Below are 288,358 nucleotides of genomic sequence, written 5' to 3' on the forward strand. Positions count from 1 at the left end.
GATGTCCAAAGCTCCATGAATGCAAAAAACATTGTTTATCAAAATATCTGGAGAGAAAAAGAGAAAGGAAGAGAAGTAACCTTCTTTTTGGAAGTAACCTTCTTGCTTGTAGGGCAGGCAGAGGCAAAGATTTGGCACTCCCTGAAGGCAGGCAAGGAGATGTATGGTACCCCCAGATTTACATAGTGGGAAGAGAATATGCATGTGATATACAACTAGGGGGAGGGAAGGCAGCATGGTATAGCCTGATCTCGTCAGATCTCAGAAGCTAAGCAGGGTCAACCCTGGTTAGTATTTGGATGGAAGACCACCAAGGAATACCAGGGTTGCTGTGCAGAGGAAGGCACTGGCAAACCACCTCTGTTCATCTCTTGCCTTGAAAACCCCATAAGGCAGGGATGGGGAACCTCAGGCCTGGGGGCCGTATGCGGCCCCCAAGGACATTTTTTGTGGCCCTCGGGAGCTCCAAGGCCCTGCCACAGAGGCGGGGCGCAGGGTGGCCTCCCCAAGGGTCTTCCTGGGGCTGCGGCTTACAGGGGCGCTACGGCGCCCTTTGGACCTCCTCTCAGCAACTGTCGGCTGTTGGTCGGCGAGAGGAGAGGGGAGGGGGAGGAACGCGTCCCCCAAGGCTGCCCCCTACAGCCACAGCATGCAGAAACACTGCAGCACATTGTAAGCCCCTCTCTCTGCCTGTAGGCTGTTGAGCAGCGAGGGGGAGGGAAGAGGCCGGCGGCTCCTGGTGGCAGAGCATGCATGCGGGAGCCGATCGGGCTTCGGGGGGGGGGGGCTTTTGTGGACTCTGGGGGGGAGGGTATGGAGACTGGGGCCTGGTCACACGGGGCTCCGTGCGCCACTGTGTGTGTGTGGGCGAGGGAGGCGGGGAGGCTGGGGCCCGGTTGCGCGGGGCCGGCATGCGCAGGTGTGTGTGTGTGTGGGAAGGCTTTTCTGTTTTCTTCCTCTTTTTCTGTCACTCTTTCTCCTTTCTCTCCCTCTCTTTCTCCCTCTTTTTCTGTCTCTTTCTTTGTCTCCCTCCGTCCTTTTCTTTCTTTCCCTCCGTCCTTTTCTTTCTTTCTCCCCCTCTCTCCATTTCTTTCTCCCTTTCTCTCTCTTTCTCCCTCCCTCCCTCCCTTTTCCTCTTTCTCTGTTTTCCTTCCTCCCTTCCTCCCTTGGCGGTCGACTGTGGCGCACCCACACCGACTGTGGTGCACCCCCTGGCGCCTCGTTTGCTCGGGCTCACCACTGGCTGCCCTCCCGCCTGGGAGGGGGGAGTAGGGGCGCCCTGCAGGCCTTCTCTGTGTGGCCTCCCCTGCGGTTGCCAACCTCCAGGTGGTGGCTGGAGACCTGGCAACCCTAGCCTCTCCCCCCCGGGAGATCTACACCTGGTATGGCCCCTGAATGATGTCATAAATGTGCAAATGGCCCTTGGCAGGAAAAAGGTTCCCCACCCCTGCCATAAGGGGTCGCCATAAGTCTGCTGCAACTTGATGGCACTTTACACACACACACACACACACACATATACATATACAACTAGGGTTGCCAGCTCTGGGTTGGGAAATACCTGGAGCCTGGCAGGCCTGAGGGGGATGGGGTTTGGAGAGGGGAGGGACTTCAATGCCATAGACTCCAATTGCCAAAGCAGCCATTTTCTCCAGGGGAACTGATCTCTATCGGCTGGAGATCAGTTGTAACAGCAGGAGATCTCTAGCCACCACATGGAGGTTGGTAACCCTATATACAACTGAAGCAGAGTTGATTTGATGGAAGGAGCTGAATGGTCCTTAAGAAAGTCTGGGAGCATGGCAGTGCAGGCACACAGAAGAATTATTCCCTAAGAAAGGCAAGCAGAGTTAAACAGTGGGCTCAAATGCATGGATTTTGTCAAACTCAGAAAATGGGCTGTAATTCACTTTATGTGTAGCCAATGTTTTCCGAGCAAAATAATTGGTTGTTTCAGAGAGACCAGACCTCCAAGGAAAAGGATTGCACCATGGGGAAAATATTTTATTTATTTATTATTTATTGACAGAATTTGTATCCCGCCTTTCTGCCCTTTGAAGGGACCACCAAGGTGGCTCTGATTACACAATAGACAGGAAATATCTGCCTCCGTGATACATGCTATATGAGGAGGCAGGCTTGCTGACACTATCCCTCCCCCAATGAGATTCAGTTTTTGTCTTTCTGGACAGAGTATGAAAAGCTGAATGAGAGCCCTGCAACCTCTGCTAGCACTCCCAGCAGCAGAATCAGCACTCATAGCAGCCCTTCAGGACAGCTTATATGGACTTAGGTCTTTGAATTGCAGTGGGAGCACAGCCCTCACAACCCCACTGTTCATGCTGTGACCCAGAGATGTGTGATTTTTAAAAATTATACTTGACCCCTAAGTTTGCCAGCTAGGGTTGCCAACCTCCAGGTACTAGCTGGAGATCTCCTGCTATTACAACTGATCTCCAGACGATATAGATCAGTCCCCCTGGAGAAAATGGCCGCTTTGACAATTAGACTCTATGGCATTGAAGTCCCTCCCCTCCCCAAACCTCGCTCTCCTCAGGCTCCTCCTCCAAAACCTCCCGCTAGTAATGAAGAGAGACCTGGCCAGCCAGGCACTGCATTCCTAATAGCAACACATTGTAATGCTGGCTGCAGACACTGGAGGTGAAAGGAACGTTTTCCTTCTTCCCCATCCATACTTTACGGCACTGCTGAATAAACAAGAAAGATGGTTGCCACAGTACCTTCTCTACCTGGCATGCAGGCCTCCTCCCATCTTGCAACGGTGCTTGACATGGGGAGGTAGAAAAGATTTCCCTCAGTAATTCTTCAGCATCTGCCCTTGGGGCAGTCAAACACTGAGCTCAGGAAATCAGGAGCTACTGCTCATATGAAATCATCTTCAAAAAAATAAGCATTTCCACTGTGGGCTCTCCTTCTGGTTTTCCGGGTTAGATTTGGAGCAGCTTTAAAGGGATCAGTTGTATTCTCTTAAATCGTCTTCATCATTATCCATCTCCAAGCCTGGCGACTGGTTGAAAATTTAAATAGAAAGCCCTAGCAACCTCAAGCGTCTTCTGTTGCAGGGTCTATTTTCCTCTGTTTGTTTTATTATCTAATGACTCTCTTTCATCTTTCCCCTCCTTCTTAACCCCTAAAACTGTAAACCAGACAGCTGGGTGTCAAAATAATGAAGAAAAACAAATGTTAACCAATGTCATTAGTTTTCCTATTCATTTTCATTATAATGACAATTCATTCCTAAGCAAATGCACATATCTAATGGTTGCTTTGCTGTACTGGAATGCATGTTTGGTTGCCATCCGGAGCTCACCTAACTGTGAGTAACTCTCTCAGTTTGTTTATTTATTTAAATTTATAGCCCGCTATTATTCCCAGCCAGGCTGGGCTCAGGGCAGATAACAACATTTAAAACAATATAAACCCATAAAACTTCAGCTTACGACAACAAAAATCATAAAACAACTATACATACATCAAGATGGCATTCACATAGTAAGGATGATAGTAGCAACTGTAGACATGGTTGAACAGTTAAACCCCCACAAGTAAGCAGAAAGTTGGGGAGAGATGGGGAAACCAACATTTCAGGATTTCCTGAAATGAAATGTATTGGTAGGGTTGCCAGGTTCCTCTTCACCACCAGCAGGAGGTTTTTGGGGCAGAGCCTGAGGAGGGGGGTTAGGGAGGGGAGGGACTTCAGTGCATAGAATCCAATAGCCAAGGCAGCCATTTTCTCAGGTGAACTGATCTCTTTTGACTGGAGATCAGTTGTAGTAGCAGGAGATCTCCAGCTAGTACCTGGAGGTTGGCAACCCTATGTATTGGATATACTTCTGAATAAACAAACTCAAGCAGCAATCCTATGGACACATACTTGGGCATAAACTTTACTGAAAACTTACTTTCAAATAAGAAATCATAAGATTGGCTGGCTAATGTTTTTCAGCTATACCTTTCCCCATAGCTGCTAATATGAAATACCCAGGGGGTTTAGGGGCTAAAGAACCCACTTATCAAAGAATGTTTCAGATCTCCAGAATTATGTTTACTCATTTTTATACTCTATATGAAATAATCTAGTGTTGTTATAATCTTCATCCAATGCGATCAAAGAATAAAACACATCAAAGAATAAAAAGTGTGTGTAGCATGCCAATAATATATATTGGAGGCCTCAAACTGGAAAAGATGTTTTTTTTAAAATTGCATATATAAAATGCTTGCAAATTATAACAATCATATGGGAAGAGGTGTCAAATATTATTTAGAAAATAGCAGGATAAAACTTCTGGTTATACTACAAGTATTCTCTTAAATGGTATAAATAAATAGATACAAAAGCAATATAGAGAATTCGTGGAGTTACGTTTACACTGAAGAATTGGGAAAACAGTAGGAAACCTTCCAGTGAAATCTGGTCCCAATGGGTATGTCACATCTTCATGTGCAAGCTATGCAAAGTAGAGACAAGTATATAAATTGTTTTTAAAAAGGTAGCCACTTATAGTTTCAGATTAAGATAATTTTTCCGATCGGGTCTCCTTTAAAATGTTTCAGTTATTAAATACAAATTTAAAGAATACTGATTTGAATATTTACTTTCTTTTTCTTTCTTTGTATTTTGAGTTTTTTGTTATTCTTGTTCATTGTGTGTTTTGAGTGAACTGATAAGATGCAACCCTATAAAATATTGGATCCTGCAAACCACCAGCAGTGTTACATGGACACAAGGATCATGGATTTTCACTATCTTCTGCTTCTTCCTGGAACCATTTCCAACAGCAGTCAATATTATTGCAGAGGGTCAAGGGACTCATATGTACTGTACTAATATATGTGCAAGTTGGACAGGTGCAGTAGGGAGGGGAAGAACAGGCTTGCCCTTTCTGAATCTTGTGTGAGCAAAGCTCAGCTCATGAAAGAGAAAGGAGAGGGTTTCTTTCTTCCTCCAACCCACTGCAGAAGCCTGTCTTCTGTAGCTATTAATGCATGCAAGTCCACGCTCTTTGCACTTACACAATGCAGGATCCAACCCAGTAGCTAGGGCACAGGAACATATCCTTTAAATATGTGGCTTCCAGGCAGTGAAAGGCTTTAAAGGTTATAATCCAGTAATCCACACTTTAAAGTGGACTCGGAACAAACTGAATGTTGTGTAATAACATTTTTTTTGAGGCAAAAACTCAAATGGACCTGACGTGGATGGCCCAGGCTATCCCGATATCACCAGATCTTGGATACTAAGCAGTGTCAGCCCTGGTTAATACTTGGAGGGAGACCACCAAGGACATTCAGGGTTGCTAAGCAGAGGTAGGCAATAGCAAACTACCTCTGTTCATCCCTTGCCTTAAAAATCTTAAGGGCTTGCCACAAATTGGTTACAACTTGACATCACCCTCAAAAGTACAAATGACAAATATTTTTTGCTATCATGTATGTAGACACTAGGGATATGCAATCAGGCAATGGCTGTCCCTAAAAGTCATCTGACTTGCCTGTTATCGGATCAGAAAGGTATTGCCCAACACAGTGAAAGGCTTCCTGATAATTTTCCAAACACTGATAATTTTCATAATGATCAGAAAAATCCAGAATTGGAGCGGGAGGATTATTGTTAGTTCTCTGCCTGAAGTTTCTTTGTGTTTCCTGCAAAAGAGAGGGAGGAGGAAAACAAAAGCAAGTCTTCCAGCCAATCTCATCCCAGGGAGAAATTAACAGAGCTGCCCTTGTCCAGCCACCGTGTCCTCTAAAGCTATCTGAAATTGTGATACAGAATTAAACCAATAATTCAAGTATATAGCAACAGAATGCACACACATACGAAGTCTGTAACACTAGCCTTTAGTCAGCCCAAAGATCTTAATAAGTTGTTTCACGTCATTTTTGCTTCTGGCCGATAGTTCAGCTCTAGGGAGACTCTAAGATGGTTACAGTAATGATGAACCTTCCTTGACAGATGTTTCATTGGAGGTTGAGGACTTTTCTAATTCATTTTTCCAAATCAAAATGATATTTTGCATTCATTTTATTTTCTGATAAATAATTTTTTTGGGAGAAGAATCTTTTGTCTCTCTGTATTAATACAATCATACAGACTGACAGGAAAATAAAAGTGGATGCAGGCTATATTGCATAAAGTCCAGCTATGCTGCTAAGAAAAGTGTAGAATATACATGTTCCTATTTTTTTTCATTGTGGCAAGTATAAGTCATTATGAATTATATGAAATGTCAAGAGTTTGTGTGTGTTATTGGTAAGGCTTATCTTCCAGCACCCTTTGTCATATAGGCCATCAATAGAGCCAGCAACAGAAGGCTCAGGGTTGAATCCAGACTAACCCCCTCCCCCATAAGGCACTTTTGAAAGTTCAACAGAATGCTTCTGCCTCCCCTTCTCACTGAAACCCATTAACCTCCCCGAAATCCTGCTCCTGGAGAAAGGAACAGCATGAAAAGCAAACTGGGGATCTGTAGAAGGAAGAAGAAATTGGTGGAAAATACCCCACCTCTTCTGTTAGAGGAAAATTTAGTCTGGGTGCAATCTCTGGAGCAGCATGGATTGCCTGATCAGGTGCTGTCAGCATCTGTCCCCTGCCAGTATCCCTAGGTAAGTCCAGGACCATCAGGGCTATCCCTGAAGAGATTACTCACACACATAGAAACTTTCAATGCCCTTGTCAGAACCACACACACATATTCTGCTGATGCATTTTGGAATACGTGGGAATAATTAGGCAGTTACTTATTGCATTATTACTACAGAATGTGTGCTTGGTTATTTTACAGCACAAACAAGGACTGGCCTACAAATGCATGTCTTCACTTGATGATTCCAATGCAGGTGATTGCTTTAATATGCTAATGGACTGTCACACATTTAACATTAGAGACAGGACTTTCATAACACCCAGAAATGCTTTTCAAAAGGCATCAGTTTTCACAATCAGATATCAGTTATCCAAATAAGCCAAATGATATACATGCATGTGTGGATAAATCCAGAGCACTTGAAAAAAACATTGATCATATTCCACAGAGCAGTTTCAGGCATGGCTAGTGAGACTTTTCTGTGAAACAGCAAAACCTTGTGGCATCTTTCAAACTGTTTTTCATACTTTCAGGTTTCAAAAGTTGTTTAACATGGGCCACTGTTTGACAAATATGTAAAAAACGTCTTGCTGACAACATGTAGCTGATGGTACATTTCTCTGTATTTGTGCTGCCTGCCAAGAATCAGCTTCTATAATGTGCACTGTAGTCTAAAGTAGAAACATCCCTGATATTGTTATGGAAGGAAGAGGGGGAGATGAATTTCCTTGCTAGAATGACCAAGGGTTCTCTGGAAAGCATGCTGTAACCAGCTGCCACCACTCAGGGTCTTCCTGAGAACATCTGGACTGACTTGCTGAGAAGGAATCTTCGTAGCACAGTACAATCGTAGAATCATAAAGTTGTAAAGGACCATCAGGGTCATCTGGTCCAACCCCCTGCCCAATGCAAAAAACTACCTCCCCCCACACCCCCAGTGACCTCTACTCCATGCCCAAAAGATGGCAAAAAAAAAAAAAAACTTCAGGATCCCTGGCCAATCTGGCCTGGAGGAAAATTGCTTCCTGACCCCCAGAGTGGTGATCGGCATACCCTGGGCATGCAAAACAGGCCCTCGAGAGCCAAACACTAATGCAAACCTTCCTGCCCTCATGATCTGCCTACAGTCATAGAATCAGCATTGCTGACAGATGGCCATCTAGCGTCTGTTTAAAAATCTACAGGGAAAGAGAACTCACCACCTCCCAAGGAAGCCTATTCCAGTGAGGAACCACTCTAATGGTTAGAAAATTCTTCCTAATATTTAGCCAGAAACTCTTTGATTTAATTTCAATCTGCTGGTTCTGGTCTTACCTTCTGTACTAAGTGAAGCCCAAAAAATGTCTTTATAAATAAGGTTTATCATAAAGGGGGGGGGGAGAGTGGTTGGATTCAAAAAGGGAAAGGACAAAACAAAGTACAGGGGAAAACCACACAAGAACACAACACACAAAATTCCAAAAAACAATGCAATTGAACTAACTCAGCTAAGTACACTTTACCTAGGCTGTAGCAAGTTCTTCAGAGCATGTACAGAGTCCCTTGAAGTAACAAGATGTTGGAGGAATCTTTAACCCCTACCCAATCTCCTGTGGACCCCGGTTTCCACTGATGATTGAAGACAAGGGAAAATCCCAAATGTTCAGATATTTATGGTCAATTGATTTGTACCTAAGCCAGCCTCCTTTCAAAGAGTGATGAGCTGATTTAGCCAATGCCAGGCTAAGCTCCATCTCTGTTGTCAGAAGCTACTGTTACCAAAAAGAAATTTATAAAATATAGTCCACCCAAGCATCTGGACATTCATGACAAATAGGTGGTCTGGCCCAAATCAGATTGTCCTTTGTCCAAAAAGAATTCACTCTGTCAGGGTGGTCCAATGTGGGAAGGCTGTACTTATATGTAAGGCTGTACTTATATATGAGGTAAATAAAGACCCCTGCTTCTTAGGTTTTTGATTTGACAGACAAGACATAGATGGAGATCATAAAATCATAGAATCATAGAGTTGGAGGGGACCACCAGGGTCATCAAGTCCAACCCCCTGCACAATGCAGGAAATTCACAACTACCTCCCCACACACACCCAGTGACCAGAAGATGGCCAAGATGCCCTCCCTCTCATCATCTGCCTAAGGTCACAGAATCAGCATTGGTGACGGCCATCTAACCTCTTCTTAAAAACCTCCATGGAAGGAGAGCTTACCACCTCCCGAGGAAGCCTGTTCCACTGAGGAACCGCTCTGTTAGAAGATTCTTCCTAATGTCTAGATGAAAACTCTTTTGATTTAATTTCAACCCGTTGGTTCTGGTCCAACCTTCTTGGGCAACAGAAAACAACTCAGCACCATCCTGTATATGACAACAAAGATTTATTGAACAGAAAATAAAGTATTTAATTAAATAAATATAAATATATAAAGGAAAGCTGTCTCTCAAGTAAATCCCTGAGGGGAGACTTCCCCCCCTTCCCTGCACAGGTTCCCTCAGCAGGTTCAAGGCTGCTCTTTTCTCTCACAGAACATTTTGATGAGTAGGGCTGCCAGGTCCCTCTTCGCCACTGGCGGGAGATTTTTGGGGCGGAGCCTGAGGAGGGAGGGGTTTGGGAGGGGAGGGGCTTCAGTGCCATAGAGTTCAGTTGCCAAAGTGGCCATTTTTCTCCAGCTGAACTGATCTCTATCGGCTGGAGACCAGTTGAATTAGCAGGAGATCTCCTGCTACTACCTGGCAGTTGAGGTAAAGATGCACTAGTACTAACAAAAGTCTGGCTGAGAAAACAATAGTACAAGGCTCACACAATCAATTGCAAAAACATGTATTGGACAAGTACAATAGTGAAAGTGCAAAAAAGTGCTAGAAAGGAAACTTATCAAATTATCTACCCTCAACAACGTAAAATCTAATAAATACAAGTCAATAAATATGTCCCAGTATATGGTCAGGAGGACTCTATTACAGTTCATAAATAACGTGTCCTTTGCTTGTGTCAAAATTGACAACAGAAGACCAAGAGACGGGAGATGACGGGATGCCGTCCGGATGCTTTGCGTTTTCGCTGCCCCCGCGGGCGGCTTCTTCAGCTCTACGTTCAAACTGGAGACGGTGCTTATTTGTCACAAAAAAACTGAGCTCTCTTCTCTAAGCTGGCCCCCTAACCCTAACTAAAAAGCCAAATAAAAACCTGGCTAAACTGACGCTCCTTTCTAGAGCCAGGAAATCCCTATCCATAGCAGGAGAGGACACCTTTCATAACTGATGGGTCCCAGCCAAACCAGCACCTTTACAACCAGTGGGTGTGCAGCTGCAAACGTATACAGGAGACACTGGTAGGCAGGGAGCTTCTATCCGTGACATACAGAGAGCAGCATAGGGCTGCCAGGTCCCTCTTCGCCACCAGCGGGAGGTTTTGGGGGCAGAGCCTGAGGAGTGCATGGTTTGGGAAGGGGAGGGACTTCAATGCCATAGAGTCCAATTGCCAAAGCGTCCATTTTCTCCAGGGGAACTGATCTCTACCAGCTAGAGATAGGGTTGCCAGGTCTCTCTTCACCATCGGCAAGAGGTTTTTTGGGGCAGAGCCTGAGGAGGGCGGGATTTGGGGAGGGGAGGGACTTCAATGTCATAGAGTCCAATTGCCAAAGCGGCCATTTTCTCCAGGTGAACTGATCTCTATCGGCTGGAGATCCGTTGTAATAGCAGGAGATCTTCTGCTATTACTGGAGATTGGCAACCCTAGCTGGAGATCAATTGTAATAGCAGGAGATCTTCAGCTAGTACCTGGAGGTTGGCAACCCTAGGGCAGCATAAGAATTGCTTTTTGTGGGTGGTGTGAGGAAAAGGCTGGAATTGGCTACAGGAAGTGAAATTGGATTGACAGAACATTCATTTGCTGCATTCCCAATGTCTGGAGAAAGTGCTGGAGCAAATGAAAGAGATCTTCAGTCCAGGGCTAGGAATGCTTACTGGGATAACAGCAAAGATTCATGTGAGCCCAGATTCACAGCCTCCTTTTTTCAGACCACATTCTTTGTCATAGATATGAGAAACATCCATGCACATCCTATTTTAAACCTTTTGCCTAGATGTACGACATATACAAGGAATTGTGGCACAAGGAGGCACAGTATATAAAAAATTAAAGTGCTATTGAAAAATACATTTTAGGAAAAAAAACATTATTTTTTTCCATTCCTTATACCCTTTCATATGCTTTAATACAACTGCAACTTGCCAGCAACAATGTGCTTTTTATGGAGTTCTTAAATGTGATTTTAACGGATTTTACTTTAAGTTTTAGATGTTATACACAGGTAGCAGTGATGTTTTCTGTTCTGTTCTTGCCTAATTTGAAGGTATGATCATTTGCCCCATAATCTGTTGTGGGTGGTTTAGTGTGCCTGAAGACGAGACCTAACTGCCCTGCCCTTTCCAAAAATGGATACAATATAAGGACAGTTTCAACAGGTCCTAAAAAAACCCCAAGAATTTTACAATTAAGGGTGAGATTGCTGCTCTGTAGACATAATACGGTGATAGTTCACTAGAGGGACTAAACATTGATTTTTTTTATCTTTTGTGAATTGCTTTTATGGGTTTTTGTGATAAGAAGGCTACCCAGTAATTTATCTGTAGGGGAAAAATGAGGTGAAGTCATCCATTAAGCTACCAATTCTCTACTTACAATCAGACAAGGCTATATTTGTCCTTTGTATATTATTCTTGGTTTGCTTATTTGTCTTTTCCCTCTGGTCCCTAGGAAATTAGAAATAAAGATATTGTGGTTCTTCAAAGGTATGGGACACCATATGTAGGTTCTAATCTATTTTTGCCAATTTAAAATCAATTATTACCCGATCATACTGAATGTGTCTTGCACGTATCTTTAAGATATTGTGAAATTAGTTTCTTCTGTGTTTTGAAACCTGTCGTTTCGGTGTAACTTCAGAAATTTCAACAGAATTATTCTGGATTGACAGGGAAAAAGCAGAGGAAGATCAGTGTTTGAATACATCATGCAATATTCAACATTTTAAAAGTGGCTACTTAAAAACATACATTTCCCTCCTTGCCAAGCCAGAGAAGGACAGAGAGAGGGAGGGGAGAGAGAAATAATATTCAACAAAGATTTCAGGTGGCAACTATTATATTGTTGAATAGTAAAACAGGTTAACTAGGGCAGATGTGAACAAGATGCAATACAACAAGGACAAGAGTCGGGTTCTACATCTCGGTAACAAAAATGAGGGACACACATACTGGATGGGGGATACACTTCTGGGTAGCAGTGTGTGTGAACAAGATCTTGGGGTACAGGTGGACCATAAGTTAAACATGAACAGCCAGTGTGATGCAGAGACAATAAATAAATAAATAAATAAATAAAGTAATGAGATCTTGGGGTACATAAACAGAGGCATAATATCTAAACAGCAAGATGTCATAGTTCTGATGTACACTGCATTGGTCAGGCTGCACCTAGAGTATTGTGTGCAGTTCCAGAGGCCTCACTTTTAAAAGGATGTGATCAGAATTGAGAGGGTACAGAGGAGAGTGACGAGGATGATCAGGAGCCTGCAGTCCAAGCCCTATGAGGAAAGGCTGAGGGAGTTGAGAATGTTTAGACTGGAGAAGAGGGGTTGAGAGGGGATATGACTGCTCTCTTTAAGTATTTGAAAGGTGGTCACTTAGAGGAGGGCAGGGAGCTGTTCCTATTGATAACAGAGGGTAGGACTCACTAGGGCTGTCAAAAAAAAATTCGGTACAGTTCGGATTCAGCCGAATTTGACCCTTGTGGGTTCAGTACGTGCCAAAATCCGAACTCCCCCACTTCGGATCCCCGGTAATTCGGGGGGATCCGGAGTTCGGGGGAAAATTCGGCCCCCGCGCGCCTTCAGAGGGATTCCCTGAAGGCGCGCGGGGGCCCTTTAAACTGTTCTGAGCCTCCCATCTGGGAGGCGCAGGTCAGTTTAAAGGGCAGCCCGCACCTTTCAGCGGGCTCTGCTGGAGAGGCGCGGGCTGCCCTTTAAACTGATCTGTGCCTCCCGGCCGGGAGGCACAGATCAGTTTAAAGGACAGCCCGCCCCCCTTCAGCGGGCTCCCCTGAAGGGGGGCGGGCTGTCCTTTAAACTGATCTGTGCCTCCCGGCCGGGAGGCGCAGGTCAGTTTAAAGGGCAGCCCGCACCTTTCAGCGGGCTCCGCTGGAGAGGCGCGGGCTGCCCTTTAAACTGACCTGCGCCTCCCAGTCAGGAGGCGCAGATCAGTTTAAATGACAGCCCGCCCCCCTTCAGCGGGCTCCCCTGAAGGGGGGCGGGCTGTCCTTTAAACTGATCTGCGCCTCCCGGCCGGGAGGCACAGGTCAGTTTAAAGGGCAGCCCGCACCTTTCAGCGGGCTCCCCTGAAGGGGGGCGGGCTGTCCTTTAAACTGATCTGTGCCTCCCGGCCGGGAGGTGCAGATCAGTTTAAAGGACAGCCCGCCCCCCTTCAGCGGGCTCCCCTGAAGGCCCGCAGGGGCTCTTTAAACTGATCTGAGCCTCCCAGCTGGGAGGCGCAGGTCAGTTTAAAGGGCAGCCCGTGCCTTTCAGCGGGCTCCTCTGAAGGGGGGGGCGAATTTGCCGGATTTATTCGCGAACTCCCGAACTCGCTGAATTCGGGCCCCCTGGTTGCCCGCCAGTTTTGAGTTCGGATCCGTCCGAACAGAAAATCATCGAATCAGGGGAAATTCGGTTGATTTTCAGTTCGGACCGAACCGAATTGACAGCCCTAGGACTCACAATAATAGGTTTAAATTGCAGGTGGAAGGGTACCAGCTGGATATTAGGGGAAAGTTTTTTACAGTAAGTGTTGTTTGACAGTGGAATCAGCTACCTAGTAGGAAGGTGGTGAGCTCCCCTTCACTGGCAGTCAGAGGCTGGACAAACACCTGTCAGGGATGCTCTAGGCTGATCCTGCATTGAGCAGTGGGTTGGACAAGATGGCCTGTATAGCCCCTTCCAACTCTAGGATTCTATGATTCCATGAATTGTGAAATGTCTTTCAGTGGACATTTCCCCATCTCTGTTACAAGAGGCAACTGTGTAACATCTGAATTCCTGCCCGAATTGATGGGGTTTTGTTTTGAATAACAGCTTTAAGGCCTATAAATGTTTTGCAGCCAAAGTTTGGGGTCATACATTTCAGTAGAAAAGATGAAATGTGATTAACTCTTCCACTGGAAAAAAAAAAGTGAACATATTGTTTGCTCTGAAACAAGAAATATGTCCAGACTGCTATAAAAATGACTGAGACTAAACCATTGTACGCACTCACCTGGTGAAAAGTTCCTTTGTTTAATTATTTACTTTATTTATAGTTGACCATTCTCACTGAGACTCAAGGCAAATTACATAATTAACCCTGCAATTACAGCAGTACACATACAACCAACCGTTCTATAAAACTGGATTACAATAATAGAATAGGGCTGTGCATATCGATAAACCTGAACCGAAAATAAGCCGGGGAAAAGCAATTTCGGTAAATTTTGGGTTCTGAATTCCAAAAACTGGGGGGAAAGCCAAAGCCAAATTGCCCATTCCTGAAAAAAATCAGGTAATTTTCCAGATTTTTCACGTTCTCCCCAGGCTTTGCGAAGCTCCTGGGGGGCATTTTTTAAGGTAGATTCCCCCAAACGTGCAGAGTAGCTTTCAGGGACTCTCCTTGCAAGAACCCCCAAGTTTGGTGAAAATTGGGTCAGGAAGTCCAAAGTTATGGGGTCTGAAAGAGGTCATCCCCTCCCACCTCAATACACAAGCAGGAAGGTAAGGGGTATTCTTCATGGATATTTGCTGCTGCTTCGACGCTGTTTTGCGTCGGAGGCAAATTTTGGTTATTCACTGCAGAGCCGTGTTTTCACTCACTGAGCAAAATAAGCCGGTTTAAAAGAGAGGCAATCCAAACCACTTCTGAGCCGTACTTTCCAGTAAAAGAGCGTTTTTTTGCTCGGATGCCCATGAAGAAATGTTTGCTTCGCTCCCCGGGACGTCTCCTTTCTCCTCCCCCAAGAACGGTGATTGGCTGGGGGAGTTGCCACTCTAACAGCATCGCACCGGCAGGAGGGAGACCCAGAGCAGACTGGCTGCCCCTCTTCAGAAGGGTGATGGGGGTTTTGCCGCTCTCAGGATTCCCCTCCCCAACACACACACACATAGGATCGCACCGGCAGGAGGGAGACCCAAAGCAGACTGGCTGCCCCTCTTCAGAAGGGTGACGGGAGTTTTGGCTTGGGTTTGCCGCTCTCATGGTCCCCCCCCCAAACACACACACACACATAGGATCACACCGGCAGGAGGGAGACCCAAAGCAGACTGGCTGCCTCTCTTCAGAAGGGTGACGGGAGTTTTGGCTTGGATTTGCTGCTCTCATGGTCCCCCCCCCACACACACACACATAGGATCACACCGGCTGGAGGGAGACCCAGAGCAGACTGGCTGCCTCTCTTCAGAAGGGTGACGGGAGTTTTGGCTTGGATTTGCTGCTCTCATGGTCCCCCCCCCACACACACACATAGGATCACACCGGCTGGAGGGAGACCCAGAGCAGACTGGCTGCCTCTCTTCAGAAGGGTGACGGGAGTTTTGGCTTGGATTTGCTGCTCTTGGGATGCCCCCCCGCCCAACACACACACACAGGATCATGGGAAGAGTGGGCGGGATTAGGCGGATTTGGAGCGGTGAGTCATGAGCGGCAGCAGACGTAAGCAGCGCAGAGAAGTGCGCTGTTTCTCCCGTGAAAAATTGGGATGGGGGGAGAATCTGCACTGCCATGAAGAAGCTATTTAAATCAGTTTATTATTTGCTCCGGTTCGAAACCGAAGCAAAATCCACCGTGAAGAATACCCCTAAGAGTCAGATTCTCTGCTTGTTCGCTAATTGGCGAAGGAGGAGGGAGGGGGCAACATCTCCAGAGCCCATAACACTGGACCCCCTGACCCAATCTTAACCAAACTTTGAGGTTTGTGCAAGGAGAGTCCCTGAAAGCTACCCTGAAAATTTGGGACCTCTACCCTCACAAATGCCCCCACAGGAGCTTTGCAAAAAAAAAAAAAAAACCCTTTGCTTGCTATTGTGGGAACTTTCAGTCAGCCTACTTTCACTACATAGATGCAATCCTGTGGAAGGCTTTCCCTATTTTTTTAACCAAGTAAGCTTTATATACTCTGGTCTTAATCCTGACCAGTGTATACAGTACAGCATGTTGTAGCGGTTAAGAGCAGTGATTTGGAGCGGTGGAGTCTGATCTGGAGAACCAGGTTTGATTCCCCACTCCTCCATATGAATGGCACATCTACCACACAGGGTGTCTGTTGTGGGGAGGGGAGGGGAAGGTGATTGTAAGCCAGTTTGAGTCTCCCTTAAGTGGTAGAGAAAGTCAGCATATAAAAACCAACTCCTCCTCCTCCTCCTCCTCCTCTTATTCTTCTATTAGAATCAACCAAGTTTTTATACCCTATGCTTTCATCAGACCTTAATTTTTACTTGTTCAATATTAAAGTCTAAATCTATTATGAAATCTTTTGTTGACTTGGATGGACTCAATATTGTTCTATGCTTATTCCATATTCCTATCAAAGCTAAAACTAAAGTTTAGCATCTTTTGGATGTAGGGTATTGTTTGCCCAGACCATGGCATTAAAAAAAATTTGTAGATTTCCTGTCTAATAATTGATACAGAGGATTCTTGATAGCTATTAACATAGTCTATTCTCCTAAAAAAGCTGCTAAAATTAATAGTATATCCTGACATTAAGGAACTAAAGGCAACCTCTCCACCTTGAATAAGAAACAATGGATTTCAGCATGCTGGGAATATTCTGGATTCTTATTGCTAAACCTGTACTCCTTTTTGTGAACCAGATAGAATATTATCAGGGGAAAAACAGGAAAGAGGATTCTCAGATAATAATATTTTGTAATTAAAATAAGAGTGGGAAGATTAAAACAGAACCAGAATCTTGCAAAATAAACTGAGTTAGTTCCAGTATGCAGCATTGGCTTCCAGGCATCTATCAAGCCTGTCCATAGGTTTTTTTTTAAAGCTTCAAATAAATAATCAGGGCCTATGTAATTCCATTATGTGGCTCCTTGTCTTCCTTCCTTAGTCTGTCTGCTAACAGAAATTAGTCTTAGACATCCAGCTTTTATTGATTTTCAATAGGAAATAGGTATTTAACATCCATTTCTGCTTTCTAACTCTCTTTCATTATACTTACATTAACATAGAATGGAAAATGTATGCCCTATATATTTTAACTACTCCAAAAATACAAAGGGCTTGATCCAGTCCATCATGGGCATAGTACTCAGGTCTGGAGTACTGTGACATGATGTCACAGAATGGAAAGCTGTGCATGCCTCCTTTACCCCCATTCAGCCTTTCTACACCACATGATCGACAAAAGTGAGTGTCCCTTGACTAAGTAGCTGGACGGGGATTTCAAGATGCACATAGGCCTCCTGTTCTTCATAAGAGCTTGCAATGCCTTTGTACATAACCTGCAGGAGGATGTGTATCTGCAATGGACTGGATTTAGTTCAGACAGATATTTTCTTCTGCTTTTTATCCAATTACAGTACAATTCCTTGGAAATCATAATTGTTCAAGGAATCTCAAATTGCACCTTATTAATCTGACAAAGGGAGCTTTGAATCTCAAAAGCTTATATCTTGACGATCTTGTTGGTCTCTAAGGTGCTACTGGATGTTTAGATCTACTGAAATTTAGATCTTCTCCTGCAGACCAACACAGCTACTCTCTGAAACTGTCTTAATTAATCATATTACTTATCATAAGAACATAAGAAGACTCTGCTGGATTGGACCAATGGTCCATCTACTCCCACATACTGTTTTACATAGTGGCCAACCAGTTGCTGAACATACAGGGCATAGAGGCAAAGGCCATCCCCTGCTGCTGCCTCCCAGCACTTGTATATAGAGGTTTGCTGCTTCTGTAGATGGAGGCTTCCTTCAGTCACCTTGACTAGTAACCATTGATAGACCTCTCCTCCATAAATCTGTCAAGTCCCCTTTTTAAGGCTATCTATGAGGTCATGGCCATCACTGCCTCCACAAGCAGTAAATTAATTATGCGTTGAGCAATGAAGTATTTCCTTTTGTCTGTCCTCAACCTATTTCCCAACAATTTCATTGCCCCCCTCCACTTCTAGTATTTTTGGAGTGGGAGAAAAATATCTATCCCCCATGAATAATTGTATAAACCTCTATCATGTACCCTCTTGGTAATCTTTTTTTAAAAAAGAAGCTGCACTATGGCTTTACACAAGGGCATTACAATATTGGCCATTTTATTTTCAATCTCTGTCCTAATAATTCCTAGCATGGCGTTCTCTTTCCCTCCTGAGTTTTAGCCACTTCACACCCCATCAGCATATATTTAAAAATATTTTTTGTTCCAGTATATATTATAGATTCTTGAACTCCTTTGGGTTCAGATTGCCTTGAAATCACAAGGTTCACATCTGTGATTTCATGCCAGTGCAGAGTTGTGCTTGTAGCAGAAATACGATTTCACTGTGAAATGTGAGTTCATAAGATTCTTATCTTACTACAGTTGCTAATTTTCTGCCCTCAAGCATATCAAGATAATTACAATATGCATTGTACCTTTGCATCATGTGTTCCTTATTACAACACCCCTCCCACCTTCTGACTCAGAAATAGAGACTCCAAGATCTCCATTCCTACTTGTTTCTGACAAAGGGAGCTTTTACTCTGGAAAGATTATACTCAAAAAATCTGGTTGGTCCCTAAATTGCTACTGAACTCAAATCTAGATGATTTCATTGTGTAGATTTTTCTTATGTGTTGTAGACTGTGAAAAAAAATACAACCATGATAACTTCTCAAACCGTTCAATATGAAGAGTATATAACAAGCACTGGGATAAAATACTGGTTAGCACAGTTACCTATAATTCTCTTGTGTCATATTTGACAATCAGTTACTCAACATCCTTTAAAAGGACTGTCACAATATTAAGAGTAGTACAATATCCATTAGTTAGCACACTGTTTCCAACTCTGCATTCCTTTACTTCCACATTTCCTGAATTCATTGCATGAGAGATAGATGTACATCAAAGTGAATGTGACTTTCAAACATACAAGCTTATAGGTAGGTACCTGCTGCTCATTCTTACAGTGGTGAAACTTGTTTTGACTGAGTTAACTAAAAGGAATTTTGTAGCACAGTCGCACAGTCCACAAAGCTCTGTTCAGTGCTTCTGCTTAGGCCTTCTGTGGTGAATTCAATTTACCCTAACATTACTGCTAATCAGAGAAGATATGTTAATGATTTGGGTCAAACAGCAGCCTTCTGTTACATTTGGCTGTTGAGCTTTGGGTCTCATTCTCAAGAGCATCTGTTGTTAACTTCCATTTCCACTTCTTTCTTCTTGTCTCTACAAGACAATGTCAAAAACGCAGGTGGTGCTAAGTTGAAAGTTCTAACTCCTCTTTTTTCTTCTTCTTTTCATTCAAAGATTGATGCCATTTCACTTGATAGGGCACTCGTTTTGTGCTTCCTACCCTGTAGGGTATCTGCATCGCTGAGTCCAGTGCTCACTGACTGATTTGTCATGTTTGGTTCTTGGCTCCAATGAACAGTTTCAGTACCTGCCTTAGGTTAGAGTTATTACAATTTCTTCATTAGCTGATAAGCATACTGACAAAAGGGTATGGATCTCTATTAAACAACCAGGCATATATTACTTAGAACAGTACAACACCCTCTTGTTTTCATTAACAAAAGAGTGTGGGTTACCTTGATCTTTTATTTTTCCTATGGGCTATCATTCCCAATGCACACCCAGTATGGATATACAGAGATATCTCCATGGCCATAATAGATTACTGTTCTGGACCTCCCACCCAACAATACAGAATGCACAAAAGAACTGAGATTTATGTCACACCCGACATATATGCCTTGCAGACATCTTCAATATTCCTGTATTCTCACATTCCTTGACCAAGCCTTGGAGAAGTCCTACAAGAACATGTGAGTGTAAGTTGCCTGAGATGGTCCTGAACTAGTACTTCCAGTGGCACCTTATGATCCACCACCAACATTTTTCCACTGCCAACCTTGTACACAAATCTCTTCATTTCCTTTTTTTTAAAAGAATTTTTATTATTTTCTCAATTAATACCTCATACGTACCTCACTACTGAGTATTAAAAAATAGTAAATGTAAATTAAAGTCTAATAGAATGTCTAATACAAATAAAAATGACTCCCCCTTCACTTTCTTCCATCTGAAATTAAATTGTAAGTACTTTTGCTAACAGCGTAATCCCCATCTATATAAAATATTTATCCTTTTCCTGTTTTATCTAATACAAATCTTATGGTATCCTAGTTAGCCATTATACAAAATACATACATGGGATTAAATCCTTTAAGTTGATCCATCAGAAAATAAGTTTCACAATAAGTTCTCCACGCCTCCTTACCCCCCCCAAAAATTATAGATTATCACTAGGTGTTTATATAATAATAATAATAATAATAATAATAATAATAATAATAATAATAATAATAATAATAATTTCCAACAAGATTCACCCATTCTTTATTTTAAGCATTAATATTCTAATAAATCAATATCAATTATGATTCTTTTTCCATTTAAACCAGTCCTTTAACCCATTCCCATTAATCAAGAAAGACCCCTCTTTTATATTAGTCTCTTCTCTCAGAATTTCCAGTGTTTCCTTCTTGCCACCAATAGCAATAGGCATCGAAAATCATCCTTGGAGGTCATTATTGAAGTCTCTTCTGCATACTGATGGTCTTCATAGTAAATCCAGGTTGTAGTCTGTTCCATCCCACATTCAAATAAAAGAGTCTTGTCAGTTCCAATTGTCTTGCTCATTAGGTACTCCAAGCGTATATTAAAGATTTCCTCAGGCAGGTTATAGAGACACAAATCCAAGTCCTTCACTGTCAAATCCATTGTTGGTAGCAGGATTATCACACTTTGCTTATTGAAATTTCCCATTTCATCCGAGTGTTTCCTCTGTGTTTCTTCTTTCTTGTCATCAAGTGGCAATTCTATAGAACCGTTAAGGTCTTCCTCATTTATTTTTTGGGTAGGTGACTGGATATCAACATTCATTTTAACAGCCATCCATTCTATCTGCTTTGGCAGCTGCTCCTGTTTTTTTAACATTTGTTCATACCATCTGGCAGAGGCCTCGTACTGCTGGGCAAACAGATCTTGGATTTTTCCCATTTTTTCCAGGGTATGGGTAGACTAATAACCTTTATCAAGCACAATCACTGAAACAGGAAGTTAGCCAGATATGTTGCAGCTACAGACCTTCCGTCTTTCCCTTTATCATAGTTTTAGTATAAGCCTTTTATTGGATGCACTGGGGGAGGTTCTGGTCATGCGTAGTTCTCTACTTCCCTTCTGCAGAGTCGACAGGCATTTCAATTTTGAGTACGTGGCAGGCTGATCTTCCTAACCCGGAAAGGTATTGTGATCAAGGGAGGGGAGGGTTTTAGTGCTCCCTTTCCCTCAAACGTCACAGAATCTAATTGGTATTTGTCACATCCATCAAAAAGTCAATTGTTTAGTCTGCCCAAATTTATAACTTCTTTACTGCTTTATCCAATGTCTTATCTCAGACAGTCAGTTTTTGATGGGGGTGTGTGTGCGAAGTTCCAATTATTTCTAACAGCCAGGCTGCTCTTCTATTCCCAGTAAAAGTGAAAGTATTCTTGTTACTCACATAGACTTCAGATAGTGAGGTATTTGTTCATTAATCAGTTGATAAGTTGGTAATAGGTGGTGGAGATCCTGGCCAGATGCCAAAGAAAACGCTCATGGTGATGCTTCTCCTCTCAATGCCAAGCAGGACAGTCTCCGCACCTCCGGGGGACTTAAAAAACTCCCTCGGAGAGTATGGGTGTCAAACTGCTATCTTCAGGATGTAGAGGAATTCCTGTATCCCAATCCACTAATTAGGACTGGGTTGGAGTGAAATAAGTCACTCCAATTAGAGCGTATCTTGGATTCTCTTGAGAGCTTTCTCAAGAGACAAGCGCCGGGATCAGCTCAGCCACCGGAAGTAAATCTCTTCATTTCCAATGCACCACATAGGCTGCAGTACTATCCTTCTGCCTGACTGAACAAACAACTGATTCTCAAGTACCAATCCTTATCAAGACCAATAAAATTCCTGCCTCAGAATCTATTCCTCACTTTGTGTCTTATCTCCTCCGACCACATAGGTGTCTCCTTAGACATCATTATCTGTTTTTGGCCCCTTTGACCTTTGCACAAGATGGACTATTTGGTCACTGTTGGCCCTACTGAACTTGCAGCTGTATTCCCCTGAAAACATGATTGCTTGGAGCAAGACCCATGAGTGATCCTAACAGGAAGGCATGCACATCTCTCCAGTTTTTTTAATGGCCTGGTGTGGGACCTGCGTGTGCATTTGCTGAGGTGGTGGTGTGGGGCTCTGCTATACTTGATGGAGAAGAACATTTCTTTTCAGGTCAGGATCATACCTGTGATGAGTATCTCTGAAGTTATTTTTTTCTTTAATAACTACACCATCCCATCTGTAATTTAAGTAGGAAATGAGCTGTTTTGCAACAGTGTTTACCTTAGCATCATGTGTCCAAGGTGACAGTGTTGGTATGTTTTGGTGCTAGGATATATATGGAGTATTGTAAATTATAGTGCTCTTCAGAAAACTATATTTAAATCCACATTTTCCAGTAGCTTAACACTAGTTGTAGCTACCTCCTGCAATGATGGATGCTTTCTAAATACATGAAACAGATGTCCTTTTTCCTTTATATTTCCCCCAAAAATGGTAAGTATTTGTCAGATAGTCCATTAAAGGGCTAGTGACATCAAGTTTCAAGATAGGACAAAGTTCCTTTGTCATGTTCTTCAGACTCGGCTTAAAATTAACATGACAATATTTCAAACCCTGTAATTACTGAAGACGTCATCACAATACTTATGCAAATATTTTGAATACATGTAATTATGGAGAAGGGAAAAATGCCATTCAAGATAACAGGTGCCACTTCCTGGGGTGCTTTTGCTGTGAACAGCAGCAAGCTGCTGTGATTCTATCAAGTGATGAGAATCAAAATAAATTTTAATAAGCTCAAGAATGGCATTCAGCCAACGGAATCACATACAGTTTAACTTAGTATACATAGTGCCCATCTAAAATGTTACAAGAGAATGGAAATAATGGAATTGAAGCAACGTTTAACAGCCTGATCCTATTCATGTTCATGGAGGACTTGGTAGTTGATGACCAGTACCTTGAATTGGACCTGAAAAATAATTGGTAAGCAATAGAATGACTGCAGAATATTACTCCTATTTTGCACTCAGCCTGTTGGTTATCAGTTAGTTTCTGGGTTCAATTCAAGGTACCTACAAAGCCCTTCACATCTTAGGACCCACCTATCTACAGGACTGCCTCTTCTGATATGCTCTGTTGCTAAAGCTGCATTCATCTGAACAAAATCTTAACACTGCTTGGTTCATTTTATTCATTATACTGTTGAACTGTTACCCTAGTAATTCATGAGAGTCTTTTAATAAAAGGAATAAGGTCATAGTTAATGTCTGTAAAATTTTAGGTAATGTCTACTGCTTTGTTTGCTGTATGCACCATACTGTTGCACAGTTTCCCTAATTTTTTTAAATTAAATTTTATTGGAGAACAACAATAACAATAAACAATAACAGCAACTAAAAGAAGCAGAAAAAAGGACAATCTTCATGATTTAAAATACAACATATCTATATATATAATAAAATAACAACAGGATTCCTATGCTACTGCTTATTTCTTTGTCTTCATATTCATCATTCTGTCCTGACTGAACACAACACATTCCCCTTTCTTGCCCCTATTTATAAAATTATTTATTTTATTTATAGTTTGTGACCATAACTCATCTAAACTTACTGTATCTCTATTTTTCTGAAATGTTGTTAGCTTAATAAAAACATATATTTCTTTAACTTTAACCAACCATTCCTCTATCTTTGGAGTCGATTTTTGTTTCCAATGTCTGGCAAAGGTGGTTCTGGCAACAGTTATCATATGTAACCCCATACAAAGTTGGTCTTTAGTTAGATTAGGTACCAGATTTAACAGGAATATCTCGGATTTACATGGGATATCCATCTCCATTCCAACAGCTAAGCATTTTGCTATTTCAGACCAAAATGATATAGCTCTCTCACATTTCCACCACATGTGTATAAAATCTGCTTGTTTTCTATCACAGTTTCCCTAATTTTGTAATGGGGTTTTGTTTTATTATTTGTTGTATGCATTATAATGCATTAATTAGTGCATTATCTATATATCTAATTCCCAACTGGGTCCCTATCTGTGAATAACTAATTTTGCAGACGGGGTACACTTACCCTGAACAGATGTTTCTTAAAACTTGGAGTACTCTCCAAATTTGTAGAAAAATCTGAAAACTAAAATAAATAAATAAATAAATAAATGGGGTAAATCCCCCCAAATTAAAAAAAAAAAAAGGATCAAGCCCAGTTTTGCCATTCCTAACCACTACACCATGCTGGCAATCCATTTTGCACTTACCTTTTTTTGCAGCGCATCAATTTTGGAGGGAAACACTTGAGGGGAGGAGGACCTTTTCAGTCCTATAAAGCTAGAAAGTTTTTTCTCTGCAGATTGCCTACACTTGTGCAGTCCTCCAATTTGTGCCTGCACAGAAGATACTTGATGAACAACTGTTACGGGTAAGTGCAATCCTGCTTTACTTCTCTACTATTATAGCATCAGCTAGTTCCCATCCATCCCAATTGTTCAAAATACCTCCGCATCTACTGATACCTAAATCTGATCCTTTTCTGTCCCAGGAACAATTACCTATGATACTTTTACCAATTTTTTTTTCTTTCTGATAAATTATCAAGAATATACTCTAATCTCGACGTCACTTGTTAGCATATGTACATTAGAAGAAAGGCCTAATATTTCATATTTGAAAAACAAGCAGACTTTATGCAAACTTAAAAATGGTTTTCAAACTACTCATCTACAAATAATTATCAACCTGTAGACAGGGAGAGAAATTCAACCTGAGAAATCAATTTGTTGTGTATAGAGAGTCTTGACATATTTTCAAGATTTACCTTGCATATTCTGCTCTTTTTTCTCTCAGACATCACGGTCTTATACTGATAGCAGATGAGCTGTAGCAGATGTTCATGTTGGTATCTCAGTGGGTGGGTAATGTATGGTCTGTCTGGAAATATGTTGTAGAGTTTTATTTAACTTTCATTTTTAGAAATGGGTAGATTTCTTTTTGTCAGGACTCTTACCTCAAATATCTGGGATGCTCTCTCTCTCTCTCTCTCTCTCAGAGCTAATATTTTATATTTAATGCTTTGTCCACATCAGATGTAGTAATGTTATCCCAAAAATATCACTAAAAGAAAAGTCAAAGGTTCTCATACCAGGAAATAATAAATAAGATCCAAATTACAACAAATAAGAGAAAAGACATCTACAATTGCTCCAAGGTAGAAATGCATATTCCCAAAAAATCTATCCTGTTTCCATTTTTGAACCTATTCTTGTGTCAACCTGTGGTTTAAACTACTACAGAAAAGGAATAGTTAATCCCCAAACACATTTTTACTACTTGGAAGACCTCACTGATGGCTGTGGTCTACGGATGCTATTTTTGAAAAAGCTGTTGAGCATAATCTCACAGAAAGGAACTGGAGAATCAAGAAACCTAATGTATTTTTTTAAGGAAACTGGTGCAATTCTGAAATTAGGATATTGACTAGTTCAAAAGTTTGCTTTTAAAAAAATGGATGTCAGGTATAGGGATGCCAAAGAACACAATGCAATATTGTGCATTTTAATGGGCAAGAGCCCATGGGACTCATTAGTCACATTTTCAGATGGTCATATGAACCTTCCTGGCTGCTAAAGATTACATGGACAGTTTGGCTACCATCAGTAGACAGACATAGAGGATTCTGGTAGAGATGAAATAGGAATATTCACAAACATTCTGAAAGCAGCATGTTTTCCAATTTCATTATTATGATTTGGAATTAGATTTTTAAAAAACTTAAATACATAGTTACCTTATAACTTATTTGACTTGTTAGCATCTCCTGGTTGCTTTAAATTTGGCAGGTTCCAAACTGCTGATTCTTAGACACTTCTGGTATCTAGTTAGAATGGCCTGCCTCCAGAGGTTGATGAATCCACTTGAATTCTAAAATGTTCTGGGAGATGTGGAGAGATCAAACAGAAACTCTGGTTGAGCATTGGAAAGCTTGGCTTTATGGGGTGACAGACAGGGTAGCTCACTTGTGCACTCTCCTTTCATTGGGGGAACTAGGATTTGTGACTCAACTCAAAGGTGATAAAATTGAAGAGAAGCTAGGGGTCCCTGTAGGGTCACCAGGTCACTTAGAAATCTATTTCCTGGCTCAGAAGGGGGGTACGTGTGCATGTGTGGCCGCACTGACTCGTTCGCATCACTTCCAGTTTACACCTGGAAGTGCCACATCACAACGGGCCTTTTACTATTCCAAATCCCAGTTTGAGTGGTAAAAGGCCCATTGCAATGTGGAACGTCTGGGTGTAAACTGGAAGTGATCGCATTGGCATGGCCACACGCATGCAATCCCTGACTCAGCTGTGCCCCAAAAACCTCCCTCCCTTTCGCTTTTCAGGTGTATTGTGTTGGTTTCTCTGTCTAATCTGAGGCTTGTTATTTTATTTCCCTTTCTTTGTCACAACTGTATTGGGTGGTATCAGCATGAAGCCAGATTAGGGTTCCCAATTGCCCAGTTGTGGTGGGCAATTGCCCGCCAATCAACAGGACTGCCCGTTGACCAGCTGATGGCCAGTGGGTGGAAGCAGAAAGGGTGAGCAATCCCCCACCCCCCGCACATTCCCAGGAATACTCCAGCCTCCGTTTCCAAACCTTGCAGCTTGGAGATGGAGGCAAGAGCCTTCCTCCTAGCCCTGCTGTTTGCATGCTCTGAATCCACAGAGTGTGCACACAGTGGGGCTTTGAAAGCTCCTGGCTCCCTTTTCAAGCTGCAAGCGAGATCGGTTACAATCTGGCTTGCAGCTTGGAGGCAGAGGCAAGAGCTTCCCTCCTAGCCCTGCTATGTGAGCACTCTACAGAGCGCGCACACAGCAGGGCTAGGAAACTGGAAGTGGCATCGGGAGTGCGCAACACCCAGCCCTGCCCATAAGACGCTCCTGCCCAAGGTAAGTGGGGACCTGGCAACCCTAGGCCGGATCCATTTTCAGGGAAAGGCAGCCTGAGTGCCTGTTTCCCCCATATTTGGGGATCCCCTTAATTTATTTTGCGGTGAAGGCTTACAGGGAACATGCTCAGCTCGGGAGCTGTCAAGGCACCCTCACTCTCAAGTGGCAGGTAGACCATGTAGTGGCCTGCACCCATGTGGAATCCTGCATCCTGCTATTCCACGGTGTTCCCCCCCAAGCAGGTGGGCTGGAGGGGGGTACATCAGCTGGCAGGCAGGTCAGTTGACTCCAGGATCCATTGCTCCATGCTGTGCCAAGGCTCTGACAGCTACTGTAACCAATAAAGCTGTGGCTATTTTCAGTCCAACAGGTATCTGTTATCTATGCATTTGCTATGATGTGGGTCACCTTGCCGTCTCCTCACCCCTTTGGGTCTAGGATCACAGTGTGAAGACAGGCAAATTGTCATTGGCAGAAAACTCAGGTTAATCCAAGCAAACATGCTACAGATTGTTTTGGAAAGCACATGAGGTGATAGAACTGGAAAAGCACTGAATCTGCTGGATTGTTTCCAGTGTAGCTTATTTAGGGTCTTTTGGCAGTTGATAACTCTAAGGTCAGAATCCCAAAATGTGAAGGAAATAGTTATTAGCCTGTGATACTTTTGCACCTTTTTGCTGAAGAAAAAATTCACACTGACCTTGATGTTGTTTGGAAGAGGCACTTTTTGGTTCTTTTAAAAATTGTATTCTTTAATTTTTTTTAACCCGTTTATTTGCAGGGTTAGATGCAGGAGATTGGAAGGTATTTTTTAAGACTATATTTTTCATTGCCATTGTCCATATGAAATCCTGAGGATGAGGCTAGTGACTGATATTTTTGAGGTAATTATTGAGAATTATTCTTATTCTGAGTTTTAACTTTTTATATAATTCTGTATTTCAGGTTTATTATTTCATCATAAGGTACAAGCCAGACTTGGCTTCATATTTAATATTAATTGGTTGTAGTGTTTGATCCCTGTGAATTTTTACATTTAATTTTGACTATTGAGGATGACAGTTATCAAATGCATGTGGTCTTTTCTTGTCTAACTGCTGTAACTAAAGGTGTATTCATGTATTGCACATGCATATAAATTAATAAAAGATTGTTTGAAATATAGTGTAAGTGCTCTTTTTGGGTCAGTGAGTCTTATGTTTTGTAAGTATTTTAGAGTGCTTTTAATTGTGTTTAAAGACATTGGCACACATGTCTTTTCTGCACCTTTTTATTTTATTTTATTTATTTATTATTTGCTTTTAGACATGATTTCAAGATTTTGGGTATTTTAGATTTCCTACCCATATTAGTTGAAAACTTTGCAGAGATAAGATGCAGAGACCACTGAAGAAAATGTTTAATAATTGCCTATCAGAGGGTGTGTGTGTTAAGTGCCGTCAAGTCACTTCCGACTCATGGTGACCCTATGAATGAAAGTCCTCCAAAATGTCCTATCTTTGACAGCCTTGCTCAGATCTTGCAAACTGAGGGCTGTGGCTTCCTTTATTGAGTCAGTCCATCTCTTGTTGGGTCTTCCTCTTTTCCTGCTGCCCTCAACTTTTCCTAGCATGACTGTCTTTTCCAGTGACTCTTGTCATCTCATGATGTGACCAAAATACGATAGCCTCAGTTTAGTCATTTTAGCTTCTAGGGTCAGTTCAGGTTTGATTTGATTTATAGCCCACTGATTTTTTTTTTTTTGGCAGTCCACGGTAACCATAACACTCTCCTCCAACACCACATTTCAAAGGGATGTATTTTCTTCCGATCAGCTTTCTTCACTGTCCAGCTTTCACATCCATACATAGTAATAGGAAATATGATGGCATGAATTAATCTAATCTTGGTGGCCAGTGACACATCCTTACACTTCAAAATCTTTTCTAGCTCCTTCATGGCTGCCCTTCCTAGTCTCAATCTCCATCTGATTTCTTGGCTGCAGTCTCCGTTTTGGTTGAGAGGGGGACTTGCCTAATTTTTTGACATATGCTGATATTCCAACTCTACTAACAAAACCCTTGATAAAAGGATTGTAGCCAATCTAGGTTCATTTAGAGATTTGAAGATAATATGCTGATGACATCCAGCTATACTTTTTTTTTTGTCTAAGCCCCTCAGAAGTAGACATATAGGCCAATATCTTCCTCAAGTAGAGATTGTCAGACAACGAATAATTTGGCTTACTTTTTGCTAACCCATCAAAAGCAGGAAGCTGATAGTTTAGCAGGAAATATGGGCGGCTAGCAAGGAACTTGAGCCTGTTCACAAAGTTACTCTCTGTGCATAAAGACAGTGGTACATAGTGCACATTAATCTGCTTCTTTTCCATCACTGCCACTCTGCCACACACACCATCAATTGTTTAAAACAAGAATGAAGCAAGTCAGTCATATATAAACACAGTGACTTTTTTTAAAGTCTTACCATTTGGTGTTAATCTGTCTGTTGTCCACTCAACATGAATGGCTTGCTGCTCTGCCTGGATCTGAAGCAGTTTGTGCAGGCACATTGTTACACAGTCCCACAGTATACTCCTTCGTCTCATTAATTACGTGACCAAACCACGGCAGGGAAATATATTTCATGTACAGTGCAGGTGCAAATGTGGCTGTTAGATAGAAGGAAATTAAACACTACCAACAGGAAAACTGCTTGGCAGTTTCCAGGTTTTCCCTGGAAGTGACATCATATTGTTGCTGTTGGCCGTCTCCCATATCTCCACCCCACCCAGTCTCCTGTTGGTTGTCAGGCCGAGCTGGGCAACCCTAGTATTTAGTGTTCTGTCCTTGAGTGAGAGGTATTGGGTTTTAATCCTTCAGTGTTGGTGCTGATTGGCTTGTAGTTTACTATAAACTTTACCTTATTGCAGATTATCCCTTGTCAGGATTGAAATCAGTGCTTTTCCTCAAGGAGCTATTAGGGAAGTGATTGGAACACTTTTTATGGATGCTGAATTCTGTGTTCTGACATTGTTAACCTGTCTGCATCTCCTTGGCTTTCAAAAAGCTGATGCTCCTTACAGCGCATTCCTGAGCTGCGCCGGCAGCCGTGCTGAAAGGCCTTAGGAAGCTGACGAAGGCCTCCACTGGAGCAAGGACCCACAACGCCGGCGCCCGGAAGGCACACACTGGCATTAGTGGCCCCAGTGCCGGCGTGCAGGCCTGGCAGCCAGGCCCCGGCTGCCGCCATTGCAGCACTGGGCCCGGCCACCACCGGAGCCTCCCACCGGCATTTAGCTGTCGGCACAGGCTGCGGTTGCTCCCCAGGAGGTGTTCCGGCGCCCTGGGAGGTGTTCCCGGCATGTTATGGCGCCGGCCGGGAGGCGGGGCTGACGATAGTCGACCTCTTGAGCCGTTCCGGCTCAGGAACACCCCCTTTTAAAAAAAGAGATATGCCACCTTTTGTGCCGGGCGGAGGTTTCGGTGGTGCCGAAACCTTCTTAGGAGGCAACGCCGCTGGGTTGCCTCCTAAGCCTGGTGCAGGCATTCCTCTCAGGAATGCGCTATTAGTCACTTCCCACACTATGATCTGAACCCTTTGGGTTCCTTTCCTGTTTGTTTACCTGGGAAAAGGGATCATGGTTGGAAGAGGGGAGTCAAACCTAGAAGATGTTCATGCCAGAGCTCCTATTGGTCATGCCACAGTCCTTCCTGGTATGGTGACAGCTGCATTTCCTCTGCCTGAGCATCTGTTATACTTAGTGTGTGTATGGTGGCAGGGGGCACTTTCCAGTTTCCATATGTGGCAGGGGTGTCTTTGAATGCCACTCCATGACTGGTGGGTGGCAGTGTGGTTTCTGTGAACTCTGCTGTAATTGCTATATTCTCGGCTTGTTGACACTTGGTCATTTTTCTTCCTCTGCTGGAAAGACATAGGATACCACCCAGTTAAACCTGTGCCACGGCAGCATGGGAAGGTCCCAGCATTTGGAGCTTGGGTTTGGACTCCCTATTGAAAGTATCAGGAAAATAGTTAATAAAATGAGCAAAATGGCAAACTGGGGGGAGAGCCTCCTAGATTTACTAGACATGGCATTCAACAAGCTATATTTGTTACTTACAGTTATTTATTCATCTGATAAATATGTTAATCGTATTAATTAGCAAAGGAGCTAGAAATGCTATATAAACACATTTTATAGCCTACAGTTCACTCTGAATCGTCTCATCCCAAACAGCCTTATCTCCCCCTCCCCTTACACCCTTACAAAACATTAAACTCAAGATTTTTAAAATATATATCCATACAGTTGGCACTTTTTTTTAACCTCTGCTTTTAATTGATGTATGACTAGCAGAATTTCTGAGCTTGTGTCAGAGGCAATGATGGGGAAAACTTCATCTATTGAATTTCCGCCTATTATGAAGCTATTAAAGGTACAAAGATTTTGCCAGAGGGGGAAAAAAGAAGGCAACCCTAATTTAGATATGCAGGAATTAAGCCTTCCTGGTTTGGGGAAATTCATCTGGAAATTATGCACAGCGGAGTCAAACTGTTTTTGAAACTACATTTGGCTGTGATTTTTTTAAACCAAACTTGAAGCTTTTCTGAAAGGGATAACAAGTCTCTATTTGAATGCAGTCAAGTAAAACACAAATATTTTACTCTGCACTTTTGTTCTCTATGTATGAAGCTGGAACTTGAATCCCCTAATCACTCTCTCATCTGAGCTCTTCTGAGTTATTTGACTGATCAGTTCGTTTGAATAATAATCTCCATATTTCAGTGATTATCTGTAGACCAGCAAGTTTGAAAAGCATGACCTCAATACTTTGCAGTGAATACTGATCATTGGTTAATAAAATGACCTTCTTGACAACCGAATTCTAATTCAGGAAAGTAAATTGTTTTAATGAGCATGAAGTACAAGTGGCACTCTCTGAATATATGTTGCACATGTGATATTATGTCTAAAACATTGCTATTTATGAGTGGTGAACTAATGGAGACCATTTGGCCCCAAGATGGCAACAGAAAGAAGTAAAATAAATGAAGTAAGCCAATGTAATGTGTTTGGGGTCAGTGTGTCAGAACCATAAGATACTTTTAATGTTGTATTTTACTGCCACTTTACTGAGAAATGCTCAGTATTGTTAAATGTGCATCAATTATTTATAGCAACTCTACACATATATTATTATAATAATAGCAACATTTAGAATTGATAAACTACTTTCAAAAGCACCCCACATATGGTGATGAATTCCTCATTTTGATTTGGCTTGGTAAACTGAACCTTTTTTGGGGGGGTTGGAATAATAATTCTGAATGCAATATTCTGCTCAATTTAGACTTGATTAGATAAACACAGACCATTTATGCATGGGTCTGACTACTTTGGGGCTTTGCTCTCCCCTTGCATTTCCACCTGTTTTTCCAGCGTTTTCTGGATGCTGGCTAAACACGAACCCAGAAAACGTGGGCAAAACATGCAGCAACACATGGGGAGAGTGAGGCAACGTCTGACAGTTGGAAAATGCAAGCATAATCAAAGGAAAGCCCCAAAGTAGTCAGTGGGGTGACCGCAAGGAAACAGCCATGCATAAATGGCCACAGTCTGCAGAATGAACACCATCTCCGGTCCCCTTGCCTAAGATGCTGAGCACTTGTCCAAGAGTTGCTGTTCTCTGACCTGCTGCTGCCCCCTTCTTAAGTGATGGCAGCCAGTGTGGTGTAGTGGTTAATGTCAAACTAGGATCTGGGAAACTCAGGTTCAAATCCCCACTCTTCAATGAAAGTTTACTGGGTGATCTTGAGCCAGTCACATACTTTCAACCTAACCTACTTCACAGGATTGCTGTAAGGATGAAATGGAGGAAAGGAGAACAAAGTAAGCTGCTTTGAGTCCCCATTGGGGAATTGTTCTTCCTAGATATCCTTTTGTTGCAGTCCTTACAACTATCCTAGAAGGTGGGTCAGTATCATTATCTTCGTTTTCAAATGAGGAAACCTCAGGCTGAGAGTGGCTTGCCTGAGGCCATCACATGAGTTAATAGCAAAGGCAGGAATCTAACCAAGGACTTCATCAGCCACTTAGCCACTATACTACACCAGCTTCATTCAAAGGTGAAACAAGCACTTCTTGAATATACAGTGAGAATATAGCCCTAATAGCTCAAGGATGAGAAACCTATGATGAGCAATTTTTCTATATAATTTCAAGGTACTCTGAGCTTCTAACCTCTGGGGAAAGGGTGAATGGTAACAGGGAGAGATGACTCATTCCTTGCAGCTCAATCCTTTGTATATTTATTTGGACCTGTCAGCTTTTAGTAGCTTTTAAAGTGTAGGAATGGATGAAATGACTTTTTTTTGTTTCTTTTTATTTCTCTATGTTGTCATTGTGAATGATTTTTGTGCCTGTAACTGTTGCTGGCATTGATGATTCATTTGCTTCTTCTATCCAGCTTTATGGTTTCCCCCCCACAATTTATATGCCATTTGTATGGTATTTATTCATACAATGTGTTTCATTTATACATATAATATAGGTGTAATGTATAATATTGATTTATTGATGTACAAATAAAACTGAAAAATATTACATTTCCCCGGGCGGGGGGGGACGGGACAAATTGGCACAAGGAAACAGAAAACGTGAAAATAAAGACCCAAGGGTTTGATTTGCACAACTGTTATGAAGCCACTACTCAACGTAGTTCTTGGTGAGGCAGTTTAGTTTCAGGATTCCAGTGGGATCAAGACAACCCACACATATTATCAGTTATTGGTTCACTTTACAGATCAATTTGAACATGACATTCCCAGCTTACTACTACATAGGGTTGCCTGCTCTGAATTGGGAAATACCGGAAGATTTTGGGGGTGGAGCCTGAAGAGGGTAGAGTTTGGGGAAGGAAGGGACTTCAGTGGGGTATAATGCCATAGAGTATAACTGCCAAAGCAGCCATTTTCTCCAGGCGAACTGATCTCTGTTGCCTGGAGAGCAGTTGTAATAGCAGGAGATCTCCAGCCACTACCTGGAGGTTGGTAACCCTACTACCACACCATGCTGACTATCAAACTTACAATGCAGTCTTAAACAGAGGTGCATCTTTTTAAATCCATTGAAGTCATTGCACTAAGTGAGCCATAGTTGTGTAGGCATGACAGGAGTCTGGTGAGAGTCTGTGTCCTGTTTTACATTCCCATACTTCATCAGCATGCTTGTGAGTACATGTAATACCAGCATTGGATGCAGGCTGTGGGATGAAAGGGCTTAGGATAACAACTAAGCACTGCCTCATCCTTGAACACATCCCCCAGCACCACCTCTTTCTGGTCTTTACTCTGCTGCAGTTGTGTTGAAAGTGGATTTTTGCTGATATAGCACTAGCAGGGCATAGCATTGACATATCTCTGAGCAGTGCTGACATGTCTTCAAGTTATGCTGGTGTGGGTCTTAGTTGTTATCCTAAGTGGCTTGTAGACTGGCTTTACCACTGAAGTAAACCATGTGCTTCATTGTCCCATCAAATTCAACCAGACTTAAACTATGACACTGAAATAATTGGGGCGAGAAATATTTAACTTTGGCTGGATCACAGACACAATTTACAATAGCAAGCCTTGAAAAAGGCAAGTTGAATTGTGCATTTGTTAATTTAAAAAGTAAAAAAAACCCCTAAACTTCAACAATGAAATAACTTGCAAAAAAGCTATTTAAATACAACAATATGTAATTTCAAGTTCTCCAAACCATGTTCACTCAAAAAAGCTGAAAGGCTAAATGGGGATATGTGGGGTCCCCCCTGCTGACAATGTCCCATTGCAGTACACTATGAACAGAGGACATCTGCTTGAGGGACAGGAAGGACACATCTCTATTGATACTTTTGCTGACCCATCTAATCATGGAGACAGTCATGTTGCTTAAAACATAGAGACACAAGATAATTAAAGCAAAGATTAAACAATGGAAATAAACAAATAGATTTTGAAGGTGTAAAACGACAAAGATGTAAAAAAAGATACTTAAGGAAAACAGGAAACTGTGAAGAGATTAATTCTTAGCATCTGTGTACATTGATGCTGGACAGAGACCTTTACCTGGAGTTAATATAGGACAAGCATTGTGTGACAGAGAGGTGACAAGAAAGAGATGTTGACAGTGTAATCCTATACATAGTTACTCCAGTCTTTGCACATTGATTTAAATTGGCTTAGATTGGAGTTCTCTGCATAGGACTGCACTATAAAACTAATTAACAAACTAAATAGTAACAAGTCACCAGATGGAATTAATCTGGGAGCATTTAAAGAGCCCAAATGCGAAACTACAAAATAACAGCAGCAAAATGTTATCGAAATGAGCATGTTTAGTACAGTGGACTGAAGGATGCCAAATGCCACCAGTTTTGAAAAGGTTTCATGAAGGAGTCTGTGATCCATTGACCTTTCCGACAAGCTGCTGTCCACCATAACTTGGTAATTATGCATCGTTAAGACTAAATTGATTCAACGTGGATGAACAGGATGGGATTCATTGAGAAATGAGTAAACAGATACCTTGATATTATTTATGTAAGTATGTTATCCCACTTTTCTCCCCACTGGAGAAACAAAGGACCTTGTACAAAATACAAATACACAATTAATAAAAACATAATATGCAATTAGGGAGGAAATATAATACATCACCTCCTGGGGTAGTCCTGGATCTGATGGCACAGCTGGTTTAGAGTCCATGGGCTAAGAGCCAAGACCCCTTTGTTTTGTGCCCTTTAGCAAGTATGAAAGGCTCATACCTCTGGCCATGCCTAAGTTAAGTCCCTCGTCAAAGGAGGAACAGAAGCCCAGCCCAGAAATTATTCAGTTGACAAAAAGATGTTCCTTGCCTTCCTCTCTTGCTAAATAGTTGGTCCAAGGTTGTACCTAGATTTTGCCTTGTGTTGAATGCCTCTTGTGGAAACCATTTGTATATGGAGTCTTTGTCACAAGAGCATACAATTTCCTACAGCCCCAAACTGTAGAATTATTTTCTCCTAGCAGTTTGTCAAAGTTAAGAGTGCTGAAAAGTCTTTCCTGGCTGTCTTTTGGTAGCTAAATTAATTCTACATTGAGTGATTTTGGTGGCATACTGTATATATGGGGCGAAAACTCATGGTCGCTTTATCCTCCTTTAATCCCTGTTTTAGCCAGGATCGAACGCACATTAGGCGAAACGCATGTGTTCGATCCAGGCTGAATCCTGGCTGAAACAGGAATTAAAGGAGGATAAAGCGACCATCGTTTTCGCCCTTAGTCTCCATTTTACTCCATTGGTTTTGTTGCTGATGATGCGTTGTTACTCAGCTGAACCCACAAAGTTAGAAATTTAACTTAACAAAGCACCAACAAGAGTGGTCATCCTTTTTTGATGTTGTTGGCAAAATTAGACGTTGGGGGTTACCGCACTTTGTATTCCCAGCGATGTATTAAGAGTTTGAAAATGTTATAAAAAAACATCGCTTTAAAAGGGTTTTTGGATACTACGGCTTATAAATGGTTGGAAAACATCATCGCAGCTAAAGGGGCCAAACAAAGTGCGAACAGTATTTTTTATAACGTTTTCAAACTCTTAATACATCGGTGGGAATACAAGTGCGGTAACCCCCACTGTCTGGAAGCTACAGTTGGTACAGAATTCTATGGCCATAGTGTTGACTGGAGTGGGACATAGGTATTATATCAATCCAGTCAGTCTTGTTCTGACTTCCAGTTTCCTTCTGGGTTCAATTCAAGGTACCAGTACTGACCTTTAAAGGCTGTATGGCCTGGGACCATCATACCTTAAGAACCTCCTTCTCCCATATGAATCTACTTGCTAACTCCGGTGGAACTCACTCCCCAGGGAGATTCGTCTATTGGTGTTTTTTGCCAGGAAGTGAAGACTTTTTTTATTTCACCTGACATACCACTGATAACAGTTGTTGACCCTCCTTCTAAGTGTTGATTGTTCATGTGTTTTTAATTGAATTTTACAATTTTAAATGCATTTTAATTGTTTACATGTTTTAATGGTTTTATGTTCACTGCCTTGTGGACCCCAATTGAATGGAAAGGCAGCATAAAATGTTTTTTAAAAATAAATAAATACAATTTATAATGAATGTCATACCCCACCCTTCTCCCGAATGGGGACCTCAAGCAGCTTCCATTGTTTTCCTAGCCGCCATTTTATCCTCACAACAACCCTGTGAGGTAAGTATGGCTGAGTGTGTGGGACGGGCCTAAGGTCACCCAGCAATCTTACATGGTAGGCCGCGTATTCAAGTATTAGAGACACATGACAAGTTACTTAAAAGCTCTGTTGTGTAATTGCCTATCATGAAGATAATCTGGTTCAGGATGTTTCAATTCTGTTCAGTTTTGGCCCCACAACTCCCATTATCATTCTGGGGTTTGTGGCCAGTTTTCAAGCATTATTGATGAGTTATACCTGCCACAGAGACCCTTAGCCTCCATCGCAAGTAGCTCAGGGGTTGTCTGGGCCAAGATATTCTGATACCTTTCATTTTTGTCCCTGGAACTCCCACAATCATTCTGACACTAGTGGTCAGTTTTGAGTCTCCTGTCTTTATTTTCTGAAGAGTTATGCCTGAGACATATGGACAGGTGGACAGACATGCCAATTCTTTTATTACTACAGATTAGGGTTGCCAACATCCAGGTAGTAGCAGGAGATCTCCTGCTATGTCAACTGATTGCCAGCCAATAGAGATCAGTTCACCTGGAGAAAATGGCTGCTTTGGCAATTGGACTCTATGGCATTGAAGTCCCGTCCCTCCCCAAACCCCGCCCTCCTCAGGCTCTGCCCCAAAAGCCAGTGGGGAAGAAAGACCTGGCAACCCTACTACAGATTCATGATAACAGCATGCCAAGTGATTTGTTTGTTATGATATTTGGTTTGAATCAGGGTCATATGGGGGGGGGGCAGGTGGAATCTTTGTCCAGGGGCCCATGGTAGCTCTCAGAAGCCCTGCATAGAGCTGGTTGGCCCATTATTTCCCTTAAAGACACTGGCATTGACCTATAGTCATGCAAGTCTCACTTTTGTTGCAAAAGTTGCTGTGTCAGTATATGATTGGACAGCATATGGGCCTCTGCTATATTTTAGTCACTCTTCTTATTTTCTGTTTCTGAGCAAATTTCTTCTTCCAGCTTTTTGCAGTTTTAAGAAATGACATCACAGTACAGGTTGAGTATCCCTTATCCGAAAATACGGTATCTGAAATGCTCCAAAATCCAAAACTTTTTGAGCTGACAGTTTCCCCCATGCAAGCATGCCCACCAAGGGTAATAAAATGGCAAGTGTGCAGGCTAGTCGCTCCAATGACAGGTTCCCCACAATGCCAAGACTCACTGGGGGGGGGTAGGGTTGCCAGGTCTCTCTTCGCCACCGGCGGGAGATTTTTGGGGCGGAGCCTGAGGAGGGCGGGGTTTGAGGAGGAGAGGGACTTCAATGCCATAGAGTTCAATTGCCAAAGCGGCCACTTTTCTCCAGGCAATCTGATCTCTATCAGCTGGAGATCAGTTGAATTAGCAGGAGATCTCCTGCTACTACCTGGCAGCTGGCAACCCTACTGGGGGGGCGGGTTTGCCCTTGGCCCGCAACATAAATAAGTTTCATGTGTAGACTTGGGTCCCATCCCCAAGATGTATATGCAAATTATATATAGGCAAATATTCCAAAATCTGAAATAATCCAAAGCCAAAACACCTGGTCCCGAGCATTTCGGATAAGGGATATTCAACCTGTATTATGCGTAATTTTCTCCTTTGTATGCATTTATGGTTGAGCATAGTAAAACTGTTTAAGTTTGGAATCGAGGCATTTGGAGCATGAGTCCCACTTCAAAACATCTGTGCACCACTGTAGTACAATAAAAATTTCAGTAAGGAACCCAGGTCTCACAAATTGAAGTCTAAACCACAAATAACCCTTAAATGTGGTTTGTCAAAGAAATTATATGATTATGACATCAAAAGCAATTATTAGTTTTAAATTAATTTACACATGAGTGAATTGATGCTTGTATATAAATGAAAATTGCAATATTTTCAGTCTGCCCTCAGGAAAAAAATGGCACTCTATTCATTTGAAACTACTGATCAGTTTGGTTCCTCTACCTTTTACTAAACTGTATTACATACAAATAGAAATGGAATGTTACATTTCTAATGTTAGCACTTTTCAGATGTTCTTAGCCATCGATACCTTTCATGGTTTGCACCAAGCGTTTTTAGAAAATTGGCAGGGCCTGGTGGGGCTTTTGGGTAGCAGGGCTTCTGAATGGCCTCTGAAATTCTGATTGGCTGAACATATTTTTGAAAATTGCTTTAGGCATCTTGTTCGTTTTTAAAGACATCCTGTAAATCAGAGCTTCTGCCTGAAGTGTTTTAAGTGTTACTAGTAAAGTTACGCATAACTTTATTTTCTGACATTTTGGGGTTGGTTTTGCCTCCTGTGTTATCCATTTGTGGTTGTGTCCACCACCCTGTAACTAGGGTTGCCAACTGCCAGGTAGTAGCAGGAGATCTCCTGCTAATGCAACTGATCTCCAGCCGATAGAGATCAGATCACCTGGAGAAAAATGGCCGCTTTGGCAATTGAACTCTATGGCATTGAATTCTCTCCCCTCCCCAAACCCTACCCTCTTCAGGCTCCGCCTCCAAAATCTCCTGCTGGTTGAGAAGAGGGACCTGGCAACCCTACCTGTAACAGAATTCCAAAGGTGCCCACAGGCCCCAAAAGGTTGGGAGCTCCTGTTCCAAGGGCATACAGTGAACGAGAATAGAAAGAGTATGCTCTGCTCCTAGCCCATTTATGCTCATTGAAAAATATGCATAGAACTTATATATATGCTTAGGGCTTTGTCCACATGATTGGACACCGAAAAAAATAGGCTCAATGGCTACATTCCAATGGACATATATAGACTGCAAGCAAAGTTTTTTGTCTTGATCCCCAATACTCTCCCCAATTTGTGCATTCATTGTACATGCTTAAGACATCTGAAAAGGGTAGTTATGTCTACAATACATTAGAAATTAAAGCTAAAAACTGAAGATCTTCAAATATATTTAATATGAAATAAGATTAGAGAGGGAGACTCTTTTTTGGATATGTATAGTCTGAATGGAAATGAAACAGATTGATAAGGGTGTTCAATGTGATATAATGCTGATATTTTTCCTTTATATCAAGCTCCACAAATATGTAAATTAATGTCAAAAATTATGTTTTCTCTAGTATATAGATTTTGTAGAAAGTGAATTTGCAAATCACATCCATGACAGCGGACTATACCTGACAAACAGCCATTCCTGTAGACCCCTGACAAAGCTGGTATAAAAGTCACATGCAAAATAATTCAATTTAATACACTGCAGAACCTTTTAAAAGACAAATTTAACTTCAGTTTCACTGTAGATGTGAATTTCCTTCTGCCCCCCTTCACCTCCACTTCTCTATTTTAACCCTGTGGCTACTGCTGATATTCCTATATTTGCTGACTTCTCAAATAGCATAGGAAGAGACAGTGAATTATATACGAAGCAGCAACTAGAGTTGGAAGGCATATTCAAAGTCACAAGTGTTTCCTGAAGTTGGGAAATATTAAAGGATTAATTTCCTGGAGGATACAGTCAGTTTATTGAAAGGACATGGTCAGTGCAAATCAATTACACGGACTGCAAGGGAGAAAAATATGATAGAAATGTTTCTCAAAGAACTCATTGCAGTAACAGAATGTAGTGGCATGCATCTTATTCATGTTAGGCCATCTTATTAAAACATAAAAACAATATAGCCACCTACAGTGATAAAATAATGGCTTCCAGCATCTAACTCTGTAGGGTTACTAAGCAACTGCTAGGTAACCTGTACTTTTCAAATGTCTCTTTATGGAGTTGCAGATATATATCTGAAACTCATTTCCGGTTCAGATTTTTTTTTTACTTCATGAACTGGTCCACAGTTGCTTAATTTTCCAGAGCGCCTATATATGCTCATATATAATTTTTTAAAATTGAAAGTATATGGTTGGGAATGCTGATTAGTTCAAGAGCATACCCAAGGAAGCCTGTGTGTGTGTGTTAAGTGCCGTCAAGTTGCTTCCAACTCATGGTGACCCTATGAATGAAAGTCCTCCAAAATGTCCTATCTTTGACAGCCTTGCTCAGATCTTGCAAATTGAGGGCTGTGGCTTCCTTTATTGAGTCAGTCCATCTCTTGTTGGGTCTTCCTCTTTTCCTGCTGCCCTCAACTTTTCCTAACATGACTGTCTTTTCCAGTGACTCTTGTCGTCTCATGATGTGACCAAAATACGATAGCCTCAGTTTAGTCATTTTAGATTCTAGGGACAGTTGGGGCTTGATTTGATCTAAAACCCATTTATTGGTCTTTTTGGCAGTCCACGGTATCCGTAACACTCTCCTCCAACACCACATTTCAAAGGAATCTATTTTCTTCCTATCGGCTTTCTTCACTGTCCAGCTTTCACACCCATACACACCTTAACATGGTGAGGGGTCTAGACTCTATCAAGAGACTAAACTCCTAGCAGAGTCACTCAAGACGGAATGGTCACAGTTGAGACACCAGACGAAGATGCATCCATCCCCTTAAGGGATCAATGTCCACATCCACAGAAGAGAACAGGCAGTTCCAATGGGGATGGGGGCAGAGGAATCCCTGAAGGTTAGCTACTGGGCAGCAGCAGTAGTGGAAGGTGACACTGGCGGAGGATCTTTCGTAGACAATGGCAATGCCACTACGACTAACCCTGGTTAGTATTGCGCAGAAGAAGGCACTGGCAAACCACTTCTGACCAACCTTTACCTTGAAAACCCTATGATGAGACAATCCAAAATGAAAAAAGGAAGCCTACCCAGGCCTAATTAAGATTCACACCTAATTCTCTGAACAATGTAGGGCAGGTGAAAAAGGTCCCTTTTCATGCTAATTTGGAGGGAGCCCACATATTCATCCTTGATTTCCTAAGGTGACCATCTATGTTATTCAAAAGGCAGAGTATGTAGCCAATCCATCACCTCTTTCAGTTTACTCAATAGAAGCATTATGTTCTATTCAGGAACAGGGAAATGGTACAATGGTTATCTCTTATTTCAGACCAAGAAAGAAACAGCTCTCAAAAACAACAACACAAGCAGAAACTTGCAGGGACCATTTCCTCTTTCCCTTCCCTTAAAGTCTCCATAGCCTGTCCCCTTTTCCCGCCTCTGTCTCTCCTTCCCACCCACCAGACAACCTGCCTTTATCTGCTCCCTGTTTTCAGTTTTCCCTCCTTCTCTACCTCTGGCAGTCTTTACCTGGGACAATTATGGCCCAGTTACATCATGCCAACCACTCACCAGGCCAGGCTGAGTTGCACAGTGGGGAATCTGTGAGGACTTGTGAGGGGCACTTCACTTATCCCAGCAACCTTCCTTTTATCTGCCCCCCTTCAGCTGTATTCATTATTTTTAAACTCAATTTATACCCCACCTTTCTCCACAGTGGGGACACAAATCAGTTTACATCATAATCTTCTCCATTTTATCCACTCAACAACCCTGTCAGCAGGGGTAGACTGGGAGATAAAAACCTTGGAAAGTGTCTCCCAGTTCACTCTGCCCCCTCAAATCAAGGAGAAAAAGGGGAAGAGGTATTCTGCCTGGTCGTTCCAAACACCCCCAAAGGAAGGTGGTAGAAGAAGAGGGCAATCTGCTCAACCAAAGTGGCTTGGTGCCACTTTGCTTGCCTCACACAGGCACAGGTGGGCAAAGCATCACTTTACATGTCTTGGGTGTGGCAGGAGTCAGCCAGCACCACCTCCTCTCATCGTGCAGGGATGGGGTGGGCTCAGGTGAGCCACATTCAGCCTTTCTATCGCATTGCTGGCTGTCCCAGGTGGGGGGAAGGCTATTGGACCAATGTGAGGTGTCAAGGTGTTTTTAATGGCCAACCCACCCCTTTCAGTGAGATAAGTTAGGCTGAGAATGTGTAACTGGCCCAAGATCACCCAGTGAGTTTCCATGGCAAAATGGGGATCTGAGGTCCTACTCTGAAACTCTAATCACTACACCACACTGGCTTTTGTGTTGTGGCTGCTGTTGAATTGTAGCAAGCAGCTGGGCCTTCCAGTGGCTGTTGCCAGGCCTGACTCATAAGAACATAAGAAAGACCCTGCTGGATCAGACCCAGGCCCATCAAGTCCAGCAGTCTGTTCACACAGTGGCCAACCAGGTGCCTCCAGGAAGCCACAAACAAGACGACTGCAGCAGCACCATCCTGCCTGGGTTCCACAGCACCCAAAATAATAGGCATGCTCCTCTGATACTAGAGAGAATAGGTATGCAGCATGACTAGTATCCATTCTAACTAATAGCCATGAATACCCCTCTCCTCCATGAATATGTCCACTCCCCTCTTAAAGCTCTGATGACTCTGATGACTCCTTCTCTCTCAAAAGCCAAACAGTCCTAGAAAGGGCCTTGCCACCTCTCCCTGCCTTTTCCTGACAGAAACCAAGCCTGGAATACTGGCCAAACTGTAGTGGTTTCCTAGCAATGGCCACTGAGTGCATGTTTTTTAAAGCTGCAGGTGCTCTTTTATCATCTTGGGTTTTTTTATCCCCATTTTTTAAAAAAAAATGCTTTTAGATTTCAGATGTTTCTGCAAACCCTGGGACATTTTTTCAGGTTTGCAGACAGATCTGTCTTGTCCATTCAAGGCTACAATCTTCATATTGAAGTATCCTCAGATTTGGTCAGGTTCAGAATTAGGTACATTGATTACTGTGATCTGTAAGAACTTTGTGAACAGTGCAAATGTCTTTTTTCGTCATTGTCCTTGCGGATATGAAAACTTTCTTTTTGAGTAATATGCAGAATATGTAATACTAACACTCTATGTTTTTAGAAGACTAAATTGCCTTAAAAATAAAACCTGTTCGTTAATACAACTTGAAATCCTTCAAGCTCAAGGCATTCAGTGTTGAACAGTATTCAAAGAAGACCGGGGACCTGATTGTGCTGATGTGTAGCAAAATTCCTGTTCAGTGTAAATGGAAACCTTGGAACTGGTTTTCCAAACTGACAGTCACAACTCGAGGGTACAGCATGTTGTTCCTAAATCATAGGGCAACAGGTAGGAAAAATGCCAGCTACCATGAAGCTATATGGTACATGCTCATTTCTTCAGGTTGGTAGATTAGTTCCAACCACTGCACCTGTTTGGTTTTCCTTTGTTTGTTCACTTCCCTGCAGGAGTGGTTAAATACCAACAAAGATAATGGTTTTCAACAAATTGGGTGGGAGTGGGTGAAAATGCCTGCTGTGTTGTTATATTTAGAATGATTTTAAAATATACTGAAAAGTCTGTAAGAGTTTATAGTAGCAATTTCAAAGGAGGCCCAAACACTTTAATTTGCCAATCATGGATGTACATGTCTGTTGGATACCATCTGGAGGAATTCTAGCAAAAAAAAGAAGAAATAAAAAAAGCATTCTATTTGGATAAAGTAGCAGGAGACAATTTTTACAGCAACCACAGTATTTTTGTGGCTAGCCAGGAACAAAGTCACTGTAGCAGTTTCCCTAGAGAGAGAAAAATATTTTATTAAAGTTGCAAAGTATTATTATCTTTCAAGTAGTAAAATGATGGTGAAAAAAGACAAGGGATGGTTTCATGCTGTGTGATGCAGGATTAATGAAGACATGTTGAAACATGAAATAGTAATGTTCAACTTCTATAGCATTTACCTCATTTAATAGCAGAAAGCTTCCCCCATCTTTGTTGCTATCATTTTTCCACATCTTTGTGGCCACATTTTCCCTTTATTTAAATAGGACTTTGCTGAAGTACCCAAATCAGCTCTCAGAAAATGGACAATCCTGACTGCAGGACAATCCAGTTTATATTTCCTCCAAGCTTTCTGCCATCCCCTTTGCATAGCCATTCATGGACTTACTCTCTGAAGACTTGACCAGATTTGACCTGCACTATATCATATACCATAGATTCGTCCTAAAACGGGCTTAGCTGTACAACAATTTTGCACACAAGGCTATTGGTAACAGCCTCCACACTGGTGGCATCAAAAGGCATGCTCTCTAGTTTCCACATTACCCGTGCATTCCTGAGGTTGGGGGCTGATTCCTCTTAGGAGGTGGCGTGACCTCTCTGCCAGCGTAAGTGCATCTAATCATGGCACAAGACGCACTTACACTGGTGGCGAGGGCAGTTCCGTCGGCGGCTGAGCGCCGCGGAGTTGTGCAGCGCTTCTCCACCGGTGCAGTCTCCCCATGGTGCAAACCACAGCGTTCCCGGGGCATTCCTGGGGCAGGCCGGGGGGAGGAGCCACCAGTAGGCAGCTTCCTCTCTCCTTTCGCCCCGTTACGCTGGCACAGAGAACAGTGTTGCTGCGCCTGCTTTTTAGCAGGTGCAGCCTCGCTGTTCTCTGTGAGGCAAAAGGCCCCGTTTAACAAAAAAGAAAAAAAAAAGCTGTGCAAAGGCTTTGTTTTGTTTTTTGGTGTATGGCGAATGGCTTTAGGAGGCGGCTCACCTGCGCCTTCTCCCCTTCGTTCCCGTACGCCGAATCTCAGGAATGCATGGTACATCTTCTATTAGGTGGAAAGAGAAAAATAGTTCTGCCTTCATCATGAGATATGACCTAGCTACCATTTGCATTTAGAGAAAGTATTAAAAGTTAGAACCTACTTCTTTATTTCCTTGACCGTAGCTCCTTTCGGTGTGTTTGCTTAATATTCCTAACTTGTTAAAATAAACCAGTGCATCTAGAGGAATGTTATTCAGTCTTATCTCACTCTACACCAAGTTACTTCAGAAGTGTGTAGGGGAAAATTAGGGAAAATACTAACTAGGGAAAATTAATGGCTAGACAATGGAACTTGTTCTCATAAACATCATACTACTTTTAAGGTCAGTAGCGACTGATTTATTGTGGTTTTAGGGTGTATTTAGTATGAAGAAACTATAGTGATATAATGTGCTTTATCAAGTAACTCCTCGAGGTGTAAGGATAAGATGAGAGATAAGGACTTTCCAAAGGAGCCCAGGGACATCACAGTTGAGTAAAACAAATTCCTGACAAACAGGCCTGTCAATAGCTATCAGCTATGATAGCTAAATGTGAAACCTACATGTTCGTATGTAGTTTGCTACCAGATATTGGGGATAAACAAAGAAGGAAACAACCTTGATACCCTCATGAGCACTTTTAAATGTATCTGGGCATTTTTGGAAAACTAATTTTGAATGAGATGGTCTAAATCTACAAAATGTCATGCCTGTTATAAATGTAATTGTTCTCCATTTTACATATGTTACTACAGTATGGTGAAAGTTTTCTCATTTACAGTTAAAGTTATACTCTTCACATCAGCTAGAATAGACCCAGAAGCCTAACCCATAAGCATATTTTCCAATATCAATGAGTTTGTGTAATTTAGCTGTACCCAAAGTACTTTCTATGTCCAGAGAGGAGGGAATGAAAACCGTATTGCATCTTTCAGCTGTATTTACCCAAATTATTTCTTGTTTTGTATCTTCCATATTAACTAAAATTTTGTCCCATCATTTTTGGTATTTTGATTTTGTTCTCTGAAAAACAGCAATCTAGAGATTATTGTATCCTTTGTATGACCACTTGAATTTAATTAAGCATTCAGTTTTAATTAACTCATTTTTAATTGATCAATTCACTTTCTCTGGAAAAGAACCAAAATGTTTATTTAGATTACATGTGGGTTCCCCCCCCCCTTTGGTTGAATAATCAGTGAAGATAGATGGCAAATTTCAATTTAAATACATTTGAGCAAGTTATTTTAGCTAATACATCAATGTGATCATTGTGCAGTGAAAAAGAGCAAGAGCCCAGTAGCACCTTAGAGACTAACAAAATTTCTGGTAGGGTATGAGCTTTTATGACTCACAGCTCACTTCTTCAGATACAGCTAGAATGTGAGTCCATCAGTCCTTAAGTAGATTCTAGCTGTATCTGAAGAAATGAGCTGTGACTCATGAAATGCCAGAAATTTTGTTAGTCTTTAAGGTGCTACTGGACTCTTGCTCTTTTCCACTGCTACATACAGACTAACACAGCTACCAACATGATTATCATTATGATGATGCATGTATCTTTATTCTTGGACATTCTTAATCTTGACAGAATGGTGACAGAAGTCCTGTATTCATGACATATCAGTGTACTACTTAGTCCACATTAGGGCTGTCCAAAAAAAAAAATTCGGTACAGTTCGGATTCGGCCGAATTTGACCCTTGTGGGTTCGGTACGTGCCGAAGTCCGAACTCCCCCGCTTCGGATCCCCGGTAATTCGGGGGGATCCGGAGTTCGGGGGAAAATTTGGCCCCAGCCTCCCAGCTGGGAGGCACAGATCAGTTTAAAGGACAACCCGCTCCCCTTCAGCGGGCTCCGCTGGAGAGGCTCGGGCTGTCATTTAAATTGATGTGCGCCTCCCGGCTGGGAGGCACAGATCAGTTTAAAGGGCAGCCCGCACCTTTCAGCGGGCTCCGCTGGAGAGGCACGGGCTGCCCTTTAAACTGACCTGCGCCTCCCAGCTGGGAGGCTCAGATCAGTTTAAAGGGCAGCCCGCGCCTTTCAGCGGGCTCCCCTGAAGGGGGGCCGAATTTGCCGAATTTATTCGCGAACTCCTGAACTCGCTGAATTCGGCCCCCCCGGTTGCCCGCCAGTTTTGAGTTCGGATCCGTCCGAACAGAAAATCACCGAATCAGGGGAAATTCAGTTGATTTTCAGTTCGGTCCGAACCGAATTGACAGCCCTAGTCCACATGCATGAAGCAGGAACAAGAATACCTATGTAGGTCTTGCCCCCTGATGGCCTCATGACACATGTTTAATGCACATATTTGATGCACTACTGTACAAACTGCACAGCACACTTTTAAGGAATCAGGTTGGAGTTCCTCTAGCCTACTTCACTTTCACAGCCACAGGGCAGTTACAGAAGTAAATCCCATTGGGTTCAAAGGTTCATCAATGGTTCCTCTCACCATCAAACACTGAACTCTGATTATCTGAGTGAGGTTAGGAGCCAGGAGACAAAGAAAAACTACCTTTGATCTCTTTTTCATCTCTCTTCTGTCTCTTTTTGTTCCCTTGTGAATATTTGCAGACTCTCACACATAGACAGAATTAGAGAATCTCTCTCACTAAAAAGAAAAACTTGGCTTTAATTGCCTTTCCCTGGCACCCCGCTTTCCACTTCAAGCAGACTGCCAGTCTCATGCATGTTTACAGAAGTAAGTACTTTTGTTTTTATTGGGGATTACTCTCACCTACATGTTCATTCTGGGATTTTTCTCTCAATTTAACATGATCAGAAATTGTGTCTAGCTGTGCTTAGGGGTTCTGGCCAGAAAGATAAGCCTCTATTCAAGTATCTTTATTCCCTGCTCTTCCTTCTTTGTGCGTGTGTTAAGTGCCGTCAAGTCGCTTCCGACTCATGGCGACCGTATGAATGAAAGTCCTCCAGAATGTCCTGTCTTTGACAGCCTTGCTCAGATTTTGCAAATTGAAGGCTGTGGCTTCCTTTATTGAGTCAGTCCATCTCTTGTTGGGTCTTCCTCTTTTCCTGCTGCCCTCAACTTTTCCTAGCATTACTGTCTTTTCCAGTGACTCTTGTCGTCTCATGATGTGACCAAAATACGATAGCCTCATTTTAGCTTCTAGGGTCAATTCAGGCTTAATTTGATCTATAACTCACTGATTTGTTTTTTTGGCAGTCCATGGAATCCGTAACACCTCCAACACCACATTTCAAAGGAATCTATTTTCTTCCTATCAGCTTTCTTCACTGTCCAGCTTTCACACCAATACATAGTAATAGGGAATACGATGGCATGAATTAATCTAGTCTTGGTGGCCAGTGACACATCCTTACACTTCAGAATATTTTCTAGCTCCTTCATGGCTGTCCTTCCCAGTCTCAATTTCCTTCTGATTTCTTCCTTCTTTACTCTTCCCATTTATATTTACGAAGTCCCACCAAGAAAGATGTCAAAGCAAATCAGAAAATTACAAACAGAGGTGGTCTATGGGGGTCAGCTGTATTCTTTATATATCTGTATTTAATGAGCGACCTTATCTGGATAGCCCAGGATAGCCAACCTTGTCAGATCTTGAAAGCTAAGGAGGGTCAGCCTTGGCCAGTATTTGGAGGAAGACCACCAAGGAATACCAGGCTTGAGGCGCTGAGGCCAGAAATGGCAAACCACCTCTGGACATCTCTTGTCTTGAACACCCCACCAGAGGTCGCCATAAGTCTGATGTGACTTAACAGAAAAAAAGCATCTCTACTTTTTAGGATGAGGCTTCATACCACATTAATCCCTGTTTAGAAACTTAACACGTTGGCTGGTATAGATCTCACATCTGTTATCACACGTGCTCCCTTTCATGTGTATTGAGAAGAAGAAGAGTTGGTTTTTATACCCTGCTTTTTTCTACCTTTTAAGGAGTCTCAAAGCAGCTTACAATCGCCTTCCTTCCCTCTCCCCACAATAGACACCTTGTGAAGTAGGTGGGGCTGAGAGAGTTTGGAGAGAACTTTGACTAGCCCAAGGTCACCCAGCAGGCTCTATGTGTAGGAGTGGGGAAACAAACCCAGTTCACCAGATTATAGTCCACTGCTCTTAATCACCACACCATGCTGGCACATGTGGCCACTCTAACTTGAGTTTGAGATGTTTGCCCATAACCAGAACCCATTTGGGGAAATTAAGGTCAGTGTTGGGGGAAACCTCTGCCCGTTTCCACAGAGAAAAGGAGTGAACAGAGAAGGGCCTATCCTCAGTCTGCTGAATTAAATAAAATTATCCGTTCAGATGATCCAGTGATTCAGGGTAGAGACTTTCTTACTATTTCCTTAGGACCTCTGGAAACTCTGTCTAGAGTTTCAAGAGGTCCTAAGGAAATAGTAAGAAAGTTTGCTGGTTCCAGAAGAGTGGATTATTGGGGAAATTTCTACAGTTCCACTCTGATCTAGTCACTCCTTTCTTGCTGATTTATTTTAAAGGCAGTTGCTGATCCTGGGGAAGAAAACTTTGACTTTCAGTTTGAACATGTCACAGAAATGATGAATGATTGTCAGGTGCCTGAGAAAGAGAAAAGAAAATGACTTGTAAAATGCCTTGGAGGTCCTCCATTAGATTCATTTCCATACTCAGTGCCCAAGTGACCCCACAGATGATGCCTCTGAGTGTTTTGTTCCACTGAAGAACACACTGAGAAAAAGAGAAGAGATGAGGGTGTTTATTACCAGGATGTGATACCAAGCAAAAATGTGTAGAGGTTGGAAAAGTTATTTTGGTTTGTTGAGGCAAAAGCATTAGTGAGCACATGGATCAAACTAAGGTGGCTCAGTAGTTTAGATGAACCATATGATAAGTTGTTGATAATTAAGTTGAGACTCAGAGAACAACAGTATCATCTGCATGATGAATATCTGTTAATAGAAAGGAAGAAACAAAACAGCATGCTAAGGGCAGCTGCAGAATGAAATCACCTCAGAGTCTTACTGGAATATCTATGTCATCATAGAAGGCCATAAATGTGGCAGCAGAATAACAGCTGACTGAGCAGATGAGGAGATTGTCAGAACTCATTTCCATACTATGAAGTACAGTTGCCTGCATTTTCAGTAAATTACAGAGCAAATAACCTTTGTCTCTTATATTACATTTTATCTTGCCCATTCCCCAAGACATATGTAGTTGGCTTCCCCATTTATTCCCTGAGATAGGTTATGCAGAAAGAGACTTTCTCACAAATCAAAATGAATAAGTACCTTTGTATGTGTGCTGTGGCGGCATTCGACATGGAACCTGACCAGCTAGTCACTGCTGACTCACACTCACAATTCACAGGCTTGGGTGCGTTACATGTGTCCACGGATAGCATGGGAAGGTCAGGCGCCATTTATAATGCACTATATAGGCGGCTTGTGCTGCCGCTGTGTTTTCACAATTGGTGGCTTTAATCAGTCAGTAGTGTTTTTCATGCTGGCGCATGCTCAGAAAAGCCTTGACTAAATGTCAGTTCCCAATTCTAATTAATACAAATGATCACAGACATTCTTGGCTTTGAGAGTCAGGCAAGGAGGTAAATGGGCAAGGGTGGAACACTAATGAAAGAAGACCTGTCACCCATCCTAGCAAGAATGAGACAGTCAAGGAAATGACATCATTTGTAAGGTCCATCCCCCCCCACCCCATCATATGCATTGGGCAAATAGATAGAGAAGGCAAAGTATTTTGCTTTGTATCGAACATTGAGCCACCCATGGGCAAGGCTAGAAAAAAGTGGCAAGCCACACAGGTTTCCCGCTTGCAAGCCAAGGTTGCCCCCTTTCTTTTTAAATCGACACCTTCTTATCCCATGCAACAAAATGAAGCAGGAGACGTTTGTGGAGAATTTTGTCGTGAAGTATATCACTTCAGGCTGCAGATGGAAGGGTTTTATTTTTAACGCTTCTCATTTAAAGTTCCCTGCAAATCGCATCAGAGGCAAAAGCTTTATCCTCCCACTTCATATGCTGTGTTAACTTTGTATTTACAGGCAATTATCAATGCAAAAGACTTTTAAAAATCCAGTTCTTCACCATGGAGTCTGAAGTTCCAGCACCCCAGTACTCTGCAACCACCTTCATACATCATTTTGCTGCACAGACTTGACCTTAATTGTGTGGGAAGCGAGCATAAAGTAAAGAAACCTTCTTAGTTACCAAGCCCCTTTGTTTCCACTCCCAAAATATTTAAACCACGTTAAAATTATAGAATGGTTGCTTACTCTGTGAATAAAACTTTTGCTGGTAGAATTCCATCTGTTGCCAACTAAAATCTACCCAGGAAACTAAGTTCTGTAGCAGAAGGCTGATTTTTTTTTTAAAAAAATATATATATCTACACTCGTCTCAGGTTCCTGTTGCAGAGGCAGCTGGAAAACTCCAGGAAATTCATCCAAGCATTAGGTTGGCTTTTGTACTCCTGTGGCAATTTTCTGTGCTACAAAAGTATCTGGGGGTTGCTGTCTACCTAATCACTCCTGCTTTTGTCTTGGCTTGCTTGCCACAGTGATGGTACAGCAAAATAAAATGGTCACCGAGTCTTTCATGTTTCTCCCTCCTGCAAGTCATGCATCTCTAAAGGTCAGTGTTCCACTGGATTTTCACATGCCTCCAAAAATAGGCTGGATTCATCACAATTGTAACTGTCCGGGCATTCATAGTCCTTTAACAATATGAACTTTTCCCCATCTCTGTGTAAATGTTTTATACATCTATAGCAGTCTCAGTTTTCTCATTTTCAGCCAACATTTTCCTTTGTTTCTTCCTGTGAAGGCAATTGATATAACATTTTTAGACCAGTGGGGCAAGTTCAGAAGCCGACGCTCTGTGTTAAATCAGCCTTTTTATTTAATTTATCCTTTGGCAAGTTCTGGAAGAACTTCTAGAGCTTTTCCAAGTGTTTCATCTTGAACAGAGAAAAGTGTTATAGCTCAGTGTCTGTGACATTACTAATTCTAGGAATCAGACTGAATTCTGCCAGAAATCTAGGCAGAAAAAAATGGATTCCAGTGGGACGGCAACATTTATGGAGCAGTACTAGCATCTGTCACTTTCCGACATGTTTTGGAACCATTCCAAAAACAAATAGAATCTTCCTGTGAAGTGAAAAGGAAGATTTTTTGCTTCTCGCTTGGCCGCAAGCAAAACAGGACTCTAATGCAGACAACTTCACATCCTAAAAAGCTCCAATGCAAAGATGTTTTTTTTCCCTATCCCTCACTGGATCAGAGATCTATCAAACTGTACAACATTTCTCTCTCTCTCATCTGGATGTCCCTCAGATCCAGTGTGGGAAAGTTGGTTTATTCTCCATTTATTTTCTGGATCAGGTACTTTCTATCCAAGCATATGGAATAAATCCCAAATCTCCAGAGAGAAGGACTGTGATGTAGCAAGAGACTGGTAAAAACATTGCTTTGGGGGAGCCAATGTTGTGAGCCACCCTGAGCCCGGCCTTGGGCAGGACAGAAATCAAAGAACAAACAAACAAGCAAATAAAGATGGCAATGGACTGGAAGTGCATTTATTATGTGTTTTCATGCTTTTCCTACATCAAGGACATTAATTACCAGGCAAGGTTGAAAATAACCCCAGCCCCCTTCTATATTATTAGAAGGGCTCCAATGACCAGTGTGTGGAAAGAGTAAAGGATTCCTCTGTCTCCTGAAATGCTGAAAACACCAAGACTGACATGGGAGAATCCCAGCGAGAACCACAGTAAGATCTGCTGTTGTTGAAGTCTGCCAGTTCCAATCAACTGTTCTATATATTTTATGCAACTTACTTTTACTATCAACTATCTGAAAACTTCAACTAATAATTTTGAGTAACATTGGACTGTGTTTTGTCCTTTATTTTTCCAATATTGTAAAGAGACTAACCGTGCAATCCTGAAGGGGGAGACGAGACGGGTGAGGAGGTGGCATGATCCCCACTTAGGCTGTCCAAACTGGCATGGATGCCGGCGCAGGGAATTTGCACTGCTGCAGGGGAGCCACACAGCAGCGTGAGTCACAGGTGCTGGCACAGCCTCACCGGCAATGTATCTCCGGCACAAGGACTCATGCCGGCCCCAAAGGGGTCATTCCAAAGCCCTTTCAGCCTGGGAATCTCCCTTTTTTAAGGTGTTGTTACGCCTGCAAAAAGGCAGTCATAGCCTCATGAAACTCTATGGAGAGTTTCACAGGGTTTTCTTTAAAATTCCATTTCAGTTTGCTGCACCCGGCAGCAAACAGTTTGCTGCACCCAGCAGCAAACAGATCAAGGGGTAGCATGGCTTTCCGGGCATGCTGCAACTACCTCCTTTTCAGGAATGAGTTGTAATTGGATCTAATTTACCAGAGATAATCCACCATTTTATTTTGGTAAGATTAATGACTAATGTGAATTAATTAAGTTTGAAAAGAAGAAATCTCAAAATATTGTGGAAACATTCAGGCAGGTTGCTAACACCGGATGTTTAGTCTGTTTTATATTTTTCAATTAGAGGAGATATTTTTAAGGATAGAGAATGGAGTGGCTGTTTTTGTTTTGCTTTGTTTTGTTTAAGAATTTGTCCTCTGTTATATCTTTACTCAGATTATAAAAGATTTTATTCCATTATTAAGAATCTGATACTTTTCAAAACAGAATAAGCAAATAAATATTGACTTTGGATGTTTCTCTATTCATCTGAACAGTTTATATGTTTAAAACTAACCATATTATTGGGCTTTATAAACATCTTTGAAACTTTTACAAATATAATTGATAAGTTAACGAAGAAGAAAGAAGGGAAGAGAGTGGTTTTACCTTTATTTTTTATCTGTTGTTTTTTTCTACTTTCATAAATTGGACTATTTTCAAAAAGGATGCATTTTTTCTTCTCTTTTTGGTTTGTGTTTAGGAGACTAGGTTTGTTTTGAGTATTGAAATAACATTTTTTAAACTGAGAATCTGAGAAACAACTATAATAATATGGTGTTTTTTAATTTTAAAAATTGCTTCCTTACTGTGCAGTGAATTACAAAAGCCATTTTGTTCAGCTTTTTGGCAAAATGCTATGATGTGGAATCTAGTGGCTCAACTGATCTCCAACAATCATACACACATCCACCCAATCTTTAGAAAAGGGTTTTTTTTTGTCAACTATTTTTTTTAAAAAAGGAGACTGGTTGTCTCTATAAATGAATAAATGTATATGTGGCAATATTTTTTGAATGTGGAAGTTCAGACCAAGAACCATGGTTAAAACAGCTTTTGGCTTTCAGGTGTATTTTCTTGCTTTCTCTCGTAAACTTTCTTTTTTAATGGAGTGAATTACTATTGTCAGTTTCCATTATGATTTTCTCCGCCTCTAACTTAGATATGAGCTGGTAGCCTACTCAGATCATTGCACTGTGCTTTATTGCAATTGAAGATGCTGTGGAGATTATAGCCAGTGCAAAATCCTGTAATTTATCACCTTGTAGGGTAGATTTTTCAGAGATCACTTTACACGGGCCTTCCCAGATTCTCGGGTAACCAGTGACTGATATTTAATTCAAAACAGAGAGTTGTGTCTGTTCAGTGTAGCATTATCTGACTAAATGGTTTTTGCACTTCACAAACCTAAAACCACAACCTCATTAATGGCAGTAATAATGTTTCACCCAGTTCCCTGGTACGTAACTGAGATGCCTCTAAATGCTTTGAGGAATGTCAATAATGAAGAAGGGGAAATGTGTTTTCCTGAAAGCTTTCCAAAGGGGAAAAAAGGAGCATCTGTGAAAAGCTCAGGTTTTCAATTAGTGGAAGGAAGCAAATGAAGTTGGTACTGAACTTTATATTCACCAAAAATCCAAGCTGTGAACATTCATTATAAATTCTAGGAATATGCAGAAACCTTATTTGAGTTTAATAGTTTTTTAATTAATTTACCCCTTCCCCCAATCTCTCTCCCCAGCTCTGATTGCCTTCTTGTAGGTGCAGGCGAAGCCTTGGGCTTCTTAGTAGACAGGTGAAGCCCCAGACGATGAAGTAATTCATTCAAGCAAGAACCATGGCTTTGACTCACTGGAGGATTTCTGTGGACAGAAGGGGTCGATATTCATTGATTCCCTACCCCCATGTCAGACCTCCAAGTCCCCTCTCATTCTGTCCCTGGGGATCCTGTCTCCCAGTATTTCAGGAAGTGTTTTGAGCTGCAACAGGAGTGAGGAAGTCATGCTGCGCAGATTAAAATCCCTTCCATCTAGAGAAATTACCAGTGGAACGTGATCCATGTTTACATGAAAAATTGGCAGCCCTCCACAGTCACTGTGGTTGTATAATTATTGGCTGGCGTTCAGTTCCCTTGTAGTTTGGGATCTGCCTTTAACACACATACACCTTCACAAAGAGGTAGATTCTGAGCTTTCTTAGTGGGGGCCATGCCAGAGACTGAGCCCCCTGCCAACCAAGTATGAGGATCAAGCTAATCTAATAACCTTGCTCCTCCTCTGCAATGCCACTTGCCATTCAGAGCTGCCTGCCCACCCATCCCTGTATTTTGGCAAGATGGTAATAGCTGGTCATTTGGGGGCCAAGCAGGAAATGCTGATGCTTCTAGGTTGGCCAAGAAACTGTTCTATTTTGTTTGTTTCACTTTATTTTTTTGTTTATTTTTGAATTTATATCCCGCTCTATTCCAGCCAAGGCCGGGCTCAGAGCAGCTCACATCATTAAAGCATATTTACATACTTCAGTCACATACATTAATATATAGACTTTGCCACTTTGTTGGGCTGGGTTGTTCAAATTAGGGCTGGTTAAGACTCGTTAGGGTCTGCAGTTGTTGGCTGGAAGAGTGCGGTCTTTTGCTTAACTCAGGGACCTATGCTGAGTACACTGAGACATCTGATGATAAGGCGAGGCTTCTCAAACTGGCTTATCTTGGTTTATCAGTCAAAGGGGCTGATGGGACGGCTGGCCTTCATCAGATCAAACCCTAGTGTTTGCCAGCATGGACAGACTGTGATGGTGTAATGGCTCCTCCTAGAATACCTTGGAATGCAGACTAGGAGGAACGATTGTTAGATGAAGGCTGCCTTGAACATGGATACAAGGTGTGATTGTGCATTAATGCTGGGACACTTTGGCAGCCCAGTAGGTAGGATTCCCACACTGAGGGTTGGGTATTATTAAGGCTCACATCAGTTTCATAAATAAATCCCAATTGAGCCCATTTTTGTGTGTGGTATCTTTACATTAGAGAGGGTAGGGCCAATTGCAAAACTCACCAATTGCAAGTATCTTGTTTGCCAGGAACATCAGCAAACTGTTCTGCCTGAACACACACATGAACACATGAAGCTGCCTTATATTGAATCAGACCCGTGGTCCATCAAAGTCAGTATTGTCTACTCAGACTGGCAGCGGCTCTCCAGGGTCTCAGGTAAGAGGTCTTTCACATAACCTACATGCCTAGTCCCTTTAACTGGAGATGCTGGGGATTGAACCTGGGACCTTCTGCATGCTAAGCAGATGCTCTACCATTGAGCCACAGCCCCTCCCCATCAATGAATGACATCAATGTCAAGCACATATTTGCATGAACCTAAGAAGGCTCTTAGCTACAATTCTGTATGCCTCCACATAGTGATTGTCCTGACTTTAATTTAAAATACACGATAGACAATCCTATTACTTGATCTGAACTGCAATATAAAACTAACACGGACTGAGAAACTTAAACGAACCGCTGAATGAGCAATTAGTGGAAAGAGAGACCTATACATATAATGTCTTCTGTTACAAAATCTGTTTGGCTTTGATTGTTGGAAAGCTTTGATATCAGTTTCATCTCTCTTATCTCTCTTGATTTTCTTCCTCTCTCTCTAATCTCCTTGAACAAGACTGCCAGGCCAAGAAAAACAAAATGAATGGCATTTGTTCATTTGTGGATTTTTTTTTTTTTTTTTTTTGTAATGGATGAAAAATAGGGCTTTCCGTTTCATTTTCCCTCCATTAATTTTAAAACAAATACACAAACGGGCATAGTTCTTCCTATATAGGAAACCGTTTTTTTCTGAGACAGTGTAGAAAGCTTTTCTGCAGCAAGCTCCTGCTCTTCCAGATGGGTTATCTCTTCTGATCCAGCCAAGCATCTAAACCCTTGAAAAAATGAGCTGCCTCTACTGTAGCTTTTTAAATAAGAGGCTGAAGACAACCAAGACATTTTCTTTAAGCATGAAAGGCTGCTAAAGATACCTGTTCCACACTTTCTTAAAAAGAGTTGCCATCATGACTTAAAAAAAACAAAAACTAAAGGTGTAACAAAAACATGACTAAGAGGTGGCAGAGTGTGAAGACCCAAGTTTACATAATGAAAGAAAAAGATTGATTATAACAGGAAAACTTAAAATTTAAATTCCTTCCTGCAAACATTAAACAGATATATAATGAGCCGTATCAATTAAATTGGGAGGGGCCTTTAGGTTACTGCTGACAGTATCAGAAACTTAAAAAAATCCACATTTCACATAGATGTGGACAGTTTTCTGATACAGGAAGTAGCAGAGGCTTGAAGAGGCATAACTTTAAAATAAACTTCTGAACAACTTGACTAATGTCTGAATAGGAATTGAAGCAAACAGTGCAATTCAAAGAAACCTTTCCTGTAGCAAAAATTCCACTGTTTGTAGCAGATCCAAATCTGTCCTGTTAGGTAACTAATCCAAAGGGATCATCATCCATATACAATAACAATTCTGAACATGTGTCACGGTGATATGAAAGGATATGGGGGGAAATTAACAAACAAAATAAGCTGAAGCCAAACTGGAATGAAATTTCTAATTCTACAGTTGTCTTTGCTCACAGCTTAGCTATCAGTAGTTCAGGCAATTCTTTGTGAGTCAGTTATGACCCACACAATTCTTCAGCAAGCTTAAAAAAATATGAATTAGCCATTTAGGTAAATAGCAAGAATATTTAACTACAATCTTTGTGGCTGTCAATTTTTAGAAAGGATATCAACCCTTATGTTCTAGGACTTTAAGTAAATAGCTATTAAAGATGAGGATAAACTGCTCCAGGAAGTCTGAGTATACCTAATCTTGTTTATTGGAAGCTCTTGCATCTGTTCCTGGAGCATTTTTATACTGACTAGCACCACTGATGTACAGACACTCTACAGAAGAACAATATAGGCAAAACGGAGAGGGTTACTCTCCAAAGGGTTCTGAAAAACTAAGATCCTATGGTTGCAATCCTAAACAAGACTTCCTAGGACTAAAGATCATTAGATAATGTGGGACTTACTTTTTAGGATTGCTCCCTGTCTCACATAAATATTCTTACATCGTGTTTATTGATTTAAATATGTGTACCCTGCCATTCCTCTGATAAATGAAGTTCTAATAAATGAAGTTCTAATAAATGCTTCTAAATGGCAACTGGTGAAAATTCCTGCTTATGTATAAGGCTCTGAAGCCTATGGTCTCCAGTTCTACAATGCATCTAAGAATACCAATACTTCTGGGGATGACAAAGCAGAGAAGGTAAAGGTAAAGGTCCCCTGTGCAAGCACCGGGTCATTCCTGACCCATGGGGAGACGTCACATCCCGACGTTTCCTAGGCGGACTTTGTTTACAGGGTGGTTTGCCAGTGCCTTCCCCAGTCATCTTCCCTTTACCCCCAGCAAGCCGGGTGCTCATTTTACCGACCTCGAAAAAATGGAAGGCTGAGTCAACCTTGAGCCGGCTACCTGAAACCAACTTCCGTTGGGATCGAACTCAGGTAGTGAGCAGAGCTTTTGACTGCAGTACTGCAGCTTACCACTCTGTGCCACAGGGCTCCTTATAAAGCAGAGTAGAGTCTTGATTAATCCACTCATGTTAAACAAATAATCTTCTTCTGACCCTCTCTTCATTGGAATCTTCCCTGTATCATTTTTATGTATTAAATGCCTTTTGTTTGTAATTATGGTGTTCAGTAATATGAAACACACCATGAAGTTTAGGGAAAATCCCACCCACCCCATCTATAATTTATCAATTGTATGACATGAGAGCAAACTGGATTGCAGCTCCAAGGCTATGATGCAGGAAGCTTTGGTCTCAATAAACACCATACAACGATGTAAGTAGAAAGAGAACTTTATAAGTGATATAAAATATATATAAGTGGAATGTAATTGGCCACAACTTTCAAACTTTACAACAGCTATGAAACATTGGTTTGGCATATGGGCTGGATCGCGTACATCAGCCGGCCCCAATGCAGTGCAACTCAGGCTCCGGGTAAGCTCTGGAACCTTTATTTCTCAAGAATGGGCCTACCTGCATCCTGTTTTGCCAAATGATGGGAAGCAGCTGCATCACTTTGCCACTTAATTTATATACTTTGCAACTTACTTTGCCACCAACTTGCAACTTGTCTGATGAAGGGAGTTTTGACTCTCAAAATCTTATACCCTGAAAATCCTCTAAGGTGCCACTGGACTCGAATCTAGCTGTTTGACCACAGACCAACACAGCTACCCTCTGAAACTATCTTCATTTTTGGAGTTTTTGTTCTGGTTCATCATATCAAGAAAAGGAATGCGATAAAATACATTAATATAAGTACAGTGAATAATTTCCTTCCACCCAACTCCGCCACAGGCAACAAATCCCCAGGATGCCTTGCAATGTTTCCTGATGACCTTTGGGTTCTTGGATGAACCATGGGAAGGGAACAACCAATGTGAATGCTGTTTGCCATTCAGATGTGGTGCATGAATGGTATGGGTGCTCTCAGCTGATTGTAGAGGTCATAATGATACAGACAGAAGGATGAAATTTCTAAAAAGGTGGTTCTCAAAGTATGAGGCAAACCTCCGTAAATATCTCTTGATTGGCGCTGAAATCACAGTGCCTTTTGTTGATTGCCAGTCAGTGGAGATCACTGGGATTGCCACCTCTTCTTTCCTAAGCTTTTTGCCATGTCACTTTAAAGCATGCTATGACCCCCTATTCTATATAATCATGTCTCTTCTATTTTCCTTTCACATGCCTGCTTCCAAGTTCAGAACAGGAGTGAATATCATGTAAGCTGAAGCACCCTGATTGTTGGTCTTACATTTAAATCACCTGGAGCGGAGGGACCTTGATTTCGAAACTCACTGTGAGAAAGTTTTTGGATTCATGCTTAAAGCTACTCAGCAAGCAAATGTGGGATCCAGCCTTTGGAGGATCACAGCCCCACTGGAAATACAAGTTTCACAAGTAAGAGTGTTCTTAGACGCCACTGGAAGGAGACCAGGCACAAATGAACAGCAGTGCAGTAAAGGAAGCCAGGGTCAAGAGTAAGGCAATGAATCATCTAGATGAGCTAGGGTCAAAGTCAGAAATAGCTAGGATCACCTTCAGTGCCGGATTTACGTATAAGCTAAACAAGCTATAGCTTAGGGCCCCACTCTCTTGGGGTCCCCCAAAAAATTTAAAGGAAAAAAAAACTGGATGTACATTTCCAAAATATAAGCTAAAAAACAAATAAAATAAAACCTACATACAGTAACAGTGTTTTGTGTTGTGTAGGCTCCTATGATGTAAGTAATGGGCCCTGCCTGCATATTTTGTTATGTGAAAATGGCTTTAGATACCTATTAGGTCCATAAATGACCATATAGCATATATTCAACACAAAAAACAGCGACAATTTGTTGTTGACAAAGGACAGCTGGACATATAAAGGGCCCCATTACCTTCAATAGCTTAGGGCCTCATCAAACCTAAATCCAGCCCTGCCTCAGGTAAACAGTCAAGGGAAATCAGGAACAAGAACTAGAAACTGTTTTATACTTGAGTGGATCTAAGTAAACCTGCAGTTATGCATTTCTTTGTAGATTTTGACCAGCCTGCTGTTCTATAAGGCGCATATTATTTAGATCTACTGCATGCACAGTAGAAGTTGTTATGAACCCAATCTTCTGTCTATGACAATAGTTTGGATTTATTGTGTTAACAGTGATGAACATTACTACAAGAACAAAGAATAAAACATAGAAGCAGATGAGGAGAGAAAGGATGCTAGAAAGCACAGCAGTGAGCACAGTTCTTTCAGCGCAATTCTTTCAGCGCAATTCAGTGTGTGTGTGTGTGTAGTTGGAGCGGACCCGGGGACAGCGTAGCCACACTGCTTCCTGAGTGGCTTGCAGCAATGCAGGAGAAGAAAGAAAATCAAATCCCTTCCTAGCCTCATGAAACTCCTCCATTGAGTTTCATGGGGCCATGCCAAACTTTTTGCAGTCAAAGTTCAAGCCTGCAAAAGGGGGTGTTCCCTGGCTGATTGGGCTAAGGGAGCTGATTGAAGTCAGCCCTGCCCAAGGAGCGCCCTGGGAATGCCTCCATCAGTGCCAGCACAAGGCCTTGCACTGGAGGAATGCTGCCAGTAGGGTTGCCAGCCTCCAGGTACTTAACACTGAATAATTGCTACATATGCTGATAAACGTGTAGTTAAGGGAACAAACAGCACCACAGCTCAATGCATAAGAAGCTATTATGTAATAATCATAACATGGGGAAAAACTCAAAGCATACACGCAGGTATGAAGACAGTCCGGAACCCCAAATATAATAGAACGGGGGGGTGTCCACAGGTAAGTTCCGTTTGGAAACACAGTAGGTGAGAAGACCAGCTGTCTCACTGTCGGGTATCCTCCCGAAACTCCAAAGTAAATAAACACAGGTTACTTCACCGTGTTCCAAATGACGAAAAATTATGGATGATGTTTCCAAGATAATTCAAAATAAATGTTCAAATTGGAATGAAACGATCTTTCCGGATATTGGAATCGTTTCGCAGTCGGTCGCTTCTTCAGTCAAAGTCTTTGTATTTTTTCGGGTACAGCGTCCTCTGCAATGAATAATATAACCCCACAATAATCTCTAATAATACAAAAAATTCAAGACATATTCAAATATCTACAAATATGCGTATATATCTTACCCAGAGGTGACCAGCGACCCATAGGGCTTCTTATTATCTCTGATGGCTGGTGCCAAGTCACGCCTGAATCCTCATTATAACCAAAATAGTCTACCTGCACAGCTGAAACGGATTGAAGCCTTAAAGGAAGCTTGTCAAGTCGAACTCACTATTAAGTCCTAAAGGTGCTAAAGATTTAAATAAGTGGTTGTATCTCGTCTCCTGTTGGTGTAAAATCTTCATAACGTCTTGATGTTGATATGGGCGAGGTCTATACTGCCAAAGGGCAAAAAACAGGATATCATTTTCAGAGTGGCCCTGTTGAGGTCAATTCACCTGGAGAAAATGGCTGCTTGGGCAATTGGACTCTATGGCACTGAAGTCCCTCCCATCCCTGAACCCCATCCTCCTCAGGTTCTGCTCCAAGAACCTTCTGCGGGTGGTGAAGAGGGATCTGATGACCCTAGCTTCCAGGGAGGCTGCACACGTGCCCAAGCCTCACACTGCTGCACTGCTCCCCGGAGGTGATGTAAGTTGCCTTGCACTGGCGTTAGTGCTCACTTAGCTTGTGCAAGTGGTACTAATGCCGACGCAGGGGTCACGTTGGCCCCAAAGACCCTCCACCCCCCATCAGGATTGCTCTGCTTGAGTGTGCTAAATTCAGGTTCAAGTAAAGTTAGTGAGTGTATATATAAGTAAATGTTAAACTGGTATAAACATTATCACATGAAGCATTTTCAGGCACAGAAATTAGTGGTGAAAACATTTAATCACTAAATTTCTGCATCTACTGGGGTCAGTAAAAAACAAACAAAAAAACATGCAGCAATCCAAACCAATGAATAGTTACTCAGAAGTCAGGCTTCCGAAGGTCAATGGAAATTATTTCAGTGTAAAGGACTTCAGCTTTAGGGAGAAATATTAAAAACGGGGAGGGAGGAATAGGAGGACATATTTCTTAGTGATGTAATAGGCCAAAAAAATGAATTAAACCACACAATGGGTGGCTGATACATTTGTGTTTCATACCTCAAAATGAGGCCTGTGGAGTAGAGTAGTAAGCTGCAGTACTGCAGTCCAAGCTCTGCTCATGACCTGAGTTCGATCCTGATGGAAGTCTGTTTCAGGTAGCCAGCTCAAGGTCGACTCAGCCTTCCATCCTTCCGAGGTCGGTAAAATGAGGACCCAGTTTGCTGGGGGTAAAGAGAAGATGACTGGGGAAGGCACTGGCAAACCACCCCGTAAACAAACTCTGCCTAGGAAACGTCGGGATGTGACGTCACCCCATGAGTCAGGAATGACCCTGTGCTTGCTCAGGGGACCTTTACCTTACCTTTTTACCTATACCTCAAACCAGTGTCAGGGCCACTTTTATATTTAATTAGCATTTCTGTGAAAAATCATTTTGCCACATTGTAAGATAGTGTCTTAGATGCAAGCAAAGTGCCTGGGGGAAAAGGTTGCTGGTAAAAGAGGCTATATAACTGTACCAGCACCTTACACATCTGAATTCAGGGAGCAGGTGAAACAAAACTGGTGAATTTGTATGGTAGTACACACATAAAACAGACCATTGTACAGACTCATGAAGTACAGACCTGTGCAGTGAGAAGAAGATCTATACAGTATATTAAATAATGACTTAGGGATCATCGATCTGCAGACCTTTCTAAAACAAATTAACAGTGTGACCTGATACATTGATGGACTGATTATTTATTCAAACTTTATTACCAAATGATAATCCCAAATGGACTTTGCCGGTTACCTGGTTTGTTATATGGAATTTTTTTTTCTGTTCATTGCATCAGTTATTTATTTTCAATAATTACTTACTATTCTTGTTCATAACTTTGAAAAAAGAGGTATAAGTGGAATTAATTAGAGACATATGATGAATTGAAACAGGGAAACCATTCCTCAGGAACTTTTGTACTAAAGCTTATGAATTTATGATCAGATTAACTCATCAGTTAAGATGGACTTAGTTGTATCATAATGTCATTAATTAAATAAATTTGTATAATTGAATTGAGGGCCTTGTCAGTTTCAGGCATCTGTCCCTAGCATCCCATAAGCAAACTCATCCAGGCAGGTAGCTCTGAAGCAGTAATACTTTATTAGGAGCAAAAAGACAGATTAAAGGACTGACTGCCTACAGGCAGGTGTGGCTAGTAATGGGGAACACAGGCAGGTTACACGTTAAAGACACTATGGACTGAAAAGGTAAACATTGCTAGGCAACCTCGAGATAAGCGGTTCCCAGGAAGACAGACTAAACACTACCACAGCTGCAGAAAACAGGATGAGCGAAAGTATACAGACGTTCATAGGCATGAGAACCAAGGACTTGACATGTGGCCAGAACCTGGCCTGACTCATGTCAAGAGCCTTTGCTCCAGCAAAAAAGGCAAAGGCCTGACAGGCCTGTTAGTTTATTTATTTTATTTACTTCGTTTGTATCCCTTCTTTTATTTACACCCCATCATTCTTCACATGAGGATCCAAAGCAATCTACATCATCCTCCTTTCCTCCAGTTTATCCTCTCAACAGCCCTGTGAGATCGGTTACAGTGATAGTGTGGTAACTCCGCAAACTTTCATGGCAGACTGGTAGTTTGAATTTGGATCTCCCATATCCTAGTCAACACTCCAACCATGACACTACACTGGCTCACCAGTATTGATGCTTATGAATACATATTAATTAATCTCTTGATCATCAACTGAATAGTATGTAATGAATTGCTGGGTTTATTTATTAGATTTATTATAAGATATTTTGAACCAGGAAGGTTAACAAATTATTATTAACAAGTGGGAACCCGCAACAACTTGCAGGAGGCATCTCTCTTTCACCCCCACCACTATTTCCTCTTTCCCTTTCCTGAAACCCCCCATAGCCTCTCCCCTTTTCCTGTTTCCTTCTCCCCTTCCCATCAAATTGCCATCGACTATCAAATTGCCCATCAAACAGGAGGCTACAATTAGCTCATAAGCCTTTTGTTGTATATCTAAGCTAAAAACATTTCCATACCAAACAAGATTAGTGAAATAGTTCTATTCTTCTTCTTTTTAATCCCTTTTTTTGCCTGGCAAATTTCCAGAGCAGTGAAGGAGAAGAGCAAAAGCCTGATATGCAGATAGCAGACGCAGGATGTCTGTTCAGACTCTAGATTGATTGATTTATTACACATTTCCAGCAATCGCATCTTGAGAGAATGTCCATACCCATCAATCATTTAAGAGGATAAATTCTGAGCGGTGCAGAGATACACAGACTACTCAGACTACTGTAAAATATGTTTCAGAGCTTGAGTTAGTGTGACTCAGCCCAATTTATATAGCCTCCCCCTATATATGCCAGCCCCCCCCCCAGCTTAATTCTGATGTATGTAATGTGGCACATTATCTTTCTCATAAATACTAAATTCCAGCAATTTATTTGTATTATCCAATAGGAGAGCATTTTAAAATCAAAGGAAGCACACCTCACATTGTGTAATCATGCTGTTTTATGAGTTTTCAGGGATTTTGTTGTTGATGATGAAATAAAAGTTTGTTCCATACTAACTGGTGCATTGTTAATTCCCAGCCCTATATCCTAATTTCATTGCTACTGTAATGGGCCAGGCTGAGGTCAGATGATAAAGGACATGATATTAATGAGTCATAAAGATTCTCTTTAGATAATACAAACTTAAGGAATGCTAATGACGCATAATTTACCACTCACCACCCTTTCTGTACACTGCACAGCATCTAGCGATGTTAGTAAGGTACTAGGTAATTATAAGCTGCTAACATGTGTCCTCCACAAATATGAGTGAGATAATTGCTATTAATTTAAAGAAACCTGTGGAGTTTAAATAGAGTAAGCCGCTGTCTGAAAATTATTGGGCTATAATTCTTTTGCCTTCTGGCTCTAGAGATACTATAAATCTCTGAAGGATGTGTCGGGTTAGATATGTAGTCAGCAGAACACTGAGATGAAAATAGAGAGACTCGTAAGTCATAACTTCTAAAATATTTTATATAATATTTGGGCTCAAGCTTTGTTCAGGGAATACTACTGTGTATGTAGGCGCAGATTACAGAAGTAATTAGATCCAGAGAGTGTTTGTTCAGCCATTCAGGATAGATCAAACCAATAGTATTGGGAGTCATTATCATCAGAGAACATAAAATTGACCCTAAGAATAACCATTAACGTTTTATTTGAAGAGATAGAGATCTTACAATGGCCAATCATTGTCGATTTACAGATCTAATCACAGCAAATAGAATTAACTGCAGCAAAAGTTTGTCATAATCCTGAAGGGACAAAGGCAAACACTTTGCATATCCATACTCACAGGCAGGAAGGGCTATAGTGATGGGGGAGGTGGAGGCAGAGGCTTAAGAATCCTCCTCCCCATGTTTGCAAACAGGCTCACAAAAATTGTTAGGAAAACCCAAGAGAAATCGTTGATGGCAAATGATCAGATCCTTTCTGTGCATGACAGAAGCAGTGAGGCCCAAATGTGATTAGTCAGCCTCATCACAGGTCCCTGCAACTTTTCCCCTCCCATAAAATCATACAGAACCAAGGAAGGTCTTTTTTGTTGTTGTTGCTTTAATAGTCACATGAATGCAAGTTTTTTCTAGCAAGAAATAGAAAAAAATATATAAAAATATTTGTTATCATGGAAAGTGAAATATATGCTGTTGGGAAGACAAAGCAAAATGTGCTTATTGTGAGGTTTTATTATTCAGGGAGAGTTGCCAGCAAGAAAAGCTGTGACAGATTCAAATACTACATCAGCGTGTTGGCATCTTCTATTAATTGATGAAACAGCAGTGAAGCTCTCAGCTTCAAGGTAAACTCTGTCTGCCAAAACTACCTTAAGTTCATAAGAGTAATTAAGATCTAAACCCAGAAGAATAATTAAAATATGCAAAACATCTATTGATCTTCAGCATCTGGTAGTTTGTCACTAACCAGACATACAGATACAAGAGCTGCTAACTTAACATACTGTTAATTTACTTTCTTAGATGAAGTACCTTTGGGGTAAATGACTAGACCTTTACCCAGGACTTAATAGTCATGCTATTGTTTGCATCTTTCCTGAGAAATCTCTTCAGCTTTTTGAAATCAGCAGGGTTGTAGTTAATAATGAATGTTTTCTAAAGGGTACAAAATCAGTCATTTGAGGTTGTGGATCTCCAGATATGAGTCTTGCATGTTACTTCCACCCTACATTTTCAGTTTTGAAGTGCACTTCCAAACACCAGGAAAAATGGTCAAAGTTAAATAATTGTTCCATTAGCATAGATCTTGGAGTTCATTTTGTGATGTTGAAATACAGCTGCCTCTGGGTATCTACCCAGAGCCAACATACATTTAAAAGAGTCAGGCAATGTGGTCAGCTGGATCCTTGTTAAACTAACTCAGGATATTTTGGAACTGGTTAAAAACGTTGTATTGTTTTTGGAAGGAAAAATTATGAAAAAGGTCTTAAGTGTAAATTAAGAATGAGCAGAACTGTGGTGTGCCTTTGTGTGCTTTTAATATCATTTTCCCCTGAGAAAAGTCACTTTCCAGCTAAGGGGTGAATAGGGAGAATATTTTTTACAGTGTGGATCCCTTCCTGGGATTCAGATTATTCTTCCTGCTCTCACTCCGAAGTGTCTTTGTGGCATCATCACACAGAATGGTTGTATGCCTATATGACATTTATCTGATCCCATAACAAATTCTTGACTGTTAGTTTGGAGTTTGGAGCTGGTAAGGAAGGACCAGTTGGACATTCAATCTAGTAAAGTAATAGTGATTATTTTAGCATATTTGTCAACTTACATTAGCCGATATACTTATTGCATCAGTCACAGTTTTAGTAAACGGTGCTTTCCAGGGAGAAATGACTGCTAACATTTTGTACTTTCCCATGCAGGATAGCAATTTGTATTTTAATCCATAACCATCTCTAATTCAAAGGAACTTTATCAGCTCTCCATATAGCAGTCTTCTAGGCTGCAATTACAGCATTAACGTTCAGCTTTTCAGATTTGATAACACAGTCTAATTTTATCCCATCTGGTTTATTGTGCAAAGTTTTTTTAATGCCTGGAGGTGGCATTTCCTTAATCATTTCTTCTGCATGGAATTGCTGGTAGGAGCTTAAAAGGTTTTGTTAGCTACAAGGACCAACTGCGGCTTTCTTCTCCATGAGGACAATGTGTCAGCAGTTTCCTACAAGAATTGTCTAGAAGGCAATCATTTGGAAGTTCTTGCAGTACCAGGGAGGTCATCAAACCAAGCTGAAAAAGCTTTTGATCTCTCTTTAAGAATATCACTGTAATGTTAGAGTGACATTTCCTTTCTAATGATTAGCTTTTAGAGAAGTAGGACTGCAGACTGCCATTTTCTTAACTTTAAAGGGAAGATAGGTGACCACTGTTTTGGATATTTAATTCATATCCAAATCAATCTGAAGCTCTGAAGGCAGGATTGGCCTTATCAACAATATGGGACATGTTGGATAGTGGAACACAATCAGTTCAACCACCTCTTTGATTTCTACATTCTGAAATTAAGTGCTAGGTTTTCCATGTCTCCATGATAATAGAGTATCAGTTCATGTTAGGCATTTTTGAATGGCACCACCAGCATGGTGTAATGGTTAAGAGAAGTGGACTCTAATCTGGTGAACTGGGTTTGTTTCCCCACTCTTACACATGAAGCCTGCTGGATGACCTTGGGCCAGTCACAGTTCTCTCAGAACTCTCTCAGTCCCACCTACCTCACATGGTGCCTGTTGTGAAGGCGATTGTGACTGTAACCCACTTTAAGACTCCTTTTGGAAGAGAAAAGTGGGGTATAATAACCAACTTTTCTTCTTCCTCCTCATGGTCTTAGTGTTTTCTAAAATAGAAAATACTCAAATAATATGTTTTGTAAAACTGGTGACTAGTAATGGGGTATACTGACATTGTAAACATACAAAGAAACAGAAGAAGGAACAATGAAGAAGATAAATAAGCTGGGCTATCCTTTCTTCTTCCCTATTCACTTATTTTCTTGTTTTCTTTTTCATTCATAATTCCTTGGCTATTCCAGCTATTTCATTGGCTATTCCAGCTATTTCATTCATAATTCCTTGGCTATGCTCCGCCTGAGGGATGTAAAAACATGCCCTTTTTGTTTCTCCTTGTTGTCACATGTTGTCATTGTGAAGTTATTCATGTTTTCCATTTGTTTCTGGTGTTTCAAATTTCTTTCTTTGTTTCATGCAGTTTTATGCCATTTTACTCCATTTTATACTATTTATATGCAATAAAAATGCATCTTGAGAGCGGCAAATCCAAGGCAAAATCTCCCGTGCTAACCATTGCAATGCAAAGCAACACGTGAGCAAATGTATTCTGAGAGTCAGATTTTGCAAAAACATTTTTGAGCGAGCAGCAAAACAGACTGTGCAAAAACAAAACGCCAGAGTTTGTATTTTCTGCCATGCTCCTTCTTCTCATGGTGGAGGGACGCTCCCCCCTTATGCAAATGACCCCACCAAACTCAAGCAAGTCTCACCAGCACCCCCCCCCACCTCTCCAACCAATACGGTGCCGCGGTGCACCCCCCAAACGGGAAAAAAATCCAAGACGCAGGGGATCTCACGCAAGCCGCCCCATTGCACTCAACCCCAGGCTAGGGGCAAAAACAGGGAAAAACACCAAGGAGGAGGCGCGGCCTGGGTGCCGAGCGGAGAGAGACTCGTTATCCACCGCACAGACTCAACTTTAAACTTTAAAACTTTAAAAGCAGTACACACACTCCCGCAGAGGTGAGCCCTCTGCAGAATGGGCAAAAGACTCCTTTGGCTCCCCCCCCCACAGAAACTGCCCCCACACAGACTCTGCTTCCCCCCCCCCACATACATACGGGAAAAAATTATAGATTAAAGCCCCAAAAGGGGTCTTACTGTGGATGTCTTCTGTTCCATCAGGAGGGACTGGGAGGAGTGGGTAATCCAATACGATTCCATTTAAGCACGGGAGGTTTTGCCTTGGATTTGCTGCTCTCGAGATGCACACAGGATCGGCTGATCCCATTCATCCCAATAGGGAAAAGGGGGGACCCCATATTTTGCCCCCCCGATCCCATCTTTACAAAACTTGGGGGTTCTTGCAAGAAAACTACTCTGAAGCTATGCTGAAAGTTTGGGGGCTGTACCCCCAAAAATGCACCCCCTGCAGCCATGGAATGGCTCAAATGTGTGCTGTAAATGGAATAAAAATGCACATTAAGGGGGGGACCCCTTTCAGGGACCATATCTCGGGATCCCAACCCAATCTTTACAAAACTTGAGGGTTCTTGCAAGAAGCGTCCCCTCAAGCTACCCTGAAAGTTTGAGACCTCTAACCCCCAAAATGCACCCCCTGCAGCCACAGAAAGGAGCGAATGTGCACACGCACCCCCCCCACAGGGATTTATCTCTCACACAAATAGATACTCTCTCTTTCTCTTTCTGGGCCATGCAGCAACTGGGCTCACGTGCTCAATCACGATTGATTGGCCAGAAGAAGACCCTGCTTGGCCACCGATTGGCAGCGGGAGAATGCTGCTTACTAACTGACGGCTATGCTGCTGCGCCGAACCCTGAATTTGCTGAATTTATTCACTGAACACCCTGAACTCGCCGAATTCGGGTCCCTGTTTTCCCGCCTTTTTTGAGTTCAGTTCTATCCGAACTAAAAATCGCCGAATAGGCAGAAATTCGGCTGTTTTTCGGTTCGGGATGAACCGAATCGACAGCCCTACTCCACACGTAGAACAGATTTAACATACCTAACATATACCACCTTTATTTTTACATTTTCTATGTCATAAAAGATATCAATATTTGAAATTTGCCTTGTTTGCCTGTCTTGTTATTTTCTACCTATTCTGTCTTTCATCTAGTCCCATCACTTCCCTCAATTGCTTCCTTTATTATCTTGTGGTTTCTACATGGACATATGATCTGCACTTCCATATAGAGACTTCTTGAGAACTTTGGTCCTGTTGCATCTGTGCCACCGCCCTAAGGAGAAGCCAGGGGTATTTTTTCTGTTTTCCCTAAGTGAGTGTGTGTGTGTAAAGTGCCGTCAAGTCGCAGCCGACTTATAGCGACCCCTTTATGGGGTTTTCATGGCAAGAGACTAACAGAGGTGGTTTGCCAGTGCCTTCCTCTGCACAGCAATTCCTTGGCGGTCTCCCATCCAAATACTAACCAGGGCTGACCCTGCTTAGATCAGGCTAGCCTGGACCATCCAGGTCAGGGCTTTCCCTAATTAGTTCCACATTTATTTCTAGACTATTTCATACTCCTAATTTTGTCCTGCATATAATTTGTTGCTTAGAAGAAATATTATCATGAAAATTTCTCAAAGACCATTTTGTGTTTCATCTTAGTATCTGCAGTTCTGTTTAGTATGATCACAGAAACATGGGTACAATGTTAGAACGTCAGACTAGGAGTTGGCAATTTGGGACTCTCCCTCAGCTCACGATGTTGGTGTTGGAGGAGAGTGTTACACTTCCATATAGAGACTTCTTGAGAACTTTGGTCCTGTTGCATCTGTTACACTCTCCTCCAACACCAACTGCCAAAAAAACAAATCAGTGGGTTAGAGATCAAATCAAGCCTGAACCAACCCTAGAAGCTAAAATGACTAAACTGAGGCTATCATATTTTGGGCACATTATGAAAAGACAAGAGTCACTGGAAAAGACAGTTATGCTAGGAAAAGTTGAGGGCAGCAGGAAAAGAGGAAGACCCAACAAGAGATGGATTGACAATAAAGGAAGCCACAGCCATCAATTTGCAAGATCTGAGTAAGGCTGTCAAAAATAGGTTATTTTGGAGGACATAGGGTCGCCATGAGTCAGAAGCGACTTGACAGCACTTAACATACACCCATCAGCTCATGAAGTTCACAGGTTTCTTTTGAGAATAGACTGGGGAGTTGAGAACTATGAGTTCCTTGGAGTAAGGACAGGGTAAAAAAATATAGTTAGATACACAAGCGTAGGCCATCATACAGGCAGAGTTAAGTATATTCATTAAAATAATTGGATATTAACTCTATGGGATATAAAGCTGCTTAGCTTTGTCTGGATCGTGCCAATAATGTTAATTAAATTATCACTTTTAAAATGCCTGTGAATTGGTTAACAAGCAGTCTACAGAGGACTACTTGCCTCTCTCTCAATCTTCTACAAGTGCTCACTGCAGCACAGTCCAGATGTTGTGAATCTTGCCTAGCAATGACTAGCAATGCCAGCTAGGGCCGGACAATTTTGCACAGCACCGTACAGCACATTGCGGCAATAACTAGGGTTGCCAGGTCCCTCTTTGCCACCGGGGGGAAGTTTTTGGGGCGGAGCCTGAGGAGGGCGGGGTTTGGGGAGGGGAGGGACTTCAATGCCATAGAGTCCAATTGCCAAAGCGGCCATTTTCTCCAGGGGAACTGATCTCTATCGGCTGGAGATCAGTTGTAATAGCAGGAGATCTCCAGCTAGTTCCTGGAGGTTGGCAACCCTAGCAATAACAGCAAAGTTAAATGGGTAACTGTATGGAGAGACCTGCACAATCCATCCCTTCAACTGCTGTTCTGTGGGCTTTGAAAAATATTGATGACAAATAATTTACATTGTAACTTGTAAAGTCACAATAAGATTAATCTCCATACTAATGTTGTTTACTTATTAAATAATAATCCTTTCTTTCAATGTACATGCAATCCAATCTAGTAATGTGATTGTCTCATAATAATGCCATATTTTCTTTTCTTTGTTTCACTCTGTCTCCCTCCTATTTGACTGTATTCATCTCTTCAGGTACATTGAGTGCCCAACAATTTATTAAAGTCCGGTTATTGTATATTTACTGTCTTTTTTCCCCCAGCAGTAATTTGCAGTATGCTTTGTAACTGATATCTTATTCTGATTCTCTTCGGCTCCTGAAAGAAATTAAGTCGGAGATCCTTGATGAAGAAGATAATGAATATTTAACACAACATTTCAATATGCTAAACAGGTGGTCAAGCACACAATGATGAAGTTGTCTTCAGAAAACACAATATTGGAGGCAAGAACTGCCATTTCAAATTGACTCTAAAAGACGGCACATGGCAGCTTGCCATTCCTGAAGGAGAAGGAGAAAGATATCCACTGTGGTCATATAGCATAATTAGATTGTATGTAATTTGGTGCAATCTGGGATATTTTTTCTTTTGCTTTTATAGTCATGTTCATGTATTCTTATCTATTCAGTTGGAACCACAATTGTATCCTATCATTCAGTGAGCAATTGCAGGTTATCATTAGACTTGTGATTTTAAGGTTTCATAATACTCCAGTTTACAAAACTAAAAATAAATAGTGAGAATCGCTTTCCCTTATTTAGAACTATTCTACTTAAAATGACCACAACTGTTAAAATCTGTGACTGCATCAAATGTATAAAAAGCAACTTTTAAAGATTTAACATTGGATGTGCTGGGGCTAGTTTATTTTAAAAATGGATATATAACACTTGTCAACCAACTGCCAAATATGGACATGAAAGATAACCAAAAATGGTAAAATATTTTTTTAAAGAAAAATGCCATTCCAAGCAGTTAGGGCTGGGAACATCTTCATTAGGGAACGTTTACTAGGTCCTGGTGTAGCACCAAGTTAAGAAAATGACAGTGTTGTCGTATTCTACCAACACCTTACAAGGTAGCCTTAAGCTAGCTGCTATCTTGCTCAGCTTTCATCTTTAAGCTTGAATAGTTGGATAATAATACTTCCTTACCTTACAGGGCTATTTATAAACATTGCTTTAATAATGTATGCGAAGTAGCCATGCTATGTCTCTCTCTTTGGTGGGAGACATTCCACCGCAGGCTCCTGGCTCCCATTGCTGCTCAGTGGAGCAGTGGGAGCAAATGCCCAGAAAATGGGGCATTTTGCCCCATTGAAAACAGCGAGGCTGCGCCAGCAAAAACCTGGCACAGCAATGGTGCTTCGGAGGGGGGAGTTCCCAGCCTGAAAGGGGTCAGGAAGCTGCCTACTGGCAGTTCCACCCCCCCGAACACCCCAGGAATGCCCCCCGGATGCCGGCACTGGGCTTTGTGGGACACTGGCAGGAAGCCAAGCCAGCGTCCCTGGGCCATGCTGCCACGGCAGCACAGGGAGGCTGGCATGAGCGCCCCAACGCCGACGTTCCTGCCTCTCGCGGTGGTGCAAGTTGCCCGGGCACCGGTGCAAAAAGCCTGGATGCCAGCACAAGCCCTTGTGTGCCTCCTGAGCTCTTTCTGGCCAAGAGCTCAGGAACGGGCTGTTAGTTGTATATTCTAACTGGCTGTGAATTTTAAAGTCTCAGGTAGCTATTACCTTCTCTGGAAGGCTTTAAATAGTAGCACTGTTTACAAGTTAAAGTAAACACACTTACATCCTGCTTGTATCTGTTTGTAAGAAAGAGCCAAGACACATTCACTTTACTAATGAAACTGGGGACCAGTACCTGAATATATGTGGGGTTTGTATCACATATTCAGCTGTTCATGCACTGGCTATAACATGAGAATTACTCGATGTACGCAAAAAAAAATCATTCAAGTGTACATTGTACACGTATTATATATGTATGTATTTAAAATGTTTATATACACACTTTTCTTTCAAATATCGTAGGACACAAGGCTGATGACACTTTAACAGGATATTCCCGAGACTGATCAAAGCATGTGCTTCACCACAGAACTTCCCCTAAAATATTTGCTAATGTAGAGTTCTGCTATCCCTTGGGCAATGGGCAGTAAGAAGTGAACCTACCACCCTGCTGCCAGAAAATCAACAGTATTCCTGACCTCAAACCCTGTAATGCACTCCTTTCATTTTCTGAATTATATTTGAACTTTCTAGGCCAAACTAAACAAGATGCTGAGAAGCACATGATCAACTTCTTTTTCTCACTCTCCAAATGAAGCAAGTAGTACAGGAATGCAAACTGATCAAAGCAGTGACAGAAATGCTTAACTCTTTTACTGTGTTTCCCTGTCAATCAGCTTTCCCTGCTACTTCCCTTGATAGTTTCTATACATGGAATAAACCATATAGAATAGCCCTCTATGGGTAGAATCCCAGGAGCATAAGGTGCTTAAGGACATGGATGTTCTTTGCCTTGTCTGTCCCCTAACAGCCTCCTGTTGCTCCCAAAACCTCATGATGAGGGTGAGCAGGACTGCAGGAGATAGTTGTGTTCCTTACTGAAGAGGGGAAAACTGGAGAAATCATCCCATTTCTGGAGGATGCTTGGTGGTGGAAGTTTGCTGACCCAGGGTTAATTAAAAGGAACGTCGCTATTCAATAAATTCAAACATTTTTTAAAAGTTAACATTTTATTAACACACAACTTTATTAAACAACAACATTATAAACATTTAATTGTAGGAATTAGATTGATTTTGGAATAAATTGGCCACAGCTTGGAATTGGCAAACAGCTGCGACCCTCGTGGCGCAGCATGCGTGATGTGTCAAGTGCCCAGGCCGTGTCCACCACGGCCATGAAGTAACCACTGCCCACAGGGCTCCCGCTGTGGGCAACTGGGATGGCAGTACCAGGATGACACCAGGGCGAACACCACTGGGTATTATCCCCCACCACTTGGGAAGAGGCGGACACCTGCCCTACCGCCAGGGCATGTCCCTGAAGCCTCTCCCAAAACCCTTGGGATAGGGTTCCCAAAACCAGGGAAGCGACCAATTCCTATGGAGCTTCCCCCCCAAAATGACACATCCACATGCTAAACCGCCCCAAGCTGTGACAATAAGCCAATAAACTTTAGGGAGGGTGGGTGGGTTCACAAAGAAAACGGAGTGAGCTGTGGGCGGGCCCGTCCCCCCGTTATATACTGAGGGGCGAGGCTAGCCACGCCCCCCACCCAGCTCCCGCCTTCCGCCCTCATTGGCTGGAGCTCTTCCTTGCCCCAGCCAATGAGGAGGCTGTATCCGGGCAAATCGGGTCCGGCACGAGCCTCCGTGCGCGCGCAAACGCACATGTTGGCTGGCCGGACCCGATTTCCCTCCCCCACTGCTGCGATCGCTCCTTCCTCCCCCCGGGGCAGCAAAGATGGCTCCCGGTAAGGTGGGAACCCTGTCTTGCTGACCCAGGGTTAATTAAAAGGAACGTCGCTATTCAATAAATTCAAACATTTTTTAAAAGTTAACATTTTATTAACACACAACTTTATTAAACAACAACATTATAAACATTTAATTGTAGGAATTAGATTGATTTTGGAATAAATTGGCCACAGCTTGGAATTGGCAAACAGCTGCGACCCTCGTGGCGCAGCATGCGTGATGTGTCAAGTGCCCAGGCCGTGTCCACCACGGCCATGAAGTAACCACTGCCCACAGGGCTCCCGCTGTGGGCAACTGGGATGGCAGTACCAGGATGACACCAGGGCGAACACCACTGGGTGTTATCCCCCACCACTTGGGAAGAGGCGGACACCTGCCCTACCGCCAGGGCATGTCCCTGAAGCCTCTCCCAAAACCCTTGGGATAGGGTTCTCAAAACCAGGGAAGCGACCAATTCCTATGGAGCTTCCCCCCCAAAATGACACATCCACATGCTAAACCGCAACAAGCTGCAAGGAGACCGATTCACTCACGGGCCCCTGCACCCGCAGGGAAACCGAACTCAACTCTCGGACCCGAACTCAACTCTCGGACCCTTGCAGCTTCCGCCACACTTCACAGCTGAAGCCAATTCCTTAAGCCTCCCCGAACATTGTGCAGCCATAGGACCATACCCCAGCTGGTGATGTGCATGCCATCCCGGCGATAAAGTGGCGCTAAGCGGAAAGCAATGTCCCATTGTCGTATGATTGCTCCACCTAGTCTGATCACTTCCCTCCCAACAGCGTTGGTGACTTTCCTCCTAGCCATGTCTACCCTTTGCACATAGTGGGCACCTCTCCAGCACCTCCTTTCTAGGAGATCCGACCAGCAAATCACCGTTGCTGGGCATAACGATGCAAGTGTCGAGAGATCACGACAAATCTCAGTAGCAAGGTCTTTGCCTCGAGTATGTACTAAGTCGTTCTCACCCAGTTGGAGGACCAGTGCATGAGGAGCTCCAAACCTTTCGAGCAAGTGATGAAGGACCGGCATCAGCGAACACCAACGCATGCCTTGTTGGCCAAACCATTGCACCCGGACTGCTTGCCCCAGTCCCAAATGCTGTCCCCATCCAGATGCAGCCGCGTAACATCCATTCCAGAAAACGATGCTGTGGCCCACGTAACGTCCATTCCAGAAAACGATGCTGTGGCCCACGGCCCACACAGTCCGCCACGGTCCTAGAACTCGGAGCACAATTAAAAGAAAACGTGGTCAGGCCTGACATAAGACTTATACGATGCAGAATGCCGGTCATAATGACGTTTCTCCAAGAGCCCATAGCTCTGCTGGAAAAGGTTGTGGGAGAATAATTCTAAGAACGTCAAATCCCGGCATACGCCTGACCCCTGCCAACCCACAGGCCAACGCTGTGCACACCACTGTCCATTAAAATAAACCCCGAAACCGATGCTGCCTGCAGCATCAGATTGGACCTGCAAATCCCGGCCTAAAACAAGGCTGTGTTGCCAGAGGGATATGCCATTGTATTGCTCAAGAAACTGAAGCCACGTTTGTATATCTTCTTTCATGCCCTTGGAAACCCTGATACGATGGTGTGGGGCTCTTACGCCCCTCGTGGCTTGGTTAAAGCGAGCACAGAAAGCCCTGCCCGGGGAGATAACCCGGCAAGCAAATTTAAGTTGGCCGATAAGAGACTGTAACTCTTTCAAGGTGCACTTTGTTTTATTAGCAACTAAAGATAGCAAAGACCTTAAAGCCAGGAGTTTTTCTTCCGGCAAGCTTGAAGTCCCATTGATGGTATCGATCTGAATGCCCAGAAATGTAAGGACTGATGAGGGGCCCTCTGTCTTTTCTGCTGCTATTGGCACTCCTAATTCCTCGGCCAGAGTGGCAAATGCTGTCAAAAGGTTGCCACATAAGGGGCTGTTATGAGGTCCGATAAATAAAAATTATCTAAATAATGAGTTACTGTGGACGACCCTGTGCGCCACTGTATTGCCCATTCCAAAAAGGAACTGAAAGCTTCGAATGCAGCACATGCTACAGAGCAGCCCATTGGCATGGCCTTATCTACGTAGAAGGACCCCCCAATTTAAAACCAAGTAAACAAAAGTCTTCCGGGTGTACTGGAAGCAACCTAAAGGCTGATTGAATGTCACATTTTGCTAACAAAGCTGAATGCCCACAAGATCTTACCAAACCGAGTGCATGATCGAATGAAGAATATTTTACTGTTGACAGCTCGGGTGGAATCCCATCGTTAACAGATAGCCCTTTGGTAAGACAGGTGATGTATCAGCCTAAACTCCCCAGGTGTCTTTTTGGGCACTACTCCCAGAGGAGATACTCTCAGGTTGGGGATAGGTGGGAACGCGAAGGGGCCTGTAATTCTGCCCAAGTCTAACTCTTTGTTGATTTTTTGAGCGACTACATCAGGCATTTCTATGACCGATTTTAATTTGCCCGATAACATAGGAGGTCTGGCGTTAAAGAAAGGGATGCGGAAACCCACGGAGAAGCCCTTTAACAGATATAAAGCTCTTGCCCTATTTGGATAATGAGCCAACAAAGGTCTTAACTTATCCAATTTAATTGGTGTGCAGGCCAGACCCTGTAGACGCCCGCGTCTACTTGGTAGCAGAGGTGTTGATATTGGTGGAACTGCTATCTTTCTTGCTACTTGAAGGGGCTGACCTGCCACCTCGAAAGGGCTGACGACCAGAAGTGCCGCCTCGTGGGCAGGTGGAACGGGGATGGGGGCCGAAGCACACCTCACAGGAGTGGTCATATCTGCATACTGTTCGTTGACATATTCCCAACCCAAAATCCCAGCAGATACGTCTATCGAGATCCCTACGATTTTTGGTAGACCAAGCTGCTCTGTTGACCTCGACCCTGGGCCTCGTAATACATGGGCCCACTTTGAGTAGCCATAAATTGCTATTAATGAGGTCCCAGCGAGTCCTCTGATTCTTAGACGCCCGTTTACGGAAGGCTTCGTCGTACTCTAAGGCAGCAGAATCACCTGCCAAAGACCTAGCCTTGAGCACATTACTCTGGTAATTGAAGAGGTGCGATGCCCTTTCGGGGTAAGAAGAAGCAATGACACTAGCAAAAATGGTAAAACCAGCTATCCACCTATCAAATGACCTGTCCCCAAAACCTGCCTTGTTTTTTCGCTTATCTTTTGAAGACGGGCGAGACTTTCGGCCCTCTTCCTCCTCTGGCTTTATGAGGGAGAAGACATTAATATAATAGCCATTGAGAATATCTTCCCTTATTCTCCTGGGAAGGTGAATACCAGGAGGATCCTCATCATCCTTAAATGCAGGAGGGAGGATGAAACTCCTGTTTAGTGGCATAGGGTCCCACGTCTCCCTGGCCTCCCCCTGACTAGGCAGTTTTGGTTGCTTTTTCATACGTCTTAATGCCCAAGGAGGTAAACCGGGCACAGACGCTGCTGAAAGCCAATAGTCATCTGCCCCATCGAATGAGTCGGTAGAAGTAGAAGACTCACCGTCGGAAGAGGAAGAAGACGAGTCTAACGTTCGCCTCCGTTTCTCCGTCTTCCGCCTGCACCGTTTGCTAACAGCTTTCCGGCCTCTCTTGGGACGTCTCTGTACAGGACTACTCGAGGATGAGCTGGAATGGTTAGAAGAAGGAGAGTCCCCGCCACCCCTAGTGCGCTTTTCTGGGCGACCCCTATAGGTGTTGAGGCCACTGGGGCCAGGCACAGCATCATCCTCCATTTGACATGTATTCCACTCATTTAACTTAGTGGAAAGCTGCTGAACTGCATAAGAAAGGTCCCGTAAGCCGGAGGGGTTTGATTGAGCTTGTGCTTTTGACTTAGCCGTTTGGCTTGTGGCTTTGGCCCTTCGAGTAGTGCTCCCCGTACGAGAAGAATGAACTGTGCCAGCTCTGGTTGTGCCTGAACCTGAGGCCCCAGTGCTTATGCGTCCGGTTTGAGTGTGAGCCGGCATCCCATTTATTGTAGCAGGATCAGCACGGCGTCTAGTAGAAGCCAATGTGGCCCAAGAGCGTCTAGCCGCCCCAGACCTCCCCCTAGTCGTAGGAATAGAGCCGCGTTGTACGCCAGCAGCCTTGCGTTTTGGAGCCATGTTAAGTGCAGCTGTATACAACCAATCCAGAAATTACAGAGGCTAATGTGAAAGAAACCTCAAACTGTCAGCAGATTAATTACAGATTGCTAAGATAGCAAGTAGAATGTAAATGAAGCCGTATGTGCTTAATTGCAAAGATTGCAATGCAGCAGGTAGTATAATTACAGAGCACTGGGATAGCAGACAGAATGTAAATGCACCTGTATCTGCTTGAATGCCAAGGCTGCAATGTAGCAGGTGTAATAACGACAGAACACTGAGATAGCAAATAGAATATAATGCAGCTGTATATGCTTAAATGCCAAGGCTGTAATGCAGCAGTTATGATAGTATAGCCTGAAACCGCCTCCAATAGGAGGAGCGGTGACCCTCAACTGCCTCCAATAGGAGGAACAGATAATCAAAAATTTACCCCCAAATAAACAACAGGGGGGGTAAATAAAATGTGTGAGGATAGATGTGTGGCTATTTGAAAAATTGCCAGGCAGCCACTACAACTACTCAAGAGAAGGGGGGGGATATTAGTGCTTATCATAAGCGAAGCACAATAAACTTGTGAAATATCCCGCCTGTTATTGCCTCAGGCACGCTGGGCCAGCGACCCGGAAAGTTCCAGCCAGCCCCCCCCTTTACCCCGCCTCCCTTCGCTGTCCTCTCTCTCAATATCTATCTGGGCTTGTCCGCTCGATTTTTGTTCTCTCTGTGCTTGTCCGCTCCCGTGCCAACTCGCCCCCACTTTGGCGAGAAGATCTCTCTCGGCTTGTCCGCTCAATGAAAAAATCACCGCACTGTGCTCCAGCCAACCGTTCCGTTTCACAAAGAAAACGGAGTGAGCTGTGGGCGGGCCCATCCCCCCGTTATATACTGAGGGGTGAGGCTAGCCACGCCCCCCACCCAGCTCCCGCCTTCCGCCCTCATTGGCTGGAGCTCTTCCTTGCCCCAGCCAATGAGGAGGCTGTATCCGGGCAAATCGGGTCCGGCACGAGCCTCCGTGCGCGCGCAAACGCACATGTTGGCTGGCCGGACCCGATTTCCCTCCCCCACTGCTGCGATCGCTCCTTCCTCCCCCCGGGGCAGCAAAGATGGCTCCCGGTAAGGCGGGAACCCTGTCTTTCTGCTTGTGCAAGGAAGGAATGGGCCATTTCACCAGATTCCACATCCTTATCACAGAACCCTGTGTCACATGGCATTCACGAGGATCCTCTGACCTCCAGCACTGGGTTGGGGGGGGGAGGGGCAGAACACTAAACAGAGCGGCTTTCACAAACATCTTGCACTCATAATTTGTGTGATTCAACCTTACATTTCCTTCCACAGGTGGGGAAACAGTGTGGTCTGATTCTGATTGGCAAAAGCAGACGATTGGGAAATTTCAGCACCTCTCTCTCTCACCCACTGCTCTAAACAAATTATCAGTTTCTGACTGTACAGGTGTATTTCAGTAAAACAAAGGAAGAAAGCAGTCGTAATTCTCATGATCATAATTCTCCTGGGGTTTCATATATTTTGACAGCCTCAGTTTTAGGACCTACCTATCCTCTACCACAGGGGTTCTCAACAAGGGGGGAATTTTAGGATTCCGGGGGGGGGGGATTGGGACCACTATTCAGCAAAGTGTGATGTCCTGTAGATTATGTACAAGCTGTAAAATTGTTTTTTTGAGTTAGACTATCTTGGGAAGGGGGGAATTATATTCTGAACAATGGTGAAAGGGGGGAATGGAGCAAAAAAGGTTGAGAACCACTGCTCTACCATATACTCTCTTCCTTCGTATTCCCCTTAATCTCTTTATCTCATACATGAGCCCAAGAAAGCTTATCTACTACTCATCTGCAAGACATCTAAAAAAAATATTTTTTTCATTGTTTCCATGAGTCATTTCCCTAAAGTCAGAGGAAAAGAGCAGGAAAATATGCATATATTCATTTAAGGTTAGTCATCTGAAGGTCCTACTTTATCTCTCAATCATGCCCCAAAGTGCCTTTTTTGAGAAAGTTAGCAGGGCTATTTGGAGATCTCAGTGAAGGTATTCATTCTTCTCCACAGTCCTAGTAACTTGTGTAATGCATCAGAGAAAACATCAGAGCTATCATTAGGATGCTCCATTGTACCATTGTATCATTAGGATGCTCCCTTAAGTACCCTAATGACCTATAAAATTAGGCACTTAAAGGAAGAAATCCTAGCATTTTGGTCTTGAGAAGTACACTATCCATCTGTCTTGACAAAGTTCAAGATACCAGAAACATTAAAAAACCACTTTCCTCTGGGTCAGCAACATTCCAAAAACTTTGAATGTAAATATCTGTTTACAGTGCTTCATAGTAGCAAAAACATTCATCCTCCACTTTCTATATGGTGTTAATATGCCATATAGACCATCCCTGTATAACAAAGCCATGCAAAACTGATTTTTTTTTTTGGTAGACTGTTGGCAACATGACAAACTCATGGAGAGAAATACATAGAAGATATTGGTATATAGTGCCATCATTGGAAACAGGACAACAATGATAGGTAGTGTTCTGTGTCAAACGGCCAAGCTGACATGCACTACTCAAAGTGAGTAAGCTGTCCCAGACTCTTGAGGCTGTTCCTGGACATAGAAAGAGTTTTTGGTGGTGTCTTAGGAAACTGGTATGGATCCAGGACTTCAGCCTCCTCAGACTATTTAGATTATTCTCCTGGTGTGGAGGAGCCCATGCTTTGGTCTACGACAGGTTTGGTCCTCCATATGAAGCAATGGAGTGTCAAATAATACATCTCATAGGGAGGGGGAGTAATTGTGATAATTACTGATCAGCTTCTGAGATGTTGCTGTGTAAATGGACTTTCTTTCCCAGAGCATAGCTTTCTCCAAATATACCTCTAATAGAATTCATAGTCCTACCAATATTTCTTCTCTACCTCTTTCCTTGCTGCAAGGATCTGTGTTGAATCTAGTAACTTGCTTTCTGTCTAGCACAAACAAATATATGGTCTTGATCCATGCATTAAAATAGGCCAGTACTATAACAGTATAGTAAAATTTCAGTTTAATCCCCTCCTCTGCTATACAAGTAAATTCTAATCTGAACCAGGTCTTCCACACAAATGGCAATATATCGCCTCTTTTTAAGGGGATAGATCATGCACAATGTGTTATATTGTTTTTCCATCACACATAATGTAGTGCTGTCCTGCAGTGAATGTATGAACTAAATACAGGACTTCTATCCCCCAAGTGTTTTATCAGAGGGAAAATTTTCACTGCAAGTAGCTTTTATATCATCCCTAGGAATGATTGGGTGCATGATGATAGCATCCATACATTGATTTTTTTAAAAAAGATGCTCCCTATCAGAGAGGAAAGGTAATTTGCATGAGGTAAGAAGCTCTTGATTTTAGGTTCTCCCCCCCCCCTTTGTAAACAAAGAAGACGATTCTCTTAACAAAAGAAATATACATTGCCTTGCATAAATTAACATCTAGGTTATGGTTATCTGCTCATTACAATTATGATATTTTTTCCTAGATGCAAATGTAACTGAGCAAGAATGTACCTTCTGAATGCTACCTTAATATAAGCAAAGAGACAAGATACAGTATTTAAAGTCTTCTTTATCATAAAGCATGGCTTGAAACTTCTGCAAAAGAATAATATCAACTAGGGGATACTTTAAAGACCATAATTGGACTTTATCCCAGAAAAGGCTAAATAAATTGAAATATGTTTTATATCATTATGCATATTCTTCTGTGATAAAAATAGGTTTGTATTTCATAGTAGCATAAAAAATTGTACAACTGGGGAATAATAATAATGAAGGAAAGGAAGCAATCAAGGAAGAAAGGGAAATAGTCCTTATATCCTTCTACAAAGGAAGTAATAAATTACATCTGTGAATCATTTTGAATATGTTGTATGTATCTCCCAGTTGACTTTTTTTTTGGGGGGGGTCTCAAATCCTTGAACAAAAGGCATGAAACAATCCTTAAGGTTTTAATCTCAAAAGTAAAAGTGGCAGCTACAATACTTACCCTACAAAATCTTCTCCAAGAAACCTCTTATAGTCTCATGGAACAATGCATGTTCAAAAGCCAGTAGCCTACATTCTTCCGAAATTAACCTGAGATCTGATAAACATCTATGCACTGTATGAAGAATTGGAAAAGGGCTTTTAAAATACATCCTAGAATCTTAGAAAGAATAGGACTTACACACTGAAATGAGAGAGTTGTAGCTATTAAAAATATCATTTCCTCCTGTTCTAAGAGCTGCATGCCATAATACTAAAGATCGTACCATATTATTCTGAGTATCTTGTCTTCCAGTTATTTGACAAATAATTAAATGACCCAACCCCTCCACCTTGATCAGAAAACAGATTACTCCCCCACCTCCAAAGTCTGAAAGTCTGTTTCCTCCATGGTTCAACTTGCACCTTGTATTGTGCGACACATTTGCAAGCCCTGAGTTAGGGACATAACTAAGATTTCCTAAAATGAAAATTCCAAGATAGATGTATCTGTAGTTAGAAGATCATATTTTTCTGTGAATTAATTCATTCCATTTCAATTTCCAAGTCAATTTCAGCACTCAACAAACATTTGCCAACATGGCAGTTACCTATAGGAGTATCTACTCTGAGGCACAAAAATCTCAAACAGGGACAAAAACAGATTGTACTTTCCTAATATTCTTGATTTTAAAGCACAGGCTGAAGCAATGGTTTGAGTAATACAAATATATTTATATTGTCATCCTAAGCACTGACTCACTTTTTTTTTTTTTTTACTTAAGTGGACTTCTAAGGGTATAACTCTACTTAGGATGGTACTATTAGACATTGTAGGCTCAGTAATTTGTTCCATTAGCTTGACACGAGTCATACAATCACTAAATGAACTTAACTTTCTCACCTCCCTCAGTTAAACAAGAGGGGAACTTCTAAGGGTATAACTGCTTAGGATGGTACTATTAGACATTGTAGGCTCAGTAATTTGTTCCATTAGCTTGACACGAGTCATACAATCACCAAATGAACTTAACTTTCTCACCTCCCTCAGTTAAACAAGAGGGGAACTGTGATCAGATTGCCTCAATGATTGTTGTCATTATTTGTATCAAATACTTTGTTCATCCTCAGTAACTGCTTATTCAACAAGACAACCTCTGAACTGCTTGATGAGGTAATCAGTTCCTTATTTTTGAAATCAATACCATTAGCCTGTATTCCTGGTGTCCTAGTTCAATAGCACTAATCATGTCACACTGGGGAAAAAGAGGTATAATTCAACAAACGTTAGTAAATAGAGGGGGAAACATATTCATCAACAACCAATGACACAAAGAGACATCTGCATAGTCAGTCTAAATTCAACAGCTAGAGGTTGTGGCAGACAAATGACAGGAGTTGGATGATGCAAAAAAGCACCACAATCACTCAAGAAAGGATTATACTCATGTAAAATGATCATGTCCAAATTAATCTAGACACATTTCAACAGCTCACTGATCAGCTCACAACTGATCAGTTCACAATTGGCAAGCAAGATGTGAACCAAACTAGCTGGTGCCCAAGCATACCTACTTGTGACTTCTAAAGTTCAACATCATCACTAATTTAACACAAACAAGGAAAAAAAGATGAAAAGCCAAGCCAAGCATATCTTTTTGAAAGATCCCACAGATTTGTAATAGTCATGCTCTTGACAACTTGACACAATAGAAAGATAAAAAAAACCCCACAAAAATATGTCTGCTATCATGTTATGATAACTGGTGTGGAAAACTGTGTGTGTGTGTTAAGTGCCGTCAAGTCGCTTCCGACTCATGGCGACCCTATGAATGAAAGTCCTCCAAAATGTCCTATCTTTGACAGCCTTGCCCAGATCTTGCAAACTGAAGGCTGTGGCTTCCTTTATTGAGTCAATCCATCTCTTGTTGGGTCTTCCTGGAAAACTACTTCCTGCTTTTTCCTTTTCCTTTTTTACTGTGTAGCATCTTTTAGTTCAGGAATGTCTTCTGAACTTCATCAATCGCTATGTACTTTACAAGAAAATGAGCTGTAGTGGTGCTGGTTCAGAGCATGACCCAATCCCAAATTATAGGCCTTAGCCCAGATTTAGTGAAGCCCTTCCACTACTGCCACCATGACAATCAAGATAGCTCTGCCCACTCATCAACCTATTTCCAAAGCTTTACTCGATGGTGGTTATGCCTATGTTAACGTTGCCCATACCTGAGTAAGGATGGATGACAGCAGCCTTCCTAAAGTAGGTATCTGAGGAAGAAATTGCTAACTAATTTAAGAGAGCCATTTTGTGCAAACAATTGTACCACAAACGTGACTAGCACTTTGCAAAGTGACTAGCACGTTTGCAAAGTGGTGGCACAAACCACTTTTTACATCCATATTATCCTGTAACCATGTCTGGAATATTTGTCCAAGTGTCTAGGGTTGAATGGAGAGGAAATTTATTACAGGATACCCCTCCCCCCCATACACACAGAGATTGTAGTGAAATTTCACTATATTTCTAATTTGGCTTAATATTTGGGTGCGAAGTGAAGAATAGTCATACATTGAAAATCTCATTATTAGCCTAAAAAGGTTTGGGAGAATCTACTGGCGTATAACCTAAGGGACTGTCTTCAATGTTTCATTAAGGAGAGATCCAATGAGGGAACTGAGAAGTAACATTGCACCCTTTTCACGAATGCTACACTGTAAATTAGGATTGCCGGCCACATGTAATAAGTGATGGGTTTACAAACATAACCTTTTTTTATTTTTACTTATGCCAAATTCCATTTTAGTTTAAATCCATGTTTGAAATTTTTGTCACTGCATTTAAGATTTTTTTGTGTTTGGTTGGGGTTGGTTTTTTTTGGGGGGGGGTTGCTATTTTTCCCAGCAAAAAAACGCTTTGGTTCCTATTTTTGGCTGCCTTCCCACCATTTTTATAGCACACATTGCATGTCCTTTCTCTCCCCCACCCCCACACACGCATACACTTTTTCCACCCTTTGTAATAAGATCAATAGGATGAAAATTCATTTTCCCTCCATGCGTTTGCCTTTAGGCCCAAAGAGTCAACTTTGTGATAATTGTTACTGCTGTTCAGCTTTCATAGTTTTCTTTCTTGTGTGGGAAAAAGAGAGCCTTAAGTACAGGTGTTAACATTATCAAAGGTAAAATGCTCTACATCCAAGTTCACTGAGGCTTGTGAACTTAGGCCAATTTATGGTGCCTGTTAGTCAGCCAAGAAATAATCACTTCTGTTGAGGCAGGAGTTGAGATTTGTGGTTGATAAGAAGAAAACATTCCAGGGAAAGCAAACTGGGATCTTATAAAAATTGCCACCTGTAAACAATGTTCCATCTTCATAAAATATGAGAGGAAATGAGAAGTGGCTCCTTCCTGCATTGTTCAGGTAATATGAAAAGCCTTGGGGTACAACAGTGGAATCCATCCTTCTCTAGACCATAGTTCCTTCTGGAAACTGGGTTGTTCTATTTACAGTGGAACAACCTCCAGTTTCCAGAAGGAACTATGGTCTAGAGAAGGATGGGTTGCTCCACTGGGTTGTTCCACTGTAAATAGAACAACCTATACATTCACAGTTGATGATTTCTTTGCAATTCAAAATGAGACGTTTTAATGGAACAATGCAGAATGGAGCTACCTGAGTAGCTGATGTTAGAGTATGCTCACAATTTATTGGATTACTAGGATTATGTTTGCCCCAGGATCGACAACGATGGTTCACACATCACTAAAAAGCACCATCCTCACGTGGTCTCTGTGCAGCTTGCACTTGCAGAAGCTGTGGCACTGATCAGGCTGTGGCATTCGTAATGTTGGCATGTGCTCAGAATTTAGTTGAAGAACAGTTCCCTAGCATCCGTGCAAGAATGTGGAAGTATTTGTAATGCAGTTTAGAATGAAGAGTTGCTTGAGCAGCTGCTGATTCAGCAAGCTCAAATGTTCAAATATGTCTGAACAAATTCGGACGTGTTCATTGCACATGATTGTATCTTGTATGTCAACACACAAAGCCAGTGTCAAATTCCATCTGCACTGCTTGCTATGGTTACCTTTGTTATTTAAGTGCAATTAGTGCAATTACACCATTTTACTATGGGAGAAAACGCATGGTCACTTTAGCCTCCTTTATTCCCTGTTTCAGCCAGGATTCAGCCAGGATCAAACGCATGCGTTTCGCCGAACATGCGTTCGATCCTGGCTGAAACAGGAAATAAAGGAGGCTAAAGCAACCATGCATTTTCACCCTATGTCTGCCATTGAGTGATATTCCTAGACTCAAGACATAGCACTAATAGACACCCTTTATAGAGGTATACTTTCTCAGCATAAGAAAACAGAGGAAGAAGCACTGTTAGGTTACTAATCACAGTGTTTTTTTACAGCTACCTTCCCCATCTGCCAAAAGTCAAACTTAACATTTGAATTGAGACTTACTGTTTTGGTATCTCTGTGTGTCATCATGTATGCTTCTTATGATCATTAATTGTGTTTCCGCCATGGGGCTATACCCCCATTTTTTTTTCAGTTTGAGCAGATTGGCACTTTTACTGGGAATGCCATGAAACTAGCAACAAGCAAAATTTGCAGCAAGCTTTAACCTTGCAGCAAGCTTTAGCAAGTGAGCTCACTGTATTTGATGGCGAAAACCTCCTGCAGACTGAGCCCCAGTTCACCCAACCTCACTGCAGTTCCCCTTGGCATTGATCAAGTGGGCCTGCAATTACACTGTGGTTACATTGACTTATCTCCAACTCCTTCTACCTTGCAAGCCACACCCAATTTGTACAGAAGATACAGTCACTATTTGTGCAAACAGTGATGGCAGCTCTTTGGGGAAGGGAGAAGAGTAGGACTTCCACTGGGAGGTGTGAACATGTGTGAAATGCTCCTGATTGCATTACACTGTCCTGTGGTGTTGTGAAGGAGTGGCCCAATAAATAGGGCCAGGCTCTTTGTGAGCAGCAGAACATAGGGTTGCCAGGTCCCTTCTGACTGGTGGGAGCTTTTGGGAGGTGGGTACAGGGGGCAGCCATCCACATCCCTGCACAATGATGACATTTTTGGTGCAATGCAGAAGCACTTGCATCACACCTAGTAGACGTTCTAGCAATTCCCCCAAAACTCTATTGTTTCCATAGAGTTTTGGGAAGAGTAATAGAGCGTCCCCCTGGTGTGATGCTGGGGCTTCTGCATCATGCTGGAAGTGACATCATTGATCAGGGACATGGATTGTTCCCCCCCTTTCCGCCGCCCTGCTTCAATCCACTGCCCAGCAGGAATCGGCAGGCAATTGCCCACCATCAGCAGGAACCTGAGAACCCTAGCAGAATAGCCTGTTGAAGGTTTGGCTCCCTGCTTGTGACCAGCAGACAAGATGTGGGCTGAGCTGATGGGTGTTCCCTATGATACCATGACACCAGGAATATTGCCTAATGGTAGACTTGCAGCCCATTCCTGAGTGTGGGGGGGTAGATAGGCGACGGTCAGGAATGGTGATGCCACACTGCCTCCTGAAAGGCTTCCCAGACAGAAAAAAACAAGCAAAAATCTTTTTTTGAACGAAACCCCATGAAACTCCCTCATAGGGTTTCATGGGGCTATGCAAGCTATTTTGCCGGCGTAACTCCATGCCGGCAAAATGGCATGTTCCTGGGGCAAAAGGGCTGTGGAATTCCCCTCCAGATGCCGGCACGGGCACTTACGCTGAGAAAACGCTGCTGGTGAGGCAGCGCCAGCTCCTGGGGCCTGTACTGCTGCATCGATCCCTGGAGCTGGTGTAAGTCTCCCTGCGCAGGCATTCGTACTGCTTTGCACAGCGCAAGTGGCACAGACTTTGGCATAGGGATCATGCCAGCTCCTATGCAGCTCCAGCTTCCTTCCCTTCAGGATTGCACTGATAGTGTAATAGTGGTGATTTTTTAAAAAGGTGATTGTGATAAGCAATTCAGATGTTAATCATGAGAACGGCAAGATCCAAAGCTACTGTGAATTGGCTATATAATCTGCTACAGCACAGACACAAAGCTGCTTGATACAAACTTCAACAACAACCATCAAGGCAATCCACTCAGAAGCTCACCTTGTGTCTGTTTACAGGAGCCAAGCAAGTTGAGGGGCAAACTAGAGATGAAGGCTTCCTAGTGGCTGCCACAAGGATGCTGCCACCATTTTAAAATCATTTAAAAATGTTGCAAGGGTCCACAAATCAGTTTTCTTGTCCCCTCGTACCTTTTCAAGTGCCCAAACAGCTGCTGGGGGGTCATTGCGGCCATTTCAGCATTTGATAAGGCACAGAAAGAGGGGAAAGAGTGACTCAGCCTGCAGCATTGTATGTCCAATCTGTGGTATTTAAAATGGTTTCAAAATGGTGATGGCATCCTTGTGATGGCCACAGGGACACTGTCACATCTACGTAGGCCCTGATGTGGTCTGTTTAGAACTTTCAGTGAACGAACTTGGATGGAAGAGTGATGGCAGGATAAAAGAAAAAGGCTGGTCTATAGGGTTGCCAGCTCTGGGTTGGGAAATACCTGGAGATTTTGGGGGCGGAGCTTGAGGAGGGCAGGGTTTAAAAATGGGAGGGGCTTCAATGCCATAGAGTCCAACTGCCAAAGTGGCCATTTTCTCCAGGTGAACTGATTTCTCTTGGCTGGAGATTAGTTGTCATAGCAGGAGATCTCCAGCCATCACCTGGAGGTTGGCAACCCTACTGGACTAGTAGCAAAACAAGCCACACAGTTTCTCTGCCCCCACCCCAGAAGGATTTACAAACTAGGAGAATGTCTTTTTTGTAAAGATTTTGTTGTTGTTGTTGTTTGTTGTTGTTCTTGAGTGAGGCAGATGGCATATGGGGAGGGAGACAACTGTAGGGAAACTAAGTGAGTATGTATACATACAAAAATTTACAATACAAATTAAACTCATTTTGGTTCAATTTTTTTTAAAAAAAAAACCTTCTAAATTTTCACAGATTTAGATAGCAATTTAAGAACGAATTTCAAGTTGAGCCAATGCAGTGTGGTATTGAAAGTGTTGGACACGGATCTAGGAGGCCCAGGTTCCCATCCCTGCTCTGCCATGGAAGTTTGCTGGCTAACCTTGAGCTAGTCATACACTCTCTGCCTTGCCTATCTCAAAGGATTGTTGCGAGGATGAGATGGAGGAGAGGAGAACACAAGTCACTTTGGGTTCCCAATGAGAAGGGGAGGTGTACATGAAAAACAAAATTAAAATCCTAAAACAAATTATAGTGTGGGTGAGGCCACACCATGTAGCCTATATGAATGCTCTCATATGCCAAGTTTCCCATTAAATCACATGCTGAGGCTGTCCCTGTTCACAAAGCTAAGAAGGGAGCTGAAGAAATGTCCAGTGTAGGAATATATAGCATAACATTCCCCCTTTAAAACAGTAAGGCAAGAAGACCTGCAGTGGGTATCAGTGCCAAAAGTGCTAAACAACTGTCTCTCAGGTTGTACTCTTTCTCCAAGGAGCCCAAGGTGAAATATATAGTTCTCTTTTCTCACAACAATCTTGTGAGGTAGCTTAGGCTGAGAGAAAATGACTGTCCCATGGTCATAGGGTTGCCAGATATCAGGTAATGGTGGGCAATTGCCCACTAATTAAGAGGGCTGCCCACTTCTCCTTAGCTGCTGGCAGTCACAAGCAGGCCAGCTGAAGGGGATGTGTGATTAATGTCACTTCGGGGTATACCCCAGTCATTACGGGGATGCTCTAGCACATCCCTCCAAAAACTATATGGAAACCACTCTATTGAAGTGATGTTACTGTGCCGATCAAACCTAGAAGTGATGTTATTGTGCCGATCACCCCCAGCCCCACCATAAGAAAGCTCCTGCCGGTGGCAAGGGGGGATCTGGCAATCCTACGTAGTCACCAAGTGAATTTCATGGCTGAGTGGGGCTCTTAGTGTGACATTCTGGGCACTATACCATACTGGTGCACCAATATGCAGACGCTACTACGTATGTTACACAGATGCTGCTGGTTAGTGGAGGCATATGGGAAGTAACTGTAAGGCTGCTAAATGCAAACTTTGTTGCATTGGGAGGTGAATGAGATGCTACTCTGGAATAAAATGGCGAAGCTGGAGTCCAGGAAATTGCTATCAGCTTCTGCCTTCTGGAGCTGACACCAGAGTTTTAATAGGGTAGTCTGAATCAAAGACTAAATCAAATCCAATAACTAAAATTGTATCTCAGTACATAGTAATTCCCCCCAGGAGAGAGAGGGGGGCGGTAAAATGGCTGCATGTAGGTGCTGATATGCTGTTGTATGTCTAGAACTCTGCTATTTTATTTTCTTTCAGAATTACTTTTTCAACTTACCTCCTCTCACAAGTAATTGTGATCTGGCCACAACTGTGGCCTAACTGGCCAGTTGCAATGGCATTCACTACATAGCAATTAATAATGTTGTTTTGGTTATATCAACAATTCTGGAAGCAACCATATATTTTTCTTTGGAATTATCCTTGCCTATTGAAATAGAACTTAAACTTCTTTTTGCTCAACAAAGACAGAACCAAAATGGTCGAACACATCTGGACAACAAAGAAGCTATGCCCAGGCCCCAGACCCTGAATTAATCATATTGGTATGCTGGTCTTTCAACTACCAGTGTCTTTCTATAGCTGTGAATGATTTTTTTCCCTCCACGCTAAATTGTTCAAAACTGTCCCATGGACTATTGAAGGATATATTCCTTATGCCTTAAATGGTTGTTCTTCTGTCTATGGATTAACTCGAAGTTTGAAAAAATCTATGAAATGGGAATATCACCGGGAACCCATTGCGCCTTTAGATTTTTTTCCGTGACTGTTTGACACACTTACCTGTTGGATGTATTATATGTAATACTATTTATTGTGAGCACTTGTGCCTGGTTTTGTAAGAGGACTTCTTGTCCGAGTTGCTCTCTACAGAGAATTGCCTCTTTAATTACCCCGTGGGGGTTTCTTGTTCTCTAAATACACTTTTATCAGCATCTTGATTTTGTGTATTGGAGTTGCCTTACTGTGTGTTAGAAGTCGCCTCATAGGGCATTTTGTCCGCTTGTACTGCTTTGAGTTCCAACTCTCCTGTTGTTACGAGCTGCCTAATTTTGATTACTAACCTCCAGGTATTAGCTGGAGATCCCCCACTATTACAACGGATCTCCAGCCAATAGACATCAGTTCACCTGGAGAAAATGGCCACTTTGGCAATTGGACTCTATGGCATTGAAGTCCCTCCCCAAACCCCACCCTCCTCAGGCTCCACCACAAAAACCTCCCACTGGTGGCAAAGAGGGACCTGGCAAGTCTATTGCAGATGTATCTAGTTGACTTCTGCTAGAAACAGAACACTATGTGATGTTACATCTGTCATGTATCCATCACATCCATCTCATCTCCTGCATTCTTATCTTCTCTTATAAATGTAGTGTGACAAGTGGGGGCACACAATGACTTGTGGGTAGGGTTGCCAGGTTGTTCCTTTGCCTCTGGCTAAATTAATGTTTGGTCTGAAATAAGGTAGATTTTAATTTCCAGAAAAGTTTTATAAATGTGTAATATATAGGTGCATTTGTTTAAAGCACTGGTTCCCAACCAGGGGTCCGTGGACCCCCAGGGGTCCCTGAAAACTAAATTAAGGTCCATGAAACAAAGTTATAAACCCATAATAAATTAATATTTTCAATTAAAAGTTCTCTATTATAAAAATATATATTCAGATATTATTCTAAGTTTAATGTTTAACTAACAGTTATGATTAAAGTTTATTTTCAAATTCTCGGAATTTTTATTTTGAACCTTGGGGTCCCTGCACCGAACAAAAAAGTCCTAGTGGTCCCTGGTCAAAAAAAGGTTGGGAACCACTGGTTTAAAGTTATCACATATCGTTTCTAGATTTGTAAATATTCCAATCAAAACTTTAAAAAAGTACAATGAAGTACATAGTAAAAACAAAAAAAACTGAGTAATAAACTGATGTATGTATTTCATCATTGGTAAACTAACAGTGCATTCCTGAGATTTCGGCATTCGGGGATGGTGGGGAGGAGCGCTGCTGCAGCACCTCCTAACCCATTTCCCCGGCACTGAAAACTTTTTAAAAGATTTTTAAAATTTTAAACAGGGCTTTTTGCCCCTTAGAGAAAAGCGAGGCTGAGCCTGCTCTTCTCACCGCCAGCATACCTGGGGCAAATGGGGACAGGAGGCTGCCTAACAGCAGCTCCTCCTCCCAGAATGCCCCAGGAATGCCTCCCAGGTCACTGGAAACCCCCCCCCCGAATGCTGGCATGGGCCTTTATGCCAGTGGTATGCCAGCAGAAGGCCCTGCTGGCATTCTGGGGCAGCGCTGCCATGGCGGCAACCAGTGTCCGGGCCTCCACGCCAGTGCTGGGGTCACTAATACCATCATAAGTAGCCCAGGTGCCGGCACGGGGGGGTCCAAATGCCGGCGCAGCACCTTCCTGGCCTCCTAAGGGCTTTCGCCCTTAAAGCTAAGGAATGTGCTGTAAGACATGTCTAAGCAAGAATACAAAACTATCACATAAAATCGTAGACATTTTTACCAACAGAAAAAGGATGTCGTGTTCAAAATGTACCCCTAAAAATTTCAGGGTGAACAAAGGGAAACAACATTGAAAGAAGCAAATGTGGAATCTTGTTAACAGAACCATTCTTTTAAGTCCACACTTTCCTAATTTATTGGAAGTCTTTTTTGGGGGGGGGCTTAAAAAAACAAACAATTTCAATCAGATGAATATGCAACAAGAAATCCCACATCTAGAGGATTAAACATATAACCAATTTGTTCATAGCTCTAGTATGCATGATTTGGGATAGCTAGTCGACAGGACCTGGATGGTAAAAAGGCCAGGTGCTAAAGACCAAAAACTTTTCTCAAACATTCCCCCTTTTTAAAATACTAGCAAATTCATTTATAGTACTTCAAAAATTAAACTCCTTTCAGGTCACCATGGTGCCAATAATAGCTTTACTTTAAAATATTTTTGAATTATTCATAAGCACAGGAATAACATTCTGACATTTACCTGATCTATCCTAAAGATTAGACTCTAATGGGAAACTTGATCATATTCAGCAGCTGTTTCTAGGGAACGGTGGCAGGCGAGGGAGATTCAGGAAGGACTGAGTGGCAGATTGAGGCTGTGCATAGCGATACTGCCTCTTTAGTAAGGTCATCTTCATGTCAGGTGTTCAAATCCTGAATAGAGAGGAAAGATAATTGCTCCTGGGTCACAGTGGCAGGAGCTTTGAGTTAACCCCAACCAAGAGATAAGAGGCATTGGAGTCTCTATCTCCAAAGAAGCTCCGTGCTGAGATGCTTAGGTTCTAAAGTAAAAAAAAAAAAAAAAAAAAAAAGATCCTCATGATCAAATGTAATGAACCCTTGATGTACCAGGCCAAGATACCAGTTCTTTTCTGTGGTCATAGTAGCAAGCTACTATGGATCAGTCTCAATCCCCCCATATTTGTGTATATCTATTGAGGTGGAGTCCCTGCTTGATAGTTAGAATTGCAGACTGCATGCCTTGTCCTGAAACCAGTTGCTCCCATCCCTGTATCTTTTTGCTAATAAACTGATGTTGCTTTGAACACACCTGTCTCTGCTGTGTGAATCTATGAGGAAGCTACAGAGAACACACATACAGTCAATGTGCAGTGTACCCTTTTTAAAATATGTGTGTTGAAAAATTTTCATGATATATTCTAAACACTTACAGCTGCATGTGTGGTTTAAATGCACATTTATCCAGTTACTGGTCCCTGGTTTTATTTGCAAAGCGAACATGCATTGAGTCTTCTTACAAACAGATGTATGTACATACATCTGTAACATGTGAACAGGGCAACCTTCTTCCAGACATGGCTAATCCTATCACTCAGTAGTTATTTGCATAGATAAGACATTGAACGAACCAAGTGATCATCGATGCAGCTGGCAGCAATTACTTTTATCAGCGTGGTGGGAAAGTACTACAGCAGTTGTGGGCATTTCCTTTGGTTGAAAATAAAGTGGAATGGCCATTGTTCTAGCTTCTCATTCTACATTACAATGAAATAGCAAGGGTTGTTTTGAAAGAGAATTTAATAGCTGGAAAAAGCCCAAAAGGGCTGTTTTAACTGGATGGGTTCAGCTGTGTCTGTATATGATGGGTACGTAGTTCTTGTACTGTCATGTAGAAGTACAGAAGGACAGTGTAACCACTGAATAGCCAGCTGTTGTTTCATTAATTTATATATGTAATTCTTGGCTTAAGTCAGAGGTTTTGTTTTGAAATGTTTTGATTGCTATATGGGGGAATGGAGATTATTCCATCATTTTCTTTTTTGTTCATTTTCTTGCATATTTAGATATCCTCGAGTACCCACCTGTTCATCTCTTGTCATGATCACATGTCATAATCACTGGAGCTATTGCTTTAAGGATGTGTTTTCTTGGTTTTAATGCTTTTAAGATGTAATTTTATTACATATGTTTTCAATTTGTTAGCCACCTTGGTGGCTCTTATGAGGGCAGAAATGTCGGTCTACATTTTGTAAACAAACAAACATTCGATTGGACATATTAAAAAATATCTCCATGAGCAATTGTCTATATACATATTTCTCCAGATACCAGAAGGACTGCCTACTTCCTTATGAACCCACCTGACCACTACAGTCATATTGGGAGGCCCTTCTTTGGGTGCCCCTGCCTGCTGAGATTAGGCAGGTGGCAATCCAGGACAGGGCATTCTCCATTGTGGCACCAAAGCTCTGGAACTCTTTCTCAGGGAGACACATCTGTCCCCTTCTACTGCTATCACCAGTGAAAACTTTTTTTGTTTTGTTTGGCATTCTCTCATTGATCCCGTCTTCTTGTCCTAAGTTCTAATTGTTGTTTTTATGTTTTTGTATGTGTATTTTAGCTTTGGTTTTTAATTGTTTTAATGATTCAAAATTGTTGTTGCTGGTTTTAATGGTTTTTAATCCGATAGCCACCATGGCAGCCCAGATGAGGGCCAAAAGGTGGGTATGAATACAGTAAATTAATAAATAAATCCGCCATCCAAACAAATCTATCTCATGTCACTGCCTGTCTTCCCAGATGCCTTGCCCTCATTGGGCCACCAATGCTCTTGCCTTGACAGCCTGCCTCTTCCTCATGCCAGTGATCTTCAAGCTAAGTGGCTGCAATGCTGTCTGGGTTATGATTTTGAATCTTTCCTATCAGTTCTCCCAAAGATTTTCATGTTAAACATGGGTACCTTATATTGCCTCTATCTGTCTGAAACTTAGAATCATAGAATCATAGGGTTGGAAGGGACCACCAGGGTCATCTAGTCCAACCCCCTGCCCAATGCAGGAAATTAACAACTCCCCCCCCACATCCCCAGTGACCCCAACTCTCCCTCCAGCATGCAGGATCCCACAATCAAAGCCCTCCCCACAGATGGCCAACTTGGCTATATGCATCTCCTATAGGCGAATTACTGTCTGCCAGAGGGATTTTTTTCCCATTTGGGTGGAAAACCTTGAAGATACAGACCCAAAAAAAGGGGGGTCCTCCATTGAAACAAATGAGAAATAACAAAACAAAAATATGAAAATGAAACAACAATAACAAAAGAAACAATAATGAAATAAAACCGAATAAAACCGTATAAAACGACTCAATAACAAAACAGTCCCTTTTGGAATTAATAAAAAAATGAAAAATTGAAACAAACTCCCAGGCACAAGTGTAGTAGACTGACGTGTTCCCTTTTCTACATCCTTTCCTCCTTTTCTGAGCTGTTTTTCATAGTGTTTCCTTCATTTTATTTTTGTCAAGAAAATACCCTAACCTAAGTAATCTTATGAAAGGCAAACAGATAAAGCCCACGAATGCGGTGCTTATGAAAAATCTATAAGCTTTTTCAAGGAAGTTATTTGTATTGACTGGCTAAAGAAATTATTGAAACCAAACTAAATTTTGAACAAAAAGATGCACTGTTCTACTTCAGTTTTTCAAACATCACAACATTTAAGGAGCTCTGTAAACTAATGAAATAGCTGTTTGACAAAAGAATGTGCTGGCAACATTTCCTGAGCAACATTTCAAAGGTTCAGCTGAAACTGTATTTCAGTGTATATAAGACAGCTACTCTCTATGCTGACACCTTCATAAAAATAGTCATGTATCTGAAATCATTATTTGGATTTTCTTATGATTTTGAGTTGAGTCATGAAGAGCTTTTCACTTTCTGATGTTCCTAATATGTCTTTGTGTACACAAAGCAAAGATCCAAAAAGAGCAAACAACCCCCTCCCCACAAAAAAAAACCAGTGTCTTTTACAGAAGCAGCCAAAGGCGCTCCAAAGGGAAATTGTCAAAAAATAAATTCCTCCTTCCTAAACAAACTTATCCTAAACGTGACCACTTACAGTGAGTAGAAGCTGAGCCAAAGAAAGAATGAAGCTAATCCATAACTTTTATCATTCCAAATTAAGTAAAACGGAACTAAGTCCAAGTCCCTAAAGGTTGGTTTAGCATGTTTATTAGAGTCTTAAGTCTGCATGCTTATCACTTATATTTACCAGATAATAAAGCTGAAGAACAAAGGTTAAGTCAAGGCTGCTTCTCACATTTCCAAGTCTATAATAGTATGAAAACAGATCTCTGCTGGTACAGTAAGGAGTAAGTGCTCCTGTAATAAATCAGGGTACAGCACATCACCTCTGATAAAATTTAGCACATGTTTATCCAGAGTTCATCACATGCTTATCAATAGTCAGGCCATTCTTGTGTGGCTGGTTGCAGAAAGGGGCAGGGGAATATCTTTACATAGCACTCCATGAATAGAAATAGAAATTGGGAATATAATGTTTTTCCGAGAGGAGATTAACTTACTTCTCTCCTGTACTTTTGTTGAGGGCATTAGCCCTGAACAAATGGCATACATGTGCACAGAGGCAATTCGCCTTCTGTTGAGCATGCTGGCTCAGTATTTGCCTAAGCATGTTTTCCTCAATACGAATACAGTACCTATGTGCATGCAAATTGCACTGAGTTTATATGCGCGTAGGCACAGAGCTTATTTTGAGTAGAACACATGTAAGCAGGGTGGGCTATTCATGTGCCCTCAATCATGCATCCAAAACATTGAAAAATATGTGAAGAATCTTCGTATTGTTTAAATTAGAACAATTGGCATGAGGAAAGAGCAACCGCTGCAAAATTAAAGTCTGATGATGAGTTAGATCCCAACTAATTTTTCCAGTGGTAGACTGAAACTTTCCTGCCTTCCTCCTCCCACTACAGCCCACTGGTGTTCACATAATGTTGCTCCTGAGGGACAGAGGATGGGGTGCCAGCCTCCAGGTGGTACCTGGAGATCTCCCACTATTACTGTCGATCTCCAGGCAACCAAGATCAGTTCACCTAGAGAAAATGGCTGTTTTGGAGGCTAGACACTATGATATTATACCCTGTTGTGGTTGTTCCCCTCTTCAAACCCTGCCCTCCCTAGGCTCCACCCTCAAAATCACCAGGTATTCCTCAACCCAGAGCTGGCATCCCAAACAGGGGACCCAGAGGACGGCCAGCAGTGGGATGTGGAAAATCGTTAGTAATTGCCAATTTAGTCTGGATTCAACCAAATAGGTTTAGAATTGGATCTAAATACCAATATTTGCAACAATATTATGTTGAAAGGGTAACAAGCATTTGTCCTTAAGGCATGATCTGTGCCCTCAGTTCTTTTTCTATTGATCTATGGTACATATTTTTTCCAAAGGTATTTTTCCCAACGGAAGTCAGGTTCAGGTAGCCGGGTCAAGGTTGACTCAGCCTTCCATCCTTCCGAGGTTGGTAAAATGAGTACCCGGCTTGCTGGGGGTAAAGGGAAGATGACTTGGGAAGGCACTGGCAAACCACCCCGTAAACAAAGGCTGTTACTGCACTAGGTATTCCCAGCGATGTATCAAGAGTTTGGAAATGTTATAAAAAACATCGCTTTAAAAGGGTTTTTGGATGCCACGGCTAAAAAATGGTTGGAAGACGTCTTCACAGCTAAAGGGGCCAAACAAAGTATTTTTTATAACAGTTTCAAACTCTTAATACATCGGTGGGAATATATAGAAAGTGTGAACAGTATTTTTTTATAACATTTCCAAACTCTTAATACATCACTGGGAATACCTAGTGCGGTAACAGCCAATGTCTGCCTAGTAAACGCTGGGATGTGACGTCACCCCATGGGTCAGGAATGACCCCGTACTTGCACAGGGACCTTTACCTTTTTAAAATATGTGATCTATAGACCTGTGCCTATAGTTTCACCACTGGCTTCTAAGGAAATTCGTGTTTATTTTGGAACCACAACTTCAGTTCTTCCTTGTGATTATACATTTATACAAACATTTTATTTGCCCATGATCCAAACAAATGGATAATCTACCTATTATACTGCAAGGACTTCTAATACGTATCTACCAAAGAGTAAAAGTTTGACTGGGAAATACCTAGTTCTTATATATTACTATTTTAGCCTACTATTTGGCCTACTGTTTTCTTTTGTGGGGCTCTGCTTTCTCCATGTTCAATAGTTTGTTAAGTAAGAACTATTGCATAGATAGGGTTGCCAACCTCCAGGTACCAGCTGGAGATCTCCCGCTATTACAACTGATCTCCAGCCTATAGAGATCAGTTCACCTGGAGAACATGGCTGCTTTGGCAATTGGACTCTACGGCATTGAAGTCCCTCCCCTCCCTAAACCACACCCTCCTCAGGCTCCACCCCAAAAACCTGCCACTGGTGGCAAAGAGGGACCTGGCAACCCTATGGATGGATAACAATATTCTATGTATTAATAGTCAAGCGTCTGGGGGGTCCAGGGCTAGATCCAGGGCTGCTGCACCCTCAGGGCCTCTCAGAGTGCTTCAGACAAGCAGGGGGGTTACAGTCACCCAGTCCCTTCTTCAGGTCTTAACTACCCACAATGGAGATGGGGCCTGGCTCTTTCTCCCCAGCACTCAACTCATTTTTAAAGGGCTTCCCTAGGGAAGGGGAAACCCCAGGCTCTTCCACTCCCTTGTCAAGCAGGGATGGTCCTCCTGAATGGCACAAGCCTCAAGTCAATGTGGAGCCCCTCACCTGGCCTCCCACTCACATACTTGTGAGAGACAGTATCTCATACCTTATTAGGCTCAAGAGGGGCAGGGTCATCCCTTCCTCAAACTGTTCCTCCTTCCTACATACCCAGAGACCAGCCTGCCACCTAGGGTTGCCAACCTCCAGGTACTAGCTGGATATCTCCTGCTATTACAACTGATCTCCAGCCAATAGAGATCAGTTCACCTGGAGAAAATGGCTGCTGTGGCAACTGGACTCTATGGCACTGAAGTCCCTCCCTCCCCAAACTCCACCCTCCTCAAGCTCCACCCCAAAAATCTCCAGGTATTTCCCAACCAGGAGCTGGCAATCCTACTGCCACCTGCAGACATGGTTGCATCATGGGCTGGCCTCTGCTGGCCTCTGCCTCCCTTCCCCCTCAAGCATTCCTTACTTCAGGTTTGATGGGTAGTGGGCAGTGACACTTTGTGCTGCTCCATCATCTGTGCCGCTGCAAGCTGCTGCATCACACTCAGCCATGGCCCCCGGGACCTGGCTGTATCTCTATTGCCTCCACTGCTCCCAGCCGAGTTTTCTCTTTCTACTAGGGTTGCCAGGTCCCTCTTCACCACCAGCAGGAAGTTTTTGGGGTGGAACCTGAGGATGGTGGGGTTTGGGGAGGAGAGGTACTTCAATGGCACAGAGTCAAATTGCCAAAGCGGCCATTTTCTCCAGGTGAACTGATCTCTGTCAGCTGGAGAGCAGTTGCAATAGCAGGAGATCGCTAGCAAGTGCCTGGAGGTTGGCAACCCTGCTTTCTACCCAGCCATTGACCACCACTGCCAGAGGCCCACAGAGAAGCTATTGACTCATCCTCCTTGGTTGGTTATTTCATGTGGGAGTGGAGTTACCCCCAAGCACAAGCCTCAACTGTAACAAAAATCCCCCTCACAAAGGCTTTGCCCCTGCAACAGTGGGAGACCAGAAACATCAGAACATGTCCTCTTTAGGTGCAGCTGCTATAAGGAGGACAGGGAGAAGATTCTTGGCCCTCTTTTAAGAAAGAGTACTGGTTATCCTGAAGCTGTTAGCGTTGACATCCTTCTTAAGGATGAATTTTCTCAGGTAACAAAGTTAGTGGCCAGGTTTTGTAGAATACTAGTTAATCATAGGAAACCGAAATGTAAACAGGAATGAAAAGTTGTAGAGTGGAGTGATTGCTTAAGTTGTATTGTTGACCAGTTGTTTTAATGAAGGTAACATTTTGTATAGTGTTTTAATTAAAATGTATTGTGTTATACTGCCGCTCTGGGTAGGGCAATGTTCCTGTAAATATTTTATGTTTGGTCAAAGAACCGTAATAAACAATTTATTATTATAACTGTAACAATCTGGACATTCAAACCCACCTCCTCTCCAAGCATTTTCATCAGTCTTGTGTTTTTGCCTAAACAGGAACTTTCAAACCAATATAAAATTTCACTTTAGGCAGAAACAAAAGAGTATTTAAGTCTACAAGAATATGTGAACATAAGAAAAGCCATGCTGGATCACACCAAGACCCATCAAGTCCAGCAGTCTGTTCACACAGAGGCCAACCAGGTCACCAGGCGCCAACCAGGTCCATTCAAAAAGGTCCTGAGAAATATTGTTAGTCCTATCAAAACTCTCTTTGATTTCCTTTACCATTAATCAGATTGTTTTGCCCAAGGAAGAAACTTCAGATTTATATTGGATTTTGCTTTCAGCAAAGCTTAGTAACAGTACTTCAAGCTTTAAGTAACAACTCTTAAGGTTTAAGGTTTATGTAACAACTCTGGCTAGGACTAAACATTTGTAGAATAATACTGGAAGATTTGTTCACTTCTTTAAAAATATGTTGTTTTACACATTTATGATCCATATTTAGATTAACAGACTTTTTCCAGATGCTTTAGGCACTTCTTCAAAATGTCTCCCACAGGTATGTCAATATGGATTACAAAAAATAAAAAGAAATATTGCAATTCATCTCCAGAGAAACATAGGACTCTGTAAATAAAACACAAATGTTCCGATTACACACACACACAATCCATTCTGCACCAGTCAAATTTCTTTTCACTATTATTGTGGGTAAATTTCATGCTTTTAAAAAACACACAGACATGGGGAGGGGGTGTGGCTCAATGGTAGAGCATCTGCTTGGCATGCAGAATGTCCTAGGTAAAATCCCCGACATCTCCAGCTAAAGGGACTAGGCAAGTAAGTGATGTGAAACACCTCTGCCTGACACCCTGGAGAGCCACAGCCGGTCTAAGTAGACAATACTGACTACAATGGACCAAGGGTCTGATTCAGTATAAGGCAGCTTCATGTGTTCATGTGTTTATATACATGTGTGCAAAGTGTCGTCAAGTCACAGCCAATTTAAAGCAATCCAGTAGTGTTTTTTTTATATAATAATTTTTATTATTTTTCAACATATATAGACAAACAAATCAACAATTAGTAAAAGTCATCAAAATAAAAAAAACAATAGATTATTATTGAAAATGCAATTAACATGTTTAAATAAACTATATGACTTCCCCTCCATCTCCGTCTATCTCATTATAAATTTGTATACTCTTTGGATATAGTTCTAATCTTAATATTGTAATATACTTACAAATATATTTTATTTCAAAACCAAATATAAAAATTCATATATATACTTAATTCAAATATACTTGTTATCTATCTTGTATTCAATCTTATTATAATAACTATGCATTCTGATGTGTACACATCCCTAAAATTGATATAAAATGGATCAGATCAAAGAGTAACCTTCAAGTTTCCCCAGTTGCAATTCATTTTCACAATAACTTATCCAAGCCTCCCACTCTCCCATAAATTGCACATTATCTTTTTGATTTATCAGTGCCGTAAGTTTCGCCATTTCCACCAGTTCCAACATTTTTTTATCCAATCTTTTTTATCTGGAATGTCCGTTGATTTCCATTTAGCTGCATATATCAATCTTGCAGCTGTGGTGGCATAGATTAAAAATGATCTTTGAGTCATGATAGTATCCGGTATCATACTAAGTAACATCATCTCAGGTGTTTTGGGTATATTATTCTGGATAATCAGTTTTATTTCGTTGTAAATAATGTCCCAAAAGTTTTTAGCTTTATCACAGGTCCAACACATATGAAGGAATGAACCTGTTTCTGTGTTGTGCTTCCAGCATTTTGGAGACATTGTATTGTAAATCCTCGCCATCTTTTTGGGTGTTAAATACCACCTATATATCATTTTGTAAATGTTTTCTCTCAAAGATTGAGCAAGAGCACACTTCATATCTCGAGACCAATGTCTTTCCCATTTATTTAATAATATGTCATGACCCAAAGTTTGTGTCAGTAGTGTTTTCAAGTCAAGAGACTAACGGAGGGTTTGACATTGCTTTCCTCTGCATAGCAACACTGGTATTCTTTGGTGGTCTCCCATACAAATACTAACCAGGGCTGACCCTGCTTAGCTTCTGAGATCTGATGAGACCAGGCTAGTCTGGGCCATCCAGGCTAGGGCAACTCATATATAGAAATCAATAAAACCAAACTGTGGCCAATAATTTATCATTATTGATGAGTGACAATGTCAGAGCATTAGTGAGATGATGGTTTCTTTTAATTGATGTCATTTCTGTGTAAGTCAAAATTATATTATCAATGTTCTACTCACAGCTTCACATTTGTTACTTAATCAAGGAAATTGTTGAATTGCATCAGGAGGGAAAACATCCACGAGGATACAAACCAATAACATTATATGCACATATTTTACTTCAGTGCTGTTTTGCAAAATATATGGGCTGCACTTTCATATGAACTAAGAAACAGACTGGGGCAATTACTGAGCCGAGGCTTTGTTGCTAATGCATCCTTTTCCAGATATCTGAATCTTGTACAAGCTCCAGACCTGGATTGATACTGTATGTACTATATTTCTTGTTCTTTACCTTTTGGATACAAGTAGTTCACAATTATTTTTGCTTATGGTTTAGGGAATCCTCTTTTCATTCTGACTAAATAAGCAGTACTGGCATAGCCCCTGTTTCATTACAGAATGATATTTCAGTCTACAAATCTTGAGAGACTGGCTACCAAAGATCTGAAGATTTGGCTGATAATGGTCCATTTTCCCATGCATTCTCCCACACAGTGCTTTCTCTGCTGTATCTTTTCCCTGCCCCACTTACCTTGTCTTTACCAGTGTGGTGTAGTGGTTAAGAACAGTGGTTTGAAGTGGAGGACTCTGATCTGGAGAACTGGATTCGTTTCCAAACTCCTACACATGAAGCCAGCTGGGTGACCTTGGGCCAGTCACGCTCTCTCAGCCTCACCTACCTCACAGGGTGTCTGTTGTGGGGAGGGGAAAGGAAGGTGATTGTAAGCTGGTTTGATTCTGCCTTAAGTGGAAGAGAAGCTCAGCATATAAAAACCAACTCTTCTTCTTCTTCCATGTCTCATTGTGACATTGTCCACCCGAACTGCACAGCTCCTCTTGCCCCTCAGCTTTGTGTGAGATGACCATAGCCTTGCTTTCATGTTTGCTCTAGGCCAAACAGACTTTTCCCTTCTCTCACATATTCTGTCCTGCTTTCCAGTATTCTAATGACCTTTTCATAGCAATAAGAATCTTCAGGAATATTCCCTGACACTGCAGCATCTAAGCACATCTCATGAGGAATAGGGCATTAATATATACATGCAAACATATTGTGCCATCTCTCTATTAAGGGTGCTTTCACACATCTTGAATACTGCACTTTCAATCCACTTTCAATGCACTTTAATGATGGTTTGCAAGTGGATTTTGCAATTTCGCACAATAAAATCCAGCTGCAAAGTGCATTGAATGTGGAATGAAAGTGCATTATTCAGGATGTGTGAAAGTGCCCTTAAGTGTATTTACACAAAGGATTTTAGTGGCATATGGTGGGACGGATCTTCAGCAAGTAGGTTGTTGTGCAAACTTAAGGAAGAACATTTTAGGAAATACATATCTTCTCGAAATGTTGTAATGCATTCTTCCCACTAGAACAAGTATGAGTGTCATTTTGTATCTGGAACCTAATGTTATGAGTATATGAAAATTATGCTTAGCTATGGATTTATATGTTAAGAGCGATCTGCATATTGTAACTAAATATTTGCCTAATTTTCAGTGGTGCATGCTTCCAATAAAATAGCTGGTATTCATCCTTCTGCAGTATTCTCCCATATAACATAAATGCAGTGGTAATATATCCTTAACTGTTGTCATTTTACAAACTTTGGAGTGTGCATGATTGCAGCTAGGATTGCTGGCAAAGTTATCAGATGTAGACATAATATATTGTGAATTCTGAAGGTGGCTTTGTGGGCTATGCAAATTTAGAGTTGGACACCTCTTTCATCTTCACAGAGTATGCCCCTTTTAATTTTGCAAGCAGTCAGTCTCAGATTCAACCCCTGGAATCTTGAGTTAAAAGGATCAGGTAGCATGTGATGTGAAAGACCTCCACTTGAGACCTTGGCGAGCCACTGCCAGTCTGAGTAGACAATACTGATCATGATAGACCAGTGATATGACTCAGTGCAATACAGCTTCACGTGTTCACCAAGATCCAGCTCATGTGTTTTTAACCCTTTTTGGGCCAAAGCAGGTGGAATGTAATCAGAGAACAGGTGACCTCTATCTGAGAACCTGGAGAGCAGCTTTCAAATCAGAGCAGACAGTATTGGCTGTGAGAGACCAATGGACTGGATCAACATAACACAACCATGTGTTCAGGATATTCTATGTGTGTATATGCGTGTATTCTATATTTCTAAGAGAAATATCCATTTGAAAAACACTTTTGATGTGAGTGTTGATATAGAATTTCAGAGTATGAGAGAGTGAAACAGGGAGAGAATAACATTTTCAATATTAAGTAGGAACCACAAAATGAAGTTAGGGACATCTTAAGGAGTTCTATATAGATTTTTTTTTCCTGTAGAGGGAACAGCTGAAATTTATGATTGTTTTGTTTGAAATTGTAGATATCTGCTTCCTCTAACAAGGACAAACAAATGGATTTTTCTTGTCTGTAGAAATTTCACTGTTACTCTTCACCAATGCGGTAGTCTCAGAAAGGCTTTAGGAACCTATTTGTCACCTCACTGGGTGACAACGGCCCCAAACTATTTGTCACAGTGTGACAAATAATATCTACCACTGGAGACATGGAGGCTGTATCTCATTTGTAAATGTAAAGACTGTAAGATGACAGACAGTTGAACCCCCCCAAACACACACACACACACACACACACACACACACACACACACAGGGCTTGATATACAATTTGTCTTACACTTAACTATGTGAAATCTGTAGAGCAAGCATTGATAATTGCAAGCATACTTTTTTTTAGATTTACTTCACACATGTGGTATGCTCATTTGTTACCAATTGTGTTCACAAAGCTGCCAAGAGCTTTTTCAGTTTTTTTTCGTGTTTTGCCTTTTGATTGAAACAGTTCACAAATAGTAATATATTCTTCAGTTAGTGGTATAAGCTCTCAGAAGTCTCCTTCCGTAATCTACTGCCCTTAAAAATATTCCATGTAGAAATAAAATTACACTCTCTACATATGCAGTTTTAATGTACATTTTTTGTGAAAAATGCATGGAAATGTTTTGTGCTGCAAAGATGCTGAATACACTACATTGTGAAGAATAAACAACATATGTTTTAATATTACGTAACGCTTAAGAGATATTTATTTTACTTTATTTAAAACATTTCCATGTTACCTTTCCTCCCAATTCAGGGTCCCCAAGGCGGTGAACATTAAGACATCTCAAACATTTAAAAGTATTTAAAATACAAACCTGTATAACGTGTTTAAAACAAATAAAATATATAACACAAACTCATAAAAACACACATACAGGGAGGAGGGCTAACAGTGATGAGACAACAATTAAAAAAAAGTCTTCACCCATTGGCTGAAGACAACAATAGAGGGAGTTCCTTGGGAAGGTGTTCCAAAGTTTCAGTGCCAGAACTGAAAATGTCAGAACTGAGAATGAGTTTCTGAGGTGGCCACCCATTTAGCCTCAGATGGCAGAGGCACCTGAATCAGGTCCTCTGAAGATGACTGGCATGGTTGGGTATGGTCATATGGGAGTAGGTAGTCCTTCAGAAATGGAGAAAACATTGTTACCGAGCTATTATATGCATTTGCATTTAATATGTAGTTTGGTTTTTAATCTGCGAAGCTTGCTGGGTGGACTGTAAGTCATAAAAGATTGCTGTATAAGGTCAGTTACCTCATTAACAGTGCCACCTTAAGCAGAGCTGCAAGTCAATGGGCTTAGAAGGGTGTAACTCTGCTTAGCTGCCGCTAATGTTACATTCATACTGGGGTACGGTAGGTTACTTGATTGAATGGTCCCTGTGGTTTAACAGCCCCCACTGACCCATGAGCTCCACTCCATTCAGCACTCCTTGGCATCTAGGTACCAGCAGACACCCTGCATATCTGCCCAATAACACTCTGCTCTTTAACCTGCCGAACTCCTGGACAGTTTTCTCCCCTCTGACTTTTCCTTTGGTATTCTGCCACCAACTGGTCATTTGTAGAATTACGTGCCAAGATGACTAGTACTTTCAGCTTCCCTACTGCATTGCTGCTCTAAAGCTCCACCTAGTGCCTGCCTCTCCATCTACCCAGTGACTAGTTTCCATGGGAACAGCTGAAAACACTTCCACAGTTGAGGGAATTAGCAATCTAATAACCAACTGCCTCCCTTCCCCTGCTGCCCATTTTTAAGACCATGTTCACATGCTGGAGGTCTATGTGGTATGGAGAAAAACTACCAGCATTCAAAGTATGAAATAATTTATTAAAAGTAAAAAGTCTACACACATACTCTCTGCATAGCAACAGACTGAGCAAGGAATACAAAAGAAAGGTGCAAACATGCAATTCCCCCAACTCATACTCTATATATACCATAACTAGTCATTCTGAAGCAAGCTCTTTAACTTAAAAAGTTACACTGTTCTAATAGCTTTCAATTACTTTGGAGCCTTTGTCCAGGAAGTCAGTCCTGTGTCTGCTCCAACTGTGACAGTTGCGACCATCAAGATGGAACTCCTTCCTCCAGATGGAATCAGCCAAAATTGACCCTTCTACCTATATGCCAGGGGGTTTTATTATCTCTGTTTGCCCATCCCTTATACATTAAAGAATTTGTTTCTGTCTTCAGGAAGATAAAATCTAGACTTTTGCAAAAAAAAAAAAAAAAAAAAAAAACGGCCTCTGTGCCAACTTATAGGTGTCAGATTCCACCTAGGTGTGAGCTGGCCATTTCACTTTCTCTGGCCAAGATAGCCATTAGCATTTCCAAAACTTTGATGGTTGGTACTTGGGTGATGCTTGGGAGACACTGACTTTCTCCCTCCTGCCTGCCTTCTTCTTGGAGAGAAAAAATACTTTGAAAACTACATGAGAAAAAAACTTTGAAAACGGCCATAAATTAATTAACCCCTCAAATTAATCGAAGCAGTGCCTGTACCTTTAAGAAATGAATGTCCTCTGATCTAAATGGGGGCTGCTAGGCAACCACAGAAGTATCACCAGCCTTCAAGCCTTGGTTTCTGTCAGTAAACAACATGAGAAAGGCCCTTTCCAAGGCTATTTTGACTTCTCTGTCCACCCCTGATCCCCTCCCTCCTGCCCTGGAGGGAAGACTCATGGGGTCTATGACCAGTAGCAACCACTGGGTAAGTTGCTACCATAAAATTTGCATGACTCATCCACATGCAGTAGCGCCTACCAGATTATTTGATGCCAAACATCTCACCTGTTCCCAGCAGCCACCTTCACACAACTTGTGCAACTTGGCTGGGCCTGGCTGTGTCCACCACAAAACTCAGTTGAGTGACTTGCTACCACATAAGTTTTTTCAATTTCATCACACTTTCTCCAAGGAAACCAGTGTGGTTTAGTGGTTAAGGTGTCAGGCTAGGTTCAAATCCCCATTCTGCCCTGGAAAGTACTGGGTGACCTTGAACCAGTCACTCACTGTCAGTCTTACCTTTCTCACAGAAGTCTTATAAGGACATAATGGAGGAGGGGAGAAAGATGTAAGCTGCTTTGGGTCCCCATGGGGGAGAAAGGTGGGGTGTAAATGAAAGAAATGATCAAATAAAATTGAAGATGGGGAAGAATTAAAAAGTTTGGCTGATGAGTGAGGACAGAAGGAAGCAGAAAAAGGGGAGAGGATATGGGGATTAACAGGAAGAAAGAGGAAATAGTGTGTAGAAGTGAATACAGGGGGAAATGAAGTGACCCCTACAAGTGCTGTGAGTTCCTTGTTTGTACTTTAAATTTCTCTGCTCTGGTCTAGCAGTTCTAGCTTGGTGGCTGCAATTAGCAATGTGCTTTTGGTCTGATTTGTCTGTAAGTAGTTGTTCTCTAAATGCATCATTTGATCTCCAATAAAGTCAATTGAGAGGTCATGTTATAGCCAAGACTTAACAGAATTATTTGGTGACAAGTATGGAAGGTTTCCAGTTTAAAAGAGGAAGATTTAGAATTCTATGTTCAAAGATTGGTTCAGTCTTTTAAAGCAAATGGCATTAGAAAAAGAGGCCTGTGTTTCTCACATTGCGGTCCCATGGGCAAAACGGCTCTGCAGGGAAAGGAAAGTCAATAAAAACACAGACAATGATTTATTGGGATAAGAAAGAACACAGCTTTATTGATTACAACAGATGAAGCATTGGCGAGGCATGGGGACGGATCCAGAACATCGAGTGATCACTCTGTCATCCGATATTTTGATAGTTCAATAGAACGACCCCAACCCGCCTGTTGGAATAGTGATTGGAGTGGTGTATAGGTGGCACCACCAGGACATAGATCTCTGAATAGAACCTACGCCACCTGGGGGTGGAACAAGGAACAGCCCCCAAACTGGGCAATGATGATGTACTCCAACCCAAGGGTACTCCAACCCTTATGGTGGTCCCCAAATGGTGAAGGCAAGCACACAGGTACATCTTCCCCAAATTGGATCCATCCCAATGCCAAAACCTAAGCTGTGATGAAAAGAAAGACATAACAAACCATAACAGAAAGAGGGCAGGTGGGACTCACTGCTGCCAGGTAACAAACAGGCCGATGGCTGGGCAGCCTGCCTTTAAATAGGTGAAGGGGGCAGAGCAATGCCGGGAGCACCGGTGTCATCAACCCCCAATGCAAGCTAGGATGTCTTGGTGTCATCCCAACATGCAACATCACTTTAGGTGAAAAAAATGGAAGTGACATCATTGCAAGGAGCCATGTTCTAGGATTCACCAAAAATCACTGTGTGATGCCAAGCAGATTGTCCCCATCCCCCAAAACTATCCCAGAAGGTTGCCAGCTAGCACTTGATCAATTGGGCTATAAAGACACTAACTGTTATAACGTTGATAGACCATTTTGCACCTATAAGCAATTTCCGGGTAGATCAATATAAATCTCACTCCAGAAACTAACTGGAAGCATAAAGTGTGTCAGAATTCCTTGCAGGTTTGAAGGCAGCCACGTGTCAATTTGGGAGTTTCTTCAGAGATATCAGTTTATTTTTGGTATCGGGAACTCTGAGCTGAGAAACTATTAAGTGAGGTGCAAAAGAAGAACCTGCTCCCTAGAGGAGACAGTAGAGATCACTCTGATGTTTGAATTTACCAAAAACAACTCTAATTCAGTACAAACTACACCACTGCCAACTTATATAGTGGGAACTATAAAAACAATGGCAATGCAGGCTGATGCTTCATAGAGGAGAACAACAAAACCGTTCATCACACCTCAAAGGGAACCATGTTTTTGTTATTTCAGAAAGCCACATCAGGCTGAAAACTGTGTTTATCCATCTAGAGTGCTATAACTGTGGAGGGAAAACAACAACATGCAGCCCATGTATGTTATATTGCACCTCAAGATATTCAAGGGCACCTGAAGAATAATTGGCCATCTACAACAAGGCAGACATATCTGATAAGCTATGTGTCTGTCAAAGAGCCATACACCTGCCACTCCCATGTTGAGAGTTAGATCCAGTGTCGCCTACCTCTGCACTATACATGGTTGAGGATGACCAAAAAGCAAATGCACTCTATATGTCATAGTCCAGATTGAAATAGATACCAGAGCTGCAGTATCAGTGCTCCCTGAGACAATATAGTCACAATGCTTTCTAATGTGCCACTAAACAGACCTCCTTTACTTGGTAGAAATTGGCAGCACAAGTTAAAACTGGATTACAGTAATGATCGTGAATGAATACTTTAAGACAGAATTTGATACAAAAAGTAGACTTGGTCCAAAGGATAAAAAGCTAAATGTGGCAGAACATGCAATTCCCAAATTCCATAAGGCTCACACTGTACCATATGTACTGTGTGAGCCAGCAGAAAGGTAACTAGAAGAGATGCAAAAATAGGGAGTAAATTCCCTGGTGAATTTCAGCAACTGGGCAGCTCCTATTGTTTGTATTCCCAGCATGATGGAATTGTTAGAATATGTGGAGATTATAAAGTCATTATAAACCTAGGACTTTTATGCAGATGCTGTTTTAGCCAGAATCTGGAAAATGCAGGCAAAATGCTCATGGGAGGTGAGGCGACCTCTGACGTGCGGATAAGGCATACATAAACAAAAGGAAGCCCTGAAACAGTTGGCGGGGGTGACCACGGGAAAACGTCCCTGCATAGAAGGCCCTAGGGTTGCCATCTTCAGGAGATTTGGGGGTGGAACTATGGAGGGCAGGGTTTGAAGAGGGGAGGGACCTCTGCATAGTATAATGCCATAAAGTCCACCTTCCAAAGCAGCCATTTTCTGTAAGGGAACTGATCTCTGTAGTCTGGAGATTAGTTGGAATTCCAGGAGATCTCCATCCTCCACATGGAGATTGGCAATCCTATATAAACCCCTGGTTAGACGTCACCAGTATTCAAGTCTCAAACCATAGGATTTGTTTAATAACATTTTAGGAGGAGTCAAGTTTACAACATTAGACCTTTCCCAGTTTTACCAGCAAGTGTCCTTGAATTCAGATTTTTAAAGTTTCTTACAATTAATACGCACAAACGGCTTTTCCCATGTGAAAGATTGTCACATAGAATGGATAGTGTATTGACTAGGTGCCCCAGTTATTAAATGGAGCAGTATGCTTTTCAGAGCAGTATGTTCATTTTTATATTATTGCAAATCATATAGAAAACCTAAAAAAATGTTGCTAATTATATGGAAAACCTAAAACAAGTGTGAGTAGAATACAAAAATATGGGTTTGAAGAAAAGACATGTATATTTTCCCCAGTGCTCTCTTAACACCAGAAGGTTTATCATTTGAGGCATTGTATTCATGCACAGAGTGGGTTATAAGAACATAAGAAAGGCCCTGCTGGATCAGACCAAGGCCCATCAAATCCAGCAGTCTGTTCACACAGTGGCCAACCAGGTGCCTCTAGGAAGCCACTATAGTTATAGTGGGTTATAGATCAAATCAATCCTGAACTGAAATGACTAAACTGAGGCTACCGTACTTTGGTCACATTATGAGAAAACCAGAGTCACTGGAAAAGACAGTCATGCAAGGAAAAGTTGAAGGCTCTGTAAAGGAAGCCACGGCCCTCAGTTTGCAAGACCTGAGCAAGGATGTTAAAGATAGGACATTTTGGAGGACGTTGATTCATAGGGTCACCATGAGTCGGAAGTGACTTGACAGCACTTAACACGCACACACATTCATGCATAACGCATACATTCCATAAAGACAAATGCGGCAGCATTTTGCAGTGCCCTGGCATTCCAGAATGTGTCTGAGCTCATGTCATTTTTAGTTATGCTTCACTATTATGGAAGATTCATCTCAGACTTGGCAACCATCGGGCAGTTTTATTATGCAAAAATGTAAAGTCAGCTTTCATGAAATCAAGAAAGGGCATGGAACAGTTCAAATCTGCTGATTCACTTTGACCCAGAACTTCCTTTGGTTCTAGCATGTGATGATTCACTTTTGGACATAGGAGATGTAATCTACAAAGTGTGCCTAGATGGAACTTTTGCTTCCAGAAGTATTTCAAAAGCAGAGATAAGTTGTTCTCAAATGGAGAAAGAAGTGCTGAGTATTATTTTGGGGGCATCAGTTTTCATATACTTATTTGGTAGAAGAGTCACTCTTTTTACAGATCATAAACTATTTGTAAAAAACAAACAAAAACTAAAAAAATAAAAAAAACCAACTGGGGCCAAGAGTAGGGATTCCCCCTCTAGCAGCAGCCAGTGTGTAAAGATGAGCTTTAATTTTGGCTGCTTACCAATATGGCATAAATATAAGCCATCTCAAAAGCATGCCAGTACAGATGCATTCCTACAGCTGGCACTTCCCTTGGGGATTCTTTGTTCAGCGTGTCCTTCCCAGAGAAGTGGCCCTGGAAACACAAAAATACCCCTTTTGTTCAAAGGAATGTTGCAAGGTAGCCACTTCATGTAGCAGATGTGCGGCTGAGTCCCTATCTTTCTAGAAAAATGGAATTTTCTGTAGACAATGAGTGGCTCCTCTGGGGATTACAAGGGATAATCCTCAGACGTTTGCAGAGCATCTTCTAGTCAAACTACATGAACAGCACCAAGGTATAGTAAAAATGAAAAATACAACTAGGTGTTCTCTCTCTATATATGTGTGTGTGTGTGCGCGCGCGCATGCATGCGTGTGTGTGTGTGTTTTCAGACCTCGATCAATATATGTAACTGGAAAGTAAGGTATCTTCTTGTCACAGGAATGTGCCAGAAATAGCACCAGGTCACCCATATAAATTGGCTACACATCCCCAACAAAAGCTACACATAGTTCAAGTTTATTTGTATAGCCATAGGCCGTTACAAAGTATTTGGTGGTGCTTGATTTTAGCATTTGTTTGAGGTGCAGGCAATGCTACCTATATTTGATTCTGATATTTAATATAATTCAAGCTAAAGAGCCTTGCACCTTAGAGGGTGAGGAAAGAATCCTGTAGCAATCTTCTCTACATTGCTAACTGGGGCAGTTAACCTAAATCTATACTAGGCTTAAAGGGTTTTTAACAACAGGCTTTCAGGGCAGAGTGATCTCTGTGCCCTGCAGGAGTACTCAGCGCCTATATCTGTGTCCCATTTTAACCAACACCCATGGTTCAGTCAGTTGAATACCTGACTCTCACTCCCTGCTTTAGTAGGTAGGCTCCATTAGTGTGGTTGGGTAAGGGAGGAGGGATAGACAAAGCTATATATTTAGGGGAAGTTGTAAGCGAGCCCAGGTCTGTGAGCCAGAGAGCCCCAGCAATGAAGCACTTGACCTGTACTCTGGTAATACAGAAGTACAGGGCATAGAGGGAGGGGCACTCAAACCTTTTTGATCTCATGTGTAAACACATCACAAAATAAGAAGTTAAATACCAGTTATGATGGTAGAAAGCCAGCAGGGGTTGTGGGGGCTAACCAGTGTATCACATGGAGTGTCACATGTATGACTGCCTGCCTGCTGGACAGAAGTTGTGGGTGCAGGCTTGGTGCAAGGATCTCCTGGCCCTCAAGAAGCAAGTTCGTTCCCTTGAGGCAAGGTAGTTCACCTGGAGAAGCTGAGAGACGCAGAGAGTGTGGTTGACAAGTCCTTTAGGAGTGTGGTAATGGCATCCCAATCTCAGGGTGATAGCTCCTCACCAGTCATGGATAATGAGGGCATTAAGGAAGGAGGGCATCACTTCGGAGGAAAGGGGACATGAGTACTTTGAAGGTGGATGAACAGATATACCTATGAGAGGTCACTTATCACAATGGGAGATTAGATCTTTAGATGTGTAGATAGCTGTGTTTGTGATGGGGTGTGGATCTCATGGTGAACTGCCTGCCTGGTACAAAGGTTGTGGACATCACCGATTGGTAGGTAGTGCTCGGGAGGAGTCCGTGAACATGACGCATGTTGGCACCAATGATGTGTGGAAGTGTAGTCATGAAGTCCTGGAAACCAAATTTAGGCTGCTAGGTAGGAGACTAAAAGCCCGGACCTCTAAAGTAGCTTTCTCCAAGATGCTACCTGTTCTACATGCAGGGTTGGCTAGACAGACACTGTTGGTAAATTGATGGAAAGCATTATTAAAGATAAAATTGTCAAGCATATAGAAGGATAACCCCTGCTGAATAAAAACCAACAGGGCTACAATGGTATGTCCTGACTCACTAATCTTTTAGCATTCTTTGAAAGTGTCACTAAACATGTGGACAGGAGTGACTGTTGGCAGAGGAAATAACACAGCAAAAGTGCACAACCTGATTAAAGTGTAGATGAAGGTTTATTCTGGAACTAACATACTTGATAGTAAAGTGGAGAGAGAGGTAGTGTCCTAACTACATAACTATCTGAGAGAGAGAGCAAGAGTGAGAGTGGAACTTCCAAGGATGAGGACGATATCGCCTAAGAACAGCAATCTGGAGACAGGCAAGAAATTATATTTAACAGGAGAGAAGATGCTGACCTCATTGTCCTATCTAACTGCCCTCTTGCTGTGTCCTGCAGGGTCTTCTTCTCTTCTTTGAACACCAGACATTGCCTATTCCAACAGTAAACTGGTAGACATTGTTTATTTGGATTTCCAGAAGGTTTTTGACAAAGTTTTTCACCAAAGACTCTTGAACAAACTTCAGAGTCATGGGATCAGAGAATAAGTCTCTTATAGATTGGAAATTGGCTTTAAAAACAAGAAGCAGAGAGTAGAAATAAATGGGCAGTTCTTGCAATGGAGGGATGTCAGCAATGGGGGTCTCTCAGGGATCTGTATTGGAAATGGCTCTTTTCAACTTGTTCATAAATGATCTGGAGATAGGGGTGACACCAAGTTTGCACATGATACCAAATTATTTAGGGTAGTTAAGGGGAAAAATGGATTGGAAAGTGCTCCAGAAGCATCTCTTCAAACTTGGGGAATGGGTATTAAAAATGGCAGATGAGATTCAGTGTGAACAAGTGTAAAGTGATGGATACTGGGGCAAATATTCCTAACTTTATATATACACTGATGGGATCTGAACTGGCAGCAATAGACCAAGAAAGGGACCTTGAGGTGGTAGTGGATAGCTTGATGGAAATGTTGACCCAGTGTGTGGTTGCTGTGAAAAGGCAAATTCCATGTTGGCCATAATTAGAATAAAACTGCTGCTATCATACTTCCCTTATACAAAGCTACAATGAGACCACACTTGTCCCATCCCAGTATCTTCTTGTTGTCTTGAACACACCATCTCTGCTATGTGAGCCTAAGAGCTGGAACATGAGTGAGCATCCTATTCCTGATTTGCAATCAGAAGGGAACATCACATTCATTAGTATGCCAGGTCCCTCCTCACAACCAGTGGAAAGTTTAGGGAGGCGGGGTTCGGGGTGGTGATCAGCACTTGCATTCGCCCCAGTGTGATGCTGAAACTTCCACATAAAATGCCAGCATTGGGAGCCACATGGAGGGCTGGGGCAGGCCCTTCTGCCGGAGTGGCAAGCAGAGCTCCCCTGAGGCCTCCTCGTTTGGCAGCAGGTATGTGCCCGGCTTACCTGCCGCCTCCCTCCCCGGGAAGAGGACCAAGGGCTGGGCTGGCTCCTCCGACTTCGTGGGCGGCTGCTGTGAGTCGACTTGTTTCCCCCCCTCCAGCAGCCCTTCCTGCTCGTCCCAAAGCCTTGCCACTGATCAGCTGTTTTTCCCAATCAGCTGTTTGTTGGCGAGACAAGAAGACAGGGCACTGGCTGGCCTGACACAAACGGGCATTGTGGCTTGCCAGCCTGTTTTTCTGCTGGTGGTCCCTGTGTTGGGGTGGTCATCCAGGGCTGCTACTTTCTCCAGAGCCCCTCCCCCCTTTGGGGCTGTCCCAGACAAACCAGACATGGGATCATCGTGCAGATGATGCTGATGGCTCCCTCTCTCTTCTCCTCGCTTCCACCCACCAACCATCTGGAAGTCAGTGGGTAGCAGAAACAAATGGTGGGCAATTGCTTACAATAACCTGGTAATTGGGAACCCTACAGTTCATATCACTAAACTGAGGCTATAGTATTTTGGTCACGTCATGAGATGACAAAAGTCACTGGAAAAGACAGTCATGCTAGGAAAAGTTGCGGGCAGCAGGAAAAGTCACTGGAAAAGACAGTCATGCTAGGAAAGGTTGAGGGCAGCAGGAAAAGAGGAAGACCCAACAAGAGATGGATTGACTCAATAAAGGAAGCCACAGCCTTCAATTTGCAAGATCTGAGCAAGGCTGTCAAAGATAGGACATTTTGGAGGACTTTCATTCATAGGGTCACCATGAGTCGGAAGCGACTTGACGGCACTTAACACACACACACAGTTCATATATATACTTGTTTACACTTTGGAATTTTTTTTAAAATGAAATACTATCTGAAAAATATAGTGTTTCAGTGTTTAAAGCATTTCACATGTGTTCTTTAAATCCTTATAATTGTCCTTTAAGGTAGTCTACTATTAGCTCCATAGTGCAGATGGAGAACAGAGAGGGGGGCTTATCTGAGGCTGACTAGTGAGTTGATTCATGACATAGGCAACATTACTATGTTTTAACACTTTACAGTGTATCATTATTTTATGGCACTTTTACCATAACATTGTTGTAGTACTCTAGCTTCACTGGTGGTGTAAGATGCCATGAGAACCCCCTGGCTGGAAAGGTGACTGATACCTAAATACAACAGTGAGGTTTGTCATTCAAGTCAGAGTATGAAGCTCAAGGAGATATTTTGTTCCCCAAACCTGAACTTTGGTAACTGACCCAGGTAGAGCTGTTGCACATGACACTAGTATACCAAAGGGTCCTCATCGTGTCAGAGAGATAGCACAGATATTCCTGAAATGCCAATATGCTGCTATAGCAAGAAGAGATAAGGAATATTTTGCCCTTTTCTTTTATTCATATCAGCTTGCCTGCATATAAGCCCTCATGCATTTTGATGCTGCTTTATTGCTATACTCAAGGTCACTAACACTGCACTCCTAAACAGAGCACCCAATAAAAATCTATAATTAATAACAGCAACAAAACTAATCCCCAAATGCATCCTGTATATAACTTCTGCTCAAGTGCAGCCTGTGACGACCAAATATAAGACCCCAAAGGTTTGCAAGCTTCAGCCCACTGTTGATCAGGTCTTCTGGAAAGACACACACTCTCACACACATTCCATCTATGTATCAACAACTGCAAATCAAATGTTTATTTCTCTCTGAAGGATGGTTGCCAGAATGAGGCTCCAACAGCCACTTTCCCTATTAAAATAAAAAGACCAGATTTCCCTATCCCTTCACCTCTGCCAGTAATTCATAGGCTTTCTACTGGAGAATGTCCCAATTGGCCTAAAAGCTCCCTGTTGATGCTGGAATAGGACTGCCTCAGGATACTTTGTAGTCTTCCTTCTAGTCCTGCTGAGTTACTTTTCCCATGTTGTCAGGCAGATCCAGCTACAGATCATCTAGCTTCTTCGTAGGCTGTCTTTGCTCTTTTTCCTGTCTTCTCCTTGATAGTAAATCCTCCTTGCCATCAACCTCTTAATCATCCAGCTCTTGGAAGGCCTCACTGGTAGCTTTCTTCACTTCTTCCTGAAGATCTTCCTGAAGGTCTTCCAGCTTCTTCTCTGCTACCTGTCTACCTTCTGCTTCTTTCAATTGCCACTTACATACCCTCTCAGGAAGGTTTCATCTAGTCAACTGCTGGCACTTGGTCAAGCCTTGTTCTTATTAGCTCTGGAATCCAGACTTTAGGAGCCCCCTCAAAGCATCCCTCCTAATTGAAAGCCTATTCTGAGCTTCAAAGCTCTCCTTTAGTGAGCTTTTAATTTCTCCTTAGCAAAAGTCCCTTGCTTCATCAACTTAAAATATATTGCAACTATCTGAAACCTTCCTGCTAGCCCCTAATAGAACCTGTGTACGCAAACAAAAGAAAGATAACAATAACATATATTCTAAAATTATTACAAAAAGTATTTTCCCCCCTTGGTGGATAACTCATTTCTCCATTTCTTTCTTTCTTTCTTTCTTTCTTTCTTTCTTTCTTTCTTTCTTTCTTTCTTTCTTTATTTATTTATTTATTTATTTATTTATTTATTTATTTATTTATTTATTTATTGTGTCTATTTATTGTGGGCTGCCAGATGCTTGACAAGACCTTTGTCTTTGCAGTCCTAGCGAAGAAGCAAAAACAAATAAACAAACAAAAACCTGGAAGTGTATTGAGATGAAGAAGAGTTGGTTTTGATATGCTGACTTTCTCTACCACTTAAGGAAGAATCAAACCAGCTTACAATCCCCTTCCCCTCCCCACAACAGACACCCTGTGAGGTAGGTGGGGCTGAAAGAGTGTGACTAGCCCAAGATCACCCAGCTGGCTTCATGTGTAGGAGTGGGGAAACCAACCCGGTTCACCAGATTAGAGTCCGCCACTCTTGTGGAGGAGTGGGGAATCAAACCTGGTTCTCCAGATTAGAGTCTACCGCTCTGAACCACTACACAACTCTGGCTCTCCAGATGCTGATTAGCCACCATGCATTGTTAGTGCATCATGGGTTATGTGTGGCTTGCTGTTTGTAAACTATGCAGGCCTCTCAAAAGCAAGATTTAAAAAGGTAGGTTTTATACTTTTCCCTATATATATATATATATATATATATATATATATATATATATATATATATATATATATATATATATATATATATATATATATATGCAAGCAATCAAAAACAAGAATAAAACTTCACTGGCACTGGGAGTCTTCAAAGAGTTTATGAGCCACTGTAGAAAGGTCCCAAGTTAAAAATCCCTACTTAGCCATGAAACGTTCTGGGCAAGCTTAGGCCAATCACTCTTTTTCAGTCTAACCTACTTCCTAGGATAAAAAAATATATAATAGGATAAAAGATAGATAATTGCATGAACAACACCAGAGGAGATTCTCGTTCTTCCCATACCTAATCTAATTTCTGGTATGAATCACATAGGGAGAGGCTGTCCTTGAAAAAGGGATGCTAAAAATGTCAAAAACAGTGCCATGATTGGGCCTAGGAAAAAAACTAGCAGACGACCACTGACTGTTAGGGCTGTTTAGCTTGGAAAGAAGACGGCTGAGGGGAGACATGATAGAGGTGTATAAAATTATGCATGGTCTGGAGAGAGTGGACAGGGAGACGTTTTTCTCCCTCTCCCATAACACTAGAACGTGGGGTCATCTGCTGAAGCTGGAGGGTGAGAGATTCAAAACAGAGAAAAGGAAGTATTTTTTCACATAACGCATTGTTAAATTGTGGAACCTCCTGCCCCAGGATGTGGTGGTGGCTGCCAGCTTGGAGGGCTTTAAGAGGGGAGTGGACATGTTCATGGAGGAGAGGGGTATTCATGGCTACTAGTTAAAATGGCTACTAGTCATGATGCATACCTATTCTCTCCAGGATCAGAGGAGTTGGCCACTGTGTGTACAGACTGCTGGACTTGATGGGCCTTGGTCTGATCTAGCAGGGCTTTCCTTATGTTCTTATGAACATAGTTATGACTGAATGCGTTCTTGTCATTTTGTTAGGCTGTGGCATTCTGCACATAGCTGAAAGTTCCAAACTTGCCCGCCGTTTTGGGAGGCCAAGGCAGCTTTTACTTAATAAGAAGGGCTTTGGTTGTATAATTAAAAACACGTTAAACACGTTGCATTGTAGATTACATGTTTTACACTGAAACCAAGGCAGAAAGTGAAGGGAGCGCGAGCCGCCTCTCCTCTCATTGCAGTGTGCTAAGAGGAGATTTTTTTCCCTGAGTAAAGGCACTTTTGTTTGACTTAAAGCGATAACATACCTGTATTATTAATGACCTGCTCAAACTGATCCTTAAATGATATTGTATTTGTCCTTCCTACAAAGGAACGTGTGCCTTTTCAAGCAATTTGGCAACCAATATATCCTTCTAGAGTGATTAGACACCTACTGATAGCTGCATGTGTCACAGAGATGCAAAATAAGTTTCTTGGTAGAAAAAACGTGGGGGGTTGGGGCAATGTAAATGGAAATCTGGGACCGTTCATGAAAGAGACAAGCCTTCCTTGTGATCATTAACTATACAATGTCTCTGTATTTTAACATTTACTGAATGAGGCTTGGTAAAGGAGCAAATGTTTTGTTGATAAGTATTTCATGCAAAAGGTTTAAAACAAATACTGCAAAGATGGAATTAGAATTTTGTACATTACAAAGACACAAATACTGCAGTTTTTTTTGATAAGATACAGTTGGCTGAAGAATAAAAGAAAGTATAAGTTACTGATAACCTAAAGTCCAATTTTACTAAAGATTTTCTTGCCTTTAATAAGTGTGTCTCTCTCACATCCTTCATTTTTATTCCAACAACTAATTCTTTAGCTTGTGTCTTCCTTACTCTTGCTGCTAGTAAGAAATCCGACAGGAAGAAAGTAGATTTCCTTTGAAATGTGGTGTTGGAGGAGAGCTTTACAGTTACCCTGGACTGCCAAAACACACACACACAAATCAGTGGATTATAGATCAAATCAAGCCTGAACTGACCCTAGAAGCTAAAATGACTAAACTAAGGCTATTATATTTTGGGCACATTATGAGAAGACAAGAGTCACTGGAAAAGACAGTCATGCTAGGAAAAGTTGAGGGCAGCAGGAAAAAAGGAAGACCCAACAAGAGATGGATTGACTCTATAAAGGAAGCCGCAGCCCTCAATTAGCAAGATCTGAGCAAGGCTGTCAAAGATAGGACATTTTGGAGGACTTTGATTCATAGGGTCGCCATGAGTTGGAAGCGACTTGACGGCATTTAACACACAGAGAGATGTTAAATAGCACCATAACAGCTACTTCTCTTGTTCTAGGAATACATTTGAAACAACAAAACACATGCTAAGCACTGCAAAAGGAATAATGGAGGAGGGGTGATAGGGCATAATCCAGGCCAGGTTAAGCAGTTTTAAATCCTATTGATCATATTGAACAACAAATGAGAGTATATGCTTCAATCTTCATTTAACTTAATGGGATTTTGAATTCGATAATTTTATTTGGATCATGCCCACAGTTTTCATCTTCCTGTATTCTGAAAGCATTATAGCGCTGACCACCAAATACTTTCCCCCATTATAGTTCCCAATAGTATTTGCTGTTTTTGTAAAACCAAAAAAAGAAAAAAGAAAGAAAAAAAGTGACTTTGTTCTTGATCTTCTTAGGACTTGACCTCTATTTTTTTCCCCTTGGTGACAGCCACATTATTGTTCTAAAAATCATCACTGCCAAATATCAATATACATTTCAAGAGGGCATCATCAATTCCTTTTCATTTGATGGGAGTTATGCTTTTATTTCTGTTCATTGTTTGCCATACACTGAAGCTAGAAAATGCAATTTCTTTTGCTATCGATTTTGTCCTTTTTCATTTAGTAAGCTAAGAACTGGAATGCACAGATATCATGCATGTTACTTTCCATAGACTAATCTGAGAATAGGCCTTATAGGAGACATTAAAAAATACTTCCTTTTCTGCATCTGGGCTCTTTCATTCTTCCTACATTTAACAGTTTTGGGAGAAACAATATCAGTACTATCCACTGTATCCTACTACATTGCTATGCAAAGCAATCCTCTTCAGCTGCTTAGTGGTTGGGCCATAGGTTTACTTTGTTATCTTCTGCATCTTAGTTATCCTTGCAGATTTTTTTTAAAGGCATGCTTTCCTTGTCTCTGATCAGACTGATTTAGTTGCCACAGAAATCTCATTTTAAAGGGGCTGTGTTCCACTTTCTATCAATAACATATGTACAAAAAATTCATATTGCACAGCTACTATTGCACAGCTACTTCCCATGCCTGCATCAGTCCTCAGATGGAGTATAGTGTTGGTGTAGCAAGTAGCTATTCAAACTAGGCAACATACATGATTGGTGCATGAATCATCCCGCATACACCGTAAGGTTGCTGATCTTTGGGAATTACAACTGATCTCCAGAGATCTCAGTTCCCCTAGAGAAAATGGCTGTTTTGAAGGGTAGACGGTATAACATTATACTCCACTAAGATCCCTTCCCTCCCCAAACCCTAGCCTCCCCAGGGTCCACCCCCAAATCTCCAGGAATTTCCCAATCCAGAATTGGCAACACTAATAGACCCCAGTTACAGAAAGACATTTCCAGCTAAAGCAATTCTACAGCAATACTGTATGGACTGGGCTGGCAGAAGACAAGTATCACATAATTGTGTGAGTGTAAAGTGCCATCAAGTTGCAAGTGACCCCAGGAAAGTGATTTCAAGGCAGGTGAGAAGCAGACTTGGTTTGCCGTTGCTGTCCTCAGCAGGATCTTCCTTGCTGGTCTCTCTTCCAAGTACCAACCCTGCTGAACTTCCAAGATCTGACACGATCAGTCTATACCATGCCACCTTCCCTCCCTATCACATAAGTAAGACTATACTGTTAAAAATAATACACACATGGGATAGACTAAATATTGCATTTTATTTTATTTTAATTTTTTTGCAAACAGATTCTGTACATTTCAATTAAGTTTCACTGTGGAAATGCATAACTGTTACAGATGGTAACACTGCCGAGGCTACTTGAGAGTTTCACTTCGAGTTTCAACAATATGCTAAGTTTTTGTTCATCAAAAGTGATGCTGAAATGAAATATGTACAGATATGCACATATTCTGATCAACTCTTTGCCGAAGTGCCTCAGTTCTGATTCAGGTCCACATCAAGTCTCTTGCAAGCAAATGCTATCATATATTAAACGGAGAAATAAAGTGGAGTACATATAAGTTCTTCCTAGAGCCCCGTCATGAGATAAAACTGTTGAAGAGCCACCACATACTCTGACTAGCCAGTGGTATGGGGAGTTATAGTGTTACAATAGGACTATGGAATCTTGGATTGAAATCTACACTTATTATGAAACTGACTGGGGGACTGGGTCAGTCATTTTCCCATACCCCAACCTGTCCTGTAATATTTTATGAGGATAAAATGGAGGAAGCGATAGCCATATAAACTGTCCTAAGCTACTAGGAGGAAAGGCTGGAGTAAAAATACATACCGGTATATGGACAAATGAAGGGAAGAAAGTCTCACACTATCAGGTCCATTGCAGTATCCAAACAAGGGATGTAAAAGAAATTCCCAGGCACTTTGCTTCCGTTCAAACCATATTGTTTCAGATGGGTCCCTTTATGCCTCAAGACAGTTCCCAACAATCAAATCAAATCAATGAAAGTTGAGAGGACATTTATTTGTTTGTTTATTTGTTTGGGGGGGGGATCATGCCGCTTCTCCAGGAAATGTGCCCAAGGAATCTTACAAAATAAAACGTAATAAGAACTCCAAACAATAAAAAATATTAATTAAAATCTAGAATAAAAAAGCAATCAAAGCATAAGAACATATAACTGAGTAGAGGAAAATAACAGGTTTTTAAAGTAAAAACACACTATAAAAGTGTTAAAAGATCAACCCCTTAATTAAAGCCTGGGTGAACAGAAACATTTTGGCCTGGTACCTCAAAGAGTAATGTGACTGCCAGGTGAGCCTCAAGGGGAAGGGCATGCCGTAAGTGAGGTGACACTACTGTAAAGGCCCTGTTTTTTTAAATTCTTTTTATGATATTTAAAATGGTTCAGATGCCATGGTAGGGATGCCAGCTCCAGGTTGGGAAATACCTGGAAATTTTGGGGGTGAAGCCTAAGGACTCTGGGGTTTGGAGAGGGGAGGGACTTCAATGCCATAGAGTCCAATTGCCAAAGCGGCCATTTTCTCCAGGTGAACTGATCTCTATTGGCTGTAGATCTGTTGTAATAGCAGATCTCCAGCCGCCACCTAGAGTTTGGCAACCCGGGGGGGGGGGGCTGAAGGCAGGAAGGAAGGTAAAGGTAGGTTGGTTGTTGGGTGGGAGGGGGAGAAGGAAGATAGAAAAAAGGAGAGGCTGTGGAGACTGCTAGGGAAAGGAAAGAGGAAATATAGTGGAGAAAGGGGAATAAGTTCCTCCTGCAAGTCGTTGAAGATTCCCACTTGTATACTTTATAAACAATGGGTTTACAAAGCAAATAATTCTATTTTGCATAATTAAGAATATAATAAGTATGAGATTTTAGAATGAGATTATGCAGTCAGTCTTCCTAATGACACTTGTGTAACAATACCAATGATATTTATATGCATAACCTCAGTATTGCAATCCCCTTTGTTTGAAAACACTGCGGTTTCATAGGTTTGTCAAGCTGTCATTCTACAGTGCAAATATGGAAATGGGCAGTTGAGGCTTTTCACAGCTGTAAATAGCATCCCATTAAGCTTCAGTTAAAGGGACAGGGCATTTTTTTTCTCTAGGCAGTTGGCAATCCTATATACCCGCGCCCCCCAGCCTGCAATTCACCCACACTCAGTAACTGCTGGTTAAAACAACAGTGAATAATGCTATGTTGGCAAATGGAAATAAACATTACAACACACAAAGCAGCTGTCGATTGAAATAGGTTTATGAAGTGGGAGGTGTTCTGAACTCCTCAACCGCGATCCCTTTTGCTGTTACTTGATTGTGGCAATTTGTACGTGACTGAGGCAGTTCCTTATATAATCACAAGCTGCGGTGCCTGGAAGTGGGAACAAAGCCACTTACATTTCTAGCAAAAGATTGTGTAAGCTAAGCTTAAAGAAACCAGTATTAAATAAATAGTTCAAAATAGATTGAAAGCAAGAAAAAAAAGGCTAAAGGAGCTGAAAATGAAAAGATTATAAAGCTTACTTTAAAAAACTGTTTCATTTAGAACACCCAACACGTACTGGTAACATCTGTAATGCCCAGATATAAGGGCTGGTATAGAACACTATGTATTCATACGCACACACATGGAAGCTGTGGGAACGTTGGCATCCACAACTATAAGAGGCCAACAGATTACATTGCTTGCCTGGTACGGCCTTTCACCAGTAGAGAGCTCTGAATTACCTCAAACCTCAGGAATGTGTTTTCTACTTCCTAGATCACAAGACCTAGCACTTGCTTAGAGACGCCTTCGGGCAATATCTATAGGCTATGCTAATTAATGTGAAGTAGACACCTAATGTGTATTGGTGCTTTTGTGTATCAATCTGCTTGTCAGCAGCTATAGGCCTGCCCCATCCGAATGCATAAATGATACTGAGCTTCCTTTGTTCTCTGGTGAGTAACCCTACATCTTATCTTTGGTTATTTCACCCGAGGTTTGTGTTTAGCTAAATAAAGAACTGTTGCTTTTAACCTCCTCCTTGTTGTCTATCATTGTACTATATGGCCATTTATTCATGGAAGGTTTTGCCTTGGAGTTGCCACTCTTTAGATGCACTTTCCCCCCATTCATATTCTCGAAACTCAACAATAAGCCTCCATGCAGAGTTTTGAGAATTCGGATGGGGGAAATGTGCCTCTAGAGAGTGGCAAATCCAAGGCAAAACCTTCCATGAATAAATGGCCTATAAGACAACCAGACACTTCACATCCAGGTTAGATTACTGCGAACTTCTTTGCTTGGGTCTGCCTTTGAAAACTGTTAAAAGAACATGGCAGCCAGGTTATTTACCAGAATCTGACAATTTAATTATATCATGGCAATATTAAAAGATCTTCACTGGCTTCATTTTCCAGCACAATTCAGTGTGCTAGTTTTGATATATGACGTTCTTAATGGCTTGGAAAGGGAGAATGTGGGAAGCGCTCGCAGGGGAAAGATGGCGGTGCTGGGGTTGCCTCTGTGTACTTTCCATTAGCTCTTGCATGGGCCTTGTTTTGGGGAAGGCTGGTTGTTTGTACCAAGGCATGGCGGCTTATTAGTATTTGAAGGAGGCCTTCTACTCTCATTGGGTAATCCGTGAAAAGTTATGCAGGGCCCAATGTTATTTACATTTCCAGGCTGCCACATATCTCTGTCTTCTGCGTAGTGTCTGGAAGTACTTAGCACTGCATCAAGAATATCATGGCAGTGGAGAGCACTCACCAGAGAAAGTGACTGGGCTCAAGGGCCTTATGCTGGGAAAGGGTGGGAGTCATAAATAAATATGAAATAACTTGCTAATCTTAAAAGAACTTGGAAAGTGAGGCTATCTAAAGGAATGTTTGCTGCTCTATAAACCTGACAACCACCTTCTGGGGTTATTCTTGACAACCACCTTCTGGAGTTAGGGCTTCCAGGCCTCCCCCCACACACACATACACCAACTTCAGAGATTAGGCAGGTAGCAACCAGGTAGGGTCGCCAGGTCCTTTGCCACTGTCAGAAAGTTTTTGAAGTAGAGCCTGAGGAGGGCTGGGTTTGGGGAGGGGAGGGACTTCAATTCCATAAAGTCCAATTGGCAAAGTGGCCATTTTCTCCAGGTGAACTGATCTCTATTGGCTGGAGATTGGTTGTAATAGCAGATCTCCAGCTAGTACCTGGAAGTTGCCAGCCCTACAAACAGGGACATGGCCTTCTCTGTGGTGACACTCCATGTACAGAATACTCTTCCCATTGATATTCAGATGTCATTAATGGCATTATCAATTGGACCCCAAGTTCAATAATATAATTACTGTTAGATACTATCAGTCATGCATACCATGAACAATTTGAAAATATAATATCTTGCATAAATACGCATCGGCTAGAGAAAACTGGACTTGGATAAGGATAACAGTTCTGAAAAAGAATGCCAGAAGAACACAGTAGAATAGCAGCAACTGGAGCCATTGAACAAAATACAAAGGGGGAAGGATTGAGTTGTTAACAACAAGAACAGTTATGAAGTGCAGGGTGAGCTCTTGTAAGCTTCTCTATAGTTTAAATTGAAGATTGTAAAGTGCTATAGGTTACTAGAGGTCAGCTATTTCCACCAAAACTGGCAGCCCTGCCTGATTGCTGCTGTAGGTCCCATATGTGATAGCATAACAGAAAAAGGACACTTATTTCAGCAAATTGCTCTTGTAATATATATCCCACAGCAAAAATATAAAAGATCATTTAGAGATGTAGTCACCATGTCTTTTTAAAGATTCTGATTAGGATAGTATCAAGATGGAACCTCTTCCCAAAAAAATTCAAGCTTTCAAGCAAGAATGTATTTTTCAGCATCTTCTGTTTTCCATAGGGAGACATGTAGCCCAATCCTAACCGGGGGGGGGGGGGATAGTTCTGCTAGGGATGGTGCAGCCACACTGTCTCCTGAGTGGCAGCAAGCCAAAAATACAATTTCGAAGGAAACCCCATAGAACTGTTCATACAGTTCCATGGGACTATGCCTGCCTTTTTGCAGATGTAACTCAGGGCCCCTGGGAATGCCCCCTTTGATGCTGCTGTGAGCCCTTGTGCTGGAGAAATGCTGCCGGTGAGGCTTTGCCACCGCCTGAGGTTTGGCTGCTGCTCGGCTCCCCAGAGCCGGTGTAAGTGGCACTAACGCCAGTTCAGAGATCACACCGGCTCCTAACCCCTTTCACCTCCCTTTGTTAGGATTGCACAGATTATGTTGTTCATTATCATTACAATTAAACAGAATGAAATAAAGTAATTAGCATACTATTTTATTAAGCACAGGTTTTTTTTCCAGAACCTCAAAGTATCTAAATATAAACTGTATTGTTCAGATTTTGAGCAATTCCATTGAGTCCCTTGGGGGAAAAGGAGGTTATTTTTAACGTATTCAGCAGTTTTTGGTCTTTTTACCAATTTGCCACATTATATTCCGCACTGAGTGCTTGGTGGAAGATATGGGGCTGTGTACTTGGGTGGTTAATCCTTTGGTCAAAGAGGGAAACATTATTTCCTGGGGTGAAGCAGAAGGGGTACTTATTTTTTTCCCCTTCCCACTGTTTTTCCTCAGCAAAACCTTTGCTCTGAAGTACTTTGTTCATATTGGTGCATTTGCCCCCTCAGATGGGGAAACTTTCAGAAGAAAAGGGGCAGTCCAACTGCCCAAGTTACATTTGCCTCTGAATATTTCAGCCTATCTCCTAACCTATTGATCTTAACCCAGCCAGCCTATCATGTGTGGGAAAATCAAGGTGTATCAGTTAAACCAGGAGTGTCAAACATAAAGCCCGGGGGCCAGATCTGGCCCCTTGAGAGCTCTTATCTGGCCTGCAATCCAGCAACGGCTGCCGCCGCCACCCCACTCTCAATCTGGGCTGGTGAGGCATGGCCCGGCCCGACCAAGTGACATTTATGTCTTATCTGGCCCTCATAACAAATGAGTTCAACACTCCTGAGTTAAACTAAAATTAAAGGTTGGAACCTGGGTCTTTCAAGTCTAAATATATCATACAAGCCACAGCAGCATGCTGGGTCTCATCAGCTAGCAAGAGCTCGACAAAAGGAGGCTCTTTGACCACATAAGACTGCCCTTGGCCCACCCTTTTTTTTTTTTTTTTTTTACTTCTAGTGGATAAAAAAGATCCTTTTGGCCAGATTCAAGAAGTTTCAAATGACAGAGTGTTAACACAACCACATTGCTCTTAAAACATCCAATTACCCTTTCGAGCTTCTAGTTCTTATAGCACCTAGTCCCTGTTACAGTGTATGAATGAAGATCCCACTCCTCCAACAAATAGCTCCAGTGCACCTTTTCTGGGCATGGGGCAGCAGTCATAGGGTGTGTGTGTGTGTGGGAGGTAGTTGTGAGTTTCCTGCATTGTGGAGGGGCTTGGACTAGATCCGTGTTGGCGAACCTATGGCACGCGCGCCAAGTCCGGCATGCCGAGCCCTCTCTGTGGGCACGCGCAGGGGCTTTGAAGGGCTCCGCGCTGCCTTCAAAGCCGCCCCCCTTCCCTAGACTCCCCGCTGCCCAGCTGGCGGCCCCCCTTCCCTGGACTCCCTGCCACCCAGCTGGCGGCCCCCCCTTCCCTGGACTCCCCGCCCCCCAGCTGGCAGCCCCCCCTTCCCTGGACTCCCTGCCACCCAGCTGGCGGCCCCCCCTTGCTGAGCTGGGAGGAAACCTCAGTATTCCGGTTAAATTGCCGTGTTGGCACTTTGCGATAAATAAGTGGGTTTGGGTTGCAGTTTGGGCACTCGGTCTCTAAAAGGTTCGCCATCACTGGACTAGATGACCCTGGAGGTACCTTCAACTCTATGATTCTATGGCTCTATCATGTTTGGTACGAAGCAAATCATTCTCATATCTGGAGGTATACCAATAATGACTTTGGAATCTAGAATAGAAATATTCAGGCAGAGCAGACACATCCTTAATTACTATAATAAAATCTTCAGCACCCATGTTACTTAACCTATAATTCTCCTTGCCTACAGGGACAGCTTTCATCTCCAGATGGATTCAGATTATTGTTGGCCAGTGCTTGATAGTAACTTACTGTTCCTGATAAAAATAGATAAAAGCTGAAAATGTGCTTTACACTCCACATGAGATCATTAACATCCTAGAACCTTGGGGTTTTGCCTTTTTAATAAAGTACTTGATTGCAGAGTTTAAACAAATGCCAATGAATAGACAGCATATTCAAAGAACTATTGAATCTGCTTTCAAATAGCAGACCTCAAATCTAAAGCATCCAAATGTGATGTTAATCAGTCTATGAATCATAACGAAGCAAAACACAAATAAACATAGAGAGGTTATGTCTAATTGCATTTAGTGCTATGCTAACTGCAAATATATAATCCAGATAACTCTCTAGCTGAGAGTAGTGGCAGCTACACCTACTCATTTTCCTTTACCTCTCGTACTAAAGGTAGGTATCTGCTTCTCTTCTTGGCATTAACAAGCATCAGAAAGTTGGCAGTTCTATGTTTGCTTCATAGTCAAATTATTTGCATAATTATTCCCAAAAATGGATTTGTCTTTCTAGTAGCGGATGAATCACGTAACCCTCCCCCCCCCACACACGCACACATACTCCAGCTTTAAACTGACCAAGGATACAATCCACAAAGCATTCTGCCTGTGCAAATCCCATTTATTTCAATCGCACAGGAAAAGTGTTAAGTGGGTTGCTTCCTTAGCTTCTAGAAAAGAGATAAAGGTCAAGCGTGTCAGCTGATATAATAAATCAGCATAGCACTGTTTGCTCAAGGGAGCCATTCTGATCTGATAAGGTGGAGATCTAGGACACTGATTTAAGGAGATACTTTGATGCTAAGGCACAAAATGCAGTCAAGTATTATGCAGTCAGTACTTCCTAAGTCATTTCTAATTTTGCCATCAACCCCAATAATTGCGACTGGCAAGGTAGATAAATGCAAGTATCCAAATATTCAGCTATTCTTCGACCAAATGTAATTTGCAGGTTATTATTTGCTTCTTCTTTATTCCTAATTTTGTAATATATTCTCATTTCAATACAAATATAATTGCTATTAGTGTTGGACAATCATCCAGCATGGTTATCCCATTTTCCGCTCTATTTATCTTCGGGTCCATCTTTAAACCTCTCGTTCCTTCCTTCAACTTCTCCATATAAACCTCAGCTCTCTCTCCCTCTCTCATGCACACACACTCACACCCACTGACGCATTTTCAATATTTTCTGGCCTTTGTTTAATAGCACAATCATCACTTGATAACATCTGTGTGTCTTCTGCAATTCTGTCAAATTTGCTAGGATGAAGAGATTTAAGTGCTGCAATTTCCCTTCGGAGATCCTGCTGCTGCATCATTTCAGTGCACAATTTTGTCTTTCTGCCTTATTCCCTCTTTCTTTCACTTTTGTCCTCTATGAAAATGTTTTATATTCAAATTCTGTATGGAAAGGAACTTCTTTGCATAAATTACAAATGAACGCAAGCATATGACACCACATATAAAAGGAAGCAAGGAGTGCACAAATCAAGACAACCAGCTTTGATTTCCATAACAAATCCCCCTTTTTTCAAATTCATGGAAGCTTTTACAAGGCAGAAGTCTAATCTCAGATGGGCAGGCCAGCCATCATCATGAACTTTGAAGAATCTGCCTTTGCTGGTAGCATTAAAAACTTTCCTACACTTGCCAACATTATGCTAGTGGGTACTTTGATGGTCCTCTGATGCCTTTTTATCAAGGGGTGAGTTGCCAAGTTATTTATTTATTAATTGGATTTGTACCCGCTCTAATCCAGCCAAGGTTGGGCTCAGAGCAGTTCACATCAGTAAAACATCAGTTAAAATAAAACAATGGTGCATTAACATACAAAGGTTTACATTAAAACCATAGATTCCTAAGTCTAAATTCCATAGATTCCTAAGTCTAAATTCCATAGATTCCTAAGTTTTAAGACATTTGGGTTGAGACTGTAGTTGCTTTTTTTCCTGACCACGTTAATAAAATTCAATAAAAAAAACCTGCTACTAGCATTGATGCCCATTTTTGTGTCAATTGTGTAAAAATGGCTAATTTACACTTTCCAGGGAAAGTGATTGGACAGGTTGTGAAAGAAATTGAAGGACCACATTTCTCAGTATCTGCCCATCCAACTACTTCATTCAACATGGCAAAGAACACTGGTTGTTCCTTCCATTTGTGTGGTTTGATCTACACTGTCATTGTTGAGCAAATGCCCTAATCTTGTTAGGGAAGCCCCCAAATGCTTTGCTTTGTGAGCCTTGCTGTATGTTTAAATTATGGCTGCTGCTTTATGTTGTGATTTGGTGGAACAGACATCCTCCTACAGTGGAGTTTTAAAGAACACAAATGGGGGACCTGCAGGGGGCATATCATATAACCTTCTCCTCACAATTTCCTCTTTTCCTTCTCTGGCAGCTCCGATAGCATTTCTCCTTTTCCTGCTTCTGTCTCTCTTTCTCAACCACCAGCCAATATACCTTTATCTGCCCTCCTGTATTCAGATTTCCCTCCTTCCCTACCCCTGGCAACCTCTTCCTAGGTACAATATGGCCAATTTGTGTAGTGCTGGCTGAGCTGGGCCCACTTGCATGGTGGGAAATCTACAAGGACTTATGGGGAGTATTTCACTTTCCCTTTATCCCCCCACACTATATCCTATTTCTATCTTCCTTGGAGACCCTGTATTCTCACCTTTCTTAGCTAGCTTCTCTCCTTTCTGCTCACAATCCTACTTACCTTTGATCTTCCTCCCATATTCAGCTACCTTTATTATTTCATTTATACCCTGCCCTGCTTCACAATGAGGACCCAAAGCAGCTTATATCATTATCCTCTCCTCCTTTTTAACCTCACTACAACCCTGTGAGGTAGATTGTGGTTGGAGTACATGATTGGCCATGATCACCCAGTAAGCTTTCCCAGATTGGGGACTCGAACCTGGGTCTCTCACATCTCAGTCTGAAACTCCAACCATTACACCACAATGGCTTTTGTGAGGTGGCAAATGTTGAACAGTAGCAAGCAGCCAGACCTGGGTGCCCAGTGGTTGCAGCCAGGGTTGGCCCCAATGTATTACCCTAAATAGGCTGTTTCTACTTTATTTGGAGGAATTAGCTGGGGAGACTGAGCGAGAGAGGGTAACTGGGATCAATAACCTATGTATACCAGGATAATCTTGAGTGAAAACTCTCAAACAAGTAGACAATTGTACAATTTAATGGGTTTTATTAAAGAATAAAAATAGTTAAAACAAGAAATATATTTCAACCAATGAAAATACATACCCAAGGCATACAAGAGCTAACTAAGAGACAAGAGTGGAAGTTCACTAGGGTTTCAGGGATGGGCGATAGTTACCCGTCTTGAAGAGATGTCCAGGGAAAGTAGTGCTGAAGACAAAAACGACCAGCATTTCCAGGAGCAAAAGGAAGAGCCCACATGAAAGTGGGGGATGCATGCACGGATCCAGAACACACACACTGTGAATGGCCAAAGTACCAATATTTATACTCCAAAATGGGTCCTGAAGTGGTATGAGGTAAGCTGGCAGGAAAGTCAAAGACAAAGAATTGATTGCTTTCCCAGAGTCCAAACAAAAAGATAGGAGAGGCTTCATGAGTTGTCAGGAAACAGGAGAATGCCTGGGCTATTCTCTTGAATACTGATTGATTTCTGGGATGGGTGGAGATAGGGTGATTAATGGTTGGCTCGGAGCGCTGATTTAATCTCCTTAGGGTGACACAATAGAGATTAGCTAGCCATGTTGTGCAGCCAGGCACACCTTAGAGCTAAGGGGGTGGGGGGAATAAAGCTGCCTACTGCCTTCCTGCTCAGGTTTGACACACAAGATAGATCCCAGAATTCTCTCAGAGGCATCCATTTTGTGGGGAGCAGTGGGTCCCATGGACAGACAAGACAGATATTTCTCTAAACCTAAGAAAGCTCCTAGAAAAAAATGAAATCTAAAATAGTAATAATAATACATTGGGGGGTTATAATACATTGGGGGGGGTTAACCCCTCCAAAAACACACTGAGAGACACTGTCCTTCAGTGTTACTACTCTGAAGATGCCTGCCACAGTTGCTGGCGAAACATCAGGAAAGAAAATTCCAAGACCACGGTTACACAGCCCGGATAACCTGCAAGAAACAATAAAAGGAGTTCATTTCTTTAAGAAATAGTTGCCCTCAATTGCTGTTGCTAGGCAATCATAACAATACAGCCGGTGTTCAAACCGTAATTTCTGTCAATAAAAGGCATGGGAAGGAACAAGGCCCTTTCCAAGGCTGTTTTTCCCTTTGAGGGAGGACTCATATGTAAGCAGTTAGACCCCTCTTCCCACTAAGGAGTGCCAGGAAGGCATGGGGGACAAAGAGCAAGACACTGCTGGGAAGTATTTGGGCTCCTTGAACATAGGTGAACTATGAAAGAACCAAAGCATGTGCAGGTTCTTCCATCTTTAATTAAAATTAAGGAAGAAAACAAGTGATCTTGGGCAGCAGATGGGTGTTTCTAGATTTGGTGATGGCTCACAATGCATGCATCATTGGTCTAGATTCATTGTATTATGAAATAGTAAAGGCAAGAACTCTACTGATAGTTATAGAAGGAAGATGTATTGCTTAGAGGAGCTGAAAACAGTATTTCCATTCTGTATTTTTTTCCTTTTAACTGAACACTTGAAGCATAAAGCCATGGAAGATACTTCAGTAATGGAGTGGCTCTTGTAATCATGCAGCGAAAGGAGAAGAGTTCAAATGGGCAGCAGTGCTAAGAGGTTCCGCATTCTTGACTAACTTATTCTTCAGGCAGATTTAAAACACTGGAAGCAAATAGGATACAGGGGGAGAATATTCCAATCCACTGAAGCTTACTAAATAGGAAAACAAGTGGTATCCAAACCTTTATAAGAATACTGCACCTCAATTGAGATTGTACGGCAAAGTGCTAACACACTGTATAAATATTTATGATGAAATTATCACATCCCCCCTCTTCTCTTCTGTAAACTACACCATCCCTCTGCTTTCATGTGTCCTTTTACCAATGCTGAAATAATTAATGACACTGACATTTTAATTGTCAAAAGATTTCAAAGGTAACACTTAATTCAGATGGGTAGACTGTCTAAAAAGACAACCATAGATATATCACAGTATTGAACTGAATTAAATTTCACTTTCAGGTCATTAGCTTGCCTAGTAGTTATCATTCTCAGAGTGTTTTCTTAGCTACCTGACTGGTCATATTCAAGTGGCAGACATTAAAAAAAAAAATCTTTGCCATGTAATAAAATAGTACATTGTTTGAGAAGGCATTAATGGACATGCATACGGTGTTCCCCTGAAATCTCACACTTGAATTGGAGATTTGAGAGCCAGCATGGTGATTCCCCACTCCTCCACATGAAGCCTACTGGGTGACCTTGGGCCAGTCATAGACCTCTCAGAACTCTCTCAGCCCACGAAGAGGCAGGCAATGGCAAACCACCTCTGAACATCTCTTGGTTGGAAAACCCTACAGTGTTGCCATAAATCAGCTGTGACTTGACACCACACACACACACAACTGGAGATTTTCCTTTTGTTGGTATTCAAGCAGCGATTTTGAGTTTTGTCTATTAGCAGCAGTTATGATTGTAAACATTGTGGGGTGGCTTCGTAAAGATCAGAAGAATCTATTGCGTGATGTCCATGGCATCACCATTTAAAGTTAAACTATTCATTGTGTCTCTCACTATGCAGGAAAATGTGATTTCACCATAATGTGAAGTTTGGTGCAAGTGATTTTCTTTATATCACAAATATACCAGATGGGCCCCTGATGCATGCCCAATTAATGTGCTCACAGCCTGGGATATGCCATTCCTTCAAACATATTTTCACTGAACACTCATTTTCTGTGTGAATATTATTTCAGTGTAAAATCAATCTCGTGAGTGAAATAGACCCTAAAGACAATATGGTTCTTTCCAACTTCATGTAAGTAAATATGTAGGTCAGTGGTGATAGACTTTCTAGTCTATTGGATGAGAATTGATTAAGGCTGAAGAGCCTAGATATCTTTAAAACTTTTGAATCCTTACTTACTTTGAAAAATAGTTGAATTGTCCCAGTTCAGATCACACATTTTCAGTGATGCAAGCATAACTTCCTGTGGCATTTATACTAGTTCAGTCTAGACTCTGGAGTCAGTTGCTCAGCACATTTGACAAATTCCTACTGAAGACTCCATCTTAACACTGCTATTTTAGTAACTGGAGTAGTAGGAATGTCCATAGAAGAATGTGATGGAACAGCCCAGCTGACCTGTGGGATCCACTTCATGTTGACCTTGTGAGGCTTTTAGGTAGCAGATGTTTCTTCCCATGGTGCTCTATTCTCAGGGGGAATCTCTCAGGCTTCTCCTCCAGTACACAATGTCAAGGGACTGGCTTGCCGAGCAGTCCCTTGACTTTTCAGAAACATTGGTTCAGCCTTCAGGGCTAGCAAAAGTCATAGAAAGGGTTTCTAGGTCCCTCTTCACCACCGGAGGTTTTTGGGGTGGAGCCTGAGGAGGGCGATGGGGAAGGACTTCAATGCCATAGAGTCCAATTGCCTAAGCGGCCATTTTCTCCAGGGGAACTGATCTCTATTGGCTGGAGATCAGCTGTAATAACAAAATATCTCCAGTTAGTACCTGGAGGTTGGCAACCATTTGCTTTTTCCATTTGCTTTTTCCACTAGAACTCCCCTTCCTCAATTGCTCCCCCTGCGCATTTGTATCTTACTTATTTAGCACATTTATTCTGTCCTGTGTTTACTTGGCAAGCATGGTTCTGGAGCTATTTAGCTATCAGTTATTGAACCACCCTTTCTTCGAGGTACTCTGGTTAGCACATGTTGTTGTCTCTTCCCTATGTTATTCTCACAACAATCCTGTGAGACAGGTAAGGCAGAGTGTAGGTTAGGTGGAAATATCGGGTAGTCCAGTGAGCTCTATGGACAGGTACAAATCAGAACTCTCCAGACACTTAAAGCACACAAATATACTGGCTCTCTAAAAAGCAGCACAGAATTCAGGGGGGAAATGGGCTGACGGTAGGATAGTTATGCATTCTCTTCCATTCCATCCCTTCTCTGATACAAATTACCCTTTCTAAGAGCCCATTCCTGAGCTAATGGCATACACGGACGGCGGGGAAGAGGCACAACCGCGCCTCCTCCTAAGCCATTTCACATACGCCGCGAAACAAAGAAAAAGCCGTCTCGTGGCTTTTTTTTGTTTAAACAGGGCCTTTCATCCCATAGAGAACAGCAAGGCTGTGCCTGCTAAAAAACAGGCGCATCAATGCTGTTCCCGGCGCCGGCGTACTGGCGCGAATGGGGACAGGAAGCAGCCTAACTGGCGGCTCCTCCCCCCCAGCCTGCCCCAGGAATGCCCCCCCACGCTGGCGCGGCCATTGTACGCTGTGGCCTCCGCCACGGAGAGGCTGCACCGGCGGCGGGGTGCAGTGCAGCTCCGCTGCGCTTGGCGCCGGTGGAACTGCCCTCCCCACCAGCGTTAGTGCATGTAATCACGTGATTACGTGCACTTACGCTGGCGGGGAGGTCACGCCTCCTCCTAAAGAGATCCATGCCAAATCTCAGGAATGGGCTGTAAGAGTTCTCCGTAACAAGTGTCAGGTCTTTGTTGCATATACATGCAATGTTATGTGCAGTCGGCTCCTCAGGAAAAAAAAATTGTAAAAAAAAATCCTTCTAAAACATTTCTCACTTTAAAAAGACTACTGTCCACAATAGCCATGCGGATTAGCTTTGGATTTCATATATTAACAGATCCCTTCAGGATACAATGGTTCCATATTAACATACCACACCCTCATTAGCACATTATCTTGATACTTACAGGACAATGATTAGCACATTACCTTTGATACTTTTTGCAGGGCAATGATTCAGCTCAACCCAACCCTTTCTGACTATATATTACTCTTCCTACACACTTGACACTGAGAGACACTGTCCTTCAGTGTTACTCCTCTGAAGATGCCTGCCACAGCTGCTGGCGAAACGTCAGGAAAGAAAATACCAAGACCACGGTCACACACCCCGGATAACCTACAAGAACCAATTTCTTCTTCTGTTCTATAACTTCTCTCAACTGACACAGACTAAACTTTTAAGGAAAATTTGAACCTGGTTTAGCACAGAAGTGAAGGGGAATGTATGGTAATAAGAGCTGGAAGACCATAATGTGGTACTTAGATGGGATGTGATATTCATTCAGGAACATATTGCAGCTATAATTAAAGGCTGTGTTACACTCACTTTAAAAATGAGTCATGAATGAATGCAATCAAAAGTAAAATTCTAAGTTTGCTGCTTTTTCAAGAAAAGGATGAGAGGGTAACACTTTGAAAAGATGTTAATTTGTTCTAAATTTATCAGGAAAATGGTGTAAATAAGTCAGAGAGAAAGAGAGTATAAAATGCCAGGTACTTGGCACAGGATAAGGATGGTTCTTAATTCACAGAATATTAGCACATTGGGATTGTTATCTCTGTAGGTTGGTGTGTGTGTGCGTGGACATGTGTATGTGTGTATTTTAAATTTTTCATTCTGGTATTAAAAAAGATAAATTATTTTCTCTTCATTATATACTCTCCTGTTAAAGTACTAGTGTGCTGAAGTGGTTAAGAGTGATGGTTTGGAGCAGTAGACTCTGATCTGTAGAACCGGGTTTGATTCCCCACTCCTTCACATGAGCGGCGGAGGCTAATCTGATGAACCAGGATGGTTTCCCCACTCCTACACACGAAGCCAGCTGGGTGACCTTGGGCAAGTTACAACTCTGTTAGAGCTCTCTCAGCCCCCACCTACCTCACAGGGTGTCTGTTGTGGAGAGGGGAAGGGAAGGTAATTGTAAGCAGGTTTGAGCCTTCCTTAAGTGGTAGAGAAAGTCGGCATATAAAAACCAACTCTTCTTCTTCTTCACTTGTGTCATGGAAGCTCACTGGGTGACTTTGGGGCCAGTCACACTCTGTCAGCCTAACCTACCTCACAGGGTTGTTATGAGGATAAAATGAACAAGAGAATTATTTCACTACCTTGGGTCCCCATTGGGGAGAAAGGTGGGGTACAAATGAAGTGAAAATAAAATAAAGTAATGCTCACTGTGTCCAGTAAGAGCAGTAGAAGAAGTTTGTCTTCAGTGTATGGCTGCCATGTGGGACGGATTGGCGTATACTATTCCAGGAATCTCTGGGAACTTATCCTGCAGCATGATAGTCGTAGTATACCTGTACTAATCAAGCATTTGAGTGTGTGTGTGTGTGACTGTGAAGTGGGTGCAACTCAAAGGGAATCTCATGCACACAGGAAGAACTGAATCTCTTGATAGTAGGGTTGACAACCTCCAGGTACTGGCAGACGATTTCCTGCTATTACAACTGATCTCCAGTCGATAGAGATCAGTTCACCTGGAGAAAATGGCCGCTTTGGCAATTGGACTCTATGGCGTTGAAGTCCCTCCCTTCCCCAAACCCCACCCTCCTCAGGCTCTGCCCCAAAAACATCCCGCTGATGGCAAAGAGGGACCTGGCAACCCTACTTGTTAGACTTAACATGGATCATATACAACAGTATAACTATGAGTTAAGAATGCTGCCATAACATCACTCCAAATTTTAATTACATTTATATGGACAGAGTAATGATTTAAAAGGGCTCTGACTACATATATTCTGGCCAGGGAGATTGCCCATTTAAAAAAAAATGAAGTGGGATGACCACTGATGGACATCAAGAATACAGGACACTACTGTCCACCCAGCTTCTGGTTTTTTAAGGTTGGGTTCTTCCCCCTTTCCCCCCGATTTTTCCACTACTGTCCACCCCCCAAAACCAAATAAAATCAGTATGATATTAAACAAGTACTGATGCTTGGCTTGTGTTTGCAAAATAAAAATAGAATAAAATGAACACAGAGAAAATCTTAGTGTGTAGCTGAGCCCCTACAAACAGCTATTGGTCAGTATATCCCATCCATTTAAATTTGAATGGGATTGGAAGTCCCAACTAACAGCTGATGCTGTTGTCCCCATTATTCTCTGCGAGTAGATTTGGTCTCTGTAGCTCCCATAGGCAATAATGGCTCCAGTATTTCAAATGGCAGTAGATCTGACTTCCTGTCTATCGGAATATTAGTTGTTAGTTAACATCATCTGTTAGGCAAGACTTCTAATCCCTTGAATATATAAAAGTATGGAGATGCCAACTAATAGCTGTCAAGTTGGACAGCTCCCTCTTCCCGCCTGTGCCTAACCAAAAGGGGCATGTAGAAAGCCCGAGGTTCAATCCTCCAGCATCTCCAGTTAAAAGGACCAGGTAGTAGGTGAAGTGAAAGACCTCTACCTGAGACCCTGGAGAGCTGCTTCCAGTCTGAGTAGACAATACTGACCTTGATGGACCAAGAATCTGATTCAGTATAAGGCAGAGTAATGTAATCAAAACTGAAATACTCTCAACATTATGAGAGAAAAAATATTTTTATTCCCAAAATTTAGGAGCATATTGCATCATTTCAGATATTCCTAAACCAACCCGAAACAGCTGATTTCAGGGTAAATTTTAGTGTGCAAGTATCTGAAATGACCAAAATCTCTTCTGAAATTCTGGGAGTTACCCCCCCCCCCGCCCAAAAAAATCTCAATTGTGGTAGTGTTTCAGTCCATTCTAGGATGTTCCAGACTATTCTTCCATTTCTGCTCCCAATTTAGCTCGCAACATATCACCACACATCAATCACATTACTTCTGGGCATAGCAGGCCACTTCTGACTTGGGTGGGTTTAATTCTTCAGAGCCAAGCTGCAGGCAAGATGGCACTGTAGTTTCTGCCACAATATAAAATGAAGTGTGCTTTATGCCATTTTATGTTCATATTCAAGTTTATTTTCAAATGCATCAAAATTAAAATATAAAGCATTCCAGTGTTTTATACAAACTCGTAGCAGCAATGATTAGATGGTTCTTCATCATATTATGTGAACCATTCCTTGGCTTCAGAAAAACAACAACAACAACAATAGTTTTGGATATGTTTGGAAGCTTGCCTTCGTTCATAACTTGCATTAGAAACTGGGCAAGCCACAAATGAATGTTTGGATGGCCTCATTTCAAAAACTCTGTGTAAATGTTATCAGTGTTTAGCAGCAGTCCATGACTTTTGTCATCTAGTGCTGATAGAGAAAATAGTCCAAGATAGTGCCACACTGCTGTAGGGATTACAATGATCACCCTATGCTGGGAATTATCAAAAGGGAGTGAAGTAGATTTTTAATTATTTTCTGTAGCATCTATTTCTGGCCACTGGATGATGTGTGCTTTTTCAATGAAGCTACCCGTTTCCCCCCATTACTTTCACTTCCTGATACAATTGTTTTTTTCAAGAGAACTTTGACTACACATAGTAGATAGCTGGCTATATGGTAATGTAATGGGTTCTACAGAGTGATGTGTGAGTGGAAAGGAACATGTACTTAGTGCATTTGCACTTGCACCAGCAGTAGCAAAACGCTGAAGCGACACATAGCGCTTTTATACATACACAAACACACACACATTTGGAACAATGGCATATAAAGACTGTTGTGCCTGGGGAAATTGACGGTGGGATCCAACCTGATATATACATAACATTTAATTACATTTAATTATCATTACTTCAGTGGGAAAACAAAAATGTTCTTTTAACAGTGGAAATATGCAGTGGTAACAAATTGTTTATTTTGTTGCTTTTTGGTACACCAGCTCATCAGTGATCTTTCCCATTGTGCTAATCCATATGGTTCATGGGCTTAATCACTATCAAAGGGTCTGAGTGTGGTAAATGAGCTTGACTTTTCATAGGGAATTCTATCTCTAACACTCCCCTGTTCTTAGTTAATTAGTTCCTGTATTCTATCAGCAAGGCTTCAGTGTTCTCCTATCAGCCATCTTCATTCTTGGCTGATCTCTCAGATTCTTTGTCCATTTTAACTTTTCCTACTTCTGTTTCCTTGCTTTTGTTCATGCCTGCCTGCTCCAAACTGTATTCACCCAACTTCCTTGCTTTGTGACATCTTGTTCTAATGACCTGTGTGAAATCAGAGTCCCCCTTCTCTTCTTCCCCAAACAAAACACTACAGAATCCACAATAGTTTATTTTAACAATATTTCTTGGATAGCTTACACTAGCAAAGTGGCACATTATGAATCAAGATATGGAATATAAACTGAAAGATGACAAATTACTCAGAGCTCTGAGCTGTTTTAAAAATGATACTTCTGAAGTGTCATTTTGTGTTGATTATATAGGTAACATATGATACAATGGGGTGAAAAATTGATGTTATCACTAGAAGATCTATGCTGAAAACATGCCTAGTGTATAGCAGTAATGGGCAAACTTCCCTTGACTAAATTCGAAAATCGCTTGGAAATTACAAACTTTCTCTGCAGAAGTTTTTGAGAGCTCCCTCCCAGCTTGTAATGTAATGCATGTATGTTGATGACACAGATATGTGCTTTATTATACTTCTTCTGGGAACTGGAGTTCAAAGCACCAGCTATGGGAGAGAGTGACTTTTAAATTCAAGTTACCCCACTTCCCAAAAAACAAATATATCTCAAATAAGAAACAAGATTTTACAAGGAAAACAGCTGCATAGAAAAGTTTACATGGGGAGGAGGAGGGGGAAAAGAGAGAGGGGGGAGAGAGAGAAAGGGGGGAGGAGAGCTCTAAGTGGCCAAGTGGTTGGCGAAGAGTTGAATCTGGCCTCCATAAAGGTTGAGAGGGAAGTAGGAAGGGGTTTGGAGACTAATGTATGGCTGTTTGTCTCATGGTCCCCCCCCACTCCTGACTACTTCAGGGCTTTGTTTTAATTATGCATACATTTCCCGACCTTCAGAGGTCACCTCGCTCTCTCTGTGTTTCCCAGTGTTTCTGGGATGCTGTTTAGCCAGCCTCCAGAAAAGGTGGGCAAAACATTTGGAAGCGCGCAGGGAGAACAAGGCAACCTCTGAAGGTTGGAAAATGCATGCATAATCAAAACAAAACCTGAAGTCATCAAGGGTGGTGGGGGGGGGGTTAATGCAAGGGGGAAAAACCAGGCATTAAAAAGCCAGAGTAAAAGAGAAAGAGACTGCATGAGTTTAGGGCACACTTTGCCTGCCCTGAAGTCCATGTGCTTTTTCAAAGGCAGAGGTGAGATTTAGAAGAGAAACTTAAGGTAATCCAACATGTGGCTGGCTGGATCTTAGCCCTTTTATCCATATTTCCTGCCTTTTCCAATGGTCTCATTTTAGGAGCTGAGATCATTACTCACCAGAAAGAGATGAATCTACCTTTGTGGATGAAGAAGGAGATATCCAGAACCTAAACTATATCAATGTTTCAGGAAGATTGCCTTTAAGCTCTATCAGGTAGATATGTAGGTAAACCTGGTTGCCTGATGTAGCAAAGACATTTTATTTGATCTTTATTTCCTTGTAAGAACTGTGATCTGATCTAAGAGCGGCTCTCACACCTGTATTTTTGGCTTTTTGGGTTTTGGGTCTAGTGGTAGAGGAGTGTTCCCAAGTTACTTACCCCTGTGTCCTGTGGCATCATAGGGCCCTAGAGTAAAGTCTTTAGGTGTTTGGGAGTAACAAGGTGGACAAATGTATTTCAAACCAAATTAGGTGACATAGAGCTGTTCCTTCTATTTACATGTCATTCTCACTAAGGATATCCCTTAGGAGGGACTTCAGGACACTATGTCAAGGGACTGGCTTGCCAAGCAGTCACTTGACTTTTCAGAAACATTGGTTCAGCCTTCAGGGCTAGCAAAAGTCATAGATAGAGTTGCCAGGTCCCTCTTCACCACTGGAGATTTTTGGGGTGGAGCATGAGGAGGGCGATGGGGAGGGACTTCAATGCCATAGAGTCCAATTGCCAAAGCAGCCACTTTCTCCAGGGGAACTGCTCTCTATCGGCTGGAGATCAGTTGTAATAGCAGGAGATCTCGTGCTAGTACCTGGAGGTTGGCAACCCAATCCAACAGTCAAAATTCCACTATGTCCAGAGTCAATCACAAGGCCCAGGGATGGATCATAGTACTATAGCATAGGCACCAAGACTTCCCACACCAAAATGGATCAGGTACTGATATCAAAAGTAGGCTGGAAATACTGACATTTATGCCAAAAAGATCTGCATCGGCCTGAGCTCATTGACCAATCAGATCCGTGGCTGGTGATGTCCTTTAGTTATGTAACCCTGTTTCTAGTCAGATGACCAAGGATAGTCAAAGTGTGATAAATGGTGAGGGTTCTGCTGCAGTCCAAGCCCTCCCCATTACTCACAGGTGACAAGCTCATAATTTCTGTTAATTAAATGGAATGTGGTTAATTGGTTGGTGCCACAGTTCTGTCCTTGAAGACTAGGGAGTAGAGATTAGAGCTGACTGCACCTGGACACTTATCTCAGTTGCAAAAGATCACAGCTTGTTGAACTTCAGCCACAGCATAGTTACTTTCCATCTTGGACTTTTATTGTAGGCCCAAAAAGCCTGAACCAATGTTTGAAAGAGGACAAGAAACTACTTTAAGGACTCAGTTTCTTGACAGTTATGCCAGCAAAAACTGTGGCACAGCATTATAGGATGCCAAAAGCCTCCCTTCCCTTATCAGTGCAGTCCTACTTCCATGGCCACAGTGAGTTCTGGAAGCCAAACAAGCGGCTGGCCAATGGAGTGGTGGCGGAAGCCAGCCCAGCCCCTTGAGCAGCAGCCAATAGCAGGGGCCCTCCCGCTTCAGAAACACCTTTTTGGACACACATATCTCCTGGCAGGTAAGGCACATGGCCTGGGATGCTGTCTGACAGCTACCAGGCATGCAGACTTAACATGAACACAGGGCACCTTTTGTGGTGGGGCAAACACTTGGAGCTAGCACTTTGCACTGTCAGTCCTCACACAGTGGGCTGGCACTTTGCACTGTGGGGCTGACCCAGCACACAACAACCCTCCCAAGAGAGCAAAGTCCACACTCCCTGTGTGGGCAAGCCCTCCCTCTGATTTTACTTTGTAGGCTGCATGGCTGAACAGCTGGGAACCAGTGAGCCGAAAGCACACAGACAGGTGAGGTGCCACCTGCACAGGTGAGCTGCCTTTGCACCCTTGCCTGGCTCCACCCATGGTCTCTTGGTAGTTGGCTGCAAGGACATGGGTGCGGCAGGAGGGGCAAGTGTTTGCCCTCCTCCATGCATCAACGAGGCCGAGGGGAGCCTAGGAGGCTGGATGGGGGAAGGCTGATAGGGCTGGTTTGCGTGGGGCGGGAGGCTAAGGCCAGGAACACGTGGCCACCACAAGTGGGCCACCCCCGTGTTGCAGGAACCCCAGCCCTTCTGGCTCAAACCTGGTCCCTGTAACTGCCATGTTATCTCGTTGCAGGGGAGGGTGCCCTCGGTGGAGATACTGGAAAGGAGAACGAAGGCGTGGCTGCACAGATGGAACGGGACTGCTGCAGAATGTCCAGAAACCGGGCCAGCCAGAGCCTTCAGGGGCTGTGCCAGTGGCACCAGTGCTGCTGACCCAGCTCCCGAGGTAGCCAAACTGGACCACAGGATGCACCATCACCAAACACAATTGTTCAGCAGGCAGCCCTCAGGAGGCAGCTGACACCTCCCATGCCATTGCCGCTTTCTCCAATAGATATTGTGTCCATCGCCATTTGCAAAGCCAAGAGACTGGGCTCTTTGCAGCTGCATCCAGCACGTGAAGGAGCTGCTGTAGTTGGTGCTGGATGAGCTTGCAGCTACCGCACAACAGGCGCTTTGCTGAACATCCGTGGAGCAGAGCTAGGCTAGTCACTGGCCAAAACAAGGCAGCGGTTTGGAGACAGGTGCCCCCTCAATAAAGTTTCCTTGCACCCAACTGCTGTGTCTTCATGTCTCTGTTAGGGAAAGGGATGGAATTTGGGGTGGGGGGAATAGGGAAGGTATTGACAGGTTGAAGGCTGCTCAAGGGGGCACACAGCACCCACTCCACAGTTGTCCAAGACGCACCAGGCAAACACCATGGGAATTGTGTGCGCCTCCACCAACTGGAAGGTCCCTTTCTGATAGAGAGGGGATCTGCAGTCAGGCATCAAGGGCCCCAGCCCATTCATGGGGAGTAGGGAGGTGGTAGCTGGGCAGGGGGGAGCCAGAGAGCACCAGGGAACCCTCTCACCAGCAGAGGGTCCCAGTGAGACCACGCCCCCTCACTGGGCTGCCATCAGGGCAAACAAAAGGCTGCCTCAACCCCAGGACTGCTGGTCAAGATGGGGAGGTGGGCAGGTGCATCTCCACTCTGGAACAGGCCTGTGGTCCAGTCAACAAATTTCCCCTGCTCAGGAGGTGTCACTGCCCTCAAAGCAGCTGCACCCTGGGGCCAGGGGGGCTGGGGTGGCCTGGGGATCGCCACAGTGGCACACCATGGCCCATGCAAATGTCCACAGCCATCCAGCTGCCCTGCCTGGGGGAGGTGCCCAGGAGATCATCTGGTTAGCTATGTGGGAAGGGTACTGGGCCGGGGACCCAGGGCATGCTTGGGATGCCCATGCCCATGTCGGGGCTCATGTCATCTGAGCTTGGAGGACCCACTTTCAGGAGATGGGGCCCAGGACCTGCATGGTTGAGGGAATCTCCTGATCAGATGTGCAATTCCCTGGACCATACCGGATAGCTCGTTACTTTACAATATTTGTGATTGGTGCATCGGGCTGGCACCTGGCAACCTATCCAGCTGCAATGATGGCCTGGGATGCTGTCGCAGGGAGTAGGAGTTACAAGCTCAAAAAGCGACGTTGCCCCCTCCCCTTGTCAGAAAACCCCTTCACATGTGAATGACAGAACGCTCTGCAGTACCCCGGCATGGGATTGCTCCCACACCATATGGGGGTGAGGGGGTTGCCAGCAGTGCAGGTGGAGAGGGAGGTTTGCCTATGAGTGCCTAGCCGACCCTTTCCCTGAGGGCATAGTCCCCATGTCAATGTGGTTCCTTTCTGGGCCCACTGATGTCCGTGTGATCAGGCAGGTCCCTCCCTAGAGGGGTTAACTATCATGGGGGTCTGCTTGCCTCTATCTGGCATCTTGTTCCCCCACCCTTGGGACTTGGACTGTCCCTCAGCCTCCTCATCTCTTTCAGGGGTCAGAGGTCGGATGGTGGCTCATCTGCCTACTCCCACCCCTCCCCGCCCTTGGGCTAGCTTTGCTGGCTCTCTCCTCCCTCATTCCTCTGTCCCCGAATGGATGGCGGCAGACTTTTCCACCAGGGCCCCTGCCCCGCCCCCTCCATACCTGCACTGCTGTGCCACCATTCCAGGTCCATGGACTGACCACGACTCAGCAAATGGCTTAGGAAGCAGTTCAGCTATGCTGTTGCTGTGCTGTCCCCTGCCGCAGTGCAGTGGCCCCCCTCTCAGGATTGTGCTGCCTGACAGCCAAGCGAAAGTAGCTCAAGAAGTTAAGGACACAGGGATGCTAAAATAGCTTCACTGAACATGGATCAAATTACAACAGTTGATGGTTGCTTTTATGTTTTTCATTTGTAATTTGTATTTAAACCAGCAATTTCTTTTGTACAATAAATCAATTGTTTGAAAAGAAACCAAAGATTCAGGCAAATTCACATCATAGGCAGTCTGCTTTTAGAATGCCATAAATTTATTAGGTGACCTTAACAGATAATTTTGATCCAGACAGTATGAACTTTGCCAGCAAGCTGTAAAACATAACTTCAGACTTCAGGTGTTTTGCTTTAGTACAATATATGATTTATGTCTGCAGTACTTGGGGAACAAAGTACTGATTTTTCTCATTTACTCTGGATTTTGTCCATGAACAGTTTAATAGTTAATGTGCTATGTATATTTCAAAGATTATGATATGGTGTACATTCATCCAGTACACTGGCTGACATTGAGCCTTACAACACATTGAACATATGGATGGTAAAATTAATTTGAACATTTCTTGAACAGCAACTGGTAACAGCAACTGGTAACCAGGATGTGGTGATGGCTGCCAGCTTGGAGGGTTTTAAGAGGGGAGTGGACATATTCATGGAGGAGAGGGGTATTCATGGCTATTAGTTAGAATGCATACTGGTCATGCTGCATACCTATTCTCTCTAGTATCAGAGGAGCATGCCTATTGTTTTGGGTGCGGTGGAACACAGGCAGGATGGTGCTGCTGCAGTCGTGTTGTTAGTGGCTCCTAAAGGCACCTGGTTGGCCACTGTGTGAACAGACTGCTGTACTTGATGGGCCTTGGTCTGATCCAGCAGGGCCTTTCTTATGTTCTTATGTTAACTTGAGAAGAAAAATATGAATTTAGTATGAAATTGGAGCTTGAATGTATGAATGAACCATTATACAAGTCATCTTTGGCTATGGTAGAGCAGAAAGTCCCAGGTTTGACTCCAACCATCTCCAGTTAAGAGGATCAAATCCTGAGACAGGCTTTGCCAGTTAGAGTAGACAATACTAATCTTGATAGACCAATGGCCTGAATCAATGTAAGGCAGCTTCAAATGTTATGAAAGATGCTCTTTTTTTCGTTTATATAAAGGCCAAAAATATTTGTCACATGAGAGGCTTTTTGAAGTAACACTTAAAATGCTTTTAGTTGTCTCCTTTGAGGGAGATGTAAAGGTCAGGTTAACAAAGTGTTATAGCATTAATGTGGCTTGTAACAGAAAAGCAGGGATGAGGAAGTTAAGATGGTTATATGCAAGTAATACTTTGTAATTCAAGGTGGTTTACATACAAAGGTTGATACTTTTATTAGGTACTGAGATTGATTTCTCTTGGTAGTCACTGTTTGTTTCGTAAACATAAGCTTCTTCATTGGTTCTTGTAGGTTATCTGGGCTGTGTAACCGTGGTCTTGACCACGGTTACACAGCCCGGATAACCTACAAGAACCAATGAACTCTGACCGTGAAAGCCTTCGACAATATAAGCTTCTTCAAACAGTAGTTCTTAAGTTGGAGGATTTAGGGACATATACACAATTTTCCAGGTTTCTTCTTTAAACCAACCTGGGTCTAGAGCTATTTCCCATTCAACACTAGAGCTATTTCCCATTAGGGATCACCCTCTCAGCACTAGAGATATTTCACTTTATAACTGGTTATGGATTCTCCTTGATCCTAAGCCAAAGTGTATTCCTCTTACTCGAGAGGAGAATCCTCTATGGTCAGTTTGCAGCTCACTCAGCTGTCTCCAAGTCTGTCCATTAATAGCTCTCTTTCAACTGTCAGTTCCCAACTGTCAGTTTTCTAACTGCTATCCTTAGAATTCCATTTAAACTCCATGTCGGTCAAGGGGTTCTATGACTGGGACAGCTCCTCAGAATGCAGCTGTCCATCACAGATGTACACGTGTAACTGAGCAGAATCCTGGTTACATAGTTGCCTCTCCGAAATTATCTTTTCCGATTGGAGAGTTGGGGGGGTAGGGATTCAAGTCAATAAATGACAGCATCCTTGTAGCTTGGCAAACAATTGCGAAATTGCTTCAAGAAGAAAACATTTAAGGTAACAAACATTTACCATAAACCCAACTACTTTACAACTACAGATAAAACTGAATCATAATGGTTATGAAGATATGCAGGGACAGGCTCTTCAGCGCCCTTCAGAAAGGGCACTCCGAACAAAAGGCAAAACTTAGCAAGCACTGCCCAACAACACAAAGAAAAGCGAAAACTCAAAATGTTAAACTAAAGACGTGCAGGGTTGGTCCTTCCATTCATGCTCTTTAATGGTTCCTTCGGCTGCTGCTACTGTGGGTGCTTTATTTCTCTATCTTAGGTTTGTGAAGAAATAAGCAGTTCGCTCAGTCAAGCTCTAGGCCTTCTCTCTCTAGCGGCAGGCCAGACTGACTGAGGGGCTCAGCTCTTAGAGTGGATAATACAGGAGCATCTTTGCTAACTGCCCATGCTCTGTGACCTTTTGTTCCCTAGGCCCTAAACTTTTTAATATAAATAAAATCATATATTAAAGTGAAAATGACATAGGTTATACTTGCATGTATACAATCCTTGGGTATAGCATCAGTTCACACATTTCACTGCAAGCTAACTTAGACTGAGTATTCAAGTGACAAGTCAGGTTGCCAATTTCCAGGTGGGGCCTGGAGATCTCCCAGAATTCAAACTGATCTCCAGGCAACCGAGATCAGTTCCTCTGGAGAAAATGGCTGCTTTGGAGGGTGGGGTCGATGGCATTGTACCCTGCGGAGGTCCTGCCCTTTCCTAAACCCCTCCCTCCTCAGGCTTCACCCCCAAAGTCTCCAAGTATTTCACACCCCAGAGTTGACAACCATGAAGTGTGTGGACCAGCTAAAGCTTTCCATTAGATATGTGGATTTGCCTTGTAAAAATATTTTCATAATAATAGTTGCCATCATCCACCACTGAGTAGGTGCCAGCTCTGGGTTGGAAAATTCCTACATATTTGAAGGGTGGAGCCTGTATAGGGCAGTGTTTGTGGTTGGGACCTCATCAGGGTATAATGCCATTGAGTCCTCCTTCCAAAGCAGCCATTTTCTCCTGGAGGTGAGTTGTAATTTAGGGAGATGTCCAGCCACCACCTGTAAGTTGATGAAATCCCTAAGGAAGTTAATCTCAGTACACAGCCACTAACCGTTTCAAAATTATGCAACTTTTTAGTTATGTTACAGTATGAACATCATTATGCGTAACACTCTCTTCAATCATAAGTTCTGAATAACAAAAAAACCTAAATGCGTTGGTAATATAAGGCTTCACAATTTGGTTGGTAATATAAGGCTTCAATGCGTTGGTAATATAAGGCTTCACAAAAACCTAAACGTGTTGGTAATATAAGGCTTCAGTTTGTAAGACCCATAAGACTATGGGTCATTCTTATGAACTGCAAGATTGCAGTCAGAAATACTGCACAGTCTGAGGAAGCAAGTTGAACTTCAACGCGAAACAAGGAAAAACAACCGGGAACTTGTTACTATCTTCATGTGCTTGCACTTAATTACAACTAATAACGCATAGCCGCGGTGGCTAGCGTTTGCAGCATCGGCTTAATCACCAGTAACGGGAATCACTGGATCACTGGATTGGTCAGCGTTCGATCAGCTGACCGCGACATCGAGCGCTTTCGACTAGCACAGTCTGGCTTTCGGCGGCTCTCAGTACATCCTCACGGACTTTTCTGCCGGTTGTATGAATCATTCCCTGGAGGTTCTTATGTTCTGGAACATATGTTATATTGAAATGTTACCTTGAATTGTGAAGCCTTATATTACCAACGCATTTAGGTTTTTTTGTTGTTCAGAACTTATGACTGAAGAGAGTGTTACGCATAATGATGTTCATACTGTAACGTAACTAAAAAGTTGCATAATTTTGAAACGGTTAGTGGCTGTGTACTGAGATTAATTTCCTTGGGGATTTCACTACCGTATATCAGTACACCACCTGTAAGTTGGCAACCCTACCACCAAGTAAAGCCTTTTTTTTGTTTCATTTGGCATTCCCTCAGTGATTCCTCCTTCCTGACCAATGTTTTAATTGCTGCCTTATGTCTTTGTGACTATTTCAACTCTGATTTTACTTTGTTTTAATGATGTATGTTAAAAGGTTTATTTTAATGGTTTTTAAATGTTATTTCATCGTCTGTGTTTTAAATTGTTAGCTGCCTTGGTGCCCCTCGAGAGGGTAGAAAGGTGGGATATGTACATTTTTTAAATAAAATAAATATGACAACAAAAGCCTAATCAAGATCTAATTTGCACATTACCTTTCTACACTTTGGAATAATTCCTGGGTCTTAATATCTGTGAGATGGGTCAGTGAGACATGGTGAATGGCATCTGTCATGATTTATATTCAGCTCATTCTTTTCAAACCTTTTCAGAGACTTTTAAGGGAAAACTCAGGCTTTGCCTACCAACTCTCTGAAAGCTCAGCAAGGCCCCAAAGGGTGATCAAAGGAGGCAAATGCTGCATTCTCCCCTTCCCCTAATGAATGTAAGAGCCTTCCCGCTCCAACCATATTATGAAATTCTGTGCCCTCTTCCCCACTCCCTTTTTGCCAGGAAGACCAGCAGCAGGAGGCGGAGATGTCTGTCTTCCAGGCCTTCTGAGATGATTATTATTGTCAAGAAGTTTCTAGCACAAAGGTTACTGGAAACTGTATTTTTTCCCCCAGAGGGTCTTTATTATGAGATGGGTAGCAAGCAAAGATCAGAACAGGATGGACAGGATAATGCGGGATGAAATTCAAGTGATTTGGGCTCAGATCATTAAAAGAAAAGTGTTGCTGAACTGGGGTGGGTGGAAGAATTTCCTTCATTCCATTTTAACTTCTTATTTTTTGTCAGTGGTTTCCATCTCTGATTTTCGCTGTGGGTTTTGTGGAGTTGCTTTTATTGTACATTTATCGACATACAAATAATGTTGGGAAATGTGTACTTTTCAGGACAAAAATCAGTGTGAGGAAACAAAAAAAAGAGAATAGAGATATATGGATAGCTGGGTTAAGCTCTGATGCTAAAATAATACAAGATTTATTTGCTGGAGTTCGTAATCAGATCCACAGCTGCACTAAAGGGGCAGAGATGCATTTTTAGGATGGCGCATGACTTAGGAAAACCTGGGCCAGCAGCAAAGCATCCTCAAGCTTTCACTCACTTTCCTGATGGAAGGTCTGGCTCTTTACCTCAAAGATGCCAAGGGACAAATTGCTCAAACACATGAGTGTGAGGTCAGAAAGCCTCTCAGCTATAACTAGAGTTGCCAACCTCCAGATACTAGCTGGAGATCTCCTGCTATTACAACTGATCTCCAGCCAATAGAGATCAGTTCACCTGGAGAAAATGGCCACTTTGGCAATTGGACTATATGGCATTGATGTCCCTCCCCTCTCCAAACCCTGCCCTCCTCAGTCTCCACCCCAAAAACCTCCCACCGGTGGCGAAGAGGGACCTGGCAACCCTAGCTATAACTGGGAATATTATTGGTGAATTGGCAGGAAGTGAAGAGTAAGCCCTCTGACTGTCATTGGTCTGGACAAGGGGGTACTCCCTGGTATGCAGTACAAGAAATACAGGAGCATGGTATTTCTCAGGCTTGTCTTTGTCCAACCAGCCTGATCTAGTCTTTGACTTTGTCTAGTCCTGGAACCTGGAACCTGGAGTAAGAACAGATGTGAAACAGATACTGACACGTCCCTCAACAAAAGTGAAGTGTAAGTTACCTCTAACTAGAACTGTTGTGTTTATTTTCTCTAGCCAGTCCTGGTATATTTTCCTTTGCTGTGAAAGATTCCAACTATCTGTGCTTCCTGCTTAATTCAGTGTTTAGTGGAATGAACTAAAGTTTTAGAAACTGAAGTGCTTGATCTTTGGGGGAGAGGGAATTCCTTGCATAAATGACTCTAGCTCCATAAACCTATAGATCACCAAGCCATGCAAAAACACTGGCAGTCCTGGAATAGCTTCATTTCTAGTTGAAAGGGGAACACAGCAGAAAAGTGAGAGGGAGTGAAAAACTGGGAGGGGGAACTCAGCCTACTGTCTCATACACATACACCTTCACAGCCCATATCTTCCATTATTATACTGGGAAAATTTCATTAACTGGAGATTTTCTGATGGATAAAAATTTTCTCATAAAGCCCATCTCCTTGGTGATTTAAATTGGGCACAGATCCAAAGGGTCAAGCAAAACTGAGAGAGCTGAGTGTCAGAGGAGATCATTATTGTGACAAGCTGTTTTGACCTATTGCAAATCCCCCAAACAAAATTGATTCACTTTAAAAGCCAGCATGATGTTGTGGTGAGAGCATCAGACTAGGATCTGGGTGACCCAGGTTCAGATCCCCACTGTGCCATGGAAATTTGCTGGGCAACTTTGGGTCAATCACTGTCTCTCAGCATAACCTGCCTCACGGGATTGTTGTGAGGGTAAAATGGAGGAGGGGAGAAAAGATGGATATCAATAACTAAACAAATAAATGTAAAGATCAACCAAAATAATGCAACATAGTGTGCAATCAGACAGGATGTTAAAAAAAATTAAGGAGAGGGGAGAAAAATATATTTCAGCCTATATTCTGGAAATGTTCTGCTGACTCTAAAGAACAGGGAGAATATCTAGTGTCAGGATATACCCCTAGCTTTCTGAGGAGAAATTAAAAAAAAAGTAGCCATCCAATTTAAAACGCAATCAACCATCTATCAAATGTCTTTCTAAGGCATTTAATCACTGATAACGAATCACAAGGTTGATCTGTAACAGGTAGAAGCCAATTCAGAATGGGTTAGGGGGCTGAAACAGCAAGGATAAGGAATTCAAAATCATTTCTTGTTATTTCAGAATCCACCAAATTCCAAAACACAGAAACATTATTAAGAAACATTATTAAAACATAGAAACATTCTTTCAATTAACAATCTCTTGCACAAACCCAAATGATGAAAAATGTGTGTAATGCAGAATTTTGTAGGTTAAAAAAATAACAATGGTTTCCTCATCTAATACTGCAATGAACTAATCAACTACATTTAAAGCAGCACAGGCTGGTGATATCTGGCAAAACGTTCATAACATCACTACAATATGAGTATAAGATATATAAGTATAATATAAGGCCATTGCCTATTAATGATGCACGGGTCCAACTAGCTGACAAACACATGAAACACTTGAATTATCCATGTATACCGAAAGCCAGTAATGTCTGCATGCAGCATAAGTTTGTATAGCTTTTTCTGCATTCAAGCATTCTTCCCCCTCCAGATGGTCGATATCATTCATAGAACTGAGTGACTGGAACAAAACCTGCTAGAGTTCCAATAGAAATTTCACTGAACATGAAAATCTGAATAAATAGGAAGCTCTTCTTTAAATGAAACATCTTTTGCCTTTTGAGGGAAGGCAAAAGGAGTATTTAGCACATAATATGTGGAGCTGGGAGCAGGGAAGCTAAACATTTGTTGAACATTGGTTTGAATTGTATCTACTGTGGATAGCTATAGCAGAATGAATTTCTTTCACTTCAGTGACAAAAAGATGCTGATGTTTTGAACCAACTATACTAGCCCCTTCACTTGATGGAAGTGAAGGGATAATGTATGCATTGTGTGAGACTGCGTTGCTTGTTTTCATCTTGCTGAAGATTGTGTTCATCAAATTCCTTGTGGTTATTATACGGAGGCATTGAACACATGAAACTGTTTTATACTGAATCAGACTATTGGTCTATCAAGGTTTACTGTCTACTGTAACAGATGGTAGCACCCAGGGGGTCTTAGGTATAGTTCACATTACCTATCATCTGATTCTCTTTTTTGAAAAACCGGAGATGCTGGGAATTGGACCTGGGACCTTCTGCATTCAAAACACACAGCCCTTCCCCACAGCTGTTCCTCTTTCACTTTGTACAAGGGAACTCCTTACCTTCTCCTTTATTTGCAAGTAATTTAAACCCTTAAAAAGCCATTTATATGTATAAAAATGAAGATTAAAAAAAAATTTCAGTTTCTCTGCAGCTTAGCTGATAAAACTTGTAGCATCTCTCCTCTACATTGTTTTCATATTTTGTCTTTTTGGAATTAAGTAGGCAGAAATGCACCAAACCTCAAGATGTTAATGTATGATTTATATGGATGGATTATGTACTTTCTTCTTTTAATCCCTTTTCTAAGAACCCTTAACATTTTATTTGCTCTTTTACTTCTGTTATCATATTCTCTTTAAATGTCAACAATAATTTCAAGACCTCTTTCATGAACAGTAACAGGTGCTATAATACTTAACATTGCATAAGTGTGGCTAGAATTATCTTTTTTACTTGCAGAACTTTGCACAAAACTTTCTGTCCCATAGTTTGCCACATAACCTCTGAAATTTAGATGCAGGATTGAATTTAAAAGTTCATCTCATCTACTCCCATGACACCATATGTTGCATTGATTTATCTCCTCTCTTTTCTTCTAAATGCTGTGCAAATAATATACAAAATAACCATAAATGTGAAGTGCTGTCTAGCATTTCCTACATTTTAATGACTATTTTAATGTGAAATCCTTTAGAAAAAGCAGTTAAACAAGCCCCAGCTCATTAGAATGAGGCCCTGTAAGGTAAATTATTTGGGAAACCCCCCCCCCATATCTCGCAAGGATTTTATAAACTCCCCATATCCCATATTCTCACTTATCTGACTGCCAACTGTGCTCAACATTCTATACTCAGTCCTCATCAGAGCATTCTGGCTAAATTTTATTTTGTTAATTTACATCATCATGTTTTCTGCATACTTGACAATTTCTCCTTGTATGTTTAAACCCCTATGTGGTCATTTGCCTGATTTTGATGCTTCTATAATTGGCATGTGCCATGAACTTTGCTATTGAATCTGTGTGTTGTTAAGGGCCGTCAAGTCGCTTCCGACTCATGGCGACCCTATGAATGAAAGTCCTCCAAAATGTCCTGTCTTTGACAGCCTTGCTCAGATCTTGCAAATTGAAGGCTGTGGCTTCCTTTATGGGGTCAAGCCATCTCTTGTTGGGTCTTCCTCTTTTCCTGCTGCCCTCAACTTTTCCTAGCATGACTGTCTTTTCCAGTGACTCTTGTTGTCTCATGACGTGACCAAAATACAATAGCCTCAGTTTAGTCATTTTAGCTTCTAGGGTCAGTTCAGGCTTGATTTGATCTATAACCCACTGATTTATTTTTTTTGGCAGTCCACGGAATACGTAACACTCTCCTCCAACACCACATTTCAAAGGAATCTATTTTCTTCCTATCAGCTTTCTTCACTGTCCAGTTTTCACACCCATACATAGTAATAGGGAATACGATGGCATGAATTAATCTAGTCTTGGTGGCCAGTGACACATCCTTACACTTCAAAATCTTTTCTAGCTCCTTCATGGCTGCCCTTCCCAGTCTCAATCTCCTTCTGATTTCTTGGCTGCAGTCTCCCTTTTGGTTGATGGTGGAGCCAAGGAATAGAAAGTCTTGAACAATTTCAATTTCCTCATTGTCATCCTTAAAGTTGTGTAATTCTCCTGAATCTACTAAAGGCTAAAAATATAATGCCTACACAGTTACTACTCAATGTTCCCATGTACATAGCCAAACATTTCCAGTGATTCTGAAATGATTGAATCAACGGTACTTTTATTCTTCATTGTTCTTATATGTACCCCCAGAAGTGCAAGTCATAGAAAATGTATAACTACATACAATGTACTGTAGTACTTATTTATTTATTAGACTTATAACCCACCCTCCCCGGGCAAGGCCTTGCTCAGGGCAGCTTCACAACACAACAATATACAACATAATTGACATTATATTATGACAATATATAATTAAAATCATAAATCTATTTCTGATAATTACTAGATGGTGTCCAAGACTATATAACCTCTTCCTATAGGCTAAGCCATCCTTAAAAGATAAAATAGGTCCAGAATGACAATAGGGGGACCCAACAGCAGCCGAGAGGTCACAGGTCCAGAAAACCAGAGACAGGAAGGGAAGGAAACAAGGGAAGAAGGAAGGAACAAAAAGGAAAAGGGGAGGGAAAGAAGGGAGAGGGTAAGGGAAGGGGAAAGGGAGAAGAAACTGGAGAACGGGAGGCCAGATGATTGTATACAAGGATTCCCTGTATAATTAAAGACAGTGACAATATGAAATTGCACAATTAGGATCTTCCATGTATTAACACCAAAGGTTACTATTTCTTCACCACTATTGATTTAATGGATTTAATTCTCTCTTATGCTGCAGTAGTTATACTGTACTGGTAACTAATATGGAATAATAGGAAAAAGGTCCAGTATGCAATAAAAATATGTTAACTGTGATAGATCCTTTGTTCTTGGTAAACTGTATTTAAGGATTCAGCCACTTTTGTTTTCTCAGTTGCCAGGTAATCTCTACAAATTACCGTGGCTTTGACTTGTTCTCTATTGTAAATACAATTTAGCTCTTAAAACATCTCAAAGGAATCAAAACCATCAAAATCCTTTTGTCCCGTATTTTCATATCTGATGGACAGCTGTTTTAGCAACAGCTATTCTTTTAAGTCAAAAGAGAAAGTTTTTTCTTGTGTTTTTACCCCCTAAGAAAAAAAAATAAACTGGAAATGTTAGGTTCTCAACCACGGATTCAGGACTTTTTAACAGCAGTCTATTGTTTCTGCACACACAATTCAAAATAAGGATTTCCCCCTGCTTGCTAGTAGCTCATGTTAAAAGGAAGGGTCTGAACAGATGTGGCAGCTATGGTTCCTTTGGTTTTGGAATGTTCTACCAATCTATAAAGAAGCTAAGGTCTGAATCAAGCATGCAATTACTTGCACGTATGCATCAGCCATCACAGATCAAGGCACCGGGCTTTCCAATGGAAGTAGCCCACACATTCAGTCTGAGTGATGAAATATGAATTGATGGGCATGCATGGGTGAATCAGCCCTGAGTCTAGAATCCAGTGGTGGATAGACATATACAAGCAGTATCCATAGAGATTTATGTTTCTGCTAATGAGGCAGTGGCAGAGGGACACTTATGATACCAATTTGATAGGGATCTAGAAGAAGCCATAAATTACTCTCTATGTAAGATATGTAGCTGTGCCACTCACTGAATCTCAATAGGAAAAGTAATCTTCAGGCACTATTTCACTCCTGTCAATCAGTATTTCTATGCAGCTTGGTTTTTGTGAGGGGATCTTCAGTGCCAAAGCAACTGAACAGGAGCCTTTTCAGACTTTTATACATCCACGAATTTTATGAGAACTGACTTCTGAGTGAAAGTGAAAAAATAGAACCTGGTTGATAAAAATGTGATCATACAACCATCTATAATAAAGCAAGGTTCATAATATTTTTTGGGAAAGTCATTACTTAAAAAAAGTCTATTCAAGAATTATTCACCACCAGCAGTGAAATTGTTCATGGATAAGTCTAGATTTTTGCTCTGAATTTGTCCAGTATCTTTTCCCTTCCGTTTACAAACTACAGCTTTGCCGGTTTCAGCTTTTCTAATTATCTATTCACACAATATTGAAATTATTATCCTGAAAGAGTGCTTATTGGAAACCATTCTTTCCCTGATGAAATGTGTATTTAAGTATAATGGGAATTCAAATAAGCTAACATCTGTATGTACATGTCAAGTTGCAAGCAACTTATGGTGAACTTCAGCAAGGGGCTTTCAAGGCAAACGAGAAACAGAGGTTGTTTGCTGCTGCCTTCCTCTGCAGAGCATTTCTTGGTGGTGTCCCATCCTAGTACCCACCCTGCTTAGCTTCTGAGATCTGATGAGACTGGGCTGGACCATGCCCCCTTCCCTTCATAAATAAGCTTACAAAATACAAAAAAAAAATGTAAGCTATATAAATATGCATACATGTATATACACAAACATACATACATATGTCAAGATAGATAGTCACCTCTCTATCAATCAACCTAACAGTTTAAACATCCACATTTGGCCATGTCATACATTTAATGCCATAGCATGTTTCCTGATGTGTCAGCCAAATGTTAAAAAAATAACACAGGGAGAGTTCCATATCAAATGTTACAAACTCTTCCTTCCTCAGTTCCCAAGTCAAGGTGAAAAACATCAAAACCAGTAATGGGCCAGGGATCATCTTGTTGCATCTCCTACCACTGCTTTGGTACTTAAGCTGATTTCAAGTTATTGTAACCTGCCTGTTTTCAAGTCTGTAAGTATATGTTAAGAAGCTAGTTTTTTTTTTTGCATCTGCTTATTCCTGTCTCATGTTTAAGACCACATCTATTCTTTAATCTTTGCAATAAAACATGTTGCTTTTATTGGTGTGTTCTACTGCATGTGTAAGTCCAAACCCAGTTTCGGTCATACTATCAGAAAGGGATTTATTCCAGGATCCGGGGACAAGGGAATCAAATCTTCCTTGCAAGGTTGTAGTGGATCATAAACCGCAGTCTTTGACAACATATATATGCACACATGCTGCCTTTGGCCACCATAAGCCATGATGAATAGTGGGGTATAAATATATTTATTAAAATAATACACATGAACACATGAAGCTGCCTTATACTGAATCAGACCCTTGGTCCATCAAAGTCAGAATTGTCTACTTAGACTGGCAGCGGCTCTCCAGGGTCTCAGGTAGAAGTCTTTCACATCACCTACTTGCCTAGACCCTTTAACTGGAGATACCGGGGATTGAACCTGGGACCTTCTGAATGCCAAGCAGATGCTCTACCACTGAGCCACGGCCTCTCACCAAATTAAAATAAAGTATTAAAGCATTGAATATTTTAATAAAGTAAATAAAACGTAATTAAAAATACAAGACAATCCTATGTCCTGGGCTGGTGCTGGTTCCATTAGCATTACATAGGGAAACAGGGTGCAAGCCATGGACTAAGAGCTAAGGACCAAGAGTCTAATAAGTGCCAAGTGCCTAATTTTCCAAAACAGCCTTACAATTTGACGGAAGGTCTTTCCACACTCTGAACAATTATTTGGCTCCATTCTTGTCTGAACTCTTAGATGTCAAATATGGCTTGCTTTTTAAGAGAAGCTCTTGGCACAATCTGAGCAGCTGCTTAGCTTCTCCCCTTTCTGAACCTGTTGAAGGGAAAAGATGATTACACTTCTATTGGACCTCTTTCCACATTCCAGGCATGTATAATATTTTAGTCCTCTGGGGATTCCCTGATGTCCATTGGCAAAGTTTCCCACAGTTGGTACTTTTCATCCTCTTCCTTCTTTGAATGTTTTGATTCGAATTTGAACCCAAATTCTCTCTATCTTTGGCTCATTCTAATGACACCCTTGATTACTTCCCTTTATTATCTTCCATACTTCACCCAGAGAGCCCACAATTCAGTAACATGATTTTGTTGTAAAGAGCTCTCTGGCCTGGACCCAAGAGAACCAGCTCCTCTTTGATGAAATAAGTTGTTATGTCCTTAAAAGACATTGGTCCCTGATCTCACTGCATAGTGGCTGGTTCCATACCATTTGCAAAGCAAAAAGGATTTAGACTCTCTTTGAGGACATTCCACTGTCAGCCTCTACTCTCCTTGGATTTGAATTTTAAAAGACTTGATCCTGGGCATCAGATTATCTGGATCTATCTCAAAGCTTGGCAGAGGAAATATGAGACAAATCAAATCTGGGGAATAGTTTCCTGCATACTAAATATGGAGAGAAAGGGAAGATGAACATAATCTAAACTTTCTTCTAATGCATCATAAAGATGAAATAAAGCTAGATTCTGATCCAGTTCAAAGTTGTTATTTTTATATGAGATGGTTAATTTCAATGATAATATACAATAATGCATGTACAGGCTTCATATTTATTTCTAAATGGTATATATTAAGCTATGTTTTAACACTTTTGTAAGATTTTAACTTCAGACTAGAGAGAAGGAAGATTTTTTTTCTATTCCATTTTTCCTGTGTTTGATCATATATATTATATCATATTTGCTTTAAGGTAGCTTTTGAACTTAATTGTTCCTTTGCATGATCAGTAAAGCTAGAAAATCAACATGCTCATTGTAAGCAGTTTCCAAAATAATGCATGAAGAACAGAACTTGTTTAGAAATTCTTACACATATATTCCGAGCTTTTACCCAGTGCCTTGAGATTTATGATGTGAGTTTAATAACTGGGCATGATACAATCTAAATCAGGCATGTGAAGTCCCATTGATTTTGAAGAATTAATATACTTAACTTGGCTGGATTGTGCTCACTATATTGAAGTCTTATCCCAAGAGCTATTTTAGACATAACCAAGGGCTTGGGCTTGTGGCAATGATATGTTTGATTCTGTACTGATCAGACTCCTCTGTGGCATATCACAAAATTTCTTTTGAAAGTCCCTTCAGTTTCCAAAGCAGTTCATTCTGTAGCTTTCCGTGTTAATGGCACCTAGCACCAGTTGGTCAGGTCTTTGGATTCTGACTACAGTCAATGTATGTCAGGTAATAGCTAACTCATAAAACACTTCCCACTCTTAGCTTTATTAATGTAATACTAGAGAATGAACTGTTGTGATCAGGGCTGATCTAGAATTACTCACAGGGTGTGTGTGTGTGTGTGTGTGTGTGTGTGTGAGAGAGAGAGAGAGAGAGAGAGAGAGAGAGAGAGAGAGAGAGAGAGAGAGAGACTGATAGGCAGTGCTAAAGAAAACTCATTTAATTTTTTTTAAACATTCTATGAATGTTTGAGCATATGAATCTGCCTTATACCAGGTCAGACCACCAGCTCTGTATCATTTACTCTGTCTGGCACTAGCTCTTCAGAATATCAGAGAGATAAAGATATTCGTAGTATTTTTTTTCTGGTGCATATGAGATATTTTAACTGGAGATGCCAGGAATTTTATCTAGGATTCTCTGCATACAAAGTAAATGTGTAACCATTGAGTATCAGCCTGTCCTTAATATCCATAAATATGTTCTGACAAATTACATCTTAACATATCCAAATATGATTGGCCTTGTAGTATTTGATATTATTATATGATCCATTGATCAGGTAATCCATGTGACTAGTTCAGAAACTGTCTTTATTCTTTACCTTTGGCAGTTACATCATCAAATAGCCAAATCTAATCGATTATACAAAATAATGGGGTCATCATATTCATTGCATGATCCTGGATTTCATCTGACTGATAAAAGAAGGAAAAAAGAAACAATAGCTGAGGGAAATAGCTCAGAAGATGCTGCTACCCCCTCAAGCCCCTACAAGGTAAGGCCCATAAAATGTCAAGTGTGTTGGAGGAATCAATCTTGCAAAAGGCAAAGGAACTTTAACCAACCCGTGGAGGAAATAAAATTGAATAAGATATTGTCACAATGAAACAACCAGGAGGCATGAAACGCACCTTGACTAAGAGCTTATTTTGTGACTCCAGGAGATCCTTTTTAAAACGATACTAAGAGAATGAATCGTGCTGGTGGGATGTTAGCAAATAATATCAATAATAATAGTCCAAAATAATACCAAACTACTAGTTAGAGTTACAGGCTGCATTCTTCAGTTAATTAGCAAAGATAGATTAACACCTGCCACAATTAGCCCAGCACCCAGAGAAAATCTCAATAAAGTAAGGTTTTAAACCTCCACAACTTTGCCACAGGATGCAAATAGCTCTCACATTTTGGTTAAATAGATCAACTGGTAAAAGAAGTTCAGTTCTTTTCCCAGAGTGGCTCTCCACTGCCATAAAAATGGACAAAGCTCACAGTTTCTGGAACAGGCACTGTATGATCTGAATCTCTCTCACTATCTCACACAGACATATGCACACACATGCATTTATCCCCCTTCTCGATATTAACCTTCCCACCTTTCTCCTGATTGTTCAGTACCTTGGTCTGAAACCTTTCTTTCTTGGTCACCCACCCCACCCTTTTCTCCACCCCACCCTTTTCTCTCCTCATCTACTTCTTCTTGTGTCTACCCAACCTAGACTGCCTGCTCCACCATTCTCTTTATCCTACTAAAATATTTACCCCTTCCTCTCTCAATTGACTTATGTTCTCCACTCATAAGCTATCTCTTTCCATTCACCTCTCCTTCTCTCTCAGTCCCCACTCCAGCCCCGGAATGCCCCCTTGAACAATAGCGTTTCTGCGCCATCGCTGTTTTCAATTGGGGGGGGGGAAGCCAGGGAACCTCTTTGGAGGCACTGCAGCAGTGCTGTGGCTACACCATCCCCAGCAACCGCAAGGCTCAGGAATGAGCTGATGGTGAATCGGGGGGGGGGCACAGTTGGGCATGTATTTATACATGTTCTATCCCTAGGTAACAATGCTTGATGTTTTGAAGTTTCTTTGGTTTTACTGTGGCTTGTATTTGGGGCTTTGGCTCCAATGGTTTAATTGAGACCCTGAGGAATTACTGGTGGGCCAGCTATGCCGCTGAAGTTATGGCTTTGCCATCACCATGAATCCAGCTTGCCATGGCTCTTGAACCAGTGATGCTTTGCTGGAGGCTGGGACAGTATTGTGGGTGACAGTGGTATGGAAGGAGAAGCAATGAAGTAGAAGCTCAGAGACCAACATTATCAAGAAGGCAACAGCAGCCAGTGATGCCTGCTAGAAAATAACCTTTTCCAGGTACAGAAGATCTGTTGGAGTGATGAAGGCTCTCAGCAGAGCAGAAGGAACTTGGTGAAGACATGTCTCTGTGTGTTAAGTGCCGTCAAATCGCTTCTGACTCATGATGACCCTATGAATGAAAGTCCTCCAAAATGTCCTATCTTTGACAGCCTTGCTCAGATCATGCAAATTGAAGGCGGTGGCTTCCTTTATTGAGTCAAGCCATCTCTTGTTGGGTCTTCCTCTTTTCCTGCTGCCCTCAACTTTTCCTAGCATGACTGTCTTTTCCAGTGACTCTTGTCGTCTCATGACGTGACCAAAATACGATAGCCTCAGTTTAGTCATTTTAGCTTCTATGATCAGTTCAGGCTTGATTTGACCCACTGATTTGTTTTTTTAGACGTCCACAGAATCCGTAACACTCTCCTCCAACACCACATAGGGGGCCATGAAGACATAGGGGGCCATGAACTTCCCTTTCCATTGGTTGTGTTAGTTGGAGTGTTCATTGGAAAAAATATGGTATGTTTTATGCCTTGGGAGCCTGGGTTGAGGATTGTTGGGGTCTGGTAGGTTAGTGTTTTGCAGTTAGACGAACATACAGTAAGGAAATGAATGAACGAATTGTATATGAGGGAGCCTAAAGATTATATGCAGGATAAGAAGGAGTTTTGTCTTTGCCTTAAATACTAAAAATAGCTCACTAGGGAATTATTTCCACTTACTATGGGCATGATAGCAAGTGAACAAATTGGCAGCTGAATTCATTCTCCTTGCATTTGCAATTGTAGTGTGTGAACTAGACCTATGAACCTATTTTTGTTAATATGTGGAATGAATCTAAAATTCCCAAAGTCTTTATGTGAAAGAAACAATGGAAAGAGACACTGGAAACAACAGTGAAGGGGAATCAAAAGTGAGGTGAAAGAGGGTTAAATATTTTAAGCTTTTCTACGGTTTATGTACTGCTTGATTTTTATTGTACCTTTGCCACAGCACAAATGCCTACTGCATTACATATTTTAGATCTATCAACCACATTTCATTGTATCCCCATGTGGCATCACAGTTCTAATTATCCTCATCTTTGATTTAATTCTGTTCCTCTCATCCCTCATGTCTCATCTTTTGCTCTGAAACTTTATATTAGTACAGGAATATGGATGGCCAGTATTACCCCCTCCCCCAAATAAGTGCAAAACTAAACAGATTTATTGGCAGGAGGGAGAAGTTAAAGGGTAAAGAACTAGAAATAAAACCATCTGAAGGGAAAGATGGGCTAATAAAGTCCACAATGAATGATGATGAAAGATCAAAGAGACAGAATTTGAACGATTTAAGTGAAAGCTAAGTGGTCAGCATGGAACGACTTAGTGTAACATGAAGGCAGGAAGCCCACTATAATTTTTTTTGAAGGAAATTAGAAGTCACCACACTGAGCTAGACTACATAATGATGTCTGCAGGATATTTTGAGCTGTGGAGATAGCAGAGAGATTCTGACGCAATCAAACAGAAACACACTGACATCTTTGGAACAAAGAGCAGAGATAGTTTCTCACCTGACGCTAAGGCATGTGGCATCTTGTATATTTAGCAAGTTTCTAGATGGCAGCCACAGTCAAAGATTAGGTTTTACTCTAGTACAAATTAGAGGAAATATGTCTGCACAGTATTGGTTTTATTCATTAAATGCCTCAGAATTCATTCCCTATAGTCTCCTTCATTGTGGTCCTTCTTCTTTCAGTTTTGGCTGTCATGCTAATTGCTGTGTTTGCTTCTCTTGTTGTCATCCATTAACTGTTCTTTTCACCAGTGTTGGAATCTGTAGGTGTGTCCATTGTACTCTCTGAGCATTCAGATGGAAACAGTTTTCTCTCATCAACACTAGAGAGAGAGAGAGAGAGGGAAGGAGGGAGGAGGAGAGAGCTTTGAGCTGCTAGCTCTGGTTTCAAGGCATCTACACTGAAACCAGAATGTTCCTTGGCAGGAAGGGAGGCACACTTTTTTCATATACTGTAAAATACTGTCAGTCTCTGAGGCAAACTTTTAATCTCTGCTTGAAGAAATAAATGTCTTCACTGAATTTTTGTTCCTGTTGATTGAAATAAAATGTGTTGCACCAGTTTCTAAGGGATAAGGTAGATGTGGAATGGAAAGACCTAGTTGATTTTATATTAACTATTATGGAGACATGTTTCATATTAATAAGTACTGTGCTGAAAAAGAAGGGGAGGTCACAATTATTGCATCCTGAAACTCCATTTCAGAAGAAAAAATATTGACAGTCCAGCCTGATGGTGAGCTCAGTGTCTTCTTGCACTTAATGCATGATCAGCAGGGAGAAGTACTACAGAGGGTCAATGAAGAAGAAGAAGAAAAAGAGTTGGGTTTTATATGCTGACTTTCTCTGCCTTTTAAGGCGAATCAAACTGGCTTACAATCTCCTTCCCTTCCTCTTCCCTAGGGTTGCCAGGACCCTCTTCACCACCAGCAGGAAGTGGGGTGGAGCCTGAGGAGGGCGGGGTTGGGGGAGAGAATTGCCAAAGCAGCCATTTTCTCCAGGTGAACTGATCTCTATCGGTTGGAGATGAGTTGTGATGGCAGGAGGTCTCCAGCTAGTACCTGGAGGTTGGCACCCCTACTCTCCCCACAATATACATCTTGTGAGGTAGGTGGGGCTGAGAAAGTTCTGTGAGAACTATGACTAGCCCAAGGTCATCCATCTGGCTTCATGTGGAAGAGTGGGGAAACCAACCCGGTTCACCAGATTAGAGTCCACTGCTCATGTGGAGGAGAGGGGAATCAAACCCGGATCTCCAGATGAGAGCCCACCACTCTTAACCACTACACCATGCTGGTTCATTTAGCACAGGGGCTTGTTAGATTTTTCCAACCTCTGAGACATTTGGTGGCCTCCAATACGAGGCAGTGGGCCTATTGTGCTTTCAGTGGTGTTGCTCTCACCTCATTGAAGAGCCCCAGAGGATAAAAATGCCTGGGTGGCTATTTGTTTTCTTGGAGGGTCCACTTTTGGTGCCAGCTGATTAACAGACCTGCAGTTGAGGGCTGCAATCTCAGGTTTATTGTCAGGCAACACAATCGGAGTGGCCAATTTTCCTTGATGCTCAAGAATGGGTCACCATTTTAAGGAGATGAAACTTGGTGCCCTTTTAAAGGGCTGTGGCAGTGGCTTGGTAGTCATTGAGATCAACGGTTCATGGGGCCATTGGAGTGCACCACTGTGCTTCATTGTCACATTTTGCACTCATCTGGTGGGTGAACGTAGAGGGGGCAGCCATTTTGTTTCTTCACATGGGCAATGGTAGGTGCCAACTGCGGACACTTGCAAGTTGAGTTCCAAAACAACAACAACAACCAATTACTTGGGTAGCTGTAGCCAAAATAGGCCAGGGTACTGGGTTTAGATTAAAGCCCAAACACCAAAATAATATGTTTAATAAGTAGGGTTCCCATTTGCCTGATTATGGTGGGCAATTGGCCGCCAATTTACCAGGCTGCTCACCAACCCTCAGCTGGTCAGCAGGTGAAAGCAGGCCAGTTAAAGTGTGTGTGGGGAAGCATGCGGTGCAATGACATCGCTTAAGGGTTTACCCCAGAAGCACCGGCATTGTGATAGGGATGCACTAGCCCATAGTTAGGAGAGAATGCATTTTCCCTCACTCAAAGCTATTTATAACCTTGGAAGGGATTTTTCAGCATCTTACACAGGCATTCCATTATCCCAGTGATGCATAATAAATACTGATTTTAGCTGAAATTCATTGTATTGCCTGTAAAAACAGGTTATGTTTGAAGATGACACTGATTTCATGTTGTTGACAATAATGCTTCATTGATTCCCAGAGAGAATTCAAAGCCATTACTTGATTATGTAAAAAAGAAAATACTTTAAAAAGCTACATTTCTGGTTAAAGGGAAAGGGTATTACCTTTGTTTCTTGACTAGAATGAATGGTAAGTACAAAGTAATCGATACACATAAATCAAAGGAACGATAAAAATGAGTCACCATGTATTCTCTAAATAACATCTGGGGAGAAAAAAAGAAGCAGAGAGACCAAATAATACAATACAGACCACAATGACAGAAGCTAGACAGGAGTTTTAAGTGGGAGCATGGATCTTGATGTATATGAGGAAGCACTCTATACAGTTGCACATTCAAATTTCATGCCATGTACATACTACTATGAGAATTGCATTCTCCAAGATCCTTCTTGAATCAAATGTGACATTCCTTAATTATTCTTAAGGTACAGATGATGCTGGAATTCACTGAACAATAATTATTATAATATTCACACTGAACTCAGATGTGCTAGGCAACAAAGCATCCATATATCTAACAGCAAACTGTGAGCTGATCTGTGGATATCTAAATTTGTGAATTGGGCCTGTACTGACAATAAATAGATGCTTGTACAAACTTGGTGGACCCCCTCCCCCAGGTTTGCAGAAACATCGGAAGCTAAAAAAATGGGGAGGGGGTAAATCCCCCCAAAACAGTATCGTTGTCTGCACATATGAGTCAGAGAGACAGAGGGGACAAGACACTAGAGCATCATTTCTCTACTGCTCAGAACTTTCCCTTTGATATGTAGATTGATACTCTTAGAGGAAACTTCCTTCCTTCCTGCTTCTTCCTCACCTTCTCACACATGCACACCCTCTTCTCCATCTTGCCACCATGAGGGAAGGATGCAAGTCCTGGATCTCCCTTCATCCTAGTTAGTTAGAATAGATAGGAAACTGTATTTTACTCTATCCTATCCAGAAATTGATTTCCTACAATAAATGAAGTATATTAGTTGACTAGGTAAAAAGGCTCTGAGCAATTTTGTTCCTGGCACACACAAAGGTTTGGATGGGCTTCTTCTGCACACAATAGCCTTTGTGCACTCTGCTAAATCAACAAGGATTTGGGCATAACAAAGCCCTCATAATCCAACAACCTGTGATGGTTGAGGTTGACATGGTAGCCAAATTATTAGTTTATTTGCCCACACAGCATGGATTTTTGTAAATTGCTGAGTGAACATTTGGAAAGCTCACTCAGACAAGAACAGTTCAGTTGAGGATGGTAAACAAGTTATGTGCCTGACTTAGGTCTGGATGGATTGTCCTTAGTCAATTCTGTAAATTTTCTTAATATGTGTGGTGACAAGTGTTCTATTCCACGTTCTTCTGATAATCCCTTCTTAATTTCTTTGAAGTTCCATGTCTGTATACGCTACTTTGGTCCTGCTTATCAGCAATCTCTCTCCATATGTCATGGACATTGATTGAAGGTAGCTTCCTAGAACAAAATATTAAATCCTGACAGATGCATATTCTCTGTGATACACAGAAGAGGAAGGGATGCAACCGAGCACTTTCATCTGGTGCATATGTGATGTGTAAACCACAAATGGAGAGGGACTGTAGAATGATCCCACCTTCATGTTTGCATAGAATTTTGATGAGTGGAATCTCATTTAAAAAAATAAATAAATAAACAAAAGGTCATTCACAGGAGACAGTAATTACCTGTAACATTTTTTTCAGGCAATAACTATACACACACGCCTTTCTCCTAAAATATTTCCTTAATAGACAGACTTACTTCACAATATCACTTTTAGGATTGTCTGTACAGCACAGTGGCTTTTAGACAGAAAGCATCGAAGTTACTGTATTATGTAAGTGGGGTTACAGAGGCAGGGTGGGGGATGGAGAAGGAGCCAGTGGCAGCAAGAGGAAGAAATAGAGACGGTTGGGAGGGATGAGATTTCCCCTCCCCACGAGTTCTTTACAAGTCCTCTGCTTAGCATTTCTGTCACATATATCTTGCCTCTCATACACACAGAAACTCAAAAAGTGAAATTGTAACAGAAAGAGGGGTGATAACAAAAGAAATCAAGAAAAATCCATGTCTGGAACACAAGGAAAGCAAATTAACAAATAGGGTAATAATGATTGTTTCAGACAAAAAATGCATGGATAAGGAATGTTAACCTGTAGATTTCAGATAGTAAAACTAATGCAGGCATACTGTGTCACTGGAGACAGATTGGGTGATTTTCACTCACTGCATTGGAAAGCACATGGAGGCAATTAATTGCTGAGGATGAAAGTTCAAGATATATTCAAACTATATATTACATAACATACCGACAGGAAAGGTGTGAAAAGTTCCATAACTGCAAAAGCAGATTGAACAGCTCCTTCCAAAGAGAATTTTAATCACAGAAAATTTCAGAATCATCCCTCATACATCACATTTTTACATGCTGAGCAGGAGAACTTCTACGTGTGCATATGAATGGGAGAGGGCAAGAAAGCTCAATGAATCGTTATTTAGAAAATTCAAATGCTGCCTCTCCAGAGAGCCTGCTTGAGGTAGCTTCCAAAGTAGAACATTATCAAATTACCATAAAACAGCATAAATATCATTACGGTGAACAAAGTGTTAAAAACTCAGCATTAAAAACACAGACAGAGCATAAAAAACACCACAAAAAATTTCAAAGCTTGAAACAAACCTCATAAACAGATCCCAGAACAAAGCAGACTGTAAAAAACAACTTTAAAAGATCAATACCTTAATTAAAAGTCGGAGTAAAAATGAATGTTTTGTTCCTGTACTCAAAAGAGATTAGAGTAGGCACCAGGAGAGCATCAAGAGGAAGGCTATTCCACAGGCAAGGTGCCACCACTGAAAATTCCTGTTACTGGTTGCCACCCACCTCACCTCTGCAGGTGGAGGCAACAGAGAGCCAGACTTGTGGAGAAGGTACTTAACTGGTGGGTTAAATGTTATAAATATTTGCTACAGATAACTGCCATACGTTACAAACTGGATAAATTTGCATACGGAGTCAAGTATGCTATCAAGTATGGAGTCAAGTACTATCACTATTTCAAGATAGATTCAGCAAAAGTAACCCACTGTGATCTACATTTTTCAGATCTCTAAACTCCAAAAAACGGCCCTCATAAAGGAACTTTTGTGTCAGCTCTGTTAGAATTTAGACCAGAAGACAAAACATTCTGACAAGAAAAAAATGTTGTGTGTCCATGCAATTTTAATATTTTGAAATAATTTACTATGAATACGTCTTAGGAAATAATGCATACCTCCTCACCTGCAACTGGCCTGGCTATGATGAAAAAGCCACTTAAATCCAATTTGTGCCATTCAACCTGGAATGTGTCCTGTTTTTCAGAAGTCTTTTTCTAGTCTCAATAACTAGGTGATCATGCTGGCTTCAAATTCTTTTTCAGCTTCATTCAACTTGTCCCCCCCCCTTTCTTTCTAAGTCTGCTCATAAAGCAGAACATTTCATACAATCTGATTAGACAATGTTAACAAAGCATTTATGCAAATGGATGCTATAATCACAATGTTGCCTGACATTTCAACCATTATTATTGCTTTGCGAATAAGTAAAAAGGACGTTTTTGTGTAAGTTACACATAAATTATTTGTTAAAGAATTTTTTTAATAGATCTCCGTATCTGCACTTTCTCTAAGCACTGGATTAAAAGAGCAAGCTCCACGCTAAAACTGCCACCATCAATAATGATATTCAAGGGACCAAAGAATGACTTTAGCCTTTTAAACAAAACAAAACCCTGTGGGCAATCCCAGGTATGTTACCAATTACTTATCTACTTGTCCATCTGCCTTTTGTTGTATGAATATTTTTCACAGTATGAATGTCTTAAGATCCGCATAGATATTTGCTGAAGCAGATGCCAAAATACCTCTTACTGAAAAGAGGAAAAAAAGACTGATAACAGTTGATAATGGGGCTGTTGCAGTCTTAGCCACTCTCCAGCAACCACCGTGAACAATAGAAGAGCAGCAGATATCCACAGCAATTATTTCAGCCTTCCTGATAATAAATGGCAGGGCAATTTGGTCAATGCATTTGCTGACAATTTTCTTTTTACAATGTCCACTTGCAAGCTGAGGTTCAATGTTGGACTCTAAGTTGTAAACTAGCGAAAAAAAGTACTTAGTATGAAACCTTTTCTTGTGGTATTGTTTATCTTTTTTTAAAAGAAGACCCATCTATCTCATCTATGGTCACATCCATCTTCTCCATCAACTACTAAGCCTACAGGAGCAGGTTTACCAGCTGGGGAGCCAACTCACTGAATGTATCGCTCTTTGCAATTCCAGCTGTCCTGATTCTTTGAAAAGTGCAAGTGGGCATTTGCTCATGTTTAATCAACCCTTTTGATAAATGAAATCTACTACTTAAGGAGGCTAATTGAAAAGCTCTGTCTTTTAGTCCTGAATGGTTGTTACACATACACTCATCCAGATGGTTCCCTGTTGTATCTGCCCACTGCTGTTTATTTACAGCCCAGTGGGTGGTGCTGTTGCAGGAAGAGGGGAAAGGAAGGGGTTTGGCTAGGGCTATTGAAAAAAAAATTCAGTAAAATTCGGATTCGGCAAAATTCAGCCCATTTTTATTCAGGAAATGCCGAAGTCTGAACTCCCCTGCTTTGGGTCAGTGCAATTCGGCATGAGATCCGGAGTTCGGGGAAAATTTGGCCGAATAAAGCCATTAAAAACACAATTGCTCCTTTCCGCGGCTCCGGGGGGCATTTTTGGGGGTAGAGGTCCAAAACTTTCAGAGTAGCTTGAGGGGACTCTTCTTGCAAGAACCCCCAAGCTTTGTAAAGATTGGGTCAGGGGGGGCTGAGATATGGGCCCCGAAAGGGGTCCCCCCTCCTTAATTTGCATCTTTGACAATGGGGGTTTGCAATTAGCAGAGCTTGCCACCCACTCCTGAAGCTCACAACCCCGACAAACAGCTGAGCTGTGGGGAGCAAGGGCGGGGCAGGTGCGAAGAAGTTTGCAAACCATGCAAAGCAACACATTTGCAGCCATGCAAACCATGCAAAGCAACACGTTTGCAACCATGCAAACCATGCAAAGCAACATGTTTGCAACCATGCAAACCATGCAAAGCAACACATTTGCAACCATGCAAAGCAACACCTGACACCTGGGAGTTTGCAAACCATGGAAAGAGACAGAGGCAGCTAGCTATGCATAAGGAGCAGGAGGGGGTGGAATTTCCCCTTTTGCATCAGACTCGGGACCAGGCAAATGCATTCTTTAAGTCACAATTTGAAAACCAGTTTTGAGCAAGCATCAAAATAGACCTAACCGATCTTATGAATGAAGGAAAACCCGAGGACACGCAACTGAAGCCCCCCCCTCAAACCAGGGAGAGAGAGACTCAGGGGGCACACACACACACACACCCTGCAGAACACGCGAAGCCCCCTTTGGCTTCCCCCCCAACCAAAGAAACTGCTCCCTCCCCACACACACACAGACTCTGATTCCCACCCACACACACACAGGAGAAAAATTATAGAGAAAAGCCCCAAAATGGGTCTTACTGTGGATGTCTTCTGTTCCATCAGGGGGCATCCCCCCGCAGAACAGGCAAAAGTCCCCTTTGGCTTCCCCCCCACCCACAGAAACTGCTCCCTCCCCACACACACACAGACTCTGCTTTCCCCCCCACACACACACACAGGAGAAAAATTATAGAGAAAAGCCCCAAAATGGGTCTTACTGTGTGTGTATGTCTTCTGTTCCATCTTCTTCACACCTGCCCCGCCCTTTCTCCCCACAGCTCAGCTGTTTGTCGGGGCTGGGAGCTTTGGGCCTGGGCGGCAAGCTCTGCTAATTGCAAACCCCCATTGTCAGAGATGCACATTGGGGGTGGGGAAGAAGACCCAGCTTGGCCACAGGAGAATGCTGCTTACTAACTGATGGTTATGCTGCAGCACTGAACCCTGAATTTGCTGAATTTATTCACCGAACACCCCGAACATGCTGAATTCGGATCCCCATTTTCCCGCCTTTTTTCAGTTCGGTTCCATCTGAACTAAAAACCGCCAAATCAGGGGAAATTTGGCTGTTTTTTGGTTCGGGACAAACCGAATCGGCAGCCCTAGTTTGGGCTACAAATTTAGAATGAGATGTAGGATCTGGTTGCCCTAACTGTAAACTAGGGCTGTTGAAAAAAAATTCGGTATAGTTCGGATTTGGCCAAATTCAGCCCATCTGGATTTGGGATATTCTGAAGTCCAAACTCCCCCACTTCGGGTCCGTGCAATTCGGCGCGAATTCAAAGTTCAGGGAAAAAATTCGGCTGAATAAAGCCATTAAAAACACAACCGTGCCTTTCCGTGGCCCCGGGGGGGGCATTTTTGGGGGTAGAGGTCCCAAACTTTCAGCGGAGCTTCAAAGGACCCTTCTTGCAAGACCCCCAAGTTTTGTAAAGATTGGGTCAGGGGGAGCTGAGATATGGGCCCCGAAAGGGGTCCCCCCACCCTTAATGTGCATCTCTGACAGAGCTTGCCGCCCACGCACAAAGCTCCCAGCTTCGACAAACAGCTGAGCTGCGGGGAGCACGGGCGGGGCAGGTGCGAAGAAGTTTGCAAAGCAACACAACTGCAAAGCAACACAACCATGCAAAGCAACACCTTTGCAACCATGCAAAGCAACACCTGACACCTGGGAGTTTGCAAACCATGGAAAGGGACAGAGGCAGCTAGTTATGCATAAGGAGCAGGAGGAGGTGGAATTTCCCCTTTTTCATCGGACTCGGGACCAGGCAAATGCATTCTTTAAGTCACCATTTGAAAACCAGTTTTGAGCAAGCATCAAAATAGACCTAACTGATCTTATGAATGAGGGAAAACCTGAGGACACACAACTGAAGCCCCCCCCCCTCAGACCAGGGAGAGAGAGACTCGAGGGGGCACACACACCCCAGGCAGAACAGGCGAAGCCCCCTTTGGCTTCCCCCCCACCCACAAAAACTGCTCCCTCCCCACACACACACAGACTCTGCTTCCCCCCACCCACCCACACGCACAGGAGAAAAATTATAGATTAAAGCCCCCAAAGGGTTCTTACTGTGGCTGTCTTCTGTTCCATCAGGAGGGGCTGGGAGGACTGGGTAATCCAATACGATTCTATTTAAGCACAGGAGGTTTTGCTTTGGATTTGCCACTCTGGAGATGCATACAGGATCAGGTGATCCTTTCATCCCAATAGGGAAAAAGGGAAAGCCCATATCTCGGGACCCCCTGACCCAATGTTTACAAAACTTGGGGAGTCTCTTAAGAAGGCTCGTCTGAAGCTATGCTGAAAGTTTGGGGGCTGCACCCCCAAAAAAGCGCCCCTGCAGCCATAGAAATGGGAAAGGGGGAAGGAAAAGGGGTGGCGCCCATATCTCGGGACCCCCTGACCCAATGTTTACAAAACTTGGGGGGTCTCTTAAGAAGGCTCGTCTGAAGCTCCGCTGAAAGTTTGGGGTCTCTACCCCAAAAAATGCGCCCCCTGAAGCCACGGAAAGGAGCGAATGTGCACACGCACCCCCCATGAGGATTTCTCTTTCTCTCCCCGGCCTGGCCGCGCAGCAGCTGATTCCTCCAGTACTGACTGATTGGCCAGAAGAAGACCCAGCTTGGCCACCGATTGGCCGGGGGAGAATGCTGCTTACTGACGGTTATGCTGCTGCGCCCTGAATTTGCTGAATTTATTTGTGAACTCCCGAACTCGCTGAATTCGGCTCCCCCGTTTTCCTGCCATTTTTGAGTTCGGTTCGTCCCGAACTAAAAACCGCGGAATCAGGAAAAATTCGGCTGTTTTTCGGTTCGGGCCGAACCAAATTGACAGCCCTACTGTAAACCAATCAATGTACTCAGCAAATCAGACTCCTGGGATAGAGTCCAGAGCTCTTCCCTCTGTTACTCAATGTTCATATATACCTGGGCTTGTTGGAGATCTCCTGCTATTACAACTGATCTCCGGCCGATAGAGATCAGTTCTCCTGGAGAAAATGGCCACTTTGGCAATTGGACTCTATGGCTTTGAAGTCCCTCTCCAAACCCCACCCTCCTCAGGCTCCACTGCCAAAACCTCCTGCTGGTGATGAAGAGGGAACTGGCAACTCTATATATACCAGAGGGCTTTCCCCTTCCTCGTGGTCCATTTGCTTCTTCAACATTGTCAGACTTTATGGGAACTTAAATGGTGGGTGTTGAGTGTGGGCTGTTGAACAGCAGCCAACAGAACAAAAGAAATGGCCCCAGAACTCAAGAACAATGGACTCATACAAATCTACAGAGGCAAGGTAGAACATTAAGGGTTTGAGTGAGGTTTAAGGAAGAACTATGTCCTCTCTGAGGAAGACACTTTGGGAATTGGGAAGTTTGAGGAACATGAGTGACTTGAAGGAGAATGGTAGGAATGGCTGGGTCAGAGAGAGTGTTAAAAATGGCCTATCCTTGGGTTGGTGGGGGCAGGGCTTCCTGGAGTGGGCAGACAGCAACGGAGCTGTTTTCACTCCAGTCCGCCCATTCAGGATAAAAGCAGACAGCCTCGCTGCAGGTTCTCAGTCTGTCTTCAGCTTTGTCCTGCCCACCCTCCCTTTGTATAAAATGTTGTTGTTGTTGTTGTTGTTGTTGTTGTATATTACTATTGTTATATCATAACTTAATTGGTGTTAGCATGGGGCTGCTCAGTTTGTTGGGAAAAGCAGTCTGTGTGCCCCTTTTCTCACTATTGGGGATCCCAATAAGGGATTTTGGGAGAGGCTCGGGTAGGGCATGCCCAGCTCGCGGCTGTCCAGGCTGCCTCCTCCCAAGTGGCAGGGGAACCACCAAGTGGCTCATGCCCAGATGTGTTTCCCAGTACTGCCATCCCAGGTTACTCCCTGTGGGCTCGCAGGGAATATGTTGTTCATCAGTCACATTGGGGTTGGCTGTTGCTCCTGAACCAGCTCCCATGCTACACCAAGGCACTTCAGCTTTTGCCAATAAACAGTTGTGGCCACTTCATCCAAGTACGGTGTGCTGTCCAGTCTTTGTATTTTCAGGGGTTACGCAGTGGACCGTCACATCCTCCTTCTTAGCCCTGGGATGGCAATCATTGACTACAAACACAAGTGAGGGTAAAAAATTCCTTTCATGAAATTGCTGTTATTGTGGTTTGTATTCATGAATATAGAATATTAACTTGGCCCTCACCTAAGATTCAAAGAAGTGGGACTCCTTTCTGGATCTGAATTGTTTGAACAAGGGAGATTCAAAAGGCTTCCCTACATGCAAGGTAGATTAGATTAGATAATTTATTTACGGACCTTAGCCAGATAAAACAAGATAAAACAGAAAACATGGGCTAATAAATTCTTACAAACAAAGAATTACAGTCCAAGTCTTATAACACTTAAAAAGAAAATTACAGCTGGGACACATCTGTCAATTGCGCTAAGAGGCTGTTCTATGGTGTCAAATTTTCACTGCTGCCATGCAAAATTTCGCAACCTGAAGAGTGATTCAAGGATTATCCCCTTGTAGGAGCATCTCAATCCTTTCTCCTGCCATGTCAGGTCCCATTCTCGATAAGAGGGGCGCAATAAACTTCGAACGGGGTAATGTATATACATGCAAAGTATTTTTATCAGGAAACGTTTAAGGTTCTTAATCTGAAGAAGAATCATTGGAAAGATGAAAATGGTGAATCTAGGCTAGTCAGGCATTCATCTAGTTCATGGGCTGATAGTGGCAGTGGTAAAAGAAATGTTATGTTGGTGGATTATGTTAAGACCTCATAAGCTTTATATATATTATTTATAGTCACCCTTTCCCACTGTGACTCAAGACGGATTACACAGCGTGAGTCAATACAGTCAACAGGATGGGACATTCAATAAACAATGAAACAGGAAATTGAATGGCAGCAAAGCATAACATGTAAAATGATGCAAGATTATAGAGTAGGATCCAATTTACAGCAAAGTATACACAGTGTGGACTGTCAAGAAATGCAAGTCATTGCATATCAGGAACTAAAATGTCAGGAACACATTGCAACCTGGGTGACTGCCTTGAGCTGGTTTGAGCAGGTGGTACCAATAAGCTGATGCAAGAAGGTGAAATGCAATGACCAAGCAAATGAGTTAGCTGAGTGCTGATTGGTTCCTAGAGACTTGAAATGTATATATGTCTTCGACTCTGTAACTATGTGTGGAGGAGAATTGGTGGAGTGTCGAGAGTGTATGAGATGGTTTTTATCTATGCACTGTAAATAAATAAACACTGGCTTTCTGTAGCTTGGCTATTTTGGATTCTGTATTGAGGACTCATATCTAATCCACCAGCTCCTCGTGACATGGACATGGGTCTACTGATTCAGTTCTTACACACACCATGGCAGGTGCTTGTGGAGCTAGTTGGGACCAGTCGTCTTGCCTTATTACACTGTTGTTCATTCTGTAACTGTTTTGATACATATTGCTTCTCTCTATGCAAATATAAATTTGGCATCTGGGTTCACTGAAGAGATAGGGGAAGAAGATCTGTGAAATCTTAATCAGAAGCTTCATTGAAGTCAATGGACTAAGAAGGGTATAACTCTACAGAGGATGGCACTGAGAAGTAGGGACATTACTAGATTTTGTGAATGCACGTTTTTGACTGTTACTGACATTGGTTCTCTTTGCTCAGGATGAAATTGCCATTACCCTTTCCCTGACTGTATTAATGAGATTCAGCAGAATTATTACCATAAAAATGGATGCCTGTTTTGTGTCCGTTGTCTCTACATGGTGAATAATGTAAAAGTGGCATAAAAATGACATTAGAAAAGGAACCAACAGTTTCGGAATGACAGCACCAAAGTGGACAAAATGAAAAGCCTCACAATGAGAACGTACAACAGCATCAACCAAGTGGGGATATGCATATATCCCTAAACGTATTAATAGTAGGGTTATTGCAGTTTTAATCTGGTTTAATCAGATTAGGGAGCCTATGAGGGAGCTTGAGAAGATGCGTCAAGTTATTGTATAGGCTTAAAAGAGCTCAAAGGGTTTTTTGATCATTCTTTATGTGGTTTCAAGTTTAATGATTTCTGACTTGCAATTTTATATTTGTCATGTAAATTCCATTTCTATTTTCATACAATTAGCTTTAATCCATCCTGCTCCAATTTATGCAAGGAGCAGTTTTATGTTCCAAACTGTCAAGCATGGCCTCAGGGAGCTTTGTGCCTGCCTGGGTGATACTTCCATTCTATAGGGTTTAATGATTGATTACACAATGATTAATTCTTATAATAACAGCATACACTCTACTGACCCAGTGATTTCTGAAGTGCTTTCAAGCAAACGGTGTGTGTTAAGTGCTGTCAAGTCGCTTCCGACTCATGGCGACCCTATGAATCAACGTCCTCCAAAATGTCCTATCTTTGACAGCCTTGCAAACTGAGGGCTGTGGCTTCCTTTATAGAGTCAATCCATCTCTTGTTGGGTCTTCCTCTTTTCCTGCTGCCCTCAACTTTTCCTAGCATGACTGTCTTTTCCAGTGACTCTTTCCTTCTCATAGTGTGACCAAAATACGATCGCTTCAGGTTAGTCATTTTAGCTTCTAGGGTCAGTTCAGGCTTGATTTGATCTATAACCCACTGATTTGTTTTTTTGGCAGTCCACGGTATCCATATCACTCTCCTCCAACACCACATTTCAAAGGAGTCTACTTTCTTCCTGTCAGCTTTATTCATTGTCCAGCTTTCACACCCATATGTAGTGATAGTAGGGCCTGTTTAAAAGTCCAGTCTTTGTGTGTGGTTTTCTTCTGCCTCTTCCAGTAACAGGAACTGTGTGGTTTTTATTCTTTCAGTTGCACAGTCTTATATCATGAGATGTTTCATCTCACATTTGTTCCACTCTATTGCCAAACTGATGACAGCTATCCCAAGAGTGAATTTCTCAATGCAATTACAAACTGGTTCTTGTAGGTTATTCGGGCTGTGTAACCGTGGTCTTGGAATTTTCTTTCCTGACGTTTCGCCAGCAGCTGTGGCAGGCATCTTCAGAGTAGTAACACTGAAGGACAGGCTTCTCTGTGCTATCTGACAAAATAGTTGGTAGAATTGTCCAGTCTTTCAGTGTCTTGGAATAAGACCCTGTGTCCTGTTTGTGTCAGTCCATGTTCAGCCATTGCTGATTTCTCAGGTTGGCCAATTCTGCAGTATCTTTCATGTTCTTTTATCCTTGTTTGTATGCTGTGTTTTGTGGTCCCGATGTAAACTTCTCCACAGCTGCAAGGTATACGATATACTCCTGCAGAGGTGAGGGGGTCTCTTTTGTCTTTTGCTGATCGTAGCATTTGTTGTATTTTCTTGGTGGGTTTAAACACTGTTTGTAGGTTATGTTTTTTCAAAAGTTTCTCCATCCTATCAGTGACTCCTTTAATAAATGGCAAGAATACCTTTCCTATGGGAGACTGTTTTTCCTGAGTTTTCTGAGTTTTGTTTGGTTTAATGGCCCTTCTGATTTCATTCTTGGAGTAGCCGTTTGCTAGCAGTGCGTGATTTAGATGATTAGTTTCTTCCTTGAGAAACTGTGGTTCACAGATCCGTCTTGCACGGTCCATTAATGTTTTGATTATTCCTCTTTTCTGTCGGGGGTGGTGGTTGGAGTTTTTGTGTAAGTAGCGATCTGTGTGAGTTGGTTTCCGGTAGACCTTGTGACCTAACTGAAAGTTTGTTTTACGGATGACAAGGGTATCAAGAAATGGGAGTTTACCCTCAATTTCCTTTTCCATGGTAAACTGAATGTTTGGATGGATATTATTAAGATGGTTTAGAAAGTCCATTAATTTTTCTTCACCATGGCTCCAAATAGTAAATGTATCATCTTCGAACCTGAACCAGACTGTAGGTTTGTAAGGTGCTGATTCTAATGCTGTCTTTTCAAAATATTCCATGTAAAAGTTTGCTATTACTGGACTGAGTTGACTTCCCATAGCTACTCCATCAATCTGTTCATAAAATTCTTGATCCCATAGGAAGTAACTTGTTGTCAAACAATGGTGAAATAAGGCTGTTATATCTTCTGGAAAAATCTGGTTAATCAATGAGATTGTGTCTATTACTGGAACCTTGGTAAAGAGGGATACAACATCAAAACTGATTAATATATCCTGTGGATTGAGTCTCAACGGACTGATTTTGTTGATGAAGTGAGTTGAATCTTTGATGTAAGAAGTGGTTTTTCCAATGTGGTCCTGTAGGAGGTGGTCAAATATCTAGCTAATTCATATGTTGGGGAACCAATGGCACTCACGATGGGTCGGAGTGGAACGGAATCCTTATGAATTTTAGGTAGTCCTTATAATCGTGGTGGTTGTGCTTCTGTCTTGCATAGTTTTCTGTGTGTGTCGGGATGAAGAGTGGAATTCTTGATCAGAATGCTAGTTTTCCTGGTAATTTTGCAAGTTGGATCTCGTTTTAGTTTTTTGTATGTGGCAGGGTCCAGAAGTTCCTCAATCTTCTTTTTGTATTCTTCTGTTTTCATGATCACTGTGGCATTGCCTTTGTCAGCTGGTAGAATAATGATTTCTGGATCTGCATTGAGGGTCTTGATGGCGTTTCTCTCCTTGCGTGTTATATTGCTAGCAGGGGGCTTTGCTTTTCGTAGAATTCTTGCTGTCTCTCCTCTTATTTCCTCAGCATCTTCTTCAGGTAGATTACGAATGGCAGATTCTACATTTGCAATGATGTCTTCCACTGGAATTTGGGTGGGAGTGACTGCAAAGTTTCCTCCCTTAGCTAAGATGGAAGTTTCTTCAGGTGAGAGTTGTCGGTCTGTCAGATTGAAGATAATCCGTTTGTTGTCAAGTTTTGGACTGGTCTGTCTTCTTTCCTGTAATTTGTTAAACTTTTGCTTCTGTCTGGAAGTATGGCTGGTTAACCCCTGTTCCATTTTTCTGTAGGTGAGATTATCAATCTTGTCCCAATCATGGCTTCTCATTTTGTGGCTAGTATTGATATGTAAGGAAAACAACTCCTTGTCTGTGGCAGCGAGTTCTCTGCGGGTAGTGTGAATTCTCTCTCGTAAGAGAACCCGTTCTAGATGGTCATAAATGCGGTTAGCTCGTGAAGTTTTAAAGATTCTTTTACTTATGAGAAAAGATGGAATGGTTCCTGTGTCTCTGCATCGCAGTAGAAAAGTTAAAACAGTGTTTAAACCCACCAAGAAAATACAACAAATGCTACGATCAGCAAAAGACAAAAGAGACCCCCTCACCTCTGCAGGAGTATATCGTATACCTTGCAGCTGTGGAGAAGTTTACATCGGGACCACAAAACGCAGCATACAAACAAGGATAAAAGAACATGAAAGATACTGCAGACTTGGCCAACCTGAGAAATCAGCAGTGGCTGAACATGGACTGACACAAACAGGACACAGGGTCTTATTCCAAGGCACTGAAAGACTGGACAATTCTACCAACTATTTTGTCAGATTGCACAGAGAAGCCGTTGAAATTCATAAACATCAGCACAACTTTAACAGAAAAGAGGAGAGTTTAAGAATGAATAAGGCTTGGCTTCCTGTTCTAAAAAACCTCCGGACTAACAAAGACAACATTCAACAATAGCCATGCAGATTAGCTTTGGATTACACATATTAACAGATCACTTCAGGATACAATGGTTCCATATTAACATACCATATCCTCATTAGCACATTATCTTGATACTTACAGGACAATGATTAGCACATTACTTTTGCAGGACAATACTCAGCTCAAACCCAACCCCTTTCTGACTATATATTACTCTTCCTACACCCTTGACACTGAGAGACACTGTCCTTCAGTGTTACTACTCTGAAGATGCCTGCCACAGTTGCTGGCGAAACGTCAGGAAAGAAAATTCCAAGACCACGGTTACACAGCCCGGATAACCTACAAGAACCAATGAACTCTGACCGTGAAAGCCTTCGACAATATTTTGCAATTACAAACTGTCTTCCAGAATTCACTGTGGTACATTTGCCCAGGCACCCACAAATAAGGGCTCAGGATAACAACATGGGTTTAACTAGTTTATTCAATCTACAGCATTCATAGGGCCACCATGAGTTGGAAGTGGCTTGACAGCACTTAACACACAACACACACATTATATTTTAAGGGTGCGCTGTGCTAGGCAGCCTGGCCACTGGTGCCTTTGTTGGGCAGATCCACTCTGACCTCAAACTCAGCCAATGTCTTCCACAGCCTTTTCTATTGTCAGCTGTGCATAATGTGCCGGGAGGTGCCCAGCCCCCTCCCCTGATGCGCCGTAAGGCCACTACCAGGTTTGGTCAACAATGATCAACACCAAGGACCACTTCTTTGCAATCCTTCCTCCTTTGGTTCTTGTAGGTTATCCAGGCTGTGTAACCGTGGTCTTGGTACACGGTTACACAGCCCGGATAACCTACAAGAACCAATGAACTCTGACCGTGAAAGCCTTCGACAATATTTTCCTTCCTCCTTTCTTTCTCAGAGCAACCTGCAGTTGTATTTCATATCTCATTATGAAGTACACAAAATACCCAAGAAGTCATATTTTCCAGAACTACCTCTCTACATGCTCTGTGTACCAATGTGTAGCCAGCTTTGGAACATGTTCTTTGTTGTGCGTCAGTTCCACAACATCTGAGCTATAGCTCAGTTGCACATAATAAATCTAGAGATGGCAAATGGGTAAATTACTAGTAACAAGTTTGGCCCAAGTAGAGATATTGCAGGGAATCTTTTCTTTTGCTTTTCCCCCAGATTTTTAAATTTTGGAATTAAGTGGTCTTGTTTCTGATGTAATATGAATTCTACAGTTTTCATTCCTGGGTTTGTATAGAGTATCATGCAAACACAGTTTGCAGAACTTTTACTTCCTTCAGTTCAGAAGCATGTTACTACAAAACATTGTGGGGAAAGCATCATGATGTGATTGTGGATAGTTGTATCCAAAACCATTTTGTGTTGTGCTTTACCAATGCACATGGGTGCATGTGCACATCAGTAAAATCCTGAACAAGAATACTTCTATGCAATTGCAAGCTTTGTAATTAATTTTTTTAAGAAATTTTGCCCGTTAGACCAGAATTAATGGAACATAATGCTGTCTGAAACAATAAAGGCATAGAACAGCCAAAGTCTTCTCCTCTCTAAACCCAACCTAATTGCTGCCTCAAGCGGGTTTGTCATGGAATTGCAACCCAATATCCCACAATGATTCATTTAAGATATATACTTTAGTATGCACTGAAATGTTGCTAGAAATTCTGGGGATAATATCTAAGATTCCATACCCTTTCACTAGTGTTGCTGCAAAACATTGCTTCGCCAAGCAATCATCTGGACTTCTTTTGTTGTGAAGGCTGTACAATTGCTTCCCTTGAACAACCAAATCAATATTGGTACTAGGTTGTCTTGAATCACAAATATTTTGATTTCGGAGGTAACCTCTTGCCACAAGTTGAGTAAATGCAATATGGGTTGAATCCATATGGCTTGGATTCTCCATTTTGTATTCATTGCTGCATATATGTCAAAAAACATATTTTTTACTGGTGTAAAAAAAGCACCAGTACTATTAGAAGGCTATTTCATTCTTAAGGAGCTTTGACTCCTGTTAAACGGAGAGCTGATGAAGCTGCACGAGTGGCAGTGAAAACTCAAAGCATCCGTACGCCGTTCCAACTCCTTCTGACGTCTGTCATCTTTCCCGTTTCCTGTGGGAATAAAGCGTATATGGACTTTACTGGAGTCTTACGAGACCAACTATAAATTTCTTATCTTTTGTATATAGTAGCTCGTTGATACTGTTGTAGCTTTCGCTACTTTGTTTTCTATAATTGGTCCATCATAGTCTTTGATAAGTTTCCTTTGATGTATGTTTGCACGTTCACTGTTTCACTATTTAATATATGTTTTTGCAGTAAGCTGAGAGCCTTGTACTATTCTTTCTCACAGCCTGACTATATTAGTACATGTGCAACTTTTGTCTCAGTACCTGAAGGTTGGCAATCTTAGCAATAAAGCATCCAGAAAGTAGTTTTATGCATACTTTACTTAGTTAGCCACCATCCCCTCCCCACATTTTTCATTTTCATGACACCAGATGGCTTTTAAAGTACTTTAAAAAAAGCTGATGGCCTGGTGAGGAAAAGGGTGTTTAAAGTGCCATCAAGTCACAGATGACTTATGGCACCCCCATAGGGTTTTTTTTATTATTATTATTATTTGCAAAACAGTTTATTACAGTTTAAGCAATCTATTACATTAACTTTATGAACACATAGAGTTGGAAGGGGACATACAGGCCATCTAGTCCAACCCCTTGCTTAATGCAGGATCAGCCTAGAGCATCCCTGACAAGTGACAAGTGATGTCACAACCTCATAGGATATTCAATGTAAGTGATAAAGTATAGGTAATTTGCCATTGCCTACCTCTGCAAAATCTTTCTTAGTGGTCTCCAATCCAAGTACTGACTCAGTTTAGCTTCTGCGATCTGATGAGCAACCTTTACTATACCATTCCCCCAAGACGCTTACTGAAGGCAAATGATGCTGATATAGTTGGAACCTGCTAAAACAAACTTTCCAAAACAGACAGAATCCTGAATTCCTTCTGAAAAGATTTTAGTAAAGCAGGATCAAACATTGGAAAACTTGGGAAATTGATGGTTAGAGGATGATGTCCTATGGATGCTCCAAAAACAGCATACCAGTTTAGAAGCAAAGGCTTAGAAAAAATGTCTTATGTGGAAGCAGCCATGGAAATGTATGTAAGGAGATTATATTATACAATAGTGTGTACAGCTATAAGCAGTTCACCTCCATTCCTTGAATTTACTAGTCATATATTTCCTGAGCAGTGCACTGCCAAAACTGGCCACAATTGAATACAAAGTTAAGTGCACTTAAGCATTGGAATCAATGGGCTTAAGTGCACTTAACTCCATATTGTAAAGCTGCAATTAAATATAAAGACATTAAGAAGTTACAGAATTTTTTTTTTAACATGAATAAGATCTCATCCACTGTAAAGTAAAAAAAAAAATCACAGGCTAATTTACGGTTAGTCGTTCAGACAGCTTGAAGTAGTTTGGCATTCAATGATGCTGGAGAGATATTTTGTGCAAATAAACTCTGGGATTAATCTACAGGTAAGTATGAGTTTATCAGAATCTTCCTGAAACAACTGAACAGGAATGTCTTTTCTCTCTCTTGTACCCAGAAGTACAAGAATGTATGAATTATCTTGTGAGAATTATCTTGATCTTGGTTGCCAAAGATACATCCTTATGCTTAAGAATCTTTTCTAGCTCCTTCATGGCTACCCTTCCCAGTCTCAATCTCCTTATGATTTCTTGTTTGCAGTCTCCCTTTTGGTTGATGATGGAGCCAATAATAGAAAATCTTTAACAATTTCAATTTCTACATTGTCAACCTTAAAATTGTGCATTTTCCCAGTACAGCTCAATCCTAAATTACACCCTTCTGACTTTAATGGAAATACAGGTATAACAATGTTTATGTGTGACGATACTCAATATTTTTGCATTTAAAAAAAAAATGGAAATTAAATTCTTTTTTGAAAGCATGCTTTATCTAACTTCTTTTTGTTTTCTAGTTTTACTTCCCAATGAGGGATGAATCTTTCTTTCTTTCTCCCTCCCTCCTTCTGCAAGAATTGCCAGGGTTAGAATCCCAAAGTACACTTCACTTAATTTGCTTAGTATAAATACCTATTTTAAAGAATTTGCATATCCCACTGTGTACATGTTTAAAAGCTGCCTTTTTCTTCAGAATACATTTGACATTTTTAATCCTTATATGCTTATGAACTATAGGAAATTTATATTGTATTGTTATATTTCAATTCTCACATGCATTCCATTTGTCTTTTAAATTCATTGGACACAATCCAGCCAATATTAACAAATGTTGAGCTTCATTGATTTCATTTGGAGAAATTCAAGCATGAGATTAATTGTTCCCTTTGAAATCAAGAAGATTTATGTGTTTAGCCATAGCTTGTTTGTGTGCATGCTTTTCAAAATATAAGACTAATGATTTCAAATTCTGGGGACAAAATTTAATAACCTGTTGGTATTCATCAAACTCAGGAACCCCGTGGCACAGAGTGTTAAGCTGCAGTACTGCAGTGAAAAGCTCTGCTCGCGACCTGAGTTCGATCCCAACGGAAGTTGGTTTCAGGTAGCCGGCTCAAGGTTGACTCAGCCTTCCATCCTTCCGAGGTCGGTCAAATGAGGACCCAGCTTGCTGGGGGTAAAAGGAAGATGACTGGGGAAGGCACTGGCAAACCACCCTGCAAACAAAAGTCTGCCTTGGAAACGTCAGGATGTGACGTCACCCCATGGGTCAGGAATGATCCGGTGCTTGCACAGGGGACCTTTACCTTATTCATCAAACTAGTGGAGCCTGAGGAGTGTGGGGTTTGGGGAGGGGAGGGGCTTCAATTCCATACAGTCTAATTGTCAAAGTGGCCATTTTCTCCAGGTGAACTGATCTCTATCAGCTGGAGATCAGTTGTAAAAGCAGGAGATCTCCAGCTACTACCTGGAGGTTGGAAAGAATCCAGACAGCACTCACACAATATATATTAAAGTACTAATTTATAAAGGTGAAGGAAGGTGCAAAAGTGAACAATATATACAAGGTAATAACCAAATACACATATAGATATCAATAGCAGTCCAGCAGAAAAAAAGTTCAATGTATAAATATCCTGGGAGTCAGGTAAGTCAATGTCAATTCCTGAGTGTCCTGAGTAACAGGTAAGAAAATTTTTATACTCAAATATAGACTTCTTTAGGTGTTGTAAATTGCTGGAAAGCAGAGTCCCAGACAGGAGCTACAGAGGGAAGCTGTCAGGACGTGTTGTCTAGATCCAAATCACGTTTCACTCATGGCTTCATCAGCTATCTGTATCTGTGTATCGACATAATCAAATATCCAACTAATAAAACATGATTTTCACAAAAAATACAATACTCATAAAAATTCATTATTTATTATCATAGTGTGAAAAATGATCAGGAAGGAAATATCTATAGAGAGGAAAATATATATAGAAATATGGAGCCATCATATAAAAGAATAAAAATATATATTTATAGCTTACCAATAAAGTGCAAGGAAAAAACACAGTCTCATAGGACCAGAAGAAATTCATGTAGGTCTCAAAGTGGACAAGTGCATAAGAAAAGCTAGCAAGTGGAGCCTCAGATATAATTAGCAGATGATAGAAAACAGCTGTAAGGTAGGTATGAAGAAGCAGAAGCAGCAGATCTCTTAAAGGAAAAGGGTCCTATAAAAAACATGAATAGTCCAATTCATTGTTCAAGCCATTAGGGGATAACGTTCCCATAAGAAAAATCAGTTTGGTCTCCATTTGGTGTAGTATTTTTTGGATATTCTGGGAATCATAAGGGCGGCCATGGTACTGCCATAAAACACAGAATGTAAAATCATTGTCCCCATGTCCTTTTTCTAAAAAGTGCGGTGTGAGTGGGGCTTCCAAAGTCTTGGCACGAATTCTGGACCGATGCTCAGCAATTCTAGTCCTTACAGGTCTAATTGTGCTTCCAATGTAGGAAAATCCACATTTACATGTGATAAAATATATGACCTGTTTGGAGGCACAGTTGAAAAAATGTCTAAGAGTAAACTTAAATCCAGTAACTGGAGAAACAATTTCTTTGGCTGTAAGGCATAAATTACAAACTGCACAAGAGCCACAAGGATAATGGCCAAGGACCGGTTGTAGGGAATGAGCAGAAGGAGAAGGCAGTGCTAATGGAGTATCGGTATGCACCAGCTGGTCGCGAATAACACGGGGACGGCAAAGTCCACATAATGGTGGAGTTTGACAGCCTGGTATGCTTTGTAACAAATGCCAGTGTTTTTTTACTATTTTATTAATAAGATGTGACTTAGTACTGAATTGCAAGGACCAAGTGACTGCAGACTGGGGAGTCGGGGAATTTCTTGCAATAAACAAGGATTTTCTATCCTGAGAGTCGGCTCTCACTTGGGCTGACTGTAAAACATGGTCAGGATAACCTTTCGCCGACAAAGCATGATGGAGTTGATCTGCAGAATGATGGTAATCTCTGTGTAAAGTAGAGTTCCGTTTTAAACGTAAAAAATGGCTATATGGAAGATTTTTAATGAGATGGGGGGGATGATATGAATGAAAATCCAAGCCAGCATGTTTGGAAGATGGTTTTCTATATGGCTTCACTGCAAGGGTTGAATCAAGAGTCCTAAAGATTTGGACATCCAGAAAAGGAATGCAAGTATCATGAACGGTTCCTGTAAAGGATAAGCAAGGATGAAGAGTGTTGATCCATTGTAAAAATTGAGTATAAATGGCAATAGATTGAAAATTGAGAAAAAGGTCATCCACAAAACGTTTATAAATGAGAATATCTTGGGGAAAAGGATTATTGTTAAACAAAAAACATTGCTCAAAATGAATCATAAAAATATTAGCTATAGATGGTGCACAGGCTGCCCCCATGGAAACGCCATTGATCTGTAAATAAAATTGATTCTTGTATCTAAAGAAATTGTGTTCAAATAGAATGTCAAGTAACTGTAACAAAAAATCAGTAGGGGGGGAGAGCTCATTTCTGGTGTCCAGAAGATCCTGTATAATTAAGCGAACTTGGTTTCAGGTAGCCGGCTCAAGGTTGACTCAGCCTTCCATCCTTCCGAGCTCGGTCAAATGAGGACCCAGCTTGCTGGGGGTAAAAGGAAGATGACTGGAGAAGGCACTGGCAAACCACCCTGCAAACAAAGTCTGCCTTGGAAACGTCAGGATGTGACGTCACCCCATGGGTCAGGAATGATCCGGTGCTTGCACAGGGGACCTTTACCTTTACCTTATTCATCAAACTAGTGGAGCCTGAGGAGTGTGGGGTTTGGGGAGGGGAGGGGCTTCAATTCCATACAGTCTAATTGTCAAAGTGGCCATTTTCTCCAGGTGAACTGATCTCTATCAGCTGGAGATCAGTTGTAAAAGCAGGAGATCTCCAGCTACTACCTGGAGGTTGGCAACCCTAAAGTCAGTCATGGTTCATACAGAGTAGTCTTGTATTACTGACTAATGAAAAAATATGGTGGAACATTTCAGAGGTGGTGTGGCATGAAGGGGGATTGATATATCAGCTTACACTGGAGTATGCGCTGGTACTCCAGATCACTGCACATATTTATTCATGTATTTATTTACTAAAACAATTTCTTACATTTGAACTGACATACCAAAATATCAATATTATTTAATATTATTAAATAACTAATGATAATTAAATATCATTATTGAAGATGGTTACTCTTTAGCAGCCCAGATGGGTGGTTGTTAAATGGTCTGGTTAGTTTCTCTGGAATGTGGTAAAACTAAAGGCGCTACCTGCAGTCATTGAAGCCTTGAAGGGAATGGTTATGGGGCCATGCACTCATGGCTCCTCACACCACACTAGTTCTTTATTAGTCCAAATTGGACAAATAGAATTTGATTTCAATCCCTGCTTAGCCATGAAGCTTACTGGGTGATCTTGATCCAGTTAGTGGTTATCTACCTATCAGTAATGTTGTGAATTTAAAATGTTTGCGGTGAAAGCTCTCCTGAGCAACTTCGAGAAGTAAGGCTGATAAAAATATATAGCAAATTCAGCAAGCTTCCTATAAATTCTTCTGCAGCCTCAGGTGGAATTTCTGGTGATAGTGGAAGCCACGTCCATATGGCTTTTGTAGAAGGATGTAGGGGTCTACCTGTAGAGTCTTCAATAGTGACTGGTGTAACTGAGATTTCTGATATTGACCTTGAAAATTCAACATTCACATGGAACTTCTCTATCCTTGTCACATTATCAGTGCACATGATGTTTATATCCAAGAAGTCCCTTCTCAATAATCAAAACACATGGTTGGTGTCATGTTCTAAAATACTATTTCATTAGTATTATTTCAGTGGAGAAAAGTTTTAAAGTACCAGCACAAATAAATTTGTTACTTTTTTAGATTCTTAATTTCTTCCAAAAGAAAGCAGTCCCATATTTTAGCAAACCATCTGGCCAATGCGATAAAACTGATTTTTCTTCCTTCTGTGTATATTTAAGAAAGCTTTTCTTAAAAATTAAAACTTTGATGTTCAATAAATCCAAACAGCTAAAATTCTTTACTTCCATTTTGTCTCAAACTTCTTTGAAAACTGCATCAAAAGTCAGAAAAGTGGACAAGTGGACCTTTAGTTAGTAAAGGAACCAGTATGGTATAATGGGGAAACTGGGATTTCGATTTCGGATCAGTCATGCAACTCAATGGTGACTTTGAACCAGTCATTCTTTCTTGGCCTAACATCTCACAACATCTATGGGCAAAAACGCATGGTCGCTTTAGCCTCCTTTATTCCCTGTTTCAGCCAGGATTCAGCCAGGATTGAACGTGTGCGCTTCGCCAAAGGTGCGTTCGATCCTGCCTGAATCCTGGCTGAAACGGAATAAAAGAGGCTAAAGCGACCGTGCGTTTTCACCCTATATTCACCACCTTGCAACCCTTTGAAGAAGAGTGGGATAAAAATATAGTTTAATGTAATATTTTGTTTAAATCTAAACCTAATTTTACAGTTCTTCCCCCTATATTTGAGGAACCATCAAAGGAGACAAACCACTGCAAGATCTTCATTATCTTATTCAGTTAGTATATATTCAATGCATATATTGGTTTGTCTCTGATTTGGTCAATGTCTGCAAGACATGGGCTTGGATCCACCAGAGTTTTTCACAGGAACAAGGATGTCCATCCACGGAGAGTAACTTTCCTGCCTCCTCCCTACCACAGCAGCATAAAATGTCCCCTCAAACCCTATTTCTGAGGAGCAGGAACCCACACAAACAGGATTTGGGGGGTGCATTGCAGATTGATGGGGGGGCAAGAAAGTTGTGTTCTGTGGGAAGAAATCCTTGTGCCCATGGAAAAACTTCAATAGATTCTTTTCTTAATTAGCAGTCCAAATGCACTGCAATTAAGGGATTGCAAGCAGTTAGGCTAGCTTTGTAAGGGTACCCATAAGTACCCATGAGTACCCATGAGTAAAATAGGAGTTACTTTTGAGCAGGCCTGCTGTAAAAGTCCTATTTTAATAACAGTTACACCCTTCTAAGTCCATTTAAGATAAAGGAACAATGAAACTCACTCTAGGACTGCACAGGCCGATTATGCATGCTCACTTTACCCTTCTTTATTCCCCGTTTCAGCCAGGATCAAAGCAATCTGGGTTGGGGAAAACTGTATGCATTGGCCTGAATGATCAGGGAATAAACTGTGTGCAAATCGGGGGCATGCATACAGGAAAGCAGTCTCCCAAGTTCAAATCAAGTCCCACCCCTTTAATTGCTGGTCTGTGATTGGCTCACCTCATGAGAGAACATTTCCTTCCCCCCCCAGACCCAACTGCCACATAAAAAAGCATTTTAAGAACAAAAAATGGAGCCATTTGAAAGAAGGGGGGGCAAATCCAAGCCTTATTTTAAAAAAGCCTTTATCTCAGAAAGAGCTCCCAGGAAGCAAGAAGCAATTGAATCCCTGCCTCTTTGTGATTGGCTGTGAGAGATGCCAATCTTCGCTGCTTCCCCTGTATGGCTATCAGCAAACAGAACAGAAGAGGGGTTTGGAAAGGGGGCGGGGAAAGCTCAATGCGAGGCAAGTGTATGCACGCTCTTTGGATCTGGTTTCAGCTAGGAAAGACCGTTTGACTCGGGCAAGAAGAGGAATGGGACAACCCGAGTTCGTTTAAGGTTGAAACGGGGTTGAGCCGAAAAGGAATGAGGTCACTTGCATTTTCAAAAACTTGATCCTGGCTGAAACGGAATGAAGGAGGCTAAACCTACCATGCATAAGTGGCCACAGCGTACCTTGTTTTTAGGCACATTGAAGCAGCCTAACTGTACACAAGATTGCAGCCTTTGCTACTAATTGAAATAAGATGTAGTTTACTGACACATGAAGTCCAGGGTTTGAGTTATCAGTGCTGAATAAGCATGTTGCCTTCCTTGAATGACTCACCATCATGGAAGTATTAAAGGTTTAGGGAAAGTCTTCAGATATTAACAGTGCAATCCCAAGATCACTTTCATGGGAGTAAGCCCCACTGAATAGGCCTGAGTAGGATTCTGAATAGACCTGCTTAGGATAGCATTGTTAGTGTGTTGTACCAAGGAGCCTAAGGCTGCAATTCTAAGAACACTCTTCTGGGAATAAACACCATTGAATACAATGGGATTTACCTGCTTAGAGTTACCTGTGTACACCTGATTACAATTTCTCCCTAAATTTACTAGTTTTATACTGCCACACCATTGAGGGCTACTCCCTGATTCCGAGAAGGTAAAGGCAATACAATTTCCTTGCACCTCTGCAGTGCATCTTTGGGCTGTTGATCAGCGCCCTAGTTACTCATACCCAAAGCAGAATCTCTTACAGCTTTATTTGAGCCCCATCTCTTAGTTAGCAAAAGCAATTTTGTACACAGTGAGCTCTTATTATACACGGGAGTTGAATTTCTTTTCTTTCTTTCTTTTTGGTTGGAGAGTTTTGTTGTTGCTGCTGTTTTGATTACTCATCTCATATTATTTATAACTTCCCTATACTGAATATCAGCAATATGAAAAACCTCATGTTCCCCCTCCCCTTTCCCTGTTGCACATTAGTAGGCTTGCAAATTTACTTAATTGTGTTTTTATTTGAGCTAAGAGAAACTGTGCCAGGCTGTTAGACATGGAAGACTGATTAATACCAGTTTTGTCCCCAACTGGGGTCTCTAAAGACCTGGTTGCCAGGAAACACAGTGCCAAAGGTACCTCAACAGGCACTAACAGGGTATTGGTCATATTCAGTAGAACTCTCCAGATCTTAAATTGCTCTGAGAAGTCAGTGATCATCTGTTTATCTATTGCCATCTATGTAACAGTTGCTTGGTGCCCCCCCCCCCACTACATTCTTTCAGCTACATCAAGCATTTCTACTGCTCTATTGAGCATGTTTAGAACTGATTTCATTCTCTCTATTGTTCTGCATTAATTTATACAGTGCATCCAATTAACATGCACCGTATTAAAATTCTCCAAAGTAAAACTCTTGCACTTACTTTGAACTTTACTTGATATTCCAAGTTCATTTTTTTTTAAAAAAATGCATCAACGCAAATGAATCCTTCCCCCTTGACCAAATGCCTTTTCCTGCAGACATTTGAATTCTGTATATGGGAATCATCTGCAGAATTTTTTGACAGCTTGAGTTCATTTCCAGATGGTGTGTAATCATCATTCCTTTTTAAATCTGTTTTTGTAATGGTGATAATTAAGAATTATTTTCTAGAACTGAATAGACGATACATGCAAATTGCTAATTGGTCAAGAAAGTGGTTGGCAGCAAAGGTGTTAGCTCAAATCTATTTTGGTAATGCAGGAAAGGAGCATTGTGGTAGCTGAGCTGAAAGAGAATCCCACTAATTAGTCACTTTGAGGGCCAAAACCTTCTGCTTTAGATGCAGGAGAAACACAATTATTTTGTTTGTTAAATCAATCAACTGTTAAAATTCAAAATATGCAAAACATTCTTTTCAATAGTAATTTGACACACAGGTATGCAGTAAGCTAGCCTCTGCTCAAAAGACACCTCCGAATATCAAAGTTCTATAGTCTGTACTTTTTGAAATGTAATGTAGTCTCAGTCAATTGACAGGAACAATGATTGAAGTGCTAGCGTTTTTGCCAGACTTCCGAAGTATTGATGCCAAACTTCAGATTAATTCTAGAAGACTCATGGCTTTGGATGACAGAGCTGTCATTACACATTATATTTAATTGTGCAACATTGTTCTCATCTACTTAATCAATTAATGTGGTTCATTGGTATGCAAATAGTTGCATTTTTTAAAAAAAAAACACAAGTCACTATCATCTTCATCAAAGTTGGAGCTTTGCAAGTATAGTTACATGGAGTTCATTAGCAACTGAAACAAGTTACCTGTCTTGACCAGCTGAAAGAATGATCAGAACTGGTAACTGAAATAGTAAAGAGATTGCCAGTATAGATAGTTTTGTTGGGTTTACATGTGGGAAATCCAGCGTAGTGTAGTGTAGTGGTTAGAGTGTTGGCCTTCAATGCAGAAGACCCAGTATCAAATTCCTCTCAGCCAGGAAATTCATTAGATGACCTTGGACCAGTTTCTCTCTCTCTCTCTCTCTCTCTCTCTCTCTCTCTCTCTCTCTCTCTCTCTCTCTCTCTCTCTCAATCTAGCCTACCTCACTGTGTTGTTGTGAGGATAAAATGAAGGATAAAATGAGGATAAAATGAAGGAGGGGTGAACCATATCCACTGCCTTGAGTTCTCGGAAGACAGGCAGGATAAAAATGTGACCAAAAACTCAAATGCCAGCAGCAAAGCTGTCTGTGTAACTTTGACAAATGAGCATTTGATTCCTGATACAGCTGTTGCAAGTCTTAAATACCACTCTGAGTTCCTCAGCAGAACAGGATACAAATATATAAATAGTTCAATACATATCAAAAATGACAAAGTTCTGAAAGTGTTGTGTTTCTCCTAAAGTGAGCACTATGTAGTTCCTGTTTTAAAATTTCCTTTTGTTTTCCCTACAAGTCCATTGGAAAAGGTCCATGAACATATAGCCACTTGTCCGTTCAGTTTGCGAATAAGAATCATGGAATACAGTTTTTTCTTGATTGCACAGGCTGATAATGAATCAGAGTATTTCATATTAATATATTCATTATTCTAACATATTCTTTTCCATACATTAATATTAATATTTTTAAATATATGATTACAGCAATGGACAAACAGTAAGTGATAAGAATGTAGGGCAATTATAAACAATTAATTTCTTCTGGTATAAAAACAAACATATTGACCTTTACTTGTAATTATTTGGGTATTTCGAGACTTAATTAAAAAAAAACTTTGGGAATCTTTCATACTGTTCTGTACTTGCCAATGCAAGATGAAAAAAACACAATTTTAAACCTGAATGCATAATTCAATGTTTTTTTTTTAATGTTTTAGTCTTCATGTAGAAATTTGCCTGTCTGAGAACAATAACTTCAAAGTCCATTGTATCCCAATTACCACAACTGGCTTTGATCAATGTAAGGACTGCCCTGATTAGTACTTCTATAATGTCCCAGGGAGGTTGTGGAAACAGTGAACAGGTGCCTGGAGGCAGTTTTGGAATGGATGAGGGCTAACAAGCTGAAGCTTAATCCCAATAAAACAGAGGTGCTACTGGTGGAGAGAAGGTCTGACCAGGGAAATGGTTTATCCTATATTCTGGATGGGCTTGGACACCCCTTAAAGGAGTAGGTTTGTAGCTTATGGGTGTTCCTGGACCAGGGCCTCCTGTTGGATAAACAGGTGGCAGTGGTGGCCAGGGGTGCCTTTCAGTAGCTTCTGCTGGTGAGCCAGCTGCAGCCCTTCCTGATCAGGAAAGAGTGTGCCATTGTGGTGCATGCCCAGGTAACTTCTACATTAGATTACTGCAGTGTGCAGTACATGGAGCTACCCTTGAAAACTGTCTGGAGGCTATAGTTGGTACAGAATGTTGTGGCTGGACTGTTGACTGGAGTGGGTCGTAGGCACCATATCACTCCAGACTTGTTCCACCTACTCTGGGTTACAATTTGCTTCCAAGCTCAATTTCATGGTCTTGACCTTTAAATTCCTGCATGACCTGGGACCTTTAAGGACCACCTTCTCCCATACAAACCTACCTACTCACTCTGATCATCCTCAGAGGCCCTACTTCAGTTTCTGCCCCATTTGAAGCTAGATGGGTGGGACGTCTCTGTCATGGCACCAAAACTTTGGAACTCCATCCCCAGGGAGATTTATCTGTCTTCCTTTATTGGTGTCTTTCATCAGCAGGTGAAAACTTTTTTTGTTTGTTTCAACTGGCATACCCCCCAATAACAGGTTTTGGCCCTCCTTCTAGTGATGGTGGTTTATGTATTTTAATCGAATTCTATATTTTAACTGTATTTTAATTGTCTAAATGCTTTAATGCTTTTATGTTCACCTCCTTGTAGAGTCTGATTGGGTGGAAAGGTGGCATAAAAATGTTTCAAACACACAAATAAATAAATAATGTGCTGTGCTTAGCTTCATTGTTTGCAAGTCCTGTACTGATAACTGTTATACAAAAAAATGTTTTCCATGCAACCCCCACACAGCCATTTTGGTATCTCTTGTCCTGAACCAATTTGGCAGGATCACATCTGCTAACCTTTCTAGCAGAACTTTAAAGCTGCCTCACTCCCTGCAGATAAAATAGACAGAACGATTGTTGGCTGATTAACCTTGAAAATGGAACTTCACTGAATACGTCCATGTATCTTCTCAGATCACTCTGTGACAGATTGTACAGCACTTAACTCACACTGCTGAGTACCTACAAATGGGAACAGCGATTTTGGATATCGCAGCCCTGTAAATGTTCACCAAATTAGAGGTCCCATAATCTGATTCTCTGACATGAGTATAAAATGTGTCCAAGGGCATCTGAAAGCAATAACCCCTGTCAGAGACCACAAAAAATATTTTTTGAGATCAGATTTTCAAGCCTTTGAAATAATCATCACATTTTGTATTAATACTTTAGTCCATCCGTAGCTTGATATTTATTAGCCATGCAAGTTTAACACACCAAGAAATATTACACAGCTAATAGCCATGGGTGGCCCTGCAGCACAAATTTAAACCCAAAAAAATCAACAAAATGGAACCAACTAGGGCAGTGATGGCGAACCTTTTAGAGACCGAGTGCCCAAACTGCAACCCCAAACCCACTTATTTATCGCGAAGTGCCAACACGGAAATTTAACCTGAATACTGAGGTTTCCTCCCAGCTGGGTGGTGGGGAGTCCAGGGAAGGGGGGGCGGCAGGTTACTCCCAGCTGGGCGGCGGGGAGTCCAGGGAAGGGGGGCGCTTTGGAGTGGCGGGGAGTCCAGGGAAGGGGGGGGCGCTTTGAACTGCTCTGTGCTGCCTGCAGGCAGCGCGGAGCAGTTCAAAGCCCCTGCCGCCCAGCTGGGCGGCGGGAATCCAGGGAAGGCAGACGCGACGGCTGCACGTGCCCACAGAGAGTGCTTGGCGTGCCAAGTCCGGCACGCGTGCCATAGGTTCGCCAACACGGAATTAGGGTGAGGATAACTGTTTCTGCAAACCTGGGGGAAAACCCAGGTTTGGTGAAAAAAACCTGAAAGAATTTAAATGTGCCAAATTCCCACAAGGTCCCCCAGAGATCTTGAGGGCCATTGTGGCTTTCCTAGGCATCTTGAAATCGCTGCAGAGATATGCAAGGAGTGGGGAAGAAGGAATGGGAAAGCAGTTCCAGCATGGAGATCAGAGAGAGAAAGAGTGGGTAAATGGGTAAGGGAGGAAGTATAACCAGAGTGAAAGAAGGAACAGTAGACAGAGCTCAAGGTGATAAGGTTAGAAGGTATGAAGGAAATTCGCCTTCCTGGTGAGTTTTAGTTCTATTAAACCAAGTGTGTACTATTAATGTTTGGAGACTGCAGCCAAGAAATCAGAAGGAGACTGTGACTGGGAAGCGCAGCCATGAAGGAGCTAGAAAAGATTCTTAAGTGTAAGGATGTATCACTGGCAACCAACATCAAGTTTATTCATGCCATAGCATTCCCTGTTACTATGTATGGGTGTGAAAGCTGGACAATGAAGAAAGCTGACAGGAAGAAAGTAGATTCCTTTGAAATGTGACGTTGGAGGAGAATTTTATGGCTACCATAAGACCAGTGTCATTGGAAAGACAATAATGCTAGGAAAAGTGAAAGGCAGCAGGAAAAGAGGGAGACCCAAAATGAGATGGATTGACTCAATAAAGGAAACCACAGCCCTCAGTTTGGAATCCCTGAGCAAGGCTGTTAATGATAGGTCATTTTGGAGCTCATTAATTGGAGGTTGCCATGAGTCAGAAGTGATTTGACAGCACTTAACACACATGCACACACTACTGTCATATTTTCTTTATTAGTTGAAAACCTAGAGTTTTCCAGTTCCATTTGAACTTAGACTGGGGATCTAGTGTTGATGGGAAATCCTAGCTTTGGGGAAAGAGAAGGAAAAGAGAACTGGATATAGATAGGAGGGAAGGATCTGTTTTTGGCAGGAAATGAGATGGAAAGGGTTTTAAAAGAACTGGTTTAAATAATTGCTCAGACTCTTGTAATGGATTCAGATCAAAGGCTGAATAATTTGGGAAAATAACATTAATTATGAAAGGAGTTAGTGGTGATTATTAAATTAATATTCAAATGAATAGGAAGAACCAGAGGAGAAGACACCGACGAAAATAATGGATATTGGAAAACTCATGAACGTTTGACAAAGGCCAGTGTAAAAAGATTGTGGGACTGAGGAGGACTGGAATATCCAGCGGTCTAGAGACCCTGGAGAGCTGCTGCTAGTTTGAGTAGCTAATAGTGACAGTGATTGACCAACGGTCTGATTCAGCATAAGATAGCTTCATGGGTCCAGCAAAAATTGTGTCCTGTTAGAGCTCTCTCTCTCTCACACACACACACACAGATGAACACACAATTCACTCTTTGCTGCAGTTGCAAGTATAACCCATGATACTTTTAAGATGTGGCTTTACTTCCATAAAAAGATGTTTATTATTTATTTATCTACATTATTTATACCCTGCCTTTCTCTCAGGGACACAAGGCAGATTACATATAGTTTAGAATTTAGGGATCCTCCCCCCCAATAAGTCTAATCTTAGGGAGAAAAAGTTCACTTTTGATAGCAAGATTCCAAATTCTTTGCTCCAACAGGCCCCAGTAATGCCCTTCCAGTTCTCATAGACCTGTTCCAAGCAGCATGTCCCTCTTTCTCATTTTCTCCCTCCCCCTGGAAACAACAATTGTTTCTAAGGTCAGAGACTGTTGGAAGAGATGTTCCCTGATCTCAGAATTATCAATACAATATTTCAGGTTTATTGAAACTTGCCATCTTGGGTTTTTTAAAAAGCAATTTCATAGATTCCTGCCAAGCCACAAAGGATGTAGTGATCGACTTGAGCCATGCCTTATCCTCTCTTCAGCAGCTTTTAGAAGAGAAAAAGAGTTGGTTTTTATACCCTGCTTTTCTCTGCCTTTAAGGAGTCTCAAAGTGGTTTACAATCGTCTTCCCTTCTTCTCTCCACAACAGACATGTTGTGAAGTAAGTGGGGCTGAGAAGGTTCGGAGAGAACTGTGATTAGCCCAAGGTCACCCAGCAGGCTTCATGTGTAGGAGTGAGGAAACAAACCCAGGTCACTAGATTAGAGCTTGCTGCACATGTGGAGGAACGGGGAATCAAACCCCGTTCTCCAGATTAGAGTCCACCGCTCTTGACCACCACATCACTATGTACCCAAGGTTCTGTACAAAGACAAGCCTATTATGAATTGCAATATATATATGGTTGCCAACCTTCAGGTACTAGCTGGAGATCTCCTGCTATTACAACTGATCTCCAGCTGATAGAAATCAGTTCACCTGGAGAAAATGGCCTCTTTGGCAATTGGACTCTATGCCATTGACATCCCTCCCCAAACCCCACCCTCCTCAGGCTCCACCCCAAAAACCTCCTGCCAATAGCGAAGAGGGACCTGGCAACCCTAAATATATATGAAGGACTATATGTGGCTTGCTACTGAATTTTATATGTACTCTGAATTGTAGTGTATACAGATAGGCTAACTGTAACGATTAAATTATTTCCTGTTCAGTCTTCTTTTATGGAAGATATCACTTATTTCCTCTCCCATACTTCCAATGCAAAAGTAGAGCAGGAACAACTGGATCATGAAGATTCAGGCTGAAGTGTGCCATGCAGTATTAGCCCCGGCTGTAAAATTATTACTGTGACATAAATAGGCTATAATTTTTAGTAAATAATGAAGTTAAATTTCAAATGGAACAATAGCATGGTTAAATAGAAGTGGCATAAGGATTAAATTATCGTGTTGTTTCTCTTGAATTCTAAAACAACAAATGTGATTAAGAAATAAACTGGTTTCCATGAAAGGCATACGGTAACATGCACTGTGGTTGAGTTAAACATTCTTGCAATCCTTCATTATGTTCTCAGAATTATTTTGGTCACAACAGTCTGTGTTTGGAGCGCAATAAACATTCCATTCCAGGTATTTTGTTTGTAATTAATTCTGCCTTTATATATATATGCATCTATACCATATAATTTATTTTAATTGACTTCCAAGATTGCGAATTGCAACAGCCTTAGTGCGTAGCACCAAGGTGTGCCCTTTTAACAAAAAAAATCAGATAGAAATACAGTAAGGGTAAATTATATTAAAAAGTAAGAGGCTCTTTTGAAAGGCTGCCTGTCCTCTCTAAAACGCTGGTAATTTGGCAGGATATACAGTGCTATCCTAATCATGTCCTGTTTGATGCGACTCACTTCCTAGTATTTGTGCTTTGCATTGCAGTCCCAGGCCCACCAAGTAACTCAGGTTTAGTATTTACTTGTTTAATTTAGGAACTTTACATATGACTATGGGGAGATTATACCTTTAAGAAGCCCCTTATACAAACACATTATCGGAGCAACCCACAAGGGGAGCCATGGGGGTTAGGAGCTGGCATGACCCCTGCACCAGCGTTAGCGCCATTTGTGCTGGTGCATGGCCACTTAAGCCGGTGTGTGGGAGCTGCGTGGCAGGGGCACACATGGGTGCTGGCGGAGCTGCCATGGCAGTTTTTCATCTGCACAAGAGCTCGCGCCGGTGCCAAAGGAGGCATTCCTGGGGGCAGGGCAGACTTTAATCAGCTCCCTGAGCCCTTTTGCCATGGGAATGCTGGTATAGCTCAGTGAAACGGAATGGGTCCGTTTTACAGGGTTTTTAGGAAATTCCATTTTTGGCTTGCTGCACTGAGGCAATGTGGCTGTACCGTCCCCAGGCCAACCTCGGGTTGCCAGGTCCCCCTTCACCACCAGCAGGAGGTTTTTGGGGCAGAGCCTGAGGTGGGGGGGGTTGGGGAGAGGAGGAACTTCGATGCCATAGTCCAATTGCCAAAGCAGCCATTTTCTCCAGGTGAACTAATCTCTGTCGGCTGGAGATCAGTTGTAATAGCAGGAGATCTCTAGCTAGTACCTGGAGGTCGGCAACCCTAGGCCAACCCCAAGTACCCCTCCTTAGGATTGCACTCTCTGTCTGATCTAAGATGCCATGAGTGTAGTTTGTAGAAGCAAACTTTGGCACTCCTGAAAAAACAGGAAACTTACTTCAGAGAATCAATTTGCTGAGAGGCACTTCAGGCTATATCAAAAATGGGAGACTGGATGAGGTAACCTCAATTCTCTTGCACTATTAGGACAGACTTCATGAATTAGCAAAAGCTCCTTCTTACTGCATCCTTCTCCTTCTTATTGTGTCCCCCTGTCACAGCGTATGTGAGGTTCTCCTAATTCTCAACTGAAGTCTGTTGAATGAAAGTGTAAGGATGTGGGTTACAGCTGCTTCTAGGAACTTGCTCTATTCATGGAAACTCTAGATCCAAGTTATAGTCCATTTTTGAGGATTAAAATCAGCAGCCTTTATTTCCAAGTAAAAAGGCTGACATAATGCAATCCTGTTCTAATTTTTGCTTCTTAAATTCCATTAATGTCAGTAGGATTTAATCAGCTTAACTCTGTGTGGGATTTCAGTGCATGCAAGGATGTGTCACTGGTAACCAAGATCAAGTTAATTCATGCCATAGTATTCCTGTTACTATGTATGGATGTGAAAGTTGGGCAATGAAGAAATCTGACAGGAAGAAAGTAGATTTCCTTTGAAATGTGGTGTTGGAGGAGAGTTTTACAGATATCGTGAACCGCCAAAAAGACAAATCAGTAAGTTCTAGATCAAATCAAGCCTGAACTGTCCCTAAAAGATAAAATGACTAAACTGAGACTACTGTACCATGGTCACATCATGAGAAGACAAGAGTCACTGGAAAAGACAATAATGCTAGGAAAAGTAGAAGGAATCAGGAAAAGCGGAAGACCCATCAAGAGAGAGATTGACTCTATAAAGAAGCCACAGCCCCCAGTTTGCATGAACTGAGCAAGGCTGTTAATGATAGGCCATTTTGGAGGTTATTATTTTATTGGGTCACCATGAGTCAGAAGCTGACAGTATTTGTTTTTATAATAGAACTATGAAGATATTGGTAATCTGTGTAAATGTTTCCATGCAAAATGCATTTGCATTGAAGCCTGATGATATCATTGGAAATTCAGGCTTTCAAAATGAGAAATTTTCCAAACAGAATATAACATCCTGTGTCTATGAAAAAGTCTGGCCAGTAAATAAGAAAGCTTTGAGAATGTTTGATTAAATTTGTTCTCCTCCATCCCATCTAAATCAATTAATCTTATTTTCAGTGAATATATTAGATCTCAAACACTCTTCCCTCATTACCCAAACAACTATAATAAAGCAAAATATTCAATTTCTCTCTGAAATAAAATTTGCCAGCACTAATGTAATGGCTAATTAAATTAATCCTTAAAAGACAGAAGTCATGCTATGCATGTTATTTAAAATCAAGAATAGTTAGTTGGAGTGCTTCCAAATTAATGTGCACTGTTGTGTAATCTTGTCACCATAAGTTCATGGAAATACATTATGAAAGCCTAATGCAATCAATATAGCCCCTTTTACTTTAATATGGGCTTTTCTTTAATACTAATGCTGGTAGGCTAAAAGTTGGAAGGTATTTGGGTATTGCAGGAAGTCGGTTCTTGTAGGTTATCCGGGCTGTGTGACCGTGGTCTTGGTATTTTCTTTCCTGACGTTTCGCCAGCAGCTGTGGAAGGCATCTTCAGAGGAGTCACACTGAAGGACAGTGTCTCTCAGTGTCAAGTGTGTTGGAAGAGTAATATATATAGTCAGAAGGGGGTTGGGTTTGAGCTGAGTCATTGTCCTGCAAAAGTATCAAAGGTAATGTGCTAATTAGGATGTGGTATGTTAATGTGGAACCATTGTATCCTGAAGGGATCTGTTAACATGTGGAATCCAAAGCTAATCCGCATGGCTATTGTGGACTGTAGTCTTTGTTAGTCTGGAGTTTTTCAGGGCAGGAAGCCAAGCCTTATTCATTCTTAAACTCTCTTCTTTTCTGTTAAAGTTGTGCTGATGTTTATGAATTTCAATGGCTTCTCTGTGCAATCTGACAAAATAGTTGGTAGAATTGTCCAGTCTTTCAGTGTCTTGGAATAAGACCCCGTGTCCTGTTTGTGTCCGTCCATGTTCAGCCACTGCTGATTTCTCAGGTTGGCCAAGTCTGCAGTATCTTTCATGTTCTTTTATTCTTGTTTGTATGCTGCGTTTTGTGGTAAACTTGTCCGCAACTGCAAGGTATACGATATACTCCTGCAGAGGTGAGGGGGTCTCTTTTGTCTGTTGCTGATCGTAGCATCTGTTGTATTTTCTTGGTGGGTTTAAACACTGTTTGTAGGTTATGTTTTTTCAGAAGTTTCTCTATCCTATCAGTGACTCCTTTAATAAATGGCAAGAACACCTTTCCTATGGGAGACTGTTTTTCCTGAGTTTTCTGATTTTTGTTTGGTTTAATGGCCCTTCTGATTTCATTTCTGGAATAGCCGTTTGCTAGCAGTGCATGATTTAGATGATTAATTTTTTCCTTTAGAAACTGTGGTTCACAAATCCGTCTTGCACGGTCCATTAATGTTTTGATTATTCCTCTTTTCTGTCGGGGGTGGTGGTTGGAGTTTTTGTGTAAGTAGCGATCTGTGTGAGTTGGTTTCCGGTAGACCTTGTGATCTAATTGAAAGTTTGTTTTTCGGATGACAAAGGTATCAAGAAGTGGAAGTTTACCCTCAATTTCTTTTTCCATGGTAAACTGAATGTAAACTGAGAGACACTGTCTTTCAGTGTTACTCCTCTGAAGATGCCTGCCACAGCTGCTGGCGAAACGTCAGGAAAGAAAATACCAATACCAAGGTCACACAGCCCGGATAACCTACAAGAACCGATGATCTGACCGTGAAAGCCTTCAACAATATTGCAGGAAGTATTTGAGCTATATGACTAATGGCTGTAAACTGGATACAAACTGATTATCTAACATAAATCAATGTTTTCACTGGTTGTAATGAACAAAATTAAAGAAATGTATTTGGGGACAACCCAACAGCAGAGGTAATGGATCATGTTATAAGATTCCCATCCCAATCAGTGTTGCTGAGCAAAGTCAGTTCACATCTGTAGAAGAAAGTAAAAGCTATACTGAAGCAATAGCTTCGTGGCATCTCACATCTCTGGCATGGATACCACCAACATTATAGACTAACTAGCATATTCACTTTGATTTAGTGTAAACATAAAACTGAACCAGTTAATTTTGTTTGTTTGTAAAGTTCAGGGATATCAAACTTGTCAACTCTCCTGTAATTCCTTCAGAGCATTTCTGCCCCTGCAAAAGAGCAAGATTTAATCCAGATTTTATATAATAATAACGTGATGATGTAAAAAAGGCCTGACAAAGCTGTAGAATCCCCCAATGAGACTGGGGTGTGCACTGGTTTAAGTTAGATTGCTCTTTCAGTATAGCACATTAGAGCCATCTTTTGATCTGATACAGCTAGAGGATAACAAACTCCCCAGATGCTGATTTCTTGATTACAAGGAAGCAATAAGTAGTGGACTCTAAATTTGTATTCCTTAAGATTGAGTTAGCCACATTTCAAAAGGAGGCACACTTACAACAACATCCTCCCCTGTAAAATTATTTTAAAATGTAATTACAACTATGCCTCATAGTACTGCTATATTTTGTTAACTACAATTGCAGGACCCATAACAACTTGTGGGGCATCTCCCCTCTCCCATTATTTCTTCTTTCTCTTTTCTGAAAGCCCCCATAACCTGTCCTTTTTTCCTGCTTTCTTTTCTCCTTCCCACCTAGCAGCCAACCCACCTTTTATCTGCCCCCCCCCCACATCATTACCCTCCAATCAGTGATTGGTGGATTTTACAAACTGCCATACAGAACTTTGCAGTACATGCCAAAACCAGTGGTTTTTCATCGATAAGTAACAAACGAGCATAGACTGAGTTTGAGCGACTGGAATACCTTCTAAGCAAGAGAAGAGTAAACTTAGAGCAAACCTCTTGATATAAAGGGCAGCCAAGTAAAACACGTTCCATAATTTCAGTCTCCCCTAAACCACAGGGACATAGCCTGTTTGACTTTGAAACCTTTTTATATCGCCCATGCAAAACCGCAGAAGACAGTGCTTGACATCTGGCAAGGGAGAAAGCTTTCCTATGATTAAAAATCCCCAAATGGGAGAACTAAGCAGCCAAGGATCTAGGTATCTGGAACTTTCAGGAAAGCTGGTAATCTCTCTAAGTCTGCCTGCCACTCCGTATCCATCACCTCTTGTTTTAAAACTTGTTTTGCCTACTCACACCTCATTTCCAAGACAGAACGAGGGGAGAACCCCAAGTTCACCAGCTTAATCTTGACTGCCTTTAGCCACATACAGCCCATTCCTGAAAATTTGGGCTGAAAGTCTTTAGGAGGCGGCGTGACCCCACCACCAGCACAAGTGCGGGTAAAACTGTAATTACATGCACTTACGCTGGTGGAGAGACCAGTCCCGGCGGTGGCCGAGCACCGCGGGCCTGCGCCTCGCCCCTCCGCCGGTGCGGCATCTCCGTGGCACAGGCCATGGTGTAGAGAGGCCGCGCCAGTGCAGGGGGGTGTTCCGGGGGCAGACCAGGGGGAGGAGCTGCTAGTTAAGCGGCTTCCTATCCCAGTTCGGCCAGTTATGCTGGCGCTCCACCTCCTTTTGAGCAGGCGCAGCCACGCTGTTTTCAATGGGGCTCTTAGCCCTGGTAAAACAAAAAAAAGCCACGAAACAGCTTTTTTTGTTTGTTTGTTTTACAGCATGCGTGAATCAGCCCGCCAACTCCGCACGCCATTATTTCAGGAATGGGCTGATAGACTGATAACTGTCCTGAAGAATCAAGAGAGTTAGGCCTTGAGGACTGAAATTTAACTTTAGCCAAAGGTTAATGGAGGCAAAGCATACCCTAGCCTCGACTTTTACCATGCCATTTATTATTCATACCTTGGGTTTAGGTCTCCTACCAAAACCATAATTTTAGTTTTTTGGTAATTTATGAGATCTGAAAAACCCAATTTCGAGAACATAATGCCCTGTCCTTTCTACCAGTTCTCCTCTCCCACTTCCAAACAAGCCTATCCTGGTGAAGGAATGGGGAGACATGTTGGGAGGGCTTGTTTGGAATTAGGACAACAATTACAGGTCTCTTTTATAATAGGCCTACTAATCAACATGTTTAGGAGCATCATTGGGATTTGTAGGATTTGTATTTTCTGTACCTCCTGATGAAAATTTGGCCAGTTCCAGTTTCTTCTGGCTCCAGTTAGTCTTCCTTTTAACATTTTCTCCACATTATGAAAAAGGTTGCTTGCTTGAGATGTGGAAGGAACGGAAAGAACAAAATGAATCCCATTACAAACTAGATCAAAATTTCAGTGGGGTTTTACTCAGGGGTGGAGATTTCAGAACTGGGGTTGTTTTTGTTCAGAACTACTCCCCCGATTCTGACTTTAAGCCTTATCCTAGCATAAAACATAACAATAAATGTCATCTTTTTGGCTGTGACACAAGGTATAGTGAGAAACTATTTTGTGATTATTGAAATTTCTTCCTGTAAACACTCCACAAATAAAATACATTAAAATGGGGTTACATGTTACCTTACAGCCAGGATCAAGTAACATGGAAATTTGCATTGATAATATTTATCATTCTCTGTGTTTTCCTGAAACACGGCAATTCTATAAAACGAAAAAATGTAATGTTTTTTTTTAAAAAATCTTTGCATGGTGTTAAATGGAATGTGATTGTGATGAATGAATGAGGTATAATTACTTAATAGATAAAAGAAACTGTTCTTAATTCCATGGCCTTTCCTACATTCTTATCTATTAGCTGGTGTAAACACTCTGATCTTTTGTATTTGTGGTTGTTTTGTTCTGTTTTTTTTAAGCAACCCAGCTTATGTCCCCCCCCCCCGATAAAGCTAAAATGGGAAATGACAGTCTAGCTAAAAGCTGTTAATTAAGAAATTATATTCTTATTTAGAATCCATTCTCGAAGGGGGAGTGCCGGGACCCCTCACCTGTGTAGGTGCCACTTATCATGGGATAAAGTGGCACCTATGCAAGTGTGGGGGCAAACACACCAGCATCTCGACACTGCCAGCCCCTGCAGACATGCTTTTGGGCATTGGAATGTGTCAGGTCACCACTTTCACAGCTCCTTGCAGGCTAGTTGCAGGATACTTAGTGTATCCATTCTATACAATAGGAATGTAAATTAAATATTTGCATGGCTTTAAAGAAATGCAGTCATCCAACTTTATCAAACTCTTTAGCTACTTTAAAAAATGTTTTGATGCTTTAGCAATCTTGGTAACATTTGTGGTGACAAGTAGTCTTCTCATGTCACCGACCACATTTCTGTCCTTTGTAAATCCAGATTGATTGGGATTAATGCATCTTTCATTATTGGCTGGCAGCCAAAATACCAGTCAATATTTTTTTACAACTTTTACTTTACAAAGAAATTGGTTCACGCAATTGCATTTCACTGGGATTTTTTCCTTCCTTTAAAATCAAAGCAATCTTAGCAGGATTCCAAGAATGGGGATTAATTCAGTGACAGTTACAAAATGAAATAGCTGTTGTAACATAGCTTTGCACAAACATTTGATAAAATACTGGTACAAAGGCATCCAACCCAGAAACTTGATTCTTTTCGATTATTTGTCCTGAGTGATTAGCTTTGAATATGATAGATTAAATTAATCTGTAATTGTCTTTTAGTGTAATTCTTGTAATTGTAAAATATTTTAAAATATTTTTCCACATTTCACCTATTGTTTCTACAGCTGGAGTTGTAATAGTGCTTTTTTGTTTCTTAACCAGTAATTATGCTAAATTTCAGGTTTTCCACACTTTTCAAAACATTTAAATAATCAAAACATATTTCAACTAGTAAAATCAGCCTATTTTGATTCAGAAGTTCCCATTGGTCCATATTTGAGATTAAATTACACTGTATCATAAACCCACCCTGGGTCTATGTGTTCTTACATGCATGTCGTGTGTTTATATGCATGTAACACATGTTTCTCTATGTTGTGCCACCACCTCAAGTTAAAATCCAACCTCCCGTTTTATTAGTGACTTGGGGATCTCTGGTAAAGGCTGCCTCTGAGCAACTACAAAAAGCTGAGCTTTCCAATTATTTCATCCTGTCCATTGTGCAACAGTGTGAGTGTGTCTAAGTATCAATGAGAGATCTAAGTAGCATGTGAGAAAGAGTTGAATCTGCGGGCTATATAATAAATGGGAGACCGGCTGAGGTAACCTCAATTCTCTTTCACTATTAGGACAGACTTCATGAATTAGAAAAAGCTCATACAACAATTCTCCTTCTTACTGCATCCCCCTGTCATATTGTATGTGAGGTTAACCTAATCCTCAACTGAAGTCTGTTGAATGAAAGTGTAAGGATGTGGGTTACAGCTGCTTCTAGGAACTTGTTCTATTCATGGAAACTCTAGGTCTGAGTCATCCATTTATTTGAGGATTAAAATCAGTGGCCCTTATTTCCAAGTAAAAAGACATAAATCGGGCTGACATACTGCAATCCTGTTCTAATGTGAGCTTCTTAAATTTCATTAATGTCAGTAGGATTTAATCATCTTAACTCTGTGTGAGATTTCAGTGCATGTTAGAATGTGTCACTGGTAACCAAGATCTAGTTGATTCATGCCATAATATTCCCTATTACTGTGTATGGATGTGAAAATTGGACAATGAAGAAATCTGACAGGAAGAAAGTAGATTTCCTTTGAAATGTGGTGTTGGAGGAGAATTTTACAAATACTGTGGACCACCAAAATGACAAATCAGTAAGTTCTAGATCAAATCAAGCCTGAACTGTCCCTAAAAGCTAAAATGACAACTGAAACTACTGTACTTTGGTCACATCATGAGAAGACAAGAGTCACCAAAAAAGAAAATAATGGTAAGAAAAGTAGAAGGAATCAGGAAAGAGGAAGACCCATCAAGAGATAGATTGACTCTATAGATCAGGCTATACCGTGCCTCTTTCCCCCCTTTCCTATATGGAGCATATAGGCAGGCCCCTCCCGGCCAGAGGAAGGTGCCTGGGCCCGGCGGCGGCGGTGATGGAGGTAAGTTCCCCCCTCCCTCCTCCCTCCTCCCCCCTTCCCCCTCTACCGTATTGACCCGCGTATAAGCCGAGTTCGGCTTTTTCAGCCCTTTTTTTTGGCTGAAAAACTTGGCTTATACGCGAGTATATACGGTACATATGTCTATATGATCTTGTATGCATCTATCTGATGTTTTATGAATTGTCAGTGCATCTAGGCTCATCCCTTCCTCACCTTAAATGGTGCAGAATTGGGGGGGGGGGTCTGAATTAAATACTGCATGAACTGTCTGCATCACTTAACTGCCACTCTCTTTCTGTCTTATGTGGTAACAAACCAATAACGTTGAACTGAGGGAAGTATTGAGCCTTGTGCTTCCCCTGGCTTCATCATGCCTTCGGGATTAGTCTGCACAGGGTGGTGGGAAAGGGTGACTTATAGTTATGACCAGTTATTCATGTTGCTTCAACCTCTGTTTGCAGTTTCTATATCATGAACTCACGTACAAAAAGGACTCAGGTAGCTGAGCTAACAATTACATTTTTATGGGAATTTATGATATTGTGAGATGCAAATAACCTAGTGGCTTTGTAGAGTTTTTATTTTCCCCTCTGGGTTTGATTTTTCTAATGTGTATATATCACCATTTTGACTATTTATTGCAGTAAATATATTTATGTCTTTCTGGAATTGATTTGGTCTGTCAGTGATTCACACAATTTCTTTTGTGAATCTAGTTGTTAAAGACTGTTGCATTTTTTAACTACTTGCAGGGTGTATCGGGGAACATTTGCACAGTTCTCTGAACTTCAGTAGTAGTATTCTTATTTGGAGTATAACATTTCGATAGTGCTATCTGAAGGTTTTATGAAGGATCAGGTGACTTTTGGGGGGAAACTCAAACATAACAATCGTTACTATTGTTTAAAGAGAGCTGTGCTGACCTCTCAGGTGCTCAGTCTTGGCTCCTCTAGGAACAGATTATTAGGGCTGTTGATTCGGTTCGGCCCGAACTGAAAATCAGCAGAATTTCCCCTGATTCGGTGGTTTTTAGTTCGGGAGGAACCGAACTCAAAACTGGCGGGCAACCGGGGGGGCCGAATTCAGCGAGTTCGGGAGTTTGCGAATAAATTCGGCAAATTCGGGGCCGTCAGTAAGCAGCATAACCGTCAGTAAGCAGCATTCTCCTCCCCTGGCCAATCGGTGGCCAAGCTGGGTCTTCTTCTGGCCAATCAGTCAGGATTGAGTACTGGAGGAATCAGCTGATGTGCGGCCTGGCCAGGGAGAGAGAGAGAGCGAAATCCTCGTGTGTGTGTGTGTGGGTGCTTGTGCACATTCGCTCCTTTCTGTGGCTGCAGGGGGCGTATTTTTTGGGGTACAGACACAAAACTTTCACTGGAGCTTCAGATGAAGCTTCTTAAGATACCCCCCAAGTTTTGTAAATATTGGGTCAAGGGGTCCCGAGATATGGGCTCCCCCCTTTTTCTTTCCATGGCTGCAGGGGGCGCATTTTTGGGGGTACAGACTGCAAACTTTGAGCGGAGTTTCAGACCAGTGTTCTTAAGATACCCCCCAAGTTTTGTAAACATTGGGTCAGGGGGTCTCGAGATATGGGCTCTCCCCCTTTTCCCTCCCCCCTTTTTCCATTTATGTGGCTGCAGGGGGCGCTTTTTTGGGGATATAGCCCCCAAACCTTTAGCATAGCTTCAGACAATTATTCTTAAGATACTACCCAAGTTTTGTAAAGATGGGTTCAGTGGGGGCATAAATATCGCCTCCCCCCTTTTCTCTTTCCATGGCTGCAGGGGGCGCATTTTTGGGGGTGCAGATCCCAAACTTTGAGCGGAGTTTCAGACCAGTGTTCTTAAGATACCCCCCAAGTTTTGTGAACATTGGGTCAGGGGGTCCTGAGATATGGGCTTTCCCCTTTCCCCTTTTCCCTATTGGGATGAATGGATCCGATCCTGTGCATCTTCTTCAGAGCAAAACGTTCCGTGCCTAATTGGAATCATCTTGGATTACAAGTCCTCTTCAGCCCCTCTTGATGGAACAGAAGACAGCCACAGTAAGACCCCTTTGGGGGCTTTAATCTATAATTTTTCTCCTGTGTATGTGTGTGTGTGTGGGGGGAAAGCAGAGTCTGTGGGTGTGTGGGGAGGGAGCAGTTTCTGTGGGTTGGGGGAAGCCAAAGGGGGCTTTCGTCGGTTCTGCCTGGGGTGTGTGTTCCCCCTCGAGTCTCTCGCTCCCTGGTTTGAGGGGGGAGGTTTCAGTTGTGTGTTGCAAAGGTGTTGTTTAACAAGGTTGTGTTGTTTTGCAGTTGTTTTGCAAATTTCTCAGCTGTTGTCGGGGCTGGGAGCTTTGTGCGTGGGCGGCAAGCTCTGCTGAGAGATGCACATTAAGGGTGGGGGGACCCCTTTCAGGGCCCATATCTCAGCCCCCCCTGACCCAATCTTTACAAAACTTGGGGAGTCTTTCAATAAATGTCCTTTGAAGCTCTGCCGAAATTTTGGGACCTCTAACCCCAAAAATGCCCCCCCAGAGCCGCAGAAAGGTGCGGTTGTGTTTTTAATGGCTTTATTCGGCCGAATTTTTTTCCGAACTTTGAATTCCCGCCGAATTGAACGGATCCGAAGTGGGGGAGTTCGTACTTCGGCATATCCCGAATCTAAACAGGCTGAATTCGGCCGAATCCGAACTATACCGAATTTTTTTTAATTCAACAGCCCTACAGATTATCACCTAACAATGAGGAAAGTTTAACACCAAGAAAGTCAACACTTGCACACTGCTTTAAAAAGGCATGTTCAGAAGGAATGGGATAATGATAGAGTCTTACAGAACAAAAATACTCTGAAATCATTACTAGATTACAGTGGAATTAGTGTAACAAATGCAATAACCCTGGATTTTCTTTCTCTTATTAATACAAAATACATGGACTTGGATACAAAGATCTTTTTGCCCAGGTAGAATAATTTGAAATCACTTGGGGGGAGTTCCATTTATGTCTTTCCATCTGACCTCCCTGCCCCACAACCAAAAACTGCTTGCCTAAGCTTGCATATCTTCCAGAATGACTTTTTGTTGCAAATAGGAGAAAATAAGTGACCGTGCCTTGAATAATCAGAAGTGCCTTCCACCTGTACAGCTGGATTTTTATAAGCCATGGAAATGTAGTATTAATTATTTCTATCACCCATTTCTGATATTATAAGAGCATAGAATGAACATGAATGGGGGAAAAAGAGTGTCACATGAAAGCAAGCATCATTCCTGACTATACACCTTTACTGAAATTTACATTTCCTTAGGAGCTGGCGTGACTCTGTGCCGGCATAAGTGCCTATTTAATCCATGATAAGGGGCACATACACTGTCATGGGTGGCAACCATGCCAGTGCCAGGATGCAACACTGTGATTCAGGGCTTGGGTGCAGGCGCTGCCTCCTGGCAGCATTCCAGTGGCGCAAGTCCCCATGCTGGCATCCTGGGAGTCATTCCAGGGGGCAGAGCTGCCTTTAGGCAGCTTCCTAACCGCTTTTGCCCAGGAATGCCCCTTCCCACAGCAGCATAGCTATGACACCATTTTTGGTTGAAGTCTAGGGGGGCATATTCCATTTTTTGTTTTGTTTTTACAGAAGTTAATTTCTTTTCGGTGGCCAGGAAGCCTCATGGAATAAGGTGGCACCCACTCTGGTGCAGGAGCAAACACACTGGCATCCAGACACTGCCAGCCCCCATTACTGGCACAACCACACCAGCAAGGCTTTCTTGGAATGGAAAGCTCATGCTGGTGTGTGTGTGTGGGGGGGGCATTCCCGGGGCATTCCTGGGGGTGGAACTGCCTTTAGGCAGCTTCCACAGCCTTTTTGCCCTGGGAACGCCCCCTTGAGTGGCAGTGGGGCAGCACCACCTTTTTTGGTGGCACAGCCTCGCTGCTGGCTATGGGGCATTTTCCTCCTTTTAAAATTTTAAATATTTTAAAAAGGGATTTTTGCCTCTGTGGCAGCTGGGAAACCTCGGAAGAGGTGGTGCAGTTGTGCCGCTCCCGGCCACTGTGGAGCTGCCCCTCCTTCAGGATTGGGCTGCCCATTTTATATAACATTATTTTAGGCATAGGAAGGAACTAGACTGTTCAAGACTGCCTCTGACAATTGGTCAAAGCTATTTGGATAAAACTGGAATATATACTATATGTCATATTCCGTAGTTTATAATTTTGCAGAAATGGTACAACTGAATTCTTTCTCACATGCAGTGTGTGTTTGACTGTTGCTTTTGGCATGCCATAGAAATATGTTGGCTCCACTCCTGCCAAGTTGAAGCACATCCTCTAATAGTCATTAAAATTCCATTTGGACTGCAGGGATGCCCTGTGTCTCAAATGAGGTGGTGGAAAATGGCTAAATAATTGCAGTGATGGGAAAAAATTGAAATTTAGATAACGTCTTTAATGATGGGAGCTGAATGCAGTCATGCTTGAAAAGCATTTCCAAATACACAAGCTAACAAGTAAACTGGCAGCTGCACTATACTTTAGTTTACTAGGCAGCAGTGGTCTAAAAATTGTGCCAGAATTTTTACACAAGGTGTTAATTTGGAGCGAGGAATGACCTCAGCATCTTGTTGGACCACAGACGTCTAGTTTAATTTGGGGCATTTCATTGAGGGCTTCCAGTCATACTACATCCATAATATAAAATTATATTTCCATCTACAGAAACAGTTTGTAAAACCAATATTTGACAGAGGGGATACCCTCCAATATTACCCATTATTTGCTCTCAGATAAATAAGAAAGGTTTGTTATACTTTGACATCATCTGATATGCTGACATATATTCTGCTGTCATATTGAATTGTTTTCTGTATTTTTTAATCTGCCTTGAGTCTCAGTGAGAAAGGTAGGTTATAAATGAAACAATCAAATAAATGTATAAAGCAAATTAAATCAGTAATATCACAAGATTTCACAAAGTTTGTTGTTCATGGTAACACTAATGTTTTGTGGACTGAGTTGCACTCCGTCTATCCTATGACATTTTGTATTTTGTTGACTATCGGTAGGGTTCTGTCTTTAATATCAATCCATTGTGTTACAAAATAAAATTTACCTGTTGTAGACATGCCTTTAAGTCATTCCTGTACTTAATTCTTGAAGTAGCTGCCCCAGCTGAAGAAAATTTTGTCCCTCTAATCTCCAGCCTTGTCTCATTCACTCTATTTAATGTCTCTGCTCAGGTACACACCTCTAGAAAATACACAAAAAGTGATTGATTTTGTTCATTCTAGATACATTTAGGTCTGCCAACTTCCTGGTTAAGCAACACTATTATGCCATATCACCTCTTTCCCACCTTTTATGTCCTACTAAGATCTGCCCTTCTTCCTCACTCCTCCTCGCTTTATTTTCAAGGTATTGCTTCACTCTTCACTAGTAAAATTGAAATTATCTGCTCTAATCTCCATCTAATGTACCTGCATTTTGGTAGTCTTCTATTCCCCCCTCTTTCTACACTTCTTTATACCTTTCCAGCCAATGTGGTGTAGTGGTTAAGAGTGGTGGACTCCGATCTGGAGAACCGGGTTTGATTCCCCACTCCTCCACATGAGTGGCGAACTCTAATCTGGTGAACAAGGTTGGTTTCCCCACTCCTTCACATGAAGCCACCTGGGTGATCTTAGGCCAGTCACAGTTATCTTCAAGCTCTCTCAGCCTCACCTACCTCATGAAGTGTCTGTTGTGGGGAGAGGAAAGGAAGGAGATTGTAAGCTGAATTTGATTCTCCTTTTTAAAAAAGGTAGAGAAAATTGGCATATAAAAACAACTCTTCTTTCTCAGATGAGTTGGCTACTGTATTGAATGCATCCAATTGCTCTACCCACCTGCTTGAGCCAGTTGGTGTCTGGTTGTCAATCCTATACCATTCTTCATCCTTCCAACCACATAATCAATGTGTGTCTTTTCTCTAGTTCTTGATCTACTATATCAAAACCTGCCACTCAAAAATTTATTCCTTGATGTTTTTTCTGTTTACCTGATTCTGCCTCTACCTTTTTTTTCCATGCTACATACTCCAGCTACCTTGACTTTCTCTACTTCAGCTCTGCTCTTGACCTACTACATTCTGGTTGTTGACCTTTTCAATTCAGTCAAACTGCCCTCATCAAAATCAATTATGATCTTTTCATTGCCAAATTCAAATGCATCTACTCAGTGCTTATCTTCCTTCATCTATCTGCTGCCTTTGATGCAACTGGTTACTCCTACTCTACTTGTCTTTTTGTTGCTTGTAGAGTGCCATGCAAATTGTTGATTCTCTCAATAATCTCCTCTTAGTTTCACACAGCCAGCAACTATAATAGGTCACTGAAAAATTAGAATGTGCAGTTGAATATTTACTAACAGGGATCTGACTCAAATCATATCTCATTTAGAAATATCACAAATGCTTTCAATGTTCCCTGTCTGAACAAAATATTTCCAACCCTTGAAAACTAGGTATGCCATGGACTTGACAGCAAACCGTTTCAGTGGGTAAACATATTATTTTGACAGCTGCAGTCTCTAGTGAGCCAAGCCTCAAATCTGTTTACCTTGTGTTCTTCCACTTTGAGCACCTTTGCAGTAGTGTTGCAGCTTCATTTCCTTCTACCTTGCAAGCTCCTTTTGTATCTGCACAACTCTCCTCCATTGTCATGGATGGTTAGGTAATTTAATGATTAGGGTTGCCAGCTCCAAGTTGGGAAATACCTGTAGATTTGGGGGATGGAGCCTGATGAGGTCAGGGCTGGGGGAAAGACTTCAACAGGGTATAATGCCATAGAGTCCATCCTCAAAAGTGCCATTTTCTCCAGGTGAACTGATCTCTGTCCCATGGAAATCATTTTTAATACTGGGAGATCTTCAGCTACCACCTGGAGGTTAGCAACCCTATTAATGATATAGGTGGGGTATTATGTCTTCCATAAGGCTGCGTTAAAGCATACATGCATGAAATAAACATCAATGATAATATGGCTTAAATAAACCGCAAATGGTAAAACTCTTTTTAAAATACTGTATTGATATATAATCACTGGCTGTAATTAATTTGCTTACTGTTTATTTATATGATTGGCCGTTGAACAGCTAGCAACAGTGTCAGGCATGTGGAGTTGGGGAGAAACTATTGCTCCCATTAGGCTATGTTCCAACATGTTTATGTGAAATACTGTTGATTTTATTGTAGTGTACCGTGCTGTCTTAATATATGAAAGATTACCAGTTGAACAGGGTCAAGTAGCTCATGACCAGCCAGACTGCACAGTGAAAAATCAGCTTCCTACTTGCAATGAGCAAGCAGCATTGAGCTGAACAATTAAGTGTCCAAGCATCCCTGTTGAAAAGAGGTGAAATCAGTCCATTATGCTGGCGCTCTGGTGTTTGGTTTACTTATCCAGGAAAGTTGGTGATGTCAGGACATTATTATTGTTGTTATCGACAAAATTAGTGTCCGACCTTCCTTCTCTTACAGGGGCCACCATGGCAGCTAACAATTTAAAACACACATGATAAAATGATAAAACCATTAAAATCAACCCCCCCCCCAAAAAACATACATCATTAAACTTTTAAAACAGAGTTAAAATAAACACACAAGACGAGAATGCGGCCCGGATGACCTCGCGCTTTCGCTGCTGCGGTAGCAGCTTCTTCAGTCATTCGTCTGAATGACTAGCATTTTGGAAGCGAGCAGCCTTGCGGCTCAGAGAGAGCGGAGCCATTTTCTGAGAATCTTTATTCTATAGTTAAGAATCAACTGCATATGAACTTCAAGACGAATGACTGAAGAAGCTGCTACCGCAGCAGCGAAAGCACGAGGTCATCCGGGCCACGTTCTCGTCTTGCGCTCACTCTTGAGATAATTCTTGACCTTGACTGATCATAACAACTTTGTGATAAATTTTGTGGAACATTGAGCAGCCTTTTGGAGCTGTATTGTATTGTGTATGTGTTGTTGTTCCGTTTGTAATATTCTGCACTTTCACTTATTGCACAGTTTTGTATTATTACTAGAAGTTTGTTTGCATTGCAAGAGCCTAGTACTATTTATTTCCTCTCCTCACCACCTGGAGCTTGGCAACCTTATAGTCAGAACATTTACCATGGTAGCCAGATCTTTTCTGTCCATGAAAGGCCACAGCTGACTAACCAGTCAAAGCTGATAAAAGTCACCAGACTGCAGTATGTCTAAGTCCAAAACCACCCACAAACTGCAGACCTGGTACTTCAAAGGGAGTACAACCACTTCCAGAACCAGTGAAATCTTAAAATCCCAAGTCAGACCTTCCACCCATCAGTAGCACTTCCACCTTATTTGGATTCAATTTATTAGCCCACATCCACTCCAAAACTGCTTCCAGGCACTAGTTCAAGGTTTCTACAGGCTCCCAGGGATCAGCTGAAAGTGTGAGATGGAGCTGAGAGTCATTGGTGATAAGCCCAAATCTCCAGAGTTCCTCACCCAGTGGTTCTTTAACTCTTTTTAAATATTAATGAGGTATGTTTGGGAGAGGGATTTATTTTAATGGTTTTAGAATATATTTTATTATATACGTTTTAAATCATTGGCAGTTTGGCAGACCTAGTAGAGGCAGGATGTAGATTTTGTAAGTTAATTAATTAATGTATTCAAGAATCCTACCCAAGTTTTAAAGAAGCCATATGAAATACATCTGAATCCAGTTTTTCCACACATTTACTGAAATCCTACAATAGGGATCCAGAATACAAGCATGTTTGTATTGCAGTCAAAGGAGTACACATCTTGTATCCCATGATATGGTTCTATATAAAATTTGTGGGATAATATATGTTAGCCATGTCTTATTTTGTTTCCATCTTCTGCGGGATAAAGTCTTCTGAATAAATTACCCACATAAAAACATGGCTTTAAAAATTGCTTGCTCTTAACCCTTCTTGCTAAACCCTACTATCTATCTTTTCCATTATACAACTTTCCCAAACTCTTCAAATATTTTGTTAACACATCTCTGTCGCAGTCTTGTTATTGGCAGCATTCTCAAACAAGCACCATCTCAACAGAGCTGCAACATATAACAAATTTGCATATACATCAAATACTCAGTATCTAAAACTAATTGGCATTAGTAGTTGATGGCAATGGTTATTTGAAAGTTGATATTTGATATCTGGAAATATGTGGTAGTTGACTGGAAGTAACATCTGAGATCTGATGTTGTTGTCTGACATGTGGCAGGCAACATTACCTGAGATTCTCAACTGCATCAAAATAAACATGTTCAGTGGACCCCAAATAAGCAGTGAGATACATATGGGGATACCTGTCCAAATACACATATGCACCAGCTAAGCATGTGGAAAGCTGCTTCCTTACCCATATTTCCCTTGGTGAATCAGAGGAAAGGGCTGTGAATCTGAATCTGGTGTGTGTGTTCCATTGTCAGGTTCTCTGGCAGTACTGGCCCTTTCCCTAGTAGATAATACCAGCCTGTAGTGCTACAGTTGTCTGGATATTATTTGCAAACCATAGATTTAGCTGAGTTTTAAAAAAAAGTTTCTAAAAAATTGCCTCTTCCAAGAGAAACTAAAAAAAAGCATTTTGGAAAAGCTGTGTAGCATATGGGGTTCTGCTGGTGAAAAGCACTACATCATGAGAGCAAAGGCACCATTATATATCATGAAAGTGTATTATTCTTAAAGCTGTCACTGTGATGATGTGTTGTGCAAATACTCTGATGATATAAAGTACTGGAGTGCAGCAGTCAGGCTTCATTCAGCAGAGAAAGAGAGCAAAAGTATTTCACTTTAACTCATGTAGTGCCATGAAAAGTGGAAGATTAGATTGTTCATTGATTGGCTCATCATAAGGTTGTTTGAGATGATATGCCTCTCCCTGGCCACCCAATCCAATTTTGTCATCAACTGAATGTTTTTAAAATGTTACAAAAATACATGGTTATAAATTCAATAAAATGTAATTGCAGGAATTTCCCTGAGTGTCGCATTCAAGAGGAGGAAAAATGACAGTGTAGTTCATTTGGCTCAAACTGACAAGATGGCTTTTATACATAGGTATGTTTCAGACTAGTGACTCAAAATATCCTAGCCATTTTGCAACGTGTTTTCAAACCACCAAAAGCTATTAGCCCATTAATACACTGACTGATTAATTCAGAGCTGGTTTTGATACCAGTACACACAAGGAGCATCTGAAATATCTATATCTTTCATCCCTATCTAGCATTTTAAAAAAAGTTAATTCAAAATTAAAGTGATTGAACTTCAGAGCTGCATTTATAACTTATGTGCAATAGTTTTCTAATTAACAGCACTAGCTATTACATCTGAGTTAGCACGAAGAAATATTAAGAGAAACATTGTCAATGTATATGAATGTGCACTAGTCCATTGAGTATAAAAATGCTGTGAATTTCATAAAATATTTGATATTCAGACATACTTCATCCAATAGTCATAATCACCCATGAGAGGAATGGCCAGTCAGTTCATCTGCCCGTCAACCACCTCAAATGGCGATTAATCAGCTTTACACCTGCTCAGTAACTATAACAGTAGAATTTTGTTTTTTCGCCTTGAGGGACCTTTTGCATCAATACATCTATGATCTCTGCCTCAAAGCTTCCTATTCACCAACATTTTACTATTTTTTATCTTTTCCTGAAACTGACCCGCAAGTAATTGTACTTTCTCTTTACATTGCTTCTCAATATATTTCTGCAGTGCTTCCTCCCTGGTTGCATCTAAGGTTGTGCATATAAAAAAACCCAAACCAAAAATAAACCCAAAATTAGCCATTTCACCAATATTTGGGTTTTGGGTCGACTGAATACCAAAACCTGGGAATCTGCCCAAATCCGAATAGGCAATTTCTGAAAAAGCCGACTAGATATTTGGCTTTTTCAGGTTTTGGCTATTCACCTTCATTCAGATGCACAGCTCTGTGCATTTTCCCATTTTTCTGTCTTTGACTGGTTTTGTTAGGGCCCCATAGTTGGGGCCCTTTTGAGGTAGGGGTTGTGTAATTGGAGCTAACTTGGTCTGACCAAACTATCCATCACCATTCAGTGGGTTGATCTGGATCAGGATAGTCTGGAGGCAGAAGGGTCATTTAAAAGATGGGGCTCACCCAGTCCTGTCTGGAGGTATATACCCTCCAACTAAAATGCACCAGCTTCAACAGCTGCTGAACAGGCTTTGTTCTGAAGAAGACTGCTCACCCACATGGATGAACAATCCCCTTCACAAGAGCTGCCTTAGTCATGACTTCAGTTGGCTCCGATATCACCCCCCAAAAAAAACTTTTATCAAACTAAAGGTCTCCCCAAGTAGTGGCTTCGTTTCCCCACAATGTGACCATCTCTTGAAATTTTTGATGACTATAATAAAGGACTATTCATAGGATGTCATTTGCCACCAAAAGAAATGTTTTCCTCAGTTTGGAGGCTAATTTGCATGGACATTATGCGCCCCAGATATGAAGGGAACCCCCAGACTTTGAGTCACCAGCCTGCCAATCGGCTCTTTCCACCAGTCCTCTCCAACACTGAACTTCTGAACCTGAAAACCGATGAACAGCTTGGCTCGCAAATACCTGAAGAATGGGGGCCCATAACTTTGCGAGCCCATAAAATTGGGCCCCCTGTCCAATGTTCACCAAGGAGAGTCCCTTGCAGCTATGCTGCACATTTGAGGACTTTACGTGCAAAAATGCCCCCACAGGAGCTTTGAAAAAAAAATCTCCATAGACTATAATGGACCCGAATTTTTTGGGGAAACCTGAAAATAAAGCCGAAATACTCCTTTACCGGTATAGGTATTCAGCTTATTCCAGGTTTACTAAAAAAAAAACAGGCCCAATAAACCCAAACCTAAATTTACCGTTTTTTGTTTTTTGATGCATGACCCTAGTTGCAGCACTGAACTCTGCAATCCGGTCTTGCAGTTTCAATAATGTAGATAGCCCCTCATCCTCATCTCTGTTCAGAAATTGCACTACATTCTCGAGTAAGCCAAAGCAGCTCTGAGTTGCAATCCCACAGCGATCTCCCTCAGAAAGTCTTAGAAAGTGACAAGCCCCCTTCCACCTCCATTAGCAGTCTTTCAAATTCACTGTGAGCCATGTTGTTTCCAACCATTTTACTCCCTCACAAGGCCTCTTCTTTCCCTCAGGCATTTCTTCTGTTTTCTTTCACAGCTGTGTCTCTTGGAGAATACAAGCCTCTCACTTTAAACCCTCCTGGGCTGGCTAGCCAAAATATTACACTCCAGACAGACAAAGGCACGATGTGCAGAATATGTTGATTTTTATTTCGTAACAACACACAAAACATGAACTAAAACACTTTCAGAACCCAAATCACTTCAGCACTGAAGTCTGCTAACTGTCATCTGTAACTGCCATCAACATTACCATCACCATTACCCAGAATGCCACATAGTTCAGTCGTAAAGGAGCAACAGTTGTGAAGGATATAAACAATCAAACATAAAACTTACATCAGCTATTACTCCCTATCACTCAGCCTCCTAGCGAGGCTGTTATTTCCAGCAGCCTGTTTCACTCTTCCTTTCCTTTCGTAGTTCTGTCTGCTCAGCCAAAGCTTCTCTGTTATTGTGTTGTACAAACTAAAACAACTTTTCCTATTGTCTTAACTTTTCTTCCTCTTTCCCACTTCTTCTTCTTCTTCTTCTTCTTCTTCTTCTTCTTCTTCTTCTTCTTCTTCTTCTTCTTCTTCTTCTTCTTCTTCTTCGTTTCATGGTAATGGAATGTTAATATAACACATGTGGAACAGAAGTTAGACACACACCCATAGATTTAATTATACCACGTGAAGCAAGATGTTGTAGGTGTCAATGCAAAGAACCTGACACAATACAACACATTCTCTTGTACTGTCCACTTTTCACACAGCTTCGATGCAGCTTAATTAGCTCCCTTCCTCAATTTACTATTGCAATGACTACTGGAAACATAGCCCATTTATTGGATGACAAAAGCTTTGAAGTTACCACTCAAGTAGCCGAGTTCCTGGCCAAGGTCCTAAAGGAGGGAGAAAGGAGGAGGGGAACCCTCATTTAATTGTTTATTATAATATTTGCCGATGAACTGTGTATTTATTCTTTTTGGATCCATGTCTAGCTGCTTTGCATGTTTGCTTTGTTAATGTTAATGCCAATAAAGGTTCTGTTTTCTGTTTTCTGTTTTCTGAGATTTAATTATATTTGAAACACTGGTCATGCAGTTGCTGTTGTGTTGCTGTTGTTGTATTGATCGGACATCTAACATCTCTTTGTTACGGCTACTTTGCTACTGTAGACATTAGGCTGCATGTTATATGACAAATGACATAATATTTTTTAGAAAATTTGTTAGCAAAATCAGTCCCAATGAACCAGGTACTTATCCAGCACCACTACCTGATCAATTTGCCCCTTATTTGGTGCTAGGTACAGGGGTGAATTTACATAGATTTCTTACTGATTTAATTACTAATGATTTATTGTGAAATGAAGTTTTTGTGAACTATAGCCTGCTTTATCAGATGTAAGAAGTGTGCCCTATAGCAGGACACATACTGTATGTATGTGTGTACAAATGTAAAATTGCAAAATTAGATGAATGGTTTGGATCAGGGTCAAAGGGCCCCCCCGGGTAGAATCTTTGTCCGGGGGCTCATGATGGCTGTTGGCTCACTGTTGTCGAAGACCTCTGATGAGCTTGAAAGCTTGCACAATGTTTTGTGTCCATTTCCTTCCTCCTAACGAAAAAGTATTCAAAGGTAATTTTGTTCTTGGTTTTGGAGTTTGCATGGACCAAAATGGCTGTTTACCACTTTTTCTAATAAATAAAAACATTGTTCAAAATGGAGAGAAAAAACCTGGGGGGAAATAAAGATGTAAATAAAATGAATATGTGGAGAAAACTGCCCTCCCCAGGGGATGGTCAGTCCATAAAAAAGAGAGCATTCATATTTAAAGCCCTGGACCAGTTCAAATATTGAACAGGCTCTATGTGATACCTTATGAGAGCATATAAGGATTTAGCACTTTGGTAACCAGGCAAGGATCACACAGAGGTGCCAATTGTATGAACCAGTCACTCCACATGGCGCCTATACACGCAGCTGCTACAGTGAAAATTGCACAATTATAGGAGCCGCAAAAAAAAATGTTATCTCCTATATTACATTAGAGTGGGGAAAGTCCAGAGACTGTGACATCAGGTAGCTGTTTAGAGGCCATCTGCAAATGTGAATTATATTTAATGTTTATTAGATCTATTTTAACACTTATCACTCTTTTAATAGTAAAAACTAGCAAGATGCCTTATTTGGATAACAGGCAACAATCCCACATCTACAGCTGTTTGTTCTTCACTGACCTTAAGCTATCCCTTCAGCATGTCTCTGACACCGTGTGTCTGGGGCAGTTTCTTTTTAATCTTCCATCATGGTTCATTTGTTGCTAATTTACACTTGTGTTGAACAAATTATAAGATTGCAGAATGCACAGGACTCTAAACTTGACACATTGTACAGATCTTCCCAGCACCAACCATAGCAGAGAGCCTCTTGAAAACTGAACTCCACCTTTAAAAGAAAAATGTACCTTAGAGTAAAAGAAGGGTTAGGAGACCCTCTGGGTTGATGTAGGGGTTATGACATAGAAGTAAGAAGTAATAATTCAGCAGAGAGCTACTTTCAACTCTTGCATGCGCTCTTGCTCTGTTTGATGAAGTGTTTAGACATGAGCAAAGAGAGGTTTCTGCTATTTCCCTCCTTCTTGATGTTGCTCCCTCTATGTGCTGCATCTCATGATGTTCTGGAGGGTCTCTACCTTCAAAAGTGGCTTTTCATGGCATAGGAAGCTGCAGTGATAAGGAGAGAATGGCAAAGACCCCTTAGGTGAACTTTCCTGTCCATTCATGGATGATTGAACACAACACATCACGCATAGATCAATTATGTCCATTATTCTTACCTACTATTTTCTGGAGAAGAATGTTGAGTGGGTCTTTCAAAAATCATCCAGCTCTTGTCTACTGTCACCTCCACTGACAGTCAGTGAAATTGTGTCTTCACATCATCCAAATCGAAACTGACCACACAATTACAAGGGGAAAAAAAGCTCAGCATTAATCTCTGCAGTACTTCAGGTCTGTAATGTCAAGTATTCCTCAACTATTTCTCACCGTCTTTGATAAGTTGTTTGTGTTTTCAATATGCTTACAGATTGCAGAATCCTATTAATATGCTCTAGGACCTCCCTGTTGGTGTTTTAAAAGAACTGATTCCCCACTGAGGTTGGAAGTGCTGGGGGGAATATCTTCCTATTCCAGGCAGATAGTGTCAGAGCTCACAGTGCTAAATAGTGTGATTGTGGCCTGTGTCAAAGAGCCCAACATGGTGGATGAAGAGAGATCCAGCTTCCTCCAAAACTAGTGAACATGTATGGAATTATATGAAAAGATTGCCAATTTCAACACAGATTTTTTTTCTTTATTTCCCCCCTTTATTTAAGGTTTGCTGAAACTATGGCAAATGTTCAATTTTTGCCAACAGAACTATTTACATTTCAGTATCATGATAACAGGGGACACAGTTTTTTGTTTTGTTTTTGTTTTTTTAGCTATCACTTACTATATTCCAAGACATCAGTGGACATTTTGAAATAATTGTCAGGTTATTTTAGAGAGAGGACCTACATCTTGTCTTCTGACAACACAAGATTCCTTCTGCTGGATTTAAAGGTCCAATTTTCTGGAACAGAGCTAGAATATTGCAGATGTAAGTGAATATGTAGAGTATTTAGAAATGAGAGACTTGTGAATTTCAGAAATGAGTCAACACTAAAAAAGCTTTTTAAAAATATGTAATATTATTTAATCTGTAGTGCAGATGTAGTGCTTTGAGCAGATGAACGAGGGCCAGAGTGACCCAGTTTAAAATCCTCATTTACCTAGGAAGCTTGCTTGGTGACTTAGGATAACAGGGGGCTTTAAAAAAATAAAATGTATGAGGAGAGAGGTATGTCTTCATGATTTCTTTGGAGAAAAGATGGGATAAAAATGTAACCAATTTAATGCATAGTAAATAGAAACTACTGTGTATTTGAAAACACTGTAAGGACATTATATAATTAAAAGACTTAGTTTGATTACAGAAGGCTAAGAGTTTTCATAAATTTATGTTCTATTATACCTAGTAACAAAAATGCTTTCATCATCTCAGGTTAAATCACTCATAATCCTTGATAGTGATTAAATTTTTTTCTTGCCTCCTGCATGTAATATACCTTCTGCCTCTGACAAATGGATCTTCAGAGCCAACACTTTTCAAGCTTTCCACAGATCACTAGAGAAATGGCAATGGTACAATGCAATGAAGATTCAATCGAATCTTTTGGAACCCACATAAGTAAAAAAAAAGAAAAGAAAAGGATTTAACCTTCTGCATTTCTTACCACAGAATTAACCCAAAGGTAAACTACTAGGTTGAGCATATTAATTCTGTTGATGCTGTAAATAAACAGAATAATCCAAGACTCATAGCAAGATGCTCTCATAAATGCTAAATGTTTTTGCGAATCTTTTTTTTCTGCAGAGCTCTAAAAATCTCAGTTCCCTTTCTCTCACACATACACGCTACCATCATGCCCCTCTGTAGAATTCATCTCACGTAAAGAAAGTGGAATTGCAGCCAATTCCAATAGTAGAGCCAGATGAAGAATGTCAGACATCTGGTGTAGAAATGCTGATACTACAGTTTGCAAATGCTGGGGCCTTTAATCCCCGGAGAGGAGACTTTTTTCCTCATTGCCCTAGCTTCAGATAATTAATATTGTTTGTTGATCATTTACAGCTACCTGTTTACACAGTGTCCTTTTAGAAGGGGAGAGTCCTTTCCCTGCCCTAAGGACTGTTGGTCCTTGAGAAGATCCATACTTGATGGAGGCGGGGAAAGTCTGAAGTTGGAAGGGATTTAGTTTTAATCATTTTTGAAAGACAAACTGTAAAAAAGAATGGATTTGGAAGACAAATAGTATATAAATAGAAACACAGTTGGAAAGTTTGTTCTGAACTGAGAACAACAATGAGGGTTGTCCTGACTTGAGAAACAACTGATGTTACTATTAATCCAAAGACAATAACTAATTGACATAAAGACCCAGGAGACCAAAAGGAGGAGGAGGAGTAGACGGCCACGTTCGGGAAGATGGTAGCAATGCGAATCAACTTAGCTAATATGGGGGGGGGATGCCATGGGCCCCCTGGCAACTCACTATTTTGTCATCTCAGTTGTCTTTAATGGAAATAAAATGGCAATTAGCTGGTAAGCAAGCTATCTGTATAGGGTTGCTGAGTCCCTATTCACTGCTGGCGGGAGGTTTTTGGGTTACAGCCTGAGGAGGGCGAGTTTGGGAGGGGAGGGACTTAAATGCCATAGAGTCCAATTGCCAAAGCAGCCATTTTCTCCAAGCGGACTGATCTCTATCGGCTGGAGATCAGTTGTAATAGCAGGAGATCTTGTGCCGCAACCTGGAGGCTGTGGCAAATAAGTAATCAGGCTGCTGTAATGTTAGTTACAATCCTATAAACACAGCAGTATAAGACAACAAAACACATTAATCATACTATGCAAAGAGTGCTATATTCTATGTGCAGTAGTCAAATACAGTGAACAGGTATATACAGTGATGTTATCTAAACAAATAGAACTATATACAAAAGTTAGACGTTCTTTTTAGAACCAATATATTTGGAAGCATTGTCCATATGTAATCCTTTCAAGGTTGCCACATTTAGGTGCCTTGTTGTTGAAGTGCATCACGGAGTCGTATCCTGTTGATTGCACTGTTGGGGTCATATAAATTTCACAGTCCAAGGTGTATTACGGGGGTCCAGGTTATCACCCTGTTTCGACCCGAGGTCTTCATTGACCCATAGTCTTCATCAGAATATGCTATATTAGACATATGCATTCTGTTAATTAGTTGTTCATTGTTATCAATATAATTTTGAGAAGGTAGCTTACTCCACAGAAAGAACCCGTTACAACATTGCGTGGTTCTATAAGCAAATTAACTATGTGATAAGCATTCAAATAATTCAAATGTTAGAAAATATAATGCCATCGGGACATCTAAAACCTGGTTTCTAATGCATGATAAATGTTCTCCTATTCTTGTCTTAATGGGTCTACTGGTTTTGCCTACATAAAAAAGTTGACATGAACGTTTTGCAAGATATATTAAATTGGCAGCCCTATATCTGTACAATCATAGCACGTATAGCTGTAACAAATGCGATTTAACCCTCAGTATACTGAAATTGTGGAGTCTCCACAGTGGTCGCACCTCACCTGTTGAACTCCTTTCTCACAGTGTTTGCCAGCATCTAGCCTAATTATTTTAGGCATGAGGTGCAGTCTTTTCTCTTCAATCAGGGTTGTAGTTTAGTTGTGTTTATTTTGCCTTGTGCTATATTGGCTTCCATTAAGCATTAAGATATTTCACTTCTGCTATTTTTTGTGTAATTATTGGTATTAGTACTATGTTTTAAACATTTTTTTTATTACATCTATAGAAGCTTCTTCAGAAATCTCCAAGCTGGCAGACAGGATTTTTGGAACTCAGGCAGAGATGAAGCGGGTCTCCTTGAACATTAAATAACATCAAAACAACTAAGAAGGTACGTTATCATGCATCCCTGGAAAGCAGGTAAGTAATTATGGCTTAACCCTGTTGTATATCTAGTCAGAAACAATAAAATGTAGGGTAAAAGTTCTTTTTTAACACAATATGGCTCTTACAGAGCATAATTCCAGTCTCTCAATGCAATATTTAGGAACTTAACATTACCTTTGTTCAAACCATAATTTCTTTTAAATGCTGTGGCAGATTTGAGGTTTTGTCGAAGGCTTTCACGGTCAGAGTTCATTGGTTCTTGTAGGTTATCCGGGCTGTGTAACCGTGGTCTTGGAATTTTCTTTCCTGACGTTTCGCCAGCAACTGTGGCAGGCATCTTCAGAGGATTAACACTGAAGGACGTGGTTTTTCCAATGTGGTCCTGTAGGAGGGTGGTCAAATATCTAGCTAATTCATATGTTGGGGAACCTACAAGATTTGAGGTTTCCTTGTTACTGGTACCGTTTCAATATTGTGCCATAAAAAGGTAAGGATAATATGGAATGGTTTGGCACATTCCAGGTAATGAAATCCGCTGGAAAACATTCAAGTCTGTTTGGGGACAGTGCGTGAAGAGTAGCAAAAGTGACACATTCTATGTTATCATTCTGGCTCATGGGATTAATCTCAGGAGATATATATAGTGGCTGGTAACACTCAAGCATGCCAGAACTTTCTCACAGAAACAGTCCCTTTGAGTTCATTTGCATCACTACAGCTCCCTAAGGTGAGGATTCTTATTCTCTGACTGACTGGCGCTCAACACTTGTTATGTACTTAGCTCTTTACATAGCAGAGCAGTATGAAAAATCCACATGGGCACAATTAGGTCCAAACAACGGTGTGTACTCATCATAAACAAGCATATGCTCTCTAGCTGCTCCTCGATTCTAAAACAAGTTAAGGGGCTCAGAATGTGGTGCTCCTAAACTAGATTTTGCGTTGAATGTAACCCAAGTAATGTTCCTACATAAATAAATACCCATTTGCAAGCCACTTAAAGGAGCTTGAGCAAAACTGAATGTGGCTACACATGCACTTATGAACTAAATATGGAAAGTCCTACACATGTAGCTAATTTTTCATTTTCAAATCAGCACGTATTGACATTGCAGGAATCTGAAAGCTGTTGGACAATTTTTGTGAATGGCTTAGCACGCATCCTAAAAATATGTGAAAAGTGTATTGGAATATGGTAAGCTATCAACTCTCTGTGTTGAATACTTCACGGAACTGATTCAGAATAACAAAATGAGATGAAAATTTTGTTTTCCGTTAAAGACATTAAAAACAACGGTTATATGATCAACCCTCACTCTTGCCAGAATTTCAGAAGAAGATGGCATAAGTGAGGTACCTTCCCCATTATCTTGACAGTGGAAGTTTTCCTGCAAAAGGTGACACCTACTGTTCTTCTTAAATACACCATGTGACTGATACAGGGTTAAACTGAGAGACTTGGTAACCATCAGCCAATGCCAGCAAGCAGTGGGCAGAGTCTGGAAAGCTGACAGGGTTCTTTTTGGAGGGAGAGAGGAGATCTTGACTCTTTGGCTGTGAGCTCCTGAACTGTGTGGTGGTGTGGAGAGACTCTGTGAACAGTTGTTCAAATACTACCTAGCTTGTTTAGAACCAAACCTGAGTAGTGACAAGGGGAAGATTGTGGCAGCATGCGGTAGCCCTTTCTTCAGTCATTTGGTGAGAGGTGGCTTCTGAAACAGGGAGACTCCTAACTCAAGTGTTTTGGGGAAGAGTGGTTTGTTTCCACAGGAGGTGGGCAAATCTAAGGAGTGGGAAAGGTTGTGGATGAACCTCCACTCACTGGTATTTTGTGTGTGCTAGGTTAGTCTGAGTCTACACCAAGAATTTTGAGTCTATGAATATTTCAAATAACATCTAAGTAGAATACTGAGTATCTTGAAGAAACTGAACTTTGAACTAAGAACTTGGCCTGAAACCATCTAAGATGTTTTCAGATGTTTCAGATGGTTTCAGCCTGTAACCATCTAAGCTTTGTGCCTCTCTGAAAGAATAGCCAACAATCTAAAAACCTTTTCTGTAAATAATACACATCTTTTTATTCATACTTTTAAATTCAGCCTCTAAGCCTCTAACCATGCATTCCTGAAGGGGGAGCGAGTCCTCTTAGTAGGCAGTGTGACCTTGCCGCCAGCATAAGTGTGTCTAATCACACAACAATATGCACTTACACTGGTGGCGAGGGCAGTTTTGCTGGTGCCCGAGTGCAGCGGAGCTGCGCCTCGCCCCTCGGCTGGCGCGGTCTCTCCGTGGCGCGGGCAACGGCGGAGAATTGCTACACTGGTGTGGGGGCGTTCCTGGGGCAGGACGGGGGGCAGAGCTGCCATTAGGCAGCTGCCTATGCCCTTTCAGCCCCAGACGCCGGCGGCTAGGAGGGCATTGCTGTGCCTGCTTTTTAGCAGGCGCAGCCTCGCTGTTTTCAATGGGACGAAAGGCCCCACTAAACAAAAATAAGCCATGAAACGGCTTTTTTTGTTTTTGTTGATTGGTGTTCTACAATTTATATACTAACCCAGGAGTACTGGACTTTTGCCCATTCCCTCCTTACAATATGGTAATTATTTCCTTGTTTCAGAGCTTCCATTATTATGAAAGTGTGATAAAGTAGCTGTCTTGTATGAAATGATACCTGCAATGGCCAACTCCCACACAAGAAGGCCAGCTCTGAACATGAGAACATTATTTTCTGCTGTTTTTCCATCTCCAGAATCATTTTTTCTTACTTCCTTTGTCATTTACAAGCTGCCTACTCTCTCCTTCTGTAACTACTTGAAAAAACCTTTAGGTATTCCACATACTTATTTTAAAAGCGTAACAACCAAGATGATGGCTTTGAGAGAACAGGCAGAAAAGAATGGAACTATAATCTTGGGAAAAATATTTGTGTCAGTTGCTTTGGTGTTAAGTGTGTAAAAGATGGGTATTCATCACGAACTATACAGCTGAAATCACATCTGCTCCCTAGTGAAAGTAAAGCCAAATGCAGAAACCATATCAAAGAGGACTCAATAGCAAAGTTGTAAAATAGAGCCAAATGCACTGTGTCCTAAGAAAGGATATTTGGAAGACATAGAGTCTTCTCATAACTTTTAAATGTTTTCTCCACAGAGCTACGTGAGGTACATATAGGAGAGGTGGACAAACAGTGACAAAGCACAGAATAAATTTTGGAAAAAAGCTTCTTTAAAACCTTATAAAGTATGTGCTTTAGAGTCTGTGTTAGATTTTTATGAGTATGGAGGGAGAGAAAAATAACCTTTAACTTCTATGGAGACCGTGTGACAATGTGTATGTGCAAATGTATTTATTTAGAATATTTCGATGCTATTTTCCAGTGACCTGCTCAAGGTGACTTACAATTAAAAGAAGAAAACAACGCCTTTAAAAACTAAAAACAAAGCCAATATCATTAAAACAGCCAGAGCATAACAGAATAAAATACACACTGAGCAGTCTAAAATACTGTAGAAAATTATCCTTGGTCCAGAAGCAGATACTAAAACATTTAAGAGGTAAAATCCTTAGTTAAAAGTCTGGGTTAGAAAGAATGTTTTAGCCTGGCATCTAAATGAATGTAAGGTGGGCTCCAGGTGAGCCTCATTTGGCCTGGATTGATTTGGATCCAAACAATTCAGCAGTTATTACTGACCAGCAAGTTTTTCTGCCTTAATAAGGCACACAGATAGGGTTGCCAACCTCCAGGTACTAGCTGGAGATCTCATGCTATTACAACTGATCTCCAGCCAATAGAGATCAGTTCACCTGGAGAAAATGGCTGCTTTGGCACTTGGACTCTATGGCATTGAAGTCCCTTTCCTACCCAAACCCCTCCCTTCTCAGGCTCTGCCCCAACCTCCTGCTTGTGGTGAAGAGGGACCTGGCAGCCCTACACAGAGAGGTACCAAAGAAGTATCAACACAAATTATATTTCCCCCTTTTAACATTGTGCCTATTAAACAGGGATGTTTGATAGCTACTCATCCCCCCCCCCCATTTTGGCTCGGGACCCGCTCACCAGTCTCAATCATGGAACTAATGCTCTAGAAAAAAAATGTGCCATTTAGATGGCTTTCTTGCAGCTGCCATCTCCTCAGTCTTCTGCCACTGTTGACACCTCCAATTGTTAAAAATTGCACAGTTACAAGGGAAAAAATCATTTGAGATTTTTTAAAGTAGAAACGTATTGCTTAGGGGTCTCTGTGTGACTTCAGTGTCTTGCCATGAACCTAGCTTATGTTGCAAACAGTTCTTGCAATCACAACAGATAATGCTGACTGGAGAAAGTGGAAAAAGTAGGCAACATATCCTCTGTAGGGAGATTTAAAAAATGTATCTGGCTCCACAAGTGCAAAGATGGAATGAAATGCAATTGATTCTAAGCTTAACTTGTATGTCACTTTAATGACCCAACTACAACTCAAGGGACATGTTCTTCTTTCCCCCACCCCTCAACAATCAAGAGATTTACAAGCACAAAACAAGCTGCAGCAGAAATGTGTGACTTATCATCAAGGGCAAGTGGCTACTGTAAAGGTGCAAAGCAGCTGGACTGGTGCGCAGGCTGAATTTTCGCCCCTTCCCCAAAAAACTGAGGTGATCTGATCAAGGACTTGTTTCACGTACGAGAACAGGAGTTTAATTGAGATAAGTTTGTCTGAAGATTGTGTTCATGTCAAATTCTCAGAATCTGTACTTAAAAACAGCGGGAACATGTAATCAGGCATACATAACAATCTTTCCCCCATAACTGGATACGTTCAAGCTGTTAGGATGCAGATGACCAGTCTGTCAGCTGCTGAGCACCCATGATTGCTACCCATGAGGTGGATGCAAACTGAACTGACAAGTAATCAAGTATTTCTGTTCCTAAGTCAAGTGTATTCACACTGATTGATTTCTAATTTGTATCACAAATGCATTGCCACTTGGAAATGGTAGGTCCATTCTGTGTATATTCTAATGATGTGCCAACATGATGATTCCCACTGACTGATAAATGCCATTGGCTCTGTGAAAAATGGTGTGTGATCTTCGGAATCTTCCCATGACAATCCTGGGGCATTGTGAGCACGTAACTTCAGTGACTATCTAGTAAATAATTCGGTCAGCACCCATGCTGACCACTAATATGGCCACTTAGTACCGCTACTGTGCAAAACAACTCAAAAGATGGCAGGATGGTGCTGCTGCACTCGTCTTGTTTGTGGCTTCCTAGAGGCACCTGGTTGACCACTGTGTGAATAGACTGCTGGACTTGATGGGCCTTGGTCTGATCCAGCAGGGCTTTTCTTATGTTCTTAAATTGTTTACATTACAAACAAATCATCAGTGCAATAGCATGAGATACTCAACTTGTGGAAAAGGGCATAAACAAGGTGAGATCTTTTGATGTGTGACTCAGCAATAAATTAAGTTATAATTCCTCTAACTTAAGTGGCACAGCCTGTTTGTGTAATACATCAGTACATCTAATTTTCAACGTGCCCAGATACACAGATACTTAAATCCAGGGATTGGTGCCATGAAGAGATCAAACAGTTCTTTTTACAAACCTATTTTGGGAGGTTTTGGTTAAAACTTCTCAAAATAATAGGCACAGTGCCTGTCACTTTAAGAAATTAATGCCCCTCTCAGTGGCCATTGTGGGGGTTGCTAGGCAATGACAGCAATCATGTCAGCCTCCAAGTCTTGGTTTCTGACAGTAAAAGGCTGGGGGAAGGGGATGAAAGGGCTGTTTTGGCCATTGAGGGAAGACTTATTGGGACCAGGCCTGGAAGCAACCACCGGACTACTTGATACCCCACAGCCTGCATTACTCACTCAGGCCTGGCTGCTTAGTACTGTTCAATAGCAGCTGCCCCACTAAAGCCTGTGTGATGTAGAGGTTACAGTTTCAGACTAGGATTTGGGAGACATACCAAAGACACAGTTTGGTGCTTATCTCCCACATAATGATGCTACAGTGCCAACTGTGCATATTTTATGTGTGTTTTCGACTGGTGTGGAAAGGCTTTTGTGGGTAGAATCTGCACATCTTTCAACCTAGATGCAGAATTTCTCAAGGAATCTGTGATCTACTAAAAAAACAACACCTTTTCATAGAGGGTTCTGGAAAAAAATTTTAAAAACAAAGTTTACCTTGAGATCAGTTGTAATCCCAGTTGATCTCCAGCCACCATCTGCTGTTATGGAATTATGCATCTCTTCACAGAATATTGCACGGAACTTTCAAAAGGCTTGAGAAAGTCTATACGAAATGGAATTTTACCGGATATCCATTGCTACTCTACTCTTGGTTCCTGGTGCTGCATGAAGTGACTGTTTAGCACACTACAGATTACGAACTGAATCTAGCCGAGCGTTGCCGGCATATCCTTAGAAATTATATAGTAATTGTTTTGGAACTCTGTTCTAACTGTATTTGTTGCGTTAGAAGTGGCTTTGTTTCTAATGTTCTAATACATTGCTTTAACTGCAAGTTTTGCATTGTGACTGTCCTGATTTGGATATTTTTGTTTAAGTGCCATATTTTGAATTCTAACCATCTGAAGGTTGGCAAATTTATAGGTTAGTCGTTAAAGTAGATATCCTGGCGTTCCTGCAATCTACTATGGTACATATGAAAAAAAATATGTGGGAAATATTGTGCATTTTGTTTTGCCCAAGAGATAGATTTCTTATGGTATAATTTAAACATTTTTCTGGGATGATGTATTCTGACATGATAATTTGTGTGCTGGCTGGAACTGATAAATATGTTAGTTTTAAGACAGCTCTTATTGTGGCAGCAGCAGAGAAAATTAGACACAAGTATATTAAATCCATTGCTATACAAGGACCCATCTCATTGACTGCTTAAATAGGCCCTTATCTTGTTGGGATAGCAGAGCCAACTGTGCTCATTAGACTGTTCTGGCATTCCAAGCCCAGTGGAGTGCATCAGCCTCATCAGCCTTGCTGTCAGTTAGTGATCTATGCCGGGCTTGTAGCCTGGCACTCTAATTGGAGCATTATGTATCTCTGCTCCAGCGGCTTTGGTGAGCCCTCCAGTGACATTCACTGCAGTTAGTCCTCAGGCACAGCTGGCCCCCTGAGCTGGAAGGCTGCAGACACAGTGAGACTCTTCGTGTGGTTGCTCCTCTCTTCTCACACCGACTTCTGCCTGCTGCTGCTCTTCTGTTCTCACACTGCCTTCTACCTCTATTTTCTCTAGACTGACCACAACACTATCAGTAGCTTTGAATTTTTCCAACAATTTGGAGAATAAGGGTTCCTCTAAGGATACCTGAGAGATAGCTTGCCTACCACATTACTCAGCAATGCATAACCATGGAAATGTTAGATATATTTGACAACATTCTCTGTTTACAACATGTAATGGCAAGGCACAACAATATCCTTTGTGAATGGCGCATGCACCATACAACTTGTATCCAAATCCATTACAATATACAGGAATTTTGTGGCAGATAAACCACAACAAATGTCAGTCTAGGGAACACAGACGTTTGAAAATTAATTTGACACATTAATGAATATCAGATACTAACAATATCAAATATTAAATGCCATTGCATCTACCCTTTTGTTGTTTCTCTACCATTTTATTGCTGCTTTTATTATGTTATTACTGTTCCTATTGATTTTATGTTGGTGGATGTTATTATTTTGTTTTTACTTTCCTCTTTCTTTAATTCTATGATAAGCTGCCTTGTAAATATTTTATCATGATGCAGAATATAAATATTCTAAGTAAATCTATCAATGGCAACTAGAAATGCTAAAGAAAGATAGCGACAACCGAAATAAAATCTTGATGATTTGACAACCAATATCTGAGGAATGTTTAAGCATCCAGATAATATCTGGATATAAAATTTGCACATTGTTGGCAGCAGATTTATTTAAGCAGCAGGGTAAAGTCAATTTAACTAAAGAAAAAAGATCCTGTCAATTCAGGGAATGTGTGTGTAAAGTGCTTTCAAGTCGCAGCCAACTTATGGCGACCCCTTTTGGAGTTTCCATGGCAAGAGACTAACAGAGGGGGTTTGCCAGTGTCTTCCTCTGCGCAACAACCCTGGTATTCTTTGGTGGTCTCCCATCCAAATACTAACCAGGACTGACCCTAATTAGCTTCTGAGATCTGAGGAGATCAGGCTAGCCTGGGCCATCCAGGTCAGGGAAAATATATATATATATACATGATTCTTCCATCAAGAACGGAGTCCTTAAAAACAACAAAGGCCATATTAAAAAGTTCAGTCTTGCCATCTCACCTAAATGCATAGCATGGGGGAGCTTTTTAAAGATTCTCTGGAAGGCCAATTCAAATTGTGGGAGCTGCATCAGAAAAGGCCTGAGACTAGGCACTGGAAGTATATGCCTTTGCCAAAGCAGGCACAGAAAGTAGAAACTGCTGAAATGATTCGAGCTCCATTTATTCATATAGGGGAAATCACGTGGCCCCCAGGTTGTGAAGGGATTTAGCATAAGCAACAACACCTTGAACTGAACCTGACATAGTGATCACCAGTGTAAATATTTGTTTTTGTTTTGTTTATTTATTGAATTCATTTGTACCCCACTGCCCCCCCATTGGGACCCAAAATGGCTTACATGATTGTCCTCTCCTGCATTTTATTCTCACAGCAACCCTGCGAAGTATGTTAGGCTGAGAGAAAGTGACAGATAAACTGGAGTAATGAGAGTATAATGGTTTATTACCACAAACAAATGAGCTGCTACATTCAGAACAAATTGAAACTTCTGAATTGTCTTGAATCATCCCCCAGTAGAGAGTGTTAAATTAGTCCATCTTAAAGTTTATTATAGCATTGATCAGCATGGCATGAATAGGAGTTGATCTGGGTCCACAGCTAAGTGCAAGTGCATATTTTTGTAATAATGGACTGAATATTGTTATGGACATTTAATCCTTATAAACAGTACTATCTGAAGATGTCCAAGAATAAACATACTACTAGGTTTCATTCTGAGCCCACCTACATAAAATATTGTTTTTAAATCACTAACTATGCTGTTTTTCACTGACATAAAAAACTTGGGAGGATGCAGTTGACCTGAGCCATACCTTTGCTTCTCCTGTTAGAGTTTTCGATCCACTACTTACAGCAAATCTCAGAAATTTCATCTACATATAAATAGGCTCAAACGTGTTATGCTAATCAACCCTTCCACAGTTACCCTTCCACAGAGTTTCTTGACTGCTTCCTGAATTTTTCTGAAATTCTATTATGGCATGTCAACATTGCTTCAAGGGCGCCTTCTGCTTCCCACATTTCTTTCCTCTTCTCCTAATTCCTTCCTTTGCTTTGGCATCTGACACCAAGAAGCTCTATCAGATAGAACATTTGGAAAGTACTTTATTTCAACTGTCTGAATGACAGCAAATGTTTCCATTACTTATGTATTCATTCTACTGATGAGATATTCTACAATCATAACAAATTATAAACCATTGGCATATAGCACTTTCACATTTGTTTGCACTCTGTCTAGTTACATGGAAGCAGCTTGTACTAGGGAAAAATGCAAAATATATAAGCACAGCAGTACTGAATACAAGATGCCTAACTTGAGTATTTTATGTTTCTTACATGTAACTGCTGTAGGCTTTTTTAAAAATTGAAACTCTTTGAAGGTTAAAGTTTTCCATGCAAGCCCTTGGTTTTTCTCAGTGAAGACCTCTTTCTCTTGTATTTATGGAGACAGTGTGGTCCAGTAGACACAAAACTGGACTCGGGACTTGGGAGAATTAGATAAATATCTCTGCTTAGCAGCTCACTGCATGACTTTGGTATTTATTACCTCACCTAACCTAAGCTTCCTCAACAAGTCATAGTAAGGATAAAATAGAATGTATTCTACTGGGACTTCCCTTGAGACATAAAATGTGTAACATCCAATACACACACACACACACACACACACACATAACATTTGACCAGTTAGGTTGTAAAGAAAATTTTTCAGAGTGAAGTTAATATATAAAAACAAATTCTAGAGGACCTCCCACCCCGACACAAGCATAGCCATCCATTGCCAAGAAGCTTAAAAAGAAGACCTTGTTGTTGGGGCAAAGAAAAGAGTGAGACTTGCAAAAACTCAGTCTTATAAATGCATAACAAACCTATATAAGGTGTGATCCCATCTGACCAAATGTTCAGTTGGGACAATGATATAAGCAAAGCTCCCTCACCTGGTACCCTTAGGGTGATTGGAAAAGACAGACTTTATTGGCTGTTGGGCTAACTTTTTTTTTTTTTTGCCGTCCATAGTAATTCCTTCTAATAAACAAGAAGCATGTGTTTGGCTGAATTTGAAAAAAAAAAAGCTAATTATTGTCTTTTTTTTCTTTTTAAAAGAAGGTTCATTGTTGACTGGGGGAAAAATAACACCACTAAGGAGAGAATGGAAAAAAAGTCTCGAGTGCCACCTTCTATTTATTTTGTTTACTAAAAACCTTTCTCTGATATTTTTCCACACTATTCAATACGGCAAACATTAAAACAAAACATTAAAAGACTTGAGACATTAAAAAGCATTTAAAATATACATCTATATAAAACAATTAAAACAAATAAAAATATGAATAAATAAACCCATAAACAAACAGTCCTATTCTGCACATGTGATTATGTCAGTTTTGGCCCTGAACTGTTTCGGCTTTTTTTCCACATGTGTTCTGTCCCTTAAAGAAGTAGCTTAGTTTTTTCCACAGCTTTTCTCTGGATTTTTAGCGAGCACTTTTACTGTGAGTTTTTTCTCAAGCCAATTCTGAGTCAGCTTCACTCTATGTGTAGAAATACTCAGTTTGGGATTTTTCCCCCCGCCACCCATTGAGGCCCACCCACGCTCACATCCAACCTCTGCAAATGATTCCATGCCCCTCCACCTTCCCCCTCTTCTGCATCTGTGACATCCTTGCTTCTTTTTAAAAGATTTTTAAACATGCAAGATTAGCAATCGAATGCTGATGAAACTGCCTGCACACAGCGAGGCTCTTCTAGCAATGACGGGAGTCTGTGAGAACCACTCCAAGCCCAGCCCCAGTGCTGGCAGAGCTCGGGAGTCCTTTACTTGCCCTAAGGGGTTTCCAGTATTTGAACTGTCCTACTTTGAATCCAAACTAGGGATGAAAATGCTGACAATCCTTATTTTTGCACGTAACTCTGTGCTGAGACGTTCTGCTCACCAATACCTGGTCCTCATGCTGGTTCTCTTAAGAGTTCAAATGATGATGCCAAACACAGAATGAGTTCCCTCCTAAACCACTTGGGTCTGATCAGCCATTGCTTTCTGGTTTTGATCCCCCCTCAATTTAACTTTACTTCAAGCACTTAACTCACAACAATTTGACCAAGTCCTTAATTTAGTGCTCACCAAACTCTCTCAGATGTGCAGAGACCTTGGAAGCAAATAAACCTTGTTCAAAATTGTTTATTTACAGGCAAGGTAATTACTTCAATGGTCCCTCATAACATGATAGGAAAAGTTGAGGGCAGCAGGAAAAGAGGAAGACCCAACAAGAGATGGATTGACTCAATAAAGGAAGCCACAGCCTTCAATTTGCAAGATCTGAGCAAGGCTGTCAAAGATAGGACATTTTGGAGGACTTTCATTCATAGGGTCGCCATGAGTCGGAAACGACTTGACGGCACTTAACACACACACACACACACATAGCATTATGCCAAGCAAGGATGCATTTGCACAGTAGGTACTTGATCACTGCAACTTGCTGCTTTTGTTCAAACCAAGAACTAAATTTATCATTTACTGGAGAAGAGGCGTATATCCCCTTTGGTCATGGCCCTTCAGCTAATTAAATTGACTAGCTTGTATAAAGCATGGGATCTCTCTTCATCCTCCCTTTGCACTTGCACAGTCAAATGCAGGTTTTTAGTCCTAGTGTCTTTAAATGACCCATATATTAGAGATCATGTATTGAGTTGACTGCTTTTACAACTGTCCTTTTTTGTGTCTGGGCAGTCAGCAGTATTTACTGGACAAGTTATTGCAGGAACGGATTGGAAAATCATTTTAGTTCATAAGCAGGCACTGAACGCAGGGGCTACCATCCTAAGCAGAGTGGCACCCTGGTAAGCCCGTTAACTTAAACAAAATACTGTATACATTTGAAGGTAGTTGTGGCAGATAAAGGTCAGGGAGGGTTGCTGTTGTGGGAAAGCAGGGTAATTATGCAAACAAACGTGTGAATTCAGAAAAAAAATGCTGATTGGCTCTGTGCTAGAGACCTGTGAGCAGGATGGGAGCAAAACTGGGAAGTGTTTGACCGTATGTAATCTTTCTGAAACCAGAGTTATTTAACCCCTTCCCCAATAACCACCCTCAAGCACTGTGAAGGGAGGGAGAGAACCAAACTGAGAAGAGCCCAGAGAATCCCTGCTCAGTCCAAAGAGATCACCCCTCCATGAAAGGTGAACTGGGTGGAGGGAACTATGCTGGCAAAAGCCTGGTAAAAGAGAGCACCCCTCCTTTAAAAATTACAGTGGAGACAGAAATTTCTCCCAGAAAGGCAGGAGCTGGGTTTTAACAGCCAAGCTGACAACATAGTTGAAAATGTGTGGTGACTTCCCTTTTTATATTATCTCAGTCTTCACCCCATGTGATTTCATTTGTTCATCATATCCAATGACTTCTTTTTCTTCCCAAAGCAACATGATTAAATTTGATCAGTTTCCGTTATTTCTTAGTCTCCATTGCATGGAACTTTTTTTTTTTTTTACTTTGTCATTAAAATAGCAACATTTTCATCATATGTAAGACACTAACTGTGCTCTGCATATTTTCAATTAAAACCTAACAAGGAAGTGCATTCTAGTCATCATAAGACTTAAGAACAAAGCAAGTCTCGCTTTTTCTAAAAGACTAGATTATACAGAGGAATGAGGCCTTGGATATTCTGGTCAAGTTTTCTGTTGTGGTTGATGGATTATCATAAGCAATGGAGGTCAAAGTAATGTGTCCCTCCATCTAAAATTTAGCAGTAGTGTCAAGATGTTGACTTCAAATGAAACATCATTACACTTTGCAGGGTAAATGTTTTGCATGGTGAGTTAGGCACATCAGCATCAATAACACAGCATCATAAACATTTGTCTTCACGTTTTCTCTTAATTGGGCCTGAGAGTCTGTTTTAAAATTAAGAAAACTTTGTCGAATGGTTTCTTAAACCTGAAACCTTACAATTTACAGGATGATGCAATTTTTGTAACAATTGAACAGGACTTCTGACAGCAATACCCGACTGCATTAAACATGAAAGAAATACAAATGGTTTTTGGTGGCTCCAATAAGCTAGCAGCCATTTTATTCTATTTATCTGGGCTTTTCAACAAAAAAGCATATGGTGTGAACTTTTCTTTTCTACTCATACAGTGCAATCCTAAAGAGAGCTACTCCAGTCTTAGCCGATTCATTTCAACGGGCTTAGACTGTGGTAATCCTACATAGGATTGCACTGATAATTCCTAAAGGGCTTATGCTCCTTAAGAAGATGGTGATTGAACAACCTCACATATAAGTAGTCCTGTGAAAAGGAATAATTAATTATTCAGTTGCGATTATGATTAATTATCTCTGGCTCAACCAGCATTTAGAGGCAGGACAGGGATCAAACAAAGACCTGTGTACATCTGTAAGAAAGAGCCAAGCTGTGTTAACTTTACAAATGAAACAGTACCTGGATAAATGTGGGATTTATATCTCATGTGCAGCTGTACATGCCATTTAAAAAATCCATGCCATTTAAAAAATCCATAAAACCAAATATGTTTCAGCCAGTAGGCCTTCCTTAATTTTGGTTTTAAGGATATTTGATTTTAAGGATTTTAAGGTTTTTAAGGGGTTTAAGGTTTTAAATGCATTTGGTTTTAAGGATATTTTTATGATTTACAATGTATTAAAGCTGTGTCTATTTTTTGTATGTAACCCATTGTTATTCTGTATATTATTAGGTTTTTTGTCAATCTTTTTGGTTACCTGTTGTTTCTGAGTTGAAGATTTTTTCCTCCCCTTTCTGTTTGTGCATGTGCCATGAGAAATACTCAGTTCACGTACAAAAAAATCAAGTGTACACTATATATGTATTGTACATGCATTCATTGTAATTTGCATACAGACCTGAAGGTCTGCATTAGAATAATAGAATCATGGAGTTGGAAGGGGCCACAAAGGTCATCTAGTCCAACCTCCTGCACAATGCAGGAAATTCACAACTACCTCCCCCCCACACCCCCAGTGACCCCTACTCCATGCCCAGAAGATGGCCAATATGCCCTCTCTCTCATGAACTGTCTAACGTCATAGAATCAGCATTGCTGGCAGATGGTCATCTAGCCTCTGCTTAAAAACCTCCAGGGAAGGAGCACTTATCACCTCTTGAAGAAGTCTGTTCCACTGAGGAACCGCTCTAACTGTTAGAAAATTCTTCCTAATGTCTAGACAGAAACTCTTTTGATTTAATTTCAACCCGTTGGTTCTGGTCTGACCTGCTGGAGCAACAGAAAACAACTCGGCACCATCCTCCATATGACAGCCCTTCAAGTACTTGAAGATGGTTATCATATCCCCTCTCAGTCTTCTCCTCTTCAGGCTAAACATACCCAATTTCTTCAACCTTTCCTCATAGGACTTGGTCTCCAGACCCCTCTCACCATCTTTGTTACCCTCCTCTGGACACGTTCCAGCTTGTCTACATCCTTCTTAAATTGCTGTGCCCAGGTGAGGTCTATTTGTAGTTCATACAGGAAAATTTCTTCAGTTTTGCTGATGGCTACAAATCACAAGGTCGCAGTTTGAAGAAGAGATATCGAAATGAGAAATTAGCTGACATATTGTCACTGTACTGTTGTGTCTTTGTGTACTACAACTAATGCTTGGTTTCTGTTCATTATAATTATAGAGTGTTACATGGTTTACAATTGTTCTGTTATTACTTACAATAACAGTTTATACTATGTGCCTTTGAATTTGTTGGCTAGCCATCTGGAAATTTTAATGTTTACATTATCTGTTTGATGTCGTATCTTTTGTAATAACTATCCTGCACATCTTTGAATTAGCTGCAGATTATTATATAAACATCTTGCAACCTCTGGTGCCATAAACCTTTGATAACTTACAAGTTACATATAATAACTGCCACACATCAACATGAAAGTATGTTGAAAAGATACAGGTATGCTTTTCCCTGCACCCTTCCCAAGTGCAATTTGTGAAAGCAGACAAAACATATTTTTATGTAGCATCAGCATTATGGGAGTCAACTGCCAGCAAAATAAAAGATAACATGGTGATTGTTAGTGTATGCTCTGATAGGCTGTTGCCATTTTCTACAGAACACAACATACACACATAAACATATGAAGCTGTCTTATGGCACATCAGATCATTAGTCTGCCAAGGTCATTATTGCCTACTTTGACTGGCAGTGGCTTTTCAGAATCTCAAGATCTTTTATATTGCCTATTACATTAACTTATTAATAGGATATTATGAGAATGGAACCTGGAACCTTTGCATGCAAACTGCATGCTTTGTGTCACAGCACCTCACCTAAACCACCTTGCTCCCTCCCCAGTGAACATCACAGTTCAGCTTGCAACACAATTCGAACATCATATCATGTAGCACATTTTAATAATTTGTAGCTGATGACAAAAGAAGATTTTTTAAAAAGGTTAAAAGTCAACTGCAAAACATGCAACAAATAAGTGTAAATGATCATCCAAATCTGGATTTTTGACAAAAGGGAGGGATGAAGCAGAGCTCCTGGAAGATTGAAGAACCACTGAATAACTGGACTTTTACAAGTTCGTGCAACCTGAATACAGGGTCAAAGTTTTGTCAGTGGTAATGAGTTGGAACAAATATGGTTTTATGGAAGATATGCATGACTTACATCATATTAACAACTATAAAATCAATACAGCCTGCTGGAATGCCGAGAAACAGATTGTTTCTTCACTTAACTAAAACCCCAAACTGTAATGTAAGAAGGTTCATTAATGCATGTTTTGATTTGGAAACCATCCTGTATTGATTACATTGTGCTTATATTTAGAATGAAATATATTTTCCTCGACAACATGTTAAATTGGATGGCAGAAGGGGAAATCGCTGGCCATTATACAAGTGCCTTCCTTTGCAAATGATATGATACATTTTCAGTGAATTACACCTGTGAGCAAAATCTGAAATCAGTCAGCAAACCAAAGCATTTTGAAAACATTTTAATGATCTCCCTGCAGCACTTCTAGAGACAATAAACGTCTTGAAGAAATATAATAGATGCAGAAAAAGTAAAGTCATTGACAAATTCCACAATGATATATCGGCATGGTAAACATGTGTATCTTTTTTCCACTAACAAATTTGCATTGAATCATGAAACACTGGGGGAAAATAATGAATGCATATGTTCATTTAAGTACTGGGTTACCACCCTGATAAATGAACTGTATGTTATGTGGGTGATTTGTTAGCAAATTGCTGAATGTATTATTTAAACCTATTAAGTAGTCATGTGGGTGAATTCGGACCACAGCATAGGGGATGGGTTTAGGTTTTATCCCTATGCCATTTCCCTTCCTGTTAGCACCAGTAGTGTGTGTACAGGGGGGAAATACCCACATTGCCCCAGTCATTTTCACTTACCAGTATAAAAGCAGCTTGGGGAGGAGGGATATTTATCGGGGGAAAACGGCCCGGGAGGAAAGTATTAACTCCTCTGTGCCAGACTCTGATCTGTTACTAACTTCATTTATACCCTAACGTTCTTCCCAATGCCAAAATGGCTTATGCTGATTCTTTTCTCCTCCATTTCATCCTGATGACAGCCCTGTGATGTAGGTTAGGCTGTTAGTGTATGAGTGGATCAGGGCCACCCAGAAAGCTTCCACGACAGAGTAAGGATTTCAACTTGAGCCTCCCAGATCCTAAACCAACCACCATGCCTCTGGCATTTAAACTAACTTGTAGTTCATCCTTGAGTATATTTATTTGTCCAACTGGAACATCACGCTGAACAGCTTTATTGCTGCACAGTAGCTGCTGGGCCTACAGGGTCATGACTCCATGATGTCTTTTGGTTACATTTTACTTGCTTTTGTTTTCCTTTTGTGGCCTCTTTTACATGAGTTTAGCTGGTGAATTAAGTCTTAATAAATGAAGAAGACACCATATCCCCTCCAGTCATGGCTGAGGTGTTAACAGTGCGATCCTAAGAACACTATATCTGGGAAGTAAGCCCCAATGAGCCCTTTTATGCGGGCTCTTTAACCCCATCTTGGCTTCTGAAGGCAAGCAGATTTGTTTAAGGTTTCACACACACCCTTAAGGAGCAGCAGCAACAACAACCAAATCAAAATAGGTTTTGAAAAACCCAGATTAAGACTGCATTATTGCAGGAGGACAGCATTTTAGTTGTGTGAAACCTTAAAAAAAAACGTTTTGCCTTTAGAAGTCAAAATGGGTTAAAGAGTCCATGAGTAAGAAACCTGGTTTAGGATGGCACTGTAAGTGCCCAACCTTTCAGCCACAGACTACTAGTATTGTTTTGCAACAAGCCCATTTGCAGAAATATTAATTCTTTTTTTAAAAAAGACCCTAAGGAAGAGGAGAGGGAAATAAACTAAAGGTTGATATGGACAGCTTGGGACCAGAAGTGGTCCATATTTCGGATCTGTCCGGATTTTGGAACTGAAGTTCGACTAAACTGAAGTCTGGGTGCACAGTGGTGGGGATACTAAACTGAATCTGGGCACGCTGCGAGTGAGCCCACACTTCAGTTTAGCTTCCCTCCCTGGAGTTCGGCTGTGGTAGGGGTGGGGAGGGAAGCTAAACTGAAGTCCAGGCTCATGTACAGCGTGCCTAGACTTGTTTTGCTTCTCTCCCTGCCACAATCAAAATTTGACTGTGGTGAGGATGCTAAACCGAAGCCTTCAGTTTAGCATCCCCACCACAGCCAGAGTTTGACTGCGGCAGGAAGAGAAGCTAAACTGAAGTCTAGGCTAGCTTGTAGCATGCCCAGACTTCAGTTTACCTTCCCTCCCCGCCACAGTCAAACTCCATGTGGAGTTTGAATGCAGCGCAGAAGCTAAAGTGAGATCTCCACTGCACAGCTTCTCTGGACTTTGGAAAGGCCTAGCGGCAGGGATCTACCTGTTTGTCAACTCCAATGGTCTGGATTTTGGGTCAGTCCCAATTTTGGATGCCTGGATAGGGGACACTCAACCTGTACAACTTCCACGAGGCCAGCGAGAATGTGCATGTGCACATTCACCCATACGGGGACAGCTCAGCATATATTAGTGGGCAGCAAGTAATGCTCTCATAATAAGGCAGCTAGAGACATCAAAGGAAGAGGAATCAGCACAAAATGTAAAATGTTAGTTTTTCTTTGAAAAATGTGACTTTTAAGTGGGAAGGCATGCCAGTCTAGATGTTATGGGGTAGGGTATGGAGAAGCTGCAAGAAAGCAGCCACAATCACATTTGTACAGTTACCTTTTCCACTTGGTTGGACATGTTTGAGCTATTTAGTTGTAGACAGTCTGGCAGATGTTTGACTCCCAAGTTCCCTTCTGTGAACAGGGTGCTTGCTGAATTGGCATGTAATGGAGCATCCCTTTTTCAGGGTACAAATGCAATAGAAGAACCACAATAATGTTTTTTAAAACATTTTATCCATGCTGAACTTTTCATTTTAATACTTCTGTCATCTCCAGCCACCTTTTCCCTCAAAAGCTGCTTTTTATGCTCAGTGGGGTTGCATGATGACTGAGTTCAGCAGTAGTTACTTTACGTTAATTCATATATATTTACATATATAACAATAGACACATGCCATTACAATGGTAAGCAAATCTATTGTACTTACATTTATTCTCGCTGGATATATGGTTTATTCTCAAAACGGAATTGAGGAACAAGGTTTTGTCCTTCAACAAATTCCTTCTGCAAATCACATTAGACGTAGATTTCTTGTTATCAGGTTAAGAAACCTGGCTCCCTCTTAGCTTTTCCTAGTTGAGTGGCCAAGAATGTCTCCTGGTTAGAAGGGCCCAGATGTATAATTCTAGCCAGCTAAATCAAATAACTGAACAGTAATAGCTTGAGCTTTCTCAGTTGTGCCACCCACTTTGTGAAATGGCCTAAGGGGGAAAAAATCCAACTTCACCTTACTTGATATTGATATTTTGTCCACGAAGCTTACCAGCATTAGGGTTTGTTTTTGGATCACAGACCCCCAGCTCTAGCTTTCTTTTGGATCACAAGTAGTTGCTGGAGAAAAAAAGAATGGTAGAAAAGATTAGCAACTGCTAGCACTTTTTGGTTTCAGTTTATAATAGCTAATTCTCTAATTTTTGTATAAATTCAATATATATTTATAACACTATTTCCCTTCATATTTATGACAAGTTTGTATTATATTCTGACTTTATTCAGAACTATACATTAAAGTAACACTTGTAGACAATTGAAATGCAGTGTCATGAGTCAGCCTGCAGAGACCTCCTCTGACGAAGAGGGACATCCTCAGGCAGAAGTCCCACAGGAACAACCACAGGGCCTACAGCCTGCCGGAGGGGAGGATCAGCGAAGGTCAGGGGATGACTCACCATGTCTGCAGCCAGCCAGCTCAAGGACTCCAGTTGGACCTGACACCTTGCAACATGCAGTGTCTCCAGAGGCCTCGCCAGGGCCACTGGAGCAGAGGAGAAAACAGGTCCTTCTGGCAATGCAGCAGAGACGGCAAAGTGCTAGGCTGAAGGCTTTACAGAGGAACCTCCCCAGTAGCAGTGATGAGGAAGAGCAGGGCTGAAGCACCACCTGTGAACTCAGCCTCATCAGCATCAGCTGGCTGCTACAGCAGCAGGGGAAGGGATTTAAGCCATCAGTTAGGCTTGGCTGTTGTGCAAGCAACTTGTCACCAACCTCCTTGAGTACCTGCCTTGTTTCCCTGCTATCCATTGGATTCCTGGTATCCTGACTTCTTGGACTGGCTCTGACTAACGCTTTGGACTTCCCTTGTCTGTATTGATATCTCGGACTCTGCCTTCACTGTGAATGACCTTGGACTGTTCCCCAGACTACGCTTACAGCCCTCGCTCCTCGCCTGTACCACGACATGCATAAGACCACACACATTTCTACAAGTAGAATTGATATCAACATTCAACATTCCTGTTCCCCCTGGAAAGGTAGCTGTACATACATTATTTTATAATTTATTAATGTGAACGTTTTTGCTGAGTGAACCATTTGACAGAAGTAGTGATGATGAGCTTAGCATTTTTCTGAGCTCAAACTATCAGTGGAAACAAAGCAACATTTTAAATTTACTTTTTTGTTCTAAATCAAGAGAATATATATACTTCATAGCAAACATTCACAAAAAGATACCTTAGATCACTGCATTATGAAATAGAAAACATCAACACCTTTGGCACACTTCGTACGTTGTGTTTATATATTGCATTTTACTAATTTGAGAGTATCACTCCCTTACTAATACATGAAAGCAACATACATAACATAGCCTTTTAAAACTCCTCTGTGGATGCAATGATTTGTGATATTTATTGATGATTTTTGGAGGTCCATATTTGGTAATGGATGAAATCTGTGAACAGCAATGACATCACAGGAGAGTGGCCAAGTCTCACACTACTTTGGGAGATCTCCCACTCTGGGCCCTGTTGTTTTCCCTATTGGTAGGTCAATAGTGGGAACAAGTATGGGGGAAAATCAATAATGTGCCAATGTTGGTGTGATGCCACTGTCATTGTCCCTGTTTCCCCCAGCATCTCTAAATGGATGTTCACATTTGGCTGACAACCCTACATCACAGTTATATTATGGGGATGGAAACCCTGGTTCATGGGCTCAGAATGGGAAGCCAAAAAGCAGGTCATAGCTTTGCATTTGAAGCATATGTTATGACCTCCATAAAACCAGATTCTAAAATCACCTAGCTTCATAACTGCCAGCGAGTTCCAGTTTTATACATTGTTCTGTATCTGGAGATGGAGGAACAGCTTATGCAATTTTAAACCTGCTATTTGTTAAACATGTCAAGAGAATGCCTAACAAGGATATGAAGAAGAAGAGTTGGTTTTTATACCCCACTTTTTCTCCACTTTAAGGAGTCTCAAAGCAGCTTACAATCACCTTCCCTTCCTCTCCCCACAACAGGAACCTTGTTAGATTGGTAGGACTGAGAGAGTTCTGAGAGAACTGTGACTAGCCCAAGGTCACCCAGCAGGTTTCATGTGGAGGAGCAGGGAATCAAACCTGGATCTCCAGATTAGAGTCCACCGTTCTTAACCACTACACCACACTGGTTCTCACCACTGTTCTCCATAGTTTAGGATAATTTTATTCAGCATGCGGTAATCTATGAAACACAAGCTGATTTTCTTCTGTAATTATCTCATATGCTCCAGTAACCAAAGTAAATTTGCAAAATAATATATGGTGCATCTCTGATCCATCTTGCATTTCTCATTTTATATATGGTGACAGTCTTTGTTGTAAGATTTTGAGTATCGCTTTTCTCATGTGAAAACTTCATGCGATGGTCCAACAGTTGCTGCAGTCTTTGACTTCTCCTTTTTTTGGAATTGGAATGTAGATGAAGAGTCTGTTGGCCATTGTTTTGTTTTCCATATTTTTTTGACATATTCTTGTTAATATTTTGATGAACACCATTTCTGCAGCTTGAAAGAGTTCTAGTGACAGCGCATTTACTCCTGGTAATTTGTTTCTCCCAACTGCTTTCAGTACTGCATTCACAGGTTCTTCTTCAAAAGATTCTTCTTTGAAGGAATATGTCATCCCTTCATTTCTTGTGAATAGTTCAGTTTCAGTCACCTTTAATGGCATGATACTTGTGTATAGTTATTTGGTGTATTGTTCCCATCTTTTCTTTATTTTGTCCTGTTCAGTGAATGCATTTCTGTGTTGATTTTTCAGCATGCCTTCCCTTTGATTACTTGGATCTTGTGGAACAGATCTCTTGTTCTTCCTTTTTTGTTGTTCTCTTCTATTTCTTTGCACTGATTATTATACTATTTCTCTTTGTGTCTATGTGCCACTTGTTGAAAAGCTGTGTCTAGACTTCTTATTCTATTTCGGTCAACTTTTACTTTTGCTTCTCATCTATCAGTAGCAAATTTTAAGAGTTTCATAAGTAATCCATTGAGGCTTTTCATTTCTTGTGGCTTCAGGAATACTCTTTTTGTATTCATTCCTGGTAATATCTTTGGTTTCAACCCATACTTATTCCAGTTCTCATTCCCTTGAACTTGGTAATGCAAGTCTGTTCTTTACATGGTGTTTAAACTCTTCAGGAATGTTTCTGAGATTGTATTTTGGCACTATGAATGCTTTGGTGTTTTTTCTTCTTTATTATAGGTTTTGTGACGATTCATGGTCTGCACCACAATCAGCTCCTGGTCTTGTTTTAGCAGAGAGAATAGAGTCTCTCTGTCTCCTGCTTCCGATTATGTAGTCTATTTGATTTCTGTATTGGCCATCTGGTAATGTCCACATTATACAATTGTCTGTTCAGTTGCCTGAAACATGTGTTCACAATGAACAACTTGTTATCATCACAGAATTCTATGAGTTGCTCTCCTGCTTAATTTCATGCTTCTAACCCATATTTTCTGACAATGTTTGATCCTACTTTGTTTCTGACTTTTGCGTTCCAGTCACTTATGATTATCAGCACATCTCATTTAGGTGTGTGATCAATTTCTTCCTGGACACTTGTATAAAAGCAATTTGATTTCTTCCTCTTCAGCACCTGTAGTTGTGGCATAAACTTGTTGGTAGGCTTTCCATTAAGTCCGATTGATATTATTCAGTCAGACTTTGCATTATAGCCCCTGATTGCTTGTGCTACATCTCACTTCACTATTAGAGCAACTCCATTTCTTCGGTGTTTATCATTTCCTGAGTAACATTTTTTGACTGAAAATGTCCTAATCCACTTCACTTTAGTTCAGTCACTCCCAGGCTTGCAGTGTTTAAATGTTCCATTTTTCATTTTATGATTTTTACCACAAAAAATATATATTCAAAAATCAAGTTGAAGGGTTGAGCCAAAAGTTGCAATCGATCCCCAGATTTAGCACTTATATACTAGGGATGGTCTGACTTCAAATATTCTAGCAAGTTTTTGCAGAGTTCCCAGACAATATTAAATTAAATTATATCCTTCTAACAATAGGGATGTTTTTCCTAATTAGAAACTAGCAATCCCCATCAGAGTAAACCTTACAGAAGAATTCAGAATTGTCAGGGGTGGGAGATCTTGGTAGCCACAAGGCAACACTGTACTTTCAATGACTTCAGCTGGCTTCAAAACAAGTAGGAATGGGGCAGGAAACAAGCTGTTATGTAAAAATATGAGACGGTTAATGGGAAAATGCTTGTGATATTCATTCTTAAGAACAGACACACACATTTATTAGTTGTTGAATCACTATAGCTGTGGGAATCATCCCTTCTAATTTTCTGACTTGTGTGCATTTAAATTCCAAATTATGCTGATTATGCCTATTAGCATAACTTTCCTACACTATGTTCCATGGGAAATGTAAAAGGAAATGGCCGTATATCATCATACTACATACTCATTCTGTAACTTCTGATTCTTTCCTCTACAAGTTCCTGGAGGCGAACTGTTTGCTGTAGACCATTAGGAAGGTAGAGAGAAAGCATACGGGTAAAGAAAGGACAATGTAAACATGCCACACACATATGCACACTATTGTGCACCTTATGGAAGAAATGCATAGCCACACTCTGGAGAATACCCCCCTTATCTTTTGGTATACTATACACCAATAATTTTATTTATACTTTGATTTGCTTCATTATATTCTTATTCATTGGGTTCATTTTCTTTCTTGCCATTATCACATGTGTTTGGAGCCTTTATCCTGTTTTCACTGTTGGTAGGTCAATAGTGGGAACAAGTTTTGGGGGAGATCAATATTGTGCCAATACCACAATGTGGTATTGTGGTAATCCATTTCATTGGATTAATTTCTGGTTGGCCATTTTATGAAACAGGATCCTGCACAAGAATTACTACTCTACAAACAACAACAACCCCATTCTACATACAAATGGAGATCATTGATTAAGGCTACCAGAGTCATCTGTATTCTGTAGCCTAGTCTGAAACCAGACTGAAAAGGGTCTAGGGCAAATGAATTATCAAGGAAGATCTGGAGTTGCTCTGCCATGTGCTATTTCTATCATTTTACCCAGGCAATTCTTCTCAAGCGATTTTTTTTAAGAAGCAGGCCCAAGGAAAATGCCCTGAGTCAGTGATTGATTTTAATGTACATTAGGGACTCCGTGATGTGATCTTCATATGCTTTCTATAGCCAGGATGGACAAGGATGCAAAGTACAAGTGGGAATTCTGTCAGCATCTATTGTGGAAACCTGATCAAAGGGACCCGATGTTGTACTGGGATTACTAGTATCTCAGCTATATTACAGCCAGATTGGAACATATTTTAGAGATGATCTCTGCAAGAAATAAATAAATAAAAATAAAACTTTGCAAAGGCGTTGCAACTAATCACTCATTCATGGGAATTGAAAAGGTAAGTGCCAAAAAACTTTACACAACTGTAGTAGGCATGAGCTAGCTGAGAAGCAAGATTTCTTTGCTGTCAACACTGCCTTCTTAGAGGTCTTGCAAAATCCAATCAGAGTATAAAACAGCATACATTACTGAAAAGTGTAAACTTACAGCCCATTCCTGAGAATTGGGCAGAAACTCTTTAGGAGGAGGCGTGACCTCGCCGCCAGCGTAAGTACGTGTAATCGCGTGATTACACGTACTTACGCTGGCGGCAAGGCCAGTCTTGGCAGCAGCCAAGCACTGCGGGACCGCGCCTTCTCCCTCCACTGGTGCGGCCTCTCCATAGTGCCAGCAACAGCATGGAGAGGCCACGCCGGTGCAGGGGGTCGTTCTGGGGGTGGGCCCCTTTCGGCCACTTCTGCTAGCGTCGGGAATGGCGGTGCTGCACCTGCAGGCTCGCTATTTCCTATGGGGCGAAAGGCCCCGGTTAAACACACAAAAAAAGCCGCGAAACTGCTTTTTTTTTTGTTTAGCTTCATACTGGGAGCGGCGTAGGAAGAGGCACCGCTACCCCTCTTCCCCGCCGTCCCCATAAGCCTCAGCTCAGGAATGGGCTGAAAGTCTCATAAAACACTTCCCAAGCTAAAAGCAGATGACAAAAGTAATGTTGTGCCTAGAAACAGAGGCTGACTTTCGTGTCATAGTGATATGATGTCTGAGATCAGGCTGATATGATCTCTATATCCTCCTCCTGACAGTAGCTTGGCTGCCATAGTTTGGACAAGCTGAAGTTTACAGATAATTTTCAAAGGCAACCCCACATAGAGCATATCACAGTTATCTAACCTGGATGCAAACAGTGCATGGATCATCACAGGGAGATCATGTTTTTGAGGAACAGCTATAGCTGGCATATCAGCCAAAGCTACATGCCATGGAAGAGACTTGCACCTCCAACCATAGGCCAGGATCAAGCAGCGCCCATGAACTATGAATCTGCTATTTCAGGAGGACTGCATCCCCTTCCAGGGCAGTCTGAATCCTGAATCTTTAAACAGAGTTGTGATTGAACAACATCATCTGTCTTTTTTTTAATAGAATTTTTATTGACTTTTAAAAATAAAGAAATTACAGAAAAAAATAGAAAGAAAGGGATTTTAAGCAAAGTTAAAACAATTTAACAGAAAAAACAAAAAAATAAAATAGAATTAAAAGTAAAAGACCCCTTCCCTCCCTCGTGTTATGTGCCCACCCACCCCCCATTGTGACCTCCGGAGAAGTACCCCTTAACTTTATATCATCCACTATATATTTAGTTTCCCTTTACTATAATATTTTATTTACAACTCTTTCACAATCTTCATAAAATCAATCTTTGTCGTGTTAGCCCAGTGTACAAAGGCCTTATGCCAGTCTTTTTTAAACTCTTCTATATCATTTCCATGTAGACTATTAGTTAATTTGGTCATTTGTACAAAATATAATACTTTGTCTCTCCAATCCTTTAAAAGAAGCCTAGTTTCTCCCTTCCAGGTTTTAGCTAGTGTTATTCTTGCAGCCGCAAAACTATAATGACAGATCATCTTATCTGCTTTCTCCATTTTTTTTGGTAATAGGCCTAATAGGCCGGATTCCAGTTTCCGTTTTATGTTCCCGTAAATCAAATTATTAGTTTCTTGTATAACATCATCTGTCTTGTCTGCATCCACGTTCGCCCAGCAAGCTGGGGATTTGAACCTGGGTCTCCCAGATCATACAACAACACTTTTCACCACTACACCAAACTGGCTCTTAACTCTTCTTACCTCCCCCTCCTGCTACAGCTCAAAATGCCCTCTCAAATGCTGTTCTGGGGGTCCCCAATCTGCTGCTTGACCGGTGGGTGAGTCAAAGATGCCAGGGACTCGAGAACACACACTACACACTCTGGAGCTCAAGGACCCTGGACCTTATTGTTTCTTTTCCTTCTGCACCAATGTAAATCCACCATGGCCAGTCGGGTTCTTAGGATAGAGCTGTCCCAGTGCAATCCTATGCAGAATTACCTCTTGCTCCTTAGGATGATACTGTATCTTGCACCATTCTCAAACTTAGCTATTTTTCATCACTACTCTGGATATTTGTGGATAAATAACAAAAAAAAAGATGTTAATTTTAAGTAATGAGATGTTAAAAGGTCAGGCTGAATTTTTCCTCTCTTGCCAGTCAAACTTAACAAAAGAAAACAAAGAGCTTTGCGGTGCTTGAAGGCTAACTCATTTAATGCGGCATGAGCTTTCAAGAAATCCTATACATGAGTTAATCATCTGCAGTAAACAACATTCAATAAGAAGAGTGGGAAAGCCATATATAAAGACAGGTCCAGACAAAACCCAGTCTTTGAAAACTAGTGGTCTATTTGCATGCCATCAGAGGAGAGATAATTACAGTTTGTAGTGATTTAATCAATCTAAATAAAAACGTTTCACTGTTATTGTTCATTTCTTAGTTAAAAACTGAAGGCCTGCTGAGTATTCTCTTTGCTACAAATTAACCTTAGGTGATGGAGACATATTTTAAAACTTAGAAGCAACTTTCCTATGATCATATTAGATGGGTCTTCATCTTGCAAACACTTTGAAGATACAAAGGCAGATTTACAATGAACAGACTCCTTCAGTATCATAAAATAATTCTCAGTAGGGTCAAAATGCAACACGCTAATGCCCTCCCATATTCATTCTTTGAATTCCACTATAAAGATTAAGGAACACTTCGTCCAAAGCAAAAACATTAAACTTTTTAATACTCGCAATTATCTGAGGTGCTTTTCCTGTTCACCCACAAAGAGTGAGCTCAGACATAAAGCAAGCATTGTTACAAAAGACACAATGAAACTATTAAAACCATTTTGACCCTCCCAAACTGGCAATCACCAGATTTCCATCTGAAATAAAAACAACATTCAATAGACGTATAGGAAATAGGAAAATAATTCCAGGTTAAATAAATCTGGATGAATGATTCTTAGATTTTCCAGACAAAAACAGAGGGTAAAACCCCATTTTTAGCATTAGCAGAAAACAACTGGGGATCCTCAAGAAAATTGTGAGAGCAGTTATCCCATTCCCCCACCTTTGCTTCCTCCCCTCTCCCCCTACTTCTTTCAGTCTCTCGCTTTTTCTCCTTCCCACTACCTCTTTTCTTACTATTTTCTCATCTATTCCTGTCATTTTTTCTCTCTTTACACCCCCACCATCACTTTCTCTCTCTTTCTGCCCCCATCACCCTCACTGCCTCCTACCTGCTTCCTCACCCCTCAACAGCAATGGTGGCACTGGTTCTCCCAGAATCACAATAGATCCCCCAACTACAGAGATCAGTTCTCCTTAGGGTTGCCAGCTCCAGGGTGGGAAATTCCTAGAGATTTGTGGGTGGAGCCTTGGTAGGGTGAGGTTTAGGGAGGGAAGAAACGTCATCAGGGAATAATGCAGAAGACTCCACCCTCCAAAACAGCCATTTTTTCCCGAGGGGAACTGGTCTCTGTCACCCTGAGATTACCTGTGATTCCAGGTGATCCACAACCCTCACCTGAAGGTTGGCAATCCTAGTTCCCCTGGAAGAAATGGCTGCTTTGGAGGGTGGATTCTATGGCATTATATATTTCTGATGTCCCTCCCCTCCCCAAACCCCATCTTCTCCAGGCTTCACCTCTCAAATCTCCAGGAATTTCCCAATCTGGAGTTGGCAACCCTATCTCCTTCCCACCCAACAGCAAAATTACCTTTATCCACCTCTCTCTCTTATGCTTTCCTTCTCCTCCCATCCTACAGCCTCTATTTTGGAAAACTATACTCTATCTGCAATGGGGACCAAATCAGCTTACATTAATCTCTTCTCCTCCTTTTTTATACACACAACAACCCTGTGAGGTAGGTTAGGCTGAAAGTATGTAACTGGTCCAAAATTACCCAGTGAGCTTCCACAGCAAGATGGGAATTCGAATCTGGGTCTCCTAGGCCCTACTCTGAAGCTCTAACTGCTCTACCCCACTGGCTTTCATTGGATGGCTGCTATTGAACAGTAGCAAGCAGCCAGACCTAGTTGAATCATGGAAGTCAGTTGGCATCAAGTCACTGAGACGTTGCTGCCAGGCCTAGGGTTGCTAATTTCCAGATGAGACCTGGAAATCTCTCAGAATTACAACTAAACTCCAGATGACAGAGATCCCCTTGAATAAAATGGCTGCTTTGGAGGAGGGCCTGTATGACATTATATCTGGTTGAGGCCTCTCTTCTCCCCAAAACATGCCACTCCAGACTCCACACCAAAGTTTCCAGGAATTTCTGAAACTGGAGCTGGCAACCCTAGCCAGGCCTGGCCCCAATGAGTTCTCCCTCAAAAGCAAAAATAGGCCTGGAAAGGGCACTGCCCCTCCCCCTGACTTTTACCGACAGAACCAAGCCTGGAATCTGTGGTTCCCTAGCAACAGCCACTGTGGTAATCCGTTGCTTAAAGCTACAGGCAGTACTTTTTCATTTTTGGTTTTTTTTTTTTAAAAAAACCCCAATGTATTTTATTTTTAGATTTCACATTTTTCTGCAAACCTAGGGCATTGTTTAGATTTGAAGAAAGACCTATCTTTCCTGTTCACATCTCCAAACACTGGATTTAAGTATCAAAGGATTTAAGTATCCAAAGAATATAAGATAAATTTGCATGAACCTTAAGATTAAAAGTAAGGCCCTGAGATGTGCTTAGAAATGCATTCACAAGTAGAATAACCAACCAGTGAACTCCCCTGAGTTCGGGGGAAATTCGGCCGAATAAAGCCATTAAAAACACAACCGTGCCTTTCCACGGCTCTGGGGGGGGGTCATTTTTGGGCGTAGAGGTCCCAAACTTTCAGCGTAGCTTCAAAGGACCCTTCTTGCAATAACCCCCAAGTTTTGTAAAGATTGGATCAGCGGGGGCTGAGATATGGGCCCCGAAAGGGGTCCCCCTTCCTTAATGTGCATCTGACAATGGGGGTTTGCAATTAGCAGAGCTTGCCACCCACTCCTGAAGCTCCCAGCCCCGACAAACAGCTGAGCTGCAGGGAGCAAGGGTGGGGCAGGTGCGAAGAAGTTTGCAAACCATGACGTACTTTTGACTATCACTAAACCACAAGAGGGTATAATGGAATTAATGAATTATATACAAACTTATGGAAATCTGATGGGATACAAACTAAACAAATCAAAAATGAAAATATTTTTAGAGAATACAACTAAGGAAGAGGAAGCATTGATAGCAGCGCAATCTGGCTGCTCAATTTCCATGAACCCAATAAAATATCTAGGGATATATATACCGAAAAAGAGTCAAGAATTATTTAAATTCAACTACGAAGCAGGGTGGACTAAAATAGAAAAGGACCTTCTTATATGGTCCAAACTAAAGATCTCTTGGTTGGGAAGAATAGCCATCATAAAAATGAATGTTCTCCCACGATTAAACTTCCTATTCCAAAAAATTCCAATAAAAATTGACGATGAAATATTAACCACCTGGCAACAAAAAATATCCAAATTTATATGGGAGACTAAACGTCCACAAATTAAATTTAAAATCATGACTGAAGATAAAAGGATAGGAGGACTATCGCTTCCAAACTTAAAACTATATCACCAAGCGGCAACCCTGGTATGGCTTAACGACTGGTTAATGCATCCAGATGACAGGAACATTAAATTAGAATTAGGAGATCTACAGTGCAGCGCACATCAATTACTGTGGGAAAAAAATCCCAAGAAATACCTGGAAAAAATGGATGGACATCCGATAATAGAAAATATGTACATGACTTGGCGAAAACTTAAATCAAGATTAAGTCCTACTCCCCCATTACTAATGGCTCCCTTTAATGTCTACAGATCCTCGATTGATAGATGGATTTACGGGTCGATAAGACATCGAAATTTAATAAAATCAGATGCTACGCTTAAAACATTGACAGATATTCAAAAAGAACTTCCACAGATGCCTTGGCTAATATATCATCAATTAACCTCAAAGTTCAAGGAAGATTGTACAGTGAGGGGAAAACTGAAGAAAGAAACGGAATTTGAACAAATGATAAGTAAACCAACAGAACACTTACTAGGCAAAATTTACAAATTGTTGAGGACATATGGTACAGAAGAAGAGCAAGTGAAAGTCTGTCAAATTAAATGGATGGAGAATCTGAATGAGATAATAACAATAGAAGAGTGGGAACAGTTATTCAGAAGAAATATTAAATTTATCCTCTGTCAGTCTATCCAGGAAAATTGGCTCAAGATGCTGCGCAGGTGGTATATAACCCTGAGAGACATACAAAACATGGACAGTTCATCGCCGGGACTATGTTGGAAATACCACAAAATCAGAGGCACCTTCTTCCACTGTTGGTGGTCATGTGCACTCGTCCAAATATTTTGGAAAAAAATACATAAGAATCTAGAAGGCATCTTAGGACAAAACATTGAATATGACCCTAAACTCTTTCTTCTGAACAAGACATCAGATAAGATGAACAAGGACCAACAAGACATAATAAAATACCTAGTAACTGCAGCCAGAGTGGTAATGGCATCAACTTGGAAAACAAGCAATATCCCAAAAATTCAAATATGGATTGATAAGGCCTTAAAATACATATCAATGCCACAATTAACAGAATTGTTGGAAAATAATACACAAGGTCAATACCAAGAGAAGTGGAAACCTTTTTATGATTGCATTAAAATAAAAAAAAACAATAATAAGAGAATATAAACAATAATACATCTTATTTAGAAATTGAGCCTAACTGGTTAATATCCCAAGGATATCTGATACCCAGAAGTGGGATAGAAACCTTTATGTTTAAATTAAATGTATTCTAATTAATATTCATTTCCCCTTCCCCCTTTTTTTCTGTATACCCATTTAAAAATGAAAATAAAGATAATAAAAAAAATAAGTTAAATAAGTATATTTGTGACATAAATGGCAACCATAGAACATCTACCAACCCCAATTCTACAGGTTTGGGGCAAATTTAAAGAAGATTCAAAGTTGTGAAAGGACCTTGTGGGTAAATCAAAAGTGGACACACCAGAAGGAAATAATGAAGCTATAAGAATGCCTTTCTGGAAATCCAAAACTGGAAAACAATCATGGAAGTTATACATGGCTCAGTTGCTGCTAAGACATTTGTGTCCTGCCACCCTGCACCCTAGCGCTAGAACAAGCTTACCTCCTCTCCGCTTCCATCAGATCAGTAAATTGGTGTCTATCCATTTGAGGCTTCTTCCATGCAATGATAATTCTCCATCTAGCTCTCACAGACATTCACAGTAGCAATGGAGCATCCACACAGCAATTTTCCTTGTGCTTTCTTGGTCTCAGCCCCCTTCCTGACACCATTTCCTCTCCACTGCACTACCAGTTGTTAAATTACTACAATGCAATAACATAATAATGATCTATTGTCATGATCTACAAGCTTGTCTGAATCCCCAGCTTTTATTTTTAAAAGCTAAGTATCTAGCCCTTTTCATTGTGGAAGAACATTGTTGCCAGCCGTAACAACTTTGCTGAATTTTTGTTTTTATATATTATAAGTATGATGTTTAGACAGGGGCAGAGCTGCATGCCAAAGAGCAAAGGCTTGTAGCTCACCCTGTATGCATTTGACCAAGCCACCAACTGAATCCAGGACCAGCCCAAATTACCTTATTGCTTTTTTTTGTTGGTTGGCTTATATATATTTGGTTGGATCCTGTGATAAGAGAGTTCAAGGTTCACAGGGTCGTCTCCACCTTCTCTTCCTTCCCTTTGCCATTTCTGATCCTGTGGCCCATGTGTACTAGTAGCTGTACAGGATAAGCAGCTGCAGTGGTGAGGGAGAAGTGGTGAAATTTCTCCTTTCTTTCTCTTCCTTCACAAGATGCAAAAGGGACAATTTTATTCCACTTTCTTCTCTACTATAGCTGTCCAACCAGCACTGCAATTACCAGATGAGCCCCTCAACCCGGGGTTGCCAGGTCCCTCTTCACCACTGGCGGGAGGTTTTTGGAGCAGAGCCTGAGGAGGGTGGGGTTTGGGGAGGGACTTCAATGCCATAGAGGCCAATTGCCAAAGCGGCCATTTTCTCCAGGTGAACTGATCTCTATCGGCTGGAGATCAGTTGTAATAGCAGGAGATCTCCAGCTAGTACCTGAAGGTTGGCATCCCTACCTCAGCCCCAGGGCCAAACTATACATTATGGCACCCATGGCTGCCAATGGCAATTTTAGAGGAAGATTTAGCAGTTTAAAGATGGCTGCAAGGGCCCATTCCTGATTAGGCTAGGGTTGCTAGTTCCATCTTTGCCACCGGTGGGAAGTTTTGGAGGTGGAGCCTGAAGAGGGCGGAGTTTGGGGAGGGGGTGGACTTCAATGCCATAGAGTCCAATTGCCAAAGCGGCCATTTTCTCCAGGTGAACTGATCTCTGTCGGCTGGAGATCAGATGTAATAACAGGAGATTTCTAGCTAGTACCTGGAGGTTGGCAACCCTAGATTAGGCCCAAGCTGCAGCAGCATCAGGCAATCTTGTTTTCCCCTCCATGCATCTTTTCAAGTGCTGAAACAGCATGTTTCCTAACCAGACCCTTGCAGCAATTTTTAAACAGCCATATTTTCCTCTAAAATGGCATCAGCAACCACAGGTTGGACACATGACCACTACACCATGCAGTTTGGCTCCCAGGAATAAACTTTCCTGGGACTGGAAATGGTTCAAGTAGGGAGAAGAAGGTGAGGAAGGTAGCAAACTGTCAGCACTTTCTGCTAATGGTTCACAGAATTCAAGCCATTGTACTTTTTAATTGTTGTAAGCCACTTTGGGTCCCTTTGGAGTGAAACATTAAGTACTAATATTTAACCGAGTATACACAAATCAAGCTTTAGAGGTTTGGTTTGCACATGAGAAAAAGAAAAGCAAACTGGATCATTGGTGGATGAAACAGCTGGGATGAAGAATTCAAAATCATTCCTAATTCAGACTTCCCAGTTCTCTAAGTGTAAAATCTTTCACTTGGTAAAGTTCAATTTCTGACCTTTACAAATTTGTTATAGGCCTTTAGTGAAGAGGCAAGTTTATTTGTTTCCTTACACTTGGTCTTTGAAGTGAGATCCTGAGTTGCTGTCTTGAATCCCTGAGAATTTGGATTTATTAGAAACTCAGGCACAATAAACCCAGGCCTGGTTTGGCTGTCTCAGGTTTATCCTTCAAGGATTTCATCTGCCCCCGTTCCTTGCCCCAGGAAAGTTAAGCCCTTGCTTGGCACTAATGAGCCACACTTACTATATTCTGGCATCAGGATCCTATGAAGCTTTGTAAGGGTTCTGTCACCTGCAGAATGGGTGTGTCAAAAGAAGAGCATTGCCACCTGGTTGTAGATCTGCTTGGCAGACTTTGTATCTCTGTTTACACTTCACTCAATTATAATTGGCAGTTCTGTCACCATTTCTTCATCAGTTTGGGAGTGAATTGTTAGAGCTGAATACATATAATAGCTGTCACTTTTTTCTTCTCAGCATTTAGTTCTATTTGTTATTTCCCTCTGCTTTTAGTAGCTTAAGTCATGTCACTTATATTGCACATGCACTGACAGATTTTTGACTGACGCGCAAATTAATTCAGAGGCAAAGAAAAGGGGAAAAGAACAGGGTGTTGTTGTGTTTTTTTGTCCTGACACTTTTATTTTTATCTTTGCATGCTGTCTTTGACAGGCTTTAAAATGGTGTTCACATATTTTTTTTTAAAAAAAGCTTCTTTAAATAAGGAGCAATTTGCTATATCAGAAGCATGTTACTCGCACTTTTTATTCTCTGGTTGGTTCATGGTTACAGAGAAAACACAGCAAAGGCAGTTTTAACCCCCATTTGTTTTAATGGTTATAGTTTATTTATCAACCACCACCAGAGCAAACAGTCATAATTTTGTATCTTAACACACCTGTAGCTGTCAATTTGATTGATTCCAAGTAATGCATATACTTTGTGTATGAATCTAAATAATAGCAATATAATACATATACTGTATATAGGTATGTAAATAATAAAAAACATGGTGTAATAATTCTTGCAATATACAAATCTTGCATTTCCTTGTAAAGAATTGTTTCTAGGTAAACAAAAAATATTGATCTGATACATTTTTTTTTAGTGTTGTCTTGGGGAGTTCCATCCATATGTGTCAAACCTGGAAGAATATTCCACAAAATATGGGCTCCCGCTAATTCCCATATCTTGGTCCTTATATCTGATATCTTAAGTTAGAGTCCTGTAGCAGACCTTTAATATCCTGGCGTGTTACCTGAACTGGACCCAGAGAGGGGGGAATTAGCTGTTAAAGGGTATCTAGAAGGGTAAACAAGGGATCTTTTGTCTATGTATATGCTGGTTTTATTCCAGAGCAATATTCCCAAAGGAAAAGGGACAGAGATCAACTGATTCAAGGAAAGATTTTACTAACAATCTAACATACATCACTAGGAGCGAACAGAAACAACAAACTTCCAAATAGGGTTGCCAACCTCCAGGTGGTAGCTGGAGATCTCCCACTATTACAACTGATCTCCAGGCAACAGAGATCAGTTCACCTGGAGAAAATGGCCACTTTGAAAGGTGGACTCTGTGGTATTGTATTCCATTGAAGCCCCTCTCCTCACCAAACCTCACCCTATTCAGGCTCCACCCACAAAATCTCCAGGTATATCCAAACCCAGAGCTGGCAACTCTACCTCAAGACCATGAATAAACCACCCTTTCCATCCTGATACACACTAACACACACACTATGAGAAAGGGTAAGGAAGAGAGAAGAGACAAGGAGAGAGAAGAGAGGACATTCAAATGGGTGTTACTACCAGATCCAAGAGGGATAGGAGATGAAGGGTTATGGGGAGTCTGTGCAGCAGATTCCAAGGCAGCAGAGACTTGAGGCGAGAAGAGGAGGCTGCAAAGGTGTATTCAGGTAGTCGGGTAGTCAGAAGACCTTACACACTTTCCAGCTACTTGGCATGGTCTTTTTATTGGGAATGGTCCCATAGCCAGACATTAGACCTCCCTTTCTCAGGACTGGGATTGGTCCAAGATATAAAGTTTGAATTTGACTGGTCAGTTTGAAGGTAACTGTTGTTAAAAACTGGCAGGAAGATTAGGAGGGAAATATCTGACATTCCAAAATGGGGCAACTGCTGGACAGCTTTTGCTTATCGATAAAACTGGAGATGAGTTTGATGGCTCATCCTGGGTGGATCAGATGCTAGGCTGTCTTTATCAATAGCTGGATTTATTACTCAACTGGGTTGGATTACCCAACTGTCTATAGCTGGAAATGGTTCATATTGCCTTGATGAAGTATCCCTTGGAGCAAGGGATATGGTTGTATTAGGCATGCCTTGGAGCTGGGGGAATGTCAATGCTTTATGCATTCCAGTGATACCCTGCCTCGTAATAGAATTTACCTTGGTCGTGGCAGAACAAGTATGCTTTTGAGAATCATTTTCAGGATCCCCATTGCACTTGAACTTTCAAAGGGGTGCCCTTCAAAACAACTAAGAGGAGATTGGGGATCAGATTTGAGGGGTCTCAGAAGGAGGAAGGGACAGGGGCCTCACAAACTGTGTTGGAGTCATCCTTTTCTGTCAGCAGCCTCTGTGAAACTGGAGTAACATTTAATTGACCCAAAGACATTGGTGGGTCCTGACACAGAACAAAGTCATTTGTTGAGCAGTTTCTGTGAGGATGGAGTAACATTTAATCAGCCTGAAGACTACAGTCAGGAGTGCATAGGTCCTGGCACAAGAATAGATATTTTAATAGCAAGGTAACATTTAAAGGGCACCTAGATAAGAGTTTAATAACATGATATGAAACGAAGCTACCACGTTATATCGAACCACTGTGTTGCTCAGTTGTTAAAAGTGACACCCAAAAGAGCAGAGAGGTGTAACTTCAAATTTGTTCTTCAGGTGTTAAAATTAGCATTTTGTTTTTGAATTGAAATATTTCTTGGATACCTTGGAGACATTCTGATCAGCGACCACCTGTCTGAAGTAGTTATTTGACACTTCCAGATCATACTTCTGTTATACTGGCAGCTTCCCAGCAGATGTGTCCATTGTATGAGCTGGTTCTGGAGAGATATAAAGCTAGATTCTGAATGATAGACAAGCTAATCAGTTTCATATATATCTGAGAAGTTAAGAGTTAAGCTATTAGTCAAGGTACCCAGTACAGTGAGAGCTGAAATGATTGGTGAATCATTTTTGTTTCCAAAAGAGCCATGACTGGAAATAAATAAATCTGCCTTGGAATACCTACTCAGTGCCTTTGTTTGGTATTCACAGGCCCGTCAATATCCTTTCCAGCCGATATTCTGAACACAAATCAGACTTGTTTGGACTCCAGCTGCATGCCTGCACTATAAAAAATATCTATATTGCTGTGTGCAAATCCTAAGTCAGCATTATTTGGATCCCCAAATGTCTTAGCAAAGATCTATGTGTTACAAAAATACTACACATAGCCTGCCTTGCAGACTAATCTTTGCTCTCTTTAAAAATAGTAGAACAAATACCGATTTGGAATGTGACATTGTGGTTAGAATGTTGGGCTACAGGGTTCAAGATCCCCATTTTGCCATGCAGTTCCCTGGGTCAAATATTCTCTCTCAACCTAGCCTACCTCACAGGGTTGTTGAAAAAATACAATGGGAAAAGCTGAACCATGTACAGTGTGCCATGCTCCTTAGATGAAGGGCAAAAAAAAAAGGATAGGTCCCCCAATTTCACCTGAACTAGCTGATTATTTGTAGCGAACTTTAGCTTATGTGCAGTCCAGGGGGAAGGGGCTGTTTAGTGTGTTGTGTTTGCTGTTAGGGTTTTTTTTTTTTTTAAATACTACATTGGAAGCCTGTTCTTTTATACTATCATATATCCCCTAAGGACTTCCTTCACAAATCACTCAGGATTTTCTGGCCAAAAAGGCCAGAAAAGAAATAAATCTTTTTTTTTGTTCCATACTTCTTTAGAACTTAATCTAAGGTGCCTGCTGTTCTTTTTTTAAACTTCATCATACTGCCATTGATATGGGCCTTGACCCAAATGTACATTGCCGGTTGGTTTCTCTCCTGCTGCTTTCCCAGGGATATAAAGCATGGCTGTCATAATCTTTTAGCCCCTGTTGTTGTAGATTTGCTGATGTTTACAAAAGATCATGCTAAAAGTGTATTACTTCTCCTTATTTTTCAGAGTACTGATCACAGTGTTATAGTGTCTGTCCCTCACTCACAGTCTCCCATTTTCTCATTCTTTTTCCTTTTCAACAAAGTCTGCCTTTTGTTGTTGTTGTGAAATGAAATAGAAAAGAAGTAAAAAGCTGTATGGCCATGGTGTATAATGTAAGGTGGATTTAACCTAGGGTGAAGAAACCAGACAGATATTCTAAGTATGATGGGAGCAGTTGGAACAAGAAATGGAGCAAATGTCTATCCTGTAAAATACATTTCTACAGATGCCTTAAAAACAGTGTTCTGTTAAGCTAATTAATCTAACTCTCCTCTCCTAAGAACTCACTAAACCAAGTCTCTATATCTCAGCTTCAGCTAGCATCTGGAATATGGAAACAAAAGAAGAAGAAAAAGATGGAGGAGGAGTTGGTTTTTATATCCTGACTTTCTCTCCCATTTAAGGAAGAATCAAACCGGCTTACAATCTCCTTCTCTTCCCCTCCCCACAACAGACACCCTGTGAGGTAGGTGGGGCTGAGAGAGCTCTAAGAGAGCTGTGACTAGCCCAAGGTCACCCAGCTGGCTTCATGTGTAGGAGTGGGGAAACCAACCTGGTTCACCAGATTAGCATCCACCACTCATGTGGAGAAGTGGGGGATCAAACCCGGTTCTCCAGATTGGAGTCCACCACTCCAAACCACCGCTCTTAACCACTACTACACACTGCCTCTCCCTTCCTCCCTTACCAGTACCTTTCACACTCTGGACAAGCACTTTTCCTCAAAACTAGAGAAGAAGGGTTTTTATTATTACTGGTTTTAAGCTTCACTGCTATGTCCCTGCCGTCTGTTTTTCTGGGTGGGAGGCATTTCCACCTCCAGCATGTGACAGTCTACTCTCACTCACTCCCTACTTGTGTAACCAGACCGCAAGCAGGCAGATGTTACCCATCCCCACTCAGAAGCTGGTGGGGGAGGGAGAAATTTTTGCCAAGGGAAACTCAGCCTTCACAGTAAGGTTCCCTCAATTCACCCTTCCCAACTCACCCTCAAAAGCTTTTGTGATGGGGGGGGGGCTTTCCCTTTGGTTGCTGCCGCCACCTCCAGTTTGATGTCAGGAGGACAAATGGCTGACTTTACAAGCCTGACCCATGGCTATAAGGTATCTTCTGCTTATGTGACTCTGTGTGCAGATATGGCACTGTATGGCATTAATATGGCACTATGTGTGTGTGTGTTAAGTGCCGTCAATTTGCTTCTGACTCATGGCAACCCTGTGAATCAGTGTCCTTTAAAATGTCCTATCTTTGACAGCCTTGATCAGGTCTTGCAAACTGAGGGTTGTGGCTTCTTTTATAGAGTCAATCCATATCTTGTGGGGTCTTCCTCTTTTCCTGCTGCCCTCAACTTTTCCTAGCATGACTGTCTTTTATAGTGACTCTTGCCTTCTCATAATGTGACCAAAGTATGACAGCCTCAGTTTAGTCATTTTAGCTTCTAGGGTCAGTTCAGGCTTGATTTGATCTATAACCCACTGATTTTTTTTTTTTTTTGGTAGTCCATGGTATCTGTCTCCTCCAACACCACTTTTCAAAGGAGTCTACTTTCTTCCTGTCAGCTTTATTCATTGTCCAGCTTTCACACCCATACATAGTAATAGGGAATACGATGACATGAATTAACCTAATCTTGGTGGCTAGTAGGGCTGTTGATTTGCTTTGGCCTGAACTGAAAAACAGCCGAATTTCCCCTGATTCAGTGGTTTTTAGTTCGGGACGAACCGAATTCAAAAATGGAGGGCAACCGGGGGAGCCGAATTCAGCGAGTTCGGGAGTTCACGAATAAATCCGGCCAATTCGGGGAGGCAGTAAGCAGCATAACCGTCAGTAAGCAGCATTCTCCTCCCCCGGCCAATCGGTGGCCAAGCTGGGTCTTCTTCTGGCCAATCAGTCAGGATTGAGTACTGGAGGAATCAGCTGATGCACGGCCCGGCCGGGGAGAGAGAGGGAAATCCTCGTGTGTGTGTGTGTGGGGGGGGTGCTTGTGCACATTCGCTCTTTTCTGTGGCTGCAGGGGTGTATTTTTTGGGGTACAGACCCCAAACTTTCAGTGGAGCTTCAGATGAGCCTTCTTAAGATACCCCCCAAGTTTTGTAAACATTGGGTCAGGGGGTCTCGAGATATGGGCTCCACCCCTTTTCCCTCCCCCCTTTTCCATTTCTGTGGCTGCAGGGGGCGCTTTTTGGGGGATACAGCCCCCAAACTTTCAGCATAGCTTCAGACAATCCTTCTTAAGATACCACCCAAGTTTTGTAAAGATGGGTTCAGTGGGGGCAGAAATATTGGCTCCCCCCTTTTCTCTTTCTGTGGCTGCAGGGGGCGCATTTTTGGGGATGCAGATCCCAAACTTTGAGCAGAGCTTCAGACAAGCCTTCTTAAGAGACCACCCAAGTTTTGTAAACATTGGGTCAGGGGGGTCCCGAGATATGGGCTTTCCCCTTTCCCCTTTTCCCTATTGGGATGAATGGATCAGCTGATCCTGTGTGCATCTCCAGAGCAAAACGTCCCGTGCCTAATTGGAATCATCTTGGATTACAAGTCCTCCCCAGCCCCTCCTGATGGAACAGAAGACAGCCACAGTAAGACCCCTTTGGGGGCTTTAATCTATAATTTTTCTCCTGTGTGTGGGTGTGTGGGGAGGGAGCAGTTTCTGTGGGTGGGGGGGGAAGCCAAAGGGGGCTTTTGCCGGTTCTGCCTGGGGGTGTGTTCCCCATCGAGTCTCTCTCTCCCTGGTTTGAGGGGGGGTTTCAGTTGTGTGTCTTCAGGTTTTCCCTCATTCATAAGAGTGGTTAGGTCTATTTGGATGCTTGCTCAAAACTGGTTTTCAAATGGTGGCTTAAAGAATGCATTTGGAGTCCCATGCAAAAGGGGAAATTCCACCCCCTCCTGCTCATTATGCATAGCTAGCTGCCTCTGTCCCTTTCCATGGTTTGCAAACTCCCAGGTGTCAGGTGTTGCTTTGCACAGTTGCAAAGGTGTTGCTTACAAGGTTGTGTTGCTCTGCAGTCATGTTGCAATGCTTTGCAAACTTCTCAGCTGTTTGTCGGGGCTGGGAGCTTTGTGCGTGGGCGGCAAGCTCTGCTCAGACATGCACATTAAGGGTGGGGGGGACCCCTATCGGGGCCCATATCTCAGCCCCCCCTGACTCAATCTTTACAAAACTTGGGGGGTCTTTCAAGAAACGTCCTTTGAATCTCCGCTGAAAGTTTGGGACCTCTACCCCCAAAAATGTCCCCTCCAGAGCCACGGAAAGGCGCGCTTGTGTTTTTAATGGCTTTATTCAGCCGAATTTTTTTCCCGAACTTTGAATTCCCGCCGAATTGCACGGACCCAAAGTGGAGGAGTTCGGACTTCGGCATATCCCGAATCTAAACGGGCCGAATTCAGCCGAATCTGAACTATACCGATTTTTTTTTTAATTCAACAGCCCTAGTGGCCAGTGACACATCCTTACACTTCAGAATCTTTTCTAGCTCCTTCATGGCTGCCCTTCCCACTACAGTCAAGAAAAAAAAAATACCAAAAGTTAATAATGCATAGGAAAAGCATAAGCTGAATTTCTCCCTGCCACTGCATGTCATATTTCACTTTATTGTAGATACATTCCATATTGTCACATACTGATAGAAGCATTTGGTACTTGATGATACTGATTTACCTGTTTTTGCTTAGCAGGTCCAATTTCATGAGTATATGCAAAAGTCCCTGTATAATAGATAAGAATTGCAAAAGATGCTTGATATCTCTTATGTACACACAGCCACCACTTTGTTCATTTCACATCCAGAGCATCATAGTCTATGCATTCAAATTTCAAACATGCACAGCAGACTAAGATGGCGCTTCAGCTGCAATGAAGCCTTTGCAGGTTAACTTGCCAACTGTGTCCAATTTGCAAGTAAAATATGCAATCCTCCTTAATCATCTCTGGTAACAAGCGATCATTTCCCATTCATTTAATAATAGATGCCAAGTACCTTCCAAATGTTTTTGTCCTTAGACTATCGCATCACCGTTCTATGTTACTGATACCACTATTTGTTTAAAGTGATTAATGACTAAAAGATCAAAAAATGTCTCGATAACAAGATGCATTTTCAGGATGTGAGTCAAGCAAACAAAATCTATTGGCACATAAACCAGAATAAAGATAAAGAGATATATGGGGATTCTTGATCTACCAAAGATGATTTAAAACAATATCTATAATTTATGAATGAAAGAATAAGAAATGTGTTACCATAGAGATGGCAGTTAAATAGAATCAGTTACTGTAATACTAATTAAGAATGATGATTTAAATTCAAAACCCTTGAGTTTTGTGTGCGCGCGCATGTGTTTAAACTGGAAAGCTATTATATTCCCTTTCTGTGTGCTAAACATGTTTAGAAAAAATAGTTAAAAACCAGAGAAACATTTTCATTTGAAAATTTCAGACTCTGAAGAGGTGTTATAGGAATATTCTAAATAAATAAATAACTTTACACTGAGCGTAGTCTTCCTTAAATTGCTTGTTATTTAAAACTGCATCACTTCTCAGTTTTATACAGGACAAGCTTTAGCTATTTCAAAATTAAATTAATCTATATACTAACAGCGAAGTCAGTCAAATCTGAGGGTACTTAAATCAAGTGACTTGAACTGTGAACAGGCAAGGGCCCTAGGTTTGCAAAAAAAAATGTTTGCAAAAAAAATCTTTAAAAAAAGGGAAGATAAAAAACCCCAAAATTATAAAATATCTCCTGTAGCTTTAAGCAATGGATTCTCTCCATTGCTGTTGCTGGGCAACCACAGATTCCAGGCTTGGTTCTGTTAGCAACAGGCAGGGCGCAGGGCCTTTTCCAGGCCAATTTTAGCTTTTGAGGGAGAACTCAGGCTGGTCTAGGGATGCCAACTCCAGGTTGCAGAATAATGCCATAGAGTTCACCTTCCAACGCACCCATTTTCTCCAGGGGGACAGATCTATTTTGTCTGGAGTTCAGTTGTAATTCTGGGGGACCTCCAGATCAGACCTGGAGGTTGGCATCCCTAACTTGACAACTACCTCTGGGTTTTTGATACTACCTGATTTCCATTGCGCAACTAGGGTCGTTACCGCCCTAGGTATTCCCAGCGATGTATCAAGAGTTTGGAAATGTTATAAAAAACATCGCTTTAAAAGGGTTTTTGGATACTACAGCTAAAAAATGGTTGGAAGACGTCTTCACAGCTAAAGGGGCCAAACAAAGTGCGAACAGTATTTTTTATAACAGTTTCAAACTCTTAATACATCGGTGGGGATGCATAGAAAGTGCGAACAGTATTTCTTATAACATTTCCAAGCTCTTAATACATCGCTGGGAATACCTAGTGCGGTAACAGCCTCGGTCTGGCTGTTTGCTACTCTTCGACAGCAGTCACTCAATGAAAGCCTGTGGGGTGCAGCAGTTACAGCTTCAGAGCAGAGTCTGGGAGACCCAGGTTCGAATTCTCCTCTCGCTGTGGAAGCTCATTGGGTGATTTTGGACCAATCACATTCTTTCAGCTTACTGTGAAGAACTGCTAAATTCCAGGGAGCTGTTCTGGCCTTGGAGCCACCTGATTGACAGCTATGGATTTCTGGGAGTGGCCGTTGGATCTGTAACAGTTTAGAAATGAGAGCATGAGCTGAGAGCCGGTTAAGCAGAGAGAGCTTGAAGCAGCTAGGTAGAGCTATGAGCTGTCTGGAGAAGACATCAGGTGTTTAAATCAAAGGAACGCTGTTTGAGTTGACTGATAAAGATAGGGTCAACCACTAGTTATTAATGAGGACAGTATCTCTAAGCGGGGAGAGTACTAACAATTAAAGTGGGAAACAGCTGTTCAGGAAAGAATGATCTCTAAACTAGAGAGGGAAATCACTCCGGTGAAGTGAGTGATCCCTAAAGGGATTAGGAGAAATATCTCTGGAGTCAAGAGTGATCCCAGTCCAGGTTAAGGAATAAGCCGGTGAAGGGCTTTTTACAGTTCCTAACTCCTAAAAACTGAAGAAACATTGTGTTTAAGTAAATTCCGAGTGAAAACCAAACAGAAACTGTCAACCAAAAGAGAGCCCTCTCAGTGTGAAACCAAGTGTCAAGCACTTATAATTGAAACTTAGTAGTACCATCTGAAACCTAGCTTGCCTGTTTCCAACCTCATCCTATGTTGCTGTTGAAAATAAAATCTGCTGTTTAAAAGTTTTGCCTCGCAAAGCCTCTCATGTGCCATGAATTTCTGACGGTCTTAGTAGTTTTGAAAAACCCAGCTCTCCCTCAATCCATGGCACCTACCTCACAGGGTTGTGGTGCTGATAAAAAAGGAGGAGAGGGGAATAATGTACGCTGTTTTTGTTTCTACTCCGGAGAAAGGAGGGATATAACTGAATAAATAATAAATGTAACCGAAGATGGGAGACAGCTAAAAGGTAGGTTCGTGAGTGACTTGAGCAGAGAATGAGGCAGAGAAAGGGGAGCGGATATGAGGTTTGCCAGGAAGAGGGAAAGAGGAAATATTGTGGGGAGGGAGATACAGGGGAAAGTGAGGTGCCCCCCACCCCAAGTCCTGGAGTGTTCCCTACCATGCAAGAAAGCCTGGCACAGTAGCCAAAACCACACAACTGGGCTACAGTTTTCCTAGGGAGAGTCAGTGGGGGGAGGGGGAGAGGGAAAACTTCAGACAGGGGGGTCAGATAAAAGTGCTTAGATCACTCTTATATGTGGTCTTCTTTTCTGCAGAACTCTAGTCTTGGTTTACTGAGGAGCCTGGGAGAAGGAAAAGAGTAGATGGAAGATTTGTGAGAATTTTTCTATTCACTGTTCCCGATTGTCTAAGAAATGAGCATTCCACCAATAACAACAACAACAACTATAAAAATAACAATAATGATAAAAATAATATGTTATTGTAAATGGTAAGCTGCAGAATTCAGAGCCAGAGGGTCAGAATAAATAGCTGCCCTAAGGCATTGGCTAAATTTGGGTGTGTGACAGAGCTTGCAACATAGGACCGACATGGCATGGAACCCTTGGGCAGGAAGGAACAGAGAACCCAGAGTGTTCTCTTGGGGGAGTGAAGGCTCCATGCATTCCCATGTTTTCACCATGCAGCGCAGTGAAGCCAGTGGAGACCACAATGAGCGAAACTGCATAGTGGTGGTCATTGGCCAGACAGCTGTGTTTGGGATGTTGGCCAAATGATGTAAAGGAGACTGCTGTCTTTCTCTAGGATTCAACAATATGGCAGAAGATTTAAGCCCCAATGTGTGTGTGTTAAGTGCCGTCAAGTCACGTCCGACTCATGGCGACCCTATGAATCAGTGTCCTCCAAAATGTCCTATATTTGACAGCCTTGCTCAGGTCTTGCAAATTGAGGGCTGTGGCTTTCTTTATAGAGTCAATCCATCTCTTGTTGAGTTCTCTTTTCCTTTGCCCTCAACTTTTCCTAGCATGACGCTCTTTTCTAGTGACTCTTGCCTTCTTATAATGTGACCAAAATACGATAGCCTCAGTGTAGTCATTTTAGCTTCTAGGGTCAGTTCAGGCTTGATTCGATCTATAACCCACTGATTTGTTTTTTTGGCAGTCCATGGTATCTGTCTCCTCCAACACCACATTTCAAAGGAGTCTACTTTCTTCCTGTCAGCTTTCTTCATTGTCCAGCTTTCACACCCATACATAGTAACAGGGAATATGATGGCATGAATTAACCTAATCTTGGTGGCCAGGGACACATCCTTACACTTCAAAATCTTTTCTAGCTCCTTCATGGCTGCCCTTCCCAGTCTCAATCTCTTTATAAGCCCCAATGCAGTTTGCTAATTAAGTTGTGACCCTGAATTGACTATGTCCTGGTGCGTCACGTCATCTTTCTTAGAGAAATGCTACAGAAATCTACCAAAGAAAGATAGTGTAAGTTCAATGTGAAAATGGCATTTTGTAAAACCAAACTATAAAAGAAATGCTTTTTAAACCATCATCAATTTTGAAAGAGACTCATTTCCCCCATACTCTTTCTCTCTTTCTCTTATTCTCTGTCTCTCTCCCTTTCTCTCACTCACACACCCGCAAATGTATTCCTCAATATTTCTTTTAAATTCATTCTAAGAATGAATTATAACTTTACACAAAGATGGTGAAAGTTGTCATTTAAATAATAGCTGAAGAGGCAGTTCAGGTTTTCTTCAGAACTGTGTTTTGTAAGAAAAGAAAAATAATGAATGTATACAGCTCAAAAGATTTCATCCTAAGAATGTAATTCAGAAGTATAAGCCAGCATTCTTTGTCTATATATGTGAGAGTCTATGATACTCATATAAATTGGTTCTGTCTTGAGTCTCAGAAAGGTTGCATTCCCTTTTGTGAAAACAATACAGTGTAATGCTTAGACCTCACAGAAGATACACACTGCTGCAGCTTTTGTGTATTTGAAAGACTGAAAGCCAGAGCACCCGAAAGCCAAAGAAATTGACATCAGTAAACATTGTGTTAGAAATTTGTCTTTAATTTGCGTGTGGCTCATGCTTGCATCCATAACAGGTTTTAGTTAAGAATTAATTTTTTTCCCCATTCATTGTTGCTATTTTGCATTGTATTTATTAGTCCCATTATGGACAGGGCTATGGCTCTAGCACAAGCTTTGCATGAAGAAAGTTCCACATTCAAATCATCGTATTTTCCTGATAAAAAGAATACCAGATAGCAGCAGGGGAAACCACCTCCCTCTTCCTGTAAACCTGGAGGGCCGCTGCGAATCATAATAAATAGTGTAGAGGTAGCTAGACCAGTTGAATGATGGTGTAAGGTGGCTAAATATATATCCCGCAGCTTCAGTATAATGATGAATCTCCTTTAGAAGTAAATTCCCATGAATTCCCTTGAGTGTTTCTTTATCATAGTGGGTTTCAGTTTTGTTTGTTTTTTAACCTTCAGGGAATCTAATACATAGTGACTGGTCTGCTGAGGAACCATTACAAGTCTGCCACTATGGTACTGTGTGTGGCAGTGGATTATGGTGCATATTCTATAAAGCACAGTAAATTTACTGGAAATGTCTGTTGAGCTGGACCCCAGGTGAATTAAAAATTCTCTCTACAGCATGCATGCAACTTTACGTCTCTACATTGTAGGGGGATTGAGGCATGGTAAGTTGCATGGAAGTTTGGTAGATTTGGTAAAGCTGTCTTTTCTTTGTTGCCAGTTGATCCTTGATCTTCTTATTGAGGAACCTGTGGCATTAACACATTTCTAAGAAAACATGTTTAACTCATCATTGCCAAATCCTTATTCAGCAGCTTTTTACTGGTATATTAAGCAAGAGATGAGTTTTGAGCTGGACACACAGGGTTCTTATTGTTTACTATTTGCCGTAGTTATCATGGATCTTTTCAAGTCATGTGGTAGCGAATTAGTTATTGTTGAGAAAAGGTAAAGGTAAAGTTAGTCCCTTGTGAAAGCACCGGGTCATTACTGACCCATGGGGTGATGTCATATCACAACTTTTACTAGGCAGACTATGCTTATGGGGTGGTTTGCCATTGCCTTCCCCAGTCTACACTTCAGAAAGCTGGGTACTCATTTTACCAACCTCGGAAGGATGGAAGGCTGAGTCAACCTTGAGCCGGCTACCTGATACTGACTTCCATCGGGATCGAACTCTGGTTGTGAGCAGAGTTTGTACTGCAGTACTGCAGCTTACCACTCTGCACTATATAGTATATCATTTCATAATATCAATGTTTTAACTTTTGTTCTGGACTTTACTTATCTCAGAAGGAGAGGAATGCTGAAAGGAGACAGTCATGACTTTGACTGCTTGACTTTCATTACAAATTGTACTGTTTTATGTTTTGTCCAAATGTAATAAATGTTTGAATTTCCTGGACAAGATCTCATACTAAAATGAGATCTTGACATGCAGTTCACTAAAGGAAATACTGAATAAGGAGAACATATCCTTCTTGATTCCTGTTGTGTCTGATTATTTCAATATATAAACAAGTTGGGTTGAATACTGAGTACCATCAGCAGAAGAAATATGGATCTTAGCTGAGTTTCCAGCAGCCCCTTCTATCTAACCCCTGGAAAGTGGATTCTTGGGACTGTGGGACGCACATGGACTAATAATCACAAGGACTGAGAGACTGATGGAGAAAGGGAAGGATAAATGGAAAAGAAGAGGGTGATATTCCCCCCTCTCTGTGCACACACCCAGTCCATGAGGCTGTTAATTGATGCTAGTCTCACAACCAGAGAATCTGCTTTCCAAATGTCAGAAGGTATGGCTGGGGGAAGGAGAAGGTTCTGATGACAGTATTCAGAATCCAGCTATGTGAAATGAATTAGGAACTCATCAATGAATTAATCATTCTGTCCATTTAATTCAATTACAACATTTCATGCCCAAGAAGCTAAAGTCAGGACCAGGTTAGGTTTAAAACAGGATCACCACAGACAGAAAATATATTTAGCCCTTCTCCCAAAGTTATCCTCAAAGGCACCTGTGATGGATAGGTGGCTGTCCTGCTCTCAAGGGGGAAAAACAGCTCTTGGGCTTATAGGAGTGTTACTCCAGCATCCAATCACCTTTGAGATGGGAGATGGAATATTTGTGCCATGAAAGCATCAAAGAAAATTCTAACTACGCTCTGAAACCATAACTGATTTAAATTTATGTGCTTCAGCCAGGGTTCTCCATTGTCTATCTAGAAACCTGTGCTGCTGATCTGTTCTTTGAGACCAACCTATAATTTTTTTATGTTTATGTACTAATCCTGCCTCAACTATCTCTGTATTCTAGTTGAACACCACAAAACTTAACTCACAGCAGTGAACCCATTCCTATACACTTGCTTCCTTAAGAACACCTGGTAACCGAGGGGAAGGTTTATAGTTTGAAACAAACCTGGTCCCCCAAAATCAGAAGAGGCTGTGTGGGTCCCCTCAGTAAGTTGAGAAGGCCTGTCTCAGCACCCTTATATATAAGTGCCATTTACTGCAACTTTGAGACACTTCTGCAGTGAGGACTGGTGGCTTGGCCTTCATAGAAAAGATCCCACATATAGTGCAATGGGTGTCAGCCACAAATTTCATGGTGAATGTGTTTATCTTGAACACAGAGGAGCTGATCACTCATTCTGGTAAACTCCCAAATGGCTGCCAAATAGAAACTGTCTCCCAACCTTTTATTGTTGACTCTCTGCCTTACAGGGACCTAGTGAGAAGTTGGGAGGTGGAAATCAAAATCCAGCACTCAGCTGATATCAGCTGAGCTTCTTTGTCTGCTTTGCACCCCAACACCTAAGCTTATCGCTCTATTCCCATAAGATTGGAAGAAAAGGAAAAGCTGGGAATGGGAAGCACAAGTGAGTGATGAGATCATTTCCCCCCTGCTTCAAAATATCAGCTTTGGTTGCAGCCCAAGCAGTTTCAGGTGGTGGATATGGGGAGAAGCAGATAATGTCTCCCTCTTCTCATTCAATCTGTTATCTTGGGCCACAAGCACTAACAGAAGATTTCTCCTATTCTCTGCAGCCCATTATATCATTTTCAGCTGGAGGTGAAAGAAGCATATTTAAAAAAAAATCTCCATCCCAAAGTGATCAAACGAGCAAGCTGCATGGGCTGCAGGTGAACAGAAGCAATCTATTCCTATTGCTTGCATTCAAAATGGACAGCCTGAGGGTGGGGATGGATAAGCAATCTGCTTCTCCCTCCCCGCCCCAATCTGAGAACCTGGGTGCAAGTAGTAATCTTCATTTCCCATCCTGTCCCAAAAACTAAGAGCTTGGAGAGCAGAGAACAGAAGCAGATTGCTCCTGTTCTCCTGCAGCACAACCTGTCAGCCTGAGAGAAGGGGGATTTGGTCCTATTCTCAGTCAAAAGAGAAGTGAATTGCTCTGTTGCCATTGGCAAAAAGAACGTGAGCTGCACCAGCAGGTGTTTCAGCATAGTGCGTCCCCAAGGAAGTTTTTAAACATATTAGGGCTCAGCACAAACACACCCTACCTATCATATTGTCATCCTAAATAAATACCATGACATTATTTTTGACAAAAAATATACTTGAACATATATTACTGAGATTATCCAATTCATAATCTTTTTGTTTACTGGCTGAAGACTGGGCACAATATTGCTGACTCTGGGTTATCATACTCTTAAGAATGAGGAAGAATGCTCTTTGTTCTCATTAGAGGTCTGCATATTTTTTGGGTTCAGGTTTATTGGATCAGATTTTTCTGGGGAAACCCGAAATAAGCTGAATACCCATACCAGTAAATGGGTATTTCGGCTTCCCCCCCAGATTTCCTGAAAAAAATTCGGCTCTATTATAGCCTATGGGTTTTTTTGAGGTTTGGGGCGTGTTTTTCAAGGTAGAGTCACCAAATTTGCAGCATAGCTACAAGGGACTCTCCTTGGACGAACCCCAAAGTTTGGTAAAGTTTGGGTCCAATTTTATGGGCCCCTAAGGGGTTGCCCCCTTCCTCCATTGGAAACAATTGTACATGTAACATATGTTTGCTTTTAATGTACATTTGGTATAACATATGTTTGCTTTTAGCCTTTCCCTTATTTAATTTTTAATATTTGCCCCCTAATTCTATTTTTTCTATTACAATATTGCATTATTAGTTATAAAAAGAAAGACTGTAATAAACTTCAAATAAAGAGGCTTATAGTCTAAGTTTTCAAGACAGTCAAAAATCAGCACCCACATTACATAAACACAACATCTTCCATACCAACTATATAAAAACTGCACTATCAATGAAAGTGCATACTGTACTCTGAGCTTCAAAGTGTTCCTTGTAGAAGAATTCACTTTCAAGAAATAGGTTTAATTGCCGTCATCTTCAAACAAATTGAAGGATAACCAGAAGCTAAGTGAAAGATTCAATTAATAATCTCAATGAGAACAATCTCAAGGCAGCTGAAGGGCTTCAACAAGGGCTAATGAAGGCACCAGAGGAAAATGCCTGGTTCTGGTTCACACTGTTATTAATTTTTGTGGGGAAGGGATTTGGTTCAAAGTCCATGGTCATTATGGACTTAACATAGAATTTAGTCAATAGGCAATGGCAAAATTAACTTCCAATTTAGACTGTCTCTTTTGTGACCAAAATCTTGAACAACACAAAATTAGAACTTTCAAGCCCAGATGTTGTAGGCCTCTCTTACCTTCAATATATGGTTGCCAGCCCCCCCCCCCGGTCACTGGTGGGGGATGAGAGTTAGGGTTGCCAGATCCAGGTTGGGAAACTCCTGGAGGTTTGGGGGTGGACCCTGGGGAGGACAGGGATCTCAGTAGAGTGCAATGTCATAGTATCCACCCTCCAAAGCATCCATTTTCTCCAGGGAAAATGATCTCTGTAGTCTGGAGATGAGGTGCAATTCCGGGGATCCCCGGGTCCCACCTGGAGGCTGGCATCCCTACTTCAATAACTGTGGAAAGGGGGAAACAATCATTAGCTGTAGTTTCATACTGTAGGTGTGATTTTTTTTTGTTAGTAGTTGTCAACCTACTCACCCATATTTGTTCTAATATCCCCCCCACAGCTATATTTGACCTATATTTTGAAAGATTTTTAACATAACAATATGAATACTGATTTGTTAAGCTTGGTAAGAATATCTCCAATTTTGTTACATATTTGCTGACTCTTTTTCTCTTATAGGTTCTATTTATAGTTTTAAATGTATCTTACTATGATGCAAAACTTTAAATACCAAATTATCAAATATGTCTTTAATGTTTACATTTTTCATTGTAGTGTAATTTTATTATTAATTATATATTTATGTTTCCATTATTACATACAGAGTTCATCTACTTTATTTTCCTCCAGTGACACACAGTGGGGTACCCCTTTGTGTGTCCCCCCCCAAGATCCATGTTATTTGTACCCCAAGATCCTTTGACCTTAAAATACCAAAAGTGCAGGAATACAACTCCATCAGGTTTTTATATTAAAACGGGGTCTAGAAAACTAGGCAGTAATTCCCCTAAATTGTTCCCAAATATGAGTTGCCTAACTACCTGAATATTCCAGAACAGTAATAATGGCCCCTCTGTTTGTCCCTCCAGAGCTCCTCACAGCCACATCCATAAGCGGTTATTCAAGTTGCAGGAAAATTGCCTGAAGTCCAAGAATATCCTTCACGATGCAACCTTACCCAGTAATTCAATCATATGTTCAAGGAAGACAAGCCACTGCTCAGCTTTTGTGAAATAGGCTCTAACCAGTCTGCCACTCCGGTAATTTACTCAACTCACCTAGATCATAGTGCTGTCCCATCACCTCACCCACATGACCACATTGGGACTCCAACTTCGACTTCATCCTGCTTCATCTGGGTACCTTTACAAAAATTATATACACCAATAGAAAGCCAGACCTGGCACTCTTGGTCCAATTCTAGTTTTAATTCAAATGTGGCCAATAGCAGGGCTCCTTCATTTGAACCCAAGCAAATTCAGGTGCACAAAAAGAACATCTCAATCTTTGTTGTAGGTTCTACTCCTGAACTTCTTCCACTGCTGAAACACTTCCCAGTTTTTGGTTCTGCCCCCAAACCATCTTCTTATACCAGTAAATCTGAACATTCTGGACCCTTCTTTCAGTACACGAAACATATGGTTTCTTTTGTATCCATTTTTTCTGGAGTCTCCACCCCTCCTCATTGGCAAGCAAGTCTGTCCCCTTGCCAGCCAGTCTCCCCATAGCTCTATCCAATTAATCCACTAGCTTATACAAACATACCTGGTTTATTGGACCATATGCAAATGGTTGTTTTAACCATTTTCTCTTTCGCTATTGCATTTTCTAATTCTGTATCTTGAATAGAGCGACAAAGTTTACTTGTTCAATAAGTATCTGTCTCTTCACATCCTTCCCTTTTGAATGGGATTATTCTGTCAAACTGGGACCATTGTCTACACTGTGTGTGTGAAGTGCTGTCAAAACCCAGCTGTTTTATGGTGTTCCTGTAGGGTCATTTACATCACCTGCCTCTGCGTTGACTGAGAGAGTTCTGAGAGAACTGTGACTGGCCCAAGGCCACCCAGCAGGCTTCATTTGAAGGAGTGGGGAATTGAATCCCGTTCTCAAGATTAGAATCCACCATTCTCAACCGCTATACCACACTGGCTCTCAATGTATATATTAGATTGGACAATTCCTGTTTGTTTTTTTACCGCAGAACACATGTAGAGGATGCTATTAATATAACACGCCTGACATAAGGACTGATCTGGGTAAAACTACTTGCAGTTTGCTCCACATATTATGTGAGTAAGAGACTCCAAAGTAGTCCAAATTTTCTGTCAGTGATTTTGATTTCGATTTAGAATGAACCACTGGAAACTTACACATCATAATATGATGAGTTATTCTGCACAGTCATATGGATAGAAGTTCCAAGAGGGCAAAAAGGGTTTCGCTGTGGTGTCTGCAGCAGTGATGAGAACTGATGGCTGCTACAGTAACCAGAAAATGTGCCCTATTTAGTGTTTCTGGGTGAAATAATCCTTCATCAAAGTCTCTCATAGCGTACGTTAGTTCAGAGCAGGCTATATGCTGTAAAAGTCCATCCCAAAATAGTACATGTCATCTTGGTGGCAGAAAGCTCCCATTCCCATACCACCATGCCTACAAATTTCTATGTGTCACCCCACATATCCTCTGCAATATGCAATTTGAATGTGATTGAAATATATTTGGTTCATAACATATTGTGGACATAAGACTTATTGCCCAGATCTGTTTTTCTCAGATGTCTTTGTTGCTGCACTGCTTCCTAGTCTGATGGATTTTCTGTTTAAGATGACTTGTCCTCATATATATTAGTTTACATTTCCCTAAAATGAATCTCAATTTGATATTTTCTGTCTACTATTTCAATTTTACTGGATCCCATTTATATAATTTCTTCACCCTCTTCAGCGTTCACCTTGCCTTCTAATTTATCATCTGCAAATTTCATTAACATGCTTTTCACTCCTACTTGCAGATTATTAATAAAGATGTTCAAAAAATGAATCTTTTCAGTATGTTCCCAATCATTTCACACCATTACGAAATCAGTGGTTTATCACCCTTTCATTTTAGATTTCCCCTAGTACACATCCAAATGACCACAAAATAATATTAATTTATTTATTCAGAATATATCTACACTGAAATATATACATCTACATTTGTCCTGCTCCCAAAGCACTTAACAAGTTCCATTAAAATTCCAACTGAATGCCAGACAGAAAAGGTGTGTGTTCCTTTGGGCAGAATGAATACATGAGGTCATTCCTTATAAAAATTCAGAAGAGAAGATGCTTTATCCATTTCTTTAGAGAGGTAGTTCCAGAGAGTGAGGACCATCACTGAGAATACCCTAGATTTTACTGCCTCTGACTTCATCTATTGAATAAATTGTACAATCAAAGGATTATGTTCTGAGCTTAATTGGCATTTGCATTCATTTGGAGAGGGGAATTCCTTCATTTGCCTGGATCCCTGCTCATGAAGAGCTTTAAAGATCAACTGAAGCATCCTGAACTCAACTCAGAAGCACAATGCTAACCAATTTAAATGGCAAAGAACAGGTACATCCCATCACTGGTCTTCAATGGTAGCCCTTCATAAAGTGCATTACAGTAGTCAAAGACGGAAGTTACCAGATTAAATCAATGCAAAAAGGACATGTCTGTAAAGAAGGGACAATAACAATGCAGTAAATGTTGCAGGGAAAAAGGCACTCAAAAGTTAGATAAGATGCACACCGGGTTTTTCTCTCTCTTTTTTTAAACAACACTAAAGCCCTTCAATTTAGATGTGTCTTAATTTGGTTGTTTATGATTTAAGAGGGGAACAAAACCAAGATAATTATTTTATATAATGCTCTATCTACTCTAATATAGAGAGAATATTCTATAACATTCCACTACAACATTTTCCAGGCTATATTCCATATTGTCCTTTCTGGTGTCCTGCACCTTGCTCTCAGACAAGGATTACAAGACCTCGGATATGAACCATTCATGTGCTTTATTAAGCCCAAAGCAGCTTTTGCTGCATATACTATGGCCAGGTAGGCTGTTCTGTGTTTCCTGCATCCAAGGAAGTCACGTTTGTTCTCTTACAGAAGCTGATGTGTTATATCCCTCTGGGAGAATAACCTGCTTTCAGCCTGAACTGGAGATGGTAGACATCTATCCCTTGCTACTAGAGTGCTTTTGCTTTGTAATCTTTGGATGCTTCTTCCACTACTGAATATCTTTAAACACTTCCTTCCCTAGCAATTTTCTTGTAGCTACTTAGGCCATCTTCATATAACACTTAACTGCTATATACTGTGATAAATATGGAGCAATGATCATCTGTAGATGATTGCTTCTTGATGACCACTTGACTGATCTTGGTTAGATGCACTAAGAAAATATGTAGCAAATGCTCAGGGCCATTCAAGTAGCTATTAAGCAACAACTGTGTACACATAGCCAGAACACTTGAATTATTACTGTATGCGTATCCTAGGATTTTATGGTATACATGTTCTCTGAGAATACCCTCCCCAGTACAAGCCATTGATGTGTGAACTATATTTTTGTTTACATTATTTCTATTTGGCATGTCAAGTTAGACATATGGAAACTCAATATTTTCCTGCATAGAAAGGTAAATTAGGAATGTAACCCTTGAATACAATCCAGACTATTATAATGGCATTGGCACTGGCAAATATTATTATAATCATGACCAAGTGTACTGTGGATGTCCACATGGATAGCTAACATCTGGGCTGAAATTTCTGTTCACAGAAACATGAAGGGATGTTAAGAACATAGATTGCCTGTGATGTATGCTTACTTATTGTCCTTACTGCCAGTAGACCTGAGGGCCAGAGGCAAGTAGCATGGTCAGATAGTGGTCTAAGGGTCAATCTCCAAAGGGTCAATATCAAAAGCAAAGTCCAAATGCCAAGTTAAAGCCCATTCCAAGGTCAAGGCCACAAGAGTTTCAGGCGTAATCAAGGTCCAAAGAGAGCACAGAGTGGTGGTAACAAGTAGTTCCCATATTGGCCTAGATGCAAGTGCCTGCTTAAATAGGGCTAAGGTGAACTAGCTGTTGCTTGTTCTACTCTTAGCATCCTCTGCCTGGTGGAGCTCATTAGCCTCATCAATGTCAGCAGGGAGTGTTCTTTGCTGGACTTGCAGTCTAGCACTCCTCCTAGAATCATATAGTATTGCTCTGAGCTTTTAACACCTCTGCTTCAGCAGCTTGGGGGGGTCTCTCTGGTGACACTGCCTGTGACTGGCCCTCTGACACAGGTATGTCCCCTGCACTGGGTGGTTGTAGAAAAAGGGAAGCCTCATCTGTCTGTGGCTGCCTCAGCCTGCTGCTGTGCCTCTCTTCCACTGCCCGCTGCTTCAAGGTCCTCCTTGTCTGAGGAAGCCTCAGCAGGCTGCCCCATGACACCAATGCAGATGACAACTTTGGAGGCATAGGGGGAATTTCACTGCCTTTCTCCCATCAGCCTTTGCAAACCTAGGCCTGGACATCCCTGCTTCCTTCTCTGGCTATCAGAAAAGAGACATCATGAGGGCATCTTCTTCATAGAGTACTAAGTTTCATTCAACATCAAGTTAGAGAGACAAGCATCTCTAGCTAGCCATCAGAGAAGAGGCCATATCCACAACTAGGTAAAGGAGATTAGAAGAAGCTGACAGAGTTGATAGTGCTAATGGCATGGGGTATGACATGGGAGAACTTTTGCCACATATTGCAAAACCCACAGGTTACCCTGAAAAAAAAAGTGGGATACATTAAAATTGCAATATAATATTA

This window comes from Euleptes europaea, chromosome 12 (assembly GCF_029931775.1).
Source record: "Euleptes europaea isolate rEulEur1 chromosome 12, rEulEur1.hap1, whole genome shotgun sequence".
Taxonomy (NCBI): domain Eukaryota; kingdom Metazoa; phylum Chordata; class Lepidosauria; order Squamata; family Sphaerodactylidae; genus Euleptes; species Euleptes europaea.